Source organism: Bombyx mori, chromosome 17 (assembly GCF_030269925.1).
Source record: "Bombyx mori chromosome 17, ASM3026992v2".
Taxonomy (NCBI): domain Eukaryota; kingdom Metazoa; phylum Arthropoda; class Insecta; order Lepidoptera; family Bombycidae; genus Bombyx; species Bombyx mori.
The window spans coordinates 10,925,536-11,167,549 of record NC_085123.1 but is presented as its reverse complement, the minus strand read 5'-3'; the positions used below and the strand labels follow the sequence as shown (position 1 = coordinate 11,167,549).

General features: G+C 36.3%; 8 protein-coding genes and 2 long non-coding RNA genes across 30 annotated transcripts; 3 read left to right on the top strand and 7 right to left on the bottom strand.

Moving 5' to 3' along the window:
* Positions 1-8,861: 8,861 nt before the first annotated feature.
* Positions 8,862-11,502, bottom strand: LOC101745008 (uncharacterized). Its single transcript, XR_001140093.4, has 2 exons — positions 10,036-11,502; positions 8,862-9,373 (listed from the first exon to the last, which is right to left on the bottom strand). It is a non-coding gene; the product is annotated as an uncharacterized LOC101745008 (long non-coding RNA).
* Positions 11,503-11,565: 63 nt separating this feature from the next.
* Positions 11,566-12,619, top strand: LOC134200462 (uncharacterized). Its single transcript, XR_009975405.1, has 2 exons — positions 11,566-11,901; positions 12,333-12,619. It is a non-coding gene; the product is annotated as an uncharacterized LOC134200462 (long non-coding RNA).
* A 2,286-nt stretch (positions 12,620-14,905) lies between these two features.
* LOC101744676 (luc7-like protein 3) lies at positions 14,906-22,727 on the bottom strand. Of its 3 annotated transcripts, XR_002431506.2 has the most exons (10): positions 22,401-22,712; positions 21,177-21,372; positions 20,524-20,621; positions 19,403-19,554; positions 18,478-18,615; positions 17,819-18,136; positions 17,251-17,345; positions 16,682-16,764; positions 16,385-16,498; positions 14,906-15,443 (listed from the first exon to the last, which is right to left on the bottom strand). XR_002431506.2 is itself a non-coding variant. In XM_004932467.5 (9 exons), exons 1-8 carry the CDS (start codon positions 22,503-22,505, stop codon positions 16,718-16,720), a joined length of 1,149 nt encoding a protein of 382 aa, XP_004932524.1. In that variant the 5' UTR covers positions 22,506-22,727; the 3' UTR covers positions 14,906-15,443; positions 16,682-16,717. The 3 variants fall into 3 exon arrangements, 2 of the variants coding, with proteins under 2 accessions (XP_004932524.1, XP_004932525.1); XM_004932467.5 differs by lacking the exon at positions 16,385-16,498 and having other exon boundaries at positions 22,401-22,727; XM_004932468.3 differs by having other exon boundaries at positions 14,906-16,498.
* Positions 22,728-24,380: 1,653 nt separating this feature from the next.
* LOC101744531 (charged multivesicular body protein 6-A) lies at positions 24,381-29,472 on the top strand. The gene is made up of 2 exons (XM_004932466.5): positions 24,381-24,884; positions 28,735-29,472. The coding sequence occupies exons 1-2, from the start codon at positions 24,582-24,584 to the stop codon at positions 29,050-29,052; spliced, it is 621 nt and encodes a 206-aa protein (XP_004932523.1). The 5' UTR covers positions 24,381-24,581; the 3' UTR covers positions 29,053-29,472.
* Positions 29,473-32,264: 2,792 nt separating this feature from the next.
* On the bottom strand, positions 32,265-51,517 carry LOC101744101 (zinc finger protein 569). Of its 14 annotated transcripts, none has more exons than XM_004932462.5 (22): positions 50,865-51,517; positions 50,572-50,790; positions 49,799-49,952; positions 47,030-47,166; positions 45,675-45,746; positions 44,967-45,119; positions 44,012-44,215; positions 43,483-43,668; positions 41,643-41,779; positions 41,238-41,335; positions 40,779-40,917; positions 40,327-40,478; positions 39,457-39,624; positions 38,574-38,801; positions 38,148-38,328; positions 36,348-36,515; positions 36,015-36,182; positions 35,697-35,864; positions 34,912-35,063; positions 34,399-34,552; positions 34,166-34,265; positions 32,265-33,853 (listed from the first exon to the last, which is right to left on the bottom strand). In XM_004932462.5, the coding sequence occupies exons 1-22, from the start codon at positions 50,919-50,921 to the stop codon at positions 33,731-33,733; spliced, it is 3,318 nt and encodes a 1,105-aa protein (XP_004932519.1). In that variant the 5' UTR covers positions 50,922-51,517; the 3' UTR covers positions 32,265-33,730. The 14 variants fall into 14 exon arrangements, with proteins under 14 accessions (XP_004932519.1, XP_004932520.1, XP_012551254.1 ...); XM_004932463.5 differs by having other exon boundaries at positions 43,483-43,656; XM_012695800.4 differs by having other exon boundaries at positions 47,078-47,166.
* Positions 51,518-58,695: 7,178 nt separating this feature from the next.
* On the top strand, positions 58,696-180,787 carry LOC101743856 (extracellular serine/threonine protein CG31145). 2 transcript variants are annotated; one of them, XM_004932460.5, is made up of 12 exons: positions 98,505-98,748; positions 108,945-108,977; positions 143,566-143,919; positions 155,348-155,596; positions 159,545-159,669; positions 165,473-165,551; positions 169,922-170,014; positions 170,555-170,798; positions 171,237-171,317; positions 176,129-176,241; positions 176,464-176,604; positions 177,472-180,787. In XM_004932460.5, the coding sequence occupies exons 1-12, from the start codon at positions 98,711-98,713 to the stop codon at positions 177,659-177,661; spliced, it is 1,740 nt and encodes a 579-aa protein (XP_004932517.1). In that variant the 5' UTR covers positions 98,505-98,710; the 3' UTR covers positions 177,662-180,787. The 2 variants fall into 2 exon arrangements, with proteins under 2 accessions (XP_037872622.1, XP_004932517.1); XM_038016694.2 differs by lacking the exons at positions 98,505-98,748; positions 108,945-108,977 and adding an exon at positions 58,696-58,979.
* Positions 180,788-198,225: 17,438 nt separating this feature from the next.
* Positions 198,226-202,144, bottom strand: LOC119629777 (uncharacterized protein K02A2.6). Its single transcript, XM_062673505.1, has 2 exons — positions 198,693-202,144; positions 198,226-198,625 (listed from the first exon to the last, which is right to left on the bottom strand). Exons 1-2 carry the CDS (start codon positions 202,142-202,144, stop codon positions 198,226-198,228), a joined length of 3,852 nt encoding a protein of 1,283 aa, XP_062529489.1.
* Positions 202,145-204,516: 2,372 nt separating this feature from the next.
* Positions 204,517-208,643, bottom strand: LOC101744769 (uncharacterized). The gene has a single exon (XM_004932550.4). The coding sequence runs from the start codon at positions 208,483-208,485 to the stop codon at positions 206,713-206,715; it is 1,773 nt and encodes a 590-aa protein (XP_004932607.1). The 5' UTR covers positions 208,486-208,643; the 3' UTR covers positions 204,517-206,712.
* A 458-nt stretch (positions 208,644-209,101) lies between these two features.
* LOC778505 (uncharacterized) lies at positions 209,102-226,547 on the bottom strand. 2 transcript variants are annotated; one of them, XM_062673216.1, is made up of 4 exons: positions 226,312-226,547; positions 215,362-215,510; positions 214,083-214,182; positions 209,102-210,958 (listed from the first exon to the last, which is right to left on the bottom strand). In XM_062673216.1, the coding sequence occupies exons 1-4, from the start codon at positions 226,332-226,334 to the stop codon at positions 210,841-210,843; spliced, it is 390 nt and encodes a 129-aa protein (XP_062529200.1). In that variant the 5' UTR covers positions 226,335-226,547; the 3' UTR covers positions 209,102-210,840. The 2 variants fall into 2 exon arrangements, with proteins under 2 accessions (XP_062529200.1, NP_001091800.1); NM_001098330.1 differs by having other exon boundaries at positions 210,841-210,958; positions 215,362-215,482; positions 226,437-226,478.
* A 10,898-nt stretch (positions 226,548-237,445) lies between these two features.
* On the bottom strand, positions 237,446-240,798 carry LOC101743423 (uncharacterized). 4 transcript variants are annotated; one of them, XM_004932457.5, is made up of 4 exons: positions 240,450-240,798; positions 239,480-239,603; positions 238,559-238,817; positions 237,446-237,798 (listed from the first exon to the last, which is right to left on the bottom strand). In XM_004932457.5, the coding sequence occupies exons 1-3, from the start codon at positions 240,486-240,488 to the stop codon at positions 238,564-238,566; spliced, it is 417 nt and encodes a 138-aa protein (XP_004932514.2). In that variant the 5' UTR covers positions 240,489-240,798; the 3' UTR covers positions 237,446-237,798; positions 238,559-238,563. The 4 variants fall into 4 exon arrangements, with proteins under 4 accessions (XP_004932514.2, XP_062529383.1, XP_021207796.1 ...); XM_062673399.1 differs by lacking the exon at positions 238,559-238,817 and having other exon boundaries at positions 239,484-239,603; positions 240,399-240,785; XM_021352121.3 differs by lacking the exon at positions 238,559-238,817 and having other exon boundaries at positions 239,484-239,603; positions 240,450-240,782.
* Positions 240,799-242,014: the final 1,216 nt, after the last annotated feature.

Here is a 242,014-nt window from a genome sequence, read left to right as displayed (position 1 = left end):
CCAGTCGGGGCTATTGAGACGGCGGGACAGGGTGACGCAGAGCACATTACATCCATCCCACTGTCCCACGGATGCCGGACCGGCGGCCGCCAGCGACACGACCACCGGTTCCCTCGTTCAGCGGGCCGAGAGCCCGCCTTGATGGCGCCGCGTTACACCTTCCCCCAGAGCGGTCGTGGGAACGCGGTCTACCATCACCCGGCTTCCTACTGCGGGTGAGCGTGCAAAGCAGGCCACCCCACGTCTGGGTCTCTCCCCACACAAAACGGGTGGGACCCCTAGCTCTTAGGGGGCCAGGTCACGGATACGACCCCGGTCCCGACCCCCTGCTCGGCGGCGGCGGGTTTCTGCGTAGTGAGGAGAGCTTTGCCTCACTCGCCCCGCCGCCTCCTTCTGCGAGAGTGCACTCGCAGAAGTCGAGCATAGCCTTCCAGGACTCATCGCCGCCAAGCATCGATGCCACGACACCAGACAGCGACAAGTCAGGTCCTATCTTTGCGACCAGGACACGGCGCTGCACCTCCCAAGCGGGGCAGACAGCGAGCGTATGCTCCGCCGTGTCCAGGTCGTGTCCACAATGGTGACACCTCGTCGTCGGCTCAGCCCCTATTCGGCGCAGGTACTTCCCGAAGCATCCGTGCCCGGTTAGCACCTGCACCAGACGAAAGGTGAGACGTCCTTCGCCACGATTCACCCAGTCATCAAAGACTGGGTAAACCGCCTCAACGGTCCGTAGCCCCCACGAGAGAATGAGATAGAACACATTAGACGTTCTCGATCTCCTCTTTGTGCGACTCTACTAAACATTGTCCATATGTATGCTCCTGTGTAGTGGGATAGTCGATAGTAGACGAGTAAATACTTAAATATAAAACACTGTGATTATTTTTAATCTCTTTCACAATAAAATATAACAGTAATTTGAGATGTGCTTTTGAGAAACTGATAACATACGCTCTGTGAGAAGACCTCGAAACCTTAAGCTTACTTTGTCCACGACAGATACCAATGAAAGCTTAAAGTCTGCCTAAACTTAATCTGCAGGCCAGACAATTAACTTTCTATTCAATGCATTTCGTCTCTGCTAACGCTAAAATCTGCTTAGATTATATTATTATAACTAAGACACTTATGTGTCTTAATGGCTCCGATTTCTACAATTCTCAGCTCATTTATTAGCGCTTCGGAAGAACAACTATTGGATCAATAACCGTACTGACTGACTGGATGGTGCAGTAGTTAGCGGGCCTGACTGTTAGTCCGAGGGACGTGGGTTCGATTCCCGCATCGTGTGCAAAGGTAAACATTGTGTGATGAACAGGTTTTTTCGCTCTTTGTCTGTGTGTTTATTATCTATATAAGTACATATTCAATCGTATATAAGTATGTATATCAGTCTCTGGTAGCCATAACACAGGGAATCCTAAATTGGGACAGGATGACCGTGCGTGATTTGTTCCCAATTTTTTTTTATTGCTTAGATCGGTGGACGATCTCACAGCCCACCTGGTGTGAAGTGGTTACTGCAGCCCATAAACATCTAGACATAAATGCGCCACCCACCTTGTGATATAAGTTCTAAGGTCTCAAGTATAGTTATTTACTTATTATTATTATTAATAACAGAAAACCTTCAAAATAAGAACATTATTACATAAGCTGTGCATGATGACCAAAACTGTGGAAAGTGAATGTCTTTTGTTTGTTAACCCCCTAGTTCAATGTACAGGAACAGGATGTTTAGCTTTGTTAGGCAACAATTAAATCAGCAGTCAGCATTACTTGCTTATTTCTCAAGCAGACAGACAAACAAAGTTAGATAGACATCAGGACTTAGGTAAGTAAAACCCTTTCTAAGAGAAAGCTCTTGAAATTATTACGAAAGGCTTTGGTTACGATTATACGAAAACAGTGATGTATATATGAAATGTTATCTGATAATGATAGTATTTTTTTTACTTCAATTACAGGAAGGGATTGTATCTTAAGGGAAGTACAAAGTATTTTTATTGCTTTCTCAGGTAGACGAGCGTATGGCCCACCTAATATTAATTGCTTCCCGTGGCTCATGGAGGTCAGTAGTTCCAGGGGCACAGCAAAGCTGCTACTTAATGTGTGCTCTCCGCAAATCTAATTTTATGAAGGACATGTCACAGCACTCCGAAAACACCGTAGAGATCACTCCAGAGCCGGATGTTACGTAGTCAAAAATATCTCTGGAAACTCAATGTAAATGAACGCAGCGGTTCTAGACGATGTGGATGAATTCTGCTCCGATGGCGGGAGGTGTGATGGTAAAAAAGCGATGAAAGGATTATTCATCTCGAACAATTCCTCAAAGCACTCCTCGTGGAACATACGGTGAAAACACAATGAAAGCCAAATTCTCTCAGTAGACCCAGAGACGCTAAGCGATCCGTGAGAGCGGGAGTATACGCAATCCGAAGGACTGTCTTCTGTATGGAGTCGAAGGGAAGTAGGTAGTATTTAGGAGCCTCGGGAGTCTGATTGTGTCGTTGATTACTGAGCTCCACGGGCACTGCAACACAATTTTAAATATTTATTTACTTTGATTTTTTTTCCTTGTACATTCATTTCAATTACAGAGTAAATTTTCTTTTTCTTATTTGGTTGAACAGACTATCATTTGTAGTCACGTAAGGTTGACGTGATATTTGTAGGACATCCTATACATAGGTATGTACACATCATACTTTGCTTATTGTATAATATAGTAGACGTATTGTTCACTCGAGTTTTGCAATCAATCTCGGCCATCGTATTGCTAGCACCACTTTTAAGTATTCCATGATTGCCTTGTCTAGACATGACTGTAATAAAGATAATAACTAGACGCCAATTCTCTAATGAAATTGGATTGAATGTTTTTTATAAGGGACAATAAACAAGTTTTAAAATCGATCGTAAAACACTGATTTCACGTGCTATTGATTTACAGAAGTAATGGTTCTGATATTGGGTATGTATGAAAGGTTACGTCAAATTCTAAAAAAAGAATATCCCTTTTTTCCTACCTATGCTGAGAGGCTTGAGAGGCTATTTCAACTTAACCCTAGCGTGTAGGTGAGCTCTTGGGGCTCGAACCAGAAGTGTTGCTAACACTGGCCCTAGCAAAAGCAGTGCTTCGCAGAATCTACCACCGGATCGGAAACGCGACCCTTTTTTTTAATTGTTTAGATGGGTGGACGAGCTCACAGCCCACCTGGTGTTAAGTGGTTACTGGAGCCCATAGACATCCACAACGTAAATGCGCCACCCACCTTGAGATAGGTCTCACGTATAAAGTAGTTACAACGGCTACCCCACCCTTCAAACCGAAACGCATTACTGCTTCACGGCAGAAATAGGCAGGGTGGTGGTACCCGCCCGCGCGGACTCACAAGAGGTCCTACCACCAGTAATTACGCAAATTATAATTTTGCGGGTTTCATTTTTATTACACGATGTTATTCCTTCACCGTGGAAATCAATCGTGAACATTTGTTGAGTATGTATTTCATTAGAAAAATTGGTACCGTAAAAGATCCGTAATGACGTGTTTAGGACGAATATCCCTATTTTGCGGTGTACTATTTATAATGTAGCGCTAACCTTATCAAATTCGGTAGGCAGCGGCTTGGCTCTGTAGACAGCGGCTTGGCTCTGCTCCTGGCATTGCTGAAGCCCATAGGCGACGGTAACCACTTACCATCAGGTGGGCCGTACGCTCGTCTGCCTACAAAGGCATTAAAAAAAAATCATTAACGAAGACAATAAACGTTACGTTAATTACAAAGCAGACGTACGTATAAATTCGTATTTCGTTCGGATCGTGATCGCAATACATCTGGCGTTCCAAACTTGCCTCAAATTGTCGGTCGGTACGTGAGGAAATCTGCACGATTCGGGATTAACGACAAATGCCCCTTTTGATGAAGCCCGACGTCCGTGATAGCCCGGTCACATCCGACTGGTAAGTGCCGATTTTCAGGCTTTCAATTCGATCATTAAATATGGTTTCGATTTTACTGTTAAATTTGAATTTTTATAGTCAATCAAAAACATTAAACAGCAAAACATTTAAGATATAAATTATATTGACATTGATTATGATTGTGGTGATGTGATTACCGGAATCAACACTCAATTACTTCCAATAAAATTTTAATAACCCGCAATGTATCAAAATGGTTAATCAAAGAATTTGGTGATGATGATGATGCATTATAAAATTACAAAAGTGAGTTTTTTATACTCTCATTAACTGTACAAAGTTCAGGTATAAAGCAAATTACATAGACAAGGTCATTTATACTAGAACAAAAGTATTATTTCCGAGAGATAGATTTTTACACTAACGCGAATGGAACCCCGTATAAAAGCTAGTGAGACTATATTAATAGCTTTTAGTTTTTTTTTACCAATGAAATAATCGAATAAATATTACGTTGTACTTGCTTAATAAAAAGAAAAAGGTGCATCAACATAGACTAAACTATAATGAATAAGAAATTAGAATTAACTAAACTAGCAAAATGCAAAAACTTATCAGTTTACAGAGTTATAAAAATGATCGTGCTCTAAGGGAAAAGGCTAATATAATTGTGACTAGCTTGAATATATTACCATAATCTAAAGCTATCGATTTTTCCGCCTACCTCTTTAATAGAATTATCGGAAATTCATTGCATGGGGAGAAACGCCATAATGCTATAATCAAATTACAATTTCAGCTTAGCTATGCATTCGTTACATTTAGAAATAGTACCTATCTCTATTGACAATAAAATTTCTTAAATAAGACATTAAAAAGATAAAGGTAGGTTTTTAATTTGAATATGATCGCAAATAGAGTTTTTTCTGCAAATAAAATGAAACAAGGTAGTTCAATTAAAACTCTAGAACGAATCAAGTGATTTTAGTTTCAATTTAATCACGTCTAAGGATAATGTGCCACTAAAGACACATTGCATTTTCCGTTCAAGAAAATTCGCTCTGTTGTAATATGTTCAATAATAATTTCATTTGCCAACAGGATATAGGCAAAATAAATAACAAGGGCATATAAAAGCATCGCCCCGAGTGTGCGCCACACGATGCGGTCGCAAATCGATTCAGCAACAGGTCTGTATGAGAAAGGCGCTTCAAGATATTATAATAACTTCATAACTTAAATTTTACATGCCTCACATAAAACTGAGTTCGTAGATGCTTACATCTATTTTATATCTACTTTTACATCTACATTTTTTACTGGTGGTAGGATCTCTTGTGAGTCCGCACGGGTAGGTACCACCACCCTGCTTTTTTCTGCCGTGAAGCAATAATACATTTCGGTTTGAAGGGTGAGGCCGTTGTAACTATACTGAGAGCTTACAACTCATATCTCAGGGTGGGTGGTGGCATTTACGTTGTAGATATCTACGGGCTCCAGTAACCACTTAACACCAGGTGGGCTATGTATGAACTCGTCCATCCATCTAAACAATAAAAAAAATTAAAAAAAGCATATCTGGACATTATATATCGGTCACTACTTTTTCCTGACTTTCAAAATTTCTCTAGTCGCCCACAGTCCGCTTAATTTTTCAAAAATGGATCTTATGTGACGGAACCAAAATTTCTAAAAGCCTCAAACGTACCTACATATGTACAGAAATGAGAGAAATCGATCTCTAATCACAATATTTGTTTGTTATGCACTGCATAAACTAATAACAAACACGCTAGTAACAAATTTTCCATACACAAGTAGATTAAGGTTTAAGTAAATTGGCTGTTTCGTTTTCCATTGGAAAGTTTTTCGTTCCACCACTTTTTTGTTGACTCTCCGTCGCTTGGGATGAACTTTTTTTTTTTTATTGTTCTAGACAGTCAGTCCGGCCCTCCTGTTGTTGCGCTGTTATCGAAGCCTGTAGATATCGTATGAACGCTACCACCCAATACTAAAAATTAAAGCCTCTATTCTATATTGTACCGGATATCCCACATTTCAAATTGAATAAGTAGGTCAATAATACCAATCAAACAGTATCCAGTACGCCCTGTCTGTCACTAACAATTACGCAATTTTTTATTAATGGCGATTTAATTTTTATATCAATGATAAAATGTTATTTCTTACCGTGAAAATCACTTGAGACAGGCCACAAAATCATTTGATCATTTGACAGGTCACAAAATTAATCAAAATCATTTGGTCAATCATCATCATCAATCAAAATCACTTGAGACAGGTCACAAAATCATTTAAGTTGTAGGCAGCGGCTTGGCTCTGCCCCTGGCATTGCTGTCCATGGGAGACGGTAACCACTGACCATCAGTTGGGCCGTATGCTCGTCTGTCTAGAAGGGCAATAAAAAATAAAAAAACTAGTATTGTGATTTTCTTCATTTTTCATCCTTAAATCAAATTTCTCTTCTAATAGGGAACGCTATGTATAAGAGAAACGACCTAGCTCGCTTTGTTCTTTCCCTCTCTCCACAGTCGAGTGGTTCGCGAGACACACCGTTTATTTTCTCACTCTCTGTCCAGCTATTTATCCCACATGGTGGTGGGGTCAGCATTCATTACTTTACTCCTCCGCTCCGCTCTGTCTTCGGCATCCTCGTCAGCAACATTACATTCCCTTTTATCCTTCAGCACTACATCTTTCCGCCTTGTCTTGGGTCTAGCTCTAGGTCTCCGACCGGCGAGATCGAGCAGTAGTGCCAAATTTCCGACGTAGTCAGGTGGCTTCCTTTTTACGTGACCATACCATCTCAGCCTACTCTCCTGCATCTTGTGAGCGATGTCCCGAACACCGAGGCTGCCACGCACGTACTCGTTGCGGATTTTATCGAGCCTAGTCACGCCGCACATCCACCTCAGTATCTTATTATGGCCTTAACAGGCCTTATTATGGTCTTATAGATCAAACCCTTGAGTTTAATGCGCATCTTCCTGTCGCAGGTGACACCACTTACTTCTCGCTAATTTAGCCACGCTGCGGCTATTCAGTGTTGAATGTTGCATTTTAAGTTCCCAGATCTGTGCATCATACTACCCAAATACTTGTATTGCTCCCACATGTTTACAAGTTGTCCGTCGATGGAAATCGGACTGTTGTTACCTGGTTCTGGGTCATTAAAAGACATGGAGGTAATATGTCTTCGCAACACTCAATACTAGGCTAGGAGATGTATGGAAATGGTAGTGCAAGGTAGAGGGGGAAGAGGTCGACCGAAGAAGACATGGATGGAGTGTGTGAATGACGATATGAGAGAGAGAGGAGTGAGTGTTGAGATGACGGCTGATAGAAGAGAATGGAAGAGAAAAATTAGCTGTGCCGACCCCACATAGTGGGATAAGGTGGAGAAAAAGAAGAAGAACACTCAATACTAGGCCACCGGACTGTAACTGCTGTTGCCACAACAGGAGTGACTCTCGTAGCTCTGCGCGGCTCTCGATGCAGATAGCAACGTCGTCTGCATAGATGAAAGACCACGAGGCTGAGGACTGCGCCACCTCAGTGAGTTAATCAGTGAGTGAGTCTAAAACTCTCGCTATACCTAAATTGTATATTTTTCCTCTAGCCGTAACGAATCTGTCGCGAGTTAAATTTATTCTCAACGCGCCTAAAGAGGTTTCACTTCATAAAAGTAAAAACATACAAACGTCTCATTTACGTCTATTATGGTCTACCAATTACTAAGCTATTGATAAGTATATCAAACACAGGTATATCAGAAACAGGAAATCAAATTCATCCGCCTTCTTTTCTTTATTCCCAAGGCGACAATACGTTTTCTCTTTTTTCCCATTACGGCCATTTTTTTGTTAGCATCAGTTGAAGGAGTGAAAAAATCCAATTAGGAAAAATCGTAGACACTGCAATAATCTGTCTGAATAAATGTATAACAAACCTTACCTGAAAGGTTTGTTTTTATTAATCCAATTATGCCACTAGTGATAGGACGTATTGTAAGTTCGTAATATGAGTAACATGAACATCGCAAATATTAAGGCTTGACAACAGGCAGGTCATCAGGCAGGACACGAGTCGTCGTGGCCTAAAGGATAAGGACGTCCGGTGCATTCGTGTTGAGCGATGCACCGGTGTTCGAATCTCGCAGGCGGGTACCAATTTTTGTAATGAAATATGTACTAAACAAATGTTCACGATTGACTTCCACGGTGAAGGAATAACATCGTGTAATAAAAATCAAACCCACAAAATTATAATTTGCGTAATTACTGGTGGTAGGACCTCTTGTGAGTCCGCGCGGGTAGGTACCGCCCTGCTTATAACTATATATTGTAACTATACTTGTTACTATACTTGAGACCTTGGAATTTATATCTGAAGGTGGGTGGCGCATTTACGTTTTAGATGTCTATGGGCTCCATTAACCACTTAACAACAGGTGGGCTGTGAACTCGTCCACCCATCTAAGCAATAAAAAAAAGGTCATAAGATCTTTGGGAATAAATTAGGGCGGGCCCTGAAACTGCAATCACTAAGACAAAATTTGTAATTGTATGGAAACTATCGACATCTTGTAGTGGATGCCCCTAAACTTATATGTTGTTAAAGTTAAGGCATCTAATTATTGTGTAACTAAACACAGAAAATAAAAAATAAATGTATTTATTTAATGTTAAAAAAATTATTTTGTAAAATTAAAAAAGGCAATTAAAATCTTCTCATCTTCTTCAATCTGCCTCCAAGGTAATTCAATAAAATATATAGTAATATCTTCCATGCATTTCAATTAAAATGATCAATGGTCTGAATTTAGGATTTTTGTATATTTCAGCCATATACTTATACTGTATTATTTCCTCTTTTATCTGTAAATTTTAATTAAAACAAGTTATAATACTTTTGTCAAATTATTTTATTTTCACTTATTAAACTTCCTATGTTTATATGTAAAATGATTTACAACCATCTCAGCGATGTTTTGCCTAGAAAAACGAAATCTCAGGTTCCGCCTAATATACAAATGTTATCAGCGGCGTGTGAATGTGTTTAATGTCAGGATGTGAATGCTATAAAAAGGTCTGATTTTTTTTGCATCAGAAGAATGTTGTGCTGTCTGTAAGGTTAGCCCACGATTTATTAATGAAGAATTACTATGTAAGATCTAGCTGAATAATATATGAGTACATAAATTACAATAATTAAGGTTAAGATAATGTCATGGTAAATCCAAGTGGTTTTCAAATTGTATCGCTAAAAGATCAGGTGTCCTTAATAAAGCTGAGTCCATCACAACACATGCTGGTGTTTCCAAGCCGTGTACTAATATCTCCGAACCATCAGGTTTCCAACTGCTGAATTTGGCTTTTAAAGAACTTTTTTCATATGTCAGAATTGTACACTTAAGTCCTGAAAATTAATGTGCAGAACTTTAATGACTTATAATAATTAAAATGTCAATGCATATGGTCTCCCATAACAAATTGAACAAGTTTATTTTTCAATAGGTCATAATAGTATATGTACTTCATATAGACGAAATTGGTACATAATTGTCAACAAATCTCACTATCCCATTGTAGACTGATTTCTAAGGAATAAAATATATTCCACATCGCATTGGTGGTAGATTTATACTAATATACACCAAAGTTTTATCTACTAGCTGACCCGGCAGACTTCGTAGTGCCCCAATCGATAAATAAAAGACCTAAACATTTGTATAAAATAAACTTAAAACAAACAAAAGGAATCCGTCCGACGGGGGACACATCAAAGGAAAAACAAAAATTTTATTTTTATTTATTTTATCTACCTTTTAAACATTCTCTGGACTTCTACAAATAATTCAAGACCAAAATTAGCCAAATCGGTCCAGCCGTTCTCGAGTTTTAGCGAGACTAACCAACAGCAATTCATTTTTATATTATCTACTAATAAAAGGCATTTCCTACCGAATTATCAATTATCTAAATCTATAATCTTAGAAATCTTAAATGTGTTAAATGTATTTAAACTTAACAGTTTAAAAATAAATTTACAAAAAGTAAATAAAGTTGATTTATGTATACCACTTAGTTCTCTTATTGATCTTAAAAATGATTCACGCAATTTAGTTGCTGCTTCTTGCTCTGAAGTGGAAGATATAATTTCTTCAGATGACATTGTTTGGAGATCTAACAACTTCCAAAAGATTAATTCAACATTAAAACATTTAGGTATGCACGGCACCGTTTAGACCAATGAAGTAGGAAACCTATGGAAATGAAACGTCAACCAAAATTTCGTGCCAGTGTGACGTCATCAGGCCACAAAACATGGCGGCTTTAGTGCTGTACAAAAGATTTCAATGTTATCAGGTTTTATCGATAAACGTTCTTGGCTCATTTTATTTTAAATATTGTTGAGTATTATTTATTTGTAGAATTTATACTTTAATGGGAAGTAAGTAGGTATATTGTTATGTGCAAATATGATATGATTTAGATGGGTGAAAGTTCGTCCTTCGAATTTGCCAAGTAAACGATATGATGATTTTTAAAAGTTGCTACACTGATTTTATAAAGTTGTCGTTTGTCGCAAAACATAAAGATATGGCGTAGTTCAAAGCCATCAGCCCATTTCTAGCATGCTAAATGTTATCGTATTTTGAGTACGTGTTTTTCTTAGACTATTACAATCTATTTTAATTGTTTTCCTGACTCTAAAGTCCGTAACATACTACCGCAGCGCACCCCAAGGAAGGTGCGCCGCACCATTTGAATCACTTTCGCTTGAGAGTGATTCAAATTTTAAACTGATCAAGGGACCGCGTGAAAAAAAAAACACCTACAGAACATTTATTCATTAATTACAAACGTCATTCCTTGTGACTTCCTCTCTAAAATCACTTAATTATTAAATATTTAACAAATTTACAATAGTGTTTTACTCACTGCGGAATAAAACTATTTTATTTAAATAGTTCCGAAGAGATTTTGTCGGTAGCCTTTTTCCCGAAATATCTAAACAGAATGTCTAAATATGTTTTGATGACATATTTTAAAGTGGTATTTATGATTAGTGTCATGATCAATAGATTTCGACCGAAAAATGGATTTTTCGGATGAGGGCTCCATAATGAATTTAAATACATATAGATAATAGTTTTAGGGCATCGACTTTCTTGAGATCCTATAAAATACGTTTTAATTATTATTTTTGTATGTTTTAAGCATGATAAATTATGAAATTTTATATAATCAATCATATTAAATCGATATCAAAGTCAATAAATAATGTACAACCCAAAACAGACGGCCGAACTGACGTGACAATGACATTTGGCGCGCTAAACATGGCGGATTTTCGGCCTCATTAGACGGAGACGGAGATATTTACGTATATTCATGTTTCATTTTATGTACGCACTGAAATACTGTTTGTTATATTGTTTTCCTGCGAGTTAAAGTGCTGAGTAAGAACGAGATAGATATATGTTTATATATGTGCCTTCAAAATGGGTGCTATTTATATAAGCAATTGTACGTATAGAACAATATGTCGTGTCCCTACTATATAGGTCTATGGTTTAGACATATTTCTTGACAGAATTGGTTTTTTTTTGGTACCATGACATGGGGTAAATTGGGATCCTGGGGTAAATTGGGACAAACCTGCGGAAGATTCTCAAAGTACCTGTAGCACGGAATCTACCTAATTTTGTTTATGTTAATATTTATCAATGTATAGAAGAAAAACCAAGTTAACTATGGAAGTACTAAATATGAGTTAAGTTGGGCCCAAAAATTCTATAAATTAAATTGAAAATAGTGGTTGAAAAGTGCGTTTTAAAACAGCTTAAAGAACTTTTAAAAAAAGTAATATTATCGTTGTTTTTTCAATAAGATCACAGTTTATATAAGTTTTTAATACACCTGGAAATACCACAACAAACGGTAAGTTGCAATATTCTTATTTTAAATACAATATTTCGACAAAATAAAAAATGTATATTTTTTCCTTTCTTTTTGGGGAAAATTGGGACGTATGTAGGGTAATTGGGAACGAGACTGGAAAAATTAGGGACGAGAAAACACAAAATTGGAACGCCAAAAGACAAAATAGGGATGGCTTGTTAGGGTTGTCACTGATATCTTATAATAGATTTTTTAGCCTATACTATCACTTAATTGCGTGATGTAAAGAAGGTTAATGTGTTTATCAGTTAGTTTATGTAAGTATTATAGGTAAAAGAAAAGTATATATATAATTACTTTTTTTTCGCGACATTTACCTTGTAATATCTGCCCGGTCGTATGTTCTTTATAGCAATAAAAAAATTAAAAGTTAAAAGAACTCAAACGAATCAAAACTTTTGTTATTTCAGAATCTATTCACGCGTCGAATCATGATTTTGTTAACATTCAAAACGCACACACAAATAAAAACAGGCCTCAGATTTTAAATGTAACATTAATTAAAAATCCGAGATATCCAATTATGAGTGAGTGAATTAATTGAGTTTAGTTATTTAGCTAAGAAAGAATTTCTTTTATTTTTGTTATTATTGGCAGTAATCAGATAAAGCTGTTTTTTTATCTTATTCACCTGATATCTTACTCTTGCTCAAAGATTATTTTGAAAATGTTGATTAAATAAAATTGTATTATTGCATTTCCAGTCCTTTTGTTTTCTATTTTTTATTCTATTTTATGATTTTGTTTCAGAGTTGTGATTTTTAAAGAAATTAAATAATAATTTTCTAAAATATAACATGCACATACTTTTTTTGATCAATTTATTGTTGATTATCATCCACGTCACATCGCTTCGGAATAGAAACCAGCTTAATTTACACTATGTTGTGTATTGTGCTTAAATTATGGATTGTATTCATCATTTCGGTCCATATAAATAATGATATGGCACCTACCTATATATCGCAGTACTGCGAGTTGACAACCCTTACAAATATCCCAATTTAACCCTTAACCGTGTCAATTTACCCCGGACGCTGGGTAAATTGGGACGGCCATTATTTTACCGATTATTTCTTTAAAATTAATAATTAAAATTATGTAACGGTTTTTATCACCTAGGTACGTTCAAGACTCAACTTATTTCTTTGGTTGAGCAGTGACTATTTAATTGGAACTATTTTAAAATTCAATCTGAAGGTCGATTTTGTCCCTATTTACCCCATTGTACGGTATGTTTACTTTTCATGCTTTTCTTACTTGTCCTTTAGACAGGCAAAAGAATCATGACCCATAGTGCTAATGGTGTTATAGCGCCAAAGTTTTTTATATTTTTGTGATTTTACAGTTGAAACAAAATTACTTCTTCCCTAAAGCTTACTATTATTTTGAAAATGGAATTTGCGGTTGTACTTTTCTGTCTGTTTGAGTCTTTTTTTTTTTTTTTTTTTTATTGCTTAGATGGGTGGACGAGCTCACAGCCCACCTGATGTTAAGTGGTTACTGGAGCCCATAGACATCTACAACGTAGACGCGCCACCCACCTTGAGATACAAGTTCTAAAGTCTCAGTATAGTTACAACGGCTACCCCACCCTTCAAACCGAAACGCATTACTGCTTCACGGCAGAAATAAGCAGGGCGGTGGTACCTATCCGCGCGGACTCACAAGAGGTCCTACCACCAGTAATTACGCAAATTATAATTTACTTTAAAGTCTAAACTTTAGACCCTCTATTTGAAGTATGTTGTGCATTTTAATGATCAAATTAACAAGTTTTCCCGTTAAAGTTACATACATCGACCTCTTGTGAATCCGCGCGGGTAGGCACCGCCACCCCGCCTATTTCTGCCGTGAAGCAGTAATGTGCTTCGGTTTGAAGGGTGGGGCAGCCGTTGTAACTATACTTGAGACCTTAGAACTTATATCTCAAGGTGGGTGGCGCATCTACGTTGTAGATGTCTATGGGCTCCAGTAACCACTTAACACCAGGTGGGCTCTGAGCTCGTCCACCCATCTAAGCAATAAAAAAAAACATCATTCGGTTTAAAAAAAATTAGGTAGGTAAGTAATAAATTAAATAAAATTTTAATAAATATGATTAAATCATAACTAGGCTATTCGCTGGTAGCTTATGAAGGTATTCCAGCTACGCCCAGTTAGAGCAGTGCTTCACAAAATCTACCACCGCTTCGGAATTGCGACCCACTGAGATCCGGCGAGAAACCCAGTGGGCTGTATCTATGGTTAATCATGTGGTGTAGACAGTAAATATTTAAAAAAAATTACCGATTTTTCAAGACAAAATAATGATATTTCACAAAATAAGTGATTTTATCATAATTTTGATGTTAATAATTTACTATCATACTTGTACTTGTTTACATGTAGGCGACCAGATTAGGTACGGCCTCTACGTTCAGCTAAGGGCTAATTTGGTATTAAGTTCTTAATTGAGCCATAGATCAATGTGAATGTCGCCACTCAACACGAAGCCCAATTGTGTTGCATAGGAACAGTTCCACTTTTCAAACAGGGCCACTTAAATGCTCTGTCAGAAATAGATTATTATTATTAACTACACTTGCGGACTTCTTCCCTTTACACCGAAACCTTTCAGCCGCAAATTGCTAGTTTGAAGCAGAGGCGATTTTGTTTAATTTGTACAAACCAATCACAATCGTTCTGCTTTATCGGATTTATGCGAAAACAGTCAAACCCAGCCCGCGCTGGTTAATATTTTATATGATTTTGATCCAATCGCTACCACAGAATCATCCGCATAGTCTAGCAGCTAGGAAAATTTTAAGAAGTTTTCATCGAAATCGTTCCAGCCGTTACAGAGTCTACAAGGAACATACACACACATCGACTTTTATATAACAAATTATGTTTACTAACACTCATTATGTGTAATAAAGGACAGCCATATCAAATGCGCGAACAAGCGGCGGGAACATAGTATAGGGACTAAATGAAAAACTTTTTAATGGTTAACTTTTATTTGTTTGAAATTAGTCCTACTCACACTTTACTATCCAAAGAAAAGAATTAACAAACATTAGGATGAAATAAAAATGTCATAAATACCTGAAACACTCCTCATTGGAGACTCGTTTTAGGAATGAGTGACCATCCTAGGGATCGAACAATTTGCAGAGGTAGCTACATGTTTACATTATTTATAGACAATAATCTAAATCTTCACTTCTTACACACTTCAATAGAGGATTTAAAAAAATTAACAGCTACATAATCTTGTTTGAAAAGAAGTGTGGAAGAGGCGGATTAAAGTGCCCATCTGAATATAGACGACATGCATTGCATCTAATGTTTGGAAGGTTCACTAACATCGAAATTATCTTATAATTATTATAATATGACTATCCTAGGTCACCTCGAGACAGATGGTCGATTACTGCACTGGTTGAACTCTTCGCGGGGGTGTCTTAATTTCATAAGTACCTCATTGTCTGTGGTCCTCTCCGAGAAGCCGGCCATCTTCCTTCATATTTTCCCCACTGAAAAGTCCATGGAGGAAGCTAGTAAAGGTAGCTTGAGTAGAGCTAATGTGGAACTGATCAATCAATGAAATTAACCCCAGAGAGGGCTCCATAAATATATATATATATATTTGTAATCAGTGGACTTAACTTGTTAATCATTGATTTTTCATTTCCACTTTGGGATTGGGGTTATTATTAGTTCAGTATTATGACGTCATATTTCGGTTCTTGCAATTTAAAGAATATTTGATTATTGATTCATTCATGCTATGTAATTTTATAGAAATATGACATCACTATATTTGGGTACCTGGAAATACATGGTAGATGTGAACACAGCATCCAATATTGTGAAAGAAGCACAACAGTGCGCTCTTCAAGACTCCTTTAAATGGCAGTTTTATGGTAATTTTCTATGTTATAGTGTTTAAATTAAGAAATATTTTGGACTTTTCAAGTATTAGAACAAAGTTTCATGTATTTCAGAAATATATTGAGAATGGCATGAGCATTTGTTTTTTCCTCGTTAGTGGGATAATTTGAGCGATTTTTTAAAATTATATTTAACTTTAAGTACCTACAATATATAGGTATTACCTATATCAATTTATGGTCGCCATTAGATGTATTCATATCATAAAAATGTTCGGTATGGAATAAAATTGGACCCTATTTCAGAATAGAATTAATTGTCTTCATTGTTGGACACAAGTACCCTAACAAATACCTGGCATCGCATTAGCGACGGGCGCCAGACGACTCTCACTCGCGACGACGAAACACGACACGCTGATATACCTCAAAAATAAATAACGACAACGAAGCGACCTGCACACGGCTGAGAAGATCTTATTCGTAAATCGTTCGTTGCCTCCGTGGCACACGCGAACAACGATTAACAAATAAGTTCTCTAGCTCTCGGCTCTCGGAAACTATTCAAAATACCAATCAAATACCTGCCATGTCCGCCGGTGTGACGACAACTACGTTACAGAGAGTGCAACGGGGTCATTTATTCCCGATATGTATGCCATATACCGAAGTTATATTTTGGTATGCTACACATTAAGCTGCAAAACAACATTGTTCACTTTATTACTTATTGTATTAACAGTCGGCGGATGTTGAAATAAAAGAAAAAGAAAAAAAAAACATGAGTGATAAAAAAATAATCGGACTGTATGGCATAAGATGGATTGATTGTGTGTCGTATCCGGACGTCGCGTACTGTTAAATTGATTTATTATACTTACCGGATCGAGGTGCTTTTGTGATACCTCAGTCAAGTGCTAGTGGCGATCTCGAGATCGACGACGGGAGCGCTCGTGAGACGACCCTGAAGATGAAATCTTTATGTTACCAACTATTCCATTACATTGCACCGGTTTACGCCTGTGTATTTTTTTTACTACTTACTTTACTGTAAAGGGGGGTGACAGAAAATCAGCGCTGTTCGATTTATCGACTTTGAACAGCATTAGCTGAGCCACTTCCTTTTGCCTTTTTCTTTTTTTCTTTTCTTTTATCTATATTTCATTTCATTTAGTGTGAAAGGTAATAAATGATTTTATTATTACTATTATTCGGAAGATATATCTGGTCACGCACTTTAATAGGTGAGGTTGAAATATGAACTCTTTTATTAATGGCAATCCCGCCTCTCAAACCGATACCCCTGACTACTTCACATCTGTCGAAAAATTTACCCGTGGGGACTACCACCGGTCGCCACGCTAAATTAAGTTTGCGTATTACGTTTTCATAACTCTGTAGCTCTTAACTAATACACCGGTTCTTATTAGTAAAAAACAGATTTACTAACTTCTTTCTTTACGATGTTTTCGTTCCCGGTCGCGATCACGTTCACGGTCCCGATCCCGCTCTTCGTGGCGGCCGCCTCGCTCGTCTCGACTTGATCTATCACATTTCAATATCATATTTTTTTATCATCTTTATATGTCTGTTTTCTGTGTCTATCTTATGTGAAATTGAATTAAACATTAATATGTAGGAATATAGGAATTTCATAAAAATAGTTATCAGATATGTAATTATTGGTAGGCCATTATCGAATTTATATTGATTCTCTATTTTTAATATATGGTTTTTACCAAAATTAAGCCTTTAAAGTACAGTTATAGGATATGTGACCATGATGACTTCCTCAGTCTACTAATTATACATAATTTGTTAAGAGCAGTTGTTCCCTCACCTTATTTTCTAAGTTATCTCTCCAGCTCTCTGTCATTAGGTCCAAAAATATAATGCAAGGGCGACATATAATGCAAGTAGCGATCGTAAACGGTAGTTGAAGTACCAGAAGTTAACGTTAAAGTTAAGCCAATCAGATACTAGAATAATATCAGTAAGAAGACGTTAAAGTTACGTACCGATCGCGATGTCGGTCCCTCTCACGTTCTCTGTCCCGTTCCCTCTCGCCTCTCTCGCTTCGTTCGACGCGATCGCCGCGTTCTCCTCCGCGTTGTTCACCGCGTTCTCCCCGTTGGTCACTACGTTGGTCGCCGCGGTCTCGCTCCCGCTCTCGATCGCGTTCCATGCGTTCTCGATCACGGCGATCGGATCCGAGTCCTCCAGAACGAGTGTTTCTTTCTCTTTCCCTCTCTTCACGACGCCTCTTCTCTTTTTCTTGTTGTTCTTTCTCACGAGCTTCGGTCATGTCTTCGTAAGCTTGGCGAAGTTTGAAGTATCTGTATATGAATATTGAGTACATACCTATTATATTATATAGTCTAACATATATGCATTTTAAAAACAAAATGCTCTATATCAATACTTTTAAATTTATGTAATTTTTTCAAAAAAATTGCACTGAGGGAAATGTTAATTTGCTAAATTCAAGTGGATGACTTTGCTACAATTTCAGATATAGGAAAATATACATAATGATAATAGTGGTTCTTTTTTAAACAGTAAACACCAATGGTTTATATCAATTCATTAACAATTAAATTACTTAAAAAAATATTTCTATAATTTTAGTATGCTAAATTGTAGTTACGAAATAACTGATTTCAATGATTCATCTTACCCAACATGCTGTTTCCCAGACAAGTGATCATCGATTCTCTGTTGAGCGTCGCCAACAATAAGAAAGGCTCCGCATACAGGGCAGACTTCCATTTGTTTCTCCTGAGCAGCTGCTAGTTCAGCTGTCATAGACCAATGGCTGCAAAAGAAATTGGAAGCTGTTACTGTAATATTGAATGTATCTAAATAAATACAGTCAGGCAGACTATCTGTGTTAGGTGGAAGAGCTAGCCGAAATCTTAAATGGTAAATGATCAGTTAAAAACAACTACTTAAAGCCATTGAAAAATATTGGAAAATTTACTTAAAAATTAGAAATTGACGATTGAGAAGTTTGTCATTATTTCGTTAACTTTCTAGTAGCTGACTGATTCAGTGATGCAGTATTTAGAGCCTAACAGTCGACGGTCGTGGGTTAGATTCAAATATTCATATTATGAACAGGTTTGTTTGCTCTTTGTCTGGACTTTTTTTTTATTCCTTAAATGGGTGGACGAGCTCACAGCCGACCTGGTGTTAAAAGTGGTTACTGGAGCCCATAGACATCTACGACGTAAATGCGCTAGCCACTTTGAGATATAAGTTCTAAGGTCTCAAGTATAGTTACAACGGCTGCCCCACCCTTCAAACCGAAACACATTACTGCTTCACGGCAGAAATAGGCGGGGTGGTGGTACCTACCCGGGCGAACTCACAAGAGGTCCTACCACCAGTAATTACGCAAATTACAATTTCACATTCACTATCTATATACATATTTATATATTTAAACATATGTCAGTCTCATACCCATAACATAGTGAGTTCTAATTTGGGGCCAGATGACCGTGTGTAATTTTTCCCAGTTATTAATTTATTTATCTGGTAGCTATTTTATTCTAATATAATATATACTTAGAACTTTATTATGAAATCTAAATATTAACCTATTTTCTTGTTGTTTAAGCAGCTGTTCTTTTTCTTCCTTGAGCCTGTCACAAAGCTTCATCAAACCCTGGGCTTGCTCTACATCTCCTCTTATACCCGCTTCTTCAGCTTCTTGTACCAAGCCCGTAATTTTTTCAGACAGCAACGAAACCTGGAAGCAAAGTTTTGATAAATATATATGCAAAATAAGTTATCAAAGCTATTAACACTCCTTTAAGTGGACTGCCAATCTTATTCATAATTGTTGTTTCATAAAGTGGAAATACTCATTAACAGTTTGATTTCTTTAAGTACCCTTTTAAAAAAGTTTGATTACAAAAACAAAACTGATTGAAGTCAGCCACATTTTTTGATCATTGAGATGTGCTTTGTTTAAGTTCATACATTCAACATCCTTGTTTCGTGTTTTTTAGTTTTTATTTGACCATTTTTTTTTGGAATGCTAAACAATGGCCACACTATTACCTTAAATTAAATTAATTCAAATAGGAAAGCATTTTGACAAAGAGTACACCCATTTTCATTAGATAACTACAGCTACAGATAGAAACTTACAGCAAATTTAACCAAACAAATGGTTATGACCGATAATCAATCAACCACAATCTTTTTAAATTAAAAGTTTTTATCTGACATGTAATTAAGACCTATTTATGTAATCTTTAAGCATGCTTTATTATGCATAAGACAGTTTGTATACAACTTCATTGATTAAATGAATATCTAATCTGCATTGCTGACCTCTACAAACTTAGGCTCTATAAACTTAGTTTTATCTACTTTTGATAACCATAAAAACATTATTAAATATTTTTTGTGTATCTCAGGAATGTGGACAAGATAGGACTATTATAACAAATTACATTATTATTTTAGCACCACAGTACAATGCTGCGTAGGAACTTGCAAAAATATCTATTACTAATCAAACCGGAACGAAAGTTAGTAATAGAGATCGAAGTCTCATTATATTGTATTTAATGAGTATTTAAGTTATTAGTATTATATTTAGTATTATAAGAGTATTTAATTTGAGTATTTAATTCCTGAGATACACAAAAAATATTTTATAATAATTATGGACGACAATATTGATAATAACATTATTAAATTTGTTTACCTGTTCCTGATTCTTCTCAGTCTGTGCTTGAGTCATTGGTGGGCCCTCTGGTTTTGAGTTCATTAGATCCAATCTTTGTTTTCCTTTTTGTATTTTCCCTATAACAAAACAGATTTTTAGTTTGCAGCTACCATGCTTTGTCCTTGCATCATTTTAAGTTATATTAAATTCACCTATCACCAAAACTTGGATGATGCAGTTTTCTTAAGAAAAAATACTTGGCTGTTTGATAGAACTGTTTACTGAACCAGCAATGAAGAGTTTAAGTTTAAGGTGTAGACACTTAGTAATTACACGAGAATATGAATCCTGTGTGTTGGATGATTGTAGAATTTACGTTTCGTATGTTGAAAAATCTTATGTTTGCATCATAGTTTTGCATTTAATATGTTTTTATTTTATTATAAAATATACCCTGCTCTCTTCTTATTCTAACTTCAGAATGCAAGTTTTGATTATTTATATTAAATGTTAAAAATTACTAGCACAATCCATGTTTATAAATGAGTTGGGAGTCACAAATTAATTACTTTGATGTTCAATCACAATTGCACAATCTGTTTACTATTTCGGTTCTTTGCTTAGATAAGGGATCATTAATTGAAAACATAAGGATAAATATTCTTGAAATAGAATTAAACAAGTGAACTTACTTTCTACATCATTAATCATATGTTTACAGAACCGTAGAAACTCTTCGACATACTGAGACTTCTTATACGATGGGTCGGCTTTCTCAAAAAGCTCTTTGACTTCTTCATCGTGGACTTTAGGACAAGCACCAAGATCAGCTCTAGTATTAACGAACAGATCATGCGGACAGAACTTTACCATGTAGTATTTGCAGTACTGAAAATGAAAAATCAATTTTAATATTTACAATGCATCAACATTTATGTGATAATTATTTCTTAAGATTAGTTGCATGCATTACCATGGCCCACATGGCTTTTGGACATTGTTAGGAAGTTAATTTCCATCATATGCACATGCTATCATCCTACTTGAGTAGCAAATTTGTGCCTTTATGGAATACAATATTTGAGATGGACCCTCAGTTTACCGAGCAATATCACCTGTATTATCAGTGGAAGAACTTCCCTTTATTGCTAACATGATGTGATTACTGATGTGATGTTAAATGTTCCCCATGTTTCATCACATAATGTAAATACATCAGTTTTTCCTACTTATGCTGGTAACCTAGGGGGTTATACCAGCATAACTGGGCTGCATTGGTATGTGAAATATGTGTGGAAAGAAGTATAAATTCTTTATAAAGACTACACATAGAAAATAATGGTAGACCACACATTTAATGCTTTGCATTCAAGTTTTTAATTAACTCAATTTATTTCCATTAGAAGAATCGAATTATATTATTATTCTAGTTTACAACATGTATATTAGCTATGCATAAAATTATTATGTAGATTATGGTGGCATGAACACATTGTAACCTTTGTTGGCGATATTTTTTTCCAATATTCTATGTTAAAATAAAAAGAGAATGAACTTAGCACATAGATGATTATTTTATTTTATAAATGGTTGTAATCATATTATGTATTCACAATAAGATTTGTTTGTCAGTGCTTTGTAACGCCACAACAGTCATAGCATATGAAGAGTGCAGAGATTACAGTTATTAATAATTTATTAATGTCATTCTTCATGATTTGAGAACTATTTAGTGGCTGACTGAATAACTGTGCCTCTGGCTTACAGATGTTTTTTGTTAAGCAATGTGACCAGTGACAAGCAAACTCAGCCGAGATATCCCGACTTTGCAAAAAACAACGTAATTTACACGAAATCGCGTGAAGGTTAGAAAAGTGTAGTGAGGTTTTAGAGGGAAAATTGAAATTATAATCAACCTCAGGATCTTCCCAATTAGGCTTTTTAATTTTTTCGTTGGGATCGGTGTTCCGGTGCCTGCCCATCAATTCATCTAGGAGTTGTGCTGCCGCTAGCACCGCCATCCTACTTTTTAACGCTTTCTAGAACTTCAGACACAACAATAATACATTAAACTATGGAGTATAAAAATCTTAATTAGTTTAAATAAAACTAGTTGCCAATACGAATCAAAACGTATTAATTTCTCATCACATTTAACATCAAATAAAAAACGAGAAATGTTTGGAATGGAAAGAAAGGAAGACCAAAGACATTTTTTAGTTGGACCCATAGATATTTTTTTTTGGTTTTTTTTTCCTTATTAAGAAAGGCAAGGGGATCTATGTCCATACAGCGTTGACTGATCTATTGGATTTTTTTAAGGGATTTTATGACCTGGTAACTAAAACTTTTAACTCGTGTCTTATTTAAATTTTAATTCTTATTTGTCTGAAAAATGATAATATGGAGTAAAATGAAATAAAATGAAGATGATTTATTTGAGACATTAATAAACTAGGATGAAATTAAATGAAATGAAATGAGATGATATAGGATGAAAAATACTCTCAGTAAAATGGTAGTCATTTACTAAAAAATTTTCAGTGGACTTTTTGGAGGATCCCGAGAAGTTGCGTCCAGCGGCTTTGTTTCATTTTCCCACATTTGTGCACTTTCACAGATATTAAACAGTTAATCAACCACCGTTATTCCATATTTAAACCTGAAGAAACACTAAAACAAAATAAAACAAATCACACAACTTCATTCCTCGCGTTCCCGCCAAAAAGTCCGGTTTAGTATTTATATAAATGAAATGTGTATGTGTGGTCAGATTTTAATAAACCGTTATGAAAATTTTATTGATATCAGGTGATAGACAAAGTGGTTCCCATAGAACAAGCCACGAGAGAACCAGCTAATATTTTAGTGACTCACAATGCAGATGGTACCACGTCCATAGAAACAAGTGCTGCTGAATTTCTTATCGTGAAAGACGAAACAAATTCCAAGATTGAAACTGCTCAGTTTGCCATACCTACAGACATTACAGTCCACGTCTATGATGCACTGCATTTGAATTTGTATTAAGTTATTTTACTTTTGATATGCGGTGTCATTCTGAATTATATTTTATTATATAAAAGTAAACACAATGTTTTCTAGTATTATTTATGTTTAAATTAATTGCTATAGCCGCTGAAAGAATAAGTTGATGGTGTTCATAGATTATTTCAGAGGGTCTAAAGTAAGACAGAAGAAAAATATGTAGATAATAAGGGTTAAAGTATGAAATTGCCGTTCTATTGTAATAGGTACTGCGAATTGACACAGAACCTTCATGGTTTGAGATTTTTGGGTGAATATTTTTTTCAAATGGTACATAAGAAGTTCTTCTTGTAAAAAAAGTGCAACATTCGATTATCGACTTTCAGTTGTTTTTTTTTATTCAGCTTAGAGACAAGAAAGATGCGTACTTCGAAAATTTTAGTGATTTTTAAATACGAGTTACTGGTGGTAGGACGTCTTGTAAGTTCATACAGTAGGTACCACCACCTTGCCTATTTTTGCCATGAAGTAGTAATGCATTTCGGTTTGAAGGGTGGGGCAGCCATTAAAAACCGAGACCTTAGAACTCATATCGGTGGCCGGCGGCATTTACGTTGTAGATGTCTATGGGCTCCGGTAACCACTTAACACCAGGTGAACCGTGAGCTCCTCCATCCACCTAAGCAATAAAAAAAGAAGTGGCTTTTCGGCTTCTTTAAAAAATTAATTGTGATCTATTTCTTTTCATTCTGTTTTATCTCAAAACCAATATTAGGGACATCAAAGCTACAACCAATTTTATTCCATTTAATCTCGTTACTACACCTTTGTCTTTATCAGTTAAATCTTCGATCTTCAAATTAAAGACTAGAATGAATGGGTCTTGTTTCTTTTGCTTATCCAATTGTACAATGGAAACAAAAAAACCAATGAATGATGTAAACATTTTGATAAGTTTGAAGTTTGAACACCTAGATAGAATATTAATATTGTAGTTTTTAACTGAAACATTGATGGATTTTATTCAAATAATATTATGAATAAATTGGGATAAGTGTTCATTCATATTAGAAAATATACATATTTTATACTGCAATAAAACAAATAAAATGGGTGCTTTATTCGGTAAACATAAAAAAGTAGTGAGTAGAGTTACCGAGCAAGATAAGGCAGTACTTCAACTAAAACAACAGCGAGATAAGCTGAAACAATATCAGAAAAAAATTGAATTAAACCTAGAAAAAGACAGAAAATTAGCTAAGAAATTACTAGAAGAAGGTAAGCGTGACAGGGCAAAACTTTTATTGAAGAAGAAGAAATATCAGGAGAATCTTCTACATAATACAGATACGCAGCTGGAGAAATTAGAACAGCTAACTCATGATTTGGAATTTGCACAAATTGAAATTCAGGTTAGTACATACTTACATATCAAAAACAGTCAATACATATAGCAGAATATATAAATATTAGAATGATACTCTAAAATTTAGTAGTTTAGTAGTCCGTTGTTTATTAGTAGTTTTTTTTAACTGTGTGTAGTAGTACGCGCTCGACCTGACATTAAGTGTCCACATACTTCAGAGTGTATATGCTGCTAGCCGTCTTAGGCATGGAGTAAAGTCTCAAATGCAGAAAAAATCTGATGTCAGATCTTTCAAACTGGAGCTTATAATATTTCATCTATCCATAATACACAACTACCATTCAAGGCTGATTGGTGTTTGGGATAACTTTGTATAGGACAAAACTGGTGCCTATTCTCTGTAGAATCCCCCAAGATAATAAGAGGTTGGGTGGTGTATTTCAAACCTGTTATTGTATTTTAAAAACTTGATGGATCAGCACTTCTGTTATGTTTTTAAAACTTCAGTTACAGGGTTGAAAAGGTCATATTCAGGCTTAATGAATGGCTTGACTTTTGAATTGTAAAGCTTATGTCAGTTATTAATTTATGAGAAATTTAGTGTATGTACTCCATTTATTATTAATTTTAAATAATTGATCTTTTCAGTTTTATTTTTATTACCATAGATCAGTATATCACAAACCAATTGATGTTAGTGATTCAATGTGCCTACCAGATACCATTAGATTTGAGGCAGAAGTCTCAAGTTTAGCCTTTAACTATTTCAAAACGGTGTGCTATATCCCAATGGGCGAAAGGTCACTTTGTAGTAGCAGAACAGTACAGGGCAGTGACATAAATCTGTGTAGACTAATCCTCTCTAAGAGTGCCTAGAAAGTGTTTTTCTAAGATCATTCTCCAAAAAACTTACTACTGCTGATAGCCTTGAGAGGCTATTTCAGCTTCGCCCTAACATGTGTAGGTGAGCTCACGGTGCTCAAACTGGAGTATTGCTAACACTGACCCTAGCAAGAGCAGTGCTTTGCAGAATCTACCGCCATCGGAAACGCGACCCACTGAGAAGATCCAGTGAGAAACTCAGTGGGCGGTGTCTATGGGTTAATTCGCTCGTCGAGCCCTTCGTTGCCAGCGACGGGTTCGACGAGGACGGTGACCGGTGCTTGTGGTGCCTAAAAGCACCATTAATGGATCAGGAGGATCCACAATGACGTGCTTTGGGCGACGTCGACGGTTTACCATTCGGTCTACAGGATCGGGTATGTAATTTCCAGCGGCCACGACAAGAGGGTTCTCATGTCGTGCCGCCTTTTCGAAGTGGCGCAGCGATGCCGACTGTAGATACTTACTGACAGAGTCGAGCTCCAGGTCATCGTGGAGATCCACGTTCCTCAGGAACCACGATGCTCCGACGACATTGAATAACCTGAAGGGGTTTCAAGTTGGTGCGGGCCGCGTGAGCGAACACTACCCTTGCATACGTCATGACGGGGTGTATGCAAGTTTTGTAGAGAGTTAACTTATTACGGAGGGACAGTTTGCTTCGTCTACAAAGCATAGGGTAGAGTCGTCCTAGTATAAAGGCGGCACGGTCGCGTACCGTTTTGATGTGGGGACGGAATGTCATCCCTCTGTCGAGGGTAACGCCTAGGTATTTGACCTTCGAGGCCCACGGTATGGGCTGGCCAAAGAGAGTGATGGGGCTAACGGCGGAGGTGTTTGGGCACCTATTAGGGAGTGGGATGCTCGAAGTGGTATTCGGAGGGCGACCCCTTTTGAAAAGCACCGCTGTACTTTTCGTGGGGTTGATGTCAATGCGTCACTTCCGGAACCACTGTCCCAAGGTGGTTATTGCGATCTGGAGTCGCCGATGCAACAACGACATCTTCCTACACGAGTAGTAGAATAGCGAGTAATAGATACCCGTGTCATCGGCGAAGAGCGCTAGATGGGTCTCCGGAGACCGGGGTATATCATTGACATACAAACTAAATAATAACGGGGAGAGCGCGGAGCCTTGCGGGACTCCGGCAGTCAGATGACGGGGGCGAGAGCGAGTTCCCTCCACTCGATATCGAAACGAACGATTCGACAAGAAGTCTCGTATGATGAGCACGAGTCAATCTGGCACTCCCATGTTGTACAGTTTGTAGATCAAACCGTTGTGCCAAACTTTGTCGAACGCCTTCGCGATATCGAAGAAGAGGGCACCGGTCGGGATTTGTTTACGCCTATTTAGCCCTATTAAGATGTGCTCCGTGAGGCGGTGCACTTGTTGTATGCACGAGTGTTTAGCGCGGAATCCAAACTGCGTCTATTAGAATCGTCTATTAGAATTTTATTCGCGGTAACGAAGTCCCATAGGCGTTTTCGAAGGAGCCGTTCGTAAATTGTGCCTATTGCTGGGAGGAGACTAATCGGACGGTAACTAGCGGTTTCGTTTTTCGGTTTGCCCGGCGTGTGTATACTGTCGTGGCGTGCAACCTCTTTGACAGGGCATAAGACCTATAATAACTAGACAGACACAGACTAAGACAGAGATTTGAAAATAATTCGAAAAGAAATGGAACGAGGGCGTACGTGACCAGCGGCACGGCAGTACATTTTTTGACTTCGAAAAAGACGGACAAAAAGACGAAAAAGAACGAATTGACCGTTCTCATATAAGACAACAATAGTACAAACGACCGTTCAAGTGACCTTCGACCGTTCAAGTAGTCATTCGACCGTTCAGTATACCGATAACATCCGCTTCTTTCCACACCGCGGGAAAGATGCAGTGCGTCATAGCGGCATTTAAAATGGTAGCCAACATTGCTATCAGTTGGAGTGGTAAGAGTTTTAACACGCGGTTGCGGATGCCGTCGGAGCCAGGTGCCTTCTTAGGTTGAAGGTTGTGGATCGCTTCTCTAATTTCGTCAGTGGTAATGGGGGGTAACGCGTCCGAGGGCGGCAGGGAAGCTCTGCGCTCGATCTCCCTGTCGACTAACTCGGTGTGTTCGGGGTCCGCGTATTGAGTGCTGGTGGTGCACTGCTCTTGCAGTGCATCGGCCAGCAGCTCAGCCTTGTCATCGTCATCGAAGGCCGGTGGTTGGCCTGAAGGGCGTACGAGGGGAGGCATAGTAGCGGTAGTTTCGGATTTGAGAGTCCTAGCTAGTCGCCAGTATGCTTGGTGAGAGGGCGCGAGTTCTAAATAACTATCCCAATTCTCATTTCGGGCGTCGCTTAGGCGGGATTTGACTTCCCGCTGTAGACGACGCATCCGAATCCGGTTTGAATGCGTGGGAAGTCGATCGTAGGCCCGGATTGCCGCGTTCCTAACTCCTAAGAGATTCCTAAGTTCGGGGGACAGTCTGATAGTCTTGATAGAACAGATTCACTAGGCTTTGCTGATTCATAATTATAATCAACTTTATGTTTATACAACCAAACCTTTTCTAAAGTTAGATAAATCTTGAACCACTTGTTACAACCATTTGCAGTAAGCACAAAATATAGACAATCATTTCTCATTTGTGGATAGATAGATGTATAAAACACAAAGATATCATTCTGCAAGTTTGTTGCCTAAGTACTTAAAATTTTACAACAATTTTGTTTTCTCCAAGTACAGCATCAATCCACAAACAAATTTGTTCTATACTTAGTATTAATTTATTAGTTATTATTATAATTAGTAATAATATTAATTATAAATGAGATTTTTTTTTTGTTTCTTCTTCTTTCACATCGAAACAAAGCAATAGATTCACATGATTTTTTTAGGTCATAAAGTGACATAGGCTACAAGAACATCTCATTCGAAACTTATCTTAAAATTTATTGACATTTTCCATAATAATGCGGGCCAAGCCTTGGGTAAGATCTAGTAATTTATATGCACTTATTTATTACAGGTACTTGATGGACTAAAGACAGGTAATGTGGCACTGAAGAAGGTACATGATATACTGAACATTGATGAAATAGAAAAAATAATGGAAGAATCCAGAGAAGGTATAGACAAACAAAGAGAAATTGATGAACTAATTTCTGGACAACTCACAGAGGAAGATGAAGAGGCTGTAGAAGCTGAACTTGAAGCTATTCTTGATATTCAAGATGAATTACCGGATGTACCAACTGATAACCTGCCTGAAATTAGTGAACAAAAAACAAAAACAAAACCTCTGAAAACCAAAGAGAGTCCAACAAAAATTGCTGTGGAAGCCTAAATATTATTTATCAAACACAATATTAATAGTGCACCATCACCATATCGCAGTGTATAATAAGATTAATAAGGTTAACTGGGACAATAAACAATGTTGAACTATCATACTTTTCAAGCTTCTGCAATAGATGCATCCACAATACAGTTATTTGCTGTATTTACCATTTTGTTATTTTAATGGGTGGGTTATATATAATAATATGATGTCAATGAGCTCCGATACATTATTTCACATCAGGTGCGCTGTGAACTTGTTCAACTACTTAACTGAAAAAAGATTTATTAAGGAGAAATACTCCCTATTTTTATCCTAGCTTCCTCCTGGAAGGGTAGTTTGAACTAATAAAAGGTAATATAACAAAATGTTATAGTGATAAGATAATGTTTAATGTTTATTTTGAATACAACTATTATTTTCCAATTATTTATTTTATTTCTATATCGTAACTTTTTTTATTTACTCCTTAGATAGGTGGACGAGCACGCGGCCCACCTGTTGTTAAGTGGTTACTGGAACCTATAGAAACAACGTGAAAGTCACCTATCTTAAGATATAGTTCTAAGGTCTCAGCTTTTACAGTAAAACGACTGCCCCAGCCTTCAAACCAAAACGCGTTACCTGTGCGTACTCGCAAGACGTCTTACCACCAGTAATTACCCAAATTATAATTTTGAGAGTTTGATTTTTATTGCATGATGTTATTATCTATTCCTTCACTGTGGAAGTCAATCGTGACCATTTGCTGAGTACCTATGGATTGAAACACCGGTGCATCGCAAGATACGAATGCACCAGACCTCTTATCCTTTAAGCCACGACAATTTCGTGTTTTGATACTGTTTTATAATCAACAGTTTCTATGTGATAAAATCCAACATATTATGTGGATTTCTAGCTTGGTGCGTGTAATGCAAAAAAAACGAATACTGCTGTATTTTTTCATAAAACCAGTTTTATTTAATATTTTCAGAGCAGATTTTTTTTTATTGTCCTTGTAGACGAGCATACGGCCCACCTGATGGTGAGTGGTTACCGTCGCCCATGGACGTCAGCAATCCCAGGGGCAGAGCCAAGCCGCTGCCTACCGCTTAATACTCTCCACAAGCCTCGTTTGAAGAAGGACATGTCATAGCGCTCGGGAAACACCGTGGAGGGGAGCTCATTCCATAGCCGGATGGTACGTGGCAAAAAAGACCTCTGGAAACGCACTCTGGATGACCGCAGTGGCTCCAGGTAGTATGGATGAACTCTACTCCGGTGACGGGCGGCGCGATGGTAAAAACGAGATACCGGTATCATCTCGAACAATTCCTCAGAGCACTCCCCATGGAACATACGGTACAAAATACAGAGGGAACCGAAGTCCCTCCGCAGACCCAGAGGTTCCAAACGATCCGTGAGAATGGGATTATCGACAATCCGAACGGCCCTCCTCTGTATGGAGTCAAGTGGAAGAAGCTGGTATTTGGGAGCCCCGGCCCAGAGATGGTAGCAGTACTCCACGCGAGGCCGAACTTGTGCTTTATAAAGCAAAAGCCTTTGTCCAGGCGTGAAGTACCGCTTCGCTCTGTTGAGGACTCCCAGCATTTTGGACGCCAACTTGGCTTTGCCTTCCAAATGACTCCGAAACTGGACATCGCTCGAAATGTCGACCCCAAGTATCCCAATACTCTAGGAAGGTTGCAGGGATACTTCTTGGAATTGCGGCGCCATGACAAAGGGGTCCTTCTTCGCAGTGAACGTGCAAACTTGTGTCTTTCACGGGTTGAATTGAACCAAGTTCAATTCACCCCATTTGGAGACTCGCCCCAGAGTTCTCCACTTCAGACACAAGTTTTGATCGTCTCTCTTGCACCACGCTCCGAGAGCCTCTGATGGCCGATATATCGCGCATCCCCCGTGCTGTCATCCGCATAGCAATGCATGCCATCAATAGACAGCATGTCATTGATATACAGGATGAAAAGCGTGGGGAGAGCACCGAACCTTGTGGAATGCCAGCGTTAATGGTCATGGTATCAGAACAGTCAGTCTACAACGACCGTGATGCTCCGCCTATCCAAAAAGCTAGCGATCCACTTGCAGAGACCCTCGGGGATTCCGTAAGATGGTAGCTTCGACAGAAGTGCCCTATGCCAGACCCTGTCGAAGGCCTTCGCGATATCAAGGCTCACAGCAAGAGCCTCGCCCTTGCTCTCCAAGGCTTCAGCCCACCTGTGAGTAAGGTATACAAGAAGATCGCCAGCTGAGCGACCGTGACGGAAACCGTACTGTCGGTCACTGATCAGCTGGCGATCTTCAAGATACTTCAGGAGTTGTATATTTATTATTCGCTCCATCACCTTGGAAAGCAAGGAAGTTATCGCAATAGGCCTATTATAGCTCGATGGGTCCGACCGGTCACCCTTCTTGGGGATAGGTTGGACGTGGGCGGTCTTCCATGAAGACGGAACCCTGTTAGCGCAATAAGAGAGGCGATACAAACGCGTTAGCGCAGGCGTCAGCTCAGGGGCGCACGTTTTCAGAACCACTGCAGGGATGCCGTCTGGCCCACTCGACTTATGGATGTCCAGGAGTCGGAGTTCCCGCCTGACTGCACACTGTGTAAAGCAGATCTCCGGCAGGGAACTATCACACCGGGGCATGTTCGGTAGTGTGGCAACGCCGTCGTCCACAGTCGAGTTCGAGGCGAAGAGTTTGACCAGGTCAGCCTTCTCTTTCGCACTATTGGCCAAACTGTCATCGGACTTGCGTAGTGGTGGGAGACTAGACCTGCAAAAGTTTCCTTCTGCAGCTTTGGCGAGCGACCAAAAAGCACGGCTGCCAGAGGGATAGCTTTTCAGTCGCTCGCCAATTCTAGCAACGTGCTTGGATTTCGCCCTGGCAATAACCTTCTTGTAGGACCTGGAAGCGGCGTTATATTTCCGCTTTTCCTCTGAGATGTTAGGATCCCGACGTCTCCTGGCATCATCCCATGCAACGTATGCGGACCGCATTCGTTCCATATTCAGTGAAGCAATGCTCTTGCTAGTGCTAGTGTTAGCAAATATTCTCAAGATGAGCTCGTGAACTCCCCTACCTGTCTGACCCCTACCTAGGCTACCTTGTAGTTTTTTTTAATAATTTTATGCAAGGCATTTTCAGGAAATCAAACAAATTTCTTAAAACTTAGACTGTACATGTGTCTGGTCAGTCATTTCTAAATAAAACAGTTTAATGTATTTCCCTTTTTTAATCTCATTCATATCAAACCAATAAACATATTTTAAATTTTAGTATCTATTGTGCCATGTTTTGATACACTATAAAATATAAATTAGCGTGGCACCATTGTTGATAAGTTATTAAAATAATGTCGATAAATTACCTCCAATGATTCATCGTACCTTACAAACTATATCAGACGATTCTTAATCGTTTAATCCCATCTTCCAACAATTTATCTTACGGCCGGTAAAACAAAAACGATACAAGCTATAATTTACATCTAGATAATATTTACAAGTAGATTACAAGCATATATTTTTACAAGATGACTAAACACCATTTCACTTCCTTCATCTTTGAAATCATACAACCAGACTTAAATTTTATTGCAGCAATAATTATCACTCTTACTGTACATGCATGGCAAAGAATAATATTAAGCTGGACCTACAAATATAATTTATAATGGTTCTCTCTTTGTAGTCCAGAATATCTATCTACACACAACAGTTATCAGAAATCTAACTTTTATTTTAGTTAGTTTGCATGCTGACAGTTTATTAATATTATAATGATATGGTCCCTGCTGATTGAGTAAATAAAATAATGTTAGTGTAACAAATGATTAAAACTAATGTTGGCCTCCTTAGTTTTAGGCAAGGAACCCCTGTACTAATATAAAAATGTACAATAAGTACTAACCTATCTGTAAGAATTTAATATATAATTTATGTTAGAATTAACAAGGAATGTAACTAATTTTTTACATATTTTCGTTCAGAAGCATTTTTACATCAGCTTCAAAATCAGCCTACACTTCGTGAATAGCAATAAAAAATATGAATTTGAACAATTATATAAAATGTGTTAACACTATAAACAGCAGATATGAAATATTATATTACAAAAAGTTATTTACACTATCATTACAATTTTGTATTACAAAATGGCTATTCAGAATGTAGGTAGGATACATATTGGGATTTAAATTTCTGAAGTTTACTCTAAAATACAGTTATTAAAAAATATCACACATTGGAAGCTTACTATTAAATAAGTGTAACAAATTTGTATCTTAGAACAGTTAGGATTGTTTTAAAATGAATTTACTTCAAATACCTAGCAAAAATCTTAGTAGATCTATTTCTAAACTATATGGCTTGAATATATTGCTTTTAGTATAATGTAATTAACATGATTTTAGTAGGTCTGGATATAAAATTCCATTTTAATATGACTTTAATAAAAATAATGCCCAATCTCACATAATTTAATACAGTGTAAAACAAAATAAAAACAAGGAAAATAACATACATATTAATTCGTATATAAAAACGGAGCTGTTAATAGAAACTTTCACAATAACACTGCACATAACTAAATTTACAAGTACTGTTTCATTTAACACATTGGCGTGATATCAGAGTGTTCCCACGTATATGTTTTCGACCTCGAAAGATTCGGCCGTGTGCTAGTAGTTCACAGTGACGGGGTGATGAGCAATGCTTGTGCCACTATGGTGTTGGGTTGTTGTGGCGTGAGTGAACGTCGCCGCTGTCGCACCAGGAGAGCTTGTCGAGCTACGTACTTGCTGCTGTAATGCATAATACTTTTGCTTCAGATTTGGAAAGCATATAAAACTTTTTTTTCTTCTTTTGAATTAGTCTATTAAAACTGTTTATTTGATTGAAACCGTATTTAAAGCTATTTGGAAAGTAGAAATGTCCATAATTTAATACAATAAATAGACTTGATTTACTCATATCATGCAATTATTGCCTGGACACAAAATATTGGGACAGCTGCCGTGCCAATATTTTTGAATAAGTACATTCTCAACAAGTGTTCTTGAATAACATTGTTAATGAATAAAATTATTCCAATATATCTAATTTCAAACTAGTACCTGTGTCACTTGGCCAGTTATTTGCATAACGGTGTTTGTGTTGGTTTGTTGATTTTGAGCAACATTGTTGTCTGCTGGTCTGCTCTCTGCTTGTGGTGGTCTGCAATTAATTGCTCGTGCTTTAATATCACAATTGATTTACTATAAAATGGAATGTTACTTACTTATTAGTTGGTTATATTCCTTATTGAATTTAAAAAAATTCCGCAAAGTTATTAATATTGTTTACAAACCTTATTTCATGTTTCCTTTCGGCAGGATCTACTTCGACTTTAATGAATTTAGGGTTGCATTCACTAGTGCATTCTATAGTTTCGGCGGGCGTATCAGTGCTCGTCGCCCCTTCTTTAGGTTCTTCATGTGTACGTCTGTGAGCCGCCAAGTGTCCTGTGCAATTATATTAGACGATTTATTTATAAACCAATAATATCTTATTTATGACTATAATCTTTATTTTATAATTTATTTATAACTAATAATCTTACTCGATGTTTTTTATAACATTTAAATCAGGAAATTCAATTCAGAGGACCAGACGATAAGTCTAGACAGGCAGTTATTTATCAGGGAAAGCAAATACGCGACCCCTGTCTCAAGTTCAACATTCAACTCAATACTCGGTATTTTCGTAAATTTCTCTAAATAAACTCATTACTCTCAATTCCTGCTCTCCTTTTAGTTCTACTGGTATTGTATAAATTGGTATGATAGACTTATCTATTTCTGCCAACATGTAGAGAACTTACCTTTACATAAGAAGTCTTTAGAACACACTTCACACCGCAATGTTCGATTCGCTTTATTGTGTGATCGTTCGTGGAATAGTAGATTGCCTTTTAATGGGAACGATTTGCCACATTCACCACAGCTGAAAGGTCGTTCGCCGCAACTGTGCGACCTGCATAAAAGAAAATGATCCATCTTTTTGTCAATCAAAGCTTTTTAAATAATTTTATACCAATAAATCTAAAAAATATGTTCTAACTTAAGTAATAATAGAAGTAATAGAAGTCTCCACAATTATCTTTAATTAATTTATTTGTATTGTTTAATTTGTTTAAAACTTGGAAGTCGTCGTGGCCTAAACAATAACACGTCCGTAGCATTCGCGTCTAGCGATGCACTGGGGTGTCTGAATCCCGCTGGCAAGTACAATTTTTTTCTAATGAATACGTAATTAATAAACGTTTAAGATAGACTTCCATTGTTCCATTCCAGTGAAGGAATAACATTTTGTATTTAAAATCAAACCCACAAAACTAAAATTAGCGTAATTACTGGTGGTAGGATGTCTTGTAAATCTGCATGGGTAGGTACCACCACCCTGCCTATTTCTGCCGTGAAGCAGTAATGCGTTTCGGTTTGAAGTGAAGCACCCGTTGTAACTATACGGAGACCTTAAAACTCGTATCTCAAGGAGGGTGGCGGCATTTACGTTGTAGATGTCTATGGGCTCCGGTAACCACTAAATACCAGGTGGAACTTGAGCTCGTCCACCCACCTAAGCAATAAAAAAGAAATATATATTTACCTCATGTGTGTGACAAGGTGTTCCTTTCTCGTAAAAGGCTTGGAACAAACTTTACATGCATGCGCTGTGTCTCCAGTGTGCTGTTTTAGATGGTTGGTGAGATGCTCTTTGCGAGTAAATGTTTTCTGACAAAATTCACAACGATGTGGCGATTCACCAGTATGTATTCTAAAATGCAGAAATATATATTTTTTTTTACCTAGTATTTTTTACGTGACAGAAATTTAATGAAAATCTAAGTATACTTCCCACTGATTTGGATTTTATTATAGACTAGTAATTTGAATTTTTATTTCTTAAAAGTATTAAGTAGCTTACCTGACATGATTGGTCAAGTGTTCTTTTCTCGAAAACGTCTTTGTACAGAAAGGACATTTGTGTGGCGTTTCTCCAGTGTGTAGATGGATGTGATTTGTTAAATGTTCTTTTCTAGAGAACGATTTCGTGCAAAATCCACATTTAAATGGTGTCTCGCCAGTGTGTTGCCTGCAACAAATAAAAAAATATTTGTAACATTTTTTAAACAAGACATTATCAATTATTCCCTATATTATTTATAGTCATTACAAAAGTTCATATTCAAATAAATTAAAAATGTTTAGTATTGGCACCGTTTTTTCTAATTTGTATTTTTTCAAATCATAATCTTACCGAACATGGTTAACGAGGTGCTCCTTTCTTGTGAATGTCTTGCTGCAGTAAGTACAGGCGTGCGGAGTGACGCCGGTGTGTTGTCGAATGTGATTGTTCAGATGTTCCTTACGCGCGAAGGCACGCGGACAGTAGGTACACTTGTGTGGAGTTTCGCCGGTGTGCTGTCTGCGCAACAGAGTACATTCCGATTTGAAAATGCACCATTTGGTATTTGATTATTGATAGGTGTCCTAAGCTTTATTAGTTAAATGATAAGATTATTTCACTAGTAAGATTTTGACAAAACCTACCTTGTGAAAACAAAGGGTGTTAATTTAGATTTGCGATTCATTATTTTGAATTTTTTTTGTCGTGGATACGGCAACATAATTAAGAGACATTTTGTCTGAAAATAAAAGCTAAATCGGAATGCACAATGCTGTGCTAAACAAACAGGGAAACATCACACAAGTGCTGCCAGGGATACAAAAGGACAGGGTAATATTACTTACTAATTTGAAATCTACTATTGTAACTACTCATGAAGATTAATCTAATATCATGCAAAATAAATCATGCTCTAGAAATTCAGACAAAAATGTAAAGCTCAAAGTCATATTTACTAGTATAGCTATCTCACATATATGTTTAGATTTATGGAATCTGGGGTAATTAGCATGAGTAAAAAAAATTACTAAATTACATCAAAACCATTCATTTTTACAGACATACTAATCTACAGACATCAAGAGTCATTTGAAATTCCAAATTTATCTTTTTTACCCTTCCTTAACGCAGGTAGTCTAAGAGGCTATTTCAGCTACGCCTAGACGGGTAGGTGAGCTCACGGGCTCAACCTGAGACAATTTGCTAACACTAGTCCTAGCGAGGGCAGTGCTTCACAGAATCTACCTCCCGATCGGAATCGCGACCCACTGAGAAGATCCGACGAGAAACTCAGTGGGCAGTTCGCTCGTCGAACTCTTCGTCGTAATCGACGAGTTCGACGATCGAACGGTGACCGGTGCTTGAGAGGTCTAAAAGCAACAAGAGTGAATCGTGGGATCCGACAAGACATGTTTCGTGTCACGTCGGCTTTGCGTTGCTCCGTCGCGGTCGGATAAGTCCAAATTTATCACTCATAGTAAGTATTAACTGGTGGTAGGACCACTTGTGAATCCGCACGGGTAGGTACCACCGCCCTGCCTGGTACCTTTGCCGTGGTATTTTTGCCGTGAAGCAGTGATGCGTTTCAGCTTGAAGGCTGGGACAGCCATTGTAACTATACTGAGACCTTAAAACTTATATCTCAAGGTGGGTGGCGCATTTACGTTTTTATCTCAAACTCATTTTGAGATAAAAAGGATCCTTTTAATCTCAAAGATTAAAAGGAAGGTTTAAGATGTAAAATTCTATTCTCTATTCAGTTGTCCAATTCTATACTTCATAATGCAGACAATTTTTTTTGTCAAGAACAATTCTTATAATACGACCCGTTCTGCTATATTCGAGTTACAGAGCAGTAATAGCGAGCATGATTTTTTTTACTAGTCATTAGGCAGAGTAATGACCAATGGGTGAGTGTTCACTATTGCTCATGGATGCCAGCAATGCCGGGGACAGTGATAGCCGCCTAGTGCTGAGGATTCTCATCAAGCCTTGGTTGATAATAAACGATATTGTATTAGCCAAAATAGGAAACTAGTTAAGGATCTGTGAATAAATGCATTAACTCACATATACATGCACAAATTGCTATAATCATAATAATAGTTTGCTTTTAAGGTAAATAATGATTTTCCTTATTTTTTGGCTCACCTGATATGATTAGTAAGATGTTCTTTCCTTGTAAAAGACTTGGCGCAGTAAGTACATCGATGCGGGGACTCGCCTGTGTGTTGACGCACGTGGTTCGTTAGATGTTCTTTTCTTGTGAACGACTTGGTGCAGAAAGAGCACTTGTGTGGCGATTCCCCTGTGTGTTGTCGAACGTGATTTACTGTAGAGAGAAAAATATTGTTGTATATAAAAGTTATCTACTGTCTACTCCTCATCTTCAAACACAGCTTACAATGATTTTTGTGTTAGAAGTATTAAAATAGCTTAAGCTAATAAAGCTCTAATAAAAGTTTTAAAAAAGCTTTTATTAGAGTGTATGGCTCTAATAAAAAATAAATAAAAAGTTTTAAAATTGTTTGGAGACAAATAATAAGCAAAACGAATTACAAAATAAAAATCGATTACCGAGATGATCCTTTCTTGTGAATGCTTTAGGACAGTATCCACACTGGAATGGTGTTTCGCCGGTATGTTGCCTCACGTGGTTCACTAAATGTTCTCTTCTCGTGAACGATTTGGAGCAGAAGTTACACCGATGAGGAGATTCTCCAGTATGTTGTCTTACATGATTGAGAAGATGCTCCTTACGAGTAAATGTTTTCGAACAAAAGTCGCAACGATGTGGAGTTTCACCTACAATGAATATTACTTAGTACTAAATGTAAATCTTGTTTTGTATAATATATGATATCTGCTTAATTATAGAAAATAGCAAACCAGCTCCCATCTTAATATAATTTTGAAGTAATAGAGAGGATAACTATAAAGTCGTCATTTCAGATTACCAGTTTAGATTAATATTAATTTATTATTATTTATAAAATTCCAATATAATATTTAATCGTGAAGTAGACAAACAAGTAGTGTTTAGTACACAACTTTATTCTTTTGATACATACAGGCAGCATTTCATATTTATATTATTGAGCTATTTCTTTTTGGAAAAAAAGGGTTCCTATGCACGAATGTCCTAATAATTTAATAATTCAGATAATTATACAATGTGACAAATTACATATTATGTTTCTATCAGTATGTTATGAAGTAAACTTAGTTTCTGACGAAAAATAAAGTTGTCTAAACAAAAAATGATATATGGCTTGTTATTAGTTAAACTATGTACAATTAATCTATGCAATAGCAAGTTTATAGGTAATAATGCAACGTGAAAACAGATAAGTGCTAGGAGATAAAGAGAAAATCCAAGCCTGACCACTGGTCCAGGGGGTCAAATACACAACAACGAATTAGTCCTTCATGTCCTATATTATGAAAGCTGTATACTGACCAGTGTGCCATAATATGTGGTTGTTGAAGTGTTCCTTTCTTGTAAAAGACTTGCCACAGAGATCACACCGGAAAGGTGTATCGTTTGTGTGTGATCGCATATGATTCATTAAATGCTCCTTCCTAGTATACTTCTTGCCGCATAGTTGGCAATGATGCGGCGTTTCACCTAGTATCGTGGAGCAGAAAATAAAATGTTAACATTCAATGATGCAACTATGTCATTCGAAACATTTAGTTTGTCATTCCTTCCAAAATTATTCCATATCCCCCATCGTAGTTTCTCTGGGAGATACGTGTTTGTTTTTGAAACGTCAATAGTTGAATCATTCAATTTTTCACTTTCTGCACCACTGGAAATGACCCATGGAACTGGTGCAGGCTTGGGGATTTCATGTAAAATTATAGAAAGAAAATAGGTGTACAAACTAAAAATTTCGAAAATAAACAAGATGTTTGAAAACCCGATTTTGCTTCAAAGATAAACTTGGATTCACTACTTATTCTAAAATAGCTTTCTTTCAATGATGTGTCCCTACACATTATTGGAGTTTTGTGGACGCAATCTATGCAATTTACTTTTGTGCATCATAAACTCATTCAAAGGCGCTGTTATACAAACAAAAAATTACAGAATTTTTATTTCTAGGAATACAATTCAAAATACGAAATAAATAAATTATAATGCAAATAAACCAAGCAGTAAGTATTACCACCCAAGGCAATTTACTAATTTTACCATAGTACATATTAAAGATTCCCATTAAACTTAACCTAACGAAAATTTATTTAAAGAACCGTTTTCAGTTACCCTGGGATACTGAATGAGAAGTGTTGAGTAATATTTAATAAAATTTAATAAACCATATACCTGTGTGCCACATGACATGGTTCATGAAATGTTCTTTCCTCGTGAAACTTTTCTTGCAGATGTCGCAGCGATGCGGCGTTTCGCCGGTGTGTTTCCTGACGTGATTAACCATGTGTTCTTTTCTAGTGAATGTCTTTGCACAGAATTCACATCTAGACATACAATTTTGAGTTTTAAAATCTTAAATTTTACTCAAATATGCTTTATGAGGGGGTATTTATGTCCATACGGGTTACCACTGCTTTTCCTTTTTTTACCGCCAAGGTGGAGTTCAGCGGTTTCCTTTAAATTCAAACTTTAAAATTTTCTCACAATGGTCGTGGTATGTTAGTGTATTGTCTACGAGTTCTCGTAACAGCTTAAAAAAGTGCAGTCAATCTAAGGCAATACTACTAGTTTTTTCTTTAAGACTAAAATATATGTTTAGTATATTTTTAAGACAGGTAATTTACCGGTAAGGTGTTTCTCCAGTATGACTTCGTACGTGGTTATCCAGATGTTCCTTTCGCGAAAAGGTTTTATGGCAAGTTGTGCAAACATATGGCTTGTCCGCCGTCATTCTTTTGGCGTGTCGTTCCGCGGGGTCGCCGGCTATGGAAATCGCAATCATCTTTTTTTAAAGACGAACCTCTAAATATTGCTTATATTGTCATGAAATATGAATAAAATAAAACTTTTAATAAAACTCATAGCATGAACCTAAAAAACATTTAAGTCCATTTTCTTATTCCTTAATTCCTACCATGGCAGGGATTAAGCAGAAGAGAACAAATTGGTACAATCGCTCTGCTTATTTTACCACAAAGTAATCGTTCGTCTTTGATGGATAAAATCAGCCTATATTCTGTCATGTTTTCCCCTGTTTTAAATTTACGAAATGAATAAATTATGATTTTTAAGTATGTACATACCAAGATGACATTTTCCGTGTCTTGATAATTCTAAAGGGTTAGCAAACGCTACTCCACAAACTAAACATGCAAAAGGTTTGCTTTCGCCATGGTATCGTCTGTGAAGCAATGATAAATTCATTACAAATTTGTACACTATAAAATAATTCTCAATAATCTTTGTAATAGAATGGTTTATAATAACAGTGTGTAATTATTACAATCAATAAAGAGCCATGGCTACCCATGGCTACTCAACACTGCTACTAGGGAAGCCTCTAATATCTATAAATATAATTTCTTCAGTATCCATGAATCAGACATTATTTTTATTGGTTATATTCTTATCTCAACTAAAGTAGTTCAATAAACTTTTGTTAACATGGAAATATAAGGTTTTTTTTTAAATTTTGCTTTGCAAGTTACCTGTGTACAATGAGTTGATATCTAAACTGGAATATTTTCCCACAAATATCACAAGAATGGTGTCCAGGTGACGAATCTTGTTCAGTTATCGCTGCACTCGTACCTGCTTCTACCTCAACTTCTATTTCCGTTATAACCTTAAAAAATATGTTCATATTAATGAATGAGCTCGTAACAGACTACATTTAATAATATTAAATTAATATTAATAATAATAATAATTAATTAAATTAATACATACTACTAAGATTTCTTGTTTCTTTATGTAATAATAGGTCAAAGCGCTTTAAGCCTCAAAAAGGTGTTACAGGGTGTATATTGTGCCCGATTCTCTTCAAAATTTATGGGGAATACATTATGAGACAAGCCCTAGATGGCTTGGAGGATGGAGTGTCCATTGGCGGCAGAAAAATCATAATCCTCCGTTATGCACATGACACCACACTGTGCGCATCGTCCGAACAAGAACGAGCAACACTTTATAGGGTGGAAAAAGAGAGTTAATAAGTTGGCTTAACAGGGCGACGATCAAGGTAATGATGGTAGGCAGACCTGGTATTCTTATTCGCTCTAATGAACTTTAAGACTTGGAACTTGCTGACCGGTTCGTTTATCTTGGCTCTCTTGTTAGTTACGAGGGTGTCAGCGAAAAGGAGATAGCCAGAAGAGTCCAAATGTCTAAAGGAGCAATGACTAAATACACTAGGTAGTGAAAAGACCGCAATATATCCCGCATAACCAAAGTGAATCTGGTACGTACATTGGCCTTCTCAATTTTCCTTTATGGCGCCGAATCCTGGACGATAGGATGAAGTGAGAGAACAAAGATCGGCGCATTTGAAATCTGGTGTTGGAGGTGGATGTTGCGAATTCCATGGACTACATGCCAGACCAACCTATGCATTTTTAAGGAAATCGGTACCACAAGGCTGTCGGCTATTTGCATCCAGCATATTCTCAAGTACTTTGGTTACATCGCTCGTAGAGGCAGGCAGATCAGGTTGAAGGCAGGAGATTATGTGGTCGCTAACTTATCCGCCGGTCAGATCTGGTAGACGCTCACCAGCCTGCTACTAGACGAGGCTATAAAAACTGCCGACAACAGGAAGACGAGGAGAAGCATAGTGCATCGAGTGATAAACACTTCAAGCTAGACATGATCTTCAGCAATGAAGAGACCGACTAAGAAGATCTAACAATAGGAAGAAACCTACCATTTGTAGGACCTCATTATATTATGTGTCAAATAAGCAATTTTTAAGGAAAATCTTATTTCTGTCTATTAAAATATTATAAGTGTGTGATAAATGTATTATTGTGCAGCATCCAAAACACTAATGATTATAACTTTAAATTCGTATTTCAATACGTTTTTTGCTGGTTTAACATTCTCAATGTTGTTCTCTAGGAATGTTTAAATGTAATTTTCACTAACTTCAAGACATCATATTAATTTAGCACAAGTATCAAGAGCCGATGACAATACATTAATTGAGTACTCAGGCGTACCACGCTGACCCCGATGAATAATAAATATATTGTTAATATCAAATACATTTAGTTTGGTTTATTATAGTGTTTTTTTTAAGTTTTCTTTGGTTTATTACATGGCTCAAATGTACTTGTCAGCTTACTTGAATTATTTAAGTCGACTATTTTGTTGAATACAGGTAACAGATGTTTTTAAGGTGAGTAAGTGAATAAGCCAAGACATTATCAGTTATTTTATTTCGTGAATTCCCTTTGTTATTATCTTTATGTCTATTTCATATAAATTTATTATTAATCGTAGCTCTTTAATAAATTTATTATTCAAAATATATAATAATGAAGTATTTACCTTGGGTTGTTGTTGTGGTTGTCCATCAGAATTCAATTTCCCAAAGACTTCATGATATGCTAGTAGTTGTGAGAGATCTTCCACGTTAACTTTATACATAGCATGCATGTCATGATCGGTAGCTCCAGCTGATATCTTGACGACGGCCCCTTCCATTCCCATTGCCCCAACAGTCTGTAAATTTTCCTAGTTTAAAAATAATTTAGTTTAGTTTGTAGATATGTCATAATACATTATAACTTATTTCTTGGAGGGATTAAAATATAATCATCTATAGGAACAAATCAAACAGAAATATCTATTTGAATTTGAACCAAAGGTTTTGTTTTAAGTTCATAGATTTATGTGGACATTGTCATTCAATAATTCTTTTTTAGGTTCAATCTAGATTATTCAATAAATATCTCCTTTAAATTTTAATAGATTCGCGAGTTTATGAAATGTTTATCAGACAGTTAGTGTACATTAGAGCATTTAATTAAAATTAGGAATTTAAAATGACTTAATTTTAAATAAAAAAATCACACACCTTCAAATCAATGCCTTTGATATCTTTAATGTCTGTAGGTATGGCAAACTGAGCAGTTTCAATCTTTGAATTTTTTTCGTCTTTCACGATGAGCGATTCAGCAGCACTTGCTTCTATGGACGTGGTGCCATCTGCATTGTGAGTCACTAAAATATTGGCTGGTTCTCCCGTGGCTTGTTCTATGCGAACCACGCTGTCTATTACCTGATATCAATAAAATATTCATGTTACTATAAGGTTTATTAAAATCTGACCACACATACAGATTTCGTTTATACTATGAAGGGTAGAGATAAGGAGAACCGTCTCCTCATATGAGAGGAAGCTTGAAAAAAATGTCCCACTTTCAGTACTAAATAACAGTTCAAAAATCCCCCAGAATGGCGCTAGCACATAGGCATAGGGTATGATATGAATTGAGCAGTTGTTAGCTGAGTGAAGTATGCAGAGTTAGGAAATTTAATATATTTAATGACTACAGTAGTTAGTGACAGTGTAATATACAAGACCTCATGTTTACATAGTCCAAACTAATTTCGTCAATATAACCTAAAATTATAGCTGTGGAGGACACATCAAGACATCGATCACACTTTCTTATCAGCTTTAAATAAAATACTTTTTGTGGTTTTGTAGTGCTTACAGTTGTTTCGTCCTTTTTTATTTCTCTATCTTATTCTAATAACTTTCAGCGCTTTTTTTTAAATTTACCGGGTTGCGACTGTAGCGCCACCCTTATTTAGCAGACACTTTTTACACACAGAGACAGTTCTCCTTACCTCTACCCTCCATAATTTATACTAAACCAGAAGGATTATATTTAGTTTATCCGTATGCCTATCATTCAATCTTTAAAATTAAATGTTATTTCTATCCAAGCTGGAGTACATTTTTATTTTATCATATAGCAATAAAATAAGTGTTTCTCTCTGCTGCAATTATTTTAATTACTAACCTGTTGTCCTACGATTTGCTGTAGTTGATGTACAGTGAGTGTTTGATCATTGGGTAGTTTGATAGCTTCATGAAGCTCTTCCTTTTCAACAATTTTACCTGCTCCCGGCTCTACCACTGTCACTATACCATCTTCACTGACAGTTAGTTGTATCTGCATTCAAAATTACTTGTGATAAATATTGGGCAACTGTGAGAATACTAATTCAGCTTGCTTGCTTACAGCAGCAACTGACTTGGTACAAACTTATTTCCAGTTGGAAATTAAAGTTTGTTGTATTACATTACCCAAGAATATGAAAAATTTATTTTTTAGCAACTATCTGCACTTTATTTTTTCATATTTCCAAGATTCAAGACAAAAAAGTAATAGAAACAAATAAACAATTTATTTATGTCTACACAGAATCTATATTTATGATTAATAAAATATTATTTGTATAAATTTCCATACAGACCCACATAAATTTAATAGCACATTTAAAAAAATCTTAAATTTCAAATTAAAGGGCTACTCAAGAGCTGCTACCTGAAAAGCCTTGTGAGAAGCCAGCATATAATTGTTTTTTAAACTCACCTCATTGACCTTTATGGTGTAAAAAGCAGCGTGAATACAGTAACATAGATTTACATGTGCAATATCAAAGCACTCAACAGCAAATTTTACATTATTTTTTTATTATTTAATTTTGTTTACAAAAAAATATACCTGTTGATTAGAATGGTCTGGTCGAGCCGCCATTAACTGTTGTTGCAACAAATGCTGTTGTGTGTGGTGAGTCTGTAGGTAAAATATGAAAAACACTATTTTATTCAAAATATAATACCACTACATTACAATGCAGGTTAAACAGAATGGAAAAACATAAAATATTAATAGAAAAAACTAATTACATATAATAATTTTGAAAAAGCAAATGCACCTTAGAGCATCACAGAAAACAGTTTTTTATGAATTTTCTTTTTGTATTACTTAAAAGTTAAAAGTGGCAAATTTTAAAACATAGTCATAGCATTTGGGAAATATCACAGAGTGAAGCTTATTCCAAACCACGATGGTATGTAGCAGAAAAGATTCCGGAAACGCACTGTAGATAGATGAACGCATTAAGCAGTTCTAGGTAATATGCATGAACTTTACTGCGATGGCGGACGGTGCGATAGTAAAAACGAGATGAGATCACCTCAAACAATTTCTGAGAACACTCCCCGTGGAACATACGATATATAATACAGAGAACCGAAGTTCTTCCGTAGAGGGTCCAAACGATCCGAGAGAATGGGGAGAATGGGGGAGAAATTTCGACAATCCGAATAGCACTCTTCTGTATGAAGTCAAATGGAAGTAGGTGATATTTGGGAGACCCTGGCCAGAGGCGGAAAAAGTACTCCACGCGAGGCCGGACTTGTGCTTTGTAAAGCGTTTGTAAAGTATCACATTGCTGTGTTGAGGATTCCCAGCATTATTGACGCAAACTTGGTTATCCAAATGACACCGATATTGCAAATCGCTCGAAACAAATTCGTGGAAAATTTCAGGAATAGTCATTTAGTTTCAAAGATAAACTTGGTATAGTAGCACAAATACATAAGTTTTATTGGACTTTATATGTGTCGTTAATAATTTTGTGCGAAAGTGTGCCGTTGCCGTAAAACGCATGTAAATGTATTAAGATTAAGAATAGTTGTCTTGGACACTCTAGAGTACATAAATATTGAATAGGTGAATGTAATATTGTAATATTCAATCATGGAAATGTTACAACACTTGAGTCTATTTAGTCTATTAGATTAAAGTAATAGAGTAGGTATTAAGATTAAAAAAAATCATGCAAATAGGTTTGCTAATTTTAATTCATATTTAATATTTAAATTAATGTTTCATGCAATTTTACTTCTAAACGAATTTTAATGATGCGAGCTATCCGATACTTGTTTGTAAAATAGTTTGTTACTAAATTACGTTACATTTGGCTAGACTAACGATCACATACTTCACTACCTACTATAGATTGATGCAATATTTCATTCCTGCAAGTAAAGGAGTGTTACCACTTCAATTACCATATCGATATTATGGTGTTGTACAAACTCGACCCGACTATTGGCTACCTGCTGGTGTGTGGCCTGACCAGCTCCGGCACTACCTGTCGCCTGTTGTCCTCCAAGCTCTTGTGCCTGAGCGTGGCCCACCATCGTTTCTGTAAATTACACTTGTATTTTAACATTTAATTATTGAATATCTTACATCACATGGCCATTAATGATACAAAAATCTGTTAGTGTAATTAAAAAAAGGAAAAAATCACAAAAACTTCCTCGGCTTCACGTGACGTTGTGACGTAGTATTCTAATCACTATCGCATTACTAAATACTTTTGAAGAATATTATGGCGTCGCATGAAATCGGTCTACCTTGTGATGTCACAATACAGTAAGGCGATATTGGTTATAAGAGCAACTCAACATTTTCTATTAAATTATTTTCCAAAAATAATTGATCCATTTAGTAATTTTAATTTTAGAATAAACGGCAAAGGGTACACGGAGCAGGTGGCTCCGAATGTTATTCGGAATTTTTATGTACAAGATTATTTAAAAAGTCGTCTTTCTTCTATTCTATGACCACTATACTAAAGTAATCTTATCGAAATACTTCAAAGAAACTGTTAAATGAGTCGACTATTATCAAAGCCGGCAATGTGACTTTTGGATAATTATTGGTAAATCAGAAAAACGAATTATTGACTTTGGATTCTATTGGCAGTCACAAAACTCTTCTGAACGACATCTTAGATAAATAACAGGTTAAGTATTAACCTTTATTTAATGCAGGTTTTGAACCGTATTCTTTGAAGGAGACGATTATATTCAAATCAATCTGTATTGAAATATCAAAAAAAAATTTTTGTCCAAATGCACAGATTGCCACCTTTGATAATAGACGACTCAAATAACTTATTGCGACTTCTATTTCATATTTCACAAGATGTCTAGCATCATTTAAGGTACCTATTGTTCGTTGGATAAGCTATTACATCAAAAAGCTTAAAATGTTGATATAGAGTGTAAATACAAATTTGATAGGCCATAAAATCATAATTATCATATTGATGATGAAAAGCTAGAAGAGCTTAGGTAGTTGGTTCTCTCAGATATTTTACTTTTCCTTAAGATTTTTAGGAATTGTTTAAATATTAGGTAAGAAATAATTACAAAAACAATTATATTTATACAAAATAAATTACACAGTTTAAAACTGCAACAATCATAATGTTCCTAAAATTGATGTAAATCAAAAACTGATAACATACTACAGAAAACTTATTGTAATGTATTCACAACAGAAACAGATGGTTTATGTGTGACATTGAGTTGCTGATCAAGAACATTTGCTGAATTTTATTATCTTGGTAAAAATAACTTTTCTCTTGAAATAAATTCGCCCAGAAAATGTTTTTTACAAAAAAAATATTGGAAAAAGTAACTAGATGTACTTAAATTCTTTAACCAGTAAGCATGGTAGGCAGCGGCTTGGCTCTGCCCCTGGCATTGCTGACGTCCATGAGCGACGGTGACCACTTTCCATCAGGTGGGCCGTATGCTCGTCTGCCTACAAAGGCAATAAAAAAAAAAGCATTTCTGTAACTTACGACACTCACAACTATACTTTGATTTAAAGAATGAGTCTGTCTAGTCATTGCTCTGGATTGAAGCCCCAATTACTTTTATAAGTTTCAATGGTCAAACATTTCACCAATTAATTTGATGAACCATCATTATGATTTGACCTGTTTAAGTTTTTTGACAGTGACACATTCTACACTATAAAACCCAAATACTATTCCTTCTATCTTATTTTGAATATTTGGGAAAATAATCACTCAATTCCTCAATTCTAACGATCTTTAGCCATTCTCAGGTATTCTATACCTCCTCTGCTAAGACCACCCTCAAATGAAATATGCAAGTGTTTAGAGTTTCCTCTCATGAATTTGCACTTGCTTACTTTTCCACATTACGACGTATGTTAGTTTTTTAGTACTTGCCTTGCCTCAGTGGACATATATTCTATCAGAGTTAAAATATTCTGGCGGGCACTAAGTTTACAAGTAATGCTTAACACAACATTTATCAATATACAATATATATTGTGTAACAAAAAACAAATCAACAATGACTTGGAGACATGTTTAACTACACTTGACTTGCTTTGAAAATGTGAGTTTATTGAGACATATGAATTACAGGATATTATGATGTATTTCACTGCGTTGCAGAAACTACTAACGTCGAAAACTAATATTTATGATTCCATCATTAAAACTATTCGCAATTAATTTGAGGATGACAGCTTTCTGATTATTCAAATAAGCTTCTAAAAAGGTGGTACACCACCATCATTAAAATCCTTTGAGAATAGTGTTGAACTTAAAACTCTTAGCTTTGATTCACTATCTAAAACGATGGATTCTACACCTTTAGAATACAATGGCAGACTTAATCATACATACACGAACTTATGACCTATCTCATATTAAATGTAGCACATTAACTATGTCTGTCCCAAAATACTGATATGTGAATATAAATTCATATCTCAAGGTGTGTGGCGCATTTACGTTGTACATGTCTATGGGTTCCAGTAACCACTTAATACCAAGTGGGCTGTGAGCTCGTCCACACATCTAGGCAATAAATAAATAAAACAGACATACGTGGCAGATTGTGTCTTGGCAGAAATATATAAGGGAAGTATGCATGTACAAGCAGATAAAAGGGAGATCCTGCTTTACCTGCTAATGGAATAAGCCAATTAAAAAAAAATAGTACCATGAGTTTGCCCAGATTGTGTTGAAAGGATTTGTGAAACTGGAATCTGCTGTGTTCCAGACGCAGACACTGTAACCTGTGCCTGACCTCCATGATGACCAAGTATGATATTAGGATCACCATTAAGTATACCAGTATGTGTTTGACCAATATCCTGAAAAGATTATTTAAAAAAGATTGCATTTCACAGATATATTTCACACTCAGTTAAGTCTAGTGTAAGCTTAGAGAGCTAGTTTCTTTTAAGTGTGCAAAATATGTATGTATTGGTCCAAATATTAGATGATACAATCAGCACAATGAAAACACATTTTAATCATTCATTCAAGGATTCCCAATGTTTTTTTTTATTTATCGTTTATCGAATAGTTAATATCTGCACTAAATAATAAATCCGTAGTAAGAATAGATAAACATTTTTGGTGACACGGGATATTGTACTGATAGTAGACTAATCTAAATAATAAATCCGTAGTAAGAATAGATAAACATTTTTGGTGACACGGTACTATCAGTACAATATCCCGTGTCACCAAAAATGTTTATCTATTCTTACTACGGATTTATTATTTAGTGCAGATATTAACTATTCGATAAACGATAAATAAAAAAAAAACATTGGGAATCCTTGAATGAATGATTAAAATGTGTTTTCATTGGGCTGATTGTATCATCTAATATCACACTAACATCACATCTAATATAACATCTAAATGTTGATGATTCATTAACAAAATACAACAATTCAAAGATATGACAGATAAAGAATTTACCTGTACTGCTTTCCCGTTTTCTATTCTTGTACCTGTTGGTAGTCCATACACTGATACTTGTGGTATTGGACCAGGGAAGAGATTTGTAAACACCCAGTACTTCGCAACACTAGACAAAGCGACATTTACAGCAGCAGAGTTCACTCGGAGGTCAGTAGCAGAGGTTGTGGGTGTTAAATTAGTCTGCTGCTGTTGCTGAGCTGTCCGTTGATTTTGAGACTAAAACCAGCAAACCGTTTAGAAATCCAACCAGAAAAACATATACTAAAAACCCATTACATTAAATTTCGAACCTCTGTACTTCCCGATGGCTGACCACCACTAGTAATATTGTGGTGTTCTGGGTTCATTTTTAGTCCTTATCAAACAACAATCGCTTCAAATTTACGGAGCTATTTACAAAAACAAGACAATTCTAAACTTTATATTTCGGCATTGTCATATTTCGACTGTCAACGAAATGGAGGCGCGGGGGACGCGACGGGCAGCCATTATGAAACTTGGAGCACAAAAACATTTTTTTCGGAGACGTATCTCCGTGGTACTCAGTAAAACAGCATTCAAAATATTTTAGATTTAAAGTTATGGTTGACATATAGTGAGTTGCTTGATTAATTGAAATACCACTAGTAGTTTAGATCGAAAATTCGGCAAAAACACATTTACAACATAGGCAATCACAACCACGAAAGACGAAAGTTTTTGACGTTTTTGTCATGGTCACAGCAATACCAACATCAGCAACGGATTAAATTAAAATTAAGTAAACAATTCCATTTACAGTTCTAAAAAAAAAATAAACAGAGAACTGCAAGTCCATAAAGTAATACAATGATTTTGGTTTTTCAAATTCAAATGTAGCTAATAGAAATTTGAAGCAATTTAAAATCACGAAATTTTGGAAGTGAACAGTTGTCGTCTGTGAACCAAAAGAGGGCAGCTATCTCAATTATTGCACTGCTTGACAAGGCTGGCAACCTTAGAATATTATGATTTTAAAAAGATGCGTTCATAAAAATATTTATACCTTTACATACCTATTTCTTCGAAAAACAATAAATTACTATTAAATTATATTGATATTTACCTATTATCTACATGGTTAGATAATCGTTAATTAATAAAGCAATCTTAATTTCATTACACGAATTAGCCAGCAACTTTTCCGAATTTAACCATTCTCAGAGTACAAAAGGAAATAATAATAAAAGCTGAGACTTTATAATGTGCCGTATCGGAAATCTTTTTAAAAATTCATATCTGTCCGCGGCACACGAACCGTATACGAACTGCGGTATTCGAACACCGTACAGGCACATCGCTTGATATCAAGGAACCGGGCGTCTCACTTGTCCTTTAGGCCACGACACTTCAAATTATACATGACTAAAATCACAAGAACCAAAAAAGAGTAATATCGGTGATCGTTCGCGCTATGTGGTTTTTTTTTGGATTGGAGGAACGTACTTGTGGTCTGGAGGATTTCCAGCTTCAACAGTAGAGGTGGGCGAGCACAGGAGGAGTGGGATTTGCTAACTACGCGAACGTCTCTGAAGGAAGCATATGAGCTCAATAGCTCACGAGTACACATACTGCGGAATAGGAATCACGGAGCATCTTACAGATCGTCGTGAATATTCACGCCCTATTGAAACAATCTAAAAAGCCAGTCTATGTAGGATTTGTCGATTTCTCGACAAGTTATTCGAGTTTTTTCTAAAAGTTTCGTTCGTCAAGGATGTACTAAATAACCGAACCTATTCGACATCTACACAGAGCTCATCATGAGAATTAAATAAGAAATGAAATAGCGAGACGAATGTTAATAGGTTCGCTATAGAAACTCGAAAAATTATATATATTATTATATATATATATATTTATTTTTTCCCCTACATATTCGCTGGTAGGCTAGGGGGCTATTCCAGATACGCTCGGACGAGTATATGAGCTTAGGGGCTCAACCTGCGAAAATTGGCTAACACTAGTCCTGATGAGAGTGGGGCTTCGTAGAATTTACCACCAGATCGGAATAGCGACCCTACCTAAAAGATCCGGTGAGATACTCAGTGGGCTGTGTCTATGAGTTAGTTCGCTCGTCGTAATCGACGAGTTCGATGAGGACGGTGACCGATGCGGGGGATCAGACAAGACATGTTTCGGGCGACGATGTATTTACTTTTCCCCATCGGCAAATCGATGGCGGCGGTCCGATAATTAACTAGCGGCGGCCTCGTTAAGAGGGTTATTATGTCTCACCGCTTTGTCGAAGTAGCGTTCTGACCCTGTTTTTTTTCCGGGCCGAGGGCCGAATCTCCTACGAGGTCCCCGCGCTTAGGGTGCCTGTCCACCGGAGCGGGAGCGAAGCAGCGGTGCGGAGAAAACAAAACAAAATCATAAGATTGCAAAATGATTATGTGCAATCTTATTGGTTAATATTTCTCCGTTTCTCCGCTTCGCTGCCTCGCTCCGCTCCGATGGACAGACACCCTTAGGGGACGCTATGCAGATTGGGAGCAGACCGTGGGTCCAAGGATGTTTTAGGGCCCTACCGCACTAAACGACTCCCCTGCACTCTTAAAGCCCGACGTCCGATCTCCGTCGGAGACAGAACCCAGTCAGAGTAGGGGGGTTCCCGAGATAAACGATACAAGTAGACGCGTGGTCTCTGCGGTAAGGCAGCCCTACGTGACTGCCCGGGCGATGCCGCTTGTGTTCCGGGATACCCCGCTGGGTCAGAACCAGCCTGCCGAGTCGGAACACGATACATCGCTGACCAGGTTAGCGTTCTGACTCTACCTTAAGATACTTACCTATCGGTTCTGAATTGAAATCGTCGTGAAGGTCGACATTCCTCACCTACCACGGTGCTCCGACGGTTATCCCGTAGAAACGGGACTGGATGACCTGGAGAGAGTTTATGTGCAAGCCTGCCGCGTGAACGCACACTACACTTTAATGGATAATGACGGAACATATTATGCAATCGGTCGTCGCCGCTGCTCTAGCACGACAACGCTCAACCTCATGAGGCACAACAGATGCTCCTTAAGCTACAGGAACTAGGGTTCGAAGTTTTGCGTCATCCATTGTACTCAGCAGACCTTGCGCCGACCGACTTCTATTTTTTCCAAAGTTTGGTCATCTTTTTTTTATTGCCCTTGTAGGCAGACGAGCATACGGCCCACCTGATGGTGAGTGGTTATTGTCACTCATGGACGTCAGCAATTCCAGGGCCAGAGCCAAGCCGCTGCCTATCGTTAATACTTTAATACTGTTAAACTTGTTGGCAGGGTTAAACTTCAAATCTGAGAGGCAGCACAACATGCCTTCGAAGAGTTTGTTGACTCCCATACCCCTTATTTCTTCAGTCTTGAATTTCGCACCATCACGTAATGAGTCAATTCTTCAAGAACTGAAAATTTTAAAATAATTAAGCTTCTCCTGCTTTGTGCAGTCACGTAGCTTTCATTTTTTGGACATGTGTCGCGAGGTGGGGATATTTCGATCGAGTGCATAGTGGTACCTACAGGACAGGGTAGAGAGGGTGTCAGGCTACACAGCAAGTCTCCCGTGTGGTGGACTGACCAGGTTAATGCAGCAACGGAATTACCCTCTGTACGTAGTACCAGACGCACATCGGAAGGGAGAAGTGGCACCGGATTTTAAAACTTGTCAGTAAAAATACGACGGCCACGATCACTCTGCCAAGAGTGTAGCAACAAAAGAGATTTATACATTACGGTAGAACCGATTATCGGCGGGAATAAGAAAGACCCTACTTTTGTGTACCTTTTTTTTTCGGGCCGGGGGCCATGCTTCCTACGAGGTCTCCGCACCTAGGGGACGCGCAGGGTATGTGAGACTGGTCCGCGACTGCGAAGTCGCGGCCCCAAGGGTGATTTCCTGAACCTACCCACTAAACGACTCCCTTGCACTCTTCGCCCAAGCGTCCCGGATGAGGTAAGGGGGTTACCGCGTTCAACACTACAACCAGATGGCGCAGCTCATTCCAAGATCGCCCGGCCGACGGAGCCTTCGAGGCAAATCGAAGGCTCTGAAACGTCGGCCGTCTCGGTGCGGCAGCCCGTCGGCCCGCCCAGACGGTGCCGCTGGTGTCTCGGAATACCTCGCTGAACCAGAATCAGCCTGCCAGGTCGAGACGACACACCGCCAATCGGTTGCTCTTTTATCAGGATGTTGATATTTCTCCTTGGCGGCGTGCTAGAGTGCTGGTAGCGCGCCGCGCGGCGTCGACCCCCTCAGGTCGCCCTATGACCTTCACCGGGGGTACTTTTGTGTACCTACTAAGATCTACTTTTATGAAAATGATAAATATTGTGTGTTTGATTTTATTAGATGATATGGGGACACAAGTTTGCGCGTTCACTGCGAAGAAGGACCCCTTTGTCATGACGCCGCAATTCCAAGGAGTATCCCTGCAACCTTCCGAGAGTATTGGGATACTTGGGGTCGACATTTCGAGCGATGTCCAGTTTCGGAGTAATTTGGAAGGCAAAGCCAAGTTGGCGTCCAAAATGCTGGGAGTCCTCAACAGAGCGAAGCGGTACTTCACGCCTGGACAAAGGCTTTTGCTTTATAAAGCACAAGTCCGGCCTCGCGTGGAGTACTGCTCCCATCTCTGGGCCGGGGCTCCCAAATACCAGCTTCTTCCATTTGACTCCATACAGAGGAGGGCCGTTCGGATTGTCGATAATCCCATTCTCACGGATCGTTTGGAGCCTCTGGGTCTGCGGAGGGACTTCGGTTCCCTCTGTATTTTGTACCGTATGTTCCATGGGGAGTGCTCTGAGGAATTGTTCGAGATGATACCGGCATCTCGTTTTTACCATCGCACCGCCCGCCACCGGAGTAGAGTTCATCCATACTACCTGGAGCCACTGCGGTCATCCACAGTGCGTTTCCAGAGGTCTTTTTTGCCACGTACCATCCGGCTATGGAATGAGCTCCCCTCCACGGTGTTTCCCGAGCGCTATGACATGTCCTTCTTCAAACGAGGCTTGTGGAGAGTATTAAACGGTAGGCAGCGGCTTGGCTCTGCCCCTGGCATTGCTGAAGTCCATGGGCGACGGTAACCACTCACCATCAGGTGGGCCGTATGCTCGTCTGCCTACAAGGGCAATAAAAAAAAAAAAAAAAAAAAAAAAAAAAATTGTGGGTTCGGCCGTAAGTAAAATTTAATTTCGTATTTTCGAAAAATGCGCAGTTATTTGTTGGTGTTCGATTGTTCATACATCCGTGTATCTCTGACGTCACACTCTACGCATACATTTTGCATCAATTGCACGCATTAATTAGACCCTGCATAATAATGAACGTAAACAATAGATCAAGTAAATCTAGGCCGATTAGGGTTGGAAATCAACATATTTGGATCACGCCTGCGGTGTGCTTTTTCTGAATCGCATCAGTACATTGGGTATGCATCGATTCTGTCCATGGGTGACGGTTGCCACTTATCATATGCTAAATAATCAAGGTCTTCGATGTAATATAGCAAACTGGACTGTGTCATTTATGTTATTTATATACTCTGGTAACTGCTCAATATCGGGTAGGTCGTGAGGTCGGCCCATCTAAGATTGTAAAATTATCATTTCATATCCACATGCTATTTTTTATTTCTATTATTGCTTAGATGGGTGGAAGAGCTCACAGCCCACCTGGTTAAGTGGTTACCATAGACATCTCCGACGCAAAATGCTAAATAATATTTTGGTTAATTGTTTTTGGAAAATGGTTAAAAAAATTACAAGTACGACAAAGACAATAATGTTGCAATAGTCTTCCTCCTCTTCCTTGCGTCGTTCTCCTCATTACTGAGGGTCGTGACTCTCTTGCTCGTTAACTCCGCCGTTACCGGTCCCAAGCCCGGATGAGAAAGGAGGAGGGTTGGTATAGAGGAGAACAACCCAACCGTAAATTGAAAGCGCCGAAAATCGGGCGCGGGGCAATTAACCTGACCCCTCCTACATCTGTTGGAGAGTGGGCTACAGAGACCGTGAGGAATTAAATAATCTCTAAAATTCTGCAATGGAAGGCTCTGGGTGCCCAACACTACGCATTTACCCAGGAAAAGTCCCTTAATATACAGTACGATTAATAGAGCAATAGTCTTAAATGACCGAATAATGCGTTTGAAAGCCTTAAAGTGGTTTATGTAAGAGTAAATCCTCATTACCGATGACGTACTTAATATCTATGGGTATTAAAATTCGTTATACCAGTGATTCTCAAACTTTTATATAAAGGCATATGTAAAACTACTTCAAACTTGGACAGTACAAATGAAGAAGATCAGTTTAAAAATTCTTCATTTACTATATATACCTAAACAAGACACTGTAAAATAGTTTATGATAATAATTTGGAAAGATAAATATTTTAGTTGTATAATTTAAGAATCAGGTGGCACACAAAAGTATCCTGGCATAGCGGTTGAGAATCACTGCTTTAATACCATTGTTAGCAGTATTGATGTGTTCGAGAATCTGTAGTTCTGATTTCATATATTACTATTCGTTTCTGTTTACCTTTTAAATACATATTAGTTCAGGCTTTTTTGACATATTTTCTTGATTTTCGTTGTTGAGTGAGAATAAGTTGTCTAGTCCGGTCCGATGGTGGTGATTTGCAACAGAATTAAAATACTACTATTTTGTAACATTTCTTTAAAAGAGGCTACATTTAGTTCTTCTCTTACTTTTATATTCATTCTTTCTTTTGCTTTATTTTTTGTTTCTCTAATAATTTAATTTATTTTACTGATGGGAATCTAAAGTTTGTTTTCAGTTTCATATTTATTATTCTATTAGTTAAGTTGTTTGTCTTTCTTGAAATAAAGAAAGTCTTCTATCACCATCTATTTAATTAGTTTAGTGTTGTTTAAGGGACTAAAATAATTAATTAAGCCTGAGACCTACCTAAAGTGACACCACAATGTGAATCCCGCCATCCACTTCGAACCATGAAGTCGTAGTTTCATCATGTTGCCAGCTGTTTCAACCTTCAAACTGAAACGCATGAGCGCTGCGCGACGCGCGGATATATACAGGGTAGCAATACTTTCCTGTGTGTGCATAACAATGCGCCTACCACCAGTAAGTAATTGAGAAAATTTATTGCGCATTTAATTCATTGCACGTTTCGTTAGATCGTAAAATTCGTATGTAAATACGCGTCAGATTCGTATTTCCATAATAAAATTAATAACTCCGGCACACCTTGCACCTCATGCGATGGAGGAATGACATTGTGCCAGCTGCAAGTAGCTTGTCGACGAGACTTGCACAAAACATAGCCACCTGGAATAGTTTGAAATAAGATTTCGTGAATACAAGGGCTTACACTTAATAAATATTTATATATCTATACTAATATTATCAAGCTAAAGAGTTTGTTTGTTTTGAATGCGCTAATCTCAGGAACTACTTACTGGTCCGATTTGAAAAATTCTTTCAGTGTTAGATTGAGGACTTCCATTTATTGAGGAAGGCTATAGGCTATATAACACCATGAGACCGATACAATGGAGCACCAATAAAAAATATTTCAAAATATTTTCACTGTCTATGTAAATGAAGTGGGGGGTAAAATTTAGCGTTATGGGGTCTTGACGCCGCTCACTATGAATGGTATCACTATGTAATATGTAATAGCTATCTACGTATATTCATATAAATTTACTATTATCTGACCTAGTAGTATAAGGTTCATTATTAGAATGTCCGATGTTTGAGGGGAAAAGCGTACAAAATATATTTTCTTTAAACAATTTTCCTTCGTTGTATGGATTGATAATTAGAGACTGCGAAATAATAATAAAAAAATTGAAATTATTTTTCTAATTTATTTATCTATATTTAATTGAGATAAAACGAAAATATTAAATTCTAAATTAGTCCGCAATTTCCAATTTCTCCAATTTTTCCAAGTTTTCCAATTTTCCAATGATTCGTTCTTTTTATATTGTAAGGTAACTAGGAGTCTAAAACACGAGTTTAGTTTTAGTTTAATGGATAAATGAGGGGGTACGTCCCGGGAATTTACGTGCACATTCACGTCGGCGGATACGACGGAACTCGATGCAAAATACGGTTCCACTCAGTAATAAACGTGAGGCTATACGGACCGCGCGTCTCTCCTCTCTACACGTCCGCGCCAATATTCACGTAAAGTTTACAAACTTTTAAAAGAACGGCAAACGCACTTTTTTTTTTAAATTCACGCAAACGGTATGATATGATGCGTATTGAATAGTAAAAAGTTTCGTTGTTCTTTGGACTTCGTCATTGTAGTCGTAGGAAGAATCTGCCAGCTGTCATTTGTTTTGATTAGTAAACGTCGCTGTGGTTCGCGATTTGCCACCGGCCCACCGTCTATTACAGGTACGAATGTGTCATATTAATAATATATTTTCATTGTTTTCTTGTTTTGTTTATTTAAATTATTAATTCGCCTTATTTGACTAAGTCTTCTCCATCGAACCCTGGAATCTCGTAGTTTACCACGCTATATACATATATTGTTAGGTACCTAATTTAAAGATAATAGAGTGTGATTGTTTGCTTATGAGAATTTTATGTTGCATAAATAATGTATTTTTTTTTTTAGTAAAGTAGTATATTGCAATATGCATTTGTAATTTAATACAAATTTCATTGCACCTATCACTATTTACTCTGCACTACCTTTGGTTGACTGGTAGAGAATACCATAGGCATTAAGTCCGCCGATGTAAATTTTACATGAAGTGTAATAAATAAATAAGTAAATAAATAGATATTATATCAACTATAAGCTAAGTCAGAACACGTATAAAAGAGTTTCTTTTATAAAATGAATTTTAGAAATTTTACTAAACGTATTAATTCTCCAGTTTAAAACTAGAAAAAGTAATATGTATTTATGTAATAAAAATTATCTTCGATGAAATACTAATTAAAGATACGAAATCGACACATTTGAAATTTAATATTTATTATATTAATATGATAATTTAGCTCACAGTATTGAATATCTAAACGTTATTTACATTTGTTCAAAAGGCTTAAAAGGCCGAATTGTATGATTTAAATTAAATTCAACGATATCAACTAAATGTTAAACAAGTTTTTACCACTGCAGGTACATACCTAGTGTGTAGAAAATCTTTTTTTATTTTTTTTTATTGACTCCAGTCCTACTCCAAAACTTATTTAAACTTTAAAGCGCTGAATGATAATAATTATTTATCCAGCCGTGGTTTAAAGTCGGAAGAGTACTTTCGAATTGACGCTGTTGATGTGACCTTAAATTATTATTTATATTTGATTATTATTATGTATTATGATAATAAAATCATTTAGATTTTCCAAGATTTACCTGCCTATTTCTGCCGTGAAGCAGTAATACGTTTCGGTTTGAAGGGTGGGGCAGCCGTTGTAACTATACCTGAGACCTTAGAACTTATATCTCAAGGTGGGTGGCGCATTTACGTTGTGGATGTCTATGGGCTCCAGTAACCACTTCACACCAGGTGGGCTGTGAGCTCGTCCACCCATCTAAGGAATAAAAAAAAAATAAAAAAAAAACGACAATATTATGACTAAATAAATAAATTCAACTAGGCGGTAATTATCGTTTAAAGTAATTCGTTCCATACAAACTAAATATGGATAGTCGTTAAGAAAAAAAGTTAGCAAGTTGTACTTACAATTTGCCATATTAAGAATAAATAAAAATAGGGCAATTGTTAATTAGTCTTCATACTCATCTATGTGCTTATTCCTACGTACTTATTATTCAATTTAGAATAAATAGTGAACTAAATTTTTTTTACTGATTTATTAATTAATTTAATTTTAAAACTATTTTACTGTGTGAATTGTGATCGAAAAATTACCCGCTTTTATACTGGCTTATTGTGAGTAAAATCATGATGAGAATCTCAATATAATATATAATGAAAACTGTAACAATTATGTCAAATCAGTTCAGCTTCAGTTTTTTTCTTCTTTATCTTAAGGGAATGAGAAATGAATACGGTTACATATGAGGGTGTAAGCGTAGGCTGTATTTTGTAACGTTAATGGGTGATTGAGCTTATTTCGCCCACTGTGAGCGGAGCTTTAGCGGTTATCATAATGTGATTGGACTCTCCACCTTCAAACACGAGGTTAAAGTCTCATTTTCGTTGAGCAACGGCTATCTTACCTTTCAAGCCGGAACGCATAGTAGCGTCAGAAATAGGTGGTACCTACCCACGCCAGCGTATGTTACGCCCCTCCGCCATTAAATGCCAATACGCGAGCTCTGGTACAATACTCAGCTGCCTATTCTAAGCTGAATAAATTAATCCCCTTTCACTAAACACGCGAGAAGAGGTGTGGTGGAGCCATTCCAGCTGGACAACAGTCAGCAATTTTTTATATATATTTTAGCATGTTATTATAAAATTAATTTGTTACAAAATAAGTTTAAAAAATTTCGACGCGCAATCTAGCCCGTAGACACAACTGACTGAGTTTCTCGTCAGATCTTCTAAGTAGATCGCGATTAAGATCCGGTGGTAGAATCAGCGAAGCACTGCTCTTGCTAAGTTCAGTGCTAGCAAGTCCTCCCAGGTTGAGCCCCGCGAGCTCATCTATGAATCCGCGCGTAGTTTGTATAGCCCCTTAGGCTACCCACGATTAGGTACCTACAGAGCAACACACAAAACCGTTAGGTACCACCATTTCCAACAATTTCAGTTCGATTTGTTCTGTTCAGACACGTGCTTAAATCGCAATTTAAATTAACTTATTGAGTTTTTTGTACGTGTAAAAGGTTTTATTAAAATTTCCGACCACATTTGAAAACTAATGTTATTTATTTCATTGTTGGTATAACTGCGTCACTTAATAATAACAATCTTAACTTAATTAAAGCATGTTTCACTGAAATTACCTGTTGGAACCTGTGTTTTACTGTTTATCAATCGTGTACATCGCCCGGCTACGCAACGACGGCGACGGACATCGACGCAAGCATCAGCTATTTACGTAAGCTAGTATTATCCATAATTTTGCAATAACTCATCAGTACGATTCACTCAACCGTGATCTTTATAATTTTATACATATCAAACGAGTTACGTACTTAAATATTAGTACTAACTTCATTCTCGTTGGTTGTTTCAGCTAGGGTCAACGTACCGATACCGCAAAATGTATACAAATCGCGTTTGTCGCCATTTGTATGACCTTTTAGTCAAGAGGTCGTAGGTTTGCGTCAGGGAACTTAGCACTGTTTTCAATGACGGCGCATACGGACAGCAGCTAGCTGTGCACGCGTTTCTGTGATGTTAGATATTTAGCATGGCTTGTGATATGGTCGAAATGAAATAGTTGTGTTCCTGTGCGAACGAAAAAACAAGTTCTGGTGGTAGGAGATATTACCGGGATAAGCAATCTTAAATGTTAAGTGCATTGTCCGATGGGCTGTGAGCCTTTCTATCTATCGCTAGTAAAAAAATAACAAAAAACAATCAGCCATTTGCGAGTGTAGAAAAGTATCAGTTCTCAAGTATACTCTATCAAAGGTTGACTTCTTAAAAGTGATGTTTAGGTTTAGTTTTTTTTTTGTTAATTTAAGAGCAAATGAGAAATAACAGTTCGGTTCAGTCAATTTTAAAAGAAAGAAAATATATGGGAATTTGAACTTAAATCTAAACAGTTTTTGAAGTAATTGTTGTCTAAAGGATATGACGTTGGGCTTACTCACTCATATTGAACGATGTGATTGCGCCAGTGTTCAAATCCAGCATAGAGGTACCAATTTTACTGGTTATCTTTTGACTTCAACCGTGTAAATTGGTTTACAGTACGCTTTTAACGCATGTTAAAGGTCATAGCGGGATTAAAATGGATAGGTTTGTTGATATTTCTGTGCAAATTTCACTTTGATGTAGTGGGTTGTGGTATACACTCTATGTTTACTTGTAGTCGCGAAAAATTAGCCAGTTTGGCGATTACTATCTAAGTGTCTACTCCACTAATATTAATCGAAATCATGTGATATGCACAAAACACATTAAGTACCTCAGTTGTATCTAGGTCATTGCCCATTTTTAAAGGGACAAAAGTCGTGAGTGTTTGATGAAGCAGGCATTTATGTAACAATGACCATTACTCTTGCCTAAAGATTATGTGAATATTTTCATTAGTACTGTTATCGGGAGCTCAGACACATTTAGATTAAGGATCAGTCTATTTTTTTAAACTAAGTTTTTATAGTTAATTTGAAACTTCAATCAAAAATAAATTAAGCTGGAAAAAAAGTGATTTCAAGGTTATCAAAAATCGACCTATTAGGTTCTACTTCATCGTCCTTGAAGAAGTAAACAAATTAAAAGACCAATGTGAAATAAATATCTTCCACGTAGAAACGCACTCCTATGGTAAGTTCGGTAATAATAAAGGCATAATATACATATTATGTATAAAATTACTAGCGGGATAATATTCTGTAACACCAAATGGTCAACATTAAACAACCCATCATACATTTTTACGTTAGAGAAAAATAGTTCACCAAATCAAGGATACGAGTAACCGGATATTTTCAATAAAAATAAACAGATTCTGATTAATGCCTGAATTCGTCTCTTTGTCGAACAGATGGTGCTTGTAGTGTACCTTCTGACATATGGCGAGTGATTCATTGTAAATGTGTTATGATGTGTGATAAATTGAAAGTATTCGCTAAATTAACTGAGCGTTTTATCCTCTCGGTCTTTATTTTAAGCACCTTCTTCTGGATGTTTCTCGAGTACCGTATTGTATACTTCTTGAGTGATATTTGAAAAGACTCTAACTTTATCCAGGGGCTTATCTTTGCCCTTGGCATTGTCAATGTTGACAGGTGATTGCAGCTTCTTACCATGTCCTACGTGATGCGATTTAGTCTACTTTCAATGGCAATACAAAAACTAATCATTCAAATACTCTTATTGTATTATGTTACAATGGATTTAAAAAATGAATAGTCTATAATAACTCTTCACTTCAGAGGCACGTATGACGGTGTTGAATCACAAGCGTTAATTTTAGCATGTTTATCTAGATTTAGCATTCATATGAATGTTATTCATAACGGTAAGGTTAGCAAACAATGCATAAAAATTGATTTACGAACTCTTATGATTAACTTTGATCAATTAATCATAAGGCATTATTTGTAGAGATACCTTTGTGAATATTAGGAAAAATTATATATATATGTCTCCTAGGTAGTTCAGTATGAATATACGTAAAAAGTAAAAGCGTTCTACTTTCAACGTTGAAATTGTCTAAATATATCATTTTCTAAGTGATCTTATTGAACAAGTAGGAAGATTTCTTGGAGAGCTGACGGCACTGGTTTCTTTTTTTATTTTGTTGCTTAGTTTCATATAGCGTTGAAGTAGTAGAAGTAGTAGTAGAGTTGGGTCATTCCCAAATTCGAACGAAATAAACTTAAACAAGCAATGTAACACGAAGATAGACCTGCCCTCGAAGCCGTACATTCCGCGCCTCAACAGATTTTTATTGCTAAGATACTTAGCGTATGACGCAAAAAGTAATTAAAAAAAAAGTGTTACATATTTTGTTTTCCTACCAAACCCTCCTAATTATTTTCGTTTTCGAGAACAGTTCAAAAATACCTTAGCAGGACATTCAAATTTTATTTTGTAATACGTGTATTTAAACAGGCTAAGAAATTTCAGTACTTCTAGCGATTGATGATCTTTAGCTTAGTTAAAAATAAAACAATTCTTCCCACCTTTACAAGAAAAGTTGGCAATAACAAAACAAAAATGAAAATTTAATACATAAAAGGAATCTAAGTTGTGATATGAGTGGTTAAGGTCGAATTTCGATAAGCAGTGGGAGAACACTTGTCCACACATTTTTCGTCCGAGTTAACAATATGTATACCTACATAAATAGCTAGATGAAATGTATAGGATAAAATATTGATACAGCTGAGAATTCTGATTAATTGGGGCTTGCTTTCAAATTAAATAAGTAGCTATCAGCATGAACCGTATGCTTGTCTATCTACAATGGCAATAAAAAATGTTTAGCTGTATCAGATCATCTATATATTAATACGTGAAGCAAAAACTTTGTATCCCTTTTTACGAAAATTGCGCGGACGGAGGAGTATGAAATTTTCCACACTTATAGAGAATATAGAGAAGAAGTGCACAAAGCTAATATTTTTTTAAAATAATGCATAAAAGATACATTAAATCAATAACGAAAACATTACACACACTACATACCATGTATTTGACGCACACACGCATGCATACTATTTATTGTCAAACTTTTGTTCTTGACGCCTGTTGTCAAATTGAGAATAGATTAAATATTGTTTGTCTTTGTTACTATTTGTTATAGTGTAGTCTTGGCGAAATTTGTGACTATAGAAGTATAAAATACAATCATAATAGTGTACAAACTTACAATTCCAATTAATTATAGTCGAATTTCGGTTACTGCATGACCTCTAGTTTCAAGAATTGTACAATATGCTTGCGTTTGAAGTGTTGGCGGGTTAAGTTTACAGAAGAACAACCACATCGGTAAATTTTACAACGTTATTTGTTAAATTTTGCAACCATAACGTACGCTATAGAATCAAATTAAGTAATTAAATTGTTTCTCTGTCATTTTTATAGCGATAATTTATATGCTGCTACCAATAAAATACGATACGATAGTACGAGTTCGTTAATCGTAACTAAATAAATATGGTTAATAGTGTAATAATGTAACAGAAATATAATGTTAATTATTTCAGAGATGATATTTTGTTATTGTTGGATGTGGAGTCCACGGCGAACTTATTAAGTGACTATCGGAAGCAGTAGACAGTGTAGTGGAGAAATTATTGTCCGACAGTTGAAAGAATGCATTTCTGGCGGGTTGTGATTGATTGAACTGATGATCTAAGTGCGATAATGACATTTTTTTGTTGTTTATTTGCTCCACCAACCAATCATTGTTATCTATGTATATATTTAATGAATTGCTGTTCGTTAGTCTCGCTAAAACTCGGGAACGGCTGGACCGATTTGGCTAATTTTGGTCTTGAATTATTTGTGGAAGTCCAGAGAAAGTTTAAAAGGCTTAAATTAAAATAACAATTTTGTTTTTCCTTTGATGTATCCCCCGTCGGATGGATTCCTTTTGTTTGTTGTAAGTTTATTTTATACAAAAGTTTAGGTCTTTTATTTATCGATTGAGGCACTACGAAGTCTGCCGGGTCAGCTAGTTGTGAAATAAATCTTTGAGTCAACTTGGGATAAATGGTGCAATTATGCGCTAAATTTTCTTAAGGAATGATAGCATTCTTCAAGCGACCGAAATATGCGCGATTGTGTTCGTCCATCTAAATGCATTAGTTTTAATCGAATGAAGCGAAAATGAAACGTATTTTTAAATTGAAATCAACAGTTAAACACGTAGCGGTTTTTTACAGACGTTAATGACTTTGAAGTGGCAATAAAATAAGTTTAACTCTAAGTAATTAGTGCTACAGTTTTATGTTAAATTAGTTACAAGAAAAGTTATTTGAAAACAGCACAAACAAAACGCAGTCAATCGTAAGATTTAACTAACATTTTCCATTACTCGTGCAGGAAATAATCTCGCTTTATCGAAAACCTATTCGTTTGGTTTATGAAAAACGGCAATAAAAATGCGGAAAATTTATGTAGTTTATAAGTAGCATTTGTTTCAGCTAAAGCTGTTGTGCAATTGTAGGTTTCATGTTGGACCAAATTTTGTAAATCTATTTAATACTACAGAAAATACTTTTTGGTAGGGACAGGGCTTTTGACATCTCTTTTATCCATAGATGATAGTTACGACTGAATACCAGAACGCTACTCATCTGCATTACATCTTAAAAGTCAACTTAACATGTAAGAAGAACTTTATATAGCCACATAAAAGAACACTGGAATTCAGACTCGAATTAAAATTTCCTATTGAAACATACAGTCGTTTTTTTTTTAAATTAACTATAAGTTTATTTATTTGAATTACTGAAAAATACATAAGATGTTAAGAATAGCAATATCGCGTGTCCTTATCTACAGGATGTATTGTTTTAATTTGATTTTCTTTTTTCTGTTCGTTGTGAACGAAGTCTTACAGTTACAATGGGAGCGCGGTGCTACTGTAAACATTTTGCGGTGTTTATAAACTGTTACATTGCATGGGCTTTCATCTGATTGTTACGATTTTAGGAATTTTCCTTTTATGCAACTTTTAGTTTTGTTTGTTGTTTTAGTTTGGAGTTCTTAGTATTGATGGCGAAGTACCTAACGTTTAGTTCGCGATAAAATTATCAATAGATTTGTAATATTTACGAGAATCTAAAGTGGGGGAGTGCGTAAGGAATTGCAAAGTCAACTCTTTACACTCAACAAAGAGAATATTAATGTGATGTGAATATGTGTTTCTTAGATGGGGAAAAAAATATTAGAGAGAAGATTTAGTAGACTATTAAATCTCGTAAATAATACATCAGCCCACTGCTAGATATAGGCCTCCCTCAAGATTTGCTATAATGACCGGTCCTACGCAGCCAGCATTATGCAGTCTTTATGAACATAAATTACTTAACTTTTATTAATAATTATGCAATTTAAATATGCTAAAAAACGTTATTCCAGAGTGAAGTATTGGTAATCATTTGCCACATAAGATTTCACTATAGCGCGTGGCCAAAATGATCATTGATATCCACTCTGTGCATGAAAGCTGAGGTCCCGGGTGTTTTTGTTTATAAAGAGATGGCGAAATCATCCGAAAACAATTTAAGTTAAACAAAATCTCTTCGTATACCCAAATGTTCCAAACGAGCTCTTTTCTGAAGTCAAATGTTCGATTTAATTAATATTGATCCACATTACGTGAATATAAATAAAACAACCACATGAACAAATCGATTTAGAATAAAATAAAATAAAGAGTGCCCTTGCATTTCCTGTGGCGGCGGTATCAATGGCTGACAGGAAGAGCATATTGTTATATTGTGCAGACCGACATACATTTTATACAATAATACCTCTGTCCGATAGAATTATTGCTAATAAATGTTGCTCATTACTGTGTTACATTTAGAAATAAAACATGAAAAGTGTGTTAAGAAATTAATGGTTTCGAATAAATGGTGAAGCTAATTAGACAGCACGCTTAATGTCGATGAAGCTTGGTAATACTTGACCTAAGATTAGAAAAGCGGAATAGGAATTCTAGGGAACATCAACCAACAAATAAGGCCTACTTATTAATCTCAATTATTATTATGACTAGCTTTTGCCCGCGACTTCGTCCGCGTCCGCGGAATAGTTACTTTGGCATAGCCAGTGAGCCAACCTTAACATATAGACATATGCTGTCGCGAACTTCTTTTTAGATATTTTAAAGGGGAACAATTCTGTCATACACTATTTTAGCGAAACTTTAACCGTTTCCGCAGCGCACGCAGCGGCAGCTCTCAAAAGGGAAAAAAAACAGATTTTGAAACATTATTGGCGCTCTTATCTTAGCGTGATGTTATATAGCCTATAGCCTTCCTCAATAAATGAGCTATCTAACACTGAAAAAATTTTTCAAATCGGACTAGTAGTTCCTGAGATTAGCGCTTTCAAACAAACAATCTCTTCAGCTTTGTAATATTAGTATATATTATAAGTTGTTAAAAACCAGTAGTGAGATATAAAAGTAATCACAACATTCGTAATGTAAAAGGAATTGGAGTAATAAGAAAAATATTAAATTGTAATTTGCCTCTACAGGGTTACCTACACCGTGACGCAATCTCAACCTTTGTATCACGAAAACTTGATCATCATTAACGTGTTCACGTTTAATGACAGTGCATTTTGTGAGTTTGCATATCAAAAGTAATTTTCATGTTCCAATTCCTATCAGAAAATTGTCTTAGGCATAATTAAGGTTCCACCGTCCACTGACGTCGAATGACATACCGCAATGAGGGTAGTCCGCAATTATTGCGTTCATTCGGACCATAAAATTGGAAAGGAAAAAAGTGGCCACACCGGACCGCGTTAATTGAGCCTCTTGAGTTTTCATTGCCGGTTTCAATAAATAGCAGTTCAACACAGCGACCACGCACGATGTTCGTCACGTAATGACGCAGATGTTTAATGTAAAATAAACATTAACCGAATAACTTACTTGTAACATAAAGAAAAATGAAAAAGTCAGTATTATGTGACCGTTGAATGAATTATGTAGATTTTTATTAAATTCATTGACACGTCCATAGATATATGTGTGTTAAATATTATGATTAGAGTATTTAATTTTTCATACAGATTTAATAAAAACTCTTAAATAAAATGTTGTAACAAAATTACTACTATTCTATTGCAATCAACGCGCATTGTAACAAGATCCGTCGTATAGATTTCTAAATGAAAGTCGATCCCTGCAATTTCAATATGCACGGAAAGTTATAATTAGTAGGCTCTCGAGAATGTCATAGAATATCTAGATAATATATAATTTAAATAAACCCTCATTTGTGTACTTATTTGATTATGATCCTACTGTTTATTTATTTATTTTATTATTATTTGTGGTCATAGTTTAACAAAGATTAATAAGCTAATATTAATAAATGTATCACTATGTCCTGCTAGTAAAGCGTACAAATATTAGGTTTAAGTATAATCTACATAAAAATAAAAAATAAAACTTAAATTATTCTACTTTATCATCAAAATTATCTAAAGTTATCGTCTAAATATTCTGACATACTATAGTAAGCCTTATCTATTAAAAATACTTGCAATTTTTGCTTAAAATCTTGTGAATCTACTGTCTTCAAAATTTTTATAGGTAGTTTATTAAATATTCTTGATGACATACTAAAAAAACTCTTATCATAAAGGGCAGTTTGTGTGCAGTGTTTTGAATAGTTGTAGTTTAATTGTTGTTGGGGGCTACACCATTTCTACCACCAAGAAGTAGACTACCTAGTAGGTAGAAGACGATGTAATAGAAACCGATTTTGACACCACAGTTATTAAAAGTATACATAAAGTATACTTTTAATAACTGAAAAATATATATATAAATATATATTATTATTAAGCGTGTATTTTTATGTGATTGATAAACTAGGAAATAGCTCACGCGCAACCGAAGTTCATCTCAATAATGTTATTGATATTAATAGAAATAATATAGATCGCTATTTTTCATCACCATATTATGTTTGTTTTACAATGGTTTTCTTTTGGAGTGAAGAATTGACCTTATCATTGTCATTCTCTCGGAGGTCCTGTTGTTTAATCGACGAGAGATAGGTGTGCTTTATTCATCAAAAGGGAGGGTTTGCTAAGAACTGCTCGGGTCTCCCCCAAAGAAAGCCTAACAGCTCAAGTGCAGCTACGTCGCGAGTGTGTCTACCACTATTTTTTGTTTATTTATTACTTACATGGGTGGACGAGCTCACAGCCCACCTGGTGTTAAGTGGTTACTGGAGCCCATAGACATCTACAACGTAAATGCGCCACTCACCTTGAGATATAAGTTATAAGGTCTCAGCATAGTTACAACGGCTGCCCCACCTTTCAAACCGAAGCGCATTACTGTTTCACGGCGGAAATAGGTAGGGCGGTGGTACCTACTCGTGCGTACTCACAAGAGGTCCTACCACCAGTAATTACACAAAATATAATTTTGCGGGTTTCTATTTTATTACACGATGTTATTCCTTCACCGTGGAAGTCATTCGTGAACATTTTATGAGTACGTATTTCATTAGAAAAATTGGTACGCGCCTGCGGGATTTGAATACCGTTGCATCGCTAAATACGAATGGATCGGACGTCTTATCCTTTAGGCCACGACGACTTCAAACCATGTCATAATGGCAACTGGCTGGGATGATCCAATGAGAAACTCAACGGGTTGATGTTATGGACTAAGTTTCAGGTTGGACTCTATGACGAGGCACACTTAGTAAGAGTCAAGGGATCTACTGACAGGCTTCTGCGTTAGCCTGGTTAAGGGTTTTAGTGATGACGGTAGGATGAGTGGCTTATCATGTAATGCTGCTGACGCAAATTAGTATTCCGCTGATGTCTTGATATAGTTACGTGAAGATTCATTTACCCCACGTCCACCATGTTCTAACGAGTAGCCTACAAAAGTGAGATTGTATATTTAGAGAGAGTTCGTGTGTAGGCCGTGTGATTGAGCATCACACTTACATAGGTGTCATCTTATTATGGAGGGACAGCGACTTCGCTTTCTGAATACATATAGGTAAAGTCTAGCGAGGATAAACATAGCATGGTTGCGAACATATTCTGCGTGAGGCTGAGATCTCATAAATGACCTATTACAACAGGGTATTGTTTGGGCGAAGAGAATGAGCGGAGCGGGGGGTGGTTCCTACGCATTGTATCCCATTCATATTAGTGGTTTGTACTATTAATATTCACTGTATCCGACTACGCGATCTTGTCTACTTCGAGCAACTGTTATTGTTTCTCCAAGGGACAGATCTTGGTTTACTATTACTCGTACTATTTACTACTATTACTCTCCTTACCTTATTCTTATTTCTATATTCTTATTTATATATCCTATATATGTCCTAGTGAACAACTTTGTATTTTGGCATGCAACTAGCATTGTCCAAGCCCTTATAGGCTCTGACAACCTTTAAACCAGGCATGCTGTAAGTCCGATTATATTGTTAAAAAAACACTTGTTAAGAGTTAGTCTACTTTTTCTGGATCCTTTCTCAGGCCAGATCAGACGTTCGTGAGTGCAGGGGTTTGTTTAGTTGTTGGCATGCAATATCTGTAAGAGTAGTATATACCAGTTGTATATACTACTCTGGGCATCTACTAGTCTGGGCACAACTGGTATATACTACTACCAGTTGTGCCCCCTTGGCGCGGGAACCTCGCAGGAGGTTCGGCCTCGACCCAAAAAAAGGTTGGCTGCCGTACTATTAAAATAATTTATATAAACGTAAACGACTTCTGCAATCTGCACATAAATAAATGAAAACGCTCCTATTAAAGAGGAGGGCGGACTAGTCTATTAAAAACAGAAGCAAAAATTTTACTACCCAAATAAAATAAAAATAACTCCAATTATTTAATCGAAGTAATAGTTTAAGTATTTTACAGTTATATAACAATAGCGTAAAAATAATAAAAGAGAAAATCGAAATATTACGTTAATTCTGATTTGATACGATTCAACTGTGGTCACGGTCAACTGCTTGTAGTAATAACATTAATGTTTTGACGGATTCAGTTTAATGTAGCAAATTTGTACCTACTTTTTATGTGACAGCCAGGACATACAAGCTCATGATGTTTAATGGTTATGGGAATCCATTACAATGTGAATGTTATATTAGTTGCCCACCTTGAGACGTGAGGTCTTACTAGGCAGAAATGCTCAGGTTTTAGAATTTATCCGCGGGAACTAACAATGCACCCTACTATTATAAAACCTGTAACTAAAGTATATCCAATATCCACTGTTGGACATAGAGCTCCCCCTTCTAACCTCGCCACAACGATCGGTCCTGCACTGCTGGTATCCAGCGGATCCCGGCGAACCTCAATAGGTCATCGGTCCATCTAGTGGACATCATCAATCACATTATTATTCCTTGACCTTATTATTACCTACATGTATAGCAGTACTTATACTATACTCTATGTAAAGACAAAATAATCGAGTATCATTTACTTCTTTATGTCTACTTTCCACCAACCTTTTTATGTTTAGTTGCGTAATTACTAGTAGGACGTTCCGCACAGATACCACCACCCTGTCTATTTTTGCCGTGAAGCAGTAATACATTGGTTTCGATTTGAAGGGCTTGGGGCAGCCGTTATAAAAACGGAGATTTAGAGCTCACGTCTGAAGGTGTGTGGCGGCATTTACGTTGTTGATGTCAATGGGCTCCGGTAACCACTTACCAGGCAGGCCTGAGCTCGTCCGATAAAAAATATGTAAAGTGCATAGATAATAAATAAAAATTATCGGAACATATAATAATAGAAAATTATGGGAACATATAATAATAGAAAATTATTTAACTTGGCAACATCGTTTCAAAATAATTCGTATTCGTTTTTCATAGTTATTCAAAGTTATTTAAAATCTCTTTAACAGGAAATCTCCATGTTGTTTTTTTTTTATTCGCAACATTAAATTCAATTCTCGATTAGTCGCGGTGAGGCCGCGGAAAAGAAAATTGCAATGGACGTAGTAGGTGGCCCATTGTGAAATTTATTAAATTATGCGATAATGAGGATAAAACGAATTTAGAAATCCACAGTTCTTAATTTTAGTAGCATTAAAGCCTTGTTCGGACTAGGCGAGTATTTTAGTCGAGTACCGAGTAATTTAGTAGCCAAATGTGTCTGAGCACCAACATTTTAGTCGAGTAGGTTAGTAAATAATTTAGTCAAGTCAATCCATTTTGTTCTATTTTTTCGGGCGAGTAGCGAGTAGTTTAGCCACTAAATTATTCGGTACTCGACTAAAATACTCGCCTAGTCCGAACAAGGCTTAAGTGCTGTTTATTAAGTACCTTAACATTTTTATGTAAAACCGTATCTTAGCACGTAGGAAAAAAAATATCTGTAATCTTTTCGAGAGTCGTAAACATAATTGAAACTTTTACGGTTTAGTCTCTCGTTTTTTAATTGACATTATATTATTTCCCACGTTTCGAATATTTCACAGTTTTCGTAATCACAGACGATTAAAAGGTTATACGTTGACATTTGAGAATCGTACTAAGCGGGCCAGATTAGAATGGTTGTGAATACTAATTATTTTAAACTTTCGTGGTCATCTACTTTACACTTAATACGTATTATATTTGTTCAGTCCTAGAGCGAGTTATTCTCTATTAGGGTAGGTTGGGTTATTTCTATTGAATCGACTGTGGGCTGGGATGACATCATTCCGTTCACGTCACCCGTGTTATGTTACTGTATATGGGCGGGATATGACTTATTTATTACATTCTTATTATAATGAATGAAACGTTAAGATGAAATTTCAGGACGCTTATGACCTTTTGGCCGTGCGGTGTCCTGGAATGAGCCAACTCGATATCTTCTCGTGGGTGGTTTAAGGCTTTGTCAGAGCTGCTACCGTCAAATGCTAAATGCTTCACGAAATTATTGACTCGCGACGGAAATACTCAGGGTTGTGGTATCTAGATTACAATAAGACCTACAATCAATTTAACAAATTTCAAACAAAGTTCGACTGGAGGTCTTTTAAAAGAATTTAAGCCGATCAACCATCAATATTTTTGTAGGTTCGTTATAAATGCACTCAGTAATCTGTTTACATTTCTAAGTATTATGTCTACTGCATGTAAGTCCACATCGCGTGCACACTACCTCGTTACGCCATTGTTCCATTGAGTTACGCCTCATTCACTCTTCCGTGTTACAGATTACATGCGACTGGCTTCTTTAATACTACTGAAAAACGAGTTCTTAATTCGTCTTTTATTTTATCAGTCAAACCTTCTTGCTGGCTATGCCTTGCATGTATTTTAATATATCCGCAGACATACGTAGTGTGCAACTGTTTTGCCTTAGACATTTTTCCTATTTCTGCCGTGAAGCAGTGATGCGTTTCGGTTTGAAGGGCGGGGCAGCCGTTGTAACTATACATGAGACCTTAGAACTCATATCTCAAGGTGGGTGCGCATTTACGTTGTAGATGTCTATGGGCTCCAGTAACCACTTAACACCAGGTGGGCTGTGAGCTAGTCCAACCAACTAGGCAATAAAAAAAAAGTAGACCAAAGTACCTATGTAGGTAGGATTTAGTCTTACATAAACAAAATAACAGTTAGCGACCGTCACAGTGATCGATGAATGTCAAAAGATTTCATAACCCTGTGCTGTTGATAATAATAAAATATATACATTAACAGGAAATCAGTTTGACTGGTGGTAGGACCTCTTGTGAGTCCGCGCGAGTAGGTACCACCGCCCTGCCTATTTCTACCGTGAAGCAGTAATGCGTTTCCGTTTGAAGGGCGGGGCAGCCGTTGTAACTGACTGACTGAGAGACTGATACTGAGATCTTAGAACTTATATCTCAAGGTGGGTGGCGTATTTACGTTGTAAATGTCCATGGGCTCCAGTAACCACTTAACACCAGGTGGGCTGTGAGCTCGTCCACCAATCTAAGCAATAAAAAAAAAACATAAACCTTTTTTTTCCTACCCTAAGCCTTGAGAGGCTATTTCAGCGTAACCTTAACTAGTAGGTGAGCTCACGGGGTTCAAACCAGAGTGATGCTAACACTGACCCTAGTAAGAGCAGTGCTTCGTAGAATCTACCACCGGATCGGAAACGCGACCCACTGAGAAGATCCGGCGAGAAATTCAGTGGGCTATAAAGCTTAGACATGTCAATGACAGTTCGAATTCACTGCTAACTACCATCAACGAGGATAAATTATATGCAATGTACCGTTTTTACAAACGTCCATTTCATAGAGCGCAATTTTGATCGGAAGCTCGAAGCACGTCTCAATGCGAAAAAAGTTTTCTCGAAATTATAAATCCGTGATTGAAAAGTGCACAAAATACCTGAAACCTAATAATGGTTCCGGGAGAAAAAAACTTGACAATACGTTAACATAGTAAAATCTAGCTTAACAGATAGCCAAATTATTATTAACTAAAGGTTATTTTGTTTTTAAAAATACGAAGAATAAGCCTGACTAGTGGTCCCCCGGTAGTCGAAATTCGACTATAATTAATTGAAATTATAAGTTTGCACACTATTATGATTCTATTGTCAAAGACTATTATACTTCTATTAAATAATCACAGATTTCGCCAAGACTATATTATGTACTTTAGACAAATAATATTAAACATAAACAATATTAACCTATTCTAAATTTGACTACAGATTTTACGCAATAAAAAAAGTTTGACAACAAACAAAGAGTATATGTGTGTGTGTCAAATATATGGTAGTGTGTGTAATGTTTTCTTTATTGATTTAATGTATTTTTATGCATAATTTTTAAAAAATATTAGCATTCTGCACTTCTTCTCTGTATTATCTTTAAGTGTGGGAAATTTCATAGTCCTCCGTCCGCGCAATTTTTGTAACAAGGGATACAAAGTTTTTGCTTCACGTATTAATATATAGATTTGTTTTAAAAAATACGAAGAATAAACCTGATAATCGAATTTAAAATGTCTCAGAATGCGTTCATAGAAACGACCTTCGCTTCACTCGTCACTCGGTATTTGGGTTGTATGCTTTATATGGTAATACATTATTATTTTGTACGGATAAATGCAACGATATAATTAAATATACGAACAAAAACAGAACATTTATCGTTATGGTCTATTTTATTCCGATATTGTTTTTCACTTTGGAGATGACTTTGCACATGTCCCTGTTTTACTGGTGGTAAGGCGTCTCGAGAGACCACCCGGGTACTTTACCAAAGTACCACCACCCTGCCTATTTTTGCCCTGAAGCAGTAATGTATTTCGGTTTGAAGGGTAGGGCAGCCGGATTCAACTGTAAACTTGAGACTTAGAACTCACGCTTCAAGGTGGGTGGCGGCATTTATGTTGTTGATGTCTATGGGCTCCGATAACCACTCAACGCCAGGCGAACCGTGATCTCGTTCACTCTTAAAAAAAATCATAAGTTTCATTAAAGATTTCGAACATTTGGAACACTCGAACTTCTATTTCTGTGACCGTCGATGACAATAACCACTTAATTATGTTTCAATTTTGCTGAGAAGATTTTGCACTTAATAATAAATCTTTTCATTATTATAGTCGTTGCCAATAGCTGTACAGGCTAGTAATAAAATCGATGTAATAAAGAAATTGAAAAAAAACTTAGCTATACCTACTTGACAACCTACTTTAGAAACTAGTTCTTTATTAGTACAATTCAGTGAAGCTTGAAAAAAAAACAAAGTAAATGTTTAATAGGTATTCGTTACAAACGAGGTTGGTCACGAAGATAAGGTACTCCTTAAAAAAAACGAATCTAGATAGATTTGAAACAGAAAGAGTAGGTAAAATTTTTGTGTTAGTTTTTACTTTGTTGTGTGTTTATTTCTTCTTCTTCTTCTTCCAGTGCCTCTTCAATCCTGAAGGTTGGCCGTTAGCTTTCTGTATTCCTTTCTGTCAGCAGCCAGCCGGAACAGCTGTTCGACGGAGGCAATACCGGTCCACTCTCGGATATTCCGGGGCCATGACTTTTTTCTTCGCCCAGCACGACTCTTTCCGTCCACTTTGCCCATAATTATCAGCTGCAGCAGCATGTATCGGTCGTTCCTGAGCACGTGGCCGAGATACTCTATCTTGCGCTTTTTGATAGCAGGCAACATTTTCCGGGACATATGAACGCGCTGAAGCACGGTTTCGTTCCTGACCCTCTGCGTCCAACTAATGCGTAACATGCGACGGTAGCACCACAACTCGAATGCCTGTAGGCATTATTATTTATTATTTTTTATTTATTTATTTATGTACACACAAAAAAGAAAACATAGTACAGAGTAATAGGAAAATTATGTACAAAAGCACTACTTATTTCTTTAAGAAATCTCTCCCAGCAGACCTGCGAGAGGATTTTGAGAATAATAATTAAAAGTGATGAGTGTGTCTGAGTACAAGATACACACCTTCGATATAGTTTGGTCAGTAATCGCACAGACGTACAAAATTAATGGATGACAAATATCAATAAAGTTTTTAATCCTACATTTTATAATTAACGCCTGCCTAATCAGATTTTCCATTGAAAATATAGTTATTCTCGTTTATGGGGCCGTCAATAATTATTGCATATAATGGTTAATGAGAATATATTTAATATTAATAACGTTAATATTTATGAGAATTTACGGTAAGAACCGTTCTTTAAGTTATATCTACACTAGACAATCTATCGTGTCAAGTTTTAATGCAAAAAACTCATGCAAAATCGAAAATAAATTACTACGAAAACGAGTGACTGATTGAGAATTGTCAATCACCATACAGACAGTTATCATGTAAGATCTGTTGCCCTTGGATTATGAACAGCACAAAAGCTAATTAATTAGTTCCTTTTCTTTTGTTTTGCTTTCCTTCACAAATTAAATGACGATTTATAATGAATTCGATAAACTACTTTCTCTTGGTTTATGTAATTGATCATTTGAGTCGAGCAGTGAAATTCAAAGGTAATCCAAAGATTAGGTCACGAGATCATATCGGTCAGAATCGGAGTTCAACTGTTCATGAATTGAATATTTTTGTAAATCTCTCAGTTCTTTCTTGCAATGAAATTCAATTACAGTTTAAATATTAATTTAACAGCTATTTATGTTAGCGAGAATAGGATTAGCGAAAAACTCAGTAAATGTGTGCAATCTCCAGATTCCGTCTTTTATGTCTCTAACACTCCATATAATCGAGAAACAGAAGTCTCTATACTTATGCATTACGAAACCAGTACCTATATTGACGTCAACTCGATAATGGTTTTGGGAGCACGTGCAGCGACGAAAATGACAGTGACGACAAAACTGGCCAATCTATGATTTCAGATACAAAATAATGACTTTAAGTGTACCGAAGGCTTTTTACCATTTATAATTTAATACTCGAAGTTTTTTTAAATAAAATAATATTTATGAACTGGAACATTACATCTGAACTACAAAAAAAAATGCGATTTCTTCGAGTAAATTTTTATTTTCTTTCTGTAAGCATTTATGAAAAATTTTATTGTACCAGATTAACGTTTCTTTAAATCTATTAATAAACTAATTCTGATTTATGCTTTCTATTATGTTCATTATTTGTCGGTAACTAAACTAATAAATTTGATATTACATTATACATTTATTATTCATGTTCCAATATAAGTTTGTTTGGCACAAGGTAAACATCTTGTAAACTGTCATTTAGCATTATTAATGATGTTTAATCTACTTTATCTATACTCTTTGGTTATATACATATCTGTCTAAATAATCAAAGTTTATATTTTTAGAAAATTGTGACAGAAGTATGTCCGTACACGAAAATGATTAGTAAACTACTAGTTGATTATTTAAAATGCTCCGTGAAGGTCACGACCCTCAGCACTGAGGAATACGACGTACCTACTGAGGAGGAGTTGATTATTAGTTGTTGATTAGCTATTAATTGATTATTTGAAATAATCCAATTACAAAATGTTGTTAAAATGACAAAAATTCACAGATATTATAATTTGGATGACTTTTGCTTTTACATTATTAGCACTAAAACTAGCAGTACCGGCTAAAACAGCCGTTTTTCGTTTAAAATTAAAATTAACATATTTAAACGTTAATATACCGTTATTAAATTAGAAGTCAATTTTGGAATATTCATATCATATTTTCTTCGCTCTTTACTTTGAGTTATACGAGTATTTCTACTTTCCAAAAAATAAAAATCTTATCTGCATTGAATAATAAAATCAATAACTGTGTTACCGGTTTTTTTACCGGTTAATCAAATTGAGCACGGTAAGAATAGGTATGCAGAAACTATCTACAGGTTTAGTCATAATGAAACTGTTTTACTCAAATACGTTAATAATAGCTTCCTATACAATGAAAATTGAACGTGCGTGAAATGACGGCATCAATTTAGTGTGTTATAGCAGTGAACGCAAAAATAAACTCTATTACAAGCTTTAATTGGCCTCATTTGACTTCGAGGTTCAAGTTTCATTGCAACCTTTTTCCAGTATGTATTTTGAGGAAATAGTTAATTCAAGCATTATCTTGCTACAATGAAAATGGTGATTTCATGATAGACTTGAATTTGAAGTCGTCGTGGCCTAACGGATAAGACGTCCGGTGCATTCGTGTTGAAGCGATGCACCGGTGTTCGAATCCCGCAGGCGGGTACCAATTTTTCTAATGAAATACGTACTCAACAAATGTTCACGATTGACTTCCACGGTGAAGGAATAACATCGTGTAATAAAAATCAAAACCCGCAAAATTATAATTTGCGTAATTACTGGTGGTAGGACCTCTTGTGAGTCCGCGCGGGTGGGTACCACCACCCTGCCTATTTCTGCCGTGAAGCAGTAATGCGTTTTGGTTTGAAGGGTGGGGCAGCCGTTGTAACTATACATGAGACCTTAGAACTTGTATCTCAAGGTGGGTGGCGCATTTACGTTGTGGATGTCTATGGGCTCCAGTAACCACTTAACACCAGGTGGGCTGTGAGCTCGGCCACCCACCTAAGCAATAAAAAAAAGACTTTCTAAAAACTACAAATCACGGAACCCATAGAAGAAAAGTGGTAACATCGAGCACGTAAGGCACGAAAAAACGGTATTTCATAGCCACGGTCATTGACAGTAACAACGTTATTGAAACCAGCACCTGCCATACGCGCTGCCGTCGCAAGGTTTCGGTGGCATAAGGTATTTCAATAGTTAATTTGTGTTTGTATACCTTTATTATGTTTCTGTCAAATTACTTTAGTGGTTGTTAATATACAAAAAGTAATTATAGTGTTGGAAATCGACGCAGAAATAGGGTCCAATTTTCTGAACACGTTATTGTTGGCTTAACGTGACGGTTTTTATTTAAAGTGGACGGGCAGACGTAACGCACCTCTGAAGCCTTGTCTCAGGCTTCGATTTTCAAACGTGAATACTTCTATTCTGCTACATGACGCAATCTCAATTAGGTATATGATATGAACAGCCTTCTTCTTTATCCATTAACAAACTTCTTTATCCATTAACATTAATTAACTTTTTACTGGTGGTAGGACCTCTTGTGAGTCCGTACGGGTAGGTATCACCACCATGTCTATTTCTGCCGTGAACCAAATAATGCGTTTCGGATTGAAGGGTGGGGTAGCCGTTGTAACTATACTGAGACCTTAGAACTTATATCTCAAGGTGGATGGCGCATTTACGTAGTAAATGGTTTCCAGTAACCACTTAACACCAGGTGGGCTGTGGGCCAGTCCAACCATCTAAGCAATAAAAAATAAAGTACAAAGCATAAATTCGACAAGGGTTCTCAAAATACGTCATTACCAGTTTATATCTGTGTGGTTGTTGAGGTTAATTACTGTAGGTTTTGAGAAGATTTACTTTCACGTAAGTTTGCTAATTAGACGAATCAATCGTATAAATTCGTTCAAAATGGGCCCGTAATACAGTTTGTCTCTAAATACCTATTAATGGCATTTACACGGAAATATTTATTTTCCTTTAGAGTTTTATTTAATGAAAAATTTCATTCCCAAGAATGCATCTAAAGAATAATAAGAAATTTATTAATTAGGCGACTTGGTATAAGCTAGATAATGTTTTGCTAATAAATTCTAAGAAAATAGTATTCTCAATTGTTGTATAGAAGTAATTTAATTAACCCAAAAAATATATTTTAGTGTAGGTTTTTAAAGATTAATGCTGACAGATGGGGTATCGGGTTTATAGTAATATTGATAGGTTGTGGAAAAAGTCTTTTCGCGTTATAGTATGTATGAACTTGTAATAAAATCTCTTTGGCTATACTATTTCTATCTGGCTGGTTTTGGTATCATTAAAAGTTTAAATTTTAAAGAAGATAATTCCAAATTCAAATTAGGAATATGTGTGATTTTTAAGTTATTGCATAGATTTTATCGCGGGCCTTGAGCGCGGCGACCGTAATCATGAAATTCCGTAACGAAAAAAACCTGACACCCCTCACTCCGCCTACCATGCGCTCGCGTTAAACACATTCACACGTTGCACTTGTGTAGTGTTTGTGAATAAGCGCGTGGCGTGACGTCACACTGCATGCGCATCACGAAAAGTCTGCCCATCTCGCTCTCGCGCGGTCTAGCTTATGAGTGTGAAGGGGACAGTTAAAATTTTGCTTTTATTAATGTTTAATATAGCGTGGTCTTGTTATATTATTGTTTTAATATTAAATTATCATTGTCTAATTATAATTGCATAAGTTGATAAAAAATGCTATGCAGTAGCTTTACCGCGGCAGTTCCCGAGTGTCACATTTTTTTTTTTGATCATGTCCCTACCTACAAGATGGCAAAAAGTTATCGAACAAAATGGTACCTAAATACTTTAGTTAAATGAAAATAAAATATATTAAAAAATGTTGTGAATTTTCTTAAAAAATGCGAAATAACTTTTCCCCAACCCATTAAATCTTTATGGTAGTAAGTAATACATACAATGGGATGCAATTCGCATTGGTGAGCTACAACATTCTGCCTGTTCTTATCACGAAACAGTCATGGGCTCTGGTTTGAGAGGCAGGACAGCCGTTATACAAAATAATTGAGAGACTTGGCATATACAGTAGAAATTAGCAGGATGATGGTATCTACCCATGTAGGTGTACGCTCTATCGCTGATAATGGTGGTATATAAACACAGTGTGCCGTTTCTAATGTAATTTGACTGGTGTTTATTGTTTTAAATAAGTGCGACCTCTTATCCCCTACAGTTTTTTGGAGGAGAATACTCATTGGAATTACTGTTTCGTCTATAGAACGAGGCTGAAAAGATTTGTGTCAGGAAGTAATATCATAGTTTTTTTATTATAATAATACCTTTCCCGATTAACTTATTTCCTTTTATTTATTTATGCCTTATTTAGGCAAACATTTTTTTTTGGTGTCACTAAATCACATTTCAAAACTTAATCGAATATTAAATCAAAGAAACATTGACAGATAGGAAGAACCATGAACTTCAATTCGATTTTGCTAAATAAGTGAATGTAAAGTACTTTTTACGCTTCTGCGTTTATTTGAAGGCTAACCGATCGTAATTACTTAATTATGTTTCTTAGACGAGTTAGCTAACAATTTGAATTCTTTTAACAAACATTGACCATGAATATCAGAGACTATGTCATATATTTTATTGCTTAGGTGGGTGGACGAGCTCACAGTCCACCTGGTATTAAGTGGTTACTGGAGCCATAGACATCTACAATGTAAATGCGCGACCCATTTTGAGACATAAGTTCCAAGGTCTCAAGTATAGTTACAGCGGCCGTCCCACCTTTCAAACCGAAACGCATTACCGCTTCACGGCAGAAATAAGTAGGGTGGTGGTACCTACCCGCGCGGATTCTCAAGAGGTCCTACCACCAGTAAATATGCATATCCAACATTTTCGTTTTTAATAAATTGTAAAAATTTCGATCATGGAACCGGTTACTTTAAAATACAACAAGAGCTCACTACCGAATCTTCTCACGGTCTGTCCGTGTCCAATACGAACGTTGATAGTCAAACTATCTCGAGGTTGCGTTTTTTTTTTTATTCCATTTAAGTTCGGACCGCAAACAATGCGAAAGGCATTCGACATTGCGCAAACGTTTAAATGAAGCAGAATAGTGCAACTAGTCAACTATCTACCTCTGCGGATTACAGTGGCATTTGCACAATTATTATAGTAAAGGCCACGTTTTTACAAAATTTTTATATTGCCTGCGTACTACGCGCGTGACTGAGCAAACACAGTTGACTAAACCTTTAAGGTTGCACTTGTTTATCCAAAAATTGTTGGTTCTAAACTATTTTTAGTGTGAACACGAAGTTTAACTTTTGTTATGTTACGAGATAGGTGTTAAATATTATTAGTTCAACAAATATTTGTTATTTATGAATTTTGTTTATTAGAAGCCACGGAAAGCGTTTTTTTACATTTAATTTGTATTAATGGTCAAATTGTGAATTATAGATCAAAACAGGAAAATGAAACAGAGATAAAAAAACAAGTATAAACGGTCTAAGCGATTTAAAGTGGTTTTAAACCTAGAGTAATAGGCGCATGAATATATCAACATATTGTTAGTATTGTTTTGTTATGTAGATTCATTGTTTAAAACTAGTCATTATAACGAATTATTACATCCCATTACCTTGTGTGGTTTATGATGTAAAATATTTGTGAAAGGAAATAAAAACTGAATTTCAAGGTAGTAAGGTATTTCATTATTAATTGTGCGCTTTGAATATAATGAGTACTTTATTTAATTACGAGATAATACAGCAAGCTAATTATAATCTAAGCAATTTTTTTTCAAAATGTATAGACAATATACGCTAGCGCTTTTTTTTTTGTCAGGAGGAAATCACCGGACTTCCGCCCTCCACTGGGGATGAAGGGCGGGGCATGTCGGAGTTGAACCGACTAAAACCTCCTGTCGCTCAACAACCAGCATCTAAACCTCGCATGAGACAGAACTCATGAAAAAGGATAAAATAGTTACCTGTTACATACATCGTATACAATATTTAAAATGAAAATGACTTAATACATGTTCCATGGGGAGTGCGCTGAGGAATTATTCGAGATGATACCATCATCCCGTTTTTACCATCGCACCGCCCGCCACCGGAGTAGAGTTCATCCATACTACCTGGAGCCACTGCGGTCATCCACATTGCGTTTCCAGTGGTCTTTTTTGCCATGTACCATCCGGGTATGGAATGAGCTCCTCCACGGTGTTTCCCGAGCGCTATGACAATATGTCCTTCTTCAAACGAGACTTGCGGAGAGTATTAAGCGGTAGGCAGCGGCTTGGCTCTGCCCCTGGCATTGCTGAAGTCCATGGGCGACGGTAACCACTCACCATCAGGTGGGACGTATGCTCGTCTGCCTACAAAGGCAATAAAAAAAAGCACGCTTATTTTCGAATTAAAATTTATGTATATTTACAGACAATAACAAGATTCAATCAAGGCGGCTAAATATAAATCTAAATTTGTAAGTAACGGCTTAAACAGGACTCTTAAAACAACTTTTACGGTTAAATCTTGGGTTTTCTATTTTATCTATCCATCGATGTCTCAGCCCACAGATACTGGACATAGGCCTCTCCCAAGCCTCGTCAGAATTACATTTTCTATTTATTACTATTGTATTATTGTCTGGTCACCACGGACGACTAAGGTTATGTTGACATTTGATGTCACTTAACATAATTTTCAAGAATCGACTTAAAATTAATTTTGATTATACCAACGACGCGCGAAAAGAGAAGCAAATATTAGGAATCTTAAATAAGGTAACATATTAAATATGATTAAAGAAACCGGTACATGTTCTCAATATTGTGTTGTGAAATCCGTTATAAATACGGAATACAAATTAATAGTAATAAAATAAATTTTTAACGCTATCTACATATACTACCTTCTCTTCGTCGCATCTTTAAGATACTGTTAGAACATTGATTTTAATGATTCCTGTGCTAAAAATTTGCTTACTTTTTCAAGTAAAGTTGATGTTTTAGTTTATGTACTTATATGTTACATTATTTTTTAATTGTTTTCCATGTTTTTTTTGCTTGGATGGGTGGACGAACTCACGGCCCACCTGATTTTAAGTGGTTACCGTCTACAATGTAAATGCCGTCACCCACCTTGAGACACGAGTTGTAAGGTCTCATTTTTAACACTACAACGGCTGCCTCGCCCTTCAAACCGAAACGCAATACTGCTTCACGGAAGAAACGGGCAGGGTGGTGGTACCTATCCGCGCGGACTCACAAGACGTCCTACCACCAGTAAGATGTATTTTGTTTCTCGTTTTAGACCCTAATAGTAGCCCCGAGGGACTATTCTGGCTTCACATTAACTGATCAGCAAGCTCACGGCAATAGTAAGAGCAGTGGTTTGCTGAATCAGCCACAGCATCAACATCGCGACCCACTGAGAAGCTAGTGCCATGTCACGTCATTAGTTGAGCAGTCTAAACAAGAAGCGAATTTCTTAAACAGTGAATTAATATCACCGCGCGCTAATTTGCGGATTTTAAAACCTACACATTTTTAGAAGAAGAAATTTTGTAATCGATTTGAATTTTCTCATTTAGGTACATTAGGATCAACAAAATCACGTTAGCAGAATAGCAAAACTAGTTTAATGTTCTCATTAGGATTATAATATTAAATATGTGCCGTTATCATTGGTAATTTAAAATACAGCAAAAAATGCTTTTAAAATGATTTGCAATTAAAATTAGTTAATACCCCTTATCATATTAAACAAACATTCATGTTCAAGCCACTTCGATAAAGCAGCACGACACGAGAACCCTCTCATCGTGGCCGCCGGTAACTACAATCCCGATCCTGCGGACAGAATGGAAAGCAGTCGACGTCGCCCCAAACACGTCATTTCGGATCCTCCCGATTCCCTAACGGTGCTTTTAGGTACCTCAAGCACCGGTCATCGTTCTCGTCGAACCCGTCGCTTGCGACGAAGGGCTCGACGAGTAAATTAACCCTCAGACACAGCCCACCGAGTTTCTCGCCGGATCTTCTCAGTGGGTCGCGTTTCCGATCCGGTGGTAGATTCTGCGAAGCACGGCTCTTGCTAGGGTTCGTGTTAGCAACGTCGTCAGGTTTGAGCCCCGTGAGCTCACCTATTAGTTAAGGTTACGCTGATATAGCTTCTCAGAGATAAGCTGATACTTAGTTTTAAAAAAAAAAACATGTTCAATAGTCTGTTTTTGCTTCATTATATCGCTACCCTGAATTTTAGATATAGCACCAAAAACAATTTAACTTAATTAAAACTACTTTTATGTCTTAATTTTCATCATATCATTTCCGTCGTCCGCATTATCAGTCGTCCGTGACCACGAAAACTGTAATGTATTCGAAAAGTCGGAAATAATAAAATGACAATAAAAAACGCGAGATTAAACCGTTAAAGTATTAAAATTATGTCTACAACACGCGAAAACCAAAGAAAGTACTAAAATTTAACTTCCGTTACGAAATAATGTGAATAGGTTAAGTGATTCAGAGCAATCGCAGGCCTTATGCGATTATTTAGTAAATCATTGAGGTCATGACGAGACAATTGCCTCGCCGAGATACCGATTTGAACCGGTCAAATGTTTGTGTTGTACGTACTTACATGAGTGATTTAGTTCGTGCGCCCACGATCAAAATCGTATCTTTTCCAGTTTTAGCAAACATCGTATAAAGTGGTATCCAGAACATATCGCCTTAAACAATCCGAAACCTTGTAGTTTTGGGTTAAATTTTATAAAAAATTGACGAACCCATAGACTCAGATCTACCAGTGATTTCTTGACAGCGATCTAAAATAAAATTACTTCTTTAATAGTAAAACCTTGAAAACGTACCAGAAGAAAATAGCACGCAGTTAAGCGTTGTGCTGGTTATTGGCTATTTATTAAAATACGCTTAATAGTATGGTATGGGTTTTTTAATACATCAATGTATGGTATTGAATTTGTTCTATTGGCATACAATTTCACAGTGTCTTAAAACGACTACATCATAAACATCTCTTGTTGCTTGTAAATACTTTATTTCATTAATTTTATTGATTGATTCATTAATTGACCTTAATGTAGAATTGGGTTCGTGGCGCATAAATTATAAGTATTCTTTACCCTTTTATTTTTCTCTTCCATGACCTTCTGTTATTATAATTAAAAATTAACTGACATTTTTTTTACGCCTTGTTCATTCAACCGTCTTCGCCATCTTGCTTTTCTTCCTTGCCTTTTCTCTGTCATTATTTTTTCCCTTTCTGTTTTCTCTCACTCACATCTTAAGGCTTCGTCCCACACTCTTTTCATGCATTCCGATCTTACCGATCCTACATTAATGCAAAAAGAAAACAATTTTCGTTTGTTTTTGAAACACAATATGCAGTGAGTAAGTAGCCTTGAACTGCTTTTCCGGGGCAGTTCTTTAGTTGTTATAAAATAGTACTAATCATATTATACTCGTACCGTGAGTGAAAACAAACAATGTTTTGATTCTGTAACACACATATAAATGATTTATTTCAGACTAACTTTCTGAATAAATTATTATTATTATTATCAATAGCTTCAACAGGTTTCTTGCGGATATCAATATGGTTTCCCCTATGGTTTGAAGTTTGTTTCTGTCTGAAGCAACGACGGACTTGTTCCTGTTGGAGTAGTTAGCAGATATGGCAAGAAGAGCTAACTCGTACGTTGATGACCAGAGAATGTCGTTGACATAGAAGATAGGTGAAGAGAAAAAACGGAGTCTTGCGGGACTTCAGCCGAGATTAGAAGGAGTTCCATCGACCCGGCTCTCACTTCTATCCACTGCACTATTTACAGAGAATAATGAATAAATTAGTTATTTAGCAGCGATAAAAATAAACGCAGGATTGTTGTTACATTGAGCGAGATTGAACATCACAGACGAGACAAACTAAAATAGAATTCGCAAAGTCATTAATTGTATCCGACAAATTCATTCTAAAATACTATAGTATACTATATTATAATACTGATTAGTTTTTTTGTTTACTTCGTAAGTTTTTCACGTGAACGAGTTTAGCTAAAATGTTCACGATATCCACAACGGAGGTATAGCGTCGTGTAATAAATAAAGCCGCTAAGATTTACTTGAAGCGATTCCTTTTTAATAATTATTCAGTGCTTATTTATCGTTAAGCAAATTATTGCTGCTATAAACATATTATTAGCGTTTGTAAGGCAGGACGGCTAATACAATACAACTTAGGGTTGTGTTTCATGATTTAGTGTTGGTAGCGGCATCAGGATCTTCGGCACGTCTGCAAAAGAAAGTGTTTCAGTAGTTTCATTAAAGAAAATAAAATTCGCTACAAAATAATAATGACATCCTTGATTGCCTGTGTTAATGGTTCTTTCAGCAAGTCTAATTCGAAATTAGTCATGACGATAATGATTATGTACGGAGTAGCTATTATTTGTGTATTAGTAAGAGGGATTTTTAAATTTAAGTTTAGTGTTCCGTTCATATATAATTATGAGTGGGTATGTGAATAATGTCATTTCAGACTTTTGTTATTTGAAAATCGAAATTTCTATCCTTAATATATAAATCTACAGTGGTTTATACGGATGTTCCGTTATAACTACTGAACTGTGCACCCGATTGACTTGAGACTTAGTATCCATGTAGAAAATACATGTACTTAATGGATAGGCTAATATTTAGATGAGTGTTGGACTCGCTACACCAGTTTCGGGGGCGATAATGATGAGAATCTTTGTGGGGGTGAGAAATAATAATGTTAATTTTAAATGCCCAGCGAAGCGGACGGGAACAGCTAGTTAGTGTATATTTTTATGGCAATAAAATACAAGTCATATAAATAAAAACGGATGGAATAAAAGAAACAATAAAGGAAGAAACAGCAAAAGTCCCTTTCCTGTGACACGTTCAAGGAGCGTTCATTCACATCAGCCAGGCGACCGGTCGTAAAACTCATGCCGAATCTCTATCTAGTAGGATAATATCCAAAATCCTTTTTTTTCGGGCCGGGGCCGAACCTCCTACGAGTTCCCCGCGCCTAGGGGGCGGGCAGGGTATGTGGGACTGGTCCGCGACTGTGAAACCGCAGGCCCAAGGATGTTTTTAGGGCCCTACTGCACTTAATGACTCCCCTGCCCTCTTACGTCCGATCTCCGCCCGGGGTCAGAACCCGGTCAGAGTAAGGGGTTCCCGTGATCAACACTATAACCAAACTCACGGTGCCACCCCGAGCATGGCCGACATACGGGTCGTCGAGGCGATAGTCGACTACCAACGACGTCGGTCCCGCGGTACGGCGCCCCTACCAGGCCGCCCGGGCGATGCCCTTGGTATACCGGGATATCCCGCTGGATCAGAACCAGCCTGCCGGGTCGGAACGCGATACACCGCCGACCGGGTTGCTCTTCCACAGTGTGTTCGGCGACGACAGCAACGACGGCAATGCGGACCGCATGGAAGGGTCAACGGACCCATGGCCAATCTGGTGACACTTTAGTCTGTATTAGTCCCTATTACATTAGATTTATAATTTCGACTGTCCTTCTCTTCGCGACGAATTGAAATGAATAAAAGTTACAACATTCTCCACCATTAATGACTCAACACAACAACTATTTAAAAAAAAGTTTTTAATTTAATAATATGTTTTATTTAGAATTATTATTCTCATTCTAACTTGACCTTCCCACTAAACGCTATTATATCTTCACAGCTTTAGGCCTAGTATACCAAAAGCTTAACATGTTCAAGTAGCTGTAAAATAATTTGAATTTGTAAGCGAATTCAAATAACAATATGCTATGTGGACCCTAGATGATAAGGAATGCTTAAAGTTTTTTTTTAATAGATAAAGCAAAACCTGTATGTGGATATTGTCATACAACTGTGTGCAACACTGTGTATTCCATACAAATGAATCCATTACATATGCCCTCTGTAAACGTTGCTTAGATGGCAGATGACAGAAGTTAGAATAGTGAATTGCCTGCCACCTAGATAATGCACCGTCATTTAAAATGCAGGAGCTTGTTAAGAATTCAGTTAACAATATTTTAGTCGTGATGGCCTTAATGGACTTCGGTATAGATGCATTCATTAAATGTAAATTCTGCCTAAGTTTTTTGGCGTGTATCTGTGGTTTTATAGTTTCTCTATTTTGTGTAAATTATCGTAAAAGGATTGCGAAATTTAAAAAATGTTATTGCAGTTACAATTTATATCCAAATACGGATCGAGTCACTTGTTTGCAGTCCTCATTTTGAATTTGCGGGCTAAACCTCGGAGAACGCTGCTACCGACTCTCCAGTGAATCCTTTATTTGATTTTAAGATACATGTAAGTTACTGCATATTATAGGCCGAGAATATATTCACGTGAATATCAACCTACCGACATGTGATCAAGAATGAAGCATTACTAGAGGTCCCGCAGTAGTCGAAATTTGACTATAATTAATTGGAATTGTAAGTTTTTACACTATTATGATTGTATTTTATACTTCTATAATCACAAATTTCGCCAAGACTATACTATAAAAAATATACACAAAGAAAAACAATATATAATCTTTTCTCTATTTGACCACAGACGTCAACTAAAGAACAAAAGTTTGACAATAAATAGTATGCATGCGTGTTTGCGTCAAATACATGGTATGTAGTGTGTGTTATGTTTTCTTTATTGATTTAATGTATCTTATATGCATTATTTAAAAAAAAAATTAGTATTGTGCACTTCTTCTCTATATTCTCTATAAGTGTGGAAAATTTCATACTTCTCCGTCCGCGCAATTTTCGTAAAAAGGGATACAAAGTTTTTGCTTCACGTATTAATATTGAAGCATTATAAAAACCTATTGAAGTTGACTCGCGTACGGTTGTCGTCGGCAACGTGTATGTAACACGTTGAGCTCAGTATTTGTCAAAATTTCTTTTCATGTAATTGTTTAGGACAGGAAATATCAAAACATATTAATTGATTCGTCAGCGCACGGTCGAGCGGAAGTGAGGGCGTTCAGACCTAGCCGTAGTGGGCGGGAGTAATGCCATTAACGAGAGATTTTAACTCGAGCACAACTCGGCATTGTTTTATTGGGTCACATTACACATATCAACTTAATACGCTTGACGTCCTATGTATTTTACTCTGCTAACATTACTAATGACAAAACAAACATATTAGAGTAATTTGCATTAGCACACAGTTATATTTCGGCGGATAAGCGCGTGATTTCGTCCATTAAAAACAACATTTCTGATATTTCAATGTAATATATGTATATAGCTTCGCTTCTGGATTAATTTTCTTGATAAATTTAGTTGATTGATAGGTTTGATCAAAATAAATAAAAAATAATAGATTCTATTTAGTTTCAATAATTGCATATATGATAATGTCACCATATTGTCATCATCAGCTACAAGCAATTCTACTACTGAGTTTGAATTTCCTAACTCCATAGACCGTGCTGCAATAGTGTGCTTTGGTTTGAAGGGTGTGTGGGCTAAACGTTGTAGATGTCTATGGGTTAAAAGTAAGCACCTAACACCAGATGGGTCGTGAGCTCGTACGCTCATATGAAAATTAAAAAAAAAACATGTTATATTTTGTGCTTTTCTCTACATCGGTGAAATGTCTCATCGTTCACCGGTTCCTATGTGCCTAACACAAAAAAACCTTTAGGACCGGAGTAGTATTTCGATTATGGTATTGAAACTTTTACCTCATATTTCAAGGCGGCCTTCCCTGGTCATCGTTCTCGTCGAACCCGTCGCGTAGTAAATTAACCCACAGACCCAGCCCACTGAGTTTCTCGTCGAATCTTCTCAGTGGGTCGCGTTTCCGATCCGGTGGTAGTTTCTGCGAAGCACGGCTCCTACTAGGTATTAGCAACATCGTCAGGTTTGAGCCCCGTGATCTCACCTACTCTAGCCTGGTGACTATGACATGGTCTCTCTAGACCATTAGCTTTGGTAGAAATAAAAAAGGCGGCCTTCATGCTGCAAGGTTAGGTGGCTTATCACAAGACGTGCCGGGAGATCGTATAAGCATTTTTTTTTCTGTTTTCTAAAATAATAAACGTAGTTTATTTTATTATCAGTGCACATTTTTTGTTTAAACAATTGAGAAAAACAATTAATTAGAAATTAAAATAATAAAAGAAAACACTCTTTGTGAAAATAACGTGCATTTAAATATTTGCTTTGTAAACGGACGAACAATAGGAATTTGTATGAAAATAAACATTAATGTTCGTAATTAATATTAATAGTTACTTACGAAGTTCATACATGTGTTTAATATTGTCAATACTCTCACGACTCGTAAATATGTTTTTATTGACAAAAAAGCTTGCGAGATTATTCTGCAAACATTATCGAAATTCTGATGAGAACTTTTTGCGACAAACTACTTTAATCAAACTATTAGAACAAATTTCGTTAACGCAGCTTGCACTTATAGGAATTGACTAGGATTTTTTTCCTATCTAATTGCTGGTAGCCTCGAGGCCAGCCAGCCACCTATACGCCGATTGTTAGGCAAGACGTTAGATTAGGAGAGCAAAAGCAGTACTTCTCTGAATCTACCACCGTGGGATGTGTTTGTGCGTTAGGTTGCACCTCAAACTCTTGTCAGATTCGACGAGTTCGACGAGAATGACTAGCAGAAAACAACACTTATTAAAAAAGCTTTATGGCTTCTTCGTGAGACTTCACTTTTTCTCTCTCTGACTTTTTAGTGAATGCGTGTGTGATACATTTACTGGTGGTAGGACCTCTTGTGAGTCCGCACGGGTAGGTACCACCGCCCCGCCTATTTCTGCCGTGAAGTAGTAATGCGTTTCGGTTTGAAGGATGGGGCAGCCGTTGTAACTATACTTGAGACTTTAGAACTTATATCTCAAGGTGGGTGGCGCATTTACGTTGTAGATGTCTATGGGCTCCAGTAACCACTTAACACAGGTGGGCTGTGAGCTCGTCAACACATCTAAGCAATAAAAAAAATAGTTTTGGTACTCAATAATATACATAAGCCTTGTGCGTGATCGACTGTATAACTTCAGTATTTTATTTACCTTTTTTTTGTATTATTGTTTTATATCATGTTTCAATTAAATCATTTTCTTTGCAAAATTAGCGAAAAAAAAATTTATTTTTCATTTCTTAACAGGATCCCCTGAATGCATGCGTTTTAATTATTTATTCTTATCGTAAACAAGGAGTGGCCTTTTATTACAAACAGTCGTTACGTATCGCCCACAATAAAATCACATTTCGTATCTCGAATCTTTTTTTTGGCGTAGATGGGGTCCACGCCCAGTCGATGCTCATCATTTTGAACATGAACATAAACATCACTACGTGATTAGCGCTGCCCATTTCGTTACAAAAATTCTCAACTACAGACATTCCTTGTGAAGCAGTGTCCGTCCCACGTTCATTGCCAGTTTCCACAATACAGGATATACTAATTTAGGATGTTTCGTAATATTTAGAAGACGTCTTAGTTTTGTTTACTTTTGTGTTTTGTTCTTTGAGTTCTATTGTGTTTTTTCTTAGTAACATTCTGTAATAATGTTATTGCGTGAAATTTATTTGGGATTATACATACGGATTTGTTTTTTTTGACCGATTGATTGTAATCGATATTAAATCGATTACAGTACGACTCACAAATATCGTATTTTATAAAGTATACAAAAAAAAAACATGCGAAGATAATACTAATTTAGTAGATAGTTATTACAATCATGTATATCATTGTATGTACCAGATTAGTATTTGAGGCGATAATTTGCGTTTAGCCGTAGTATAATCTTAACCTCAACTTGCAAAGGTGCGATGCGAAGCTGTTTTTTTTTATTGCTTAGATGGGTGGACGAGCTCACAGCCCACCTGGTGTTAAGTGGTTACTGGAGCCCATAGACATCTACAACGTAAATGCGCCACCCACTTTGAGATATAAGTTCTGAGGTGTCAGCATAATTACAATGGCTGCCCCACCCTTCAAACCGAAACGCATTACTGCTTCACGGCAGAAATAGGTGGGGTGGTGGTACCTACCCGTGCGGACTCGCAAGAGATCCTACCACCAGTAAACACCATGAAATACACAATAACAGGCTTAGATGTTCATGGCAATAATCTCTGAAGTCCTCAGTGTACCACAAAAATTTACATTGAAGACTGAAGTAAGTTTTCACGTTAACGTAATCGCAATTAGCGATTTAAAGGGGCCGAGACGTCTTGCACTCATGACACAGTGGACAACTCGTTCTCAAGTGCAACGTAGGGTTGGCACAATAATCAGTTGTTGGTTGGTCAATAATCAAAATAATAATTTTTAGTAATGACATCTTTTCAAATGTCGATAAAGCATAGACAAAAAGATTACTTTAATAATAATCGCTTCAAAAAAAGAAATGTGTCAAATTAACGCGATCTAAGTATGATGGTTTATAGGGTTCAGCTTAAATACAAACAGTAAATGTAAGCTACGTCTTAATGCGACTATTGCTAAATAGTTTTCACACTGATATTACTGTGACAAAATTAATCTAATATACCAATTTTCAATGCTATATTCAAATTAAATTATAAATTTACTTAAGAATGTAATCCAAATCCTAAATGTCATGAGAGTAATAAATATTGGACTAAACATGTGTAGTTTTATCTATTTAGGTTATTCTGTGCATTAAAAATTAAAGAGATACCTAATGTTTAGTAAAATATTATAGAAAAGATGACAGTATTCAGATTGCAATGCTGTTTATTACAGATAATTATGAATAGTATTGAAACTCATTAAATTAATAATGAATGGAGGTAAGCAAAGTCAGTATTGTCTGAAAAGAATATGTAAATAATTTATTATAAGAGTCTATTATAAGAGTCCACATATTGTCTATTATAAGAGTGTCAACATTGGATCGATATGATAATTATTATACAACAAAAATGCTTACAGCTGCTAGCGGAGTTTCTTTACCGACTTTACTTAAGTATTGTTCTGCGAAATAATTACTTTGTAATGAACTAGAGAGATCGCGTCAACAAACAATATTTGTATTAATAACACCACTCTATACGTCATAGCGGTAGGCAAAGGCTTGGCTCTGTCCCTGACATTGTTGAATGAGTGACGGTAACATTAGGTGGGCCGTATGCCCGTCTGCCTACTAGGGCAATAAAAAGAAAGAAGGAAAAAAATATATGTGTGGTGTCGTGGGGCACCGGATAGGAACGAAGTTCCTTATTATAAAAATATTAATTTTAAGTTATATTCGAGGTATAAAGAAAATAAAATTGGAGGTTTCGCAACAACCCACGGTCATTCGGTAACGTGCGAACTTATTGTGGTACACTTCATTCACGGTTGTTTGCATAAGAGTTAGTGTATTGCGCAAACGAACGCTCTGAGATCGAGGTCAATGAATGATAAAAAAATATGTTATTTTTCTACGTTATTACAAAGTTAAGTCGTACACTGTGTGCATTACTAATAAAAATCTTACGTTACGGACGTTTTTCCCGGTTAGGGTACCCCTCCGCATCGTGCCATAAGGAACTTCGTTCCAAAATCATTCATATTCATACATAGCATATATCTATGTATGTAGTAGTTTGTACTCATTTGTATCGATGTCCACGAACATATTGTCAACCCTATTAATATCGAAATTCGTACACCGCCAACTGGCTGAACAACTTTCGCAGCTCGTCTCAATCATACAAGTAACTATATTACATAATAGTGTCGTCCGTTCGCAAGTAAAATTCAAAGGTAACAATGCAATGCTTTTAACATTACCAATAGTTCACTTATTTGACCTCATGACATTATACAATGATTGATATGTCTAGAATTACGCAATTGTAAAATGATTAAGCTTGAAGTTACTTATATATTAAACTACTTTTGACATTATTAGCTTAAATAGAGCATTAGATTGATAGATGATTTCTTCTGATCAGTTTTCTACATTAATAATGTGATTCGTTTTTAATTAGGGATGGCATTAATATTTAACAAAAATAGGCCCCCTAAGTAATGTGTTCTAAAGCTAAGAATTTAGTAATTTACTCAAAAAATAAAGTCCTAAGCAAGAATTATGGTCCTAAGTTGTAGCTAAGCTATTTATTTTTTTATTTTTTTTATTGCCTTTGTAGGCAGACGAGCATACGGCCCACCTGATGGTAAGTGGTCACCGTCGCTCATGGACGTCAGCAATGCCAGGGGCAGAGCCAAGCCGCTGCCTACCATAAAGAACTCTCCGCAAGCCTCGTTTGAAGAAGGACATGTCATAGCGCTCGGAAAACACCGTGGAGGGGAGTTCATTCCAAAGCCGGATGGTACGTGGCAAAAAAGATCTTTGGAAACGCACTGTCGATGAACGCAGCGGTTCCAGATAATATGGATGAACTCTGCTCCGATGGCGGGAGGTGCGATGATAAAAAGGAGATGAGGGAATCATCTCGAATAATTCCTCAGAGCATTCCCCATGGACCATGCGGTATAAAACACAGAGAGAACCGAAGTCCCTCCGTAGACCCAGAGATTCCAAGCGATCCGCGAGAGCAGGACTATCGACCATCCGAACAGCCCGTTTCTGTATGGAGTCAAATGGAAGTAGCTGGTATTTGGGAGCCCCGGCCCAGAGGTGAGAGCAGTACTCCACGCGAGGTCGGACCTGCGCTTTATAAAGCGCAAGTCTCTGTCCAGGCGTGAAATACCGCTTCGCTCTGTTGAGAACTCCCAACATTTTAGAGGCCAATTTGGCTTTACCTTCCAAATGACTCCGAAACTGGACATCGCTCGAAATATCGACCCCCAGAATCCCGATACTCGCGGAAAGCTGCAGGGATACTCCTTGAAATTCCGGCGCCATGACAAAAGGGTCCTTCTTCGCAGTGAACGCGCAAACCTGTGTCTTCAATGGGTTGAACTGAACTGAACTGAAAATTGAACTGAAGCTAAATCGATTTCGACAACTTCAGTAAATCATTTAGGTTCGTTTATAATTAAAATTAATTTAAAGGCTTAATTTGTCTTTTATTATTATCGTGTTATAATTAACTATTTGATAAGGAGTATCTTTATTCCGCACGGTTATGTACCACCTATTAGCCGCGTCGCAGTCATGTGTTCCAGTTTAAAGGGCGGGAAAGCGGTCATAAAATACAATTGAAACTTCAACCTCACGCCTCATGGAAGGTGGCGGTATTTATGTGATATCTATGAGCTCCGATTACCACGTTGGACCAAGAGTTTATTTACCCGCTTGCGTAATCTCTATATATAAAAAAGAATTGCTGTTCGTTAGTCTCGCTAAAACTCGAGAACGGCTGGACCGATTTGGCTAATTTTGGTTTTGAATTATTCGTGGAAGTCCAGGGAAGGTTTAAAAGGTGAGAAAATATAAAAAAGCTCGGAATTATATAAAAGCAAACAATTTTGTTTTTCCTTTGATGTATCTTTTATTTATAGATTGAGGCACTGCGAAGTCTGCCGGATCAGCTAGTAAATAAATAAAAATTACTATTCAATAACGAACAGCAAATACACGAAAACGTTTTGTAGCTTTTGATCCAACAAATATTATTCAGAAATGAGAGGTCAAGTTTTATAGCGAATTGCGATATCTATTAGAATTAATTTGCAATCAATTTCAATCGCTGTGCATTTGTAGATTTATCATACGATTTGCTCACGAAACCATGAAGGTCCTTCTACAATACACGTGTTTGGATCAAAATCGTTTGTCATTGTTGGAGATCATGTGATTTCACATGGTTTCCTGAACCAAATACTGTTTAGTCGCATTTTGTTCGTTGAATAGACTAATATAACGTGTGACCTTCGTTAGGGCCTTGAGGAAATACGTACAATTTAAATAGAACCGTTCAGCTGAGTAAAGTGAATGTTGTCTAACCTAATTGTAAATAGTTCGGATACGTTTCGACTTGCTATTCTATTATAAAATTGTACAGAATAGGACGATAAATCGGTAGTAAATTCAGTTATGACCTGAAGATGGAGGCCTGTAAAAGAATACGTAAATAACTTTATGTATTTATGATATGAAAATATCATGGGCGTGTTCATTGATGTACAGAAAAAAACCGTCATAAAACTAAAAACAAAAAGATTAATTTCTAAATTAAGTAGAACAAATTTTCTACGATAAATATCATATCAATATTTAATAACATTTTCTATTAAATCAGCGAAGTTCTAATGAACTGATGCAGCAGCTGCTTATATTTGCACAGTTGCAACAAATGTTTGAGTTATTATTATATTAATTATATAATAATAACTCAAACATAATATAAGTTTTGATGTAAAAATTCTTGAATTTTTCGAGTCTAGTCAAGAGAAATTTCTGATTTGTAGCCGTCGATATTCCAGGCAACCTTGTCCCAGTGGCGTTGACAATCGGCATCTAGTTATATCGGAGCTTGCGTGGGCGCGGGATCTTTCACTAACAACGCGTTTGCTCAAAACACTTCATTCGCTTGCACTAGCGTATCGTTTTACGAATTCCTTTCAGTTTTCTTTCTTGATAAATAAATATTATTAACCTATTTGGTGAGCTGGGTGTGAATCAATTGTTTTTAAAGTGACTGTGATCGTAGCTAATATTAAAATCAGATGCTAGTTCGTTATTGTATTTATCACTAAGTGTTGTGTCGGTGATTAGTATAATTGTGATGAGGTATTTTCAGTTCTGTCTGGTTCTCCTCTGTAGGTAAATATAATCGTTATTTGCATACTTTTTGTTTTTAATTCGTACCCGATGATTAACGTAACGCAGTGCTTTTTATATAGAAATTTAATAGTTTTTTTTTTGATTCGTAAAAAATTATCACTTTCGGTATCGTGAGATTTTAAATTAGTTTTTTTTAGTTTTAGCTTCTAGAAACATAATATGCATAATTCTAAAATTGATTTTATTTTAGACTCTTGTTAATCTTTTTTTTTTACTTGTTATGTGATAAAGTTTAAATAAAACCCATCTAACGAGAATATCATCTTTGCCCTTGAGATATGAAGTCGAAATTTCAATTGTATTGCATAAATATTATCTTGCTTTTCACGTTGGAAGCAAGAATGACTTCTCCAGGGCAGAAATAGGCAGTATGCTAATCCACTTTTTCTGAAAGAAGTTTGCTTTTAGCATTATGATCGTCTAATGTCCTTTTTCGTCGCGTCTTTTCTTTGTAATAAATTTTATGATGTAGAAGTACCTATATGCATATTCTATTCTAATCTAAGAAAATCATTATATTCTCACTATTTTTTATTATAAAATTCTATATACTTGTGTATATTGTAGTGAAATCGTTGGCGATGACTAGCACGTTTTCATATAGACGCCTGCCCTTGTAACGAAATAAAATAGTCAATTATGCATTTAAATAATACGTCATTATGGCGTAACAAAACAGCTTATACATATTTATTCTTCATAAACCTTACCTAAAGTCCTCAAATCGCTCATTAATAAATATTTTTAACATTTAATAGAGGATAAAATTTGATATGATGAAATTATGAGATTAAAAGAGTAAAAATTAAATACGATTCATAGTTTCATAACTTCTAACAAGTTTTAAGAATTGTGAATACAACATATTTGTTTCATCACTATTTTCAAGCAATAAAAATCCAGATAAGGTAAATGACTTCCTTCTAATGTAATGGTCTACGAAGGTCACAGGTGAGTGGTTATTGTCACCTAATGACATTACCAAGATCGCAAGCACAACCAAGTAAGTAGCTGTCAACCGATACGTAAACAAAGAATATATTTATTAACTTATAAATAAAAATATCTAAAAATTAAACATTCAATACAAATTTAAATTTAATTTAATTTTATACGTCGCGTATCATACCCCCATTGTTTGCTTTTGAAGCACATTATAAATGATAGTGGTCGTAATAGAATCTTTAGTATGATAATCGATCATCGGTCACTACTTCTATCTATTGCTTTTTTCAATTATGTGGCGTCATGCTGACGTGTGGTGCTGTCAGAATTTAGTAAAAAGGGAATCGTAGGTCTATTGAATTTAATTTTTCTTTGTCGTATCACTCTCGTCAAAACGGTGAGGCTCACCTGATGGTGAGTGGTTACCGTCGCCCATGGACTTCAGCAATGCCAGAAGCAGAGCCAAGCCGCTGACTACCGCTTAATACTCTCCACAAGCCTCGTTTGAGGAAGGATGTATCATAGCGTTCGGGAAATATCTCTCGCTCGTCATTCAGTATCATTGCTGTGGGCAAATGTTATGCGCCTCACGAAGAAATCGCCACTTCTCCCAGTATGTGGTGAGCCTGGTACACTCATGTAAAGAACCACCAATAAAATTAAAAAAAAAAAGTAAAAAAAATAAGACAGAAAATATCATACTCGTAAATGTACTAAACCCATTTTCGTTACGGAATTACTACGAAAGAAAAATTGCAGAAATTAGCTCGAAGGGGCAGGCATCTGGTAAATGAAAGAGTGCCTACTCTGATTAGTATGTGAACAGATTAATTATGAGAATTCGACTGCTACGACAGATCTTCTGACCAGTTGACAACTACCACAAGTCGCTAAATAGATAAGGGAGAGCTAGTCTTCTATTTTCTGAGGTTTTCGCAATTCGTAATATTATGCTATTAACACTTTCACTGTGTACCTACAATGGTTTTCTTTTATAAGATTTAGCATAGCGTCGCGATTACACTTACGTTCTTTTCGTGATAATGATCGAAACGTGATTTTTTTAAAGTAAATAATAAAAAGATCATAAAATTAAATCTTCTTAATTCTTAAAAATAGATTTTTGGTACATATATATAGCTTCAGAGTATACTTTTAATAATCAATTGATCCACTACATTACTATAAAATTAGTTCTATTTCATAGCCGGAAGAAAGAGCTCTTGGCCTATCTGGTGTTGATTGGTCAGTGTAGCCCAGGGGTCACTCAATGGCCTATCTGGTGATGATTGGTCAGTGTAACCCAGGGGTCACTCAATGGCCAATCTGGTGTTGATTGGTCAGTGTAGCCCAGGGGTCACTCAATAGCCTATCTGGTGTTGATTGGTCAGTGTAGGCCAGGGGTCACTCAATGGCCTGTCTGGTGTTGATTGGTCAGTGTAGCCCAGGGGTCATTCAATGGCCTATCTGGTGACGATTGGTCAGTGTAGCCCAGAGGTCACTCAATGGCCTATCTGGTGATGATTGGTCAGTGTAACCCAGGGGTCACTCAATGGCCAATCTGGTGTTGATTGGTCAGTGTAGCCCAGGGGTCACTCAATGGCCTATCTGGTGTTGATTGGTCAGTGTAGGCCAGGGGTCACTCAAAGGCCTATCTGGTGTTGATTGGTTAGTGTACTCACTCAATGGGTCTCCACTCAATGGGTCGACTCATTTTGTGCGGACCGCAAGAACACAGCAACTTGCACTACGAAGGTACGAAAGAGTACGAAAGTTTCCAGTGAAGAACTCTGGACAAAGCTGGTAATAAATATCCAGAACTACAAAAATTACCCTTGAAACTTCTTATTTTGTGTGGGTCAACATTATATGTGTTTGTGAAGTAACGTTTTCAAAGATGACCTTCATTAAGAATAAGTTTCGATCTCGACGATGACGAACATCTCCGGGACTTAATATCAATAGCTTGCACCAATTTTGCACCAAACTTCAGACAGATAGTCCGCCACAAAAAAAGTTATATTTCACATTGATATGTAAAAGAATTCTAATTGGTGACTCCTGGTATAGCTCATAGACATCAACAACACGGATGTCGCCACCCACCAACGCTTTCTTAAAGGTGTCACGTTGATATTTACAACAGCTTGTCGTCAATATCAAGATAAACTAGATGATGACCCAGCTTTGCTCTGTTTTTTTTTGATAACGCCCTCTTGTTGTGTCTTTAAAGTTAGTTGCCCTCAATTAAGAAAAATAGTATTATTATTCGCCAATAGATGTCGGGAAGAGTTGATTATTGAAAACACGAATAAAACAACATTTTCTGAAAATAAATCGTAGCTAGATCGATTTAGCCGTTTCCGAGATTTAGATTATATATATATATATATATATATATATTAATATGCAAGAATTGCTCGTTTAAAGGTATAAGATATAATAGTCTTTATAAATCTTATCAATAACTTGAAGCATTAGCCTATATAGTCGCAGTAAAAGCCGAGAGTTTTTTTTTTGCGTTCGAACAATACGTATGTCATGTATGTATTGATCCGAATGCCTTCAAGTTCATTTCTAATCCCATTACAATAAATTATTATTTACGTTTCAGCGTTAACGTAAGCATTTCTTTCACACGATAAAACATTTAACATTCGACTTTGTTTCTTTAAATGCAAACGGTAACAAGCCTATTTATTACAGCTTTAACAGTCGATTTGTTTTTGTTATAAATCAAATTTAAGGTTAATGATACACCTGATTTTTTAAAATTCGTCTCTAATTAATTAAAACTACTTTTATGGCTTACTGTAGCGTTTGCTATTTTTAATACATATAATATGTAGTATTCACGATGCTTCGAATACATTACAATTTTCATAGTCACGGATGACTGACCAACTTCGTATTTGTGTTTACAATTTCTGAAACTTACTTAGTCAGTATTTATTATTAGTTCATCATTATTGTTACTTTCTTTTGTTTGGTGAGTGGTCGCCGATGGACATCAACCAAGCCAGAGGGATAGCTAAGGCGATTTGACTTGTACAACGCCCAGGAAATACTATGATGGGAAGTACATTCCAGAGCCAAATTTTACAAACCTACCTTGGGTGAATATATGATGATGAAATATAAGATGATTATATGATTTAAATCTCCCACGATATTTTATATACCTCGATTGGCGGAGTCTATAGAAGAAGACAGCTTAACCACTGTCCCACAGTTCAAGCCGGGATGCACTTTGCGGCAGAAATAAGTTGAATGGTAATACCTATCCGTGGAGAATTACAATATGCCCTATGCTTAAAGTCCTAAGAGTCCAGTTAGGGCAAAGGGCTCCAACGGTATTTTGCCATCGCGATCGGTCTTGGGATACGCGCTCTGCTTCAGGCCAGGTTAGCTTGATTGTCTTTAACTCCGCCCCCACAGTACACCACCAGGTCTGCTTGGAACGACCTACTTTTCGCTTGCCAGGTGTCCACTTCAAGGCTTGCTTCGGGATGTGTGTGGGGTGCCTTACCACAGCTTATGCTAATGTGAATGCGTTCTTCCAAATTAGGCAGGCAGCGGCTTGGCTCTGCCCCTGGCATTGCTGGAGTCCATGGGCGACGGTAACCACTCACCATCAGGTATGCTCGTCTGCCTACAAGGGCAATTAAAACAAATAGGTTAAATCAAGTTCTTTTGAAAACGCGACAACAACTATAGTTGCATAATATCGTATTATTTGCACGTAATACTACAGAAATTACCGTTGACCTCAGTGGTGCAACAGGTTGATAACATATTCTGCAACATTAAACCGTTCTTAGTCAGAGCGTCTCGGAACCCGTCTACGACCTTGGCTCTCAACCAACCGGTAATAAACCGGTACATTTATATATAAACATACGCATTCACTTGTCAGTGAGCACGTGCTGTGCCTTGTAAGGAACTTTTGATCTTTTTCAACTTTCAGAACTAGTAGTAGGGGGAGCTGAATTCGTTTCCAAATGATATTTGTGCACCTGATGGTTGTCTGGAAGAGATCGCTCTTATCGATAAGACCGCCAATTGTACTTTTTTGTATTTAATGTATCGCACTGTTTATTTGTTTTTTGGCGTACAATAAAGAATACTCTCTCTCTCTCTCTCTCTCTCAAGCGGGTATTTCGTGATTTATTCAATATTTTTTTTCATTATCAACCCTTACTTAACCACCCCCATCGTGCCAGCGATCAGATTAGCATTCATATATTATTAAAAATACGTAGAACATTTACGCTATCAATATCTGACGCGCTCGAGTATGTCCAAGCAACAGATTTTTTAACAAATTTGAAAATCTATAGCCGCTTCCCCCACCGATGAAAAGGTATAACATTATATATGACATTTTATTCTTATTATCATCTAAGCTTTGCGGCCCAATAGGTCTCTATGACGCTCGAGTAAATCCCCATTTAGCATCGTGGGCTCCCCTACTTTAGTAATCGAATATTGTGACCGCGGTCCTAGTGTTTAGGTATCTTTCTTCTTATCTTAGGTATCTTCGACTTTTCCAACAGGCATAGCCAAACTATAAACGTATAGAATCAGGCAAGCTGTCTGCTCGTCGGATCTAGAAATCAATAAAAAATAACAGTATATACGCATCATTGAAACTGCGATCTGTTAAGCACGCAAAGGGACGAGCCATCGGTCACAAGCGCGAAAACCATTTAAATGAGATTACAATTTTTTTTTATTAGTAAATATTAAAACCAGTTTACAAACAAGGCCCTGCACTGATAACATTAACAAACAGAGGCTGATTAACTTTCACGCACCGTCATTCTATCTGATAAATATTGACAAATAGACGCGGCCGGCTCTATGATATGCGCGAAATATGAATAGTACAATCCATATGAATTTAGTTTAAAAATTAAAAAGATGTGTGGTGTCGTGGGATACCGGATATGAAAGAAGTTATTATAAAAATATTAATTTTAAGATCTATTTGAGGTATAAAGAAAATAATTATTCGGAAAATTATTGATTTTTTTATTGATAAATAAAAAAAAACTACCTTACAAAGTTATCAACTTTATTTTATTCACAATGATTTACAAAAATATATATAGTAAAAATATGTTATTTTTTGGACGTTATTACAAAGTTAAGTCGTACACTGTGTGCATTATTAATAAAAATCTTATGTTACGGACGTTTTTTCCCGGTTACGGTACCCCTCCGCATCGTCGCTAAAGGAACTTCGTTCCAAAAAAAAATCTGTTAGACCGCAAATTTAACTAAATGTGCATTTTTTATGCTGGAAATAACACACATAAAAAATCTCCGAAAGTATCCATCCGAAAGACTTCGTAATATAATTAAATTTGGCGGTGATAGTAATTTTGCGAGGAAAGCGCTCATAAAGAACGGGTTTGCACGTAAGCTAAATCAAAAATTGAATTACCATCAACCGCGGGCTACGTCTCTTAAAATAAATAATAGTTTAAAAAAACTAACAAAATACGCTTTTATAGAAAATCCAACTAAAAAATAGAAAATAAATTTTAATGAATTTGAATTAAAAATAGTGTGAGAAAAAATGATTTTATCGTAAAAAAAGGATGGAGTGCTTTTCAGGATATCAAATTAACCCTTATATCTGTTCATAAAATATTTATAGTCACTGATACCATGCACATTTTTTTCTCATTTTTTTAAATACTGAATTGTCATTGGTCCTTAATAAGCATACCAAATTTCTAGTTAATCCGACGTTTTGAAGGGGGTCAAAATCATGTTCAAATATTCCATTATATACTAACATAATATACTAACATACATACGTCTGAAGCTAATACAAGCGTATTAATTATATTTGAGATTCATTAAAACATAAGAATAAAACAACATTGAGTCAATAAATGTTTTATTGAATTCACGGAGCTCGTGTATCGAACAAGTTCAGTTTCGTAACATTAAAACTGTAACTGTTTACAGATACGTTCTTTTCAAGTCGATATTAAAATTATAAGGAGGCAATTAATTTCAACATTTATGTGACCTTACCTTTTACGATAATGTTTAAGAATTCTCATCATAAGGAGGCCAATGTCAACAGTAATGGGACTACAGTCAAATATTTTCTCGTACCCATAATTTGCTTAATTTAATTTGGGGAGACGGCCTGACGAACCACCGGTATTCATACGTAATACGAATGCTGCTATCCACTTTCAGTCATAAGTTTGAAGATTTATTGTGCAGAACGGCTGTACTACTTGCTAGGTTCTGTGTTATCATAACTCCGGTTTAAACCCCGTGAGCTCACCTACTAGTTAAGGTTACGCTGAAATAGCGTCTCAAGGCTATCAGTTTAGGTAAGAAAAAAAAAAAACACATTAGAAGTGAATAGTATATAAGAAAATAATAACTTTTAAACTGTTATATTAATATACATTTCGAATTTTTTGATTGTGGTATTCTAATAAAGGTTTATATATTTATCTATATACCTGATAGTTTTTGCTCTGAAGATTTGAGCCCCACCAAAATCGCATTACAAATTCACAGGGCGTTTCAAAAATATTTTAACGTTCCTGACAAACTTTTTCGCAAAAACAAGAGTACCTACTCCATTTTTTGCCAATCATTTAAATAGTAGGCACCCTAAAGCATCTCGCAGTTTTGAAGCTGAAGTTCTGTCGGTTGAGTAACTTAATGTTTGATTTTGAAATGTTTTTCCCACTAATGACCGTTCGGTCTTTAACTTGCCCGCTACTTATTGACATTCACTGGGGTATTAATATTTATTGCGGGAGACATTACGGTATTCACCCTAATTGGACGGAGAACGCTTTATAGTTCAGTTTCGAGCTAATTATGTAATATCATAAAATCTATATTTTATGGTGTTAATAAAATTTTACCTTGCATTTTATACATTTCAATAGTTTAATTTTTAAACTACTACTTAGGTAGGTAAGCTCTCATTCTAGAATTACCAAGTTTTCTTACAATTTATGTCAATATTATTTTCCCGAAGCTGCAATGCCAATAAACTATTGCCCTAAAGTAAACGAAAAACACTATTCAATTATTAAACTAAGTATAAATACCTGTTATATTTGTAAGTCCACATTTAATTAAGCTGCGAAGGCATCTGGTAGGCTCGTGCTCCTTCGATACGTAAGATACCAGGCTACAGTTGTTTTTTTTTTAAATATTGGTATTGTATTAAATTTTGTTAATTTTCTGATAACGTATTAGGGTTCACTAACACGTCACTCCAAGCCGTTAAAATCACTTTTCGTGCCGAAGATACGTAAAAGTCCATATTGAATTTCGTAGTCCGCCTTGACACCGTAGTTCCGGTAACATTTTTATAAATTACGAATTCTTTTTTATTTCATTGATTTAAAGGGTGGACGAGTTCACAATCCACCTGGTAACCACTTACCATCTATAGACATCAACAAGTTAAATGTCACCATTCATCTTGAGACATGAGTTTTAAGTCTCAGTTTTTACAGTACAACGGCTGACCTACCCGTCAAACCGAATCGCATTACTGTTTCACGGCAGAAACAGGCAGGGTGGTGGTATCACGTGCGAGCTCACAAAAGCGGTAGGCAGCGGTTTGGCTCTGCCCCTGGCATTACTGAAGCCTATGGGCAACGGTAACTACTCACCATCAGGTGGGCCGGGCCGTATGCTCGTCTGCCTACAAGGGCAATAAAAAAAAATCGCCCTACCACCAATACATTTTACTATCGTTTTGTGAATTTGTGTTACATGTATATATATATCAAACATGTCGAACTGGTTCAAAATTGATGCAAGCTTAACACCATTTAATTTAATTTATTAGTGATTTTGATTAAAAAAACCACCTAGTTATATTCTAAATGAAAAATATTATAGGATAAACGTCATGTGATTGTGTACTGAACACAAAAAACTTTCTTTGTCTCTATTAACATTATTGTAACTGTTGTCAAACCTTTTATTTCAATTTGAATTAACTGTTTGCGTAGCTCCAAAAGTAATATAAAATTTTATTGTTTTATTATTCGTTTGAATTTAAGGAGGGGGCGGATGCAGCTTAATTCTTTGAGTATTATTTAGGATTATTATGAAAATGTCAGAGCAATGAAACCGTCACCAAATATTTTTTAATGACACTCGCGCCTATTTTAATCAGACATGCAAATAGTTTTTTGTATATTCAATTTCACTTTGTTTATATTGTGTAGGAATCTTTTTTCCGCAAAGTAAACATAGTTTGCGTGACATCATTGTTGGAAAATTATCGGACACGCAAATACTTTTATATTATTCTTGACATTTTTTGTTTGTTATATTACATAATACGGTTGAACGATGTATCGCAAAAAACAACCTGATTTTTTCAAACCACTAAAGGCGGGTGTGATTTTTTGCCTACAATCGGGTGTCTTCATCTCTATATCACATCGCACTTCACAATTACATACTCACTGAAATTCGCATTATATTGTGTTACCCATATTATAAATCTGTAGTGGTTTTCTTGGACCATAATTTTTTTTATTGTTTAGATGGGAGGACGAACTCACGGCCCACCTGGTGTTGGTGGATTACCGGAGCCTATAGACATCTACAACGTAAATGCCGCCACCTACCTTGAGACATGAGTTCTAATGTCTAACTGGTACCATGGCTGCCCCGCTCATTTCTCGATTATAGAAGCATCAGGTTTCATTTTCGTTTTGCTGGATTGCTTCGCTACGGTGTGTTGAAAAATCAAAGCTGATTAATTAATTAATTAGAGTAATTAAGGCTAGTAGGGCTTATTGTGATCTAGCAAAAGAGTATGATGTACTTTGACAATTTCTGGCGCGAAGCAGCTATACATTTATGTAATAAATTCTTAATATTAATTTAAGTATGTAGTAATTGTCGTAAGAAGATTATATTATCAGATATTAAATGTAATAGTTTTCTGGTATACGAATATGCTGACGGCTACAAAAGGGAATTTCATATCTATAGTGCATTGTAATTGTGCGTTTTATCATTTGTTATCCAGTTCCAGGATTGAAAATATTGTTTGGTGGTAGAAATATGTAGCTGATCTCCATGAGCAACGGTAACCGTTTTCCCGAAGGTGGGCGAGGCTGTAACTCTATTATTAAATTTGTAGAGCTCGTTTGCAATAGAGAAATTTATAATTATAAAAAAATAATAAATATAAAATTTATTTTCAGGAACATAGGAGCAGTCATTTACTTCTTTTGTGGGTAAGAACATTTTTGTCTTTCAGTACAAAATTATCTTTTCAAAATGCAAAAAAAAATTAATAGTAAAATTAAAATTTAATGATATGCAAAACCTATTCACAATTTGCTAATAAATATAATATATTATACAATCATAGAATATCAAATCTTATCCAATTAATCTTAAAAGCTCTCGCTTAGACAGAACAGTTCAATGACATTAAAACCATACTAATCGCATAACTAATCGCTTGGTTGTATAGAGAAAAGAACACGGTATTAAAAATTTAGCCTCAAACTGCAAAATTACGTATTGTACTTAATAATATTCATAAATTGTTTAGCATTGAAACATATGCATTTTGCGTCGCATTTTGATGCCTTTCCTGACAGTTTGATCTCTGTCAGCGATAGGAAGTTATCATCGTCATTGAATTGTGCATTGCAATGCATTTCTAGGAACTCGAACTCTGTATGCGATATTTATTCATGTGACGGTAATGTCAAAGTCACACAATAACTCGAGATGACCCGTTTACTTTCAATTGACTAATACCGGGCATTGGTTCCAAGAAACAGTGTTTGCCACTTTGTTGAATATACAAACAATTGTGCTTATCTTCTTAACTTTTATTACAAAAAATATGTTCTTCAATTAAAGGTATAGATAGAAAGTGAAAATCACTTAAAGTCAGTTTTCTCTTTCGTAAAGTTAATGAATGACATACAGGTATTTAACAATTTCACTTTCTTTGTCGCTGTTGATTTTTTCCACATAATACTACACTACCAACTAGCTCAGCTAGCTGGTAACTACTACCAATGAAATTTTAAAATAAATTCACTGTAACATCAGTGGGTAATTACAAGTTAATTTGAATAAATTCAATTCGGAGATTTATGCCAGAGTATCGCTTAACAACGGTTAGATCGATTTACATATTTGGTATTTGCCCCGACGAGTTTTGAATGATAATTTTTTCTGTGAAATTCTCGGTGAAAATTTCATACAACTAATGGTCCCGCAGTCGTCGAAATTCGACTATAAATAATTGAAATTATAAGTTTGAACATTATTATGGTCCTATTGTTAAAGACGATTATACTTCTATAGTCACAGATTTAGTCAAGACTACACTATAGACGAATATTAATAAAAATAAAAATTTGACCACAGACTTTAAGCAATAACAAGTTTGACAATAAACAAAGAGTATATGTGTGTGTGTCAAATTCACGATAGTGTGTATAATGTTTGCTTTACTGATTTAATGTATTTTTAATGCATAATTTAAAAAAAATATTAGCATTCTGGACTTCTTCTCTATATTCTCTATAAGTGCGGGAAATTTCATACTAATCCGTCCGCGCAATCTTCGTAAAAAGGGGTACAAAGTTTTTGCTTTACGTGTTAATATATAGATAAGCTAATAGTCATGTGGCGGTAGCCATCATAGAGCACAAGATATTTGACTGATGCTTGAATCTCGCTTGAGATAAGCTTGTATATATACAAGTTCCGAACAACAATATTTGAACCGTCGTCGGTCTGCCGAGCAATTTCACCAGTTCGGTGGAAGATCTCCCCTTCGTCGTTATTCCCAAAGTCATAGCTAAAACTTACGAGGTTGTTGTAGCTTACAATAAATTATATATATATATATATCCTCAATATTCTATAGGTATTTTTTTTTAAATTGAATATAACGTACGTAACTGAGGAATATAAGCCATAATGAGATTCTAGATTGTATATGTAATGCAATCTTTATAAAAAAATGCATTAATTACTGGAGATTTATTTATATACTGGTGGACGACTTCATGGCCCGTCTTGTGATAGTCGTTAATGGAGCATAAAGACATTTAAACGTGAATACTGGGATCCGTTTCGGTTGAAGTCTCAAATTGTATTGCCATATAACGGCTGAATCAGCCTTCAAACCGATACGTGTTACAGCATTGCCGCAGAAATAGACAGAGTATGATACTCTACTCTACTATAAATAGACAGAGTATCTGTCTATATATATTGACAGAGTATGATACTCTGTCTATTAGGTGGTAGGTGATCCTACCCGCCCGGAATGACATTACGCCCTATCACCACCGGTGCGAACGACAAAATAAATTGCATAATTCGAGCACATAAAGTGCTCTAGGAAGTCGTCTTTCGTGACAATTTTAATTGAGGTGCGTATGTATTGTCTCTGAGGAGAGTTTCGAGGAAAGTTCAATTACACGTGTGAGTGCATCTTGGAATACCGCAAACTTTCTACGGTGAATGCTCAGTGGAATCAATATAGTACCTTCGTACGCAACGATTTCGTATTTTCACTATATTTCTGATGCGATATTGGAAAAGTACAAATCCGTTGCTAACACGAATCCTAGCAAGAGCCGTGGTAGATTCTGCGAAGCAAGGCTCTAGCTAGGGTTCGTGTTAGCAACATCCTCAGGTTTGAGCTCCGTGAGCTCACCTACTAGTTAAGGTTCCGCTGAAATAGCCTCTGAAGGCTATCAGCTTAGGTAGGAAAAAAAATTATTAAAAAAAAAAACGAATAGAAAATTCGTTTTTTTTTTGTGTAAAAATGCTAACGATAATCAAAGTATTATGTACTTGTGTGTGTAAATGAAAATAATAGTAGTATCACTTTCTAAGCTTTAAGCTTTCTGTATGCTAGCTTACTTGTTGTGTTATAATTTGTGAACATTTAAGAAAAGTGTATTGTTCGCTGAAATTTTATATATTGTATTACATATTATAATAACAATCATTTATTCTAATTATTCCCACCCTAAAGAAAACATTGGTGTGTCTTGACATGATAACAATTATTGATATTGAATTATGGATACATGATAACAAAAAAAGATGAATACATTTTACCGGTTTTATTTTGTTCTACATGCAATGTAACGCATATTTGAATTACAAAAAACTTTTTTTTATTGCTTAGATGGGGGGACGAGCTTACAGCCCAATGCGCCATCCACCTAGAGATATAAGTTCTAAGGTCTGAGTATACTTAGTATATTTACTCCTGCGCCTTAAAAAGGCGGTCGCCAATTACCTTCATTTTAGATGGCGGTTTAGCTTAAGAAACGCTTTATAAATATGTTTTGAGGTTTTCATTCTTTTTTTTTAAGGTTCAGTGATATTTTTCGATTTCATCTTCTACCCAATGGCGTGATGCGTTCAATGACCTCAAATTTGACAAATAAAAATACGCAAGCCTATGTTAACACTGGCATCCGATGAGACTTACACGTCACTAAAACAACATTATAAAACAGGTGTCTTACAAATACTTTTATCGGTGTACAGAGCTTAGACTGGGCACTAAAACAATTAAAAAGAAAATTATAATTATTTGTTTTAAAGAAAAAACACTTTAAGTTATGAAACATAGTTTTTTTTTCTCTAAAATATGAACCAGTCGTACAGGCATATTAGTTAACAATAATAATACTAGAGCGAGCTTAATTTTTTTTATTTATTTTTAAAGGCTTAGATGGATGGACGAGCTCACAGCCCACCTGGTGTTAAGTGGTTACTGGAGCCCATTTACATCTACAACGTAAATGCGCCACCCAGCTCGAGATATAAGTTCTAAGGTCTCAGTATAGTTACAACGGCTACCCCACCCTTCGAACCGAAACGCATTACTGCTTCACGGCGGAAATAGGCGGGGTGGTGGTACCTACCCGTGAGGACTCCCAAGAGGTCCTACCACCAGTGATTACGCAAATTATAATTTTGCGGGTTTGGTTTTTATTATTATTGTATGAGTATAGAAGATGCTTTTCACATTATGACGGAGTGTGCGCGGAACGATGATTTGAGACAACAATTCTTTGCAAAATATACCGATTTTCGACATTTAGCCTTTCCGGAATCCGAAATAGCTAAGTCACTTTATAAAATAATTTTGGTGGGCCTTCAGAGACGATAACAGTTTCCTTTATTTTTTTATATAATTATTTTGATGCACAATGGAGTGGCATATTCACTAGGTGAATAATCTCTACTTTTTACATTACATCTGAATTCAGCTCTACGTTAGTGCTGTGTCTTGTATTAATTCTAGAATTTGTATGAGACAAGAACAAATTAACTACAAGTACACACAGATTTGGGATATCATATAGGTATTTTTTTGGTCAATGAACTCACTGCTCACATGGTGCTGAGTGGCGGAGCTGATAGTAATTACAAAGTGTGTGCTGTTACCTATCTTGAAAGATGAGATAAAATCAAATCAAATCAAAAATTTTTTATTCAACATAAATGTTAGTACATACTTGTTGAACGTCAAAAAGAACTACCGCCAATTCACAAAAACTAGCCTCCGTCCTGAGAAGAACTGGCAAGAAACTCAGCGGGCATGTCTTTTTTTTTAAATATTAGAGTATTTTTTTAAATATTTATTTTAGGATGAGGATGAGGAAATAAGGAAAATTATGGCCACCCTTGAAAATAGAATGCACGAATGCTTCGCAGCAAAAATAGGATAATGGTGCATCTCTGTTTTGGCTGTCATGGCTAACATGTAGTAATTACGCTCCTAATGTGTTAAGAATTCACACTGGAAATCGCTACGATGGCTCGATACGACAACAAAACAGTAAAAGTGTTTGTTCATTGTGATATGACAGTTACGTTATAAAATAAACTGGTAATTTAAACTGGCGGTAATAGTTGGCTAACAACTGTTCTAAGGAACGATCGTCGTTTATGTCGTCCGGTACAAAAAAATTACAACTAGGCCTTCAACCGTGACGACACGTGAGCACAATTAGTAATACGTACATACAGTTTTTTACATTTACATTAGTATGTTAACTTTTTTTAACAATTTTGTCGTTATTGCGAAGAAATTTAAAGGTTGTCTTTTTAATTTCCATTTATGACAGACGCATAGACATTACAATTTCCACCATCGAGCCTGGGACATGAGTTAAGCAGGTGAGGTTTGGCCAACGGAGGGTAAGCGGTCACATCGCCCATGGACATCAGCGTTACTGCAACTACTGCTGAGGACTCTCCCTAACCCTCGTTTCAAGAAGGACACATCATAGCACTCAGGAAATACCGGAAAGGGGAGTTCAATCCAAAACTGCATGGTACGTGGACAAAAAGATTTCCGGAGTCTCTCTCACAACGATCTCTGGATAGCATGGTTGAACCCTGCTCCGGTGTGGGCGATGCGATCGTATAAAAGGGATGAAGGGTTATCTTGAAAAATCCCTCAGAAAAAATCGAAGTTACCATTTTATACTATAAAATTGGTTGCTTCGCGACAGAAATATGGAAAACAGTAGTTAAACTTTTTTACGGTTATGGCATCTGTGTGTGGGCTTAGGATATAATTAACTACAAAATTAGCCGAGTAGTTCCTACCACGGAATAGATAAATAAGGTTCCTACTGTTAAATAATATGTTTAACTTTGAATTTTTTTTTAAATATCACTATGTTCTATTGTTGAGAGAGACTATTAAGTAAAATCGATTTTAATTTCAAGTTTACGATTTATTTTAGTGCCGTCGTTAACCGCAGAGGTCTTTTAATAGTTTCAATAGAGATTGTTATTTTGTAAATGAAATTTCAATCTCGCGTGTGCACTAAAGTCATCGAAGTAGTAAACAGCTATTATTGTATGAGTATAGATATACATCATAAATGTCGGTATACGAAACAATTTATGTACGAAATAATTTAATTGTTTTAAAAGGTAAATAATACGAATAAATGTTTTTCAAAAATCACATGAGTATTATTGTATAATTTTGATATATTATTATACTAATTGATTTTTAACGGAAAAAATATCTTAAAACCTCTGTACCTACTCTTTTTTGTACAGTTGGTTTATTAATAAATAAATATGGTAATAAAACATTGATAGCTCTAAAAAATTGTTACCGTTGCCAGAATCGGCGTCACTTCCCGTGAATTCAAATCGATACCAAAGCTCTTCAAAATTCACCTCTTTGTTGAACTAATATAAATGTAATTGACTTTTTATCCGCATATAAATAACCTAAGAAAAACTTAATAGTGTTTTCAAAGCACACTACTTATTAACAACAAAATACTCCTTACATAGGCATACACAGCTTTATTTATCGAGCTAGTATGTTGTTGCTATCGCACAAATCATATTCACCAAGAGGCTTTTAATATTTTTAGATCATTCACACGTAGTCTTGTTTGTTTTTTGACAGATGTAAAAATGATTTGGGTGGCCCCACAAATAGTTTACGTAAGAATTCTATAAGCGAATAAAATTGTTTACATTTGTCGTTGCGTGCGTCGTCACTTGTCGCATTCCGCTTCCGAAGGCGAAACATTGTGTGAAGTGAAAAACTTTCTTTATGTAACCAAGCAATGCGTATAACATTTCATTTTTATCAACGATTAAACTCTACACGATTACACGCATTGTAGTTGTTTGGTAAAGAACAACGGAATATTCTAGACTTTCGTTTGTTAGGACGGGAGCACGATTCCATGAACGGGGCAGACTCCGTTTTTTAGGTATTTTCGTAAATAATAAATTCAAACCTTGAAAATCCACGTCAACGTTTAGATAAAAAAAAAGTCATTGACCGAATTGAAAAGTGTGATGTACATAATTTTCTAAATATTATAATTTAGCAACGTTTGTTTCGCGTTGGGTAATCAAACAATTATAGTTGGTAACACAAATAAGTGCTTAGTACAAAATGATAAGCATAACATACTTTTTAATAAGAATTATTTAACAATTATTGTATTTAACAATTATTGTTATATTGTATATGTAATTAATAACATTATTGTTTGCACGTATAATTAAATCGTTTTACGACTTATTTTTATTTTGTCGTAAATACAAAAAAGTGTTACCGAACACAAAACAAACTACAACTGCATAAATAATAAGGTTGATGGGAATTCAATGTTTTTTTAATTAAAAAATTTCACGGTCAGGCCGTTTCGAATATATTCTTAACACTATAATACACACACACACGGTAATAAACGGTTACAATGCATGTGTTATAATATTTTGTTTCTTATTTGCTAATAGTCCGTTAAAACGCGTGAACAACGCGGAACACTGAAAAAAACGCTGAATGAATTACTTAGATCTTAAAATATTCGAAACAGGAGTATTATTACGAACGATTGATTTTATTCTGCATTAGCCATCCGCGACCACAAAAACTGTAAAGTCGGCAATTAATATTATAAGAAAAACGATAAAACGCGAGAGCAAGCCGTAGTTTTTAGAAATGTAGATTTAATTATGTTTCCGATTAATAAGAATCGAAGAAAAGTTTTAGGAGGCCTTTTTTTTTCTTTTTTTTTTCAGCATAAAGTTTGAAGCTGTAAATGAAAATCTAATTTAAAATACAGTCACATTGTTAATGTACTCTTCGCGAGAACGAAGATTACATGTGCTAAATTAAAAGGTACATACATTATTATATTCTCTTATATTTATAAAGTTCGTGCTAAATTGAATACGGTTTGTATAGCTACATAATTATTTGTGATATTAACGCAATACAGTTAAAAATAGCTTGGGCGTTTTTGAATTTTTTATTTTCCCACATTCTCAAAACACATGTGAGATTTTTTTTATTTTTAAATATGACTCTAGGTCAAGAGCTCCGGGTGAAGAGATCTGGCATTGAGCCTACTTCGGCACGTGCCCACTCCTCACCTCTCTTTCTAATCCATAGAAATATATAGTGACGATTCTTTGTAGGCGTTGTATATTTTTGTTTACATAATCAAATCGTGAGGTTGTGTATAATTCAAAACGAACTTCTTTGATGTCATAAAAAATCGATGTGTTCATACGCTTCCATGAATTTTTAAACACTAACAATTATTGTATATTTTGAACAAAATTTCAATTATAGTGATGACTAGCGACCCGCCTTCGCTTTGCTTCGGAAACATTATATTTTATTATTGATAGTTGAGTCCCACCATGTTACCCGCGGTTATTGTCGTACAGCGGGTGAAGCCACGGGGCAAAGCTAGTCTAAAAAAGTGCCTAAGTTACTCCTTATATCATCAGCTACCTATCAGTGAAAGTCACGTCAAAATCGGTCCAGCCGTTGCAGAGATTAGCCGGAACAAACAGACAGACAGACAAAATTGTAAAAAATGTTATTTTGGTCTATGTACCGTATTTATATTTATATGCATGTAGTAAAAAGCGGTTATTTCAATATTAGAAACAGACACTCCAATTTTATTTATATGTATAGATGAACAAAACAATTTAAAAGCTTACATTCGGTAATTTAATTTTAATACTCTTACTCTGTCTGGCGCTAACCAGTCATACAAGTTTCCTATTTGTAAAGCGAACCAAGTTTTCGACCTCATGTCGTAAGTTATTTCGATATGAAATCGTATTATAAGCGCATGCAATCTCTAATATCTGTGGACTCTGGATCTAATTGGGCTTTAGAGTCGATTCCCCAGTTACAGCAATAAAAAGTTTTTTTTTTTGTATTTTATTGTGGGCTCAAGGCAAACCTCGTACAAGGTCCCGTCCTGAGAGTCTCGCTGCGTATGTGTGAGACTGCTAGATTTCATTTGTCACTCACCAGTCAAATGCGGGGGGCATTGACGTCCGAAACTCTGATTCCCACCCGACACAGAATCCGAGAAAAGCAGGAGTGGTATAACCACTGTAAAAAATATGTATTTATATCTTAGATGGGTGGACGAGCTCACAGACCACCTGGTGTTAAGTGTTTACTGGAGCCCATAGACATCTACAACGTAATTGCACCACCCACCTTGAGATATGAGTTCTAAGATCTCCCACCCTTCCCTTCAAATCGAAACGCATTACTGCTTCACGGCAGAAAATAGGCCGGGTGGTGGTACCTACCCGCGCGGACTCACAAGAAGTCCTACCATCAGTAATTACGCACATTATAATTTTGCGGGTTTGATTTTTATTACATGTTATTTTCCTTCATCGTGGAAGTCAATCATGAACATTTGTTAAGTACGTATTTCAGTAGAAAAATTGGTACCCGCCGGCGGGATTCGAACACTGGCACAGTCGCATCCTCGATCCGTCTTATCCTTTACGCCACGACGACTTCAAATGTATACTTATAATACATTCAAAATCTTGTCCCATCTGCTCAAATACGAGGTGATTAACTAGAACTTCATTAAATTTAGAAATTATCATCGCCCACAGTATAAAAATAGTTTGATTTGTATCACACAACATAATTCCTTCTTCATGGAAATCATATCAGCTAAGTTCACTAGAAAAATTGGTACCCGCCTGAGTGATTTAAACACCGGCATAGTCGCATCATTATATACAAGTACTTCAGGCATCTTATTCGTCGCTACGTCGTCATAACCAATCAATGTCAAAAAAAAGTACAAGCTTAAATACATTTGCCGAATAAACATCAACGGAAAGATATCGTACATTTAAATATAAAATCACATCTCAAAACACGCTATGTAAATTAAGTTTTAAACGCAGACCTCGACAATACCTTGTTTGTGTAAAACAAACACTTTCTAATTGTCTCTAAAAGGGAGTTTACATAAGACGTGGTAAAACGTTCGATATTAGAACGAATCTCGGTAAGGGCATGTAAAACAAGATGTGGTTAAGTTATTGTCAATCTTAAAGGCTTCGTCAACAAGAACGCGTAATTAGCGCGCGTCAGAGCGCTAAACTGACGGCGCGCTATGACACCGAGATGTGTTGTACTACTATGGTAATATACCGTCAAACAAAGCCCCAGCGCTATAAGTACGCAACGCTCTGTCGCGGCGTTAGGACGCTTTGACGTCAGGCGTTGTAATTTTTTACAAATTTTATTTTAGCGTTCGAGTGAATGTATATTTCACTTTTCAATAGCAAGAAACTTTCTTGACGCTTAAACGAAATGAAAAGAGTGCCTAAAATTATCCGTGGCGGTTAAAATTGAAAAATATGCTCACTGTTCGATTTATATGGTACTTTATTCTTAAAAATTTTTTTTTTCCTACCTATGCTGATAGCCTTGAGAGGCTATTTCAGCTTCACCCTAACGTGTGTAGGTGAGTTCACGGGACTCAAACCGGAGAGTTGCTAACAATGACCCTAGCAAGAGCAGTGCTTCGCAGAATCGGAAACGCGACCCACTGAGAAGATCCGGCGAGAAACTCAGTGGAGCACTTTTTTCAATACGATAACGTTACTAATTAGTAGTGCTAGTTAGTAATAACAAAACTAAGCAATCACAAATGTTTTTACTGATGGTAGGACCTCTTGTGAGTCCGCACGGGTAGGCACCACCACCCTGCCTATTTCTGCCGTGAAGCAGTAATCCGTTTCGGTTTGAAGGGTAGGGCAGCCGTTGTAACTATAGGTACTTGAGATCTTAGAATTTATATCTCAAGGTGGGTGGCGCATTTACGTTATAGATGTCTATGGGCTTCAGTAACCACTTAACACCAGGTGAGCTGTGAGCACGTCCACCCATCTAAGCAATAAAAATAAAACGTAATTTTGTCTTTAAAAATCTTAATTTAAAAATGGTTCTAAAGGAATACATTTCCTTATAATATGTGTAATAATAGTATATTGTCCCATGTGTATTGTAAAATATTGGGTACAAAACGATAATAAAGTTTCAAATAGAACAGTTTTATTTTTGTATAGGTGGATCTAAAACTACGAAGCGTTGCCGGAGCACGTCTTATCGGTTTTACGTGCTTCGTGGAATTAATTTATTGAATTCAAATTATTATTAAATCGACGTCATAAAACCACAATAAATGGCCTTCAACATATGTACATAAGTTTTATAGTTATCTTTTTTTATTGCAATAGATGCCTCGATACGCGCTCTGACTTATTAAAGTTTGCACATTTTAAAAGTAACCGAAGCCCATTACAACGTGAATTGAACTTTCGTATTGAGAGTTAAGGGGCAACGCTCAATTGTATTATATTTTAATTACTATTAATAATTAGGCTTACTATTAATAATTAGGCTTTTTTTGGATTTCGTATTTAATTTATTATTATGTTCGGCCGTCGTGAGAGCCGTTCGTGAATATTTACGCGCTAGGTACATACTACGTACTTTCTTAGAAAAATTAGTACGGACATGCTCGCCCCGTTCAGTACAATATAAGTCCGGCGTCTTTTCCTCTAGGCTAGAACAACTTTGCACTTTTTTTTTTATTGCCCTTGTAGGCAGCATACGGCCCACCTGATGATGAGTGGTCACCGTCGCCCAGGGACTTCAGCAATGCCAGGGGCAGAGCCAAGCCACTGCCTACCGCTTAATACTCTCCACAAGCCTCTTTTGAAGAAGAACATGTCATAGCGCTCGAGAAACACCGCGGAGGGTAGCTCATTCCATAGTCGGATGGTACGTGGCAAAAAAGACCTCTGGAAACGAACTGCACTTATGGTTTTGATCATTTAATTAACTTATTAAACTAAGATCTCAAACCATATTGAATTACAAACAGTTGTACGGAATAAACCCATTTGGTAATCTGAAAATAAACTATAAATGGATATGTCGCGGAGGTCATCATCAAGAATAGTAAGTACCTCCTGAAGGTAGAGTTTTCTTCGTTGTATCTCTTGACTGCTGACAGAAGTAACAGTAAGAAAGTACGTCTAGGTGTACATATTCAGGGAGAAATTTCGAAGTAAATTTAACAGTATAACAATTGAAAATACAGCACCATTGGAGTGCCAGGTCATTGATCTTACGTGCCATTATTATACGTTAACTACTTACCGATATGGCGTCATGGTATGCCGCTGACGTTTGTTCGCAACCGAATGAGAACAGTAATTATTGAATAAAAGGTTTTTTTTTCTTTTACACGAAACACTACACTTTCTTTTAAATGTGTTTTCACCTAATTTCCTTGTCGTGACGTCGATAAAGATCGCAATATAAATCGACATCCGTGAAATCAGAGCTTTCTTGACAGATGAAACTGTCAAAGCGATTTCGGCTCTATGATACATTGGTTTAAGATGATATTTGTTTAGTATGTTTTGTGTTTGCTGTTTTTGAATTCGACGCATGACCAGACATGTGGCTAGCCTTATTAACCTGGCACAGTTGTGACAAACAAAACTGTCGCATTATTTCGATGCAACGCACGTACGAATGGCCGATACTTCATTGTTTTGTACTGATCCGTGCGTTTCAAGGTCAAGCATGACCCGAAGACTTTAATAAAACATTAAACTCAGCGGATGGATCTATTGTACTTTATTAAAACAAAACATTAGGTATATTTTCCGGGATAAAGTATAATACTTTATTAAGACTAGCTGACCCAGCACACTTTATAGTGCCTCTATCGATAAATAAAAGACCTAAACTTTTGTATAAAATAAACTTAAAACAAACAAAAGTAATCGGTCCGACGGGGGACACATCAAAGGAAAAACAAAATGGTTATTTTTATTAAATTCCGAACATTTTCCTATTTATGTAGCTTTTAAACCTTCTCTGGACTTCCGCAAATAATTCAAGACCAAAATTAGCCAAATCGGTTCAGCCGTTCTCGAGTTTTAGCGAAACTAACGAACAGTAATTCATTTTTATATATGGAGAAGAAGATTGTCGAATGGCTTCCTTGTCTCGTGAAAGAGGGCGAAGTCAATAAACGTACTCGTATTAATCATTATTATTAATACAATGCACGCTATTCACTTTATCGTGGTCCATGATAACGCTTCAAACGTAAAGGGTGATTGTTAAAATTCTTCGTCTATTAAAATGATTATTTGAATTTCCTAATAAAAAAAGATTATTTTAAGATTTGTTTTTGAGTTCGTATTTTATGCGTTGACGCTTTATTTGCCCAATTAAGTGTTCTCTTCATTGAAGGTTTCTTGCCTTGGACAATAAACGCACGATGGTTGGCGGGCGAGTCGTTCCAACAAATAAGTTTTTTTCTATAATTTTTTTTCAAGGCTATTTCAGCTTAACCTTAGCTAGTAGGTGAGCTCACGGGGCTCAAACCGGAGTGATGTTAACACTGGCTCTAGCAAGAGCAGTGCTTCGCAGAATCTACCACCGGACCGGAAACGCGACCCACTGAGAAGATCCGGCGAGAAACTCAGTGCGCTGTGTCTATGGGTTAATTCGCTCGTCGAACCCTTCGTCGCAAGTGACGGATTCGACGAGGACGGTGACCGGATTTTCTGTTACTATGTACCTACTACACAGTTCTCTATACAGTTTCAAACTGAACTGAGAATATGTGTCGGCTAGTTTTAAAAGATACCATTGAAAGAACTATTAGAAGGAGATTTCATAATCTTACTCATCCTAATATAATAAGTAAAACAATTGTGTAACAAAAAGTAAGATGTCACAATTCACACCGACATAACACATAAGTAATATTCCGTCAAGGTTTATACAACACTAAAAATTTTGACTTTGATGAAGCCTACGCTTCGAGTGGCTTTTGTCAAGTGACCACTAAATACATCTAACAAGTTAACTAGAAATGCCGCATTTGTAGGCAACGGCTTGGCTCTGCCCCTGGCATTGCTGAAGCCCGTGGGCGACGATAACCACTCAACAGGTGGGCCGTATGCTCGTCTGCTTACGAGGGCAATAAAAAATAATAACAATAAGAAGCAACTACAAATTAGATTGAAAATAGTATTAAATAAAAACATTACTTAAGTATTTTTTTACATCTCACGTTCAAAATTTTTGCTAGAGCGTCTACATGAGAACATCTAATGATATCAAAATAATATAATAAAAATTTTGTTATGTGTTATAATATCTACGTAACATATGCTTACAACAGCGGTTTTAGCGGTAAATTGCAGGTTTGGTGGTACACCTTCACCCAAACCCCAAATGTTTAACACCCAAATGTTTGACATGTATAGTCAGAGCATAAAGGGAATAACATAAAAACAAAAACCTATAGAATTTATTGCTCTTCAAAATCAGTGGTACTGCTAGTAGAACGAATAGCTTGCACGTCTGTGTGCAACCAGTATATTTCTGACGTAAGGTAGTCTGACGTAAGGTAGTGACGTAAAGTAGTCTAAGGTAGTTTTTCGAACAATACGATTGACGCTCCGGTGTATTCAAGTTACGATATCCACCACTTAGCACACGATCTAGTCCGCGATATCGTATGTCCATTTACAGTTTTTATTTTTATTAAATGAATAATGTCATTTAGTTGTTACGATGTGGGCGAAGAACAATAGAAAAATCTGCGTCGGACAGTGTAAATCGCGTTACGGTCAGCTTATCCGATATTTTTCTAAACAAAATTATATTTAAACGCATCACGTAAACACGATACCCTCATTTCCGATTGATTAATTTGTAAAATGATTTACAATCTATACCACTTTGTTGTATTTGGTATCAAGTTGTTTACAAAGTAATTATTTAGATAGCATTATGAGCTAAGGACTGATAACCTCTAGCCAACATAAACTACTGCTTCTAACGTACTTTATCTATTAATCTGCTGCAATAATACGCACATGCTTGTTTTAAGCGAAATGCACAGTAATTTAAGTACTTAATTTAATTTTAAGCTTTCCGAAAATAAAAACAAAAACTTAGCTTTGGTTATTTCGTAATGTTTAATACACATATGTATATTGAATGTGATTGATCCCGATGATGATAAAAACACAATTTTATCATCGCACCTCCCGCCATCGGAGCAGAGCTCATCCATATTATCTGGAACCACTGCGTTCATCGACAGTGCGTTTCCAAATATCTTTTTTGCCACGTACCATCCGGATTTGGAATGAACTCCCCTCCACGGTATTTTCCGAGCGCTATGACATGTCCTTCTTCAAACGAGGCTTGCGGACAGTACTTAATGGTAGGCAGCGGCTTGGCTCTGCCCCTGGGATTGCTGGCGTCCATGAGCGACGGTGACCACTTACCATCAGGTGGGCCGTATGCTCGTCTGCCTACATAGGCAATAAAAAAAAAAAGCACAGAAATAGTAAAATTATTTTCCGTCATAATGTTTACTAAGTAAAACGATGCGATGGCACTCAGAAGCTTGAAGGATTCAAAAATGCACAAAAAATACCAAAAAAGAATTTAAAAAAAATAATCGTAAAAAATTCTGAAACAGTCGCTCAAAAGTGGGAATGAGGTTGGTCTGAAAGAAACTCATTTCCGGCGGTGACTTTCTCAATACATTTTCATTTAAATACTTTTTAAAGAGACTTCTAAGCTGGAGTGGTGGATTTTAATTTCGCACGTCGCTATCTCATACGATTTTCAGACAAGAAAATGCTCTCTCTGCACTCAGAGATCGTATCGATATGTGTGGTAAAATCTACTCATTGTCTTCGTAGAAAATTCTTTTAATGCAGAATATATGTTGACACTTTTAGTGCGTAGCCGCGCAGTGAATTGCATACTCATATACATTTTAGACACAAGTCTGTATAGGATGATGTTAATCGTAACAAAATAATAAGAACTAGAGGTCCCGCAGTAGTCGAAATTCGACTATAATTAATTGGAATTGTAAGTTTGGACACTATTATGATTGTATTTTATACTTCTATAAACACAAATTTCGTCAAGGCTATTCTTTAAAAAAATATTAATAAAGACAAACAATATTTAATTTTAATCTATTCTCAATTTGACCACAGACGTCAAGAACAAAAGTTTGACAATAAATAATATGCATGCGTGTGTGCGTCAAATACATGGTATGTAGTGTGTGTAATGTTTTCTTTATTATGCCTATTTCTGTCGTGAACTGGTAATGTGTTTCGGTTTGAAGGGTGGAGCAGCCGTTGTAACTATACTTGAGACCTTAGAACTTATATCTGAAGGTGGGTGGCGCATTTACGTTGTAGATGTCTATGGGCCACTTAACATCAGGTGGGCTGTGAGCTCGTCCACCCATCTTAGCAATGCCAATAAAAAAAAGACACTTGTGGTATGAATTGAGTTTCGAAAGTGGTAATATTATTGTTTTGTCATGTCTTTAATCCCGCCTGCCATGCAATCTTATTTGAAGGATAATATAGCGATTCTTCCAATGCCATAGAGACTTTGACATCGGCTATAGCGGTATCCGCACTATCATGTGTGATGAGCAGGCAAGCAGCGGCTTGGCTCTGCCCCTGGCATTGCTGAAGTTCATGGGCGACGGTAACCACTCACCATCAGGTGGGCCGTATGCTCGTCTGGCTACAAGGGCAATAAAAAAAAAAGAGTATTCGTCTGAATATTTGTAGCAACAAAACTGATATATGTTTTAAAAAAAAAACTAAATGTCAATCAATTTTAAATTTAAATTAGACCAGGCTCCTCAAATATATGGATAGTTAGTAATAGTATTTATAATAAAAGTTAATTAATTCTCAAATCCTGTTTCGGTAAGGTAATAAAGTGTACCGAATTGCAGGAGTTGGTAACTAACAACTATAAATTTTAATAATTGAACATGCCGATTGCCTTGAAATAATACATCCAACAGAAAATGCATTCACTTTAACATTCGTATAAATGCAGCAACAAATATTTAAATCTGCTTCTAAATATTTGAAGTCGTCGTGGCCTGAAGGATAAGACTTTGGGTGCATTCGTATCGACCGATGCGACTGTGCCGGTGTTCGAATCCCGGCTGCATCAATGTTTCCATTAAGGAATAAAAATATAACGACGTGAAATAAATATATATTTGTTTTTACTTTGTGTTTTTATTTTTATTTATTAGGCACACAATACACATCACAAACTAAAATCGAAAACCGAATAATCGTAATTTTCGTAATCACTAATGCTAGGGCGTCGCTTGAGCCCGCACGGGTAGGTAACACCAACCTGCCCATTTCGGCCGCAAAACAGTATGCGGTTCGGTTTGAAGGGTCAAAATATAAATGTCTACTTGACTGACTGGACTAGACTGGTGCATTACCGCTACTGACTGCCGGGCCGAGGTTCGTCGGTTCGATCCCCACATCGGATAGCTGTGATGAACAGATTTATTTGCTCTTTTATTGTATATGTAATTATTTTAACGTAAATTAATGTTTACATATCGCACATACATACGGTGCTATAAAGTCACTTATGCAATTTCTGTGAACACTGAACTATATAATAGAAAATACATTTTTTAACAGTTATTAATGAGACGAGAGACATGTTTTCTTTTACTGATGAAGTTTAAATTTCTAGTTTAAATATTATCGTTTTATTTCTATAGCCTAGCAGAACTATATTAGAATTATATAACAAGACTAGGGTATTTAAAATTATTTCTTTTCATTATTATTAGGGAGTCCAACACTCATATAAATATTAGCCTATCCATTAGTTATAACGGAACATCCGTAGCCACTGTAGATTCATATATTAGTATAGATAATATAATATAACATAATAATTATAATATTACTAAAATTACGTTTTTAAATTCAGAGAGTCAAATCAATTTGTAAAAAAGCATTAATACTGAACTATTCATTGTGAATTTACTGTTTACGTTATAGCCTAGTATTCTAATGATGCAGCTACGACTAACATTCTATCGTTTACATTATCTATTTAGGTTGTTAGAGTTAATTCGATTATTATTGTTAGTGTGACTAGTAGATCATACAGCTTGTCGTAAATTTGTTGTTGTTTTAAGTGAACTAGAGGTCCCACAGTAGTCGAAATTCGACTATAATTAATTGGAATTGTAAGTTTGTACACATACTATAATCACAAATTTCGCCAAGGCTACACTATAAAAAAATATTAATAAAGACAAACAATATTTAATCTATTCTCAATTTGACCACAGACGTCAAGAACAAAAGTTTGACAATAAATAGTATGCATGCGTGTGTGCGTTAAATACATGGTATGTGGTGTGTGTAATGTTTTCTTTATTGATTTAATGTATCTTTTATGCATTATTTTAAAAAAATATTAGCATTGTGCACTTCTTCTCTATATTCTCTATAAGTTTGGAAAATTTCATACTCCTCCGTCCGCGCAATTTTCGTAAAAAGGGATACAAAGTTTTTGCTTCACGTATTAATATATAGATGAGTACGCAAAAGTAACTTCTTATGTCAAGAGCTAATTTGTTTGTTGTTTGTTTTGTCTCCAGTAATTGATTACTTAATTTAATTACAATTACGTATTATTAATCGAAAACTATTTAAAATTGAAACAGATGTTCCGTGAATAGTTTTGTTGACTTTTATGTTGTTGAATGTGAAAACAACTGCCTTGTTTATATTTTAAAAATAGTCTTCGTTATTTAAATAATTCAATTGTATAAATATGATACATATATTGAAAGAAAACGTTAATTTATAAGTTCGTTTTGGTAGAACCGATTTGTGAAAGCACTCGCTTGCTCCTCGTCTAGCTAGCCTGAGAGCCTTGACATATTTGCCGATTTACTTCCTAGAATCAAGAATTACTTATTGAGTTATTGTTGAATCTCAAATATTAGTATCTATTTTTCGATGTTATTATTTTGTGCTTTTATAAAGCATTCCTTTTTCTAGAGCTATAGTAATAATTTTAATATCCTTCATTATCTATATATTAATATGTGAAGCAAAAACTTTGTATCCCTTTTTACGAAAATTGCGCGAACGGAGGAGTATGAAATTTTCCACACTTATAGAGAATATAGAGAAGAAGTGCACAATGCTAATATTTTTTTAATATAATGCATAAAAGATACATTAAATCAATAAAGAAAACATTACACACACTACATACCAGGTATTTGACGCACACACGCATGCATACTATTTATTGTCAAACTTTTGTCCTTGACGTCTGTTGTCAAATTGAGATTAAATATTGTTTGTCTTTATTAATAGTTTTTATAGTGTAGTCTTGGCGAAATTTGTGATTATAGAAGATTATAGATATAAAATACAATCATAATAGTGTACAAACTTACAATTCCAATTAATTATAGTCGAATTTCGACTACTGCGGGACCTCTAGTTATGTTAATTAGCTTTATAGAAGGATAACCTGCTTTTTTCCTACATCATCATCGATAGCATAAGGCACTATTCCAACTACGTGCGGATGAAAGCTCGAAGGGCATTAGGTAACCTGATTGTGAGTGATCACAGTCGCTCATAAACGTCAATAATGTTAGAAGCACAGCGAAGGTGCTGCCGACTGCTGAGGATACTCGTAAAATCTCGTTTGAAGAAGGTACTAGAAGTAAATTCTTTTTAAAGCCATATGGCTCGTTACAAATATTTCGGAAAGGAATTTTTTATCCTACCTATACTGATAGCCCTGAGAGGCTATTTCAGCTTAGCCTTAACCTACCTGAGGTAAGCTCACGGGGCTCAAACCGGAGTGTTGCTAATACTGGCCCGAGCAAGAGCAGTGCTTCGGAGAATCTACCACCGGATCGGAAACGCAACCCATTGAGAACATCCGGCGAGAAACTCAATGGGCTAAGGAAACTGTGAACGCAGTGTTCTGAATAATTCGGATGAACTCTGCTCCGATAGCGGTTCGTGTAAGCAAGATGATGAGATCTTCACAAAATATATTTAATCATTTAAAATCTCACTTTATTAAAAACTCTATCGTATTTTCTGTCTCAAGTAATTGACTTAATTGTGTGTAATGGACGTTCTGAAATGAATTAATTAATTAGATTTCGGCGTGAGAAAAAGTCATTGGTATTGTCAATGTGGCTGTATTTTAAGCTTGGCATATTCATGGAAATCAATTCGGGATTCGAATTCTGCTTTTACGCCGTTTTCAACATTGAAAATAGTTATGACGAAAAGTGCATGCGTCATATGGCATTTTTACGCAGCATAAAAAGAAAACATAAAATTTCAATACGGTCGGAACATCTGCATCACAGGAAACTATACATCTTTTATTGTACAATGTGCGCCCGCAGCAAGCAGATGTCAAACAAACCTGTATTGCCAGCTTTAGTCATTGCTTATTAAGCGCTGGTAACATTGTAAACTTTGTGTATTGTCTTTAAATGGTAGAAAAAACGAATATATTTTTGGACTTTTTATTATTATTTATTTATTAATTGAAAAAACTATTTTCTTCGTAACGAACAAAAATTGAAAATTGAAAAAGTTGGAATTTTTTTTTTTTTTTTTTTATTTTTTTTTTTATTGCTTAGATGTGTGAATACGCATCGTGTAATGTAAATCAAACCCGCAAATTTTTATTTGCGTAATTACTGATGGTAGGACCTATTGCGAGTCCGCGCGGGTAGGTACTACCACCCCACCTATTTCTGCCGTGAAGCAGTAATGCGTTTCGGTTTGAAGGGTGGGGCAGCCGTTGTAACTATACTTGAGACCTTAGAACTTATATCTCAAGGCGGGTGGCGCATGTACGTCGTAGATGTCTATGGACTCCAGTAACCACTTAACACCAGGTAGCAGTGAGCTCGTCCACCCATCTAAGCAATAAAAAAAAAGCACTTTGCATCGACAATTTCTAGAAGCGTTAATTCCACTAACATAATTCAACCGTCATCTATGACTATGTGAACAATAACAGGGAAAATAATGTGTGGGAAATAGGACAGTTTTTCACACCGTGTGCGTTACAATCTTATTGTATTGACATGTTTGCGCGAAAAACTTGTCTCTCTGTCAGTTCTGTCTGATCAAACGAGAACATCTACTAACAGTATTCACCAGAGCAAGGTGTTATTTAATTGGTCACAAACAGTTTTCGATCATGAAATAAGATAATCCATTAGTAAATAACAGTTTCGTTATGAAAATATTTAGTAATGATACTATAATATAATATACTAGCGACCCGCCCTCGCTTCGCTTCGGAAACTGTAATTTATTATTAATTTCTCCACTATTTAATGGATGTTATTATACATATAAACCTACCTCTTCAATCATTCATCTATTTAAAAAAACCGCATCAAAATCCGTTGTGTAGTTTTAAAGATTTAAGTATACATAGGGACAGACAGATATAGGGGCAGAGAAAGCGAATTTGTTTTGTACTATGTAGTGATATAATATAATGATCTTCGTCATAAAATTAATTTATCAATCATATATTTATGGTCTGTAACTCGATTATGTTCTTCCATTTTTGTGTTAGTGAAAATTTACGATTGTTACAGGAAAGCGTTATAATATTTTTATTCTTTATTTTATTCTTATGAACGATGAACTAATGAGACGGCGATCGAGAACTATTCAACAAAATGTTCTATCATTGTTTCGTTGTTCGCTTAAAGAGATCATCGCGTGTTCTTCGTACTTATGTTACTCTAGTATATTTAATGTAGGTACTCACTATTCATTTCTTGTAAGCTTTTTTGGAGTCTGTAGAGATACTTTTATGCTAAATAATAAAACCGAAATTAGTTTATATAGGCTCTAAGAACTCTTTAAAATCAAAAAGGGTGCGTGAGTCTGCCCATTTTAGCTGATCAAAATATAAAATTAAAACAGTAACTTTGTTTTTGGAGTTTATAGTGCAACGACATGATAAGTATTTAATATTCTTATAAGATTTCTTAATAGATACTATATTACTATATATAAAGTGGTGTATATTTAATACTACTACTAATTTATCGTGTATTAGATGTGTAATGTGTAACAAACAATAGTTCAAGTCTTCTTGATAAAATTTAGATTGAAATTTTCGTATGAATTTTTTTTTATCCTCCCAAAAACAAAATGTTTTTCCAAACTAGTTGTTCTTAAATTTACTAGCCTTTCGTTTTTTTTTTCTTTCTCTATATTCTCCGAAAATCTCATCGTTGAAGGCTTGAAGACAACGCGCGAAATTTTCGGAATACCGACTGTCGAAGCTGTTTACCTATTCAAATAATCCACTCTAAAATGTAGTCGATGTGATATATCGATATATCTATTAAGCATTTATAAATTGAGTGCCCAATGTTTAATGCAGAGAGACATACTGCTGCCTTGCCTATGTGTTTGTTTGACTCTTTAAATATTAATATAAAACGTACTTTAAAATTCTTGAAAATTATAGATTACCATAGATTAATTTAATTATAAGGTTACAGTGTTCGTTAATGACCATTGCTGTTAAAAAGCGACCCTAAATAAATAAACATAATAAATAAATAAGTAAATCACTCTAAATGTTTAAAAAAATAAACAGTCTATGTACTTTATGAAAGTTAAACCATCTCGGAATTTTATTATCTAACTTTTCAATTTGAGATTCAAAATTTATTTGCCCAAACTTAGATATTAGAAAATTATAAACGTTTTTATCCTCAAAATATGTTCAAATATTAAATAGCTTTTCAGTACGATGAAACAGTCAGTAGGACTGTGAAAGTTTGATAATCCTAGGCCACACGCGCATGCACAGCGGTGGATTTACACTAGGGGCAGTCTGGGCAAGTGCCCAGGGCGGCAAATTTTTTAGGGCGGCAACATTTTGAAAGTGAAATAAATTTACAATTGTTAAAAAATAAAAAATAAATATGTTTTTGGAATATATAATAAAGTTTCTGCAATAAATTAGGCATTTTAATTTTGAAAAATAAAATATATAAACTATAAGTTTAAGTAAAATTCCGGTATTTGGGCGGCTTGTTTTTCGGTGTCCAGGAGCGGCGTATAAGTTTAAATCCGGCCTTACGCATGCAACCAAGTAATGAGTGGTAATGCACTCGTGTGATAGACAGGCTTCTACACGAAGCTATTGTGATAAAAAAAAAAAAAAAAATATTTTTTTTATTTTTTTTTATTTAACGGCATTATGTAATTCGCTTATGTAACACCTAAGCCTATTGCAAATAACATGAAACGGAACGCATGTAATTCTTACTGAGTATACCTATTTTAGGAAGTAAATTATTTTCAATGCACGAATAGGACGCGTTATGCCTTATTTTTTTCTTTTAATTTGCGAGACTTCATTTTTGTGCATTTCATACAAATATTTAAATCTTGTGCATTTCGTGATTTTCTGAAAGCTTATAGCGTGTTTTTCAACTTTAAGTAAGACACCTTTATTTTTTCATTTTTTTGTCATTTCCTTTTTTAAAATTTATACTAGGCCATGCAAAAAGAATAACAAACTTAAGATTTCTAGAATTCCTTTTCGCGTACCGATATTACAAAGTTATATTATAGAGTTTTATTAACTTGCAACATGCATTGTACTAATTAAATCCGTATTCATATATCAATCAAGTTAACTAACGAAGCCTCAATTAAAACTACTTGTTTCGTACTTGTGCGTCGTTCGCTCTACAATCATTGGAGGTTTTTTTGTTTACTAGAGTGAGTTAATTACAATCTCGTGAATGTGATCATCGTAGCTTCAACGAGATCTACCACGATTCCCTGTTTAGTGAATGTACGTGATTCTTGATTGTTTTTCTCAATTACTAGCGACCCGCCTTCGCTTCGCTTCGGAAACATTAAAACACACATGAAACAAAAAATAAAAATAAAAAATAAATTAAAAAAGTAGCCTATGTTCATAAGGGACAATGTCGGCTTCTAATGGAAAAAGAATTTTTCAAATCGGTCCAGTAGTTTCGGAGCCTATTCGAAACAAACAAACAAACAAACAAATCTTTCCTCTTTATAATATTATTAGTATTAGTATTAGTATAGATTAATAGTTTTTGGATGGTATGAAAAATATTTTTTTTATTGCTTAGACAGATAGCTCACAGCCCGGTGTTAAGTAGTTATTGGAGGCCATAGACATATACAACGTAAATGCGCCACCCACCTTGAGATATAAGTTCTAAGGTCTCAAGTATGGTTACAACGGCTGCCCTACCTTTCATTCGTTAATCTGAAAACTTTGTACTGATATATTTTTTTTAGGTTTTAAAATGCTCAGGAACTTTATTTCAAAATATGCCAGATATGTTACATTATATCCTCTTTATTTCTTTCTGTGGAACGAGATAAACATTACAAAAACTATACAACTATTTAATGAGCTATCTACTATTGTTATGAATCGAGTATTTTGAAAATGATTTCATCTACTAATTTCCTTTCACTAAAAACCATTTTCGAAGACGTCATGTTTTCGCAATCTTTTCGTGAAAAACTCTCTTAGTTCGTAGATAAAAACATCCCCCAAAAGATTTCAGAGATTGTGGCACCTTTCTAAAGCAATCGCAAACTCATGCAGTTTTCGCGATCGATTCGGCTTTTATAATGTAAATTCTTAGAGGCAGCGTGGGTGGATAATTCTTAATGTTTCTGGGCTGACAGTGTGTTCTATTATCAAATCTTTTAGATAAAGCTATCTCCTATTCCGATATGACATTCGTATATTAAGTATGTACTTCGTTTTATTCTGAACTGATATATCTTTAAATAATTCAAATCAGCCATACAAATTATTATTTTTTGATACATTTCGATTAATTTTGTCAAAGCATTAATTATGTTTTAAAACTCGCAAAGTAATTTAACGTTGAGTTTTCAGAAGCTGCTCTTTTGGTTGTTGATAAAGAGTATTTTGGAAATATAAAAATTTCTCGACAGATTTTCATTGTTCTCTTAAGGTGGGATTCAATCTTATTTCTCAACGGCATTCCTGTGGTAGCTATGAGCTCCGGTACTCCTCTTGATACCAGATGAACCGTATGGCATCAACGTATAATATACATTTGTCTGGCAACGAAGCAGATGGAATAGTGACCTTTACTATTTTTCTCTCTCTCTCTCTCTTTTGAAGTCACTAAAATCTAATAGACATAAAAGTTATGAAATCAGTGAAAATAACGTATATATTTATATTATAAAGGAATGAGAAAGTACGTGAGGAGTAGGTACGTTTGATTTTTATAAAAATTATGTACAACTGTTGCTGCTAGTACTAAACTTTCAATAATTTAATACTGAAAGTTTTGTTTTGTTCTACTTTTAGAAATGCTATAAAACGAATCTCAATGGCCATTCGGTTTTACGTCGTAAAATAGTTTTGGTAGTAAAATGGAATAGCCCTGAGTTTTTTTTTTCTTTCAAAAAGCAGAAAGATTAACTTAGGTAGTTGAAGCCAAATTACGGGAATATTTAAAACAAAAAAAAATGATTATTTTTACTAGTTTGATTTTGGTTTAGAGCAAATAGATTCCGATCTGTAACCCGGCTATTGTGGAGGTCTATGTTTAGTCTATGAGGTCTATGAGTACACATCCCTTAACTTGTGTTGTAGATTGACGGATTTAGCCACTACCAATCGACTTGATTCAATCAAGTTGGCTGTGTCCCTGCATTATTTATGTCATGCATTATTATGAGAGGCTTAGGATCTCAGCCGAAAAAAAAAAGGTTTTTTTTTATTTTATTGCCTTTGTAGGCAGACAAGCATACGGCCCACCTGATGGTGAGTGGTTACTGTCGCCCATGGACTTCAGCAATGCCAAGGGCAGAGCCAAGCCGCTGCCTACCGCTAGCCAAATATATGGCAAGCTGGCACCAGAATTTCTCGGTTGCGTTTCGATTACTTTCAAATTTAATTTCATAAAACCCTTTGTGCTTACTATTGTTTTTATTGTCTCTCTGTAATATATGTAAATTATAAATAGGAAACAAAAAAATCGACTGTGAATTTAACAGTTGCACTACATTTTTTGATTTTGTTGTAAATGGCTCTAATTTGACGACCGTCTGGTGTAGTGGTAAGTGACATGGTCACTACACAAGGGGGTCGCGGGTTCGAATCCCGCCAAGGGAAGATATTTGTATGTCAAACATAAATGTCTTTTCCAGGGTTATGGATGTATATAAAATATATGTATGTGTATAATAAAAATCTTACATTTATTTCCGTTATCTGGTACCTGTAACACAAGTTCTTTACGAACTTATCATGGGACCAGTTAACGTGGCGTGATTGTTAGTAAATATTAATTTATTTATTTATTTATTGTATTATTATTTTTAGGACAGGTAGCCCAAAGGCCTTTCCGGTTTCACCAGGACAGGATAGCTTACATTTGTCCATAGCTGAGTCCAGAGCCAAGAGGCATCACTCTAGCGAGTTGGCACTAGGAGGATGGAGCTTCTTGGATTGAATAGTATTGCAATAGATATTTACACATTTCGGCTATTCATTAGTAGTCAATTCTACTAGGTATTTTATCGTGAAAATAACAAAATATCCCATGGCTTAAATGGTAGTTCATAGTTTTATGTTGTTTGACCGAAAACCGAGAAAGGCTTTTACTTTGTAATGAGCCCAGCGAGGGTCTAATTATCCAATTAAATAGGATTGTCCTTAACAAACAAGAAATCTATTATTCTTAAAACAATATATATCTACAAATTAAAACGGTTGTTAGTAATTATAAACTATTTCAAGTAATTAAAATAACTTTTGTCAAAATTTGTGTAAAATAAACGCTTATAGAACCAATCATCGAGGTTTTCGATCACGACCCAAGAATAGTTACAGAATATTTAAACTATGAGGTACTTTTTTCAAAAAAAATAATTTGGTTTGGAAGAATTTTTTAAGTTGTCCGTCCATGATTTGGATGCGGTATGCGAGGAATGTTGGATTTGTACCAATAAAAGTCCCCAGTTTATTCTCGAGCTCATGTCTTCCACCTTATTCGGGATATCGAACTGTCAGAACTCTTAGTTAGCAGAAAATTCATACAACGACCAGACGGTGCATAATCTTCGCTGGATCAGAAATACTACGGGTCGGGGAATGCTTCACCTGTCATTCATCACCTGTTTGCTCTTTCAACAAGTTGGTACCCGCATATTCGTGTCAACGACTCGTTACCTGTACCTCTAGATACGTACCGGTCGCAGTCTGTTTGAGACATGGAGTAACCGCAGTGACATGTGCCATTTATTCTAACTTGAAGTATTTTTTTTATCACGTGTAATCCTTTCCTATAAAAACAATTTACCAGATTGTGGCGCGATAAAAAGGTCCTTTCACTATATTTTTTTTATTGCCTTTGTAGGCAGACGAGCGTACGGCCCACCTGATGGTAAGTGGTTACCGTCGCCCATGGACTTCAGAAATGCCAGGAGTAGAGCCAAACCGCTGCCTACCGCGACCAAAACCAAGAAACTACTTTGCAACGTGTAGAACGATATGATTTGTACAGTTGAAGTCGAATTGATACTGCCCTCAGAGGTCAGATTTAGATATTACGATATCAATCTTGTTATGGATCAAGGGAACGGCAAGCCGAGACGCGGGTCTCTAATCACTTTCAAAACAAACATATTCTAAATCGTCGTGTGTTACGATAAAATACTCGGTGTATCTTTATCAACCTTTACTGGTGGTAGGACCTCTTGTGAGTCCGCACAGGTAGGTACCACCGCCCTGCCTATTTTTGCCGTGAAGCAGTAATGCGTTTCGGTTTGAAGGGTGGGGCAGCCGTTTTAACTAACTATATGAGACCTTAGAACTTATATCTCAAGGTGGGTGTCGCATTTACGTTGTAGATGTCTATGGGCTACAGTAACCACTTAACACCAGGTGGGCTGTGAGCTCGTCCACCCATCTAAGCAATAAAAAATAAATAAAAAATCAAGCGATTTGACTATGATGGTCTTTTAATCCTCCGGGTACATATCATTTTTTTAAAGAAATACGCACTTAACATGTACGATGATGATGGATGTCTTCCACGATGAAGGTGAAAATTGTAAGTCACGTAATTCCTAGTGTTAAGGCATTTGTTAAAAGCACGGCTTGGCGCCACCGTCCACCTATTTTATCCGGGAAGCAGTTGTCCGCAGAAGCAGCGATTTGAAGTGTGGGAGAGCCTTGTTGTGATCTCATTGAACTCTGGTAACCCATTCGCAATAATAATCTATATATATATATATAAATGAATTGCTGTTGGTTAGTCTCGCTAAAACTCGAGAACGGCTGGACCGATTTGGCTAATTTTGGTCTTGAATTATTCGTGGAAGTCCAGAGAAGGTTTAAAAGGTAGATAAATATGAAAATGCTCGGAAAAAAATAAAAATAAGGATTTGGTTTTTCTTTTGATGTGTCCCCCCTTGGACGGATTCCTTTTGTTTGTTTTATACAAAAGTTTAGGTCTTTTATGTATTGACTGAGGCACTACGAAGTCTGCCGGGTCAGCTAGTTTTCAATTAATATATGAATAACTATCATTCTAAATTCGGCTACAATTATTAGTATCCATAATTTTGTATCTACGTAACGGCACCTTTTTGTCGATTCAAATATACAAAATTTACAAAATAATTCAACACTGAATGCGGTATGAATTAGTTGGGATTATTGGGTTTTTCTACAAGAAGAAACTTTCGATAAAAAAACCGTTGACTATTCACAGTATGATCTCCAAACGTGACGATGTCGTCTACCTAATAAATAGTCACTTTCTTTAACAATTGTAGTAAACACAAAATGGTTATTGCCCGTGAATACTGATTGCACATGGTCGACTTAGTTTATATAGAAACTTAAAGGATGTGCATTGAGATCACATGGAAAAGTATTAGAATTTCGATGTCACACATATACATTATGTACCTACATTTGTATAACTTTTATTTTTAAAGATCAGAATTCAGCAGGGATATGTTATTTTTACTGTCTTATAGGCAGACGAGCATACGGCCCAACTGATGGTGAGTACTTACCGTCACTCATGGACGTCAACAATACAAGAGGCCGCTGCCTACTGTTGAGTACTCTCCATAAGCCTCGTTTGAAGCAGAACATGTCATAACGTCTCAGGGTTGAAAACCTTGCATACTAGATTTAACTGAAATTCAAAATACTTAAAGATGTGACAAGTTGACTATTTCATATAATTTAAATCCTTAGAAAATATTTCCAGAGCACACCTCTAAAACTATTAAAATTGCATTCGCTTGCAATTTAATTAATTCTAATTACAGTCTACTTAATAGATATGAAGATTACTATATAGGTACCTACATTATAAATTTGTATAGCAATATTCTTCGGAGGACGAGGAAATAAGCTGCCGTTCTATTTTAAAATGAGCTAATTGTGTAATATTTTATTTTTAGTAATAATAAAAACCTGCACGGTGTTTAATTCAGTGGAAGGTCAACATCATGTTGCACTTTTTTCGGCTTTGAATATCATGAACTGATTAGAATATTTTGTATTTATCTTATTCTATTATAACTTGATTGAAGTAACAGTACGATCGGCCTTCTGCTTCGCGAAAATCGTTCTTAAGTATGATAAAAAGGATTGACAAATATAAATAGTAGGAGATTCTGTTATGAAATAGTCACGTCCTTACGGATCCATCGGATTCAATAAGTATTGTATTAGACGCCTTCAGCTCTAACACTAGGAGCAGGCTTAGGGACCCCGGCAGCCGTACTCGACGAACTTGGCAAATAGTTCGACGTGCAACCTAACCTAAGCATCAGCCCGCTGAGTTTCTCACCGGATCTTTTCAGCGGGTCGCGATTCCGATCCGATAGTACATTCATTCGTGAAGCAGCTGCTCTTGAATTGTTAGGTCTTCCTGGAAACACTCAGGCAGTTGTTAGCAATTCCCACCCTTCCTGGCTGAGCCTTTGCCCGCCCACCTGTCTTGGCGAAACTATAAAGACCTCTAGGCCACCAGTAAGCTCTAAATTCGGAACAAAATATATGAAATAGTAGGATCCAACATTACGGATGGAACAAAAAAATAATAATACACAAATGAGTCTCAGAGCTGTTTCAGCTGTTATTTTATAATATTGTGACTAAAAACCTGCGTCCCAAGGTGGGTCCGGCACTTAATTCACTAAGCGACGTTTTTGGGCTCCAATGACTACTTCATAACGTGTTGGTCGTGCCCTTATGCACCCGTAGGTAGATACATAAAAAATATTAAAAAGCAAACTATGAGGTTGAAATAAATGGGCGCTACTTTACTTTTAATTAAAGAAATTTCATTTTAGCTTATTCCTTTTATGCACATATATTTCGTAAATTTTGTATAGTAACTTGGATTTGTAGTGAATACTACAAAACTATGCTTAATTTTTCTGTCTTTTTATGACTCTAAATTGATTGATAACATTAATGCTAATACTCACATTGTTACGTAAGGCCGGATTCTCAATTGTTTTAGTGCATTGTCTATCCCACACTTCAAACCGAAGAACATGATTGATTCAGAGCGGATATGGGAGTCGTGGTAACATGCGGGCTAGCAACACGACAGACTAGCAGCATTCAAAAATGAAATTTGAAGACAATGGGAGATAAGAAATTAGGCCTTTTTTCCTACCTATGCTGATAGCCTTGAGAGGCTATTTCAGCTTCACCTTGACGTTTAGTTGAGCTCACGGGGCTCAAACCGGAGTGTTGGTAATACTGGCCCTAGTAAGAGCAGCGCTTTGCAGAATCTACCACCGGATCGGAAACTCGGCCCAATGAGAGAATCCGGCGAGAAACTCAGTGGGTTGTGTCTCTGGGTTAATTTACTCATGGAGCCCTTCGTCGCAAGCGACGGGCTTGGCGAGGACGGTGACCGGTGCTTGAGATACCTTAAAGCACCATTAATGGATCGGTAGGACCCGTAAAGACGTGCTTAGGGCGACGTCGACTGTTTACCATTCGGTCCACAGGATCGGGTATGAGAAATTAGGACACTATTACTATATGGGTATAGATTATTGGTTTATTCAGGCTTATAGTAGAGATAAGAATTATTTAAAACAATATGAACGTATAGCCTCATTAACTAATGCGACGACATTCCCGTTTTTATGACCGCTCATCACTATGACCCAAATAACCCGATAGTTTTATTGTTAATGAACCCGTTTGTTTGTTAAGCTTATTTTTAGTGAGTATCAAGTGGCTTTTAGTTCGTAGATTAGGATGCTTCTTCTTGTTACTCTTGTCCTTATCTCACATGAAGTGGAATCGGCGCAGTATGTATTCTTTTTAAATTCAGGCCTATAATACGTTATCTTTGCACTCACACTCTGCTCTTTGATATCCTCTTTCACACACTCCATCCGAGCCTTTGTAGGACCCCCCCTCCCTCATATTACCATCTACTTTCATACTCAATTTGTAGACTAGAATACGTGATCTCGAAATATCTCTATATATAATACAATGTTAATGTTATTATGTTGCGTCGTCAACTTGAAGTCAATTTAAGTCAGATTTAAGTTTTAACACTCTGAACGTGTTATAAGTTTATTACAGCAACATTTTAATTGACGATTTTGTTTTTACTAGTGGTAGGACCTCTTGCGAGTCCGCGCGGTACCACCACCTTGCCTATTTTTGCCGTGAAGCAGTAATGCGTTTCGGTTTGAAGGATAGGCCAGCCGTTGTAACTATACTGAGATCTTAAAACTTATATCTCAAGGTAGATAGCGCATTTACGTTGTAGATGTCTATGGGCTCCAGTAACCACTTAACACCAGGTCGGCTGTGAGCTCATCCAACCATCTAAGCAATAAATAAATAAATAATGTTTTATTTTTATGCCCGATTGAGTTGGTTTTTCTATTAATAAACAAACTTACTTAGTTAATTTAGGGATTTTTTTTCACAATACGTTCAATGGCAATACGTTCATACGTTCATGTCTAATAAAGTAATGCCATTTTTGTTTTTTGTTTAATATAAACAGGTTATTTTTTTCTTATTGCTTAGATGGGTGGACGAGCTCACAGCCCACCTGATGTTAAGTGGTTACTGGAGCCCATAGGCATCTGCAACGTAAATGCGCCACCCACCTTGAGATATGAGTTCTAAGGTCTCAGTATAGTTACAACGGCTGCCCTACCCTTCAAATCACTCACAAGAGGACTCACAAGAGGTCCTACCACCAGTAATTACGCAAACTATAATTTTGCGGGTTTAATTTTTATTACACGATGTTATTCACCGTTAAAATGATAAATTTAAATACGGAGTCATCAATTTCAAATAGAACTATGCGGACGGATCGATTCTCTACAATTTCACAATGCACCTAAATAAAAATTACTATCATGCAAATTTATCAATAACACTGTTGTTGACAGAATCACTATGATTGCACAATGAACTGTGCGGTGTCACGTAATTTGAAATGGAACAATTTAGTAATTTAACGCTACGTCCAAAGTTCAAAGCGTTACTTTGGATTTGTTGGCAGAAAACAAACAAGTACCTGAAAGTACAATCGTTCGAAATGTAAATAGTTTTGATTAAATAAATTAAAACTTTATAGTCTTTTTTTTTGTTGCTTGGATGGGTGGACGAGCTCACAGCCCACCTGGTGTTAAGTGGTTACTGGAGACCATAGACATTTACAACGTAAATGCGCCACCCACCTGAGATGTAAATTCTAAGGTCTCAATATAGTTACAACGGCTGCCTCGCCCTTCAAGCCGAAACGCATTACTGTTTCACGGCAGAAATAGGCAGGGTGGTGGTACCTACCCGCGCGGACTCGCAAGAGATCCTACCACCAGTAAAAAAGAGGTCTTACCACCAGTAAATTATATCTCAAGGTGGGTGGCGCTTTTGTGTTGTAGATGTCTACGGGCTCCAGTAACCATTTAACACCAGGTGGGCTGTAAGCTCGTCCACCCATATAAGCAATAAAAAAATAAAAATAAAACTAAGCATAGTAACTACATATGTAGTAGTAGTAGTAGTAATAGATAATCGAGGAGGGCGTCATAGTTTTTATCCGGTTGACAAGCCAACAGACCACCATATGCCCTAACAAACTTTAAATAGACATTTTATATTGTATCTTCCTATTAATACATATATGAGTCGTCTATTATCAAAAGTGGCAATCTGTGCATTTGGACAAAAAAAATTTATTGATATGTCAATACAGACTGATTTGAATATAATCGTCTCCTTCAAAGAATACGGTTCAAAACCTGCATTAAATAAAGGTTAATAGTTAACCTGTTATTTTTATATTTTTTAAATAAAAATTAAATTTATATATTATAAAAAAAAAAGAACACAATATTCCTAACCTAAAAGTACATGTTATTTATCTCAGATGTCGTTCCGAAGAGTTTTGTGACTGCCAATGGAATACAAAGTCAATAATTCGTTTTTCTGATTTACCAATCATTGTCCAAAAGTCAGATTGCCGGCTTTGATAATAGTCGACTCATATTATTGTCGTAAGGATACTCTGGCCTCAAATTTTTATGGCTGCTCAAACAAATTAAACATAGCCGTATAGGTAAAGTCATTGGTTCGAGCAAATTCCGTTGACCTGCAACCTAAATGTTCATTAGTAGTATTTAAAAAAAAATACGAAAGTGGATTCGTTTCTTACGTTTTCACTCATAATCTAGTGAACAGACTTGAAAGAAATTCTGTATGAAAATAGAAACCTGTGAAAGAAGCTGCTTTTCATCCCACTGTCGAACAAATATCTCCTCCTACGACGTACAAAGTTAAATGTATGCGGGCAAAGCTGTGGGTGGACAGCTAGTATATATACTTGAAGTATATATACTAGCTTTCCGTCTTGTGTTACAGTTTGTTAAATTAAATCCAGGTTCTTAGTTCCTAAAGTGTATCGGGTTAGTTGTTATATTCGTATCTTGTTAGTTTATAAGCAATGATTTCCATTTGAATTGCATTATTGAAATAAAAAATTGAACATTACTACAGTTAGTACAGTACTTAACGGTAGGCAGCGGCTTGGTTTTGCCCCTGATATTGCTGAAGTCTATGAGCGAGGGTAACCAGTCACCAACCATGGGCCGTATGCTCGTCTGACTACAAAGGCAATACAAAAAAAAAAAAAATTGCGGAAGATGATTTTTTTTTTGTAAGCGAAATATGCGCCTTGATAATTGATAGATAGCCTTGAGAGGCTATTTTAGCTTCTCCTTGACGTGTAGGTGAACTCGCGTGGCTCAAACCGAAGCGTTGCTAACACTGACCCTAGCAAGAGCAGTGCTTCGCAGAATCTACCACCGGATCGGAAACGCGACCCACCGAGAAGATCCGGCGGTAAACTCAGTGGGCTGTGTCTATGGGTTAATTTACTTGTCGAGCCCTTCGTCGCAAGCGAGCTTGGCGAGGACGCTGACCGGTGCTTAAGGTACTTAAAAGCACCGTTAATGGATCGGGAGGATCCGTAATGACGTGCATAGGGCGACGTCGACTGTTTACCATTCGGTCCACAGGACCGGGTATGTACCGGCGGCCACGACAAGATGGTTTTCATGTCGTGTCGCCTTCTCAAAGTGGTGCAATGATGCCGACTGTAGATAGAATGTATGTTTTTTTTTGCTTAGATGGGTGGACGAGCTCACAGCCCACCTGGTGTTAAGTGGTTACTGGAGCCCATAGACATCCACAACGTAAATGCGCCACCCACCTTGAGATATAAGTTCTAAGGCCTCAGTATAGTTACAACGGCTGCCCCACCCTTCAAACCGAAACGCATTACTGCTTCACGGCAGAAATAGGCAGGGCGGTGGTACCTACCCGCGCGGACTCACAAGAGGTCCTACCACCAGTAATTACGCAAATTATAATTTTGCGGGTTTCATTTTTATTACACGATGTTATTCCTTTTCCGTGTATGTACGTAACGAAGGTTTTGTTTTCAGTGTGAGTGGGTGGGCACGCGCGAGGTGGAGGCGGCGGTGCGGCGGCGGCGCGGCGACGTGCGCTCGCGACTGTAAGCGTTCGCCGACGCCCGAGGAACATGCGCGCAGTCAACACGCGCCGCGCCGCACGATCGCGCGCTACACAATGCTCAACATGAAGCTAAAGGAGCGCTTAGCGCTCGCGATCAGCGCCTCCCTGATACTCTTCACTTTAATGCTTGTCGTCGATCTGCAAATGGACTATGGAATTTCCGGACACAGGGTACCCCTGCACGGCCGCGTCAGGATCGGCGACGTAGAAGATAAAGGCAGATCAGCCTACATAGAATTTCGGAAGAGATTCTTGCAGAAAAGGTGAGTTTTGCGATTCTTGTTCAGTTTTAAAAGTGATCTGTGTTTAGTAAGATTTGTTTGGCCAAAAAATACACGTATTACAATATGTTTTATTTATGAAATTTGATAAATACATAAAAGAAAAGTTGTGTACGTTTTATCGGAAACAATTCTGTGGAATTTAAAAATATAATACAAGAAGCACGCTCCGTAGCGTCTGATTTTTATCTTATCACAAAAACAATGACCCTTCGATAATGCTTAAGACATGATGTTTAATAAATATGTTTAATACATATAACATACTTATTTAATGGTATTTCCTTTAAAAATATATTATTAACATTAAATTTGATGTAAATCATGTCTGAATGTAAATTGGTAGTCAAAACATAAATTCAGATATTTCGCATTCCAACGTATTAGTTCACATTCCAACTCTAAACAGCTGATAAAAATCAAAGCAGCTTTGTAAACTATAAAAAATTTAAAAGGTATGATTAAATTCTAATTAAATAATGTGAATGACTTTAAGAAAACTTAAGAAATCGCAATTCAAGCTTCACAAATACTATAATGTATATTTTCTACGTTTCCAAGTGATCATTACAACTTTACAAATTCCTCGACAATTTGTTATTATAATCGAAATAGACCGAAATATACTTAATCCATTATTCGTCGCCAAATGAAAATATTTGAGAGTCAAAATAATTTAAATCTTTTATTTAAATTGAACGTAGTGATACCGATGTTGTCAATAAAACATGTTTTGCTAAAATGCAAAGGAATTCTATGTATATTATAGGAACATTGACCTTAAATTTCGGACTCAGATCCGTTCTTTTTTTTTCTTCTTCGTAGAAGTCCAATTTTAAGAACACGTTCGCTCTTATACAAAACGATATAATATTTCAAGAAATATAATAATGCCAAAAAAACCCAAAACGGTGTCATCCGCTGACGATCTCCAACCTATCAAGCCTCATAATTATTTTTTTTATCGTGAATCTAAGCCGTACTTATTAAATAGAGTTGGAACGTAACAATTTTATTAGTATTATTTTCTCCGTTATCTACTCCTGTTATCGGTGTTTGCTGGTTTGTCTGTGTCTTCTTTGATAACGCACTGGGCTACGCTCAGGACGTAAATGAAGTTCGTTAGATTCTACCTATCAATTAATTCTGTTATTCAAGATTGAAACTGGTTTCGAGTGTATTCCTTTTACGATATTCTAAAATTTGTCTTCGTTTAATCGTAATTAGGTGTAATAAAATGTTTTTTTATTACAAGTTTATCCTTTGTTATTCGTAACTGGTTTTGTTTAATGGCGGAGATAAGTGCTGTTAATAGTTTGCGTTAAGGTAAACCTATTTTATTTTATATCTTTTTTGAGTGCTATAAATCTTATGAGTGTAAGAAGTAAAAAAAATACATTGTTTTTTTTAAATACTTTTTACCCAATTTACCACACATTTAACGAAGAATTAAGGTTATCTACCTTTTTTTAAAATACGTTTTCTATTTTTCGATACAAATTAATACAATATTTATTATTAATGTAAAGCAACAAGAACTTTTTGTGGTTTAGCTAATCGATATTGTAATTAAAATGTGTTTACTAAGAAACGGATAATCACCGTTATATAACTGTTATCATTGTATTTAAATACGGAATTTTTGAGATCTGTGTTTTTAGTCTTTACTTGCTTTATCTGTATTAAACGAATCAAAAGTAGTGCTGGGACTTGTCACGGACACAGAAAGACTTAAGATTGTTGAGAAGAATAATTTAAAGAACGAAAATTCCATCATGGTGGTGTATCCAGTAGACAATATTGAAAAAATATGATTTTCCAAGTTCTCCAATGCTAAAAGAATATTTTTAATGAATTAATAAATAAATTTCAAGGCCGAAATAGAATTATGTTTGGTGACAGAGAGAATTTTAATAAAAAGGAAAAAAAAAAAGATTTTTTAAGAAAAAGAAGTTTACATTACATGAAGTTGTCTAAACTGAAGACAGATGCGCTGCACGAGAACATTTTAACCACGGTTCAAAATTTACAATTTCATTTGTTTTTTTTATAATCGCAAAAGGTGCTGCTACTGGCTTCATTTTCGGGATTTTCTTGGCTTTTAGAACTGAGCAATCCATAAATCACCAGCCAATCAATCGATGCCATTGAAACGTTAGCGACTTAAAGGATAAGACGCCCGTGAACTCGTATCGAGCGATGCGGTTATGGCGAGGTCAATTTTCGGATGCACATACAATTATATATATTTTTTATAAGCTAATGTTGCACCTATTCATAAACCATGACCACGATGAAGGAAAAAGACGATGCGATAAAACGAAGCACGCAATAAATAAAAGAATTGTATTATTACTGATACTAATATGTATCTTAAGTTCAGGGTTTCGGTTCTAAGGGTCAGAAAATACCCCGGTATGTTATAATTTAGTCATCAATCTCATCGATTCTATCATGACAGATGCTATATAATTTTTTTTTCTATTCGTGTAGATATTAAAACTTTTTTTACTTAGTGAAAAGGTATTATTCTGGATTTCATATTTCTTAAAATCGTTCATCGTATTTTTATTCAATTACTAGTGGTCCCTAAGTAGTCGAAATTCGACTATAATTAATTGAAATTATAAATTTGGACATTATTACGGTTCTATTGTCAAATACTATTATAATTCGTTAATCAAGATTTCGCCAAGACTACACTATAAGCAAATAATATTAATTTATTCTCAATTTGACCATAGACTTTATACAATAACAAAAGTTTGACACCTTTTTGTGTGTCAAATACATGGTAGTGTGTGTAGTGTTTTTTTATTGATTTAATGTATTTGTAGGCATAATTTAAAAAAAAATTAACATTCTGCACGCCTTCTCTATATTTTATAAAACTGTGGGAAATTTCATACTCCTCCGTCCGCGCAATTTTCGTAAAAAGGGATACAAAGTTTTTTAATATATAGATTCAGACTTTTCAAAATGTTGTCAAATATTGCACTATCGATTGCACCTATAATTAAGGTCACATCTGTTATGTACTTTTTGTCAATTTGTCAATGTTTTATATTGATGATCACTTTGTTGATGCAACTAAATAAGTACATAAATAGATAGTGCGTTCACTAGCAGGTATAGCGGTAGGCAGCGGCTTGGCTCTGCCCCTGGCATTGCTGAAGTGCGTGGGCAACGGTAACCACTAGCGGTAGGCAGCGGTTTGGCTCTGCCCCTGGCATTGCTGAAGTCCATGGGCAACGGTAACCACTCACCATCAGGTGGGCCGTATGCTCGTCTGCCTACAAGGGCAATAAAAAAAAAACTTCATTATGCCTATTCTTTCGAGTAACCACTCAACATCGAGCGGTCTGTGAGCAAATGACGGTGGTACGCTTAAAGAGCAATAAAAACAATTCAATAACAGTCGCTGTGACAGTGCGACAGTACGATAATAGTTTAAATAGAAAAAAAATTTGGCAACGATCAAATTGCGATGCGTCTCAATTAATTGAACTTTTTATTAATCGGGGTGAAAATAATTTGGAACAATCATGTCCCAAATTGAAACAAAATATAGTAGTAAAACTGAAACAAAATATAGTAATAAAATTATCTTTTAGGTTATTAAAATAATATTATGTGTAAATGTTTGGAAATAAAATAAATAAAAATATAGAATTCAGTTAGATATTTACACTGTCTAACATATACAATGTTTTAGACACTCATAGTTCCTCATGAAAAGTTCGCGTTGTACAGGCTGTTATGTAAATATCCCGCAGGCTGATACCGATTTTTCTAAGGAAATATAATACGTACTTAACAAATGTTCACGATTGACTTCCACAGTGAAGGAATAACATCGTGTAATAAAGATCAAACCCGCAAAATTATAATTTGCATAACTACTGGTGGTAGGACGTCTTGTGAGTCAACACGGGTAGATGCCATCACCCTGCCTATTTCTGCCGTGAAGCAGTAACGCGTTTCCGTTTGAACGGTGGGACAGCCGTTGTACTGTAAAAATAGAGACCTTAGAATTAATATCTCAAGGTAGGTGGCAGCATTTTCGTTGTAGATGTCTATGGGCTCCGGTAACCACTTAACACCAGGTGGGTCGCGAGCCCGTCCACTTTTCTTTTCCTTAACCCACCTTAGGCGGAATCGGCTCTCTTAATTTGTCTGCATCAGAAATTTATATCTTAACATGTCACTATCAAGTTGGCCTCCTGAAGTGTTCGAATCATATTTGTCGGTCATATGTTCGGGGGCGCCCTCATCCGCCTTTTTTTCAAGCAGATCCAGTGCTCGGTGAACTTCATTAATATACTTTATAAAATAAAAAGTATTTAAAAAAATTCATGACTCAAGTAAAAACAATAGTCTCGGTTATATTTTCGAAGTAGTTAGTACATACCTAGAGTACCAATAAATAAAATGATTGAATGACACAATTTTGATATTGAATTTAAATAATTACGTTGTCATCAAGACATTTACATAAAATGTATGACGATTTTTTATACATTGTCTATAATTAAACCCTTTCATTTATTATTCATATAAATTCAATTAACATAGAACACACATTTCCATTTTAAATAGAATAGATACACGGTTCTATTTGCAAACACATACATTTATTTAAGCAAACAACTTACACACCAAATGTTCTGTTTGTTTGCTTGTATGTAATCTTTGAACGTGATTTTCACTGTCTTCCACACGCCCGATGAACTTAGAAACTTTGCTTTGCTCACGCATCAGGGACCAATGTCAATACAATAATTTTATAACTTCGATCCTAATATTCTGACCAGTATCAACATGATAAAGAAATATGACCTTAAGTTTTAGTTAGATTTTCTGTTTAAGTGTGTTTTTTTTAGTTATTAAACTACATATATTTTTTTATGTTTCATTAAGTTATTTTAAATAATTTAGGCAATTTTAAATACGAATAATTCTAGTCCTAATCACGTCTTGTAACCAATACTTTTTTTTTTTTTTTTTTTCGTTGGGAAATCCTCATGGACTACCTCCGCCTGGGGAAAGGCGAAGGGGCGTGCCGGACTCCTACCGGCTAAAACCGCAGTGTAACCAGTACTTAGCGCAACTAAAAGACTTTATAGGTAATTTAAAAGTACCTGTGACATATTTCAATCAAATGAACGTAAAACTAAAGTATCTAATATAATTTAAAATACGAAAAAACGCTCTTCATACTTATACTGTAATTCGTATCGATTATCAGTAATTTTGCATACAAAGATAAGCCATTAATTTAGGCCTTATCACACTCACAATGTGCACGATACGCAATAATCGATATCTTTATCGGCACTATCACTGGCTATTTATCTTATTTTACAACACAGACTGTGTTTAATTTTTCAGTATAGTTAGTCAGATATAATCTGTAGTTGTTTGAATTACTAGGGTTTATCTTAAACATATTATAACAGTCTATTATCGACTATCCACATTATCGAATATCATTTTAATTCGATATATTCTAATTTCTGTATATTTTGATCCGAAATTAGTAATTTTTATTTTTTAATTTTTTTTATTGATTAGATGTGTGGACGAGCTCACAGCCCACCTGGTTACTGGAGCCCATAGACATCTACAACGTAAATGCGCCACACACCTTGACGTCTGTAGACAACCATAACACAACCAATAAACATTCATCCCTTTCCAGGGTAACATGATGAAGATTAATTCTTACACATTCAATATCGATAACTAGCCATTGTTAAATAGGATATCCTTCATACATCTGACCTTGAGTCTAGGTTTAAAAATATCAAGGTCTCCGTGAGATTTATCATTTATCTTTTTACTGGTGGTAGGACCTCTTGTGAGTCCGCACGGGTAGGTACCACCACCCTGCCTGCCTGTTTCTGCTGTGAAGCAGTAATGCGTTTCGGTTTGTAGGGCGGGGCAGGCGTTGTAACTATACTTGAGACCTTAGAACTTATATCTCAAGGTGGGTGGCACATTTATGATGTAGATGTCTATGTGCTCCAGTAACCACTTAACACCAGGTGGGCGCCGCTGTGAGCTCATCCACCCATCTAAGCAATATTTTTTTTTTTTGCCAAATCATACTTCCTGACCATTCTTACCATAGGGTTATAGTAAGATATATTAATTCTATATGTGCAAAGAGGTTTATCAAATGTGAATTTCGGGCTCTGAAGTGGGTGTTGATAGACTATCTAACTATCATCTGCTGCGATGCTTTTTTTTTGTTATTATTTCTTAGATGGGTGGACGAGCTTACAGCTCACCTGGTGTTAACTGGAGCCCATAGACATCTACGACGTAAATGCGCCACCCACCTTGTTCATCATCATTGTTATCAGTTCTAAAGTCTCAGTATAGTTACAACGGCTACTCCGCTCTTTAAGCCGAAACACATTACTGCTTCACAGCATAAATAGGCAGGGTGGTGGTACCTACCCGCGCGGACTCACAAGAGGTCCTACCACCAGTAATTACGCTCATCGCTCAACACGATCCATCGCTCAACATGAATGCACCGGACGTCTTATCCTTACTATATATGAGGCCTATAAAATCAAAGGCAGCTAAACGCCATAATGTCGTAAAATGGATTAACAATGGCGCTATCTTGTTTAGTTAGTTGGACACGCTTTAGTGTTTTCATGTTATAACAAATGCAGCTAAATCTGTAACAAATTCAGTCAAAAAAAATATTTTTACTCAGTACTAAGTACTAATAAACGAAATTTTATCATTTAAAATTCAAATAATTAGTAATATTCTCATTCTTTATAAATCTAAGAATATCATAGCTATTCGAACAAAGTTATTTCAGATTCCGAACCGGGAGTGTTGCTAACACTGGCCCTAGCAAGAGCAGTACTTCGATGGATCGGGAGGATCCATAATGACGTGTTTAGGGCCGATTTTTGTAGTTTACCTGAATATTGGACAGACTTGGATTTAGCTGCCTTTGATTTTATAGGCCTCATATATGCTATACATTTTTATACCAAAAAATTCGTTTCAAAAAATAAACATCTTGTAATCTTAAAATGTTTAATAACATCAATACAATCTTGATGTAAAGCACCACAGAAATGTTGTTCATTTAAATTGAGAATAGAAAAAAATTCGAATTTTAAAATCAATTCACGCAAACAATAATAATTAATTACTTCGTTCAATAAACATAAAAGGCTCGTTCTCTTAGCCAAGAACAATGATTTTTTAATTAAAAACACAATGTTGTCTGCAAATATAGACTCCCAACAAATGAAATGTGAGTTCGCCACTTTACCTATGAACAATGTGCGTACAATGGCTCGTTATGTTTGACAATGGCACGCAAATAAGTAAAATCGAGGACTCTACGTAACAAACACGGCATCTTGCACTTGCGTCCAATTGATTCGAACAATACTGTTGACCGTTCAAAAACGTAATTTTAATGTGAATATTTTTATTGTGATTGTAGACGTGAGTAGAATGGTGGTTGATTGTGAACCTTATGCACCTTGATAACATAGATGAAATCAGAATACTATTAGTATTAACTGTTGCATGGGGGCTTAAGCTCGGACGCTTTGATATGGAAACACGCAGGATTGCTTTAAGCAACCAAAGAAGGTCATGACGTCATGCTCAACGACTTAATTTTTTTTTTATTGCTTAGACGTGTGGACTAGCTCACAGCCCACCTGGTTTTAAGTGGTTACTGGAGCCCATAGACATCTACAACGTAGATTCACACACCTTAATTCACACTTAAATTCGAATTAAATAAATTTGAATTAAACATAGTGTAAGAAAAATGATTTTATTGTAAAAAAAGCGTGGGGTACTTTTTAGGATATTATCAAAATAACCTTTCTACTCATATCTGTTCATAAAATATTTATAACTACTGATACCATGCACCCCACACTTTTTTTACAATAAAATCATTTTTCTTACACTATTTTTTATTCTAATTTATTAAAATTTATTTTCTATTTTTTAGTTGGATTGTCTATAAAAGCGTATTTTTTTAGTTTTTTTAAACTATTATTTATTTTTCATTTTTTAATTGAATTTCAATTTTTTTCTTATTTTTTTTTTTAATATTTGATTGTCATCGGTCCTTAATAAGTATACCAAATTTCGAGTTAATCCGACGTTTTGAAGGGGTCAAAATCATGCTCAAAGATTCCGTTACAAACATACATACGTCTGAAGCTAATAAAAGCGTATTAAAAGTAATGTAATAAGTAATGTCAGTGATTTATTGATTTGTTCGTTTTATTAGCATTCCCACGTCTTTTATTTCGTATTACGCGTGAGCGGTCGGTTCGTTCGTTTGTCGTCTATTAAGGTATTAAATTGTAAAACCTTATATTTTTCCCTTTTTTCCTGTCGTTTTCTTTAGTTGAACGATCGTCTTCATTCATTTGTCTTGAAATAGCACACTATCAAGTCTGCGTCTTAGTATATGTCTGGTTATTGTGGGTCGTATGTCCTGTCAGAGGCTACACGCCATGGCAACGCGATTTTTTACTGTTGGTAGGACCTCTTGTGAGTCCGCACGGGTAAGTACCACCACCCTGCCTATTTCTGCCGTGAAGCAGTAGTGTTTCGGTTTGAAGGGCGGGGCAGCCGTTGTAACTATACTGATACCTTAGAACTCATATCTCAAGGTGTCTGGCGGCATTTACATTGTAAATGTCTATGGGCTCCAGTAACCCATCTAAGTAATAAAAATATATATATATATATATAGCTTTTGTGAGCACTAGGAATGTTTCTTAGTAAAATCAATGTACGTCAGGTGGCGCGCGTAAATTTAACAAATGCGCGTATTTCATATAACGCGATAGCAACAAGCCACGACGAGCTTCAATCGTCAATAACAATTTTATTATTTTCTTCAGTGCGTTTTCGTGAGTCATAGACCAAAATTAAAACCACTTTTACGGTTTAATTTCTAAAAACAGCCTTCACTATTATGTAAAGTATTCGACACGTCATACGAAAATAATGAAATAAATGTAATAAAAGCGAGATTAAGCCATCAAAGTAATCCTGATAATAACACATTTTTTTTATATATAGAATGCATCAGAATAGAACCACATGTATTTTTTTTCGAACTGATATTTGAACAGAGCTGTTATTGTGTACTAGTTAGTCGCTTACATTAAAACAAAAGCTCATTATACTTCAGAATTTACAAATAGTTATTAGTCACAGTTTTGTTTTCAATTACTATACCTAATTTCAAAAGTATTCGCTAGCTTAAAATATTTTAGAGAATTCTTAAGTTGGGGCCGTTCACACGTTATGTCACGCTGTGCCTTAGACAATACATTGAAAAAATCACGATTATGACGTTGACCTTCGAAGGTGAAGATATACATATTAAGTGTTTAAACAAATATGTTGGAATGTCTTTAGATTTTTTTTTTTTTATTTTTTTTATTGCTTAGATCGGTGGACGAGCTCACAGCCCACCTGGTGTAATAAAAAAATATTGTACGTATAAACGGGCACAAAATTTTATTTTTGGAATAACTTTGAGTGAATATTCTCAAATGGTTGGTGTTAAGTGATTACTCGAGCCCATAGACATCTACAACGTAAATGCGCCACCCACCTTGAGATATAAGTTCTAAGGTCTCAGTATGACAACGGCTGCCCCGCCCTTCAAACCGAAAAGCATTACTGCGTTAGTTTTATTTATTTATTGGAGTTTATTCCTTATTAATTAAAACCGATACAAAATTTTGACGGATATTACAAAATACGAGCGTTTACAAAAATGATTATTTTCAATTCGAATTATTATATAATAGACTTTATTAAACCTCTCCCGCATAAGCTCTTGCTGCTTGAAGCTGGAATCACTTCACCCATTAAACATTACAAACGCTTTCTTATTAAGTGACCATTATTACGACCTAAGCCGGTATTGTTTCAATATATTTATTCCCTTAAAAGCCTTTAGTTCTTGAAATTGATGTTTAAGTTGTTTTGATTTTGCTTTTACCTCATTCTTATTTACAAAACAACAACAAACAGTAATTATTGTGTAATTGTTTCGCCTTTCAGTAGCGCGTTCATTGTTAAATGTTTTGTTGTAGACGAATCTGAAAACACATTCACCTATTTTCTTATAAAAATCCTCGCAAATTTATCCATCAAACATTATCATGCCCGCTTCCCATCAATGTCAACATTACAGATGATAATCAGATGTTACATTAAATCTATTTTTGTCACATAACCTTGTTTTCGTTAGAATAAAAATTGTAGCCGCGTCCGTAGCCTAAAGAGTGTAAGACGGCAGTTGTCCTCGTATCGATTGATGCGACTGTGATGGGTTTTTTTTGTTCTTCCTACCTTTGCTGATAGCCTTGAGAGGCTATTTCAGCTTCGCCCTAACGTTTGTAGGTGAGCTTACGGGGCTTAAACCGGAGAGTTGCTAACACTGACCCTAGCAAGAGCAGTGCTTCGCAGAATTTACCACCGGATCGGAAACGCGACCCACTGAGAAGATCCGGCGAGAAACTCAGTGGGCTTCTGACGCTTTTATAAACCTTTTTTTGTTTGTAAAAACTTATATAAATAAATACATCTGTTCGTGAATGACTTTCACAACGGAATGACCATAGATAATAAATACACTTAATATTTAAAATAAAATGCATCGCGCAATAAAAACCATAGACAGAAAAATTATAAATAAAAATAAAATTACTAGTAATAGAACAACCTCTTTATAATACTTGCTCATTATTGAGAATTCGACCTCATTTGTCAAGGTGGGTCTAAAGATTGTGGTAACTATCTAATATCGGATTAATCACAAGTTTATTTGCCCGTTTAGAGCAAAAATAAGAATTCTTTATTTAAAACTTACGGCTTATAATTTAATGGTACACCTGGGCGTAGTGCATGTAAGATATTTCTCATAGTTAGTAATCTAACCATCAGGTTTTAAATTTCATTTATATTACTATCTTTTATCTATTGCGGAAATCCATAGGCAACATTGTTCGCTTTTTTCACTAGTGGTAGGAGCTCTTGGGAGTCCGCACGGGTAGGTACCACCACCCCGCCTATTTATGCCGTGAAGCAGTAATGCGTTCCGGTTCGAAGGGTGGGGCAGTCGTTATAACTATACTGAGACCTTAGAACTTATATCTCGAGGTGGGTGGCACATTCACGTTTTAGATGTCTATGGGCTCCAGTAACCATTTAACACCATGTGGGCTATGAGCTCTTCCAACCATCTAAGCAATAAAAGATAGTTAAAATTCTTTGAAAATATATATTTTTTTATTTCTGCTGACAGCGAAACTTTTTTATAATTTCAAAAACCAAATTGATAACACAGGTTCAATAACCTTTTATTTGTCAACAGCAACAGCAGCAATGGTTCCCGAGAATACGAACAGTCAGCCCAGGCAGAGACGAGTGGTCTTGCAACCGACGTGGAACCGAGGACGCCTGCGCCACCGGCCGATAAGTTTGACGACTTACAACAAATCCTGTTCGCTCAGCTACAGGGGTCCGCCTTCGATAATGCAGTGGTCATACCTCCGCACCGAGACCTGAATGTTTTGAGGCCCGAGAATCCGACTATTGGGGAGATGGAGGATTTAGAACTTAGGTGAGTTTAGAAAGATGGAAAGTAGCTTTAGTGTCTAGACGAATTCGTAAACCTGAATCGTATAGAAGATAGTTGGGGGAAGATTTTCAAGTTTACAAATTCCGGACAATAACATGAAAATCGTCGGTCTACTGAGGTAAATAATCCCGTTCGGTACAGTTGTTTCCTTTGAGATTAGGATGAGATCTCCATCTCTTTCTAATTTGTATTAGGTAGAAAAGTTGAGGGCTATAAGTCTAATAATTAGTCGAAGATATTAGTTTTTGCAAAACTTTTTTTAACATATAGACAATATAAATGTTCAATAACAACAGATGGAGCTTCTAAAGAAGAACAAGTAAAATGTGGTTACAAAAGTATTTATAATTGAACTTAAGCAACAGGTAAAATAATAGGCGATCTAAACATATCAGTCACAACTACATTTATCACCCTAGTACATTAGGGAACTTAGCTAGCTTAACTAAACAAATATTTAATGTTGTTATTCAATTAAAATCAGCGCTAAAAGCTTTACTTTATAAAGCAAAAAATAAACTTTTAAATGTTTGGAATATCAAAAGAAATTATTCACATCGAAATGAAACTTACGAAAATTTTGCTTAATTTCTGTAAGGATAAATGTGTAATACGGTTAATAAAATGAAAACGTGAAGCTTGACACGGAAATATTAATTTAATCAACTTCAAAGAAGGCAATTTATACGAGGTGCGATGTTAAGCAAAAACAAAAGTGAACAGCAGCCCAGTTAAGAAATATTAATTAAAATGTTCCACGAAAAACGGCTCGGGGAGGAAGGACATTACTAGGAGAACTCTCTAAGTTGGCGACAGCTGACATCCAAAAGTACGATTTATGTAGCCACTCGACTTGCCAAATTAAATTATTAGCTGTTTCTGCACTGCAATTACGCTTCATATCAGCAATAATACTGTTAAATGACTATCCGAAGTTTCACGTAGCCCAATTCATTTCTCATGCCCTATGAAATATCCGAAACATAACTTTAGCGCACAAACGTTAAAGAAAATTATTTTCATGCACAACGAACACCGTAAAACACTAAAGTATGCATCAAAATCAAACAAGCAGGTCGTCGACGGCCTCCGGTCCTCGTCGTAATTTCTCTAAACCAAATATTAGACGGAATCTCTCAGGAACGCGTTGAAAGCTACGAAAGAATAACACATTTTACGCGCGTGCCCCTCTCTCTGTACGCTATCAACGACATTTCTGATACAAAACCATAAAAAAAGGATCATATCATACGAGACAGGATGATTCTATAATACGAAATATGCAACCTTTCTTTATCTCGCAGAGAGGCAAATTTCACAAGGCCTACATGGAATCTTATTTAAAATCCAGTTACGGGCTCCGGCGAGATAGGCACGGGTCTTCGACAATAAAACTAAATGGAATGAATGCGTGATGGCTTCCTTAAGCGGTGCTCCCGATACAACAGGACCGCCTGGCTGTTTCGTGTATCATCGTGTATAAGAAGGGTTTTAACAACATGGAAAATTTTCCACAATCCCTTTTGAACGGTGTAATTTGTGCAAGATGGATATTTATTGTTTAAGATCGTAAACACGTTTTTGTCCGAAGCTGTTGTAGCGTTCGTTTGTGACTGATTTCATTATCTTGATACCGTGAGATTCGTGGCAAAAGGAGTCTATAAATTTTAACGTGAGTTGCGGTTTGATTTTCGAATGCAGGTTATCGGAGCATGCCACAAATCGGGAATGTTACACGTACGCTCTTTAGTATTCAGTGCCGGCCTGCGCGGTGTCGCCTGGAGTCTCGCACCTACCGGCGGTATCCAAATCACGTCCACTTATGTGTTCCACGCAGCCAAAACCAACAAGCCACCATCGGAAAATCTTTCATGTAAATCTTGACGCTAACGACTGGGCTTAGGAGTGTGTGCAAAGTTAAAAAAAAATTGAGAAGCCTTTGCTATTTAACATTATTATTTATCTATATTCTAATAAATCGATCTGTGTTTATATAAACGGTATCTTTCAACGGAATTTTCGTTAACGTCAAAACTCCCGATTGACTCGTATTAACGCGATGTACGCGTGTACAGTGCTGATTCAGATGGTAATACAATAATTTTATTATTTTTTTACCTAATAGAAACTACCAAACAAAGATACCAAGATTTAAACAAATTAATTTTATAATTTTTGCCCGTGTAACAGATTCGATCGATTACTACAAACGGAAAAGAAAAATCTTTTAAGTTTTTTTTTGCGGCGATCATCTCGTCTTCGCGTTAACCCGACAGCCTTTTAATAACTCTAGAAAAGAGCTAGATAAGCTTTGCTTGTTTAATTCAACAAATTATATCTGTTTAACTGAAATTTAATGGCGCGACGACGTCACCATTCTTCAGTAACATTAGAACGAAAATATCACATTTGAATCTAATTTCAGTAGCATAAGCTCAGTTTGTGATTATGAAATTATATGCAACTGAGATATCGGTATCAGAATTCAAAGCTGCTACTAATATTCTAGGCTAGACAGAAACCGCGTAAAAAAAACAGGTTCACAGAGACTATTGTCATGAGAGATATTCTAGTTGATTCTTTTTGAACTAAAAATAATCGCGTCGGATAAACTAATTTGCGATTATAATTCTGTAAATAGAAACGAGCTCCGTTGGCAGCTTATAATCACTTCGTTTCCTTCACAAAGCCATTAAAAATATTAATTCCTCAACAAGTATTTAAGAGCTTTTTTTTTAATTAAACAAAAAGATTGCGCATCTCACCAACTACATATAATATTAAATATTTTATTAGAAGTTCCATATTTTATTAGAGATTCCTTTATTAACTTTAAATCTCAATTATAGTTGACAAGCATGATTACTAGAGACAAGGCTATATAAAGCAACAAGAATACGGTCACTTTGACAGATAAGGTCGAAATATTATATCCTTAACAAGTACTTAAGTACATTTTTTTAATTAAACAAAAAGATTGCGCATCTCACCAACTACATATAATATTAAATATTTTATTAGAAGTTCCATATTTTATTAGAGATTCCTTTATTAACTTTAAATCTCAATTATAGTTGACAAGCATGATTACTAGAGACAAGGCTATATAAAGCAACAAGAATACGGTCACTTTGACAGATAAGGTCGAAATATTATATCCTTAACAAGTACTTAAGTACATTTTTTTAATTAAACAAAAAAATTGCGCATCTCACCAACTACATATAATTTTAAATATTTTATTAGAAGTTCCATATTTTATTAGAGATTCCTTTATTAACTTTAAATCTCAATTATAGTTGACAAGCATGATTACTAGAGACAAGGCAATACAAAGCAACAAGAATACGGTCACTTTGACAGATAAGGTCGAAATATTAATTCCTTAACAAGTATTTAAGTTTTTTTTTTATTAAACAAAAAGATTGTGCATCTCACCAACTACATATAATTTTAAATATTTTATTAGAAGTTCCATATTTTATTAGAGATTCCTTTATTAACTTTAAATCTCAATTATAGTTGACAAGCATGATTACTAGAGACAAGGCAATACAAAGCAACAAGAATACGGTCACTTTGACAGATAAGGTCGAGATTTTAATTTTAGGGTGTGAACTAGCCCATAGACACAACCCACTTAGTTTCTCGCCGGCTTGGGTTAGAATTCCGATCAGGTAGTAGATTCAGAGAGCACTGCTCTAGCTAGGACTAGTGTTAGCAATTCTCTCAGGTTAAGCCCGTGGACTCACCTACCGATCCGCGTGAAGTTGGAATAGCCCCTTAGGCTACCAACGATTAAGTAGGGGAAAAAAAATTGACCGGACCAGAATCCTTGATTGCTTCGGTTCTGGATGTTGGTACTTTACCATGCTGGCTGCCATGGCTGGCAACACCAATACAAAAATGCATGAAGGTTCTTTGTTACAGTGTCAACGCATCTAATCTCGAGAAGTTTCAGCTGAAGATCGCTCAGCATGAACTATACGAGGATGGAGAGATTTTGGTCGAAGCTATTTTAAAAGATATGGCCACGCTGCCCGTGTTACACGCAGGTACGTTGTACCAAATTATTTATTTAATCCATATTTTATGCATACTTTTATAAATTACTGATATTATAAAAAAGCTGAAGAGTTTTTTGTTTGTTTGGTTAAATGCGCTAATCGCAGGAACTATTTATTGGTCCGATTTCAAAAATTCTTTCAGTGTTAAATAGTTCATTTATTGAGGAAGGCTATGGGCTATATAGCATCACGCTAAGACCAATACGAGCGGAGGACTAATAAATTATTCTTCAAAATCGTTTTTTTTTTTTCCTTTTGAGAGCTTCCGCTGCTTGCGCTGCGGAAACGGTTAAAGTTTCGCTAAAATAATGTATGACGAAATTGTTCCCCTTTAAAAGTTCTCAAAAAAGCTACGACAGTCTATGTCTATGGTCTATGGTCTATGGTCTATGGTCTATGGTCTATGGTGTATATTTAAGGTTGGCTATATACAACCTTTCATGCTAACCGAATTTGTTCTAAAATAAAACATTTTTTGTGAAGGTGTTTATATAAAGATGATATGAATCCTTATTCAAGTAAATACGTTATTAATTACAAGTACTTAATTTAAAAGAATTTGCCCTTTGATTTCAATAAGTATCTTTGAAGATATCGCAGTTTTAAAATAGCATCGCAGCAAAATAAGGATTAAAAACAAAAAAAACGACTTCAATTATTAATCTTCACTATCATTATCATTATCAATACAAGTGACACTGTTATCACAAAGAAAATCCGCGTGATTACAAGAAACACCCAAATCACTTCAAGATAGACTGAAAATTGTAGATTTTTCTTGATTTCTTCCCAAGATCAGATCCTGATCCTAATGATTACAGGACCATTCGGGAAGACTACCCTTTCGAACAAAAAAAAGAATTATCAGGATCGGTTCAAGCATTCTCGAGAAATCAGTGAACATAATATATTAGAAGTTGTCGTGGCCTAAAGGATAAGACGTCCGGTGCATTCGTGTTGAAGCGACGCACCGGTGTTCGAATCTCAGGCGGGTACCAATTTTTCTAATGAAATATGTACTCAACAAATGTTCACGATTGACTTCCACGGTGAAGGAATAACATCGTGTAATAAAAATGAAACCCGTAAAATTATAATTTGCGTAATTACTGGTTGTAGGACCTCTTGTGAGTCCGCGCGGGTGGGTACCACCGCCCTGCCTATTTCTGCCGTGAAGCAGTAAAGCGTTTCGGTTTGAAGGGTGGGGCAGCCGTTGTAACTATACTGAGACCTTAGAACTAACATCTCAAGGTGGGTGGCGCATTTACATTGTGGATGTCTATGGGCTCCAGTAACCACTTAACACCAGGTGGGCTGTGAGCTCGTCCACCCATCTAAGCAATAAAAAAAAAACTCATTAAATGCATAAAATATAAAACATATCTTAATTTTAATTACAAAATGAGTCTTACACATGTAGTAGTTTATTTTCTGTTACTGGCCGCTTGCACGCCTAATTAGAAACATTTAAAAAAAGCATCGATAGCTCGTTCTTTTTTTGAAATTGGATAATAACATTTATTTCTTGGCTTTTTCTATTATTTTTGAGGCAATTCAAAATTAAATCTGAATTTTATTTTGTTCAATATTGGCAAAAATAAAAGTTGTGACGCGTCAACTAGGTAAATAATTGTTAATTTACATATAGATCATAAGTGGGCGGTACAGAAGAATAGCTGAGTACTTAAATTGTTCTGTTAAGAACGTTTTTAATGCAATTGATCATTATGAAACACATGGAACTGTTCAAAATGTTCTTAGAAAGGCTCGACCAAAAAAATCCTTTCTCAGAGAATATACGCTAATCGTTCGTGTTGCTAAAGAAAATACCCAATTAAAGGTTCCAACTAGATTAAAAATAAAGTTTTTTCGCCTGATGAGCCGAGAAACATCTCGACAAGACTGATACGCCTAAGATTAGTGGAAACTAAATTGTTTGGAAGAACCTCTCGAAAGGTACCGCTTCTTACCAAGCGACACGAAGAGAAGCGATTATTATTCGCTAAAAAATATATTAATTGGACGGTACGAGAATGGAAAAAAGTGTTATTTTGAGATGAAATGAAAATAAATATGGTAAATTCCGATGGAAAGCGCTGTGTCAGACGTCCTGTAAACAATCCATTTTAATTATAAATACACAAATAGTATAGTCAAGCACGGTGGCGGTAACATTAAAATTTGAGGGTGTTTTTCCGGATCTGGAGTTTGACCCGTTCGGAACATTGAAGGTACAATGGATCAATGGCAATACAAAAATATCTTAGAGCACAATGATTCCCTACTCGGACGATCATTTCCCTGTAACCTGGATCTTTCAGTATGACAATGACCCTAAACACATGGCCAATAGCGTCAAATGTTCTCATTCGCATCTAGCGATGCTACGGTGTTCGAATCCCGCAGGCGGGCACCAATTTTTCTCATGAAATACGTACATATGAAATGTTCACGATTGACTCCCACGGTGAAGGAATAACATCGTGTAATAAAATGCAGTAAAATACAGTATTATAAATACAGTAATGATAGATAATAAATTGGTATAAAAAACACGTCCTTACGGATCCATCAGATCCAATAACCTTTGCATTAGACGCCTTCAGCTCTAACATTAGGAGCAGGCTTAGGAACTCCGGTAACCGTACTCGTCGAACTCGACAAAGACGTCGTGCAACCTAATCCATGCATCAGCCCGCTGAGTTTCTCACCGGATCTTCTCAGCGGGTCGCGATTCCGATCCGGTAGTAGGTAGATTCACTCGCGAAGCAGTTGCTCTTGAGTTGTTAGGTCTCCTTCGGAGGCGCTCGGGTAGTTGTTAGCAAATCCCACCCCTCCTGGCTTAGCCTTTGCTCGCCCACCTGTCCTGGTGAAACTGAAAAGGCCTTCGGGCCACCAGTAAACTTTCAATCATAAAAAAATGGTATAAAAAATATCAGCGTAAAGAGTAGGCGAAATTCACGGCACCCTTGGTGTTTGTTTTTCTTTTACAATAATCGAAGATAGATGTGCGATTTACGGCACGGTCCTTATTAAATTGGTAATAAGGTTGTAGATTCCGCTCCGTCACAGTCCACTTTGTATTATAATTTCTATGTCCGACTGAATTTAGTTGATCCTTTAAACTGGAAATAAGCAGGACTCGTGCTTGCCAAAAACAGATGCTACTTACAGAGCGTGAAAGTTGAAATATGCTTATTGAAATGAATTTATTTTTATTGAGCTTGCTACGAATATATAAACTCTTCGGAATTAGTCGGACACTCTTGCCAGAGTGGTTGTCGTTGCACTGACGATGTCCATGTAGATGCATTCGTTAGGTCTTTAATGTTGTTGATTGCCTTCCTGGCGATCCGATTGCCAATTGAATTATCGATGGTTTTATTTGTATTAAGAAAAAAACGGTAGTTTCAATTCTAATTAACTTTTTCCTTTTTTTTTTTTTAATCCTACCTATTCTGATAGCTTTGAGAGGCTATTTTAGCTTCGCCCTAACATGTAAGTGAGCTCACAGGGCTCAAACCGGTGTGTTGGTAACACTGGCCCTAGCAAGAGCAGTGCTTCCCAGAATCTACCACCGGAACGGAAATGCGACCCACTGAGAAGATCCGGCGAGAAACTCAGTGGGCTGTGTCTGTGGGCTTATTCGCTCGTCGAGCCCTTTGTCGCAAGCGACGGGTTCGACGAGGACGGTGATCGGCTTTTTTCGTAAAAATGTTTTACCACTATCGAGACTGTACTACAGTATTATTTTTAAATTTGCAGTCATTTCAAAATTATTTAACAAATTAAGCACTTATTTTCTGAATGCTGCTATAATTGCTCGCGATTTAACGAGATTAACATCTATTAAGCAAGTTGACTCGTTTAACAGAATTTGAATTGATTAATGACTCTATTTAAACGAAGCTAAACGTTGTGAAATTCAATACGATACATTGTTTTTTTATCAGAGCAGATACGTAAATCAACTAATTGTTTTTGAAGGAATATTTGGTGGATCACTATATCAAATCTATATCTATACTAGCTGATCCGGCAAACATTGTTTTGCCATAAGTATATAAGATTTCTAGGGAATTTCTAGTGTAGAAAAAAAAGTAACTTATTGTAAGTGTGTAAGGATGTGGTAAATGAATGAAAGAGGCATGTAGCGCTGTGAATGATTAAGGAGTATAAAAAGAACAAAACCTCATTCAACCACAGACCTAGGTAATGCTTCATTATAACAAAAAAAGTCCAAAAATAAAAATAAATGTTAGGGGTGGACAACCCTTATCACTTAGGGGTATGAAAAATAGATAGTAGCCGATTCTCAGACCTACTTACTGAACATGAATATAAAATTTCATAAAAATCGGTCAAACCGTTTCAGAGGAGTATGGTAACTAACATTGTGACATGAGAATTTTATGTATAAAATTAATATATAAATCTTCAGTGGTTTTACGGATGTTCCGTTATAACTACTGAAACATGCATCCGATTGACTTGAAACTTGGTATCCATGTAGAAAAAAATGTACTTAATGGATAGGCTAATATTTATATTACCTATATAACTCCCTATAATAATGAGAATAAATAATAATGTTAATTTTAAATGCCCAGCGAAGCGGGTGAGAACGGCTAGTTACATATAAATAAGAACATTTTAATTTGAAATGTAGTGAAAAGAGTATGTACCGAATATAAAAAAATTTAAATACAAAGAAAGACGAAAAATAAGCCGGTACATTGAAGAAGAACGGCCGTTTTCTATTTTCTTGATGTCGTAAAATAAAGTAAACGCAATAATAAAAGTGAAATGTAACGTAAAATTCTAAACTATAAATCCCGAAATCGATTTCAGTATTTCCAGTCGGCACACAAAACTACTTGGTCTTTATTTAAATATGTAGAGTTATAAAATATTCAGTATGGTGGTGATCGGACTTAGGAAACCAATTACTAGTAGACGACCTTTCGACGCCCACTAAATTCGAACGGACATTCGTTACCTATTCATTTTAAATTGATTGTCGAAACAATTATTATCGCTTCATTATACGCAATATTATATAATCGAAGTAGACTTTTATTTAGAACAGCAAAATGATATTTCACCACTTTATTTTAACTGTTAAATTTGTATATTGTATATTTTTTATTGGTGGTAGGACCTCTTGTTAGTCCGCACGGGTAGAAACCACCACCCTGCCTATTTCTGCAGTGAAGCAGTAATGCGTTTCGGTTTGAAGGGTAGGGCCGCCGTTGTAACTATACTGAGATCTCAGAACTTATATCTCAAGGTGGGTGGTGCATTTACGTTGTAGATGTCCATGGGCTCCAGTAACCACTTAACACCAGGTGGGCCAGCTAGTCCACCCATCTAAGCAATACAAAATAAAAATAAAATATTTCCACGACGTTCTTGTCTATAGCCAAATTTTCACGTGACACTTCTTTACGTGAATCTAAAAATCGAATGAGACCAATTTAAATAATTATGGTACCTATTTTACATGTACAAACGTTCAAACAGGTAAATGTATGTATATTAAATGAAGTCGGGTCTGCAATCAGTTGCGAGGTAAGCAGACCGGGGCGGACATTCGTGCCACAACAATCTCGCCCTTTACTTCGGATTGGTCTTAAATATTTAAAACGCTTAAATGGATTTCATTGTTAATCTAACTTTATTGTATCCAAATTGTAAAATAGCTAATCAGAACTAACGTTGTTCTAATGTCAACAATGTTACTTAACCGACAATGCTTAAGCTAATGATAATGATTTTTCATATTCAACAGAACAAAAGGAAGGCGGAACGCAGCTCAAACTCATAATAGACTATCCAAACGGAGTTCAAGCACTCTTTAAACCAATGAGGTGAGTAAAATGTTTATTACATTTAAATACAATAGTTAAAATTAGTTTTAATAACAATCGCACTGGAATCTTTAATTTTTCACAATACATATATTGAAATTATCAACGGACATTACATTGCTAATGTTCTACCGACTGCTTCTGAATGACCTTATTATCCTATTAGTCAGCCTTTCGCATTTTCTCCGAACAGTCTTATCGTTTTATCGTGTTTTCAAATCATTACGTGTTACTTGAGTGTTTTTATCGTACAGAAGTTAGTTGAAGTGTACTTTGTAGTGGTCGTATGTTCTTAAAGGAGTTGTGGAAACAAGTCTGTCACCTTGTTGGCGTGTTGTGCGTCTATTCAGGAAACTTCCAGAACGTTCTTTCACACGATCGGCTTAGCGGCTTCAACAACTACTGCTCGAGTACTTCGCTAAGTTCTGTCGTACCATTGTTAAAGTTGATTGTACTGTATTCGCCCCTACAAAATTCCATATGGAAAATTTCCTTGTAAAATTTTCTAGCTTTATAAGAAATTATTATACTATTATTCATTACTTTAAAATACTATACTTTTCAAGCGATATAGCAAATACAATAATTCTCAAAAGGAACAAGAAAACAATCAAAACCCCAATAATACCTTTACAACGTGGTGTTAGACCTTCGGGTGAAATTTACATAGCGACAAAGAAGACAGAAGCTCCAAAAATTCACTCGTGGGAATACCTGGAAAGAAAACCTCCCATAGGACCTGTATCGAGTGTCAGACGTCTTAGCACTCCGTTTTTATTTTAAGCGTATTGTATTCGTGTGAAATAAAGGAAGCAATAAACATACACTGGAAACTAGGTGTCATGATGTCTTTGAATAAATATGACGTATTGTATGTAGGTAATAATAAAAAGGAAGATCAGATTGTTTGCTGTAATTTATATGTTATTTGTAGATGAATTAATCATCACATACATACATAGTTATGACAGGAAATTAAATACGTAACGTAATTTTACATTTCTTGCAATGTGGAATAATAGTAACAGTCGCGAAAGATAATTTAATTCGCTAGACTGTATAGCAATCCCTGTGAAATTATGTACCCTAGAGGTTATCCCGACGACACACCAAGGGGCCTCGTGCATCTCACCCGATCCACTAGGGGAACATAAATTGCACGAAAGTCGATAGTCATCCTTCTACAAGTCTAGTTTTATCACTACATGCAAGTTAACGTTATTGGGCCACCTTCTGTAAATCTTCCGCAAAGAAATTTCGTATTTTCAATCGCAATTCTTTAATGTGACCAATCTATAAATATCTTTGTATGTTCAGTTGGTTTAATGAACAACAATTCAAATCGTCTAGCTTTGTAACCTTTTAAACTGTCTCAGTTCCTTCTACCGTGGACAATAAATCGGTAGATAGTCGATGCACTATTTTACTGGGATTGCCTCTATCTAGCTAAATTCACATTTTAAAGTCACCCCAATCGGTCTTTTGCTGGATCTCCATTAAACTTTCGATCACTCAAATAAATGAACAAGTATTGGTTCGTTTGAGACAATAATTCAATTAAGTCGTTTAACGTTTTTCAAAATGATAAATTCGAAGGGACAACCGGTACCTTATCTCCCGGGACTCGATATTTGATATTTCTCTTTAATGGATTTATAACTCGATTTCAATTTACGCCATGAATAAGTAGCTGTCAGATACTGGCCGGAATAATGTTTAATTTATAAATTCCTGCATTCTTTGTTTTTGGATGTATTCCATGTTTAGTCTTTGAAAAAAAATTCACTATTATTAAAAAATACAAATTGATTTATAAATCGAAAACGTTGTTATTACACATTATGAAAATATTATCTAATCGTAATTCGATAAAGTTGAAAGATTTGGGATTAAAATAATAGATCTGATTTGATATCTGTTATTAATAATAATTAAAGATTTAATCTAGGGTATAACAGCGCACAGAAGCAAGTGGGAATCGTGTCTTATCAATGCATCGTTCATTGAAACGCTTCATAAAAGATATTATCTATATCACGAAAGGTACTTAATATCTGAAGAACTTTGAAAAAAAAATTGCGCAAAATCAGATGATACATATATATATGTGTGTGTGGTGTGTGTGTGTGTGTGTGTGTGTGTGTGTGTGTGTGTGTGTGTGTGTGTGTGTGTGTGTGTGTGTGTGTGCGTGTGTGTGTGGGTGTGGGTGTATTTGTTTGTATATATATTGTTTTGTATCTTGTAATATGTATATATTATTATATGTAATGTTTACTGTATGCACTAGGTTTGTGTTCCTAATTCTTCTTTCCTTTTGCGGGCCTACTGGAAGAGATTTCAACATGAAATAAGTAGTGCCCTTGTACGTATCTCTGTATCCTTATTGTCGTGTTTTTTCTAACAGCTGTATGTACAAAATATATTAAATAAATAAATAAAATAAATGATTAAAAGTTATTCTCCTCTCACACAGTTACATATGGAGGTGTGAGAGGTCATTCGGCTTAAGCGACATTTTTGAAACTTTACAGGAGAGCCATTTAAAGATTAATATTTAGAAAAAATTGCCTACAAAAACTTCTTCAACTATTTGAACTTAATTTAAATTAAAAACATCAAGCTGTTGACTCTAATACCAAATAAATCGGACCTTTAATTACGAAGATAAATGTCGCCTTTCGACCCTCGATATTCTTTTAAAATCTCTCAATGGATTTTGTGATTATCCACATCAAGCAGTAGTCTATTGACTGTAAGTAAAAAAATGCAACTGCGGCAGTTTGTGGAGAATCGCAACTATGTGTGTTTTGACACGAAAAGTTAGACGAGCGAACTAACCCATAGACACAGCCGACTGAATTTGTAGCAGGATCTTCTCAGTGGGTTGCGATTCCGATCCGGTGGTAGACTCTGCGAAGCACTGCTCTTGATAGGGCCGGTGCTAGCAAATTCACTCAGTTTGAGCCTGCGAGCTCACCTACCCGTCCCGGCGTAGCTGAAATAGCCCCTTAGGCTCACCACCCCCACCCACCTCAAATACCATCATGGTTGCGGATGACAAAGGTCTGATTTAGCAAAATTCATAGTTTGGTACCGCGTCCATAATTATCGTCTACAATGTATTTTTTTAACTAACTACGTTTAAAATTAGTTCCGCAAAAAAAAATTAATATAATGTAAAAAATAATGAAGATCATATGACTAAATCATTGACGTGGGCTTCTGAGGCTCGCGACAACCTATGAAAATAATTAACTATACCTATGCTAAATAGAGGAAGTTTTAACAAATTCAATTTTCGACGGTTCAAAATTTATTGTTTTTTCGGCTGTGCTTTGGAACCGTTCCCGACCTCGAAATGGTTTCAAGTAATCCAAAGAAAACGCAAACAAAAAAAAAACCATTCATTTACTTGAAGTAAGCCGAAGTGCTTGTCATTTCAGTAGGATTATTTTCCGTAGGCGCGTTTCATTCAATTATCTCTCGAACAAAATATTTTAGCGTTACGATGTTGATCCTACCTACCGCTACTTTTATCGTTTCAAAAACGGTACCTACCGTAAAGGATGAAGAACGGCTGTGTTAGTTGAAGACGTCCAATAAATGAATTTAAAGATGTGCACATTCATCAAGAATAATGCGGTTATAACTACTGTTAGTATTTTTAGAAGAGAATACGCATTAAATAATAGTAAATTTTTTGAAGCCCTAATCACAATTGAGGCCGTCAGCGCCAAAAGTGGCCTAGCCCACAATTTTTCATATTCGTGCTTATATATTGCAATTTATTTAAAACATAATAAATTTTGATGCAAAACGGGCCTATCCCTAGTTTCGCCCGTAGATAACAGATGTCTTTGTAAATGTTTTTCCTACGAAGCAGTGTAACAGTAAATTCCAACCTCATTATCTCCATACTAACTATGATAAGCTTAGGCCACTTTTGCGCTGACTGCCTCAATTATTCTCAATTGTAATCTATATATATAAAAATGAATTGCTGTTCTTTAGTCTCGCTAAAACTCGAGAACGGCTGGACCGATTTGGGTAATTTTGGAAGTCCAGAGAAGGTTTAAAAGGTACATAAATATGAAAATTCTCGGAATTAAATAAAAATAACAATTTTATTTTTCCTTTGATGTGTCTCCCGTCGGACGGATTCCTTTTGTTTATTTTAAGTTTATTTTATACAAACGTTTAGTTCTTTTATTTATCGATTGAGGTACTACAAAGTCTGCCGGGTCAGCTAGTTTTGAACAAACTTAAATCTGATTTTACGAATCTCACGATTTTTTACGATCTCATCTCACAGTGGTAATGTTAATTACACAATGTCACCGTTTTATTTACCTGTTCTTGTTTAATAATAGATTCGCCCGTGATGTCCAGACGTTGCCGAACCACTTCTATTTCTCGGATTACGAACGGCACAATGCTGAAATAGCAGCTTTTCATCTCGACAGGTGAGAATATGAACTGAATTTGAATTTAATTTAAATTAATAATGTCGTCGAGCAGAATTTGTTTCACATTTGTAATTTAAAGATGTAGTGGCTGTGGTATTAAATATTAAATAATAGATGCACGTTTTGTTATTTAAAAACCAGACCAGGCCAGACCAGCACATGTCACACTTGAGGTTGAGGGGAAGGTAATAGTTGCTAATGGAGATCAGAAGTGCAATAGGCTCAACAAAGCCACTGCCCAACACACTGATTAGTAATGGTAGTCAGTTAAAGTTAAAAGATAAGTTGAAAATCACTTAATAGACAAAGAGTTCGTGGACATACAATCACAAAAAGGTCATCAGATAATAAAATGTGAGTCAAGCTTCCACAAAAACTGCAACAATCAACTATAAATAAAACTTGTCATGTCAATAATTATTAGTATTTCCTTAGAGCCCTTTCGGATGTTGTTATTCTTAGAATCCAAGTAATCATAATCATTGAAATTACCACATTACAATTTGGTAACAGTTAACGAACTAAAGTACTCTCTAGGATACTCGGCTTCCGGCGGGCAATGCCGGTCGTGGGCCGCGTACTCAACATGACCACCGAGATCTATGACGTCACCGAAGGGGACATACTCAAGACATTTTTCGTGTCCCCTGCGAACAACTTCTGCTTCCACGGCAAGTGCTCGTACTACTGCGACACGGGACACGCAATATGCGGCAACCCTGACATGTTGGAGGGAAGCTTCGCCGCTTTTTTGCCGTCTTCTGATGTTGCTGAGAGGAAGGTGAGTTTTCATTGTTACGTGTTCGTTTATAGTATTATAATCGAAAATACGGCTTTCCGACCCTGCTCTTTCGTACTTATAATGCCGTATAAGTTGCGCTTCCATTAATTATTCTAGTCTATCATTGTAACATCTTTAATAGTCATAAGCTTAAAAAAACCGCAAGAGTTTCTTCAATTAGCATTGGAAATCTGCGTTCTACGACCAACATTCTATTTCTTGATGTATTGTAGTAATTGAAGAATTGTTTACTCGACCTGCAAACAAAATATGGAATGTTTCCGAGTACTATTGAAAACCACGTCCAACCCAATAGTACTCTCCCACTATGCAGATCGGTAATCACAAATGCGTAGACAAACAATAAATCTATTGACTATGATATTAAATATAATGAAAATACCAATGTATGATATTGAAATGAATTAAAAAATACAGGTTTGGCGTCATCCATGGAGGCGTTCATATCATAAGCGCAGGAAAGCGCAATGGGAGCTGCAGTCCGATTACTGTGATACGGTAAGTTATTTTTCTCCACCTATTCGCTGGTAGCCTAAGAGACTATTTCAGCTACGTCCGGACGGGTGGGTGAGCTCGCGGGCTCAACTTGAGAGAATTTGCTAACACTAACCCTGGCAAGAGCAGTGCTTCAATTCGGTATTGAACAAAAAAAGGGGAAAGTCTGTGCACTTGTTGAATAGTTAAACTATTAATAGTAAATAAAGTTCGAAATTGCACCGAAGCAATTTTCATATTGTATCTCATTTTACACGTTATTTTAGAGTTATACATTAAGACGCAAAGGCGCTGGTCTTTGAAATCGTTATCTATAATATATTAATACGTGAAGCAAAAATGTTGTACACTTTTTTACGAAAATTGCGCGGACGGTGGAATATGAAATTTCCCACATTTATAGAGAATATAGAGATTTTTTTTTAAAATTATGCACATAAAAGTACATTACATTTAAAAAAAATACATTAAACACACTACCGTGTATTTGACACAACACAATACCACATCATTAGGTATATACTCTTTGTTTATTGTCAAACCTCTGTTATTGTTTAAAAAAAGTCTGTGGTCAAATTGAGAATAAATTGATATTGTTTGTCTTTAATATTATTTGTCTATAGTGTAGTCTTGGCGAAATCTGTGATTATAGAAGTATAATACTCGTATAAGTATAATATCTTTGACAATAGAACTGAGGGAGTTCATTATAGAGTCCCTTCTTTATTTCGCCGTAATGTCGTGTTTTATGTAATTAACACCACAGTTGAAACAATAGAAATTTTATTGTTGTAGCAGTATAAATAATTCTAAGATATTATATTATATTATTTTTTTTTTTTTTTTTTTTTTTTTATTGCCCTTGTAGGCAGACGAGCATACGGCCCACCTGATGGTGAGTGGTTACCGTCGCCCATGGACTTCAGCAATGCCAGGGGCAGAGCCAAGCCGCTGCCTACCGTTTAATACTCTCCACAAGCCTCGTTTGAAGAAGGACATGTCATAGCGCTCGGGAAACACCGTGGAGGGGAGCTCATTCCATAGCCGGATGGTACGTGGCAAAAAAGACCTCTGGAAACGCACTGTGGATGACCGCAGTGGCTCCAGGTAGTATGGATGAACTCTACTCCGGTGGCGGGCGGTGCGATGGTAAAAACGAGATGCCGGTATCATCTCGAACAATTCCTCAGAGCACTCCCCATGGAACATACGGTACAAAATGCAGAGGGAACCGAAGTCCCTCCGCAGACCCAGAGGCTCCAAACGATCCGTGAGAATGGGATTATCGACAATCCGAACGGCCCTCCTCTGTATGGAGTCAAATGGAAGAAGCTGGTATTTGGGAGCCCCGGCCCAGAGATGGGAGCAGTACTCCACGCGAGGCCGGACTTGTGCTTTATAAAGCAAAAGCCTTTGTCCAGGCGTGAAGTACCGCTTCGCTCTGTTGAGGACTCCCAGCATTTTGGACGCCAACTTGGCTTTGCCTTCCAGATGACTCCGAAACTGGACATCGCTCGAAATCTCGACCCCAAGTATCCCAATACTCTCGGAAGGTTGCAGGGATACTCCTTGGAATTGCGGCGCCATGACAAAGGGGTCCTTCTTCGCAGTGAACGCGCAAACTTGTGTCTTTATCGGGTTGAATTGAACCAAGTTCAATTCACCCCATTCGGAGACTCGCCTCAGAGAGTTCTCCACTTCAGACACAAGTTTAGATCGTCTCTCTTGCACCGCGCTCCGAGAGAGACTCTGATGGCCGATATATCGCGCATCCCCCGTGCTGTCATCCGCATAGCAATGCATGCCATCAATAGACAGCATGTCATTGATATACAGGATGAAAAGCGTGGGGGAGAGCACCGAACCTTGTGGAACGCCAGCGTTAATGGTCATGGTATCAGAGCAGTCACCGTCTACAACGACCATGATGCTCCGCCCATCCAAAAAGCTAGCGATCCACTTGCAGAGACCCTCGGGGATTCCGTAAGATGGTAGCTTCGACAGAAGTGCCCTATGCCAGACCCTGTCGAAGGCCTTCGCGATATCAAGGCTCACAGCAAGAGCCTCGCCCTTGCTCTCCAAGGCTTCAGCCCACCTGTGAGTAAGGTATACGAGAAGATCGCCAGCTGAGCGACCGTGACGGAAACCGTACTGTCGGTCACTGATCAGCTGGCGATCTTCAAGATACTTCAGGAGTTGTATATTTATTATTCGCTCCATCACCTTGGAAAGCAAGGAAGTTATCGCGATAGGCCTATAGCTCGATGGGTCCGACCGGTCACCCTTCTTGGGGATAGGGTGGACGTGGGCGGTCTTCCATGAAGACGGAACCCTGTTAGCGCAATAAGAGAGGCGATACAGACGCGTTAGCGCAGGCGTCAGCTCAGGGGCGCACGTTTTCAGAACCACTGCGGGGATGCCGTCTGGCCCACTCGACTTATGGACGTCCAGGAGTCGGAGTTCCCGCCTGACTGCACACTGTGTAAAGCAGATCTCCGGCAGGGAACTATCACACCGGGGGATGTTCGGTGGTGTGGCACCCCCGTCGTCCACGGTCGAGTTCGAGGCGAAGAGTTTGACCAGAAGGTCAGCCTTCTCTTTCGCACTATGGGCCAGACTGTCATCGGACTTTCGCAGTGGTGGGAGACTAGACCTGCAAAAGTTTCCTTCTGCGGCTTTGGCGAGCGACCAAAAAGCACGGCTCCCAGAGGGATAGCTCTTTAGTCGCTCGCCAACTCTAGCAACGTGCTCCGACTTCGCCTTGGCAATAGCCTTCTTGTAGGACCTGGAAGCGGCGTTATATTTCCGCCTTTCCTCTGAGATGTTAGGGTCCTGACGTCTCCTGGCATTATCCCATGCCACGTATGCGGACCGCTTGAGGTGTGCAGCATCCCTGCTGGCATTGTTATACCAGGGTCTGCTGCGACCCCCAACGGGCACTTCAGAGGAGGGAATAAACAATTCCATCCCCTGGAGCACCACGTCTTTAAGACGGTCCGCACAGACGTCAGGATCAGCAGAGGAAAAGCAGAACCGCCCCCATGGGTAGGATGCGTAAAATTCACGCAATCCATCCCAATCTGCTGACAAATACTGCCAAACTCTTCGATACCTGGTCGTCGTTCGACGACTAGGACGAGAGAGTGGTGTGGCAGCACGGATAAGGCAGTGATCAGACGATCCAAGCGGAGCGTCGACCACTACACTGTATCCGGCTGGATCGGTGGTCAGCAGAAGGTCCAACAGAGAAGGCTCGTGCCCCTCAATATCTGGGACACGGGTGGGCTGTGTCACCAGCTGGGAGAGGCCGTAGGCCAGGGCGAAATCGTAAGCAGCCCGACCCGGTAGGTCAGTGGTTCTGGACCCCAACCACTCTTGGTGGTGAGCGTTAAAATCTCCAAGAACCACCACCTCCGCAGATGGGTACTGCTCAAGCACGCGGCTAGTCCCCTCTTGCACATGCTCTATCAGAGCTGAACCTGCATCACTGCTCTGGGACCTGTACAGGCACGCGTAGACTCGGGTACAACCCCCATGGTCTACGCGCAGCCACAAGAGGGACAGGTCCCGTTGTTCGAGGCCTCGTAGACGGCGACAACAGACATCAGCCCGGACGAATACACACACCCCGGCTTTACGCAGGAAGTTGTGCTCCAATACGTAGCCGGGGTATTCAAGGTACGAAGTATCATCCGGAGCAGATATCTGCGTCTCCGTCAGAAAAAGGAGGGCAGGCTGCGCCGTCTCAAGATGGTGGTGTACGGCGTCGAGGTTGCTGTGTAGGCCCCTTACATTGCTGAAATCCACATTAAATGTGGAATGGGGCATCGCCGACAAAACCCTTTTCCTTTTTTGTACTGTCATGTTTGATTTTTTTTTGTTTGGAGAGTGGGAATGGGTGGGGTAGGAAGTTCGAAGCGAAATCATGACGATACCTGAATAAAGCGCGGAACACAGTACGTGCTCGACCACGGGTTGCGTGAGAGACTGACGCAGGGCATGGAAGGGCCCCCAGTCCACCCTGCGTGCGATCGCCGGGATCCACTCCGGTCTCCGACTCCGGCACGACGACCGCACGGCAGGATTTTACACCGGTTGGCGGGACAGCTTCCCGGGGCGGAGTTTAGTAGAGACACCCGGGTTCAGGTCCCCAACTGACCGGCGGGCGGCGGCGAACACCGTTTCACTGGGTCTCCCTATACCCCCGTCAAACAATCACGTCCCGCGAGCTCGCACGCACGTCTGCTCCGCATGTTCCAGGCATCATCAAGATTCACCCCGAACAAGGAAGAGGAAAGGGAAGGAATAAAACTGGCTCTCCAACCCACACGCCGGAACACAGCTAGGCTATTTGGCGGCGGACTCTAGTTGGAGGGTGGTCGCCAGCCAGTCGGACAAGTCCTACCACCGATTATGTGTTCGGCTCCCGTTTTGCACCACCCAGGGGTCACTTGTAGGGAATCGCGGGTTAAACCTACGGAAGCGGGAAGCAATCAACCCCTATATATGATATTAGTTATTAAACACATTATAAATTAATTTTTACGTTTTAAATTTTCGGCGGTAAAAAGGTCCCGTGACACAGACTATATTCTTTTCCCCCCTCTCGTGCGTTCCGGCTTACGCATCATATAAAGGTGCCACAGAACCATAATAATGTTCAAGCTTATAATATCAATTAACTATAATCAAATTTCGACTACTGGGGCACCACTAGTCTAAGTAAATGGCCGTTGATTTTCTTTAGTATCCAGACTGATGGCATGAAATATAATATATAATGCGAAACCTAATTTAGTGATGTGGTTGTTTAGGTACGGACTACTCCGCCCTACGACTCTGGACGCCGACTACTCGATCTTATGGACATGTCTATATTTGATTTCCTTACTGGGAATATGGACCGACATCACTACGAAACATTCAAGTAAGATTTCATTCATGAAATACAATACAATACAATTAATTACTGAGAATCATTGAATATAATATTCTTTTAAAGTTCGTTTATTTGATCAGAGGGAATTTAAAATTTAAATACGGCATGTTCATATTGTTTATCAGTTTTGCATTTCGTTACATTTGAGCAAATTTTTCAAATTCATCTTATAGCGGTTTTTTTTTTAATATAAATATTTATGGCGTACAGAATGTTCGGGAACGAGACGTTTACGCTGCACTTAGATCAAGGCAGGGCGTTTGGGAAGGCGTTCCACGATGAACTCAGTATTCTAGCACCTCTACTGCAATGCTGCGTCGTCAGGCACACCACGCTCGCCACCTTATTAAAGTTCGTATTCTATATTTGAATCAACGTACTCAAATTACTGGTGGTAGGACCTTTACTGGTGGTAGGACCTCTTGTGAGTCCACGCGGGTCGGTACCTGCCTATTTCTGCCGTGAAGCAGTAATGCGTTTCGTTTTGAAGAGTGGGGCAGCCGTTGTAACTATACCGAGATCTTAGAACTTATATCTCAAGGTGGGTGGCGCATTTACGTTGTAGATGTCCATGGGCTCCAGTAACCACTTAACACCGGGTGGGCTGTGAGCTTTATAACATACACAATTTTCTATTGGTTTGGTGCAAAATAAAACGTACTACCGGTACTTTGTATATCTATATTACAAGCTTACAGTATATATATATTTTTTTTTTGATAAATAATTTAATGGCATCTTCTGGCTCAAGCGTAGCCACACCACAAACAATGCCTTTACAGTTTGGTGTAAATTAACTGCCAAATGTAATGTAATCGCGAACAGTGTTTACGTTACGACATAAAATATGAAACACCACAGAACTATTAATAGTAACAGTTGCAGTTGTTATCACAAGGACTTCATCACAGATATCGTAAATATTTAACATATCGAAACAATTTAATTGAATACAAAATAAAAATTTGAGGTTACTTAAGATTTATCCAATTTGCCGTGTTTAGCTTACAAAATGTATATAATGTATTAACATGAGAATATTTATTAGGTAAATTATCCGTGATTTCAAAAAGTAAAATGAGTATAATAATTACTTTTACGGGTTAATATCGTGTTGTTTTTTTGTCATATTATTTCCGACGATCTGAATATTTTTTACAGTTTTCATCGTCACGGACGACACGACTAATACAAGTGACGACCAAATTAAAATTTCAGATTCGTCAATGGCGTACCTCTATCAGGCACTCTACGCGAATCAATGAAGATAGATCCCGTGTCGCCTATACTCTGGGAGCCACACCTCCAAGCCTTAGACAGAAGGGTTGTAATAGTTCTCGACGCGATCCGTAAATGCGTCGAGAAGGCCAACAATCCGCTCCAAAACGAAATAAACGACTTCGTATGACCGCTAGAACTGTATGCTTAGTGCGAGCTTCTTAACGTTCTCGACAGCGTAAAAGTTAAGCCAATTTTGTATGCAGTTGGAACAGCGCCCCTAGCGGCAAACGTACGCAAACGATCCCACTCCATACAAATATCAGCTAACTTTTACGCTGTCGAGAACGTTAAAAAACTCGCACTAAGCACACTGTTGTGTAGTCGAAGTGAAACTTACGCTTATGTGATACGGCAAGGGGCGTTGCAATCAGTGAAAACGATTGGCTAGCCGTGTTTAGCTTACAAAATGTATATAATGTATTAACATGAGAATATTTATTAGGTAAATTATCCGTGATTTCAAAAAGTAAAATGAGTATAATAATTACTTTTACGGGTTAATATCGTGTTGTTTTTTTGTCATATTATTTCCGACGATCTGAATATTTTTTACAGTTTTCATCGTCACGGACGACACGACTAATACAAGTGACGACCAAATTAAAATTTCAGATTCGTCAATGGCGTACCTCTATCAGGCACTCTACGCGAATCAATGAAGATAGATCCCGTGTCGCCTATACTCTGGGAGCCACACCTCCAAGCCTTAGACAGAAGGGTTGTAATAGTTCTCGACGCGATCCGTAAATGCGTCGAGAAGGCCAACAATCCGCTCCAAAACGAAATAAACGACTTCGTATGACCGCTAGAACTGTATGCTTAGTGCGAGCTTCTTAACGTTCTCGACAGCGTAAAAGTTAAGCCAATTTTGTATGCAGTTGGAACAGCGCCCCTAGCGGCAAACGTACGCAAACGATCCCACTCCATACAAATATCAGCTAACTTTTACGCTGTCGAGAACGTTAAAAAACTCGCACTAAGCACACTGTTGTGTAGTCGAAGTGAAACTTACGCTTATGTGATACGGCAAGGGGCGTTGCAATCAGTGAAAACGATTGGCTAGTCTAACTCTCTTATATGTGACTTAAAGTGACTTAAAAGAAATCTAAGACTAATCTAAAAAAAAAAAAACTACAAAGTGTCTTTGGTCCCGCTCATAGACTTAAGGTTTCGTGCCAAAGATTGTCCAAATGTAAATGTGTTATACCAGAATAATTAAGAGCCATTCCATTTATGAATGCCTGTTAGCCATTTAGTAGCCAAATTGTACGGATGAAACATTTTATAAGGAGAAATAGAAAAATAAACAGGTTTTGTTAAATTGTTTAAAATAAAAAACGGCATCTTGTATTTTTGTAATATATGTTAGTGTGTTAGTGTTTGTGTGTTTTCTGAATATTTTGAAAGTTAAACGAGTTCTTTAAATATAAGAGGCGATAATGATAATCGTGCAAACATGCTGTACATACTTAATGCAATTTTTTTTAAGTTTTAAGTTCAGATTAATTCATCTTAAACATAATATATACTTATATATAATTGCTTGTACAATGTTACCATAGCTTTTCAGCTCAAGAAAGCACATATCTTTATTAAGCAGTTACTTGCTGTATGTGATAATGTTTTCAGACGCGATGTCTGAACGTAATTTTGTAAGTGAATATAATCTCTGAGGCTAGCTAGCGTATATCAATGCAAATTACATCAAGCATAATCGTTATGTAGTTCCATAAATAATCTAAGGATATTTTTAGTAAACTAAAAAACTTTTTATAGATGTACAAATTCATCTAAAAGTAATTTCGGCTTATCCCTGGATGATAAACAATTTCATAAAATCAAGATTAAGAAGAAGAAAAAAAAACACTTTATTATTTCGCTTTGCTATTAATTTGATTAGTTTTCGGATGATTTGAATCTGTTTAGTGTTTTTCAATTATATTTATTGTAGTTTTAGTTATTAAATATGACTATTAAATAAAATGTAGAACCTTAAAATTATAATGAATTTGGAGTACGGTGTCCTGATGTATTAAATGTTCTGTATTATTTTTAGGAATAATGTTTGGAGAATTTATTAAATTAATTTTGCCAGCCCTATGATTATTACGAGGTTAATTTTTCGAACAGTTGTGAATATTGTACGTAATTCGCGCGGGAGTACACTTTCTCGTATTCAAGAGACTTGTATGAATCCATGTAAAAAGGCCTACATAAATGATTTGTACAAGATTTTAATACGTTCGTGTCGGTTGTAAGGGGCTTTCAAAAGCTTAAGACAAGTTCCGTTTATGGGATTTTTTTTTACAACTTTTATTGACTTTGAAGGTAAACAAGCATTCGGATTACCTCAAGGCGGGCGGCCACGGATGATCATGAACTTCAGCATAGCTAAGCGTATAATGAAATCCTATGAATAGTTAAGACTCCTTTGCAGAAGGGAATATCATAGCATAGCATAGCACAGTGTAGCTTTATTAGAGATCAGCCGATTTGAGTGGCGTGTTCTTATTTGAAAGGTTCACTAAGTATGAACTCGCTATATTTATTCCTAGATCGCGATTTTGTTGTGCCCTGCGTATTACTGATCTCCGCGAACGGCAGTAGATTTTTATCATTTCGATTGCATGACCTTTTGTCTGTTGGACTCATAAAAAACATTATGTCGTTGTCAAACCAAAATCTGCTATGTGCACTTTTTGAGATTTTTACTTTTTGACCTTTTCGTATAGTTCATAGCCCTATCCGCCGTATAAAAAAAAACTGTTATGTGTCTATAGCTTTAATATTTATCCATAGCTTTCATTTGATATAGTTCTTAAAAATTCTACTTCATATAAAATTTTATACGAAAATGTTTTTACTCGTTAATTCAAAATAGAGTTTTTGCACATAACAGATTTTGATTTGATACCGACGATTCGCTGTTTATTTCAATTTAAAATATTGTCATTTAAATTGTCAACTGTCCCTCTCACTTGTGTTGAGTGTGAAAAAGAGGGGAAGCGTTAAACTAATTTTGTATTATCTATAGCATAATTTTGTATAGACTATAGACAGTAGATGTCTTTATAAGGCTGCGCAATGAAAAAAAAAACTGTGGGAAAAAGAGTCGACTTGCCAAAGACGTACCTAAAATGTTAAAGTGTAAGAATGAAATTTTTGATTATGTTATAATATATTGTGTATCGCGATGACTGTTTGTGTGTTTCTGTTGACTGTTTGTAAATTAAAAAGTTAAATGATTATTAAATGATTTGTGTTTTATTGAAATTTTCAAATGAAAAGTGATATGCGTTTATTAAACTATTCATAAATACTCAACGATGAATAAAAAAATCAGAGCGCGTATACAATAAAACTTTTGGGTCAACTTCATCCGTGAACTTCATTCATTGAACATCGCACGGAGACGCTTCTGCAAATTCGAACCCACGACAATTTATATTTTTTTGTGTGCCACATTTGCAATTTCAAAAAAAAAAAATCAAAAATAATAGAGATAAAAATCATCAAATTTTGTAGGTACTATTATGTTAGAAATAAATTTTTTAGAAAACATTGCCTTCAATCGTAGGAGATATTAATTTGCATATTTATATGTCAAGAAGTCACCAAGTGTGTGCTAATTATAGAAAGTTTTTATGAAGTAACATTAAACATAAAGTAACTTAAAGCATTTAGAATGTTTTGGTATGGACGCCGTTGTGTATTCTGCCTACTTAAGAGTTAAGACTAATGGAAGTAGGTGGCGAGTAAAACTCAAAAAATAATTCTGGTAATAGTCTGGTGGTAGGACCTCTTGTAAGTCCACACGGGTAGGTACCACCACCCTGCCTATTTCTGCCGTGAAGCAGTAATGCGTTTCGGTTTGAAGGGTGGGGCAGCCGTTGTAACTATATCTCAAGGTGGGTGGCGCATTTACGTCGTAGATATCTATGGGCTCCAGTAACCACTTAACACTAGGTGGGCTGTGAGCTAGTCCACCCATCTAAGCAATAAAAAAAATTTACCTAAATATTGAAGTTAAAAGTGTAAACTATTTACTACGGATATATTTCAGGAAACACGTGACTGTGTTGTTTTCAGAAATAACAAAAGACGGTATCATACGTGACCACCAGCTGATAATGTAAGTGTATATGAAACAAAATATAATTTCCCATGTTTTTTTTTTGATTTTTTTTATTTATTGATTAGATGAGTGGACGAGCTCACAGCCCACCTGGTGTTAAGTGGTTACTGGAGCCCATAGACATCCATAACATAAATGCACCACCCATCTTGAGAATAAGTTCTAAGGTATAGTTACAACGGCTGCCCCACCCTTCAAACCGAAACGCATTACTGCTTCGCGGCAGAAATAGGCAGGGTGGTGGTGATATCTACCCGCGCGGACTCACAAGAGGTCCTACCACCAGTAATTACGCAAATTATAATTTTGCGGGTTTCATTTCATTTCAGTTTCCTTCAATCATCAACAAGATTGCATTACCACTAAGAGAACAGTACAAATCGCATAACACAATGAACCAAATTATAAGATGTAAAATAAAGGATGACCCGGGGTCGGCGTTGCGGCGGCGACGTCACATAAATGTCGCATAAAACCTAAACAAAACAAGATACGTCCGTCCCCCTATAAAAACTGGAATATGAATAGTAGGGATATTTCATATAACATTTTATGGGCTTTCGGTAGTTTTGTCATGTATTAAATCGCTGCCGGATATCGTTACTCATCTTTAAATTACAACAAATTTTTAAGCTATTGCATAGCTTTTATCGCGGGCCTTGAGCGCGGCGACCAAATCACGAAATTCCGTAACGAAAAAAACCTAACACCCCTCACTCCGCCTACCATGTCGCTCGCGTTCAACACATTCACACGTTGCGCTTGTGTAGTGTTTGTGATTAAGCGCGTGGCGTGACGTCACACTACATGTGCATCATGAAAAGTCTGCCCATATCTCTCTCGCGCGGTCTAGCTTATGAGTGTGAAGAGGACAGTTAAGGTTTTGCTTTTATTAATGTTTAATATAGCGTGGTCTTGTTTTATTATTGTTTTAATATTAAATTATCACAGTCTAATTATAATTGCATAAGTAGATAAAAAATGCTATGTAATAACTTTACCGCGGCAGTTCCCGAGTGCCACACGTTTGTTTTAATTGATTCGGTGGACTGCTTGTGAACATTAACAATATTTATCTAAGGGGTGCGTGAGTCATTTTATATGGAAATCTCAATAGTCATTTGCGGTAACAATGAAAGTTATACACGTTATGTTGCACGTTGTATGACGTCATAACTCCACACGAAATGAACTGGTTTTACGATTGATTTTTGCATTTTTTTATTGCTTATATGTGTGAGCGACTTGGCCTTAACCGGTCACCGAAGCCCATGGACATCAACAATATAAATGACGTCACCCACCTTGAGATATAAGTACTAAGGTCTGAAGTATAGTTACAACGACTGCCCCACCCTTCAAACCGAAACGCATTATTGCTTCGCCGCAGAAACAGGCTGGGTGGTTGTACCTAACCGTGCGAACTCGCAAGACGTCCTGTCACCAGTAATTACGCAAATTATAATTTTGCGGCTTTGATTTTTATTACACAATCTTATTCCTTCACCGTGGAAGGCAATCGTGAACATTTGTTAAGTACGTATTTAATTAGAAAAATTGGTATCTGCCTGCGGGTTTCGAATACTGGTGCATCGCAAGATGCGAATGCACCGGAAGTCTTATACTTTAGGCCACGGCGACTTCAAAGCTATTACTTTTATGCTGCTAAAATAATAATAATAATTTGAAAGGCTACGGTGTCATGGACTGCAGAAAAAAAAAGACTGTTGTACCTAATTATCGCCTGTTGAATTCATGAAATGATTTGCAAGCCGCAAACATTATCAGTTGAAATACATTATGAAAGAAAAGATTCTTAATAGAATTTAATTTGGGTAGTTATTACACAGCAGATTACGTAAAATAATTATTTGTCAATCTAGACATATGGTATAAAAATAGGTAAATTTTGGTTTAAAATAATAATAAAAAACGCTTCAATGGATTCGTTTGTAATTTTTTCTTTATTTTTTGTTCTAAATTTCCAAACCACAAGTTTTTTTATTAGTTAGGTACTTATAAAACTTTTCATATACAAAGAGGTATTGTTATGTGGTAGCATATAATAATATATACAATTTAACGCATTGAGAACATTGATGGTCTTAAAAGAAAAGAAGTAATGATATTAGTTAAACAAGCATTCAAAATTCAACTTATTCTGCTCTTAGACTAAATGCGGAAATCAAAACGTTCTCTTTGTCCTAGCCATTTAATTAACCCTTTCTGTTCATAGATCAAATATAATTAAATCAAATAAGCACACGATCTCTGCTGTGAAGAAAAGTCTTAAATTACTTTAATACGCTTCGGTCTACAAGCATGAATAGAAATTAATTAAAACCTTGCATAAGTATTTTTACCCGTCATTTACTTAGATTGGATTTGTTTTTGGTACTTTCAGAATTTACATATCTGGAAGGTGATAAGAGAAATAATAAGGGATGAGAGATAAATATTTCAAATTTGATTCGATAAGGCCTGCCGGAGGTAAGGTATCGTAATCTGCCCGCACACAACTCAGGTGGCTATATCTGTCAGTCAGTCCGTTTTGAAGGATAGCCGCTATGGAATTGAGGGTTCTACCTCAAATTTCAAGGTGAGGTGGTAGGTTCCACTCTGTCTTATTCATAACTCCTGTAGTCAGTACGCGCTAAGTTGGCTGACATTTTTTTTTATTGCTTAGATCGGTGGACGACCCCATAGACATCTACAACGTAAATCCGCCACCCACCTTGAGATATAAGTTCTAAGGTCTCAAATATAGTTACAACGGCTGCCCCACCCTTCAAACCGAAACGCATTACTGCTTCACGGCAGAAATAGGCAGGGTGGTGGTACCTACCCGCGCGTACTCACAAGAAGTCGTACCATTGAATTTAAACGGCGAATTTGAATCATTTTCAATATTAATGCAAAGCAAAAATTCGATCCTCAGTTCCGAAATAAATAATCTAAATGTATAGATTAGACGAGCCGACTCATTTCCGCTCACTGGAATTCGTATAATTGAAAGTCGGTCGCCGAAGTTTAGCAAAACGAATTATCGTCAAATACGACGACTTTTAGAGCGACAGTAACCGTCAGGTTTCAACGTAACGGTGACCAGTCGAAAATTAACTTTAATTATAATTCTCAGACTTTAATTTCGTTTTCATCCGAGATCGTTTTCTTTTATGTACTCTCTGAAGTATATACAATTGAGTTTTACAATTTCTAAATACGAAAAATTTCACTAAATACCTTTCCTGGTCCTGTTTTCATTAGGCACAATACGATAGCGAAGCCCGACCGTGACTTTAGAAGTTAAGTGTCTATTCTCGGGTTCTCTTAATTGAGATACTACACAAATAACAGAAAAAAATATCAAGAGATAATGATGGAGAAAACAATATGAAAAATGCACTAGTTTAGATACACTACCGAATTGATTTGTTTCCGTCATTATAGGGCGTAATACTGAACCGCATCTAGACAGAGATTTATTTACTGGTTTTATTACTGGTGGTAGGACCTCTTGTGAGTCCGCACGGGTAGGTACCACCACCCCGCCTATTTCTGCCGTGAAGCAGTAATGCGTTTCAGTTTGAAGGGTAGGGCAGCCGTTGTAACTATACTGAGACCTTAGAACTTATGTCTCAAGGTGGGTGACGCATTTACGTTGTAGATTACTATGAGCTCCAGTAACCACTTAACACCAGGTGGTGGGCTGTGAGATCGTCCACCCATCGAAGCAATAAAAAAAAATCGTCATGTTTTTCTGCCACGGTCGATCCTGCAGATTTTGACGGCTTTCACTACGACGTCGGTATAGTTAGAGCTCATTCTGTCATGCAGCTCTTTTTGGTAGCACTGAAAACCCCTTCAGCCCAAACGCCATCTGTTCAACATGCACTTTTCCCTACCTCTGTGACTTCAATTTCGCTCTCTCCAGACCATATCGGTTCTCCTGTAAATCTTCTAGTTTTTATTCAATCGCGCAGGGAAACTTCGACCATAACCCTTGACAGCCTTGACATTTCCTTTCAAATTCAAAGAATGCTGATCGTTTAATTCGAAAGATTGAATTTTGGAAACTTTTAATAGAATCAATGTATTCTTAACAAACACCCATTTACATAATGAACGACAAATTGCCGACCGAATGTCCCAGCGTTAAGGTCATACTTTAATTGTGCTCCTAATTAATTTTTAAATTATTTCGCTTTACACAATTTCATAGCACTCCGAACAATGGAATGTTCGTGAACGCTTGAAATGAATTTTTGATTACATCTTTTCACTTTGCATTTTATTCACTATTTCGAACATAAACAGTGCGATTAATCAAAGCTTTACTTTAAGCTTTGCTTTAGTCTTTTTCGAAAATTTCTGCAAACAAATGTCAATGCAAGATGTATAATAAAAATAAATACAGTTTTTTTTTATCGCTTTTATGGGTGGACGAGCTCACAGCCCACCTGGTGTTAAGTGGTAACTGGAGCCCACAGACATCTACAACGTAAATGCGCCACCCACCTTGAGATATAAGTTGTAAGATCTCAGTATAGTTACAACGGCTGCCCTGCCCTTCAGACCGAAACGCATTACTTCTTCACGGCAGAAATAGGCAGGGCGGTGGTACCTATCCGCGCGGACTCACAAGGGGTCCTACCACCAGTAATTACGCAGATTTTAAAGTATGAGCTTTTTCCTACAAATTTATTGTCTATGTTCTTCAGTATATACTTTTTTCTGTGCTGCTTTACAATATAAAAGACCATAGGTTATACACAATGTATAAAGCGGCTGATTTTAAACAGTATTGTACAATTCGAAAGTTTATTATAGCGATCATTTACACACTTGTCGAACACATGACTTCCTAACAAGCTATCGAACTGAAACGCCAACTTGCAGACTGCAGGTGCAGATCAAACTGTAACTTTCAGGAACGAAGTTCAGATAATATCGGTTCGATAAACTGACCGTACAAATTCGAATGTGATTGGTAATTTTGTAGTGGGCAATAATAAGTTCTGTTATTAGAGAGATATATTTGAGTGATATGTGCATTGTTTTGGTTATTTTATTATTAAGGCTGTAGCATGCAATAAGGGCACATCTTAGTCATGCGCAAGTGTCGCGAGATGACAGTCGACATCAACTCGCGCGCCGATTTAATGTATAGTTTACAATAATATAGCTCGGTAGAGATAGTGTCTCTGGACTTCACTCGAATGTGAAGCCTCTCCCCGTTTCCCTTTCGCCAGGTCCAGAGATAATGTAACCGGGTTGTACTTTTGGAATATATTTGCTATCTCTTAGTGCGTGAAATTCTATTTCACCTTTTTTTTATATTATACTATACTGTATACTGTGTGTATATAGTTTTCTCTTCCCCTATTTACATTCAGAACATTATAAGTGTTTGTAAAATAGTGTATTTGACTTGTTTCTTTCAATTTATTATAATACCCTGTCCGATGATGTGTTTTTATATAACGAACCACAAAACAATTGCATAAGCCCTTGATGTTTTTATTAACTATTGTTTCAATAACTTTTTATTTATTTATATTAAATATCAATACTTTCATAGGCCTCAATATTTTACATCCTATTTTTGTTTTAAAACACGAATTCCTTCATTATATACATCTCTGAGTAAAATTATTTAGATTTAGAAAAGTACTAAAATAGGGAATTAGCTTTTTTTTCTAACAGTCACATTCAGTTCTTAAAATGTTTTAAATAGGTTGCAATATATCACAACAGGCTTTTGACATAGTGCAGGCGCGTCCAAACAGCATGGTTCGAATTCACAAACCAAATGATTTATACATGTATGTATGCCCAAACTTCGACGCTAACCCGAAAATATTATAGGCTTCTTGACATAGTGTTTGTGTGTTATTCGATAATTCTTCTTATCATAAATCGTATTGAGGGTTCAAAGGATATTTGGTTTAAACGATATTTTTGCAACGTTAAAAGAGATCCATTTAAAATATGGAATAAAATCTAATAAAAAAATCTTCTTCCACTATTTGAATGGAGTAAGCTAAATTGAAGTTGAATTTAACAACATCGAACTGTTGATGCTAAAACCAAATAAAACGTACCTTTAATTACAAAGATAACGAGGGAGTTATGATTTAAGTGTATTCTAAACTTAGGTACCATCGATACTGACTAATACTAATATCATAAAAGTATTTTAAATGAGATTTTTTTTCTCCGCACTTATTGCACGTTTGGACTATACTTTTTCACTTTGTGATATAAAATGACTTTAACAGCGTTTAAGAAGTTGCCGTTCATAGTGACATTTTATGGAAGAGATTTGCACTCAAGGTACTGAATCAATGAATGAAAGCCACGTTAGATAGTTTTATAATCTTTTTAAGCTGATTTATCTGCTATAAATAAAATCATTGTTAAATATTATGTTTGTTGTTTGATCGTTATCACAACGTACAATCGTCATCCATCTCATTCAGTTGAAACTGAACTTTGCACTGTAGCTATTGACGCTTGTGTAAAGTGTCTGATATACAACCATCATTGAAGATAAGCGGAGTTTAGAATTATCCAAGGAACAAAAAGAAAATCAAAAAAATGTACAAGCGAACACTATCGCTTTTTCTTTTTACCTACTAAAACAGATAAACTATTTACTTGTGCCTTTAATACACTCATCCATTCATGAGTGACGACTCAACAGTATCTGTGTGCTTAGTGCGAGTTTTTTAACGTTCTCGATAGCGTAAAAGTTAACTGATATTTGTATGGATGGATCGTTTGCCTACGTTTGCCGCTAGGGGCGCTGTTCCAACTTCATACAAAATTGGGCTAACTTTTACGCTATCGAGAACGTTAAAAAACTCTCACTAAGCACACTGAACTAAAGAAGACAGTAGATTTCATTTCTACGCTCGAACAAATCCAACGTGCCATCGCATATGGTAAGCGGAATATGGTGCACGTTTTAGGCAGGCGCGCTGTAAGCTATTGTTTGCGTACGATTTATCGCTGATCGCATATAGGACGGCGGCAATTCACTTTGAGAACAACGTGTCCATTGACAGTCCTGTACCGGCATTGTCCACTTATTGTTGTTTAAAGCTATTACAAATGAGGCTTGTACTGTAAACGACGGCACTCGATCGTAAATCACAATATCGATGACATTACGTTACTCAGTTTGGAATATCGACAAATTTGGAGCCAACATGCAGACTAACACGGATATAACAAAGCCGGTGTATCTACTTCAATGCATCTATGAATACGTTGATTTTGTAAATAATCTTATAAAAAAAACTAGCTGACCCGGCAAACGTTTTGCCATATATAAGATTTCTAGAGAATTTCTAGTATAGAAAAAATATATATTGTAAGTGTGTAAAGATGTGGTAAATGAGTGAAAGAGGCATGTAGCGCTGTGAACGATGAGGAAATATAAAAATAACAGAACCTCATACAATCACATAACGCCTCATTATAACAAACAAAAAATTGTCAAACAAATAAAAAATAAACGTTAGGGGTGGACAACCCTTATCACTTAGGGGTATGCAAAATAGATAGTAGCCGATTCTCAGACCTACTGAACATGCATATAAAATTTCATAAAAATCGTTCAAAGCGTTTCAGAGGAGTATGGTAACTAATATTGTGACACGAGAATTTTATATATAAGACTACTATGAAAACTTATAAACTGTCATTGAGCTTATCTACTTGAAGACTTGGATAATCAATTTGACAACACGTAGCTGTGTATTAAGTGAATTGTTTCAAAACATTAGACCCATTTTTATTTCTGTAAACATTGAAATGAGTTGAATGAATTATCTTAAATAACGCTAATTCTGCTGCACGAATAGGGACGTATGACTGCTTAGAGACAAAAACTCGTAGGATGGTGAGGCCAATCATTATTAATACACCATATGTCATACAACCTACACAAAATATAACAAAATATTTATGTGGATAAAAATATTTTTATTTGAAACCATAACTGAAATTCTATGCTAGCTGCACATCTATCTACGTAACGAGAATCAAGGTTTTTTTTTTTTGTAAACAAAGCTATTTGACAAACTGAATTGGTATCCTGATTTTTTTCTAGGCAATAAATAATTGGGAGGTTCGATTTGCAGATTTATGGTTATTAAAGATATGTACCCGTGATAGCGCAGCGTTTCAATATTCATTTACATGGAAATTTTAGGGGATCGAGTTAAAATGATTGTTTCTCATATTACGATAAGACTGAGTGATATTAATTCAAATTTTAAATATAATTATTATGAATTAAGCAACGCAGAAGTCGTTATGAATTTAAGGGTCTTGCTAAGCTGGCAGGGTGGTGTTTTGCTACCACAAAGCATTGCTCCATTAGACCTTGGTATGGTGCTTGTTGACGATATTCTAAGACTAAATGCACAAATGATGAAGTAATCAGTTTTTTTTTTTTTTTTTTTTAAACCTGTCTTAAAAATTGATATTTATATTCTATGTTCTTTGTTGGATGAAATTTCGATGATAGTTTTAAATAAGGGGAGTTTTGACTTAAAACTGTAATGTTGTTTTCTTATCTTCGTAGTTTTTTTTAGTACGTTTGTGATTAGACAGCAAAGGCCGGATACCATGACCTCTTCCTTCTCTTTCTGACATTAGAAAATGTAACGATGACCCCAAGCGGTGAGCCATCTTAGGAGACGGTGGAAAGTCACTTAAAAAATTCCCAAGGCCTACAATATTCTCACCCCTATACAACGGCGTATCCAGGGGGGGGGTCATGGGGTCATGACCCCCCCCTGAGCTGGTTCCAGGACTTAGGTGAACCACTAATTGAACATAATGATTTTATTTATATATTTTGTCACTATACAAATTTTATGTAACTATATACCTTCAATATTTAATTAATTTAATATAATATAATAACTTTGTATGATGGCAAGCGTTTGGGAACGAGCGCATCGAAAATTTGACTGTGACCCCCTCCTGGCGCCAAAGCTGAATCCGCCCTTGCCCCTATACTGAGAAGAGGCCGCAAGAACATAAATCGTGTTTCAAGATCACAAGATTGCGCAATTAGAGAATGCACCGTATAATCTGACAAAGAGATTAAATGGTTCTTCAAAACTTTCCAAAGAAGTCGTACTTCAAAAATTTTCCGTTCATACTTAAAATGACTATTAAGGATTTACGGTTATGGTGTAGATTCCGGATATCTGTAACGTATGAGCTCCTGAACAAGCGAACGTACGTACATTATTCTCATGCGAAACTTTTCCACTTCGAATTCGAATAATTCATTCAGATTATATGTATCGTCACTGACCTCTTTTTCTTCACTTTAAATATAAAAAGTGCGGTTTACTTTTAGAAACAGCCGTGTTTTATTACAATAGGTGTATCTACAAAGTGGATCTCGATACTTATTAAGTGAATAGCTGTGCCTTCGTCTGGGTGAGTTGATCTACATTATGTAACAATCATAGCGCGATTCAGAATACTAATACCGCCATCAGTCTTGTGTTACCGTTAAAGCGCGTAATTTTTTAAACTTTAATAGCTTTATAGGTACTAAATGGAGAAAACGTGACTTTTTTGGATAAGAAACAAGTGCCCAGGCAAAGTATTACCCGACGTCTATCCAGTGGCTTATGCGTCATGCGCGTACACTGACAGACATATGTAATATCATTTTAAAACATTAATGCTTACTGACTACACGGATTATCCTGTACCTCACAGGTAGTTTAGAAATGAATTTTTTTATATATGTACTCCTTTTTAAATAAAATACAAATCCATACTCTAAAAGCAGGCTAAAATAAACTTAATATTACAAACGAATACAATTTCTACAAAACAATGAAAGCATTTGGAATATCGAAAAGCTGATATCATGACGTCTTCGAATATAAATCGGGAACAATATCTATATTATTTACATACATTCTCTTGGTTAAAATGTAAACTTTATGTTTTCATTTGGAACAATCAAATAAAATGAAGACAACTTGTACGGATTTGACTTTAGAAATTCGGAAATATTAGTTTTATATTAAACTAGCGTATACACGCGGCATCGCTACGAGCAGCATTCATATAGTATGTTAAGTCCTCGACTATAGTACTTTTTATGTATGAAAGATATGATAATTATGTCCTTTTCAGTACTATTGGACCAAATTTCTTCATTAATATACTCGTATATATATTCTTCATTAATATTCATGTAATATCAATTAATCTATGATAATATTTTGAAGTTGTAGAGTTTGTTTGCTTGTGTGTTTGTTTGTACGCGCTAATATCAGGAATTACTAGTTCGGATTAATTTCTTTTAATGTCGTATAGCCCATTTATTTATATCATCATGCAAGATGTTGAAAAAACGGGGAAATTTTATTCCCTTGTGTGACTTGCGTAAACAGTTAAAATAACGCAACAATAAATAAAACAGAATTATTCCTATTAAAAAGTTCTAAGCAAAGTAGCTAAGGTTTATCTTATTAGGTTGATCCACCTTATAATAACCTTTTTAATGTTAATCAAATTTAGAAAATAATACATTCTTTGGGTATATCACCAGTAGAAAATTCATCATAGCGCACCATCCGAAGGGAATTTTCTGTTTATTCTTTTATTTATTTTTTTACTTCATTCATTTTTTAATCGATAATTGCATTTTATCATTATACATTTTTACACTAGAATTTAGATTGTCAAATACGAGAAAGATAAATTTAAAATAGGTAGATTTTATTTGTTCTTTTGTATATTCTTATACCTTTAAACGAGCAATTCTTGTAAATATATATATATAATCTGAATCTCGGAAACGGCTCCAACGATTTTCATAACATTTAGTATACAGGGGATTTCGGGGGCGATAAATCGATCTAGCTATGATTTATTTTCAGAAAATGTTGTTTCATTCGTGTTTTAAATAATATAATCAACTTTATGACTCTTCCCGATACTATTGGCGAATAATAATACTATTTTTACTGCTTTAAAGACACAACAAGATGGCATTATAAAAAAAAAAGCCGAGTAAGGCTCGGTCATCATCTAGTCATAATAATGTGAAAATTTAATCGATATCTATCAAAATAGAAAACATGTCCGAAGCTAATAAGGACTACAGTTTACCAAAGCTATTTCAAGTTCGATTTGAATTATGCACAATTTGCGGGTAAGTTGCGATTGGTTCGACGGAATGAGGTTTACCTGTGTTTGCTTTTCATCGGCAAATGGAGTTCCTCTTGATATTGTATTTGCTGGTTTCCACCTCAGTTTCTCGTATAAATTACTTGATTGATAAATGTAATTGTGTTGTTAAATTGTCTAAGGACCAGTAAGTTTTCGTTTATCATTAGGCTATTTCCTGCTTTATGTCGGGATTCCGAGTGTTCTTTTTACGGAAAACAATGCAAGAAATTTAATTTACATATCTTTGATGCATCTTAATTAAATAATTGAAGTCGTCGTGGCCTAAATGATAGAACGTCCGGTGCATTCGTCCATAGCGATGCACCGGTGTTCGAATCCCGCAGGCGGGTACCAATGTTTCTAATGAAATACGTACTTAATAATTGTTCACGATTGACTTCCACGGTGAAGGAATAACATTGTGTAATAAAAATCAAACCCGCAAAATTATAATTTGCGTAATTACTGGTGGTAGGACCTCTTGTGAGTCCGCACGGGTAGGTACCACCGCCCCGCCTATTTCTGCCATTTTCTGCCATGAAGCAGTAATGCGTTTCGGTTTGAAGTGTGAGACAGCCGTTGTAACTATACTGAGACCTTAGAACTTATATCTCAAGGTGTGTGGCGCATTTACGTTGTAGATGTCTATGGGTTCCAGTAACCACTTAACACCAGGTGGGCTGTGAGCTCGTTCACACATATAAGCAATAAATAATAATAATAAAAAAACTAGGTCCATCACAAAACCCTATAATAACATTGGCATAACGTATAATGACGAATAGGTAGTATCCATTCTATTTATTCGTAAATTTTAAGAACGCCTTAAATGATATAAAGAAACTTTTTGTTTGTTATCCTAAAACTAGTTTATTATATACACAGTAGTGCTCCAGCATGTCATGCTATTTACAATACCCAGAGACAATAAAAAATGTACACTTTATTCAATTTTCAAACTTAGCAATGAAACTGTTTTTATTTATACATATTATAATCTTTGAATATAAAACTAAATAATGTACTATGTTTTTTATCTATTTACATTATTATTATAATAGGTAATAATTAAATTTTAAAAATGGTCTAAAATAAAACTAAAAATGAATAAAGTCACTATACCCATATGTACACATGTACGTATTGTCGACGAAGTGCAAATATTTCGTCTACCATATGGCGTCTGGCGAAATTTGGGCGAGATACAACAAAGCATAGATAGAATAATAACATTTTCAGTTTGTTGACAATATGTGGAAAAATGAAATTATTTGCAATAAAACACATTTGCCTGTAAAACATTTCCGGTCACGACTTCTGTGAAGGTGAAAATTACATTCATTAATAGAATTCAATAGAACTGGGCCCTGTAACTTAAATATTCCGAAACAGTGTGTTCGCAATTAAAAAATACACATACCTATATTTGAGTCGACTATTATCAAAGCCGGTAATGTGACTTTTGGACAATTATTGGTAAATCAGAAAAACGAATTATTGACTTTGTATTCCATTTGCAGTCACAAAACTCTTCTGAACGACATCTTAGATAAATAACAGGTTAAGTATTAACCTTTATTGCCCGCACCCACTTGAAATCCCTTCAGGTTATTCAATCACGATTCTGCAGGATAGCCGTCGGAGCGCCGTGGTTCCTTAGGAACGTGGATCTCCACGATGACCTGGAGCTCGACTCTCTTAGTAAGTATCTACAGTCGGCATCGCTGCGCCATTTTGAGAAGGCGGCACGACATGAGAACCCTCTCATCGTAGCTGCTGGAAATTACATACCCGACCCAGTAGACCGAATGGTAAACCGTCGACGTCGCCCAAAGCACGTCATTACGGATCCTCCTGATCCATTAACGGTGCTTTTAGGCACCACAAGCACCGGTCACCGTCCTCGTCGAACCCGTCGCTTGCGACGAAGGGCTCGACGAGCGAACTAACCCATAGACACAGCCCACTGAGTTTCTCGCCGGATCTTCTCAGTGGGTCGCGTTTCCGATCCGGTGGTAGATTCTGCGAAGCACTGCTCTTGCTAGGGTCAGTGTTAGCAACTCTCCGGTTGAGCACCGCGAGCTCACCTACAAACGTTAGGGCGAAGCTGAAATAGCCTCTCAAGGCTATCAGCATAGGAAAAAATCAATCTGTATTGACATATCAATAACATTTTTTTGTCCAAATGCACAGATTGCCACCTTTGATAATAGACGACTCATTTATGGTGCAGCTTGCTAATTGATAATTATGCATCGAATAACAAAAAATCATATGTATAACAATCAGTAATAAAATTTAGTTAGGACATTTCGGAAATGCTAATCAGAAATTAATGGCTAGAGGATTTCTAACTATTTCTAACCGTTTCACTATATTTTTTAGAGCTTGTGGGTTCTATTTAGCTTTGAGAATTATTTAGAGCAGGGGTCGGCAACCTGTTTTTTTTTTTTTTTACAACTTAATGCACATAAGTACAATGGCGGACTTACTTAATGCCTGAGGCATTCTCTACCAGTCAACCAAGGGTGGTGTAGAGAATCCTGTGGTAGGTGCATAACTTAATGTGAAACAACCAAACTACATTATACAATATACAAACACATACACGGTATATATATATATATATAATCACACAAACAACGTACACAATTTTATATCATGATAATAATATAAAATTTACACATATATCTATATATAATCTCTATCATATACTCACATATTCACATACATATTCATATAGACACTTAAACAAAAATATAACAAAGAAATAGAACCACACATACATACATATATAGTACAAGAAAATAGTATATTGCACAGAACACAAATTGCAGGTCAAATTGTTAAGTTTTTAAGTTTCTCTAGAAAAAGTTGACGTACCTTTATTTTGAAAGTTAGGCGATCAGTGATCATCCTAACATTAAAAGGAAGTGAATTCCAAAGTTGAACAGATTGAACTACGAAAGACGAACGGACCAAACTAGAGTTGTGCGTGGGACAGTGAAGGAGTAAATTATTAGAGGAACGCAAGTCCTTATCGTGCGAAGAATGTAAATATTTAAAGTACTGAGTCAGATAGGAGGGAGGAGTTGGGCATGTTAGTATAGAATGAAGCGCAGTAAGAGCATGTAGATTGCGGCGCTCGCGTATAGGAAGAAAATTTATTTCGGAGCGGTAAGTAGACACGTGGTCATACTTGCGAAGATTAAAAATGAAACGAATGCAGTTGTTGAGAAGGCGGTCGAGTTTGTTCAAAAGGTCTGCATTCAGGTCAAGATAGCATACATCGCCATAGTCAATTATGGGCAGGATTAAAGCTTGAACAAGCATCAACTTTATCTTGAAAGGGAGAAAGTTCTTGAAGCGATAAAGGGCACGCAGAGTTCCAGTAACCTTTCGACTAACATTCAACACCTGTACCGCCCAGTCAAGTCTGGAATCCATATACAGTCCAAGGTTTTTGACTGATGGGCTCAGAGGTATAATTGCTCCATTATAAGTTACGGGTGGGAGTGAGCTAAAATCTAATCGTCCCAGCAAACGGGGACTACCAATAATAATCGCCTGACATTTGGTTGGATTGACCGTCAAACCAAACCTACCAGACCAATCGCATATAGCCTCTAGATCCCCATTCACTCTGCGTACCGCTTCAGACACACAGTACACAGTAGCCTGCGAGTACAGCTGTAGGTCGTCAGCGTACAGGTGATACGAACACTGAAGGGACTGAGTTATGAGATTGATAAAGAGAGAGAAAAGCAAAGGGGAGAGAATTCCGCCTTGAGGGACACCAGTATCTAGATCACGCCATGAAGACGAAGACTCATCAATGCGGACCGATTGCTGGCGCCCTCGAAGATATGATGTAAACCATTTCAGCACCTCAGGCGAAATCATAAGATAGGACAGGATAGATAAAAGGATTTCGTGACTGACGGTATTAAAGGCATTAGAGAAGTCGACCAAAGCCAACAATGTGACTTTAGTATCCTCCATTCCAGCCCTAATATCGCCTGTCACTTTGAGGAGAGCGGAGATGGTGCTGTGGCCCGGTCTGAAGCCAGACTGTAGGGAGTTTATTAAACCATTCTTATGAACAAACTGGGACAGTTGGTTATGTACACAGGCCTCCAACACCTTGGACAGAAAAGGGAGAATCGATATGGGACGGAAATGAGTAGGAAGAGTCGGATTAGAGACTTTGGGTAAGGGAATCACAAATGCTTTGCGCCACTGTACAGGAAAAGTACCAGAGGACAAAGATGAATTGATTAAATGTTGTAACGATGGAAGAAGACAATCGAGAATCAGAACTATCATCTGGCGGCTCACTCCGTCGTGACCCACAGCATTGGATCTTATAGAGAGGATTATCTTTTTGATCTCACCCATAGATACCGTGGAAAATTTAAAGGGGTCGATTTATTTTGTTGGTGTCATACCTATAATTCAGTGTGAAACTTGGGTGTCCATATTTTGAGCTAATTTCTTATAATTGGGGATATATTTTGAGTTCCCGGTCCTTAAACAATTATCTAAATGTGAGTCATTAAGATTTGTTCGGCATTGAAAGAAAATAACTGTTTCGGATTACTTGGTAGTTTTAAATGCACGGTCTACGCGTGGCCTATTCGAAATACGATCACACACCAACAAAAAATACGTGCGTGTTATTAGATATGCTCAAGGTTAGCAAACTGCTAATCTATGCACAATCCTAAACTCAACTGACTACTTGCTGTATACCTATTGCCGTTTGACAAGAGTAAGTAAATCGCTCTGGCTGTCATACATTTACATTAGTCCAGCGAGGGCGCATTGAAAATCGATCGGGCGCCGCGTTGCCGACCCCTGATTTAGACCGATGCAGCTACCGCCGAGCTAATTGTTTGTGTCATTCCACGAGGCTCTTGAAATAAATACTTATATTTCTGGACATTGACAACAATACTACCAATACTACGTCTATTTATTTTTTTCCCTACCTACTCGCTGGCCTAAAGGCTCTTGTTTTTTTTCATACCTACTCGCTGGCCTAAAGGCTCGTAGCCTAAAGGCTATTCCAGCTTCTCGCATGTAATGTTTGGGTTCTTTTATAAATGACAAACGTTACGATCGGGCTTACATTTTTATTTGTTAATCACAATTATTCAGTTTTTACTAGCGTGTAACACGTACGTCGTAGACAATATGGCGGGGGAGTCATAGAGTATGTTTCGTAGAGTGGTCAGCAAAGATTAATGTTATGAGAATCGACATTAGGTCGCATATACGTTACATCTTCCCTTCTTTAGAGAAGACGATTTGATTACATTGATTGTGCTGAGCTATAGATCTAGTCTGTCGACTGGTTTGATGGTTCTTCCAAATCTTGAACATCTTGTAGTCGGTTGATCACTGCTAGTTATGACGGGTGCTTCTGAAGCGCTGCTTTTGCAATTAATCCTTGGTGATGTAGTTGTTTGTTCTTGAGATGTAGTAGCTGCTGCAGGTAGCTCCGGTTGTTTGTCCGATTGGGCATGTGGTAAGTCGTCAGGATATACTGTTTCCGGAACCGCTTCTTTGCTGCCAATTGATAGGTCTGATAGTGTATTGTGTATGTGTCCAATGTTTCTTCTGAATATTTGTCCTTTGTCGGTTTTAATGATAATGGATCTCGGGTGATCATTAGGTTTTTCTATCACTCTCGCTCCTTCCCATTGACGATGACCGACTTTGTGTCTGATTCTGTCGTCGAGTTCATAATTGGTTACGTTGCTTGTTGCTATGGTTGGCTTGTTTGTTTCGTAGGTACTTTAGTTCAGATGTGACCCCTTGAACTATCTTTGGTTTAAGATTATTTTCACTTGTAGGTATTAATGATCGTGTTATTCTACTGTAGAGGCGTTGATTAGGAGACCCTAGATTGTTTGTTCTTGGTGTATTTCTCCAATTTAATAGAGCAAGTTGGATATCCGATTTATCAATACTGCATTTCCTTAGTAGGTTTTTTGCAGTTTGGATAGCTCTTTCGGCTAAGCCATTGCCTTGGGGGTGGTGAGGACTGGATGTTGAGTGCGTGAAACGCCATTCTTTCTGGAAATTTTTGAATTCTCTGGACATGTACTGTGGACCGTTGTCTGATTCAAGTACTTCAGGTATTCCATGTGTAGAGAACCATTGTTTTAAGTGATTAATCACTTCAGTTGACGATGAGCTCTTAAGTGACTGAAAGTCTAAGTATCCTGAATAGCTGTCACAGATTACAATATACTGTTTTCCTTTTAGTTCAAATAGATCAGATGCCACAATCTGCCATGGGAGAGATGGGATTCTTTTGACTGCTACGGTATAGTTGGTATTGTCCTTTTGTGTTTTTTCACATGCTGAGCAGCTTCTAACCAGTTTCACAATGTCTTCATATTGTCCTCTCCAATAGAGTAATTGGTGTGCTCTTTTCAAGCAACTCTGAATTCCAAGGTGACCTTGGTGTATGTATTTTAGCATCTGAGGTATTTGTGTTTTGGGCACTACAATTTTGTAACCTTTGAAAATTAGACCTTTGAAGTATGTTAGTTCTTCTTTGAAATTGAAGTAGTGATGCAGTTCTGTAGGGAGTTGATCAGCCTTTTCTGGGAACCCTTTCATTATTGTTTTTAACAAGAGTTGCAGGTGGGGGTCTTCTTTTGTTGCTTTGATCAACTCTTCTGTGTAGTCAAATGTTGTTGGTAATATTATTGAGATCTTCAGGTCTTCTTCCTGATAGTCATTCAGTTTTGAAGTGTCACAATCACGACTTAAAAAGTCTGCTAGTGGTATTTCTGTGCCTTTTTTAAATGTAATTTTTGGTGAATACGGTGTTAGGTTGAGCATTATACGTTGAAGTCTAGCTGGGGCTGACTGAATGTTTTTTCTGAATATTGTCTCGAGCGGCTTGTGATCTGATTCGACTAATAACTCTTTGCCATAGACATACTCATGGAACTTTTTGCACCCAAATAGTATAGCAAGTGCTTCCTTTTCAATTTGAGGATAATTTTGTTCGGATTTAGTCAATGTTCTGGCTCCATAAGCTACTGGTTGGCCTTCCTGAAGAAGTGCTGCACCAAGATTCTTTGAGCTTGCATCCACGCTTAGTGTGACTGGTTTGTTTACATCATATAGTTTTAGCACTGGTGGATTCTGTAAGACTTTTTTAATTTTGTTGAGTGCTTCATCATGATAGAATTCCCAGTTGAAACTTGTGTCCTTGTGAAGTAGGTCTCTCAAAGGGTTTGTTAATTCTGACATGTTGGGAATGTATTTATTTAAATATGTTATCATTCCTAGTATCCTTTGCAGTTCTTTTTTGTTCTGTGGTGTTTTCATGAATTCTATGGCTTTTACTTTTTCAGGATCTGCTTCTAAACCTTTGGCTGAGACTATATGACCCAAAAATTTTATTCTTTTGGCTTCAAAGATGCATTTGCTTTGATTGAGTTTGAAGCCAGAAATTTTCAATGTCTCTATTACTTCTTTGACCGTTTTCTGTAGCTCTTCCTTCTTTTTGGCATGAATAAAGATATCATCGATTGATACTTTTACATTTTTGAATTTGCTGAGAAGATTAGTCAAGATTTCTTGAAAAATTTCAGGGGCTGACGACAGTCCGAATGGAAGTCTTTTGAATGAATATCTTCCCCATGGTGTAGAAAATGTTAGTATCTTTTGTGTTCTTTTTGATAATTTAATTTGCCAAAATCCTTTGGTGCAGTCTAGTAGGGAAAAGTATTCTGATCCTTTGATGTCTGCTGCTATCTCTTCTATTGTTGCAAGTGGGAAATGTCTTCTTAAAATATTTTTGTTCACATCCGATGGGTCGATGCATATTCTCAATTTTCCTTTTTGTCTGACTACCACCATCGGACTTACTGCTGGTGTCGGTTCTGTTTCAGGTGTGATGACATCCAGTTTTACCATTCTATCTAATTCTTGTTTTACTTCATTTCTTATGGCATGTGGAACTTTTCTTGTTGGTTTTATTTCAAATTTGGGGTTTTCTATGAGGTCAATATCATACTCAAAATTTTTGTAGCAACCTAACCCTTTAAATATGTCATCATTGGATGAGCTTTCTTTCAATGTTTCAACTCGTGCAATTAGTCCCAGCTTCTCACAAGTGTTTAGTCCTAAGACTGGTGTGACTCTTTCAGCTACAACTTTAAATAGTATTTTAGCAGTTTTCTTTTTTATTTTGCATTGTAACTTTACTTCTCCAAGTACTGAAATTCTGTTATTTGAATAACTTATTAAATTTTTAGTGCGACTTGGTTGTATACAAGCGTGAGTTTTCTGTACTATGAAATTTGGAAGGACGTTGCACTCTGCACCAGTATCAAGCTTTGCTGTGAATTTGGTGTTGGCAGTTTCGACACTTTCTGTCCAATCTTTGGAGTTGCCGACACTTAATTGTCCTATAAATGATTCATCTGAATTTTCTGAAGTAGAATTTTCTTCTAGAGTATTTATTTTATTTTTTTGTTTCAATTGGATTTTGGAACGACACATTTTTGCAAAATGACCGGCCTTGTTACACTTTGTGCATAATTTGTTGTAGGCTTGGCATTCTCTAGCCTTGTGGTTTGAACCACATCTTTTACAGTCAAATTTTTCATTTCTGAAGTTCTTACTTTTGATTGTCAGTATTTTTTCACTCTTGTTGTTATTCTCAAACTCATTAAGTTGTTTGGAGGCTTGTTCACTGCTTTTACAGATGGCTGTGGCTTTTGTGAGATCAAGTTTTTCTTCGGTGAGTAATTTTTCTCTGATTTGGGTTGATTTTATTCCGAATACAATCTTGTCTTTTAGCATTTCTTCAAGTAGAGTGCCAAACTCGCATTTGTTTGCTTGTGTTTTAATTCTAGTGATGAATTCGTTAAACGATTCGTCTTCATGTTGTTCAATTTTGAAGAAAACATACCTTTCGAACGATATGTTGTTTTTCGGCGCGAAATATTCTTCGAACTTTCCGATAATGATGCTTAATTTTTGTTCGTCTATTGTATTCAAATTAAAACTGTTGTAGATGTCAATTGCATCTGGTCCTATGATTGACATGAATGTTGCAGCTTGAATATCGGCAGGTTTCTTTCCTAGCTGAATTGCTGTTGCATACCATTCGAACTGTTGTCGCCATTTTTTCCAATTTGCCGACTTGTTGTCCGACTCGATGTGCAAGTATCCGGGTGGTTTAATACCGGAGACTGCTTCGTTGTTATTTGTTGCCATTCTGACACCATGTAATGTTTGGGTTCTTTTATAAATGACAAACGTTACGATCGGGCTTACATTTTTATTTGTTAATCACAATTACCGTACAATGGGGTAAATAGGGACAAAATCGACCTTCAGATTGAATTTTAAAATAGTTCCAATTAAATAGTCACTGCTCAACCAAAGAAATAAGTTGAGTCTTGAACGTACCTAGGTGATAAAAACCGTTACATAATTTTAATTATTCATTTTAAAGAAATAATCGGTAAAATAATGGCCGTCCCAATTTACCCAGCGTCCGGGGTAAATTGACACGGTTAAGGGTTAAATTGGGATATTTGTAAGGGTTGTCAACTCGCAGTACTGCGATATATAGGTAGGTGCCATATAATTATTTATATGGACCGAAATGATGAATACAATCCATAATTTAAGCACAATACACAACATAGTGTAAATTAAGCTGGTTTCTATTCCGAAGCGATGTGACGTGAATGATAATCAACAATACAATGATCAAAAAAAGTATGTGCATGTTATATTTTAAAAAAATATTATTTAATTTCCTTAAAAATCACAACTCTGAAACAAAATGATAAAATAGAATAAAAAATAGAAAACAAAAGGACTGGAAATGCAATAATACAATTTTATTTAATCAACATTTTCAAAATAATCTTTGAGCAAGAGTAAGATATCAGGTGAATAAGATAAAAAAACAGCTTTATCTGATTACTGCCAATAATAACAAAAATAAAAGAAATTATTTCTAAGCTAAATAACTAAACTCAATTAATTCACTCACTCATAATTGGATATCTCGGATTTTTAATTACTGTTACATTTAAAATCTGAGGCCTGTTTTTATTTGTGTGTGCGTTTTGAATGATAACAAAATCATGATTCGACGCGTGAATAGATTCTGAAATAACAAAAGTTTTGATTCGTTTGAGTTCTTTTAACTTTTAATTTTTTTTATTGCTATAAAGAACATACGACCGGGCAGATATTACAAGGTAAATGTCGCGAAAAAAAAGTAATTATATATATACTTTTCTTTTACCTATAATACTTACATAAACTAACTGATAAACACATTAACCTTCTTTACATCACGCAATTAAGTGATAGTATAGGCTAAAAAATCTATTATAAGATATCAGTGACAACCCTAACAAGCCATCCCTATTTTGTCTTTTGGCGTTCCAATTTTGTGTTTTCTCGTCCCTAATTTTTCCAGTCTCGTTCCCAATTACCCTACATACGTCCCAATTTTCCCCAAAAAGAAAGGAAAAAATATACATTTTTTATTTTGTCGAAATATTGTATTTAAAATAAGAATATTGCAACTTACCGTTTGTTGTGGTATTTCCAGGTGTATTAAAAACTTATATAAACTGTGATCTTATTGAAAAAACAACGATAATATTACTTTTTTTAAAAGTTCTGTAAGCTGTTTTAAAACGCACTTTTCAACCACTATTTTCAATTTAATTTGACGAATTTTTGGGACCAACTTAACTCATATTTAGTACTTCCATAGTTAACTTGGTTTTTCTTCTATACATTGATAAATATTAACATAAACAAAATTAGGTAGATTCCGTGCTACAGGTACTTTGAGAATCTTCCGCAGGTTTGTCCCAATTTACCCCAGGATCCCAATTTACCCCATGTCATGGTATTCAGTTTTTACTAGCGTGTAACCATAGAGTTACTAGGTACTTATCATGGAGTTAATAAGTACCTACAACTGGAGTGCTGTCTAATGCCGAGAAATCGGTCTCGAAAGAGAATACTTTTTGGTCGCGGTGTCCTTGTCTAATGTGGTGACCATATATAATTTAATTATAGGACAAAATTATACACATGCATAAGTTTTGAATTTACCTTAAGTAATTCTGTGTAACCCTATGTAAATACAAAACACGTGCTTGCAACCTTTTATTTATGTAAATTCAATTCTAAACATTGCTTCGTCGTCATGGTGACTTTTTTTCGACGGTTTTTTTTGGAAATTGCTGCGTTGTCGAAAATCTAGCACTGAGTTTTATTACAAACATCATTACCTCAGTTCTATTACTTAAACTTCCTCAAACTCGTGTTTAACGTCCGAATACTCAACCGCGACTTAAATAATATATTATGTTGAACTTAATTACGCAATTCCTACTTTAATGTACTGGCTAAGTGGGCCGTGCAAATTAATATTTGACACACTGAGTGAGACACTGCAACACACATGGTCTGCGCGTATCGGGTGCTCTTTTCCTACATTCACATCTTCAATTGATTTAAAATTGTTTGTATTTTTACTTCTGTGCTATTTTAATGACACGTGTATATTAAGTCTACTAGTTACATTTTAGGAAATAAAACACAATGGGTAATAAAATGAAATGAACTGAAATTCATTTATTTGTTATATGTAGACAATTAAATAACTCTTAAATGACAAGTCAATACACATAACACGATACACATAGTACTTGATCTCTATTTACAAAATATTGGTTATACATATTATTATTATTAAGTTCAGTTAATTTTCTGTAGTCTTATAATATAACATTTCCTCTATTTTAAGTAAATTCTTTTTTTTCAACGAAATACATAATTTATTTTAATCAATATCTAAGTGGACCATGAGTATCATTAAAATTTCGCAATTTAAATTTCAATTCAATTAAAAATCGCCATTTTTCTTTAATAAATCTAAAATCGACTTTATATTTACAATCACTATTTCGCGACTTTTAAGTTTTTGTTTCAATACCTTAACATCTTGTCGTAATTTTGCTTTTCTCGGGGTATTTTTTATTTCTTGCGTTTGAGTACTTGATTCTTCTTGTTTGACCTTTATATAGGACATTTTCCAGAAATTCCAACGTCATATTTACTAGAAGATCCTACTCGTTCGCTTAACGTCAGGCAAATGATATACATGCTTCCGTGCGACGCTATTCAATACAATAAAAAAAGTTCAAAAAATACCACGTGATGGCTCTTATAAAATGAAAAATACATTGCAAAATTATAGTTTTCACGATTGTTTTTTCAAATTTAGTATATGACATAGATTAAGTACAATTTACAAGACAAATGGTATTAAATATTATAATGAGAAAAAATATCTCACATTTTAAAAATATATGCTCACACTAGTAAAAATTTATCAATGAATCTGACATATGGAAGGATATTCCACAAACTGGAGACGATTCTCGCTTAAAACCACTTACATTAAAAGTGTTCACCATGATTACACGGAAACTTTCACGATTTTCGAAAAAAAAACAAGCCACAAGCTGTATCAGTGCCATTTTAACTTCGCACTACAAACGTAAATAGACGCCATTTTTCTTTTAATCCATTCATAGCTCTTTTTCGGTGATGCCAACAATTAATCTGGCTTCCCACCAAATTCAACATGAAAACCATCAGAAATCTACGTACCTACCATTAAATTTTCCATTAAACAGAGTTCTTATTAACATAGAACAATAATTTTTTTGTTAATAAGCTTTATTAATATATGATGTTCTATTAAAAATCAATATATATCATATAATCAATACTTCTTATATAATTTATTTTAATAAATTGTCATCATCAGAAACTAATTTCACCATAACTTTGTACGTTTATTTTGAACCAATTTAATTTTTGACGTTGATGGAAATTCTAAATTCTCGCAACATTTTCTAGTTAAGTTTAAGTCACTTCGTTTAAATAATATGTATTTAGATATATTATTGTCATAAAATGTTTAAAATCCTGTAAAGTGGATTGATTTTAAACTTTTCGATAATTTTCAACAACACCCAAGCTACTAAAAAATCCACTAACCACTAAAAGCCATTTTTGATAACGAAGACGGGGTCCAAATTCCGAGATTTTATGGAAAATCCTCTAAGCTAGCAACACTGCTTTTTGTTTGTAAAATGTGCGAGAGGGACACCACCACTTAATAATCATTCTCTTTTCAGACCGTTTTTCCTTACATCTTTTGCTATTTAAAAATAAACTTTAAGCCATAGAGATAAAGTATATTTTTAGTTTTTATGTCAAACGAAGTAAGCACTCCAGTTAGAATAGTAACTCTATGGTACTTATTAACTCCATGCGTGTAACACGTACGTCGTAGACAATATGGCGGGGGAGTCATAGAGTATGTTTCGTAGAGTGGTCAGCAAAGATTAATGTTATGAGAATCGACATTAGGTCGCATATACGTTACATCGCAGACGAGTAGGTGAGCTTATGAGCTCAACTTGAGTGAATTTTCTAACACTAGGCCTAGCAAAAGCAGTGCTTCGCAGAATCTACCACAAGATCGGAATCGTGACCCACTTGAAATCTTTTATCTATTTATTACATACGCGTTTTCAGTGCGTTTTCCATTTTATTTAGTTTGTGACTCATAGAATAATAAGAGACTAATAACCACAGATAATTTTTGTTACTTGCAGCTCTAGATAATATTCCGTGACATTTTACAAATGCTTAAAACCAAAAGGTACATTTAAAAACGCTACATTATTACAGTAGGCTTGTAAAATTGCTCCTATGACCGACAGAAATCAGTGATGAAATTTGAAAAGCTTATTTCGTTTCCTTTTAATATACGCTATTTTGTGCTTCCAATTGTAATATAAAACTTCAAATAAAAATATTACGAAAGAAAATATCCAAAGCAGTATGAGACCGTAATAGCATGCGAACATTGTTGACATTCCTAATGGCCTAGTCCCTGTCTCTTCTTCTTTTTCGTGTCTTCGTAATCGAACTGTGTAGTGGAAATCATAAATAATCTTTTGCACAAGCCCTGCTTCAATAGCTCGTATAATTATGACATCTACTCTTCTAGAAACTGGCCAGCCGGGTCGCATGAACAAGCATGTCGGAGAATGCGTCAAAGGCTCTTGAAGTATCTGAAATTTCTTCGCGTATTGATGCATTAATATGTCTGTCGCGATGAGAAACCGCTTACCGGCAATTACATCCCTTATGTACCGTGGCAAGTCTCCTATTTTGATTACCTGATAGTTATCTGCTATCGGAGAGCCAGCATAATATTCACGAAATAGTTCGGTTCCTCCATATCCGTCCAACTCTTGGAGCGCCTGCTCAACCGATTCGAAAGGTGGTTCGTAAATTTTCTTTTGTAGGCCATTAACAAGATCTCCTTGATACGCGATACGCACTATGAGACAAAACCATAACCATGCAACAAAAAAGGAATTTATAACTGACGATTTCGTTTCAAATTTTACACCTTGGCCTAAAAAAATCATGAAAGACTGTAAGAACACATTCTTGTTAGATTTTATACCATGTAATTTAGAACGTTTGACGAGAACTATGGTAATCACGAAAACGGTAAATGCTAATACAAGAAAAGGCGTAATGTTAGTCAGAAATGGTAATAATACTTTTGCCCATGCGTAGATTTCACGTCGGGGTGGTGCGCACCAATGAATATTAAGTGTTTCATAAGTATGAGACATTTGTGCCACTGAAAATCTTTTCTGTGTAATAATCCCAGCAGGCGCGAATATATCTGCTTCTCGACGAACTATGTCACCGAAGGAGCCCTTCCAAGAGCCGTTGACAAAGACACCCATGCCTCCGTGGTCAGTTGACGATACGATATCCATAATGGCGTTAAGTTCTTTAATTAATAAAATAAATACACTTCCATCTATGCCAAATATGAATGTAATAGTTCCGTTTACTTTTTGCAATCCAACATACGGAAGAAAATTAAGTAAAGTGACTTTTATTGGGCAACCATGCAAGTTTTTGAATTTTTCAGGAAATAACTCTTTTTCGTTAGAAATAGAATGTGGAGTGTAATCACCACAAATTCCATTTTTGTACGGAAAGTAAGTAGTGAGACGGATTTCTTCATTTTCATCTTTGCTTATTATAATAATTTCTGCTAAATCATGTTTCCAAGCTTCCTTTGTTATCATAGCCAGATCCGTTAATTGTGTTGTTAATACTAAAACCATACGAATTGGTACTATGAGATCCAAATTTAACGTTGTTATGAAAAGTATGAATTCTTCAACGGATACAGCGAAGAGAACTGTTTGTTTAAATCCCGTGGCTTTATTTAGTTCGCTCACTGCTTTCATGTTCTGATAGTCTAAAGGAACTATTACCGCAGAACCGTGAAAATGTTGGAGGAATAGAGTAATATCTTCAGGCTCGGTGCGCATCCATACCACTGACGTAACGTACTCATGATAAAAGACTGAATCGCAAACAGAAGCAGCTTTTTTTAACAATTTGTTGTAACTCATACACGAAGTGACACTTATCGTTAGTAAGAATGGTAAAATTTTCATTATTGAACACAAGAACTTCTTTTACTTCACGTAACACTGGTAGTACTTTTAAATGCTGTACTCCGTCTAGAAAGTTTTCTTGTAAAATAGTAAGTGTAATGGATACTCATGTAATTTACTTTTCTTTTTGATTAATGACGAAATACCATTAAAACCCAAACATAGAATTAGATTTATTTACATACAAACTCTTCGGTTGGAAAAATTAATGAGTCGCTACTGATAATAATATAAGCAATGATATTTTATATGTAAAAAGAAGCAGATTTGTTTCAAGCGCACGTCAAGTGAAGACTCGAAAACAGGCCAATTGGGACGTTTCGTTTTTAGTCGCGTCTAAACAAATGCAATAATAATTATATATAACAAGTGCAATCGTTCCAATTATAGCTATCTTTTTTACTCACGCGCTTATCCCATCTTTTGTACTTTTCATTAATGCTACTTGTCAACATGTGTGTGCACTATATCGGTAGGTATGTAGATATATATGGCGCGATCAGATTTGAAGAGTGAGTTACTGTGAAGATAACATATCTGTTGTATAAAAAATAATTGAATATAAGCATGATTTTAGACAGAACTGAAAACTTTTCAAAAAGTGGAATAAAACACATTTGATTATCTTACATTTAATTAAGCGGTTTCACATACACACATAAAAAACATTTAAATGGTGTTATCAAAACTTATGTAAATTGTTCCAAGTAGTAATAGAGGTACTAATAACCTTATTTTTTTTATCTAAGATGAACGTGTAAAAATATATTTTAAAGAGTTACAAGACATATAAAAATATACATTTAAGACACAGCATTACACTTACATTAAATATTAAACACTCTTAGCCGGTTATACAATTTGAATACTTATTGCAAAAAATATTCAAAAGCGAAAAGTTTAAAATGGCATAATTTACTTCTAGCGTGTTCCTATTAATATCGAGTTCTCAAACATGTTTATTCATCTGCTAACAAGAAATAACATTAATAGAATTTGATTCAACAAACAACTTAAAATCGGTAGGAAATTCAATATATGCAGTGATAAGGTAGCTAAGTTTTTAAGCTTAACAATGGTTTAAAAGGAAAGCCAGTTTTTTTTTTTTTTTGACCAACACCACTTTCACATCGTATTAGGGAAGTCAAAGCCCCAATTCTATTTTTGTAGTGTGGGTATCATATAGGCAGGATTATGGTATGGTATAGGTACCACAATACTACCAAATACTACCAAGCAGGCCTGGGCAGGCTCATAGTGCCAGTGCCTTTAATTTGTAATTCTACTATGGTGTTTTTTGAAATAAATTTCGTGAATTACAGTAAATTTAAAAACATTATGAACTTATACGATAAGAAATGCATTTATAAAAAAAAAACGGACGAATTCAAAAAAGATACATATTAACAGGTTTATGAAAAAATCTATATATTTTTTGTGTTAAATACGAAAAATGGACTCTTATTTGAAACTGAATAAATTACTTTAGGTACTTTGACGTATTTACAAAGACGTGTCTTTATTCATTGAAGAAATCTTTGGTGTGTTTGTTACATGAAAGGTGTTTTTCAAATGAAAACTCAAAAAATATTAAAAAAACCTTTCAATATGAAGTGAATTCCTGTGAAAGCCTTCTTTTGGTATTTAAGGTAAAAGCAAATTGTGATGATACTCTCTAATTTAATTACTAAGTTCTTTAGTCAATTCAAAAAGGAAGGAGGTTCTATGTTCAAGTGTATTTTGATTTTGAAACACAATTTTTTTTTTGAAAATTCAATTTAAAGACATTTAAAACATAAGACACGGTACGAATGTTTATTTTATCATTAAAGACTAAAGACACGTCTCCATAAACAACATAAAACAATTAAGAAAAAAAATGCTGCACAAATAATTGAATACAAACCTTCTTTTATTTTCCTCGTCATTTAATATGATTTGTAGCTGTAAAAATGTTACAGTATTCTTATTATTTTTCAGGATTTGTAATATATTACAAATCTGTACATAAATAAAGACAAAACAATTCAGTACACTTTTCTCCTGTGTTCGATTTTTTTTTGTGTTAAAAAGGCGAAAGATTTATACATTTTGAACGGAAACCAGAGATTTTTTTGGTGTTTATTAGCTTTAGTGTTACCAATCAAAAGACAGTTTTCTTACCACCTTCACACGAAAAAAAAAAAACAATTACTAAACAAAACATAATATGTATAGAAATATTGAGGTAACAGTGATTGCGGTGGAATTCAGATTATTAGGCGGACCATAGTAATCCTAATAAGACAGCATTGTATTTGTATGCAGCATTTGAAATCCTTTTCTGATTGTGCAGCTCTATTTTGTGTACGTAGTTTAGCCTCCTCGTTGCGTGAGGACAGCATCAACAAGTAAGATAGCGCCATTGATGATGGCCAACGAGGCCTTAGCCAAGTTCTTGTCTTTGATCTCGCTCTTACCATAATGTTGGAATCTGTAACATAATTAACATTACGATTAAATTTATTGTACGTATATTCAAATGAGACTTGAACTAAAGGTCTTAGTTACCAGGTCATAAAATCCTTTAATAAAAAAAGATTGTACGTATAAACGGGCACAAAGTTTTAATTTTAGTATAACTTCTGAATGACCATTCTCAAATGGTTTTACTTGGGCATTAATAGTGACTGATTCGAGCATAGTATCCCTATATTTTAGATGCTACTAGCTAACCCAACAGACGTTCTCCTCGCGTCTATATCCTTCCTTAAGGCTTAAATCCGAAAATTTCAAAATTTCATTAAAAATATTATTAGTGCTACCTCGATATAACAAATCGGAAGGGAACAAGTAATTAATAGTTATATCAAGTAATTCGATAGACTGAGGTTTGTTATATTAAGGTTAGATTGGCCTAGCATTTGTTATATATAACGAGGTAAAACAAAAGTTTTATTCACCTCAACATTACAATACTCATCTTGTTATAGCGAGCAACTTCTACTAATAAATGATAATACACCTTTATCAAATCTGTTCTGTTCAAATTTTTTTTTATGTCGTACTGTTAACATTTAAATTTTTCCGCTGTTTGTAAAATTGCTGTAACATGTCATAGTGTGTTATAAGAGACTAGCGACCCGCCCTCGCTTCGCTTCGGAAACATTAAAACACACATGAAACAAAAAATAAATAAAAAAAAAATAAAAAAAAGTAGCCTATGTTCATCAAGGACAATGTCGGCTTCTAATGGAAAAAGAATTTTTCAAATCGGTCCAGTAGTTTCGGAGCCTATTCGAAACAAACAAACAAACAAATCTTTCCTCTTTATAATATTAGTATAGATATAGATTGCTGTACATGCCTGTAACTGGCTTACATACCAGTACTTAATTTTATACATGTTAATTTTAAGTTTGAATGTTTTGTGTGTATTGCTGTTGGTGTGTCTAAATAAATAAATATAATAAAAATTAAACACTGTATGTATTTTCTATTTAAAAACAATTAAGTAGGTCACAACTTTTTTCAAACCTGTCGAGACTGATTCACATACTATGGGATTTAGGGTTACATATTGGTAGGAACGTTATATAAAAGTTTTGGGTTGATAAAATTCGTTAATTAAAGGTATTTACACTTTTTTTGATAGTTGAAAGTTCGTCACGAAGAGGTTCTTCGCAATGTAAAGGTATATTTTACATTGACTCTTATGGATAATTCAAGGGTTTTTTTTTCTATTGCTTAGATGGGTGGACGACCTCACAGCCTGGTGTTAAGTGGTTACTGGAGCCCATAGACATCTACAATGTAAATACGCCACCAACCCTGAGATATAAGTCCTAAGGTCTTTAGTATAGTTACAACGGCTGCCCTACCCTTCAAACCGAAACGTATTAATGCTTCACGGCAGAAATAGATAGGGTGGTGGTACCTACCCGCGCGGACTCACAAGGGGTCCTACCATCAGTCAAAATAACGAAAAGTTTGCTAAATCGAGGAGGTCGTTATATTGAGGTTCGTTATATTAAGGTTGCACTGCATTATATTTTGTAGTGAACCGAATTGCGAATCTAAAAAAATCTCGAATCCTTTAGATCGCTCACAAAAAAAATTATCAAAATCGGTCCAGCCGATTAGGAGTAGTTCACTAACGTACAGAAGAATTATATAGGTATATTGAGATGTAGATAAAGCATTTTTGTGACAAATAGTTAATTGAAACTTCACTTATCGTAAGCTGTTGGTATGTCAGGAATTTTCCCTAATGTGCCAACAACATCTATACAAAATTCCCTCTCAATCGAATAAATGACGCACACATAAACTGAAATATTATTATTAATTTGTCTACAAGATATTTGTTTGTTATTTTAGTGGTTTATTAGTTGAATGATTTTTTTTGCAACTGTTATCGATCGAGCATACGACTAGGGATGTAAGCCGGTTCGAAGAAAACCGGAGAAAAATCGGTTTTCATAGATACCGATAAACACCGGTTTTTATTTAAGAATATCGGTTTTTAAGTACGCGTTACATTCACAGTTCACACCAGTGCTACCAGATCAAATATACAAACTACCGTGCTGCTAGATAAAAAATACCGTGTTTCAGACTCAAATTACCGTGCATTACATTTAACAACTACAGTACAATTACCATGTAAAATATAAGAAAAACCTACTTTGAAAAAAAATACAATAGTATTAAATCAAAAATAAAAAGCTTTTTATTATTGGATAATATAAATATGACCATTAAGCCTATATAAAATATGCTCACTCTATTAATTGTATGAAGAAAACTCTTCGTTTGCACGTAAATTTGTTTTATTTAATGATTATTTAGCCTTTATGGAATAAACCTAAAAATACCTTAAAAAACTGGTTTTTTTGAGAATCAAATCGGTAATCAACCGGAGCCAGAAATTGTAATCGGTTCACATCGCTACATACGACCCCACTGGTAAATTATCGTCATGCCTTTTTAATACGCTTTTATTAGCTTCAGACGTATGTATGTTTGTAACGGAATCTTTGAACATGATTTTGACCCCCTTCAAAACGTCGGATTAACTCGAAATTTGGTATACTTATTAAGGACCGATGACAATGCAATATTAAAAAAATATATATATTGAAAAAATAGAAAATCAACTAAAAAATGAATAATACATAATAGTTTAAAAAAACTAACAAAATACGCTTTTATAGAAAATCCGACTAAAAAATAGAAAATAAATTTTAATAAATTTAAATCAAAAATAGTGTAAGAAAAAATGATTTTATTCAAAAAAAATTTGAATAAAATCTTTAATATATTAAAAAAAAGCGTAGGATGCATGGTATCAGTAGTTATAAATATTTTATGAACAAGATATGAGTAGAAGGATTATTTTGATAATATCCTGAAAAGCACCCCACGTTTTTTTTTACAATAAAATCATTTTATCTTACACTATTTCTGATTTAAATTTATTAATATTTATTTTCTATTTTTCAGTTGGATTTTCTATAAAAGCGTATTTTGTTAGTTTTTTTTAAACTATTATTTATTTTACATTCTGAGTGTAAAGAGATTCTACAGACAAACTATGTTAATTGTAAAGTACCGACCTGTCAATAATAATGGCACCGCTAGCGACGAACAAGGCAACACCGACCAGCGAATAGAAGATGTCGATCCGTTTGTGTGAAGGAGTCTGCATTATGTAGCCTGAAAAGTTTATATTTTGTTTCTGATTAGAATAATGTTCTTCATGAGACAAGTATTTAATTTATGGCGGTAGGACCTCTTGTGAGTCCGCACGGGTAGGTACCACCACCCTGCCTATTTCTGCCGTGAAGCAGTAACGCGTTTCGGTTTGAAGGGTGGGGCAGCCGTTGTAACTATACTGAGACCTTAGAACTTATATCTCAAGGTGGGTGGCGTATTTACGTTGTAGATGTCTATGACCTCCAGTTACCACTTAACACCAGGTGGGCTGTGAGCTCGTCCACCCATCTAAGCAATAAAAAAAATTATATTTTCACACCACTTTTTTGTTTTAATCTCACGGGTTTCATTGTCGTACAATACATTATTGCCGACGTTTCTTATACTTACAGTTATCGTGGTTTTTGCTTTTGCTGATTGCCTAAAGGGCTATTCCTACTACGAACGGGTAGGTGAGCTCACGGGCTCGACCTGAGAGAATTTGCTAACACAAGCCCTAGCAAGAGAGTACTTCGCGGAATACCATCGGATCGGAATAACGACCTACTGAAAAGATCCGGCGAGAAACTCGGTGGGTCGTGTTTATAGGTTAGTTCGCTCGTCGAACTCTTCGTAATCATAACATAAACGTATTGGATGAGTTCGACAAGGACGGTGACCGGTTTTCGTGGCGACGGACGTTCCGTGACCACGAAAACTGGGAACGAAAGTAGATTTAATTATGTTCACGACTAGAGAAAACTGAAAAGAACACTTAACTCATATTATTCAGACTAGTAGTAAGGCAAGGTAAGTATTATTCAGACTAGGAGGAAGCGTGAAAGTAGCGGACGGTTAACGTGGTATGGACATGTGATGCATAGAGAGAAGATGCATGTGACTAGGAGATGCATGGAAATAGTAGTGCAAGGTAGAGGGGGAAGAGGTCGACCAAAGAAAACATGGATGGAGTGTGTGAATGACGATATGAGAGAGAGAGGAGCGAGTGTTGAGATGACGGCTGATAGAAGAGAATCAAAAAGAAAAATTAGCTGTGCCGACCCCACCTAGTGAGATAAGGTGGAGAAAAAGAAGAAGAGAGTAAGGCAATACGTAAATTAGGTTTCATTCGAAGTTTTCATTTCGAACAAGCCTGTATTATCGAAAATTCGATTGGAAATCATTTGATTGATAACTCACCCGCGGCCGCACCAGCGAATATGATGAGGTACCCGACAAAGGTACCGGTGACGAGCATGCCGATATCCGCATCTGCATTGTAACTGTGGTAGTGGAGAGCCACGCACGAACACGTAAGTGCCTGAAACAAAAAACGACAACAATGAACTCTTTCAAATTTTTACAATAGCTGTTACTGTCATTCATGTACATGACCTCCCCTAGCATCGTGTTACTTAGTGCTGAGGGTCGCGACCTATACGGAGCACTTTTGTTTGCATTATGTTCCTCCATTCTTTCCTGTCTTCAATGGACATGACATTGCCAGTCTTTTCAGAACGTACGATATTTGACACTAAATGACTCAAACTGGGCCGTGCGAGAAAGGATACAATAAAAATTAGAAGTGGAATGGTTTTAATCATTTTATAATATTTATCAAGTGTATGGACAACAATTATTTTTAAAAATGTGTTAGTCTCATTTTCTTTTATGCATTCGGGCGAACTTTAAATATCCAACACAAAAAAATATCTCTTTATATTGTTGGTCGAATCGATTACTTTAGATTTTCATTTAAGATGCCTAATACAATTTTTTTGTCATGTAAAGTGCTCTTCGGTAGAATTATTCTTTTTTTTTAAAGCTTAAGCTTACTAAAACTGACTAAAATAGGAAATGGCAGTGGCTCGCGAAAATGGCTAAATCGTAAATTCTGTCTTTAGTTAGATTACATTTTCATGAAATTATTAGACAGAACGAATAAAAAAAAATTCAGTTTATTAGATTTATTTGACAGATACAGAATGCCTTAGGTATTAAGTCCGCCAATATAAACATGTAAATGAAATGTAACAAATAAATAAATAAGCTGAATTCTGAACACGGGAAAACAACTCTATCCTATAATTCTGTAACAGAATTAGTGCAACATATTTCAACACCACCTATAGGTGGTGTTGAAATATGTTTGGTGGTGGTGCTGAAACCAGGTGTCAATGACGTCATCGTAACCACAGACTCTTCGGCCATGACGAAGTTAAGCTCGTTTTAATTCGATCAGAAATGATGTCATGTGAATGCTCGGTAACCTTGCCACAAAATGCTCATTTAACATATAAATGTCGATGTTTGGCAAAACAACGTTTTTAAAGTAATGCAATAAACAGAATATCATGTATAATTAGGTCCCGAGAATGAGATGTAAATTTAAATGTATATTTATGTTTTATTTATTTATTCTGAAATACCGACGGAATAACATTTACTAGAGGTCCCGCAGTAGTCGAAATTCGACTATAATTGGAATTGTAAGTTTGTACACTATTATGATTGTATTTTATACTTCTATAATCACAAATTTCGCCAAGGCTATAACACTATAAAAAATATTAACAAAGACAAACAATATTTAATCTATTCTCAATTTGACCACAGACTTCAAGAACAAAAGTTTGACAATAAATAGAATGCATGCGTGTGTGCGTCAAATACATGGTATGTAGTGTGTGTAATGTTTTCTTTATTGATTTAATGTATCTTTTATGCATTATTTAAAAAAATATTAGCGTTATGCACTTCTTCTCTATATTCTCTATAAGTGTTGAAAATTTCATACTCCTCCGTTCGCGCAATTTTCGTAAAAAGGGATACAAAGTTTTTGCTTCACGTATTAATATATAGATATTGCAAATAATATACTAAATAACAGAGCCGGGTGAAGTCCTCTTATGTTAAAAGTTATGATTAACCTGTTTACTGCGCCATCGCTTAAATTGGATAGAAATAAAATGAAAAAATTAACACAGAAACTGATAAAAATACAGATAATTATATAAAATTTAACAGTACAAGCTATTTTTTTAACAAAATAACTCTCGATATATACATGAAGGGAAATGTATTAAATGTATTGCAATGTAGTAACAGTAGTTTTACTTATGAAGTACACTTCCCGCCATATCAGTAATAAGTATATTTATTACAGAACTATCCGATTCTGTCACTTTTAATGCAAATTAGATTATTTTTTTAATAATTTTTATTTCATTTACTGGACCTCTTTGAGTCCGCTTGGGTAGGTACCACCACCCTGCCTATTTCTGCCATGAAGCAGTAATGCGTTTCGGTTTGAAGGCTGGGGCAGCCGTTGTAACTATACTATACTATCTAGAAATATCTCAAGGCGGGTGGCGCATTTACGTTGTAGATGTCTATGGGCTCCAGTAACCACTTAACATCAGGTGGACTGTGAGCTCGTCCACCAATCTAAGCAACAAAAAAAATTGTCGTTCACATATGAGGCAATGCTAACTCCATATCAATCGCAAGTACCAAGGTTATCTACAAAAGTACCTTGGCGCGATTGGTATGACCAACAAATGGGGTCAATGAAACCGGTAAAATAGTCATTAAGTTAAGATTATACGTGTACTGTGATATGTTTATTTTGAACTTAGTAAAGGTACTATACTAATAGATTAATGACATTGCAGAGTAATAAAACATCGATACTACAATATCTTCATTGTTTTAATTTATTTAAATAAATGAATAACAAATATTTACTAACAATCACGCCACGTTAACTGGTCCCGTGATAAATTCGTAAAGAACTTGTGTTACAGGTACCAGATAACAGATATAAATGTAAGATTTTTATTATACACATACATATATTTAATATACATCCATAACCCTAGAAAAGACATTTTTATATTTATCGTACAAATATCTTCCCTTGGCGGGATTCGAACCCGCGACCCCCTTGTGTAGTGACCATGTCACTTACCACTACACCAGACGGCCGTTTAAATTTATTTTACGCGGTACATCTATTTACCACATATATGGTATTTGATCGTAAGCACATTACAAAATTACGTATATTATGTTATTTTAGAAAATATTTCTGTATCGTGCCCAAGCACACGCACTCGTGACGTTTATTAGGAGACGAAACAGATACCACTAGGCGAGTGTTAAACGCAAAATACTAGTAGATATTAATGTAATATTGTTATTAGGTCATTATATTTCGCAACGCGACGGCGTATCCGGTTAGTCCGATAATGCAAGTGCATACAAAATAAATTATTGATTTATCGATTGTTTTTACTTACCGCTAGTAGCCTCAAGGGGTATTGGTCGGTAAGGTGTTATTAGCCGACATAAGTTGGCACAATATTCAAATGATTTTTTAAATTTCATTTATAGCTAAGATGCCTGAAAGTAGTTTGAATTTTGTACACGAATTGCGAATATTGCAAAGAAAAAATACTTTTTTTTTTAAGTGAGGATATGCTGTTGATCATATCCAGCTTTATCGCTCTTACAAGACCGATGGACGAGGATATTTTTTATGATAACTCATCAGCATGGGTAGCCCATGGGTACTTTGATATATTCAATGAGGATTTGCGAATTTAGTGATTTTAAAAATTAGAACAACCGGATCCTTAACACAAACGATTCGGAATCATTATTTTGCAACTCCTACGAGAAATCGATAGAAAACGAGCGTATGACATTGAAAAAAAAAAAAAAAAATTAACTTAGAACCTCTCCTATATATTTATATCGCTTATAAATGTATACTAGATATAGATAAATACTGAGAATACGAAGGATTACATCACTGATGTCTTAGATCATGCATACAATGCTGACCTTATCCAGTCGTATTAGTGACTTCCGGCAATTGTGACCTGTTTGCTAATGTGCGTAGGAATTTTGAGTTTCGACTGTACTTTATACCTACCATATCGCATTCATACAGCCCGTGTATGTTGATATCATAGAACGAGCAATACATGTGTTTACTAGATACGTATTAGAACCAAATAATCAATTCGTCTTACTCGTTTTTTTTTTTTTTTTATCGTCAGAATTATTTCTTAAAAGGCTCATTTGAGTCGACTATTTCAAAGCCGGCAATCTGACTTTTGGACAATTATTGGTAAATCAGAAAAACGAATTATTGACTTTGTATTCCATTGGCAGTCACAAAACTCTTCGGAATGACATCTTAGATAAATAACAGGTTAACTATTAACCTTTATTTAATGTAGGCTTTGAACCGTATTCTTTGAAGGAGACGATTATATTCAAATCAATCTGTATTGACATATCAATAACATTTTTTTGTCCAAATGCACAGATTGCCACCTTTAATAATAGACGACTCATTTACAATTTAGTACGTATGATAGATTTTGAAATATTAATAAACTTTGTAGCCATCAACATCATGCGAGATACTTAGATTTATTTATGTTTACTTCAAACTTCGAGAATAGTCAACATGAATTTAAGTAAGCGAAATATATGAAAGTCCGTTCGGGTGTAGCCGAAAATAGCCCACTAGGCCTACCACCAGCGAATAAGTAGGGATGCGAAGAAAAAAATCAAAGCGAATCAACACACTAATAAAGAAAACATAGAAAATTATAAAATATTAATTTTCTCAGTTGAATGTTTAATTAATGTAACGGTCTTATAGTTACACTAGCGACCCGCCCTCGCTTCGCTTCGGAAACATTAAAACACACATGAAACCAAAAAAAATAAAATAAAAAAAAAAATAAAAAAAAGTAGCCTATGTTCATCAGGGACTGGCGCGTCCCAGCCCCAGTGTGGTCAGAGCACGGAGGGCCCAATCTCGGCGGTCCGTGCTGGAGTCATGGTCCAGACGGCTGGCTGATCCTTCGGCTGGTCGTAGGACCGTCGAGGCGATTCGCCCGGTCCTTGTGGATTGGGTGAATCGTGACAGAGGACGCCTCACTTTCCGGCTTACGCAGGTGCTCACTGGGCATGGTTGTTTCGGTGAGTTCCTGCACCGGATCACAGCCGAGCCGACGGCAGAGTGCCACCATTGTGGTTGCGACTTGAACACGGCAGAGCATACGCTCGTCGCCTGCCCCGCATGGGAGGGGTGGCGCCGTGTCCTCGTCGCAAAAATAGGAACCGACTTGTCGTTGCCGAGTGTTGTGGCATCGATGCTCGGCGACGACGAGTCGTGGAAGGCGATGCTCGACTTCTGCGAGTGCACCATCTCGCAGAAGGAGGCGGCGGGGCGCGTGAGAGACGCACAATCCCGCCGCCGTCGAGCGGGGGCCAGAGAGGCGGATCTCGCCCAAGCCCTGGCCCTCTAAGTGTCTCGGGTCCCCCTCACGTGTCGGTCTGGGGACCGGCGAGGGGGGCCTAAGAAGACGACGTGCAAGCTGCTCTGCACGCGTTTTACGCAAGAGCATCCGGGTGATGGAAGGCCGGCTATCCTCGACCCACGCTGGTTCTGGCCCAGCGGGGTATTCCGTAGGGTAACCCACTCTAACCGGCGCCATCTAGGCGGGCTTCGGACAGTCTGCCGACCGAGAGGGCTGGTGGTCGTGGCGCCGACGACCGCCAGTCCGGCGTCCCGAGGGGGAGGGTGATGGGAGAGATGTGCTCCGCACTAAACGCTTCACTTTCCTCCCTTTGCCTTGTCATGAGTTCTGTCTCATGCGAGGTTTGGACGTTGGTTGTTGAGCGACAGGAGGTTTTAGTCAGTTCGACTCTGACATACCCCGCCCAGTATCCCCAGAAAAGGGCGGAAGTCCGGCGATTTCCTCCTGACCAAAAAAAAAAAAAAAAAAAAAAAAAAAAAAAAAAAAAAAAAAAAAAAAAAAAAAAAAAAAAAAAAAAAAAAAAAAAAAAAAAAAAAAAAAAAAAAAAAAAAAAAAAATGTTCATCAGGGACAATGTCGGCTTCTAATGGCAAAAGAATTTTTCAAATCGGTCCAGTAGTTTCGGAGCCTATTCGAAACAAACAAACAAACAAATCTTTCCTCTTTATAATATTAGTATAGATACAAACTTTAAGCATTTTAGAAACACAGTGTGAATACAGAAAATTGAGATATCCAATACAAAACTCACAGTTAGAGTTCGAATTAGCATTCGCTCTTTTATATTAGCGCTTGCAATCTCGTTGGTCAAGACGAGCTAAGAATAGTGTTGATGCATGGCATGATGGACACTTACGTAAGCGCGATACAGCTAATTTAAACCAATATAGGAAGAATAAAAATTGTCATGATATTCGAGGACCACCGGCCCCTTTGAAAGTTAATAGGCGTTCTATTAATACTATGAAGTTGATCCCGCTCTTTTTTTTAACCTATATATTTCTCTCATAGCTCCTTTGGCTAAGATGACAAAAAAATGCGATTTGAGGAGTTGATTAAAATTGTCATGATGATATCTCTAAGCGAAACCAACAGTATTTAAAAGAACAAAATAATGTTGAATAATTTGCGTCACTTGCCCTAAGAAATGTATGGTAATACAATGCTATTGTATTTATTGAATATAATTTTAATAAATAATACTAAAAATACGGTATAGATTTCGAGAAAGTGGATTCTTTTATGTTTTATTTGTTTCTTAATTAGGATCAATTGTGGTCGGTAGATACTTAATTGAAGTTGTTAATTGAAGTCTACTTAAGGAATTTATAGACATTTCTTAGAATTATGTTTTATATATATTTGAAACATGTACTTTCTTTATCTGATTACAGTAATAACACAGATCAATTCAATTAGAGTAGGTAATTACGAATATTGTCCTCAAACGATTTTGATAAAATAGCAAACACTCTTATTACTGGCGTATACGGGAAATGGGATTGTATTTACACCCATAAAGACGTATAAATAGAAAAATAAATCTCCGGCATTGCAACCCTGCCTATTTCTACCGTGAAGCAGTAATGCGTTTTGGTTTGAAGGGTGGGGCAGCCGTTGTAACTATACTTGAGACCTCAGAACTTATATCTCAAGGAGGGTGGCGCATTTACGTTGTGGATGTTTATGGGCTCGTCCACCCATTTAAGCAATAAAAAAAAGGTATATTGAGATGTAGATAAAGCATTTTTGTAACAAATAGTTAACTGAAACTTCACTTATCGTAAGCTGTTGGTATGTCAGGAATTTTCCCTAATGTGCCAACAACATCTATACAAAATTCCCTCTCAATCGAATAAATGACGCACACACAAACTGAAATGAATTATATTAATATTTAATTGTCTACAAGATATTTAGTGACCACTTAACACCAAGTGGGCTGTGAGCTCGTACACCCATATAAGCAATAAAAAACAAATAAATAAAACATAAATTTTAGTTCATTTTATCACTACACTTTTTTTCATTGTCAGTTGATACAATTCAAATATGTGTACATGAAAGAAAAAATCTCGCGTTTATTACATCATTTTACAGATTCGAACGATGGTTATTAAAATACTACAAATTTTCATATCATATTGGCTTTTTTTGTATGACCGTGTAAATGAAAATCTTAGTAAATAAGCAATAGTTTATTTAAAATCAAGTCACCAAAGAATCAAGGTTGCTATCATTTTGCCTCTGACTATCTAATACAGTATGAGCCATGAAAAAATTCTCGTAAATGAAATCATTCTGTGAATGATCTAATTCTCACGTCACTAATAGTTGATAATAGTCGCTTATTCATTTATCAACATACGATTCTCTTTGAAATACCGTGTACCTACTACTAATAGGAGTAAAAGTACATGCTTAGATTTTTTTTTATTGCTTAGATGTGTGGACGAGCTCACAGCCCACCTGGTGTTAAGTGTTTACTGGAGCCCATAGACATCTACAACGTAAATGCGCCACACGCCTTGAGATATAGTTCTAAGGTCTTAGTATAGTCACAACGGCTGCCCCACCCTTCAAACCGAAACGCATTACTGCTTCACGGCAGAAATAGGCGGGGCGGTGGTACCTACCCGTGCGGACTCACAAGAGGTCCTACCACCAGTATATATTAAATTAATTAATATATACTGATTATATTAAATTAGATTATATTAAATTAGATATTTAAAGTTCTTGTTTATTTTGTGCTTCGAAAATTATTTTTTCTAGTAAACACAATTTTTTTTCTTTTATTATATTGATCGAAACGAATGCGCCACAAAATATATTTTTTTAAATTACAACTGACGATTGTTTAGCAATGAATGTGTTAGTGTTTGTGGTTCCAAGTAGATATAATCATACATAACACATCTATAAAGCATTCCAGTCAAACATTATCGCTGCGTTCGTGATAAGCTTTGCGTTTTCAATAATGGTTCGCATTAAATTAACAAAATGTTATAGTAAACAATACGTATTGCGGCCAGCGCCCAGTTATTAATTTAGCATTCCATTTTTAGTGGCAGTATAATAGTAATAGTAATTAGGCACATCGGTAATGAAGTTATGTGCTACACAGTGCGTTGCTTTTTCAATCAATAATACCGGTCACTCACATTCGCACGAATACGCAAACCCGCAAGTGTAGGACGACATTTGCAAATGATTATGCAAAGTTTTCGCTGCATTCGTGGTTTTCCAAGCTGTGTCGGTTTTTTAACAGACATCGAACCGCGATCTTTCGCGTAGTCTCCCACACATTCGTGTGACCAGTTGCGCCCAGCCAGGATTGCGAAGGCAATGAACGTTTTGCTATTTTCATAGATCGTGACGTCTACTGTGTAGCGTATCTTCATCAAAAGAAATCCCATAAAAACAGCATGGCTGTTATTGATGTCTGGGAAATAATTCAAAACTCTTTTTCTCTTCAACGTTCTATTGACGAATTAAAAAGGAGGAGAAATTCGTGAGACATTCGTAAACAAGTGTAGGAGGAAGCGCAAACGGGTTCGCAAATTGAGTATGCGAACCCATTTACACAGCCGCTAAGTTTGCGAATGAATGTTTGACGTACGTTGTACGAATGTTTGCGCGCATGTGAGTGGCCGGCATAAGAATAAAACATTCGTTATTGTATTAGATTGGTTATAGCTCTTACTGCCCATCTGATATTAAGAGTTATTAGAATCAATTATTGATTCTAAGAGCACATGGATATTAGTAATATGTCGCCGTCGTTGAGATATCAGGTGGAAGTAACACTTTTTATGTCGAAATGAGTGACTGCTTTCCGACAGAAGTATATATGTACGTAGTATGGTGGTATTTTCTCGTAGGTTATAGGTATGTAGAATACGCTCTCAGTAATAATGGCTTAAATGTGAAGCATAATTTAAAGGAATGTTTCAAATTTTTTTCGCATTTCTCTTTGTTATTAATCTAGCTGAATTTGTTTTTGAATTAATTTACTTCTATCAAAACTTTTTTTTTTGTTAGTAATAATGTTAAACTTTTCCTCGCAACTTATTAAATTAACTTTTTTTTTTCTAATATATCCTTATATTTTTTTATTATAATTTATGAATAATGTTTAACGTTATTTATTATAAACATAAAACGAAATGCACCCATACATAACTTGCATCACTATAGCGTTCCATTCGCTACAACTAAAGTCTTATACAAGGCCGTTCATTGTCTGTAGCGTAAACAACGTAAAAATTTCAAGTTTCCGCTGAGCATGAGTTATTTCGATTTCGACGAAACACAAACTCAAACACAAACTCCGGGATTCCGTTTGTTCGGAAACAAACAGCGCTACAACAATGCGATTGTAAAATTTTTAATTTCGAAGAATTTTTTTTGTTTTCCCTGTAACCATGAATGGAATTTGACAAAGCAGAAAACCCAATTTTTTTTTATGGTTTTGCGATTAACTCGGATGCCTTGCCGCTTAAACCAGGACGGGTGGGTTCAGATGGAAGGGCAGGGTTTGTTCACAGTGCCTGAGAACATCTGATGAAGACCTAACAGCTAAAGGCAACCTTCTTCGCTGGTGCTTTTTAATGGAACTCAGACCCGCTTATACGATGCGGCGAGAAACTACAAACATGCAACAAACTATAAACATATAGGTTTAACACTCTAGCGATAGCATTTTTTTTCCTAGAGGCTATTTCAGCGTAACCTTAACTAGTAGGTGAGCTCACGGGGCTCAAACCCGACGACGTTACTAACACGAACCCTAGCAAGAGCCGTACTTCGCAGAATCTACCACCGGATTGGAAATGCGACCCACTAAAAAGATCCGGCGAGAAACTTAGTGGGCTGTGTCTGTGGGTTAATTTACTCGTCGAGCCCTTCGTCGCAAGCGTCGGGTTCGACGAGAACGATGACCGGTGCTTGAGGTACCTAAAAGCACAGTTAGTGGATCGGGAGGATCCGAAGTGACGTGTTTTGGGCGACGTCGAATACTCTCCATTCTGTCCGCAGGATCGGGAATGTAGTTACCGGCGGCCACGATGAGAGAGTTCTCGTGTCGTGCCGCTTTGTCGAAGTGAAATAGCATCAGGCATGCGTGGAAAACGCGCCGACGCAAACATGATATTAATCTACGATATTAATCATACAAGGTAATGGATTGAAGGTGAGTAAGTATTATTTCAAAATAAAACGCTTCATTCCAACTTATAATATGAAAGATATCGTTATTTGCTCTATAGATTTACCAAAGTCAGAACACGTTTATTATTTTTATCTGTACCTTTTTGTTTGGGACTGGTTTCCGAAACCATTGAAAACTTTAGAACCTAAGTTTCGGTAGAATCACGGTAGGCAACAATTGTAATAATATTATGGTAGGTATTTAAACTCCTTGGTTGTTGGTTGAGCATTGCTTGACAGACTAAGACTGATTTGCAATTATTACTGTAATAGAGACGATTAGAAAACTCAAGAAAAACGATATTAATTATTACTAAAAACGTTATTACAATGAACTGTATTGCAAAATAATAACATTACAAGATGATTACTCATTATTTAACCTTGAACGTTAAGTAATAACTACGAATTATTAGGTGCCTATTAATGTTATGCATTAATCAAAAATGCGCATTACTTTGCAAAGCAACAACGTGTTATCATCTCAAAATAAAGTAACAACAAATAAAATGTTCTTCGTTTTTAAATTGAAATTAAACAAGATAAAACGTTTCATCATCGCGTCATTTCACTTTTTATTTGGTAAACAACATAACGCGACAATGCGAACAGAGAGCATCCAAGACCGGTTATGTTCGATTGAAAATAAAAAAACCGGTTTTTTAAAGCATTCCTTAATGCATCTTTAAACTTTAAATCACTATAAACAGTATAAACTCACCAGCTCCAGAAACTTGATGATAGACAACCTGCTGATGGCCATGATTCACTTCTAAATTTGAATTTTATTATTATTATTGCGAGACGAGTACTCGTATCGAAGGCTCCAAGACGACTGCTGCGCGCCAGTAAATTTTTAGTTTGTCTCGGCGGCGTCAGGCGTGGCTCGACTGCTTATGACATCATTCGCTAGTGTACCCACAAAGTTTCTATCAACTCGGGATACATAGCAATATAAACAACTATTAAAAGACATGACTACAATCACGCTTTATCAGTCATTAGTCATTGACTACTGACCAAACTCCATATTGGCAGCGAAAATTACAAATGTATTTACGTCTGGGAACATTTTCGAAAACATGTTGATTGGATTTTTGAAAATGACTTTGATGAATATCTCTTCTTTTGAGTTTTGAATTTCAAAAGCGTCCAGAGTAGATCCCATGGAAAGGGCCACATGAATACCGTCAACTTTGAAATATGAGGTCGAAATGGCATTTGTATTGTAATAGTGTCTTACCTATACCGTGCAATATGGCACCTAAATACCTCTGCTCACGAGCTCACTCAGTTATCAATAAATTGTAAAAATTAATCATTTCTGTGGTATTTTCTTTTATTCTACAACGTTATTTGTTCATGGGAGTCGCTGTGATGTAAACTATCATCAATCCGGTATTAATCTTTTATAAGTATATATGGGGTGACTTGCGCACTCCTATCATTAATTTATTTTACGTGAATACCTATGTAATGCTGACTTAGAACCAATTCTTTCTTGCAGCAAATAAAAATGTTCCAAAAGGAACCCCGGTATTGATTACCATTTTTATTCCCACAACAAAACATCTTTGAGTAGTGATCATGGGTATACTACACGCTACTACACAGACCGTAAATACAAACCGAAACCATCATAATATTGATATTTACTGGTAGTATCGTGTCGCTATGGGGCAATGCGGCCGATGTAGAAATGATATTTATTCTGCAGAAAAGAGCTATACGTGCTATTTATAACATGCACTCAAGGGAATCCCTGAGGGAAAAATTTAAAGAAATTAAAGTTCTCACTATGCCATCCCAGTACATCTTTGAAAATTTGATGTATGTTCGTAAACATATTGAGGAGTTTCCTAAGATGTCGGACATACATAATAGAAATACTAGGAACAAACACAAGCTTGTTGTGCCGATGAGTAGGTTACATAAGATACGAAATTCATTCGGGTGTTTGTCTGTGCGCCTGTACAACAAAATCCCACAAGATGTTCAGAACCTACATATACATAGGTTTAAGAAAACTATTAAAGAACATCTGTGCAATAAAGCTTACTATAAAGTCAATGATTATCTAGAAGATTGCACAAAGTGGGAATGAGTGGCTCGCTCCGGGAATTTCAATATTGTAAAATTGTTATGTTATAATTACTTATTGTAATATGAATATTTAAAAAAAAAATATATATATATTTAAAATAAAAATAAAAATCTAATATTAAAAAAAAAAAAAAAAACATGCCCGCTGAGTTTCTTGCCAATTCTTCTCAGGACGGAGGCTAATTCTTGCCTCCGTCCTGAGAAGAATTGCGTCCGTGAATTGGCGGTAATTCTTTTGACGTTCAACAAGTATGTACTTTCATTTATGTTGAATAAAACTTTTTTGATTTGATTTGATTTGATTTGTGAGTAACACACGGGTGACGGGTAGGTATCCATTCTCAGTGGATCGCGTTTCCGATCCGGTGGTAGACTCTGCGAAGCACTGCTCTTGCTAGGGCCAGTGCTAGCAACTAGCAACACTCCGATTTTAGCCCCGTGAGCTCACTTACATGTTAGGGCGAAGCTGAAATAGCCTATCAAGGCTATAAGCATAGGCAGGAAATAATAGGTTGTCTGTAAAGTCGGTTTACTGACGATAGTTGAACGTGACAACGTCATTAGAAAATACTGATGGAATGGTTTCATTTTTCAATTATCGCAATTATCGTTGCTATAAACAATTTTATTAACACCACATTCACTTTTCACTGAACTTCATACTTGACGAAAACATGTAAATGTATTATTGTATAGCAGCTGTCCACGCGGATGCATCGCTCACTCAAGTAGGAGAGAGACAGATGTCGAACGCTGCCGAACACGGAGGCCGATTGTGCCTCTTTGTCGCTCGTTGCGCGCTCTCGCTTACACTTCAAGCCTTAAATGGAACGCCTCATGAGTCATGTTTTTTCGTGCGTGCAGCCGGCTCCATTGAATTAGAAAACGTGGTCACGTCAAAAAAAAAAAAGGATGGTACCACCGCCCTGCGTATTTCGACAGTGAAGAAGGAATGCATTTCGGTTTGAAGGGTGGGGGCAGCCCACGGAATAGATAAATAAGGTTATTTATCTATTTCGTGGGGCAGCCACTGTACTGTAATACTTAGAAATGAGAAATGAGAGTGAGAGAAGGTTGGTGGCATTTACGTTGTTGATTGCTCCGGTAACCACATAACACTAGGCGGGCCGTGAGCTCGTCAACCCATCAAAGCAATAAAGAAAATAGATAAAAAAGGGCCCTATTCCATACAAAGTACACGAAGACTGAACCGAAATTACGACACTGAATTTAATCTAAGCATGGGATGTAGTCAAGAACTTGTGGCGTAATAATATGTGCTTCGTAAACGCAGGGTCACACAATTCAATGTTCAATGTTTCGATTATTTTTCCCTGGTCTTAAATATGCTTTGTTTTAGGCTAAGCTTTTTACTTTAAATACTGTTTTTTTAATGCGACTGCGCGTTGGGTAATATAAAAAAAAAAAATCTCTCGGAAATACTATTTCTTTCTGGATGTAAGTTATCCTCGTCCGTACCCCATAACAACGTGTAGGAAAAATTTCATGATTATTATTGAATAGTGAAGACGCGAAAGCGTAATAAACAAACAAACTCACTGTCACATTTAAAACTATATATATATAATTGAGACTTCCTCCTCGTGTGGCGGCATTATTAACCATAGAATTGTGTCGGCAGGATCCAATAATCACTCAACACAAAGATTGCCCAAGCTCGAACAACAGAGTCGTAAATCGGAATAAATATTAAGAATGATTAATTAAATAATAGCTAGTCCTCGCAACTATGGTACACTTTTTCCCATTTGAATTCTAATTCGCTCTAACGGTCTCATGTTCAAAGAAAACTCACGAATGAGTTAGGCTCGTTTTTTTTTCTACCTTAGCTGTTGGTCTAGAAAGACCACATCAGCGTCACCGGACTAATAGGCTCACGGGGCTTAAACCTGACGTTGTTGCAAACACGAACCCTAGCAAGAGCCGTGTTTCGCAGAATCTACCATCGGATCGGAAACGCGACTCACTGAGAAGATCCGGCGAGAAACTCAGTGGGCTTTAGGCTCGGCATTGTACAAAACATATCTGACATTCGTCTATATACATATCTATATATTAATACGTGAAGCAAAAACTTTGCATCCCTTTTTACGAAAATTGCGTGGACGGAGGAGTAATGCTAATATTTTTTTTAAATAATGCATAAAATATACATTAAATCAATAAAGAAAACCTTACACACACTACATACCATGTATTTGACGCACACACGCATGCATACTATTTATTGTCAAACTTTTGTTCTTGACGTCTGTTGTCAAATTGAGAATAGAATATGGTTTGTCTTTGTTAATATTTTTTATAGTGTAGTCTTGGCGAAATTTGTGATTACAGAAGTATAAAATACAATCATATTAGTGTACAAACTTACAATTCCAAGTAATTATAGTCGAATTTCGACTACTGCGGGATCTCTAGTATAAGTAATTCTGCGTACAGCGTATTTTGTAGTTTCAAATAAACAACATGAGAGGGTAACGGGGACGTAAATTTAAATTATTTTTATGGTTACGCTAAAGAAAAATGTAGCGTGTTTTGAAATATTAAATCGCTTAATGTGTCATTAAATCAAATGAAAATAGTAATAAAACATACGCAACAAATACATTGCGATAACATTTCAATGTTAAAATTGCTGTAACACATTACGTACTACTGTTTTGATTTTGTGCTTTTAAAAAACTATTCATTTAACACGTTTATATAATTAGAATCTTTCTAATGAAATAAGTACACGGATTACGGCCAAGATGAAGAAATTATATCGGGTAACAAGAATCAAATCCGCATGTTTTGTTATATGCGTTATATAATGCCATAAGGTAGGGTGTCATGACAGCCCGCATGAGCAGGTACCGCTATCCTGCCTATTTCTGCCGTGAAGCAGCAATATGTTTCGTTTTCAAGAATGGGGCATACGTCATACTGTAAAACCAGAGGCCATAAAACTCATATCTCAAGGTAGGTGGCGGCATTTACGTTGTAGATGTCTATGGGCTCTGGTAACCACTTAACACCAGGCGGGTCGTGAGCTCATACACCTGTCTAAGCAATAAATAAAAAGTTTGGATGACAGATAGATACAGTGCTTCCTGCGTAATATTTCCTACCTTGGCGGTAGTATGCAGTCTTGTGCTGTAAAAATGATGAAAATAAGAATTTTATCGTGTTTAAAGTTTTATATGCATCACTTTTTTCACTTTAATGAAGTAAATATGTACTGTTTGTATGTCTATATGTATTTCATATTGCGATAGGATATTGCGCCACAAGAAATCAACTTTTAAATTATTATTAAATAAAACATATCGTAATATGTATTAAACTACATTCGTATAGAATGTTGTTGCCTTTTAATTTGTTCGTGTACATAATAATATGCAAGACATTCATGAGTCATCTATGTGTATTATGTTGGGCGTGTAGTATATAAAGGTCATACTTTAAAATATCCGTGACTAATGAAATTAAAGTGTTTATGTCAATTTGTGTTTGATACTCCTGAACTTTCATTTCAATAATTGTAATCTATATATTAATACGTGAAGCAAAAACTTTGTATCCCTTTTTACGAAAATTGCGCGGACGGAGGAGTATGAAATTTTCCACACTTATAGAGAATATAGAGAAGAAGTGCAAAATGCTAATATTTTTTTAACACAATGCATAAAATATACATTAAATCTATAAAGAAAACATTACACACACTACATACCATATATTTGACGCACACACGCATGCATACTATTTATCGTCAAACTTTTGTTCTTGACGTCTGTTGTCAAATTGAGAATAGATTAAATATTGTTTGCCTTTGTTAATATTTTTTATAGTATAGTCTTGGCGAAATATGTTATTATAGTAGTATAAAATACAACCATAATAGTGTACAAAGTTACAATTCCAATTAATTATAGTCGAATCTCGACTACTGCGGGACCTCTAGTTCAAGGAAATTCATAATAATATGGTATTTGCTTTGATTTTCGCGAGCTGTAGATATAATTAAAATCAACTTTACGGTTTTTTCTAACCGTAAAAGTAATTTTGATTGTCCCAGTCCACTATTTATATATATATATTTTTAGGATATTTTAACGAGTCTAGTGAGCCCGCCTATGTCAGTACAACCGCTCTGCGGAGAAAAGCAAGTCTTGAAGGATGGGATGACCATTATTGAAATGTAAAACATAATAGTATTTTGTAGTTTCTGTCCTCCTTGCCTCGTATTCCTCACTGCTGAGGGTCGTGACCACCCTTTTGAATCACCTTCGCACGCACGATCTTTCTCCATCTATTCTTGTCTCTGGTGGAGGGCGTTGTGAAATGTGGAATCAAGAGCGTTGCGGATCTGGTCGGACCAACGTATTAGGCTGCGCCCCCGAGGTCTTTTTCCATCTGCCTTACCGGTCACGTTGAGCCTCTCGAGATTGCTACCATTCTTCCGTGCAATCTGACCGAAGTATTCAAAGACTCTGCGAAGACACTCGGATGACAGCCGCGAGGAGATTTTGAGTTCTTGCAAAATTGATACGTTGGTCCGAAATGCTGTCCACGTAATACGGAGCCTCTTTCTCCAGCACCACATCTCAAAGGCGTCAATGCGTCTGCGGACTGCAGATTTCAGTGACCACGTCTCAACGCCATACAAAAAAATCGAGAAAACTAGAGTCCGTACCAGTTTGGTTTTGACCTTTACGGAAATGTTGCGATCTCTCCGGATTTTTCCGAGCTGAGTCATGGCACTCTTGGCCATACCAATTCTCTGTACAACAGCATTAATAAACAAAAACAACATTAACGCTGACCAACACAAGAGACAGCTTTTCGTAAAAGTTTTAAAATCTTTACTAGCCTAACTAATGCGGGGAGAAATAATCGAGAACCTCGGACCACGTTACGATTTAGAAATCATAGATAGAATATTTGAGCTGTAAATTCGCTTTTTTCCCCCTACCCATTCGCTGATAGCATACCGGGTTATTTCAGTTTCGCACGGACGGGGTTAACTAGGCAGCATATACCTAGTCAGGTCATAAATTCTGTCACATGTTTAATGTAAAATAATTGAAACAAGTTTATTCATTATGTAACCATTCATATACCAAAATGAACTTAACAAAACATAGATTCTTATGACACTAAAGTTTATTCAAAATGACCTCCGTGATTTTGAATACAGGCCTTCAATCTGCGCGACCAGTCGTCTATCGCAGCACGAACGAGGTCCATGTCAATATCGGCGGCTGCCTTAATCAAGGATGTCTTGAGTGACTCCAAATTGGGATGAGGCTTTGAGCACGCCTTTTCCTCCAAGTGTTGCCATATCTTGTAATCTAACGGATTCAAATCTGGACTGGAGGAGGGCCAGTCTTCGTGCCGGATGAAGTCGATTTCACGCGCCGCCAGCCAGTCTTGTGTGCTCTTCGCTCTATGAGCTGGCGCCGAATCTTGTTGGAATACCCAGTGCCTGTTATTGAACATGGTATGAGAAACAGGTTCCACAAGGTTCGTCAGGACTGTATTTTGATACACAACTGCACTCGTTTTTACACCTTTCTCACAAAAATGTACCTCTGTTAAGCCCCAATAAGAAACTCCCAACCATACCATGAGCGAGGATGGAAAATGACCTCGTTGGACACGCGGAATACGGTTGCTCGCTTCTTCACTACTGTGTGCGTGCACCTTATCATTTAGTTTGTTGTAGCTCTCTTCTACGGTAAAAATTTTTTCATCCGAAAAAAGAATTTCCCGATATTTTTTTCCCGCATACCGCTTCAACAAAGCGCGGCATCTCTTCAGTCTCAGGTCCATTAGACGAGCATTCAAACGATGTCCTGTTTTTCTTCGATATGCCCGAAGCCCTAAGTCTTTAACACCCTTTTCACCGTAGTTCTGCTTAACCCCATCTGAAGGGCCAACAGTTTCTGCTTACGTTTGGGATTTCTTTGAATTCGCGCCTTCACAGCTTTTATCACTGCTGGAGTCCTAACAGACCGAGGGCGACCACTTCTTCACCTGTCATCTACACTAGAGTCTTCATTGTATCGTTTGATGGTACGATAAACGAATCTTTTGGTTATATTCAAATTTTTCAGTATGTTAAAAATTTGAATTGGCGCGTAACCGCAACGATGCAACGCAATAACTGCAACACGGTCTTCTTTAAGCGTCCACTCCATATTTAAAAATGAGTAAAATTCTAAAAGTTATACATTTTTATTTTCATGAACAATGCGAAATTCGAATTCATTAAACTTTTTTGTGGCCAGCATTCTAAAAGAAAAGTTTTTACTGTGTGACAATACTTATGACCTGACTAGTTATATATTTTTTTTTTGTGATTTTTGGGAAACGAATTTCTGCCAGTGGCTTAAAACTTTTAATCATTAAAAAAACAGTAAAATATACAAATGGTCTATTTATGTATTCTATTTTGTTCTATAAAATTAATGTAGGTAGGTACCTATTGAAACGGAACGTTTTAAAACATTTGTTAGAGCGTTGATTTTTAGCAAATAAAATTAGGCTTATTAATTATTATGACCAAAGCCAGGGCTCTTGCACTACTGTACTAGAATGGTATCGCAAATATAATTAGCAATTTTCTAGTAATAATAGTATTTCACATTAGTTGATAGTACGAAGTGCTCAAAGATAAGACTGAATTGTCACACGAAGATAAACTAAATGTCAAAGTTGTTATGCATTTTATTTTGCCCTCGTATTTATTGTTTAATCACCAAATTAAACAATTGAAAATGTTTACTTTACAATTATTACAGCAGTTTTTTTCCCCTACTTAATCGTTGGTAGCCTAAGGGGCTATTCCAACTTCGCGCGGACCGGTAGGTGAGTTCACGGGCTCAACCTGAGAGAATTGCTACCACTAGTCCTAGCAAGAGCAGTGCTTCACTGAATCTACTACCGGATCGGAATCGCGACCCACTGAGAAGATTCGGCGAGAAACTCAGTGGGTTGTGCGAGAATCTTAATATTACGTCATTTTATTACGATGTCCTTCATACTTCTATGAATTGCCGCGCTTGTTGTCTAATTACCTAAAAGACAGATTCTTGATGATTGCATTAACGGACTGGTCTATTGTCTTTACAATCTTTATTATTTACATACAATGCATGATTAAAATACAGGGTGGCCCATAAGTCCTTTGATATGAAAAAAAATTTATTAAAATAAAACTAATTACATTATGAATTAAATTTTTATTTACATAAAAAGCTTAAAAAACGGGAATTATTTTTTGAAAATAACATCTCCTAAATGTAATCCGTTGCGATCACGGCACTCTTGCAAACGACGTCTAAAATTGTCGATGACTGCGCGGCACGTCACTGCTGAAATGCTTGTCATTTCTCTGCGGATGTTTTCTTTTAGGGCCTCAATTGACCGCGGGTTTGTGTCGTATACTTTAGCCTTAAGGTAGCCCCACAAAAAAAATTCCATCGGGGTCAGATCTGGACTACGTGGAGGCCAGGAAATGTCTCCTCTCTTAGAGATAACTTTGCCAGGAAAAAGTTGACGGATAACGGGCATAGCAGTGTTAGAGGTGTGAGAAGTGGCCCCATCCTGTTGAAACCACGTCCTGGCATTAAAGCCTGAAAAGTTTTGCAATTCTGGTATGAAAAACTCTTCGATCATAGCCACATATCGCTCCGACGTAACAGTAACTGCGCGCCCTCTGCCATCCTCAAAGAAGTAAGGCCCTAGGATACCATGGGCTGACATAGCGGCCCAAACAGTCACTTTCGGACTATGTAAGGGCTTCTGATGCTTAAGTTTTGGATTGATGGGGCTCCAATAGCGGCAATTTTGTTTACTAACATGCCCGTTAAGATGGAAATGAGCCTCGTCAGAGAACATTATGTTATTGAAGGAAGTAAACCGATTCAACATTTCATTCGCATAATTTTGTCTTTGAATACCGTCAGTTTCCTTTAATTCTTGAACCAACTGAATTTTGTAAGGGTGCATATGTAAATCTTTCTTCAAAATCCGTTGTAACGATGTCCTGGATACGTTTAATGCTCTGGCGCGCTTACGAGTTGACTGTGTCGGATTTTCGCGAATAGACTGTGTCACTGTGTCTATGTTTTGTTCCGTACGTGACGTCCTTGGGCGACCCAACCGCGGTTTATCTAACGTCGAACCGGTCTCCTCGAACTTAGCAACCCAGTTCTTAATCGTTTGAAGAGTTGGAGTGTCGTCAAAGTTGTGTAAACCTTTGTGTTCTCGAAATTTACGCCGCGCAACGGTTGCCGAATTGTCGTTTTTATAAAACTCGCGCACACAAAACGCACGGTCCGCTCCGGTAAAACGCTCCATCGCGACTAAATTCCCAGAAACCGAAGTTACTCCCCCCGCTTCCCCTGCACCGCTCACGCGCGCCCTGTTCGTTTTATTCAAATTTTACTTTTCAAAGGACTTATGGGCCACCCCGGAGTACAAACAGATTAATACTTAGTTAGGTTTTTTTCCGGCAGCATTTACGATAGTATTTCGCTGGCAAGTAAATTAATCCACAGTCAGCCCACTGAGTTTCTCGCCGGATCTTCCTGGTGGGTCGCGTTTCCGATCCGGTGGTAGATTCTGCGAAGCACTGCTCTCGCTAGGGCTAATGTTACTAGTGTTAGCAACGTCCTCTGGTTAGAGCCCCGTGAGCTCATCTACTCATCAGGTTACGCTGACATAACTCTCTAAGGTTACCAGTTAAAGTAGGAAAATAAATATACGATAGTACGTTTCCTATTTAACTTCTTTGAAAAAGCGGCGCGTCACGATAAGCGTCTTATCGTGGCCCCTTCTAATTACCCGGTCGAACGACAGGAAAAAACAAAGCTGCCGTGACACATAACATGTCTTTTCGGATCCAGTCTCGATTCTTTGGTTCAACGCGCAACCTAGCTCATAGACACAACCCACTGAGTTTCTCGCCGGATCTTCTCAGTGGCTCGCGATTCTCATCCCGGTGTTAGATTCAGTGGAGCACTGCAGCCCACTGAGATTCTCCCCGGATCTTCTCAGTGAGTCGCGTTTCCGTGGTAGATTATGTGAAGCAATGCTCTTGCTAGGGCCAGTGCTAGCAACATCTCCGGTTTGAGCCCCGAGAGTTCATTTACACGCTAGGGTAAAGCTAAAATAGCCTCTCAAGGCTATCAGCATAGGTAAAAAAAGGATCTAAATTCTTTTAGGTAGGAAATCAATGAGAATAGTCAAGTAATAGTTCAAAAGTATATAAACACATATCCCAATGCATTAAGACGTGTATTGACTGTTGATCGTTAGGGCCGAGTCACACCGGAATGGCAGCGGCCGGCAGCGTCGCGGCGAGCACTTTCAGTGTGAAATAATCGATGGAAATAATTTTAAATTTTATCTATATACTTAAAAGATCACATCACTACATTTATTTTAAAAATGAAAAGAAAAAGCAGCACAGCAGTGACATCTAGTAAATATAACAACAACCATATTTCAATGGTTTTGAACTAATATTTTTAGTTTCCATCATTTCATGTAGTTATAATTCTATCCGCTAGATGTCACTAAAATACAAAATAAACGAAACGAAAATAAAATGGATTTTTAGGAATACTAAATTAGCACTTTACTAATGTTACAAATATCACAATATTAAAAATCTCTAATTATTCAATGTAAATCACACTATCACTTGTTTGTTTTGCACGACTTAGCTCGCGTGCTTGTATCGTCTCGACTCGCGGAGCAAAATGCGAACAGAGCATCTATTGTGAGCAGAGCAGCGGCTGCAATTGCGCATACGGCAGATGCTTGTGCGTACGAACGTCGATGGCACTTTGGCACGTCGCGCCACGAGCGAAGAGTGAGAGCCCCACAGGCTCCGTACAGTACAGCCCCACAGCCCGACCACCATCCATCGATGTAAGCGTCCGCCGCCGCCGACACTGCTTCACCTACGAAATTAGACTAAGACCTTGATATTGCTCTTATATCAGTCAAACTAAAAAACATTTTATATAAAAAACAAATTAGGTTAATTGAGGCCTATAAAATCAAAGGCAGCTAAATCTAAGTCTGTCAAATATTCAGGTAAACTACAAAAATCGGCCCTAAGCACGTCATTACGGATCCTCCCGATCCATCGAAGTACTGCTAGTACTGCGAAGTAATTGCTAGGGCCAGTGTTAGCAACACTCCCGATTTGAGAAGCTGAAATAACTGTTCGGATAGCTACGATATTCTTTATTTTAAAGCAGATTTATAAAGAAGGCGAATATTACTAATAATCTGAATTTTAAATGATAAAACTTCGTTTATTAGTACTTAGTACAGAGTAAAAATAAAATTTTTGAACTGAATTTGTTAGAGATTTAGCTGCATTTGTTATAACATGAAAACACTAAAGCGTGTCCAACTAACTAAACAAGATAGCGCCTTTGTTAATCCATTTTACGACAATAAGGTGTTTAGCTGCCTTTGATTTTATAGGCCTCAATTGTGAAATGGAATGTTTCTTCGTCATGACAATACAAGATCGCTTCGCCAAAACGACATAAACAAACCTACTGCAATATTGTCTTTAGAAGCCGTATTTATGTCCGATTCTAATGTGAAGAGTTACAAAAAAAAATTCATTACATTTTAATGAGCCTATCTAATAAAGTTGAGTCTCCAATGATTACGGCCGCACAAAATTAATAACATGACAAATACCTCGATCATACGCTGGCCTCATCATCGAATTCCTCCGAGTCCATATAAGCTAAGGTTAGATCGAAAATCATTATAAATGCGTTCACGACAGCCAACGATCCAGCGAGTAGGGCCGCGTTGTGGTCACCAGTCCTCGGGTATGTGGCACCTCGAACTCTAGCTGAGAGGACAAGACCTCCGCTGGTAGAAAATAATGTGGCTCCGAGCAATCCAAAATACATATCTTGAACGAGGTCTAAAGGCGCGAAAATCATTTCACCTAAAATGTTTAAGGCATTTTATGACCTGATTACTAAGACCTTTAAGTCATGTCTTATTTTAATTTATATTCTTATTTTTATGAAAAATGATAATATGGAGTGAAATGAAATTAAATGAAGATGATTAATTTGAGACATTAATCAACTGGGATGAAATGAAAAGAAAAAAATGAAACAAAATGATATGAGATGAAATATAATCTCAATAAAATGGTGGTCATTTACTAAGATTTTTTCGGTGGACTTTTTGGAGGATCCCGAGAAGCTACGTTCAGCGGCTTTGTTTTATTTTCCCACATTTGTGCACTTTCACAGATACTAAACAGTTAATAAACCACCGTTATTACACATTTAAACCTGAAGAAACACTAAATAGAAAAAATAAAACAAACACACAACTTCACTCCTCGCGTTCCCGCCAAAAAGCGTAACATAAAATGTGTTTTTAACCACAGATTATCACAAAAAAATTACAGTGTCGTAGTATAAATACGGCTTTTTAAGACAAAATACACGTTTAACGTTTACATCTTCGAAATTTAAAATAGTAATACAAAAATATTTGATATACCAACATTATCAGGAAAGACACCGAGTACTTGACGCTGGTTTTATGGCCTTATGTTACTGAACACCACATTTACAATAATACGATATTAACCTACTATTTCTCCGGAGAGCACGATGATATATGCCACATACGTTCCGGAACAGAGCATCAGCGTCGGCAAATCGGTTAGATCGTAACTGTATTGATGTAACGTGAGACATGATATTGCTAGCGACTGAAACAGTAAGATAAATATTAGATTCGATGAAATTCTTTTGTAACAATGTAGGATGGGCTTTTTTTTTATTGCTCTTATAGGTAGACTAGCTGTACCCGTCCGCTTCGCTGGGCATTTAAAATTAAAATTATTATTTCTCACCTCCACAAAGATTCTCATCATTAACGCCCCCGCAACTGGTGTAGGGAGTCCAACACTCATATAAATATTAGCCTATCCATTAAGTACATGTATTTTCTACATGGATACCAAGTTTCAAGTCAATCGGATGCATGGTTCAGTAGTTATAACGGAACATCCGTAAAAACCACTGTAGATTTATATATTAGTATTGATATTGATGAGATTACGGCCCACCTGATGGTGAGTGGTTACCCTCGCCCATGGACTTCAGCAATGCCAAGGACAGAGCCAAGCCACTGCCTACCGTAAATGTTAAGTTACTATGATATTATTGCCTTATGGCTAACCTAATGGCTTATCTTAAACAGTATTTTGTAAATTTGGTACTAATGTAAATATTAATTTACATGCTACGTTTTAAAATTAAATGATCAAGCAATTCGTGTATGTTAATGAATTATTTACGATACTCGAAAGCGAAGGGAGCTAGTAGGTCCTTCTGTCACGATATCTCAAAAGTTCCTAAATATTATTTTTACTCGTTTTCCTGTTTTGTATAGCCCACAATGTAACAGAATCAATCGAAAGAATTGATTGAACAAATTGATTGTCGAGTGAGGTCGCGTTAAAGAAAATGTTACAATCAAATATATTAATTTTACTATTTACATGACAAAGTCATCGTTAGTCTACGTAGATCATTTAAGAACAATAACTCACTAATTCCATAAACTTTATAATACAAGTAGGTATTAACATCTTTCTTTTTCACTTCAATAAATTTCGTTAATTTAAAAAGATTTTGCGTACATTAATTTTAGGTGAATTTTTAGCTGAGAATTTCAAATTGTCAATTAATTGTCGTATTGACTGAAAATGACATTTTAATTTAGTCGACTCGTTTAAGGTCTATTATTGGCACTTACAAAGAGCCATAAAATTACAATGTTATCGAAAATTTAATTCACTAATAATTATAGTACAAAGGTTGCGAATTTTCCGAAACATAAAACAATCAATTATTATTCAACTTATAATAGTAAATATTTCAACACTAAAACGTCCAATCAAATAAAGTGCTTCTCGACCGTGATTTGACCGAAGTACTTCATGTGTATTATCTATGGTATTTTTTTTAAACTGCTAGGTAAAGACTAAAACTTTTTCTTCACTTCTTTTTTTTTTAAATAAGTTACACGAGTCAGATATTTTTTGAGAAACTTAAACGGCTTATGTACATCGCTTAGCTCATCGGAGCCTTGTGACTGTATTCTAACCAAAAACATTATATTTACACACATAAAGATACGATAGTATGACCTGAATATGATGTGACATGAGTATTAAAGAATAGCGTCATAAAATAAATCAGTTAGTACCGATTTGTTTTAATAATATGAATAGCGGACAGTCCATGGACTTCTTTTCACTATCTTAACCATTACAAAACTAAAAGTGAAGATTTTACTGGTGGTAGGACCTCTTGCGAATCCGCACGAGTAGGTACCACAACCCCGCCTATTTCTGCCGTGAAGCAGTAATGCGTTTCGGTTTGAAGGGTGGGGCAGCCGTTGTAACTGTACTTGAGACCTTAGAACTTATATCTCAAGGTGGGTGGCGCATTTACGTTGTAGATGTAACTAGTCAGGTCATAAGTATTGTCACACAGTAAAAACTTTTCTTTTAGAGTGCTGGCCACAAAAAAGTTTATTGAATTCGAATTTCGAATTGTTCATGAAAAAAAAAAGTATTCTTTTAGAATTTTACTCATTTTTAAGTATGGAGTGGACGCTTAAAGAAGACCGTGTTGCAGTTATTGCGTTGCATCGTTGCGGTTACGCGCCAATTCAAATTTTTAACATACTGAAAATTTTGAATATAACCAAAATATTCGTTTATCGTACCATCAGACGATACAATGAAGACTCTAGTGTAGATGACAGGTCAAGAAGTGGTCGCCCTCGGTCTGTTAGGACTCCAGCAGTGATAAAAGCTGTGAAGGCGCGAATTCAAAGAAATCCCAAACGTAAGCAGAAACTGTTGGCCCTTCAGATGGGTTTAAGCAGAACCACGGTGAAAAGGGTGTTAAATGAAGACTTAGGGATTCGGGCATATCGAAGAAAAACAGGACATCGTTTGAATACTCGTCTAATAGACCTGAGACTGAAGAGATGCCGCGCTTTGTTGAAGCGTTACGCGGAAAAAAAATATCGGGAAATTCTTTTTTTTAGCTAGAGAGAGAGAGAGCTACAACAAACAAAATGATAAGGTGTACGCACACAGTA

Coding starts and splice junctions, on each gene's coding strand:
- LOC101744676 (XM_004932467.5), bottom strand. CDS start 22,505: ATGGCGGTGCTAGCGGCAGCACAACTCCTAGATGAATTGATGGGCAGG. Junction 20,622..21,176: donor TATGATTAATGATGTAGAAA/GTAAGTTCACTT, acceptor GTTTTGTTATAG/GGAAAATACAAAAAGGAAAA. Junction 18,137..18,477: donor TCTGGGAAACAGCATGTTGG/GTAAGATGAATC, acceptor ATTCATATACAG/ATACTTCAAACTTCGCCAAG.
- LOC101744531 (XM_004932466.5), top strand. CDS start 24,582: ATGGGTGCTTTATTCGGTAAACATAAAAAAGTAGTGAGTAGAGTTACC. Junction 24,885..28,734: donor TTGCACAAATTGAAATTCAG/GTTAGTACATAC, acceptor TATTTATTACAG/GTACTTGATGGACTAAAGAC.
- LOC101744101 (XM_004932462.5), bottom strand. CDS start 50,921: ATGAACCCAGAACACCACAATATTACTAGTGGTGGTCAGCCATCGGGA. Junction 47,167..49,798: donor ACAATCTGGGCAAACTCATG/GTACTATTTTTT, acceptor TGTAATTTACAG/AAACGATGGTGGGCCACGCT. Junction 44,216..44,966: donor AGCAAATCGTAGGACAACAG/GTTAGTAATTAA, acceptor TATTGATATCAG/GTAATAGACAGCGTGGTTCG.
- LOC101743856 (XM_004932460.5), top strand. CDS start 98,711: ATGAGGTATTTTCAGTTCTGTCTGGTTCTCCTCTGTAG. Junction 108,978..143,565: donor GTCATTTACTTCTTTTGTGG/GTAAGAACATTT, acceptor TTTTGTTTTCAG/TGTGAGTGGGTGGGCACGCG. Junction 170,799..171,236: donor CTGATGTTGCTGAGAGGAAG/GTGAGTTTTCAT, acceptor TAAAAAATACAG/GTTTGGCGTCATCCATGGAG.
- LOC119629777 (XM_062673505.1), bottom strand. CDS start 202,144: ATGGCAACAAATAACAACGAAGCAGTCTCCGGTATTAAACCACCCGGA. Junction 198,626..198,692: donor GGGGTCACATCTGAACTAAA/GTACCTACGAAA, acceptor ACTCGACGACAG/AATCAGACACAAAGTCGGTC.
- LOC101744769 (XM_004932550.4), bottom strand. CDS start 208,485: ATGAAAATTTTACCATTCTTACTAACGATAAGTGTCACTTCGTGTATG.
- LOC778505 (XM_062673216.1), bottom strand. CDS start 226,334: ATGCTCTCTGTTCGCATTGTCGC. Junction 215,511..226,311: donor CTCTCTGTTCGCATTGTCGC/GTTATGTTGTTT, acceptor AAAATTTGAAAG/AGTTCATTGTTGTCGTTTTT. Junction 214,183..215,361: donor ATTCGCTGGTGCGGCCGCGG/GTGAGTTATCAA, acceptor TAAACTTTTCAG/GCTACATAATGCAGACTCCT.
- LOC101743423 (XM_021352120.3), bottom strand. CDS start 240,488: ATGTTAATACCTACTTGTATTATAAAGTTTATGGAATTA. Junction 239,604..240,449: donor TTATAAAGTTTATGGAATTA/GTGAGTTATTGT, acceptor TTACTGTTTCAG/TCGCTAGCAATATCATGTCT. Junction 237,799..239,479: donor GCTCTCCGGAGAAATAGTAG/GTTAATATCGTA, acceptor CTAATTTCGTAG/GTGAAGCAGTGTCGGCGGCG.